The sequence below is a fragment of the Podarcis erhardii genome (assembly GCF_964252035.2).
Source record: "Podarcis erhardii genome assembly, chromosome: 13".
Lineage (NCBI taxonomy): Eukaryota > Metazoa > Chordata > Lepidosauria > Squamata > Lacertidae > Podarcis > Podarcis erhardii.
In genome coordinates, this window is record NC_138502.1 from 33,461,644 (window position 1) to 33,749,158 (window position 287,515).

General features: G+C 46.4%; 4 protein-coding genes and 3 long non-coding RNA genes across 15 annotated transcripts; 3 read left to right on the top strand and 4 right to left on the bottom strand.

The window, feature by feature from the left end:
- Positions 1-6,496: 6,496 nt before the first annotated feature.
- On the bottom strand, positions 6,497-59,172 carry SPOP (speckle type BTB/POZ protein). 4 transcript variants are annotated; one of them, XM_081838118.1, is made up of 10 exons: positions 59,042-59,171; positions 23,651-23,795; positions 21,114-21,235; positions 17,876-18,027; positions 17,608-17,735; positions 12,909-13,086; positions 11,361-11,416; positions 10,161-10,283; positions 7,902-8,044; positions 6,497-6,795 (listed from the first exon to the last, which is right to left on the bottom strand). In XM_081838118.1, the coding sequence occupies exons 2-10, from the start codon at positions 23,726-23,728 to the stop codon at positions 6,651-6,653; spliced, it is 1,125 nt and encodes a 374-aa protein (XP_081694244.1). In that variant the 5' UTR covers positions 23,729-23,795; positions 59,042-59,171; the 3' UTR covers positions 6,497-6,650. The 4 variants fall into 4 exon arrangements, with proteins under 4 accessions (XP_081694244.1, XP_081694246.1, XP_081694245.1 ...); XM_081838120.1 differs by lacking the exon at positions 59,042-59,171 and adding an exon at positions 58,279-58,660; XM_081838119.1 differs by lacking the exon at positions 59,042-59,171 and adding an exon at positions 31,427-31,560.
- Positions 59,173-80,623: 21,451 nt separating this feature from the next.
- Positions 80,624-100,372, bottom strand: SLC35B1 (solute carrier family 35 member B1). The gene is made up of 9 exons (XM_081838125.1): positions 100,119-100,372; positions 97,349-97,452; positions 95,936-96,066; positions 94,591-94,621; positions 92,554-92,714; positions 89,365-89,491; positions 85,245-85,351; positions 83,624-83,777; positions 80,624-81,033 (listed from the first exon to the last, which is right to left on the bottom strand). Exons 1-9 carry the CDS (start codon positions 100,355-100,357, stop codon positions 80,981-80,983), a joined length of 1,107 nt encoding a protein of 368 aa, XP_081694251.1. The 5' UTR covers positions 100,358-100,372; the 3' UTR covers positions 80,624-80,980.
- A 231-nt stretch (positions 100,373-100,603) lies between these two features.
- LOC309328361 lies at positions 100,604-102,880 on the top strand. The gene is made up of 2 exons (XR_014150816.1): positions 100,604-100,963; positions 101,784-102,880. It is a non-coding gene; the product is annotated as an uncharacterized lncRNA (long non-coding RNA).
- On the bottom strand, positions 101,858-142,217 carry FAM117A (family with sequence similarity 117 member A). Of its 2 annotated transcripts, none has more exons than XM_081838050.1 (8): positions 142,001-142,217; positions 121,715-121,887; positions 111,104-111,193; positions 109,326-109,439; positions 107,927-108,061; positions 106,669-106,897; positions 104,632-104,752; positions 101,858-103,567 (listed from the first exon to the last, which is right to left on the bottom strand). In XM_081838050.1, exons 1-8 carry the CDS (start codon positions 142,104-142,106, stop codon positions 103,225-103,227), a joined length of 1,311 nt encoding a protein of 436 aa, XP_081694176.1. In that variant the 5' UTR covers positions 142,107-142,217; the 3' UTR covers positions 101,858-103,224. The 2 variants fall into 2 exon arrangements, with proteins under 2 accessions (XP_081694176.1, XP_081694177.1); XM_081838051.1 differs by lacking the exon at positions 142,001-142,217 and adding an exon at positions 136,111-136,165.
- LOC309326862 lies at positions 116,824-117,091 on the top strand. Its single transcript, XR_014150397.1, has 2 exons — positions 116,824-116,924; positions 117,023-117,091. It is a non-coding gene; the product is annotated as an uncharacterized lncRNA (long non-coding RNA).
- A 6,756-nt stretch (positions 142,218-148,973) lies between the features above and the next one.
- On the top strand, positions 148,974-179,522 carry KAT7 (lysine acetyltransferase 7). Of its 3 annotated transcripts, none has more exons than XM_081837872.1 (15): positions 148,974-149,630; positions 153,098-153,245; positions 154,098-154,274; positions 155,093-155,332; positions 155,450-155,532; positions 156,731-156,820; positions 158,459-158,557; positions 160,371-160,499; positions 166,569-166,760; positions 166,953-167,042; positions 168,225-168,365; positions 171,109-171,202; positions 172,727-172,873; positions 174,003-174,109; positions 175,985-179,522. In XM_081837872.1, the coding sequence occupies exons 1-15, from the start codon at positions 149,616-149,618 to the stop codon at positions 176,084-176,086; spliced, it is 1,854 nt and encodes a 617-aa protein (XP_081693998.1). In that variant the 5' UTR covers positions 148,974-149,615; the 3' UTR covers positions 176,087-179,522. The 3 variants fall into 3 exon arrangements, with proteins under 3 accessions (XP_081693998.1, XP_081693999.1, XP_081694000.1); XM_081837873.1 differs by having other exon boundaries at positions 160,371-160,481; XM_081837874.1 differs by lacking the exons at positions 171,109-171,202; positions 172,727-172,873; positions 174,003-174,109; positions 175,985-179,522 and adding an exon at positions 171,002-171,102.
- A 1,025-nt stretch (positions 179,523-180,547) lies between these two features.
- LOC309328264 lies at positions 180,548-187,770 on the bottom strand. Of its 3 annotated transcripts, XR_014150714.1 has the most exons (4): positions 187,582-187,770; positions 184,801-184,900; positions 181,991-182,044; positions 180,548-180,777 (listed from the first exon to the last, which is right to left on the bottom strand). It is a non-coding gene; the product is annotated as an uncharacterized lncRNA (long non-coding RNA). The 3 variants fall into 3 exon arrangements; XR_014150713.1 differs by lacking the exon at positions 181,991-182,044; XR_014150715.1 differs by lacking the exons at positions 180,548-180,777; positions 181,991-182,044 and adding an exon at positions 184,185-184,521.
- Between the last annotated feature and the right edge of the window lie 99,745 nt (positions 187,771-287,515).

Here is a 287,515-nt window from a genome sequence, read left to right on the forward strand (position 1 = left end):
TCCTAGTCCAACCCCGTGCAACGCAGGCATCTATTGTCCAACGTGGGGCTCGAAGCCACGATCCTGAGATTAAGAGTCTCATGCTCTACCGACTGAGCCCTCTTTCCCACAAAAGAAAGAAACAGCTGCTTAAGTAACGCTCAAATGGTGCTGCAGTGAACTGGATGTGTGCAAAGCCAGAAACCTGCTTACTGACCAGAAATAACTGGTCTGAGGTAGGTGTGTGTGTGAGAGAGTGTGAAAGAGAGAGAAAAGGCCGTACCATTGGTGCCCATCTCCCTTGATCCTTTGCCTGTGTGATAGGAATTTTATGGTCTTAGATATATGGTAATGTTCATAAGTGTACCAACCAAGCACATACATAGATCAGCACAGGAAGGCCAACCTGGAACCATTTTGATTCCTAAACTGACCAAATGTTTTCTCTGCAAGGTCAAAGTGGAAAACCTCCCCATTGTCTCTTTCCTCACAAATCCTGTCTTAAGGGCACATTTAAGATATGAATAGGGTGTGAGCCTGTGACCTGGCCCAGGAACTAAGTATTTATCATTACAAAAGACTGGCCAGGCTCCCCAGGCAATCCAATCAAGTAACCTGCCAGACAGGAGATAAACAACGACAGGAGAAAAACAAGATTCAAATTTCTGTTTTAGACCGCCTTTTCTGTGATGTAGGTGTGATGTATCTGAGGGGTGGTCTTAGGTTACACCCCTTCTGTGATGTATGTATGATGTTTCTGGGGGTGGTCTTGATCTACAGGATGGGAATTTCAGAAGTCTTTATAAGGCCTTGCACGCCATTTTTTCTGGGTCCTCCTCCTCTCCTGCGGGTGAGGGGAGCACCCTGTTGCAACAGATCAAAAAAGATCAAGCTTACTAGCTGCTTTTGCTTCTCAATATTCTCTGGTTGGCCTCTGTTATTCTCTCCTACCAATAGGGAACCTATGTAAGGAGTCCATATGGGCTCTTGGATACCCCATAAGGGAAAAGGGCAATTTTTGTTTACAACACCTGTCAACTAGGAGGTGGTGCTTCCCAGAGGTGCATTATCCAGAACCCATTCTCGACCTCATGTAGATGCTAGATCACTTCCTGCCACTGAAGGGGAAAGCTCCTGCATGAATGGTTTTCCCGTGTGTGCATCTGCACACTGGGTGTGCAGCTTTAAAACTGTGCCCCCATTCCCATTCGTAAGCTCCCCATCTGCGCCGCTGGTTTTTGTTCTCGCTTTCCTGACTATTTAAAGAAACAAAGCAGGCTATAAATCTAAATGCAATCAATCCACTTGCTTGGGGGAAATCTCCCAAAGGTGCAGAGGACATCCATTCTGGGTCTCTTCTTCCCTCGGAGGGGGGGAAAAAAGGCCACACAGGTCCCTGAACAGATTACCTTTTCTGCCTGTGTGTCTCTGGCTCCCCGGGGAAGTCGATTGCCAAAACCAGCCTCGCTTTCCAGTCAAGCACCTCCCTGAAGAAAAGGCAAGGCTGGTGATGTCAAGGCCCGTTTAACTTGTTGCAAGTGTGTCTTGCATCCTGCAGCTGGAAGCCGAGGCGAGAGACTCCCCGAGCAGTTATAGCTGCTCCTGCAAACCCAATGGGGATGAAGTCTTTGTCATGTAGCAGCAAACCTTTCAGTAAACAACACGGCTCTTTCCCTTGGAAAAAATCAGCCAGCTTTCTTGCTCATACCTAGAGACAGAGATGCTACGCGATCCGACACGAGAAAACCTTCCTGCTATCAGAAAACACTTGAAATGCTGTTTCAGACTGTATCTAGGTGTCTCGCACTTACACCAGAGATGCATTAAGAAGAGGTGTGGGGGGGTGAAGCGGGAAAAGAGAACCAGTTTTCAAAAATACACACCGCCATGTTTTTTTGCCTGACTTACAAACCACTGCTAAGAAATGACTGTGGTGGGTCAAAGTGAAGTTTCACTTTGCCTCTGGAACTGGTGTGGGAAACTTGTGGCCTTCCAGGTGCTGCTGAACTACAACTCCCATCATTCCTCAACACTGGCCTTGCTCGCTGGGGTTGATGGGAGTTGTAGTTCAGTAACACGTGGAGCACCAATGGTTCCCCCATATGTCTTAGAAGACGTGGAGCAATGGTTATTCCAGAATCTGGTGAGCGGAGGCCATGAGGTTTCCATTTTTTAGTGTTCCGACACCTAAAAGCTATTCATAGACCTACCTGCCATGTATCTGCCTAATAACTCTTTTTCCAAGCAGGGGAACAGGCTGCTGGAGTCAGCATAGGGTATGGGTTCGAGTGCCAAGACTAGGACTGGCAAGACCCAGGTTCAAAGTCCTGAACATCACCTTGACATCCCTGGAGGAAAGTCCGGCTACAATTCTAATAACAACGTGTGCTTGGAGAGAAGCTAGAGTGTGCTGTATTTCCAATGGCAAATGCAGCCTGGATTAAAAAGCTACCCTGGATTAAAAAGCTACCCTGGCTGTAGATTGTGAACTGTAAGAGCTGCTTCAGGGCTATCATCATTGCCTCATCTTAAAAGTCCTTGCATGCAACTCTCTTTTAACTTCTCTCCAAGGCAGCATAGCACAACATCATGTTGCTAGCATTTTTTTTACTGTGCTTTTCAACTGTGCAAAATGTTCCACGTACAAAAAGGCATCAGCAAAGCTCAAGGATGCAGGCCAGCCAGGGGAAAACATTCAAGGAGAGGCAAAGCAGGACTAGTGAGGGGTGTGGCTCAGGAGGCAGTATGGCCTGGCAAGAGTCCTCTAGGGCCGCATTTGGCCCTTTATGCTGTGAACTGCCCCGAGATCTACAGGTGAAGTGTGGTATACAAACTAATAATACAGTGGTACCTCGGGTTACGTATGCTTCAGGTTACAGACTCCGCTAACCCAGAAATAATACCTCGGGTTAAGAACTTTGCTTCAGGATGAGAACAGAAATCGTGCTCCTGCGGCACGGCAGCAGCAGGAGGTCCCATTAGCTAAAGTGGTGCTTCAGGTTAAGAACAGTTTCAGGTTAAGAACAGACCTCTGGAACGAATTACCGTATTTTTTGCACCATAACACTCACTCCCCCCCCCCCTAGAAAGTAAGGGGAAATGTCTGTGCGTGTTATGGAGGGAATGCCTATGGGTGGCATGCCTACGGATTTTCCTCCTCTAAAAACTATGTGCGTGTTATGGTCGGGTGCGTGTTATAGAGCGAAAAATACGGTAAGTACTTAATCCGAGGTACCACTGTATTATATTATTAGCTCGGTAACCCTTACCACCAACCCTGCAGGGTGAGTCAGTATTATCTGTGTACTGGAGATGGTGAAGGGAAGAGGCTGAGAGAGAGAGAACAGAGGCAGCAGCCCAAATCATTCCCAATTATACTGTCCCACTCAGTTATGATAACCTTACTCCCAATTTACAGTTCTTTGCATCGGCTGCCAGCTGTTCCGCCCACACCCAAAACAAGTTGCGGCTTCTTACATCTAATTACCTATTCCTTCTTCTCTCCTTTTCTCCTCTAATGTTTTTTAAAATTCTCCAGCTTGATCTCTCTGTTCTTCTGATATTGTTTTACTTGTTAATTTCTACTTCTCTTGCTCATTTGCCTCCCTTTTCCATCTTGCTTCTTTTTGTCGTTTGAGATTTCCCTCTCTCCTCATCTTGTGTCCTGTTGGCATACTCTCCTTTCCCCAAGAACTTTCTCAAAACCTACCTTTTCCCCTCCTAGAAGCAATCAGTATGTCTGGAAATCAGCAAGAAATCTCGTTTATGTTCATGACACTTTTGAATTTCCTGTTTCAACTTATTCCTTTCCCCCTCTCTCCACTGTGCCTTGTTTTGTTAAGACTGTAAAAGCTGTTGCCGTGGACTTGCCTTGAATTTGTACCAAACCTGGCACAATATTATATGTATAATATTACTGACCGCCGTCTGACAGCAAAATTCCTCGGGGATACAGCAAGACACCAAATATACATTTCAAAAAGCAAGCCCCTGGCCTCTGCTCCCCATCTATAGAAAGTGAGTAGCAGAAAACTTATTCACAAGGGGCCCGAATACAGAAACTAGGGTGTGAAACACTGCATGTGACCCTGATATTCAGCTCTAGTCACAGTGGAGGCCCCTAAAATAGTATAACCCCAGGAAGAGCTTATTGGATTTGACAGCAGGCACGCTGTACAGCCTGAACACTAAGAGAACAGCTTCAGAACTTGCATAACTCTTACTTTCTCCTCTCAACTCACCTCAATTAAGAACGTGGGCACCTATTTACAGGGGAATCTTCCATAGAGAGCGATCTCCACCACAAGCGATTGCTACTAAAATCAGAGCCAAAACGTATCCAAACTCCAAGGTTCAGGAAAGCACAAGCCATCTTCAAAACATGAAACAGCCCTATGGGGAACAAACACTTGTGGTAGCTGTCGAACGCTGACTATCAGCGAGAGAAGAAAAACTAAAAATTGCCGCTGGTGGTGAAAGAATGGAGAAGAGGAGAATGCTCTGCAGGTATCAGGGATTCCCTGCGACATAAAACTTTGGGGTGGGGGTGACCCACCCACCAAGTTCATTCATCATCATCTTTTCCAACCTGCCCAAACTTATCTTCTTCTACTTATTCAAATGGCAAACTGAGACGGATGCGGCTGTTATCCAATTAATTCATATTGAGATATTGGTCATACTGTGCCACTGTTTCCAGGAACTTCTCCTCAAGTTCGGAGCTGAAGATGGTTGTGAGCACATCTACCACCCTGAAGCTTTCTGCTTTAGGCAAAGTGAGGGGACTGGAAGAGGCTGGACCCCTGACTCTTAGTCCCAGGGGGTGTACAGAAGGGTTGGCCGGGTTGGCCCCTGCCAATGGTGCAGGCCCAGGGAGGGGGATACAAAAATCTCTTGTCTCCACTCTGCCCATCCATGTGCTCCCCAGGTTGCTTTTCTGAGGAAAAAGGAAGGAAAGCAGGAAGGAAGGAGACAGACGGAGGAGAGGAGGTGGAACAGAGCAGACCCAACCCCAGTGGCCAGGAAGTCATTAGCACAGCGCAAAAGGCAACTAAAAGTAAACTTTTGAGATTCTTGCCCATGGCTTCAGAGGCACCAAGACATCTCCTTGCCAAGGATGCAAGGGAGCCAAGATACACCTCTGCTTGGTCCAATCACGTTATGCAAAACCGAAGAGGGACAAGCCAATCAGGAGCATTGACCTCCTCTGCTAAGTCCAGGAGCGTTGGTGGGAAAGGTCGGCTCCCAGATCTAGCTCTTACTGAAATAGGAAACCAAAGATCTTGGTGGCAGCTGCTCCAGTTCCTGGACTGCAAATAACGTCAGCGTAAATAAAGCAGAGACATAAACCAAATATGAACTTGAGGGGAAAGGTCTTTCTCTTTTTTTTATATAAAAAAAAAAGTGAAAGAAAGCCATAAAGACAAGTTAGAACAACACACAGTACAAAAGAGTAATTATATTTTCAAAAAGAAAAGGAAAGGAGGTGAAAAAAAGAAAAGCTTTACCAGTTATTTTGGAACTTCTTGCCTGTAAAAGGAAACTGGCTTAGAACGGAGAAGGACCAGAATCTTCTACAAACCAGCGGATTGGGTACAAACACTCGATAAGAATCATTTTTTCAACGCAGGACAAGAAACCTTTGACACAGTGTTCATGAACGATAAAATTTCTTTAAAAAACAAAACGAAAACAGAAAAGGATGTGAAGAAATCACAGGAGTTCAGAGAAAGTAAACTAAAACAGGGAGAGATACCAAAAGAACAAAAATTCCCACAATATCTAAACAGGTAACCATTGTTCTTGGACAGCCAATTCCAAGTCCAGAGCATCACCAACAGTTCCTGAAAGCCGGTCATGGCTGTCTCCATCCTATCCAAGTCGTCCAGGGAGCGTATCCTCACACCAGCCCCCTCGTCACTTTTTTAAAGTTGCCAGTTTGTGAGAGGGGCTCGCTTTTGCCGTCCATGTACACAAGTGCTACCGAGAGAGACTGTTGTTGCCTCATGGCTGGAAGGCGGATGGAGGGATTTCACGGCGGCCGGGAATCTCTTCCTCTCCCAAAAGTCCCGATACAAATCCCATGGATGCTCCCGTGAGTGGGCTTCATCTCATCAAGGCAGAATCATTCCCCACCCCACTCCTGCATTCCCCATTGTCATTTTCGGAACGTAAGAGAGCGTCCTCCTTGCTCTGATCATGCCCGACTTCTTGTTCTGTGCAGTCAGATGCGGAGGCCATAACGTCGTCCCTTTTCCTCTCGCCTTAAATTCCATTTAGCACTGTTGGGATCTGTTGTCTCAGGCCGGCACCCGGCCAACTCCTTAAGTTCTTGACTTGGCCAAGTCAAAAGGGAAACACACAGACATTGCAGCAACAGGGATATATTAGGTTGAACAGTCCCCTTTAACCCAAAGTCCACCCCTCCCCATTCGCCCCAAAGTTTATTTGCTGCTGATTTTTTTGTTTCATTTTAAAAGTCTGCACGTCTCAAAGCAGTCTCTTCCCCCACCCACCCACCCCCACAACAGAGTTAAAAGCTCCACAGGTTGCATCGTCTACCTGGTGGTCAAGGTTTGGAAAAGCAACTTGCTTCTGTTGCTACTTCCATGTTTTTTCTTTGTTTAAAAAGCCACACATACACACACGGGGTTGTGCGATGGGGTCCGGCCTTAGGATTGCTTCAGCCGCTTGCGTGGGGGTCCCAGAAAAGGGCACTGCGCAGAGGCCAATGAGCGATACGCCTCGGCCACCAAATGGGGGTGAGACACAACCATCGACTTCCATCCTGAAGTCTCCATGACGTCGGAAGCATGGCTGGAAACAAACAACAAAGGAGCCAAGGTTACCAGTTGACAATGAAAGGCAAAACACACAGAAGGGAAGGGGAAGTTCTCAAGCTATCAATACTTCCATTTTAGGGTTTCAGCAGCTGCTTTTATGTCTTGTATAAATGCCTTATCATCTGCTGTAGATACTCTGCGGTGCAATTTAAGCAAGATGACACTACCTTGGTCTGAAACATGGGTGGGCAAACTAAGGCCTGGGGCCCGGATCTGGCCCAATCGCCTTCTAAATCTGGCCCATGAACGGTCCGGGATTCATGTGTTTTTACATGAGTAGAATGTGTCCTTTTATTTAAAATGCATCTCTGGGTTATTTGTGGGGCATAGGAATGCGTTCATTTCCCCCCAAAAAATATAGTCTGGCCTCCCACAAGGTCTGAGGGACAATGGACTGGCCCCCTGCCAAAAAAGTTTGCTGACCCCTAGCCTGAAAGAATCGAGGCTGCTTCAGGGGCTATTCCCCCCCCCACTTGCACCCCAAGTCAGAGGTGCTGGTTTTGCATTTAGCAACTCACCGTTCAGACGCAATGGGTGTGACATCTTTAAGAACTGAAGCAGTTCTAAAAGAAACATCCAATTCATCCAAGAAAGAGAAAGAGAAAGAGAGAGGGTATTTTGCACTGGTTGTCCATTGCAGAACACACCTGTCTTCTCTTCTCTTACAGGATTTGCTTTCCAGGCTCCTTGTTTGTTTCTCTTGGGATGCTTAAGAGAGAAAGAATATGAATGGAGCTACCACTGTCCCCCTTGGCAGAAAACAGTGGGGCAGAGTGCCCTTTCGGAAAAGTGCCTTCCACATTCCTCGCAGAAGGAGTATGCAACAGCCACTACTTGATTCTCCAGCACAAGGGCAAAAAGAGAAGAAATTATGTTTGATAAAAAAGAACCTGCAGGTGCGCCAGCAAGAGAAACCAGAAGAGAGGAAGTGGAATATTATTTTTTTGGGTGCACCAATTTTAGCTGGTTATGAGTGCTTGAACACGAAGAGGTGCTATGGGGGCTTTGTTCTCTAGGGTTCTTACTTGTCAATTTCCCCACATTCTGAGGGGAGGGGGAGAAAGGATAAAACCTGCTTACTAGTTGATGAAGTCAACCGCCTGAGTTTTTAACTGGTCAGCGCTGTGTAGATCAGCCAAGATGAGGATCTCCGCTGCATTTTCTACGGACAGGTTGCTGCACAGAGCATCCTCGCACATCACCTTCAAGCGTTCCAAAGCATACTTAAGAGAAAAAAGAGTACAGAGAGGTACTGAAATGAGGTTGCCCTGAAAGAGGAAGACCCAAAAGAGGCTGCGCTGTGGTGGCAAAACTCCCTACAGGTGGGTTTTAGCACTGCTATTTTGAATGGCTTTTGTAGGTGTGGTGCCCCACTTCCCTTAATCCTATAAAGTTCTGTGCTAGCAGTCTTCTCCTTGTTGAAGCAAATGTTCCAAGTCTTGCACAGTGCTTCTGTAACTATAGCATAGCACTGATACATGCAAAGTGTATAGTACTGTATTCCCCCCCCCCAATTATTCAGTAGTAATGTTTGGAAGCACAATATTCAAGAGGAAGAGAGATGCATATTCTGGGCAATTGTCAGCATATCTCACCAAAGTCTGAAGCCTTCTGGCTGGGGAGGAAAAAAATGAAGAGATATCTTAAGTTCTTTTGCCAAAAACACACATAATGAGTGCCAAACCTAACTGGAGAAGCAGAATTATACAAAATTGTAGTAGGTAATCTGCATAACTTAATTCTGCTTGCAGAGCTTGGGAGGGCTGGCCAAAGAGAACATATAAGCCCAAGCAGCTGGACGAAAGGTCAATGGAGTCTGGATCTTTAGGTACGACAACATCCTTTCCCATCCTCCTCAATAAACACTTCTGAAAGACAAAGCCTAACTCTCTAATCGCATCTTCACCCAAGAGCCCAATGGCAGGTCTCCAGGGTTTAGGATATGCACTGTGTTTTGTTTATAGTATAATTACGTATTTCCCCCAAGAGACTGGAGGAAGACAGAACAAGCTGTTCCCAAGCCTCTCGGGCAAATATTAAGAGGCTTCATGTGCTGCCATAAAAGGTTTTGCTTTCTGTTCTTACACAGACACCCTGGAAGGATTAGGGGGTGGGGAAGAGCTATATAAAAAGTCAAAATTAAAGACCCCTAAACCTTACTGTCTGATCAATGGGCTGGACAACTGCTGTTGCTAGGAAGGGCTGAAAATTAACTTGCCACTAAACCATCCCCAGAGGCCAATATGGGCTTCTGCTGGGCAAGTGTGCAAGACTCACTTGGCATCTGCTGCATGGTAGTATATTTTGATTTTGTGAAGGAGGGACAAATTTCTATACCCCCCCCAATTAAAACTGTGATATTCCATCCTAAATTCCCCATGCTGCTTTTCTTCCCTGCATACATACGGCAGGCGCTTTTCACTGCTATTCTATTAACGACTTGAACCAATCATTGGAAATTCCAATTCGGAGAAGCCCAGATTCTTCACCTCTGCCCTTTTGCCCCAACCTGCCACACACAGGTAAGGAACAGCACAAAACCTCACAATTCAGTGGCGTAAGATGTGACCTCGAAGCATCAGCATAGTGTCCTTAACTTGCAGGTACCCCCATATTCCTGGAGTTGTGAGAGGCTGGCTCTGAGGCTTTTTCACTGAGGCAGTGAAGTCACATTTCACAGACAGACATCACATCCCTTTTAATCTGGTCCAGGGGGGGTGATAGTGATTTACCTAAATGGCAGTGTACAAGAGGGGCACACACTGCTCTCAACAGAGCAGGGCACCCCTCTCTCTGCGCAATGAGGGGTGTACCTAAAGATTGCTGTCTCATCCTGGAAGCTTCTACAGCAGACTGTTCATCTTTCAGTGCATTCCTGCAAAGATCAGGAAGCAAGAGTTCGTCTCTATTGGCCCAGCTTCTCCTCTCGCAGGTCAACACCTTAAGGATGGGACAGACTACTAGGAGGAGAGGGGTTAGCAATGCCTCATGGCTGATCAGGCCCTGGGCCTCTTGACAGCAGTGGGATGTGGCCTGCCTCAAGTATACAGCCACCCACAGCTTACAAAATAGGCTGGGCAGGCCAAGGAAATCTCTTTGAACTGCACCCAAAGACCCAGGAGTGAATCTGGTAAGACACCAATAGAATGTTCATACCAGCAAGTCCCCCACAATTTCGTCTCCAGGAGACAAGAACCCACAAAACCAAAGGCCTAGGTATCAAGTATAAACACAATGATGTTGAAGCCATGGTTTCTGTGCTGGTCCCCCTCTCCCTTTTCGCAAGAGGAAAAAAAAAGTCAACGGCCGGCCAGCCAGCCACCCAAGCACCCTGTGTACCTTATCAGCAGCTGCAAGCAAATCATCGGCCATTTTGTCGAGGTTAGGTGCCTTCCCCGTGTAAATGAAGCACATCATTTCTTTAAAAACTTCAGGTTCCACATCATTGATTTCAACTCGATTCTGCACCGGAGGGGGGGGGGGAATTAGGGTTACTCTTCTGACACTCAGGCAACAGACCCAACTGTTGGTCTCCTCCCCCAGATCTCTCTTTTTCCAGGGGTGGGGGTGGAACTATTTGGAGAGAACACGTAAATATTTGGGGAAGAAGATGCAGGAGAAACAGAAACGTTCCAGTCTCCTTTGCCTCTTCCAACTACAGAAGAGAACGTGGTGAGACTTTTCCTTAAAGCTTCGCTTTTCCACTGTCTCAGGCAGCAGCAAGAAGCCAGCATTTACTGTTACATAAATGCCATCACAACTTGTAATGGCAGCACAGGAGTATTAACTCCTCCTACGGTGCTTTCCAAATTTCTTTTCTGGCCTGTCTTGAAGGTTCCTGGTGGCTTACAATATGCCCATCTCTCAAAGCTTAATTTCACAACAAGGCTGCAAGGGAGGAATGGTAGGGACAGTGTATCTTGGAATGAAAGGCATCAGCTAGTAAGCTTCTCAACTGAACAAGCCTCGGACTCTAGCTCTGGCTCCCTGAAATATAAAAAACTGGAAGGCAAATGTCCACCCACAGTGAATTTTTTTCATGCAGAAACTGGAAAGGGTGAATGCCAAAATACATATTAGGGCAATGCCTTTATTAGGTCCAGCAACATGCCGCAAGATTGATGAAGGTTTCTGGAGAACTCGCAAGCTTGCACATTATATTGTGTGATATTTTGGTTGGCCTAATAAAGGTATTCCCCCGACCTGGTTTTGGTTTCCATTGGCAGCGCTTGTTCCCCAGCCATTCCTCCGGTCAAGACCTATCTATCTAAAATACAGTTCACAATGTCAGCTCTCTAGCATTCCTTCCCATAGCAAGAGGCCTTGCCAACCTGGACACATGACAGCAATATATTTTATTTCTGCTTTGAGCCTCTGTGCTGAGCAAGACCTTTGCAAGTGGAGGTCAAAAGTCTGCAGTATTTTAAAGCTACTTGCTGGGGGAACCAAGAGTTGTTCCAGCTCCTGAATTATCTCTCCCAGTCTGCAGATCAGCAAATGGCCCTTCCTCACGACCAGAAAGCTGCTCTGCCAACTTACCTTTTTACTCTCTTCCATCTCGTGTTCAAACATAGCGCTGAAAACCGGAGAACGTGCTGCGGCCAGAGGGGTGGGGTGGGGAACACAAGAGAGAAGAGAGAGAGATTGGGGAGGAGGGAAAAGAACACCACAAAATGCAATTAAAACTATGTGAAGAGATAACCTTCCTCTCCAGAGAGGAACTGACACATGCAATCAGTACCTGCAAATAAAGGTACCAATATAACAGGGCGTAAAAAATAAATAAAACGATCATGAGAGAAATGTTATCAAATGTCTTCCTAAGGGCATATGCACACTAGAGAAAGGAGACCAGCTTAAAACTAGCTTTTCCATCAGCCCAGCCCACCCCCCACCCAAGAGCAGCTCTGAAAATTGCAGTTTTGTGAAGGTGCAGACCACTCACAGACATTCTCGGCTCCATTCCCTCCCAGTACAGTTCAGAGGGTTTTCCCCTCTGTGGTGGTTAAACTGGCTTGGAGCAGAATATATACAGGGCCGTGTGCACCCTCTGCTTAATAAGAGAGACAAAAAACGTTCTGCTCCCAGGCAGACATCTTTCTGCTCCGAGAAAAGCTAGGTTCTGCAACACGCATGAATTATGCAAGTTGAACAAATTTTACAAGCTTGTCACAATTCATTCCAGTTTTGCTAGCCGCACGAAAGTGAAAAATCTCCGCAGTGGTCTAGCTGAGGGGGGAACACAGGAGAGCATACTCCTAAACTACTCGGAAATCGCATTGAGCAATCTGTCTGGGATTCCAGCAGGAATTGCCACACACTTTCAAGTACAGTCATACCTTAGTTGTCGAACACCTTGGAACTTGTATGTTTTGGCTCCCGAACAATCGAAAACCAGAAGTGAGCGTTTCGGTTTTCAAACAATTTTTGGAAGCCGAACATCCGGCGTGGCTTCAACGGCTTCTGATTGGCAGCAGGATGCCGCGCTTTGGTCTTCGAACAGTTCTGGGAGCCAAACGGACTCCCAGAATGCATTCTGTTTGAGAACCAAGGTAAGACTATATCTCTGCAGTCGTTAGACACAGAAACTTGCCTTTCTAAAGGGAAAAAAGAAAGCTGAATGGTGTTTCCTGGACTCCCACGGAACTGCATTATATACAGCAGGCATGTCCAACAACTTTGGCTTCCCCCAAAAAAGTTCAACAACTTTGGTCAATCTAATCTAATGCGTAGATCACTGCCAGTTTTTTTTATAGTGGGAGTAGATCACAGTCCTCTTGAGAGTTGGACATGCCTGATATAAGTCCTAGAAGACCTCTGGCAAAGCAGTTTTTACAATTTGCACCTTCCCCACCCTCCCAATAGCATTAAATGGGTTTTTTAAGCTGAGGTTTCGATATGATACATTCCCATTGCCCCTCATTCCCCGGTCAAATCTATTGTTCCCATCTTATAGGACCCGCTATTTGGAGCCCCTTTCTGGAAAAGAAGGGAAGCAACCTCCAAAACACTCATCAAGGCAGTCGGCTTGTCCCTGATCAGTCCATCCGCCATCCAGCTAAGCCTCGCGCCCATGTCGATACCGACCTGCTAATATGGCTTTGTGAGCCTGGAACTCCTGGCCTGCCACACACAGGCAGCAGTCTGTGAAGCGAGAGTTTTCCCAGAGGCCTCCCAACTCATCAGCCAAGCGGCATTCAGGTACCTTCACCATGTTCATGGAGTTCTGGCCGGAGATATTGACAGAGTCCTGTACTACACTCACCTGCAAGGAAGTACAGGGGGTTAACAAAAGAAGAAGCAGCAGCAGCACAGTGAACTTTTTTAAAAAGGGGGGAGGAGCACAGAGGGTCAGTGGGGTAGGGTGGAGGGAAACAAAACCCCAAAACCCCACAGATGATCTTGGGTAGGGATGTTTAAGACGGAAACAGCAATGCACTGAAAATAAACTCTGCTCCCACCCACATCCTGGCACAGCTGCCTAAGGATTCCCACAGATTTTGATAGAATCAGAAGTTCATCTAAGTTCTCTCCTTTGGGATAAAAGGCAGGGCCATCCATTTCTACAGATTGGTCCAAGGCACTACGTGCCTCAAGCAAGGAGCAGAGATGTCAAAGAAAACAAATCTGCCAAGCTCCACATGGCTCCAGAAGACAAAGCTATCAGGCCACAAGCGACAAAAACCTCTTTACAGATGAATACCAATGAACACTTACTATATGGCAACTTACAATGGGGTACAGACAAACGCCAGGGAGCCCAGACTTCTGTACGCTCTTCCTGAACCTCCTTGTTCCTCCTGATTTCATGCCAGGTATATGGAGGTGTAGTAAAATAAACGTCACCGCTTGGCAGAGTGTCACAGGCCAGCTTCCCAAGCAATTACAGACATACTGCAGCAGATTACCACTGTATGAAGTCATTTCGATTCAGCCAGAGTCACTAGCCAGATTCCTTCCTGACCGCACCTACATCTGTTTTATCAGTCCCTAACCTTGAGCACAACCCAGGCTGCAGGTCTTTCAAAAATGAAGGCTCAAGTTAACTAGTTCAGAGGTTTACAAACTTCCTCACCTGGAGTTATAAGCTATTTCGGAGGTGATTTAAAAAATTAAAATTAAGAGATATAAGAATATCCCTGGAGCACGGAGGTACCATATAACCATCGTGACTGGTTGCCTCTAGAATCATAGAATCATAGAGTTGGAAGAGACCACAAGGGCCATCGAGTCCAACCCCCTGCCAAGCAGGAAACACCATCAGGGTACTCCTGACATATGGTCGTCAAGCCTCTGCTTAAAGACCTCCAAAGAAGGAGACTCCACCACACTCCTTGGCAGCAAATTCCACTGTCGAACAGCTCTCACTGTCAGGAAGTTCCTCCTAATGTTTAGGTGGAATCTTTTTTCTTGTAGTTTGGAACCATTGCTCCGTGTCCACTTCTCTGGAGCAGCAGAAAACAACCTTTCTCCCTCCTCTATGTGACATCCTTTTATATATTTGAACATGGCTATCATATCACCCCTTAACCTCCTCTTCTCCAGGCTAAACATGCCCAGCTCCCTTAGCCGTTCCTCATAAGGCATCGTTTCCAGGCCTTTGACCATTTTGGTTGCCCTCCTCTGGACACGTTCCAGTTTGTCAGTGTCCTTCTTGAACTGTGGTGCCCAGAACTGGACACAGTACTCCAGGTGAGGTCTGACCAGAGCAGAATACAGTGGCACTATTACTTCCCTTGATCTAGATGCTATACTCCTATTGATGCAGCCCAGAATTGCATTGGCTTTTTTAGCTGCCGCATCACACTGTTGGCTCATGTCAAGTTTGTGGTCAACCAAGACTCCTAGATCCTTTTCACATGTACTGCTCACCCATCTTGTATTTGTGCCTCTCATTTTTTTTGCCCAAGTGCAATACTTTACATTTCTCCATGTTAAAATTCATTTTGTTTGTTTTGGCCCAGTTCTCTAATCTGTCAAGGTCGTTTTGAAGTGTGATCCTGTCCTCTGGGGTATTAGCCACCCCTCCCAGTTTGGTGTCATCTGCAAATTTGATCAGGATGCCCTTGAGTCCATCATCCAAGTCGTTGATAAAGATGTTGAATAAGACCGGGCCCAAGACAGAACCCTGTGGCACCCCACTAGTCACTCTTATCCAGGATGAAGAGGAACCATTGATGAGCACCCTTTGGGTTCGGTCAGTCAGCCAGTTACAAATCCACTGAGTCACTCTGATGTGACTTATCCTCCATGAATGAGCCTATTGCCCATTTTTAAGACACATGGCCATTACGGGAAAGATGGGGAAGCTGATGCTGTTGACGGGCTCCCAACTCTCATCAGTTGCAGTTGGCGTGGCCAACAGCCAGAAATAGTAGTAGGTTCCCCATCCCTGCCTTACAGGGCCTTGAGGGCATGCTGAAAATTTTTACAGCCCAAAACTCCAGCACCAATTGGAGGTTTGTTATCATCTGTGTTGGATGACAATACGCACATTTAAAATGTCTGCCCCACTCCGACACTGCTTTCCAATGGGAGACAGGCAGCAAAATTTCAAATAAAATCAAAAATACAATTTGCAGGTCTGCTCTGAACCCCCACCTCTGAAACTACTGCTTTTGAAATGTTACTTGCCCTTATAAACAATGCCAAAGTGAATTGTTCAAGAATCAGTGATTTCAATGAAAGTTCCACGTGTGCTTTAAAATCTTGCCCATCACAATTAGCAGGACTTAAATGTTGTGAGATGTTGGGTGGATTGTGTCTGGTACCTCTGAAGTCATTAAAATTAAAACAAACCCTGGTTGTTTTTTTACTGCACAAAAACCGAGATCCTGAGAATGCTGCGAGTTGCTCTGAATCCTGCAGTGCAAACATGGAAAACAAAGAATCGGGTGCCTGCCTTTTTGAGACAGCAGCCACTTCAAACTGGAAACGGATGCTGCAAGGATCTCAATGTAAGCTAACTGGCAGCTCCACAGGTACTAGCCAGCAAAACAGGGGCTGTGCAAGAGCAGGTGTACCAGTATCGCATGTGATCAGGCCAAACTTGCAGCCTATGTTGCTGCAGGTTGACAGAAGGAAGATCCAGCAGAACTAAAGCAAATTCTTTTTTTTAAGACAGACAAACCCTCTTTCTCAGCAGTATTCCAAGTTTTAAATAAAAACCCTGGTAACAGTCTCCTAGCTCACCAAATGTTATCAAATCCTTAGAGAGCCTCAGCAGAGGGGAAAAAACACACATACACAGACACACACCCTCAAATGCCATTCCTGCCAAATAAAAACACAGCTGTAAGCACCTGTGGCAAGGAAAGGGGGGGGGGATTTGCTGAGCATATGGCACTAAATGGCAGGAAAACCTCCTGGCATCAGCAAAAACTAGCACAAGTTTTCATTTCTATGCATAACTTCTGGCTTGCCAGATCCAAAAGCGTTTTTCTCTGACAAAAGCCTGATACTTTCCAAGAATGAATCCCATGCTGTGCGGGGACAGACGGGCCGCCTTGTCTATTGACGAAGAAGCCCCACACAGAGCGATGCAAAGGCCTGGAAGAAACACGATTTTCTCTATTGTGCTGTACCAGGAACCTTCCCCACTCCCTACCCCCAATTTATCCTACAGAAAAACTGAAAACGTTGGAGATCACTGAAACTACTCCATCAAAAGTTGCTTTCTCTTTTGACACGAGTCAAATGCTTTTTAAGGCAAGGTTTTTTACTCACTCAAAACGTGAAACATGAAGTTTTTGATGTTAAGGCTACCTGAAGAACATTAAATAATGGCAAAAGTGTACGTATGTGACACTCAAATCGAAGATGCATTTCGACTCCTAGAGGTGCTGCCCTCTTCATCAGAGGACCATTTGGGGCCTTTGTTTTTTTGTACAGTGGTACCTTGGTTGTCAAACTTAATCTGTTCCGGGAGTCCGTTCGAAAACCAAGGCGTGGCTTCTGATTGGCTGCAGGAGCTTCCTGCACTCAATCGGAAGCCGCGTCAGACGTTCGGCTTCCAAAAAACGTTCGCAAACTGGAACACTTACTTTTGTGGCATCCGGGAGTCGATTTGTTCAGGAGCCAAGCCATTCAACAACTAAGGTATCATTGTAAATTGCTACTTCCTTTCTTCTGGGAAATTTTCATCTAGTGTGAAGATACTAGAAGCTAATACCCTGGCATCTACTGCCCTTTGGACACGTCCAAACCAACACTGCAATCCAGGAGCCAAGGTTCACTTATGAGAACACATGTTTTAGATTTCACTTTAACGCACTGATATTTTTTGAGGCTGCAATCCTATGCATGCTTACCGGGGAGTAAGCTCCACTAAACAAGAGTGGGTCTTCCGAATAAAGATGTACAAAATCATTTTATAAATTTCATAAAGGTTAAAAAAAAAAAGGTAGTATATCCCCCCCCCCCCCCGGATTTATGGAACTATACATTTCTAGTCACACATCTGTTTCCTCATCCTCCCCTCCACAGGTTAATCCACGTAATTCACATGACAGCATGCCACAAGCGAGAAAATGTGCTTGCAGAGAAATAGCTCCAGACGACTCAAGCAAGCGAGCCAAGCCACACCTTACGGAGGGAGTTACAAAAGGCCCCTCTCCCAAACAAAACACTCAGGGTCACCATTCAACTCCAACTACTGTGCTCAGTTCAGAAGGAATGGTGGACAAAGGGACTGGACATGCGATGGGAGCTGAGCAGCGTCTCTGCAGCCCTTCTGCGGTTTTCTTCCAAATGAAACAAAAGGTTTCGCGTCGTTTCCCCTCCTTACCTCACAGAAGAGAGTGAGCTTGTCATCTGGGAGGAGTCCGTTGGCCTCATCCAAGAGAAAATCTCTTCTAATAAACTTCTTGAATCCCCAGTCTTTGCCTTGCACAAACCGGTAGGCTCTCTGACTCTCTGGAAATATATAAACAAGCGGGGGCTCTTTTTTGAAAAAGGAAAGCCAAAAGACACACAAGCAGGGCTCTACTTTGCTCTCGCTGCCTGTGTTTAAACGGCAGCTGAAGCGCAAGGAACCGGCCACCAACTCTGCGTACCCATTGCTTTCGTTTCTTCTCCTTTTGCGTTCAGGATGGAGAACTTGAATTTGGCTCGGACTTCGCTCTTTGGACAGCTGACCAGTAGCAGGTAGAGCGAAAGGTAATCTTTACTCTCTTCGTCCAAGCCCTTTGGATTCACGCGCAAACACCTGCAGAAGCAGAAAGATAATCTTCATCTTCTCGATATGGTCTTAAACCTGCTGGCAGAAACAAGTTTCCACACACAGATCTGTTTGCACTGGGCGCACAAAAGAAAATGCAATGTAGGGGACAAGGGAGGAACAACCTCTGATATGGTGATGCTTGCGGTTACTCCACAGAGATCCCAAAAGAGGGAAAGGGTTGTTTGGACATTTTTCTCTCCCTTGGGTGGGATTTGTGCTCCCACATACTTAGCTTTCTTCTGGAGGAGCAAGGACAACCAGAACTAGATGTTAAATGGGATGGAGATGCACCCAAGTGCTCTTCCTTTGGATTCCTCACTAGGTTGGATTTATCTTGTAAGGGTCCCAGTTTAAACTGGCCAGTGCCCATGGATTGCAAGTATGGCTTGGCTCACTTGCTTGAGCCATCTGGAGATATTGATCTTGTGGTGTGCCCGTGGCTTAGATGGCATGGTCATGCCTTGCTGCAATCTGTTAGACAACACATTTTGGCCCTTTGCAGATGATTCTATAAAATTTCTTAGCTGCATTTTCATATTTTTTTAAAAAAAATAAATTTTAAAAATATTTTTCACTATTACAGTTTCCAGAACCACATTTACATTGAAATCAACATTTCCCTCATTCATATCTTACTTTATAATAAGACAATCATTTATGACTTCCCTTCTTGCCCTTTCCTGGTTCCTTTGATTTCCCCATCATTTCTGCATATTCTTATATATCAATTTCATTCTCTTTTCCTTTTATTATGCCTCTATTTTATGTTATACTGTTGAATTTACCTTAATCCTGCTATTTTTTTTACATATTTAGTTATTTTCCAAATACTCCACAATTCACAATTTTTCCCATTTCTCTTTACATACTTGGTCCTATTGTTCTTTTATTCTACTAGTTAAACCTGCTAGGCTCTGCATATTCAATCATTCTTAGTTGTCAGTCCTCCTTGTTAGGGACCTCGCTCACCCTCCATTTCTGCGGCAACAAAATCCGAGCTGCAGTATTGGCATACATAAATAAGTTTTCCTGACATCTGGGTATTTCTGCCTGTACCATTCCCAAAAGGAATGCCTCTGTTTTTTTTGGGGGGGGGGAGTTTTTTTAAACATTTTTCTCATCTCACTGTATATCATTTCCCAATACTCTTTAACTATTTTGCTTATCCACCACACATGGAAGAATGTTCCTTCTACTTCTTTACATCTCCAACATACATTGATTCTGATTTGTACATCTTAGCTAGTCTACTGGGGGTTAAATACCATGTGTGAACCATTTTCAAACAGTTCTGTTTCAACGCATAACATGCAGTAAATTTTAAACCTTTCTTCCATAATTTCCCACTGTGGTCAAATTCTATACTATGCCCTATGTCTGTTGCCCAATGAATCATTGATGATTTTACCAGCTCAATTTCTGTTTCTTATTCCAATATTATCTTATACATTCTAGATAATAACTTTTGATTATTTTCTAATAAATCTCTTTTAAATTGCGAGCTTTGGTCTGAAAATCTGTTTTTCTTATCCATTTTGAATCGCTCATTTAATTGATAATATTGTAACCAGTCTGTTACCTGGCTACTTATTTCCTCCACACAGTATTGAGTCTAGGTTCCCTCTCTGAAAAATCCAATAAGTCTCTTTATGTCATCTTGTCTATCCATATTAATTCTCTTCAAAACAATTGCTTCTATTGGCGACAACCACAATGGTGTTTTCCTTTCCAGCAAGTTCTCATACTTCTCCCAAATTCTATATACCTTCTTTCTAACCACATGGTTTGAAAAACATTTATGTATTTTAGCTTCCCCATACCATAGACATGCATGCCAGCCGAATTTAAGATCGTAACCTTCCAAATGCAATAGGTGGGTGTTTTTCAATACAACCCATTCCTTTAGCCAACAAAGACACACTGCCTCATAATATAATTGTAAATCTGGCAGAGTGAAGCCTCCTCTTTCTTTACAATCTATCAAAATTTTATGCTTAATTCTTGGTTTCTTCCCCTACCAGAAAAATCTAGTGATATCTTTTTGTTGTTCTTTGAAGAAGAGTAAATTGCTGAACACTGGGATGGACTGAAATAAAAATGTTTTAGGTAATATATGCATTCATTTTAATGGCTGATATCCTACCCACTAGGGAAAGTTTCATTCTTCCCTATATTTCCAACTCTTTTTTAATCTCCTTCTACAGCTTTACGTAACTATATTAAATTAAGTTGAGATTCCTCACAGTCAGCCATATACCTAAGTGCTTCACCTTTTTACATATTCTTAATCCACTCACCATTTCCAGTTCTTTTTTTGAATGGTCATCCATGTTTTTACCAATATCTTAGTTTTTTCTGCATTTATTTTAAGGCCCGCCAACTTCCCAAACTTTTTTATATCCTCGAATACCTTAGGAACCCTTTCAAGTGGCTGTTAATACCACATCATCAGCAAAATACCACATCATCAGCAAAAGTCTTTAGTTTATAAGATTGTTGTCCCACCGAAATTCCTTTAACTTCCCCGTTCTTTCTTATACTCTGTAACATTACTTCCAGCATCAATATAAACAACAGCGGGGACAATGGGCAGCCTTATCTAGCCCCTTTCATTATTTTACAGTTATCTGAGAGATTATTATTTACAATTATTTTCGCGGATTGCTCCATATAGTTTGCTAATTCCTGTTAAGAAGGTATTACCCACTTCCATCTTTTCTAACACCTTGGTCTTAGCTGCATTTTCAATATGGATGGATGGTATTGAGAGTCACAAGTAAACCACAGGGATATTGATGTGAAGCATGTTTGTATATTGTTTCTCCTTTCCCCTGAAGGTCAGGGCAGTCCATTGCCTCAGTCATTCTGAAGACAACTCCATGAGTCAAGTCATTTTTGTGCCATTTTACAGAAGGCAGGATTGAGGCTAAGCATTAGCAACCCCCCCGCCCAAAGGCCTCCCTGTGAGTGTGCAGCTAAGCAGGGGTTTTGAACCCAATTCTAAGCACCACAAGCTACCAAATGTCGTGTTCCTTGCTGGTCCCCACTGTGCACTGTGTAATGATCCTTACCACTTCAATTTATCATTAGCTCCTGATGAAAATGTTGAACTTTTGATGACCTCTCCCATTTCCTCCCGGCAAAAGCTGAAGTTGTTGATGGTCCACATGTAGGAAAATTTGACCACTTTGATCTTAAGGGGGGGGGGGGGGAGAAGAACAGCAGAAACACAGTTACAAATAGTAAGATGATGGAAAGACAATATACCTTATTTCCAATGATGATACGTTAGACCAGCCTTTCTCTTTTTTTTTTTTTTAAATAATTTTTATTGGGTTTTTACATTTTATAACAACAGACACACACACAAAGACAAAGACAAACAAACACACAAATACAATTACATACCCTAAGTTTCTTTACCCACTTTCATTGACTTCCCCCCACCCCCTCCTCTTACATCCCAATTCCAAAATTAATTCAGCAAGTTCTTACCTAACCTCTTAAAGATATTCACATTGCTTTTAAAAATTAAAATCTTTTGTTTATCTATATTCAACTATCTCTTATAATCATTAATTTCTTTTTTTTTTAAGGTCGATCTAACTTCCCCTTCACAAATTTTCCCTTTATTATATTAATTATAGGTCACATTGACCAAGTAAAACAAAACATAACATTTTATAATTCTATTCTCTCCCCCCCCTGCCCCGGTTTCTGTCCCTTCCTAGACCAATGTCCAGAAAACAAACAAAAAATATTTCTAGCCCGGATTCCTCACGTCCGAGGCGTCTGATTCTCTGTCAGTCCCTCTCTGCCAGCTATATTGGTAGTCCTCTTTGATGGTCCTAAGACCCCGAAGGAGTTCAGTCAGAGTCAGATCATATTTTCTTTCATTCAGAATGTTGAAGAGTGTTTGCTGCGAAAGACCATCTAGTTTTCCATACTCAAGAGAAAAGTCCCAATCATATTGCTTTGTTCTTTCTAGTTTTAATATTCCAAGTACTCCAGGGGCTTCTCTCTTCTTCTTTCTCATCTTTCGCAGGTCTGTAATCCAGAGGTCTTCTTGCTCATACTCTAACGCTGCAGATTTCTGGTTGATATTTTCCACTTGTAGTGTCTGAACTCCTTCTTTTTTCTCTGTCAATTCCAAAGGCATCTCTTCCTGCTCAGCTGCAGAATTTTTATCGTACATCTCCTTTGTGCATTCAGCAGAGTTGTTTGTTTCAGGATTCAAGGTCATAAAAACTTTACTCAGAGCCATACTCTGCTCCTGCAGGATTCCCACGAGAAAAAACATTTTTTCTATCTCCGCCAGTAATTTTCCCTCTGCAGCCATTGTAATGTCACTAATTCCCCCTAGGGGGCTTTCAGTTATTTAGTAGTCCTTTTCCAATAATCTGTTACTTTGTTATTATCAATACTTTGTTTCCAATCGCCTCAGTCCAAATGTATCAGCTTTAATTCCAAGAGTCATTAAATAGCAAAATTCTTTACTTTGTCCGCCCGTTTGACAGCTTCTTTGACAGCTGTCAAACTCCTTTCACTTCTTCCTCCGGGACCCAAATAGGACACTCCCGGGTTTTTTGGGGGGGGATACACACAAAGTTCCAAATTCCCTTTCTCTCCAGCACAAAAATCTTGTTCTATCAAATTTGTGAGAAACTTTTAAATCATCAAAACAGTATTCATTCCGCCTTAATTCTCCGTTCCTTGCTTTGAAACGTCTATAAGTAGAGGGGGTGCGGACTTCCCTTTAACACATCCCCCGATCGTGCCGAATTCACAGGATAAAATTTTTAAAGTCCAAATTCCACTACTCACGGGTCCTTTGTTATCCAGTCCAAATTTTGGGAAGAAAGTCAGCGCTCTCCGGCCATGGCTTGCGGCTTCGCTCTACTGAGGTAGCGGTCTACTCTCAGCACCACGCCACTCTCCGTACCCTCTCCGCAGCCTTTAAAAAGGCTCTTCGTGGGTCGGGGAGGGCGCTTAAGGTGCCCACCGAGTCACCAAGTCCGCAGGCTTCCGCGCCTGCGGTTTCTGAGGGTCCCCGTGTCGCCGGCACGGCAAGACCCGTCCTCAGCAGAGCCGATTCCCTCCGGAGCTCGGAGGGAATCCGCCATTAGCCGTTCGCGCTAACCCGGAAGCCCCTAGACCAGCCTTTCTCAACCAGTAGGTGCCCAGATGTTGTTGAGCTACAACTCCCATCAGCACTAGCTAGCAAGGCCAGAGCTCAGGGATGATGGGAGTTGTAGTCCAACATCTGGGGACACACAGGTTGAGAACCGCTGCAGTAGACCATTAGATGGCTTAGACCTTAGCAGGGTATCCAGAACATGGAAAGCAGGGCAGCCATTCCTGGGAAACGTGACACTAACATCGCACGGGTTACGGGATTCCCTGCTTTTACACATCAGATTCATCACTGTTAAAAGTGGGCATAACTCAAGCTTCAAGTTTTAGAAAGCATCACACGCTGCCCAAAACACTGGCTAGGGAACGTGACAATTTGAAGAAGGCACCAAAGATGCCAGCCAGTATTGCTTTTCACTAAGATATTCTTTGCCCTCTGTGGGGCAAATGAAAGGATTCCAAAATGCGGACTTACTTGAGTGTAACACCAGCTCTCAGCAACAGGCCCACTTGACATCTCTGCCGGAGGAGGAGGACTCGGTACCCTTGACATCGCCAGTTTGGAGGTCAGACAGGATTCCACAGGTTAGTTAAAGAAATCTGTGTGTACAAACTTCACCCTGATGAAAGAGGAAGAGGGATATAAAGGTTAGTTAAAACTTCCCAGCAATTGTTAGGTAACCTCAGAATAGCATGGGTTCTGGCTAGTTTTCCAGTGCTTTGTTTTTAAAAATTTGTCTTATTACTGGAAAAGGTTAGACACTGGTGTCTAACCTTTTCCAGTAATAAGACAAATTTTCCCCCACCTCTGTTACCTTACTATAGTGTCTCTACACCAAGTTTAATTTGTGGAAGGAAGATAATGCTTCGCAATATTTACTACTTACCTTAATGCCCCACTGTGGGTCACTAGGGACTCAGCTGCACTAGTCAAATAAGGGTGTTTTAAATGCATTATAAACATGCAACACCAGATTGTGCAACAGAGCACAAAACATTTCTATGTGATTTTACATTGGGTTTCCCCACCCTCCCTTTTGCTATAACAATTTATTTTATGACTTATTTATAGTGGGGGTTTTCCTGCGCGTAGATCAGGACTCCTCTTTTACGTATGAAAAACTGAGAAATAGGGAATTACAAAAGCAGAGATGGGATCTGAATCAAAGCAAACCTTTTAACTAGTTGAACAAAGTGGCTGTCAAATCATGCACCACGGATAGGTTTGCAACTTCCAGAGAACAACCGAGCCAAACAAGAATCATGGGCCTAGTGAAAAATAAGGACCTCGTTTTCGATCCACAGGAATAAAAGGGGACGAGCAAGAAGCAAGGTAAGAGTCATGGGACAGGTACAAGGTCTTGCACCACTGTATGTACAGAGACAACTATAATTGTTTTATCCCATGCTCTACCTGAGCTTTTTCAATCACAAGCTGACATTTAGCAGTGTTTGAACAAAAGGAACCTGGAGCCAAACCACCATCACAATTAATTCAAAGGTTTTCAGTAGCAGCCCTGTGAAGTGTTGGCTTGCATCCAAACAATACAGCCCTGGAGACATGAGATGCATTCTTATTCTTGCACACAAGTTACCCCTAAACCTAAAAGTAAGGTATATCACAAGGCTCCCCTCCAAAGTCAACTACTGCACCTTTCGTAGCACTTATACACTGAAACAATATAAACCCACTTCAGACTCACTCTAGCTAGCTAACTCAGGTGGTTCGCTAGCTCCAAACTTTGCACCATTAACATTCAAAATAAGGAGCACTGTTAAGGTACACTGTACATTACTTTAGAGAGATGGCAGTCCTTGCCCCAAGGAGCTTACAATTGGAATTTTACCAGTATGTGAGGCACTAGATTATGGGGACTGAAGAGACTGGCAAGAACAACAAAAGCTGCTGCGTGCTATACAATTATATGAGTCTAGGAACCAAGTTGAGAGCTATGTTCAATTAAAAATAAAGTAAAATTAGCGAACTCTTGCAAATGAGAGGCTGGCTGCTCACTATTCACTTTGGGTCTTTCGGAAACCATTATTCACACAGGCCTTTCTTTGCCAGTTGGCTTTTACTGATGTTTTTGACCTCTAGGTTAGATTAGTGAAATGCGTTATATGTGGGGCTGCCTCTGAAGACACAGAAACTTCAGCTAGTGCAGAATCCAGCAGCCAGGTGGCCCACTGGGGCAAGATGGTTTGAGCATATTACATCAATCCTGGTTTGACTGCACTGGCTGCCAATTAGTTTTGTGCCCAATTTAAAGCGCTGGTCACAGCCTTTAAGCCTTAAATGGCTCAGGACTGCAATACTTCGAGGACTGCCTCTTTCCATATTAACTGACCTGGGCCCTGCAATCATAATATGAAGCCCTTCTATGTGTGCCTCCTCCATGAGAGATCCGGAGGGTGACAACATGAGGCTGGTCCTTTTCTGCAGTGGCTCCCTGTTTGTGGAATGCTCTCCCTGGAGAGGTTTGGCTGGCGCCTTCATTATACTCCTTCAGGCATCAGGCAAAATCGTTCCTCTTCAACCAGGCCTTTGGCTGATTGACATCTGATGCCCTTTTAAATGTGTCGTGGGAAGGGGAGGGATTATTGGCTTGGTTTTGTTCTTATTTTTATTATGTATTTTGTGTTTGTTTGCATTGTAATTTTATGTTGTGAACTTGCCTCAGATCTACAGATGAAGGATGGTACGTATGTGTGTATAAATGTTGTAGGTTATGTTTTTAGGCTGTGCACCACCTTGAGATACTGTATATGAAAGTGCCTGAGCATAAAAACTGTCTAAAAAAATAAAATATGTGGCTCACTTATGTTGGGAAGATTATACAGTGGTACCTCGGTTTTCGAACATCTCGGAAGTCAAACGTTTCGATCATCAAACGCCAAAAACCCAGAAGTAACTGCTTCGGTTTTCAAACGCTTTTTGGAAGTCAAATGTGCCACACAGCTTCCGTATTGAGTTTTCCAGAAGTATATGCTTCATTTTTCGAATGTTTCGGAAGTCTTCCGGAATGGATTACGTTTGAAAACCGAGGTACCACTGTACCTTAGATTTGCTCCTCAAAGCCTTGCTCACGTGCTTTGGTGGAGTAGCCTCACATAAAGAAGAATTGCCGGTCCTTTTCTTTGTGCACTCTGGCTTGTGGTTCCCGCAACAACCAGCACCATCCTTTTCTCATACTTGCAGAACTATGAGCTACCTGCCCATCCAAAGCAATCTGGCTCCTCTGGGAGCAGCACAAGGCTCTCTCTTCCCATCCCTCGTGGCTCCCTAACACACTTGACTGCTAACAGCTGGCAAAATGTGTGTATCCACCAGCCCGACAAAATCTAAAATTAAAAAAAGAAAAAACACACCAAAACAATCAAAACTGCCACAAACAGCAGAGGTGCGAGAGATAAGCTAAAGAAAAAAACAGATGTTCTCATAGAATTTGCAATGGGGGGAAAGGGGAGAAATGAACAGAACTGCTGTTTTTTGTTCACGTTCCAAAAACAACAAACCTCTCTCATATATATATATTTTAAAATTGGCACATTAGTTCCAAGCTCTGATACAATTTTCAGGTGCTTTCTACCTTCCAGGGTGCCCAAGATATAAACACATTCTTTATCTATTCTAAGTAGAAAAACTGACACAAACTCCTTAAATAACAGATGTACAACCATCAGCGATCCAAGACGATTGCCTTCCTGTACACTTTGCACTCTCCAGAAGGCTGGTAATGAGATGAATGCTACCGCTACAAAAATCTTCATGCTAAGTAAGGAATAAGCCTGTTTTCCTACTGCAACAACAGTGTTTTGATATAGCACCCTAGTTGGGGTGTATCAGGCCTCATGTACACAACACCTAGACAAATCTGTTCACACCATCCCGCAAAGGGTCAAACCTGCACATCAATGTCATTTTCCCTTTTGCTGGGAGCTACCACTGGCAGGTCTTTAATCCAAGCACTTTCCCCACCGCCATGTACTTCTCAATAGCCATGCCAACAAGCCAAAGCACTACTGAAGCCCAGCTTTTATTCACTTATGTCAGCAGCAGTTGCTTTAGCTGCCGTCACATATGCTGCAGTGTTTAGGCAGTGCTGCACAGTGGTCGGAGTGCTGAACAAGGTTTCGGGTGAGCCGAGTTCAAATCCACTCTCAAGTATAATTCATGAGGCTCACTGGGTGCCCTCAAACCTCCGCCACTTCCCCTTCCATCTCAAAACATTGATGTGAGATTAAAATGGGGGAGGGATAGAGAAGTACCGTATTTTTTGCCCCATAGGGCGCACCGGCCCATAGGGCGCACCTAGTTTTTTGGGGGGGAAATAAAGAAAAAAAATATATTTCCACACACCCCCAGGTGCGGGGCTGGGGGAAGCCCGAGCTTCCCCCGACCCCAGCTCCCAGAACAGGCTGCTATCCGCAAGCTGTGGGAGAGCTGCGCGCCTTCTCCCACAGCTTGCAGAGAGCCGCGCGAAGCCCAAAGCCTGGGGGGCGCTGAGCTCAGCGCGCCCCAGGCTTCTGGGTGCAGGCAGCTCTCCACAAGCCGTGGGAGAGCTGCGCGAAGTTGCGCAGCTCTCCCATGGCTTGCGGTTAGCTTCCTGAAGCCTGGAGAGCGAGAGGGGTCGGTGTGCACCGACCCCTCTTGCTCTCCAGGCTTCAGCGAAAGCCTGCATTCGCCCCATAGGACGCACACACATTTCCCCTTCATTTTTGGAGGGGGAAAAGTGTGTTCTATGGGGCAAAAAATATGGTACAACTCCGAGCAACCTGATGAAAGAATCACAGAATCATAGAGCATTGGAAGGGGCGATGAGGGTCATCTAGTCCAACCCCCTGCAATGCAGGAAACTTTCACCCATCATGGGGCTCAAACCCACAATCCTAAGATTAAGAGCAGGTATAGGCATAGGAAAATTCGGCCAGCCAGATGTTTTGGGACTACAACTCCCATCATCCCTGACCACTGGTCCTGTTAGCTAGGGATGATGAGAGTTGTAGTCCCAAAACATCTGGAGGGCCAAGCTTGCCTATGCCTGCCTAGGAATCTCATGCTCTACCAACTGAGCTATCCTGGCTGACAGGGTGGGACAAAAATGCAATAATGCCACAGCTCGGCACTCTCTACACACAGAAATCGGGCAACTTGAACTAGGGGTGGAAGATTAAAAATTCAGGTAGGTAGCCGTGTTGGTCTGATGCAGTCGAAATAAATAAATAAAAATTTGTGTGCATGGTATCTGAAGAAGTGTGCATGCACACAAAAGCTTATACCCAGAACAAACTTAGCTGGTCTCTAAGGTGCTACTGGACAATTTTAAAAAATATATATTTATTAAAAACCACTGCTAAGAAATGACTGTGGTGGGTCAAAGGGAAGTTTCACTTTGCCTCTGGAACTGGTGTGGGAAACTTGTGGCCTTCCAGATGCTGCTGAACTACAACTCCCATCATCCCTCAACACTGCCCATGCTCGCTGGGGTTGATGGGAGTTGTAGTTCAGTAACACGTGGAGTACCAACGGTTCCCCCATATGTCTTAAAAGACGTGGAGCAATGGTTACTCCAGAATCTGGTGAGCAGAGGCCACGAGGTTTCCATTTTTTAGTGATCAACACCTAAAAGCTATTCATAGACCTACCTGCCATGTATCTGCCTAATAGCAGGGGAACAGGCTGCTGGTCTCAGCATAGGGTGGATCCCTTCATTTTTTAAAAGTAAAGCTGCATGTTTTGAAATCCACAAAATAATACATTTAAACTAGACATTTCTAAATATTCTCTCAAATAAACACTTTAAACTTTTTTTAAATACTTAAAAAGAAGAAGTCAAAAACTGTTTCTGAACACATGAGAATTGCAAACGCCAGTAGGTAACTATGTTCCAATCAACACATTGGTCCAAGAGATGCAGGTCAGGTCATACTGGAAGAGGCAAATTTCTAATTTCTCAAGCATCCCTAGTTGGAACATAATGCCTGGGGCTTGCGCGACAGGCAACCTATGACCTGATTCTCAGGTGAAATGAAACCATGGTTTAAATAAACATTAACCAAAGCTTATGTCTAAACCCAGCACAGTACCTTAACTATGGTTTGTTCAGGAAAAGAAACCATTATTTGTTGCTGGCTAACTGAACATAGCTACGGCTTAGCACATGATAACCCAAGCTCCTCCTTAACCCATAGCATGTGGTCTCTTTTATCACCCTGCCCAAACAACACACCAAGTGACAGAGGCATCAGGCAAGAGTGGCTGGAAAATAAAGCCTCTCTCCGTGCTCAGATCCTCTTCATTGGCACTTTCCCTGAAGCCAACATTGCTGCTGCAACACACACACCATTGACAACCACACCTGCAGTCCCCCCACAACACCTGCTGCTAAAGTTTTTCAAGCCGCACGTGTCTCATCCGATTTCCAAGTAATGTTCTTGCACAAAGACCTTTGGAGCGTCGCGTTTGTGCTGCTAGGGTGGGCGCTTCAAACAGGCCGATGTTCACACCTCTGCAGAGTTGGGCAGCTTAGCAGGGTTGGGATTTTACCAGACTTTTTAGCAGATGGGAAAAGTGTGCGTTTTAACAGGCACAAACAGAAATTGTACGGGTCATAGGGTTAAGATACAGAGGGGCGGCGAATTTCTGTTTCCAAACAAATGCACTTTCCCCACATAGATAAGGGTTCCCAGCAACTTTACGCTTTGATAGCAAAGTACAGAAGAGTGTCTGTTGAGTGGGGGGGGGGGGAGAGTAGGGTTCAAAACCTCAGGTTTGGATACTGAAATTCAAGCCAGCTAACAGGTGAAACGACTTAAAGTTTGCATTAGTAAAAGCAGTCTTTCAGCAGCAGAGTGCTTACTGAGTGCAAAGCATAAATTCATTATGACGATTGTTGGTTGGGGAAAAGAAAACAAAAAAGCATGGTTGTACAGGGGAAGAAAGGGGTTTGAAAAACTAAAAGCTGCAAAGGAGCAGGGGCATTTGTTTATTGGGAGAATGGAAGGGGAGAGCAGCTGCTTAATGGCAGCTGCACTGAAGATCGCAGAGATTTCCACACCCTCGCTCTCACAGCCAACTAATAGGAAGGGAAATGGTGACACTGTGAGGCGATGCCAGTCTATGAGAAACAACAGACTTAAGGGATGTAAAGCAGAGAGGCAGCTGAGGGTGTACAGAGTATGACAAAACAAGCCGTAGTTACTTTTGCATTTCACATCACATTATGTTCATTTATATAATCCAGAGTACAGTGGTACCTTGGGTTACATACGCTTCAGGTTACATATGCTTCAGGTTACACACTCCGCTAATCCAGAAATAGTACCTTGGGTTAAGAATTTTGCTTTAGGATGTGAAAAGAAATCGTGCAGCGGCGGCGGGAGGCCCCATTAGCTAAAGTGGTGCTTCAGGTTAAGAACAGTTTCAGGTTAAGAATGGACCTCCCGAACCAATTAAGTATGTAACCTGAGGTACCACTGTAATATGTTTTGTTTATATGATAAGTTGGTTTATAGAACCATATATTTTGATATGATATGTTGAATTGCATTTAAAAAGAATTTATATAGTTACATACAGCCTGTTATGTATGTGTTGTTATCAGTACAGTGGTACCTCGGGTTAAGAACTTAATTCGTTTCTGTTCTCATCCTGAAGCAAAGTTCTTAACCCAAGGTACTATTTCAGGGTTAGCGGAGTCTGTAACCTGAAGCATATGTAACCCGAGGTACCACTGTAGTTACTTTTGCCTGCAGAGAATGACATATGGTTGGTGCAATAAACAACTGTTAAATAAGTCGTGGTTTAAGAATGGCCTAGCCAGACTTGCACACTGCACCTATGGCTTATGAAAGGGGCAAGTGGTGCCAGTGCACACTGCTCAGATTGTGCACACCCATTCTTTCCTGTGTCACATTGGAAAGAAGGAAACCAGAGGGCTGGCTTAGCATTATGTGCAAACCACAACCTGTGGATTGTGTCTGTCAAAACAAACCCCCTTTTGCTTGCTTACTTGTGGTAATCCACAGTTTGGCTTCCCATGGCATTATTATTAAACTGAATTTACATACCGCCCTATACCCCAAGGTCTCAGGGTGGTTCACAGAATAAAATCAAAATATAAAACCACAAAATACGTAATCAAAATAAAAACAACAACACAATAATGCTTCCCCCCTCCAAAAAAACCCTTCACATTTTAAAAGGGCATAGAAACCAGGCCACTGTAGTTTCCTAAAAATACCAGCTTACATGTAATGTTGAATCCCAGCTCAGAGAACCGCAGAGACAAAGCTGAAAGAGAAAGAATGCCAAAGGCTCAGATTTCAAATGTGCGGCTTTCTGAAGCCTCTCCCACATTTCCATAAAACTATCTGCCTGCATGTTCAATGGTGAGGGCTACTAAATTTGCCATGTGGTATATGCCTAGTGTTGCTATGAAGGTAACATCACTAGCCTATAAATCTGACTGGAGTAGTGTGAACTGTTCCGAGAATTGCTAAGGTTGAAAAATGGTATATATTTTATACAAATATCCCCTAGAGTGGCTGGGGAAACCCTGCCAGATGGACGGGAAAATAATAATAATAATAATAATAATAATAATAATAATAATAATAATAATACTATAGGTAAATACTTACAGAAGACACACAGGAAATAATCCCTCTTGTGGTCTTTATTTTTTGTTACTGCTAGTAGTTTTTACATCCCACTTCTGAAGCAGAAAAGCATTCATAAAGCAACTCACAATACAGCTAAGATTATAGATGCATATTTATAACATAAAGCGTAATAAGAACTAAACAATACAGTTGGTAGTGTTAAACTAAGTTTTACTCAAAGCAGACCCACTGAAATTAATAATTGCAACTTAGCCATGATTATACGTGATTTGGGCTTTAGAGGCAATCCCCAGAATGTAATGCCCATGCAAATTGCAGGCTTACTGCATTTTCGCAAATAATGGGAAAGTCTAAGAGCAGGGAATTCAGATGCTCCAGTCAGGAAGTCTGAAGTGGCAATGTCTTTTGTTTGATTCTGCACATAGTTTAACCAACAATTTGCACAGTCATTTGTGTTTGTGTGAGGGAGGGAGGGACGACAAGATCCACCTTTGGATATGGAATGGAACAGATTTTTGTGTATATAAAGGTCTAGGGGCATATTTGGGGCATGGTTTTTTAGTCAGAAGTTGGCCACAGGAAGGGAGGGAAGCAAAGTCCTTCATGCCACCAGACCGAAGCTGGGAAAAGGAACTCCTGGCCACACAAGCCACCAGGGTACCCCAAACTATGCATCCAACTCTTCCAAAAACAACGCAATGCAACCCCATCCAAAACAGCTTGCCTCCCTCTAGATTGGCCAAGTCTAAAACTGTACAGTGGTGCCTCGCAAGACGAAATTAATCCGTTCCGCGAGTCTCTTCGTCTTGCGGTTTTTTCGTCTTGCGAAGCACGGCTATTAGCGGCTTAGCGGATTAGCGCTATTAGCGGTTTAGCAGCTTAGAAAAAGGGGGGGAAGGGAAAAAACTTGCAAGAACTCGCAAGACGTTTTCGTCTTGCAAAGCAAGCCCATAGGGAAATTCGTCTTGCGAAGCACCTCAAAAGACGGAAAACTCTTTCGTCTAGCGAGCTTTTCGTCTTGCGGGGCACCACTGTATAGCTGAATACGAAGTGATGGCAAATGCCCCAGATTCCATTTATATAGCATTTTTCATTCACCAAGTGTTTCGAAACATTTGCTATGCTCACGTTCATAACTACCTTGTGAAGCAGGTCACTATTATTTCCATTTTACCGATTAAAAACTGAGGCTGAGAGGAAGTGCTTTACCCAAGGCCACATCTGGGATCCCATGGAGAAATGGGGTATGAGGCCAGGTTTCCAGATCAGAATCCGACTCTCCTGTCTGTGGCTCTCAAGTCTTGTACAGTCGTACCTTGGATCCCGGACGCCTTGGTACTCAGACGTTTTGGCTCCCGAGTGCCGCAAACCCGCAAGTGGGTGTTCCAGTTTGCAAACGTTCTTTGGAACCCGATCGTCCATCGGGGCTTCCGATTGGCTGCAGGAGTTTCCTGCAGCCAATCAGAAGCAGCCCTTTGATTGCCAAACATTTTGGACCCGATCGGACTTCCAGAATGGATTCTGTTCGACTTCCAAGGTACAACTGTATTCCATATAGCCACCCTGAACTAACCAACTCTCATCTTCTTTCCTAGGTTGCTGCTCCATCTACCAATCCAGCTTCTTGCCCCAAATTACACCCTACACTAAGGACACTTGTCCCAAAGAGGAAGGTGGGTTAGTCTGAGTGTCTGGGGAAGGAAAACTAAGGAGGAGACTCAGGACGGGTTTCCATTATATCGTAGAAAAGGAAGATTTGCTAAAAACCGAGAACTGTCAACTGCGTACCCCCACTGCAAACCACACACACACACACACACACACACACACACAAACACACACAATGTTAAAACAGAAAAGGGGGGGTAGTGAATTCCAGCAATGTGAAAAGAAAAGTAAGAAGTAACCAACAGAAGGTGTTAAAAAAAATCCATCACAAAACAGACAAATCTGCACATACCATACACATCTGGCTTAAAGCAAGCTGATAAGAGTATTATCAACACAGTTCTGAATCACCAAGAGAAAATTAAATAGATTTTTCAAAAGGCAACAAAGCTTTCAGAAACACAGCAGATATCAAGATTAGCCTGGCACAGAGAGATTACCCGCCACGCTGCTTCACTCTCTGAAAAGAAGATTTCACACACTGCCATGCCAGGGCATCAAATTACTACTTGGAATGAGCCATTAATTTGAATCCTGCTGTGCAGGACTCTCCATAAGCAGAAGCTTCCTAGGTTTTTACACACCCTTAGGACACCACAAGATCCATGAAAGCTTGCTGTGAGATGAGGGAAGGGAAGGGAAACCTGTGCAGGCTCAGGCATTCCTCCCACTCCCACTAAGTGCCTGGCGGGGGGTGGGGAGGGCGGCAAGAGCAGCAAGAACCCAACAGGGGTTGGAAATGGGCAGCTGAAATCAAGCTTACAAGACAAACCTGTAAGGACAAACCAAGAACTAATGTGTGTACTTATTGTAGACACACAAAGCAAATTTGAGATGCTGACATTTGCCTGAGTGAGGCCAAAATGCAAAGCAGGTGGATTCTTCCAGAATTTGATTATATCGAGAAGCGGTGTTGGGGAGCGGGTGGAATGCCAGACTAGGCTCTGGGAGAGAAGGGTTCAAATTCCCACATGGCTAAGAAGCCCACTTGCTGGCCTTGGGCCAGACACACACTGTCTCTCAGCCTAACAGGAGAAAACTGGAGTAGGGAGAACGAATCATGCCAACTGGAGCTCCTTGCTAGAGACACAAATGTAATACATAAAGGAGTTGGGACTGCTCACAGGGTCCTTGCTACACCCTATACTTGCATAAGATAACAATTGCAGACACAAAGCTACAAAGCAAAGCCTGACGTTGAAACTAGTAATGGGACTCAAATTAAGACCTGCTGCCAGCAGGATAATAAAAAATCTCATGCAAACGTCCAGAATTCCTCTGGATTATAGAGGGGGCTATGGCGTGGTTTGCTTTGCATGATCTCAGGAATAGCACTGATTATGTCAGTAGAGAACAACCCCCACTCCCATGCCAGTATGAATCCCATGGCTCTAGAGGACTGTACAGTAGAGACAACCCTGGAAGGAATAAGCCCCCCCTCCCCATCTGTTCCATTAGCACTTTTGGCAAATTTGGGTGGGTGAGATGCACTAGGAAGCTGGAAGGGAGATGTGGTTTTAGGGACTAGCAACGGGTTGTATGAGAAGGAGAACAATCTAAACAGAGAAGGGAGCAGTGGAAGATGGCCCATTAGGACAAATGGAAGGCTGCTCTCAGCCAGTCTGCTTACTTACCATCAGTCTAAGCTTCTTCCACTTTGGTTTCAATTCTGGCCTTGTAGAACTTGGCAAGGAAGAGGATGGCAAGAAAACGAATTAGTTGGATCTGCTGCCATCCGTTCTGGCTCCACTTACTCTTGTCTTCTACCCTACCAGCCCCAACTGGAACCAACAACCACTTAGAGAGAGTTACATCTAAAAGACTGTAAGATTTTTGCATTTGATCACAATGTTATTAAAGACTTGCCTGGCTTTGGGAGTTTCTTCTTTAATTGAGAAAGAGAGAAAGAAATTCTCAAGGTGTCTTAAGTCGGGCTTCCATTAAGACGTGCAAGCATTTGTTAGGAGGACACTGTGCCTCTCTCATAGGCAGAAGGAAGCATTAGACTGACTCCACTATCCAAGAAAGCAGAACTGGGGGGAAATATGTCCAAGGCCTTGGCACCAACCAGCATCTAGTAGCCAGGGGGAATTTCCCCATCCTGACCAAACTGCTGTTGCACTATGTGGGTGGACACTTCTGGCAGACGTTTGCTTTGCTTCCTTTGCAAATTGAAAGCTGGCCTCCTGCTAATATTTCTGACATGGCCCTCAGTGCTGCACACAGATCACAGCCATGACTTATATCCTAAGCATTTCACAGAAGCTCTCCAATGAATTTCCCCCTGATGGTTCATTTCCCTTCTTCAATTACATGGTCACCTGTTTCAGGCTGAAGATCGCTGAAAACAAGAACAGATATGTTTGATAGCTAGGTTCCTAAGAATGTTTTGCTGACATCCAGGAATTTGGATTACTGCTTCAGGTTTTTTTTATTATTGCTTAAAAGAATTTTATTTATTAAAAGTGATTCCTAAATTCCCAAACGCAGAGGGAAAGAAAAGTCCTTGCTCACTAGAATGCCTAGAAATTTGAACAAAGAAAAATCCAAAAGTAAAGCTGAATTTCTCCACCCACACCCCAAATAATGCTTATACATTTTTAAGTTTCTAATCAGGGGTCCACAAATGCACTTGTCAGCAGAAAGCATCTCTTTTACTTGGAGAGAAAGTCTGTGATGAGAGCAAACTGAGCAATGAGCAGCAGAAGCTCATCTGGGACCTCACAGTGGTCTTCAAAGACAACTGGAAGTAGCCAAACTTCTAGCTGGTCCAAATGCTTTCAAAGGCCAGCAGAACTGCAGGGAGCAACCTCCATGCCTCCCCTGAGCTAGGAGGGCAGACGGAATTGACAGCAACCACAAATTTTGGCTGGCTAACCAAGAAAGTGTGCAGATTTCCTGTTTTGCTGCAATTTATAAACTACCTTCAATGCAAATCTTATACAGAGCAAAAAAGAGAACCTATAATACTTAAGGTACAGTAAAAGATGAAAAAGGTAAGGGTACAGTATTGCCCTACTGACAAACTCTGATTGTGATAAAACACAGATGCAGCTAATGACTATTAATAATACTGGAGGACTTCAACAACGCTCAAATTAGTTGGGTAAATGCAATTTTGGATCATGAAAGGAGACACAAAACTGTCCAGGCAAAACAAACAACCGTGCCTTGGAACAAAGTCAAGAAACCGACAAGGAGAAGGCGTGTTAAGGTAAAAGGAAGCTGAAAGGTATAATTAAGAGGATCGAATCTCTGCAGAAAGCTTAGAGGTTATTTACAAACAACCTAATCGAGACTTAAACGACATAGAAAAGAAAAGACACAAACAAGGCCAAAAGTTTGCCCGTTAAGTAGATGAATGGATAGAAGGTTGCTTTATTGTATACATGAAGAATCTTTTTTTTTAACCACAAATTCTGGCAAACCAGATAAGAAATGACAATAAGGAAGTTATTTAAGCTGTAAATGTCCAAAGCTATAAAACACTAAAAAAACAAAAACCCCTTTAAATTATTGAAAAGCAGGAAACCAGTCAGAGGCAGCAAAAGTGTTAAATGAGAAAAAGAGAGAAAGGGAGAAATGAAGGAAGATGAGGATATTTAGGCTGTGTACATACTGCTGTTTGCATATATTATGCTCCCACTGTTGGTTTGGAAGCGGTGTCCGCACGATGTTAACAACAATCCATCCTATATCTATTCCATTGTTTCCCCACAAATCACCTTGGTTCCGAATTGAAAAAAAGAATCACCTACCTGCCTTTTAAACCAGTGATAGGTACACACTCCCCTCTTCTCAACTCAGACTGAAACTGGGTTGGGGGGTGAATGCATCACAATGCATTATTTTGTAAGAAACTGCAGGTATGAATTGCAAATGATGTTGTGCGCACACCAATTCCCAAATCAGCAGCAGAAGCGTACTGCATGCAGAGTAAACAAGTGTTTACTCTGCATGCTAGCCTATAAAAATAGGCTATCTTTATTTGACTCATAAAGGTGAGATATGAATGAGCTTTTTGGCTATGCCATTGGCCCCTTTGCTTTATGTAAGGAAACCAGAAAGTCTTCCATTATCTATAGTTTCGCAGTTCATCCAAACTGGGAAAAGATGGTTAATGGCCAGAATATGAAGCCAACTTAAAACTGTGCCTTCATAGCCTGGCTTGTTCTAAAACAGCTAACAACTGTTTCCCAGATTCAGGTAGGTAGCCCTGTTGGTCTGACGTAGTCGAAATAAAAAAAAAATTGTCCAGTAGCACCTTAGAGACCAACTAAGTTTGTTCTGGGTAAAAGCTTTCGTGTGCATGCACATACCCAGAACAAACTTAGTTGTTTCTAAGGTCCTACTGGACAGTATTTTTATTTATTTCAACTGTTTCCCAGTTTAGATGAAACGGGGAACTACAGATCACAGAAGGTTTCCTGGTTTGCTTGCTTCACCGCAATGAAAGGAAGACCAGAAAGGCAGCATGCATCCCATAATGCTTGTTCAAATCTTGGCTCATTAAGATATTATTGTCCAAATTAGTCCATTATGTGCACTACGCTGACAGCTGAATCATAAAAATAGTATCATGAAACTAGAAAATTTACAAAAGAGGCTTTTTAAATCCAGAAAATGTGACCCTGGGAGTGCATGAAAGAAGTATATAAAACCATGAACAGGAGAAATTCCTCTCTTCCAAAAGACCCGAACTCTGGATCCTTACAATGAAGGTTCACAATAAATGGAAGTCCTACTTCATCCCAAATTAACTTGTGGAATTGAGTGTCACAAAAGCCAGTGATGACCACGAGAGAAGGTGGCTTTAAAACAGATTAATGGACAACAGGTGTCTCGACAGCTAAATAGAACTGTGATGTTCAAAGGCGTTATGCAGAGGCTAAAGATGGGGGTAAGTATAATAATGTCCACCATTCCCTGCTTGTTAACTTCTTAAGGGCACCTAGCTGCCGCACGTAGAAACAGGGATCCTTAGGTCGGATCCAGCAGCGTAATATTTTATATCCTTACAATTACAAAATTTGGTGCTTCATTTTGCACTGAATGTTCTGAAAACAGAGATGTCTTCAGCAGAGTTGTATCACTGGTCTGCTGCTGTGAGCTGTTCCTCAAAAGCTCAGTCAAACTCTCCTCTTCCACTTCCTACCCATGATCCTTTAATTGTTGGTGTCAGTGATTTTATCTAGAGCACATATGGGCAGTTTTGTATGCTGGAAGCATGCTTCTCTCTGAATAGTTTCCATTGTCATATTTCTTTCAGATCCTAGTATTCTGAAGTCTATCTACATATCAGAGCAATCCGTGAAGTACTGTATTTCCACGAGCAATTTGGGGGGGGGAGGGGAAGGGGGTTAAAAACATAAGCATGTGATCCTTCGCTTTCATTCTCAAGCACAGACTGGTCACATTCTGAATGATCAGTCTGATCACAGACAGATATGTTTGCTAGGATTTTTCTTTCCTTTGCAACACAGGATTGATGAAAAGGAGCATTTGTACAAATATGTGCTGAGTACCTTTTCTTTGGTACTGAGTAGCCACAGAAGATTGGTGGAGTGGACGGAATTCTGGATTACGGAACATTTTTATTCTATTCATTTCTAAACGGAAAACTAAAACAGTAAGTGTATCTATGCGGTAAACAAAATTTCAGTTAAAACCAAAATGTAATGAATGAAATCAAAGAGCATGGCTACAATGTTGAGGTCGTGTACATAAAGAAAATCAGAGAGTTAAATTCTAGATGGGTCTCAGAATACAGTGGTACCTTGGTTTTTGAACGTAATTCATTCTGGAAGACCGTTCCCCTTCCAAAACGTTCGAAAACCGAAACCCCAATAGCCAACAGCTAGGATCTTGCACTCAGCGGAAGCCGCATAGCATGTTCGACTTCCGAGTTTGAAAACCGAAGCATTTACTTTTGGGTTTTCGGCATTCAAAAACCGAAACGTTTGACTTCTGAGACGTTCAAAAACTGAGGTACCACTGTATCTGTCTTATTTTCCCGCTCCCTAGTAGTCATGGTGCAGTTCTTATTCTGGGCTTCTCATGGCTAGACAGACACCCATAATCACAGGTTTCAGGAAGATACAATCAGCAGGGCAACCGGATCCACCAAGTTCTCTCTCCAGGTTTTTACTGAGCACTTTATTTTATTTGGTGGGGAAACAAGTTTGACAGTTGTGCACAAAGTGCTGGTGACTCTGCTTTAACTGTGAGCCAACTCTGGATTTCTCCAGAGGCGAGGGCTGTTGTTTTGCATCTCGGAGTCCGGAATACTGACAGAACGTGGGACAAGGCAGCTTACACAAGGGGGTGGTGAGGCAGCTTGACTTTCTACTCTTAACTTCTGTGGCTTGGCATGCAACCACATACCTTCCGGGCCTGTCCCCGTGGCTGCTGCTTCTTTTTTAACAAACACCTGGTGTCCAAATTGTTTATCAAATGCCCGCCTTGAAGCCTCTGGGCATTCCAGGCCCTGTCCAAAATTTGCAGCCTGTTCCCAGAGAGTAGATAGATGTCAGCATAGCTAAGGAGAAGGGGGAATAAAACACCTCAACAGATGAATCCTAACCAGAGGTCAAAGTTTCTCTGGCCAACTTCTAGCAGGGAGAGAAGACAGGGACAGAGGTAAGTTTTCCCTCTCCCTGCGGTTGTTTATTATTTCAATTTAGATCCTGCCTTTCTGCACATAGCACTCAAGGCAGCTCGCAGTAATAAAAATATAAAAACAATTTTTAAAGTCAATAACAATCTCTGTAAAAGTGAATCACCAATAAAACGAAGAAGAGCAGATAAAACCAATTCTCTCTACTCCTGCATGCCTCAGATTCCTTTTTTTCTTCTCAAGAACTTGCGGCAACGCAACATTTGAATCGCCAAGAGCACTGTTCGCCACACTGCCGAGGCATATCTGAGATGGGGTGAAGCAATTTCAGCAGCACAGCCCCTTCTCCCCTAAAGTAAAACAGTTTATGCAAGAAGGAGGACGAACGACTATTAGCACAATCCTAAGCACATCTATTCAGAAATAAATCCTAATGAATTCAATGGGGCTTAACCTCAGCTAAGTGGGGTTGGAACTGCGGCAAAATCAGTAGTTTGTGGCTAACAACAGTACTTTGTCACCAATGTTATAAACTCAAATCTATAATCTAATTACCAAATGGCACCTTAAACCTAGGCTGGGGTCGCCACAATGGAATGAAAGTCTAGGCACTGTTTTCTCTGAGTTGTTGTTGTTTCCATTTCTATACTGCTTTATATTTTAAAGAACAAAATGACAAAGAGATGTACCACATGTTAAAACATGAAATAAAGCAATCCAGAATAAAACAAATTCAAGCTTCAAGCAAACTATTTCAGATCCTTCTCTAAGTTTTTGCTTTCCCCAGTTGCCAGCCTGGCATCCAGAGATCTCCACATGGTCGCAACTGGACTGCGCCAGTTCCAAAACGCACCTGGCGCCTGGCTAATTTCGAACACTGTCTGTCATCCTTCAACACGGGGGTGCTCAGAAGCAATGGCATACCTTTCCAAGTCCTGGTTTTAATTCCTCCGACACATTTAGCTCCCACACCTCTTCAAAGCTATTTACAAACTTAAATAAAGCACCAGCAGTGTAATCCATGATCCCAAAACTAGCAGAACCAGCAGCCCTATTTAGTCATTACTCACAGAAACAGGCAAGACAAGCGGGGCTACACTTTTAGCCCCACATCTGCTGTCATGTGGTGCCTTCCAACTTCCAACAAGTTCAGAGCAAACCTTTAAGAAATCCTTCCAAAAGTTCAGGGTAAATGTCTGCAGCAGGGCAAGTTACAGTGGACTTACAAAAGCTGGAAGAAGCTGCTGGCGGGTGGGTGGGCGGGTGGGCGGGCGGGAGGCTAAATAAAGGCAAATCCCTGCAGCCCCTTTGTGCCCTTGTTGTCCCATCATGTGAGTACCAACTGAACGGGGCTGCTTAAAACAAACTCTGTACAATTACAACTCAGACTTTAAAAGCCTGAATCTTCAGAATGAATTTTCTGGGTGCACATTCCACAGCACTGGGACTACAGCAGAGCAGACTCTGCCCACAATGGCTGCTGCCCAATAAGGACAGGATCCTTTGCATCACCTTGTGGGCCAAGCTACTGAAATCTATATCCAGGTGAGAAGCCTGTTCTACCTTTACCTGGCGTTAGATGCACATTTTGGATTTTTAGCAGACGGCCAATGTGAACTCCAAAGTTATGTGTGTCATCTTTTCTTCTAAGCTTGCTTCCATAGATTTATTATGTATTGACGGCAGTAATATTTCAGTTCTCCTAATCTTATCGCAAATCAGGTTCTCCAAGAGATCCTGAAAACCAGTCTTTGAAGAGATTATCATTTCTCCCGCTCTATACTATTTGCCATCTTTTCTACAAATGAATATGGGAAACCGCCTTAAACGAAGTTGGTCCATGTAGCTCAGTACTGTCTACACTTACTGGCAAAGGGATGTGGGTGGCGCTGTGGTCTAAACCACTGAGCCTCTTGGGCTTGCTGATCAGAAGGTCAGAGGTTTGAATCCCCTTGCCAGGGTGAGCTCCCACTGCTCTGTCTCAGCTGCTGCTAATCTAGCAGTTTGAAAGCACGTCAGTGCAAGTAGATAAATAGGTACTGCTGCGGCAGGAAGGTAAGCGGTGTTTCCATGCGCTCTGGTTTCTGTCACGGTGTCCCGTGCACCAGAAGCGGTTTAGCCATGCTGGCCACATGACCCGGAAAGCTGTCTGTGGACAAAGGCCAGCTCTCTTGGCCTGAAAGCGAGATGAGCGCTGCTACCCCATAGTCACCTTTGACTGTACTGTACTGTCCAGGGGTCCTTTACCTGGCAGATGTTCTTCAGCATTTCACGCAGAACACACTCCCAGCGCCTTACCTTGAGATTGAACCTAGGACCATCTACATGCAAAGCAGATGCACTACCACTGAGCTGTGGCCCTTCCTCAAACTATTAAGTCTAAACTAGAGTTGGCAATGCCATTTCCACCAATGTAGAGGCTTGCCAGAGTTCAAAACAGACTTATTTCAGCAAGAGCAGGAATGGGAAAACTGTGGCTCTCCAGATAGTGGTGGGAGACTCCAATTCCCACCAGTATGGTCAGTGGTCAGTTCTGATTAGAATTAAAATCCAGCAATATCGGGAAGGCCACAGCTTCCCCACCCCTGGATTAGAGTCTCATTTTCATTTCTGATGTGGGAAAGTCACCATTTTTAATACAGAGGACATTTCTCCTCCTCAATGTGCACCCATGTAAAATGACTACAGGTATGACATGTTCTGAACAAGTTTAAGAAACCCACATTTTCTAAGGTATGATAAATCTCCTAACTTAAGTGTCATAAGTTTACCATGGTGGGGGTGCAGGAGAGGCAATTACTGCCTAAACATTAGAGCATGATTTTAATTGGCTACCGTTTCCATTTCAGAGCTGGCTTTTCAGACAAAGCTTTTGAAATGGAGCAGAAACAAATAAACAAGCACTGATATCTAGAGAACACGGTTGGCTGGACCCAAACAACATTAGCAGAGACAAATGGATCTGGGGACCGCCCACACCAAAGACAGTGAAATCACTCCTAATGTGAAACCTTTAATAAAAGAGATAGGTGTTAGGGACTCAGGAAGGAAGAAAAAAAAATCACACAAAAATGAGAAGTAGCATATTCCATAGATAATGGGAAGGTGCAAAGGCACTAATGTGAAAGACACAATAGAACCAGTATGGCAAAAGCAAGAGATCTGATTTATAATTAGGAGAAGGATGCACACTGATGAAATAGGAAAAGGAGTTTGAACGTCAAGCTGTAAAAGAAGCCAAAGAAAAAACACTGCTCCATTTATAAGGAGGATTACTTAGCAGGCCGGAAAGGAAAATTGCTGTTAATGCTGTTCTTCAGCGTTGCCAGAGCTCTATAATTTGGTATAAAGCTGTTGCTAAAAGAGAATGAGAGACAAACGTACCAAAAAGAGAGGGATGGGGAGAAGAGGTAAAGGTGAAATGGCACCTAGCTGTATCCCTATGGAAGCAGCAACCTATGATGTTCGGCGGCGGCAATGCTTTTGGCTGATCTTGGTGGCTAAAAAATGCCCACATGTTTCACCCTTCTTGGAGCAGCAGGGAATACAGCTCAACCAAATGTAGTTGCAAAGGGGAAATAACCAAACCAAAAGGACAGATGGAGGGTAACAGCATGGAGCACATTTCACTCTAAACATGCATGCCTTGCCAACATATTTTCAGACTTCATGGAAAGTACTTGGTGCATCTTTCAAAAGCAAAGTTTCCAGTGTGATCTCCCCAAAGTGGATTGGGAATTTGGTGTGTGTGCACATTTGAACTTTCAACACTTTGACTTCACTACAGCTCTGAAATGGATCAGGACCCACACACCTACTATTTACATGGAGAGAAATCTCCTGCAGAAACAGCTGGGGGTATTTCTATTAGATCAGGGTCCTCCTGTATGATAGATGTGTATATTTAGTTGAATTAACCGAATAGAGTAAAATATTATGAGTCATTGGGGGGAGTGTGCATGTATGAACTTATTTCTAGTTGCTATTTTCTTAATATTGTTTTATTAGATTTGTAAATGCCTTTTTTATCTGTTAATCATGTAATATGACTTAGGCTGTAATTGTGATGTTTAGTTTATTTTTTAATTGCTGGTTTGTTAATAGTGTTTCATAGATTGCAATTGTTTTGATGATTTGTTAATTATATGATTTATGCTGTATTTGTAATGTTCCAGTATACTGTTGTTATTTATGGTTTGTAAGCCAAGTCATTTGAATGGGAAGAAGTACAATCAATTGACTTCTGGAATGATAGTCATGTTCATTGTTAGAAACTCAGATATATAATCTAATTGCCAAATGACACCTTAAACCTAGGTTGTGATTGCCACAATGGAATGTCTTGGTGCCATTTTTTGTTTGCAGTGGAATTATTTATCATTTCTATACTGCTTTATATTTTATAGAACAAATCTCAAAGCAGTTCACAACACATTGAAACATCAAATAAAACAATAATTCAAACTTCAAGAAAAATATTTCAGATCCTTCTCTACGTGACATTTTGCTTTCCCCAGTTGCCAGCCTGGCATCCAGAGATCTCCACATGGTCCCAACTGGACCTGCGCCAGTCACAAAACGCACTTGGCTAATTTCTAACACTGGTCCTGTTTGTTGTGTTATCTGCAACAGACGAAGTCAGTGGTTCTCAACCTGTGGGTCCCCAGATGTTGTTGGACTACAACTCCCATCATCCCTGAGCTCTGGCCTTGCTAGCTAGGGGTGACGGGAGTTGTAGTTCAACAACATCTGGGGACCTACAGGTTGAGAAAGGCTGGACTAAGTCTTAGAGCCCCTTAAAGATCAGCTTCATCTTTAAGGTGCCCCAACACTGTATTTTTGTTTTCAGAATTCATGACCTGGTAACACTGTGATCACTGGGTAGAGAAGCAGATGCCTTGAATCAAAGAAGGAGAAAGGCATTCCTCTCTTTAATGCATCAGCAAATAAGTTATTCTTTCTACCACCTCCTACCAGAAGTGTACCCTTTGGCAAAGTGAAGTTACACAAAAACCTCCAGTAGGACAAGTGCATCCTTTTAACATTCCACACCCAATAAGGATCTTTACAGATGCAGAGAAAAACTACTTGCAGTGTGCATCTTATTTCTTATTACGAAATAAAAATCTGAAGGCTCTATCAGGGCAAGCTGCAGTTCAAGAGAAAAGACAGTAAAACATAAGCAGCAAGTGCTCAAATGCCCTAAGGAACACGCCTATCTGGCAAGAAAGAGATTGTGGGGTCCAAAATTAAACACACAAGACTCAGAGCGAGAAGTTGGCCTGGCTCCAGCAAACGTTAAGAAAAGCTCTTATGTGGGGATTGCCACATTAACTTCAGCGTCACAGAGCTGTCTTGGAAGGTAATAAAGTGATCCACATATGTGAAGCTGTGTGTGCACACACGTTCCTCAGGACCTGGCCAACAAAAAGGGTGTTAATTAGCTCCTCAGTTGCAATATATCAAGTATCTGTAGTTAAAGTTGCTGAGGTTGCAGGCTACAGTTGGGGAATCACGTGGGATTATGATCTATATAACAGCTGCATGTGCACCATTTAAGTCAGTGGTTCCCAAACCTTCTTCCCATAAACCGCTTGAAAATTGCTGAGGGTCTGGGTGGACCACTTAATAATTTTTCAGCCTTTTGTAGCAATTGTGGTGCACTTGCCAGATGCTTTATGATCTTCAATTGTATTTTTACAAGGCACAGACCACCTGAATGAAACTTGTGGACCAGTATGGGAAACCCTGATTTAAGTAATCTGTGAGTTCAGTGATAATCAGTTCCAAAGTTAACAATTTCTTAGGAAACACTCATTTTTGACAGTGTGCCTTTAATTACTGGCCTTCACCAGGTTCTCCAAGTACTTACTGGGAAAACTGGGTAGGGTGAGGAGGCAACTATATTAATCTTTCAGTGATACAGAAATTCAACTAAACCTTTATGATTTCTTGACAGCTAACACACAGCCCTCTCAGTTGCCAATATCAGGCAGGTGAATGATCAAAATTTGTGATACTGAAATCTTGTAGGAGGCCTGTTGGTTGGTTGGTTGGTTGGTTGGTTGATTGATTGATTGTTAAAATGGCTTCTAAGCATTTAAATGGGGGGGGAGTAGTGGGACTTGGACCCTCCCCTCCCCTCATTCACTTGCCAAAGTGGGTTTCTAGTAGTTTAAATCAGCTAGAAAAGGAGAGCTTCCAGATTAAATCTAAACTAAATGAGCCACATATTCCAGAAAGTTCCCTGTATTTTGGGCTAGCTGGCCACTCAACTTAGCAACCAGTGTTAGAAACTCAGATATATAAGCTAGGCGCCAAATGGCTCCTTAAACCAGGGTTGCAGTCACCAAAACAGAATGCCTAGTTGCCATTTTGGGGTCAGACAGCTTGAAAGTCATATTTTCCAATACAATTTTTTGGTTTCTGAAATTCGTTCTGATTGTGCAGATAAAATATAACGGACAGAGTTCTACAGGATGTGTTGCTAGTGTGTGAAAACAGTCAAGATCCAAGGATCCCCAGGCATGCACTTCCAAATGGTGGTGACGTCAGGCACCATTCTGGAGCCCAGGCATCTTCACTTGGTTGCAAGTGGCCAATAGTCAGGTGCAAAATGTGCCTGGCAAATTTCAAACACTGTTAGCAAGTATAAAGAATCATGTCAAAGACTGTAATACTAATCATATGTAAAGATAGAAGACAATGAACCAAATGCAGGAACATTTTGAGAGAATTCACGAAGATGAAAATCTGAGGCATTCCTCTTATGCAACTGGTTTTGGTACTTGTTTAATGATGCTCAAGTACAATTCAGATGTGCAGGTGATACCATGTGCCAGATACAGGTACATGCATATATAAATCACAGCTTTCCCCTTTAAAACGTGTGAGCATGGAGAAATTGGGTACCTGCCTCCAATACCTAGATGCAAATATGGCATCTTCCCAAACTGTCAGCGCCACTTCTCCACTGAAAAATGCTGGCAGGTCGTGATCAGGTTGCAGGGAATAAAAGGGGAAAGATGGGCTCAATCAAGCCTTCCCACACTCATCACTGAAGACAGGGAGACTGCAAAAGTGGTGGGCATGGGAAAGGGTTAAGCACTCCCACTCCTGTCTACAGCTACTGCTGTACAAATCACACACTCTCTCTCAATGCTACTCTGAAAAAGAGAAATAGAGGCAGCTGGGGCTTGGAAACACGACCTGGTGACAATGTGTAGTTCCCCCACCCCCATTCTTCTTCTTTTGTATATTTTTATAACTAATTAGCAAAATATTATAACAGCCACATGTTGCTCCAGCTTAAGAAAGCAAACATTCTTCGCAAGCCCTGCAGTTTTGCAGGGTTTTCATCAGCCATCATTAAACCAGGCTAAAAAAAAAAGAATGCAGTCTAATAGATATTTAATTTATACCCTCAGATGAGAACTCCTAGTGTTCTCCTGCAAGGCTCCAGTATTTCAGCTGTTTCCCAAAATTTCTCGATTCAGGACAACCTGCTGCTCTTCTTCTGAACTAAGCACAGCAACTCTCTAGTGCCTACTTGTGTTCAGACTTTGACACACGTTCTTTCCCTTAAGCCGTGCTAACTTATTTTGCAGCGTTTAGCCAACTCACTTTTTGCAAGCTACAAATGAGTATTTCTACTTATTTTCCATCTGCAGAAGAGCTATGACCTATTACTACCACTGCACATTGATTCAGAGTCGGTGCTTCTGTGGTTACCTTGACAAAAGACCTTACAATCTATTATGTGTTAGACAAGACAGAGGTGGAAGGGAGAGGTTACGGATGGAGAAACTGTGATGGAGGAAGAGGTTTGCGAGAGCAGTCAATGAAGGGAGATGAAGGAGTTGCTTGAAGGAGACGCAGGAGGCATAGGGAACAGAATGAAAGAAGGAACAGAGAGGAAAAAGCAAAGAGTAACTCAGGGGTCAACAACCTATGGATCATTGGCCACAAGTGGCCCACGCGGATTGTTTAAATGGCCCACGAGCTGCCCCTGAACCAAGCCACCCACCCGGTGAGTCCCCGCGTGCTGCGCTAAACCGGTGCAGCGCGGTGCAGGGACTCGCTTCCACGGTGCCAGAAATTGTGGGTGCATGCGCGATCCAGCCCACAGAGGGATCTCCCCTGGAGTGAAGCAGCCCAGGCGAGGTAAACATTGCTGACCGTAGAGTAGCCTTTCTCAACCTTTGGGTCCCCAGATGTTGTTGAACTACAACTCCCATCGCCTCTAGCTAGCAAAGCCAGAGCTCAGGGATGATGGGAGTTGTAGTCCAACATCTGGGGACCCACAGATTGAGAACCGCTGACATAGAGAAAGTGAAAGAGCTGGAGAAATTATACACACACACACCTATATGACACCCTATAACATAAAAAGTACTCTTTATTTATTTACAATAAATAAGTAAAAAATTAACTGGCATTCCAAGTAAATAAATATAAAGGAAAATAAAACAATTAAGTCGGAGGACCTACATAAATACCACACAGAAAGCACAGCAGACACATTCCAAATTAAAACAGTGTTTGAAAAAGAGCCTGAGGCTAAGGTATTTAAAGGACTGGATGAACAAAGAGGTCTTCACCTGGCCCAGGAAAGACCATGACACCAGGCAGGTCTCCCAGGCAAGGTTATTTCACAACCTCTCACTGGTGGTTACCCGCCACAATTCATTTGGCAACAAGAACTTCCAGGTTCAGGGAGATACGTGGAAGGATTGAAGCAGCAGATCTGTGAGGAGTAGCCAAAGTACAGAGAGCTGATGGAAAAGGATATTGTGATCACAGCAATTGGAGAAAAATGGATTTAGCAGAGGCATTTCAGACTGACTGGAGAAAAGGAGAGACAGCAGGAGGGGAGGCAAGCAAGGAGGCAATTTTATTTTATGTATTGGTTTTATTTCAAGCGCTGATACCTGTACAGAGCCCTCTTGACTGGGCAAGTTAATCTAAACTAAATAATGTTTGTTCTGGCTGGCTGAACTAACTGGTCCCAGTGGAGGGTCTATATCAACTTTGCCTTCCCAGTACAGAAGTATTTGAAGCGAGTGGGAGAAGAGTTATCACAATTAAGGGATAACTAAATGGGCATTTATCTCTTTCTATATTGTAGGAGGAGGAGGCTGGAACTGGGGCAAGCTGACAAGTTGTGAGTTATTTATAGTAGAGCCACAGCCAAGAAGTTGGACATCTTGGCTTTCACTCGTTTAGAATGTGGGCTCCCAGAACATGACTCTTGTTTAATAGTATGAAAAGGTGTCCCTTCCCAAACCCTTTTGATGGGCCAGGCTACAAATCTAAAACTCTTGCCCAGGCCAGAGTGGCTGAGGAAACCTAGCCAGATAGGCAGTGTATAAATAAAATAATAATAATAATAATAATAATAATAATAATAATAATAATAATAAATAAAAAAAAACAAAAAACAAGTTAGCTACCGCTAGATTTTCCCTACACTAGGGCTGGGTGATATCTGCTTTCCAACATCGTAATATATTGCTAGCTAAACTTCGCAGTATGGCGGTATATTAAGATGTCAGAAAGGAGGAGGGGAGGAAGAAGGCAGTTACCGGTCAGAGATGTTTGGCATCACCTTGCAACAGCTTCTGCCTCTTCCTGGCAAGGCCAGGTGGAGTGCTCACTCCTACGATAGGCTCGCTGTGGCAGGGTCCCGCGTGGCGCAAGGAGGAACAGAGGGAGGAGGCAGCCTGCCAGTGCCTGTGCAGCCAGGGAAAGAAATGAAAGCACTGGCTGGCTGGCAGGCAAGCCACACTTTTTAGGCTGGCGGCTGGGCTGCGGAGGGAGGGAGTGGGTTAGCAGCAGGCGACTATTGGGTGGCCTGATGTGGTGTGGGCTGTGAGCAGGGCTGGGGGGATTCACGATACACTGCCTGATCGGAAATTCCGAAATCGGTCTCACGGCTTTAACTTTAAATCGTGGTTTCAGGCAATGTATTGATACATTCCCCAGGCCTACCCTACACTAGCAAGAATACTTGCAACGCTCCTTGAGAATTCGCACATGTCCACTTCTCTAGGACTAGGAGCATTTCCAAATCTAAATGCAGTGCAGAAGGCAAGTAGAAACTCAGGAAGAATGCATCCTTGGAAAATAGCTTTCTAGCCTTTCTGAAATATGTATGAGTCACAACAGAAATCATTCCCAGTCAGGGTTGGTTTTATATTTTGGTGTTGTTGGGACCCCTGACCATTAGGTCCAGTCGTAGCCGACTCTGGAGTTGCGGCACTCATTTCACTTTACTGGCCGAGGGAGCCGGCGTACAGCTTCTGGGTCATGTGGCCAGCATGACTAAGCCGCTTCTGGCGAACCAGAGCAGCGCACGGAAACGCTGTTTACCTTCCCGCTGGAGTGGTACCTATTTATCTACTTGCACTTTGACGTGCTTTCAAACTGCTAGGTTGGCAAGAGCAGGGACCGAGCAATGGGAGCTCACCCGTCGTAGGGATTTGAACTGCCGACCTACTGATCAGCAAGTCCTAGGCTCTGTGGTTTAACCCACAGTGCCACCCACGTTATCCCTCAATCTCATCCCTCAACTGTTCCCAGGCAGTGGATGAGTAGCTATGGGTAAGAGAACGGTAGCCCCCAACAGCAGGCCAATATGTAGGGGTGGGATCACACCCTGTAGGCGGAGCTCACTGCAGGGACACTACAACAGGCCTTAGTAGCCACCATTATTTTTCCTCTGACCAACAATTCCTGCCCATGCATGTTTCATTTATCCTACTCTGTGTAAGCGCTATAATATCATGCAAATTAGTGGTGAGGGTTGCCATCATAACTCACAGTAGTCAGGGAGAGGGCAGCACTTAGAAGTTAGCATTATGTTAGGCCAGTAGTAATGAGCAGGAGAAAAGGAAGTTGAGCGTGTAAAGCTTTTTTTCCTTTTTTCTTTTTTTAAAAAAGTTAGCAAACGTTTAAGAGCCTCTGGTGTTGTCTCATTTGCAGGCCACAATGTATCTAGTGCTCTACTGCCTAAAGCAATTTAATTAGTCCTTGATCTCACAATAAGAGGCAAGCAACAAAACACTTGATTTTTCTGTAGCACAGACTCCTCAAGAACAGTGGCACAAAATGCAGAACTTTGGAAAGGGACGGCATGGGATATTACTACTCTATTAGATCCATCAGACAAGTCACACCACCAAAGCCATGCCCTAAAACGTGAATTGATGCTAGTTACTTGGCAAATCCAAAACAAGAACTGCTGCTGATTACTTAGCAAATCCATTTACTAAGCAAATACCCAGGGGCGGAGGACCTCTGGCCTGCAGGCTTCTCCACTGGGCCCACAAGAGGGCCAAACATATTTAACACCTGGCAGGTATGGGGCAGGTGTAGACACAGATGGGCCGAAAGGGGGTCTGCAACCACTGATCAGTAGTAGCACCACCACTATCAAAGTTTTGTGCAAAGCCCCATGCAAGACCTGATTTGCAAGACCTGAAAATCAGCTGTTCTTCAGTGTTTGCAAAATGCAGTGCCTTTGCCAACACGCGGTTTGACCTCTAACTGCTTTGGAAAAAAGTGGGTCATCTAATGCCATTGTGACATCAGTTGACTGGCATGTGGGCAGCCCTGCCCTCTTGTCAAACGGCCAGTAGAGAGTAGGGGTCATAAGGATCCAGCCCACCAACAGAATGCACTTCCCCATCTTTGATTTATGCCGTATCTACTTACTATGGTTTGCTGCTTGTATATCCAAGGGGAGCCCTAATTACACAGACACAGAAAGAACCAAACTATACACATCTGTTAAGTTAACCATAAGCAGAACTATAGGATTTGATCCAATCCATTTATTGTATTTAGGGGGGTGGGGGGATGTATAATCGAGTGAACAAAGCAGTCAGATATAGATTAAAGCTCACCTCAGCTACATTTGGGTGCAATACTAAGCCACAAAAGAGCATATGCTTAAGCACACCGGGCGGGACGCGGGTGGCGCTGTGGGTAAAACCTCAGCGCCTAGGACTTGCTGATCATAAGGTCGGCGGTTCGAATCCCCGCGGCGGGGTCAGCTCCCGTCACTCGGTCCCAGCTCCTGCCCACCTAGCAGTTCGAAAGCACCCCAAGTGCAAGTAGATAAATAGGTACCACTCCGGTGGGAAGGTAAACGGCGTTTCCGTGTGCGGCACTGGTGCTGGCTCACCAGTTGCAGCTTCGTCACGCTGGCCACATGACCCGGAAGTGTCTTTGGACGGTGCCGGCTCCCGGCCTCTTGAGCGAGATGAGCGCGCAACCCTAGAGTCGGTCACGACTGGCCCGTACGGGCAGGGGTACCTTTACCTTTACCTTTTTAAGCACACCGGGCGCAAACTGTGTGGTGAGGCAAGCAGGTCGGAGTGCTCCAGTTTCACACCTCCTTCAGTCAAGCAAACCACAGAACAGATAGTTCAGCATTGCACCTGAACCAGCAGGTGTTTCTCCCAAACAAACGACAACTGGGAAGCCAAGGGAAAAACTATAGCTTCCCAATCGTAGCTGATCTGGAGAGAAACTTCCAAGTGCTGGTTTGGATGCAATGCTATAAACCAGCTGCTCTGTGGTAAGAGAGGAGCAAAGTGGGGGAGCTCAAGCTGCAGGCACCAGCACACAGCTTGTGCATAGTATTTTAAACAGACCATCCTATGCGGCTTAGCACTGTGTCTGAACACAGCAGCTTTGTGGTCTTGAGTAAAGTCACTTATCTCTCAACCTCCATTTCCTATCTAGAAAAGGCAAGCAGCAACAACCTCCCCTCCCAGGTCTCTTGGAAGTGCAAAGGCTATGGAGCAGTTTGAATTATTAGAAGCATTCTCAGATTGATAAATAGCAGGAAGCACTAGCAGCAGGGCAGGCCTTATTTTTCACCGCAAATTTGCTTGAATTTCAGTTACAAGAACCATCTTAGCAAAACTGTATTCACATGGCTTAGCATAAGTTCTTGCAAATTAGATAGCAGCTCCTAAAAAAAAATAGTAGTCTGCTTTCCATATACAGTGGTACCTCGGGTTACATACGTTTCAGGTTACAGACTCCGCTAACCCAGAAATAGTAAGAACTTTGCTTAAGGGTTAAGAAATTTGCTTCAGGATGAGAACAGAAATCGTGCTCCAGCGGCATGGCAGCAGCTGGAGGCCCCATTAGCTAAAGTAGTGCTTCAGGTTAAGAACAGTTTCAGGTTAAGAATGGACCTCCGGAACGAATTAAGTACTTAACCCGAGGTGCCACTGTATATAGGTTAGTTATATCTATCACATCAATGGCTTAGATTAACTACTGTTTTAGATTTCACAAACGCTTCCTTGCCCAATCACCTGCCTTTAGCCGCTGGCTGAGTTACTATGGTACATAAAACATTCAAAAATATTTTGTTCTGAAGTTCGAGATGGGCGGGCAAGGATCATCTCGTCAATTTTGGCATGCTAGGGTCTAATAGATCAGTGGAAGGGACAATCTGGATTATACTGTCCCTCAATCTGGACTCAACAACCACCTAAAATGGTGGTGGTTCTCAAAGTATAAGGCAAACCTTCCAGAGGAGGTCACGTTCTTCCCCAACGCTTCCTGACTTACATCACTGGCATTCACTGACCAATTCTCCATTAAAGCAGCTTGTTCAACTGCCCAGGGCAATTGTTAGAGATTACACATGTGGACAGGTGTCTAACCTGTCTATGTTGCTGGGCTGTATCATTTCAGACTGCAGATGAGGATTAAATGCCTGAATGCTTCCCCACAGAAAATACTCTACAACACATTCAGAACTATTATATCAGGGAAGAGGTTATAAGCTAGTCTTCTCCCTGACACGCTTGCATTGAATGTGAAGGGCCTATTCTTTTAAGCGGGAGAGTATTCAAACATTTGATTCCACATACAGTCTCAAATGGTACAGCACAGAAGCAGATAAAGCACGTGAAACTTCTACAATAGCTCTCTGCATCAGGCGTTAAAAGGAAAGCATTTCAGGCGAGTTTCTGTTCCAAGCAGTGTTAGAAACTCAGATAAATAAGCTAATCGCCAAATGGCACCTTAAACCTAAGTTACAGTTGCCACAACAGAATGTCTAAGCCCCATTGCCCCCCCCCATGAAATTTATTCTTCTTTTCATTTCTATACCATTTGATATTTTAAAGAAAAAAATCTCAAAGCAGTTTACACACAGCACATTAATACATCAAATAAAACAATCCAGAAAAAAAACAAATTCAAGATTCAAGGTAAAATATTTCAGATCCTTCTCTAAGGGGCATTTTGCTTTCCATATATATATATATATATATATATACAGTGGTGCCCCGCAAGATGAACGCCTCGCAAGACGGAAAACCCGCTAGACGAAAGGGTTTTCCGTTTTGGAGGCGCTTCGCTAAACGAATTTCTCTATGGGGTTGCTTCGCAAGACGAAAAAATCTTGCGAGTTCCCGCGGGGTTTTTTCCGCTTTTTTCGCCCTGTTCCTAAGCTGCTAAGCCGCTTAACAGCTGATCCGCTGATAAGCCGCTTCTCAGCTGATCGCTAAAAGCCGCTAGACCGCTAATAGCGCTAATCCGCTAAGCTGTCAATGGGCTTGCTTCGCAAGACGAAAAAACCGCTAGACGAAGAGAATCGCGGAACGGATTAATTTCGTCTTGCGAGGCACCACTGTATATCTCCAGCTGCCCCATAGCAGAAGCACCCTAGGAAGCCAGTGTGATGTAGTGGCTGGACTAGGACCTGAGTTAATCCCTACTCAGTCATGAAAATCACTGGGTGACCTTGGGCCAGTCATAACCTCCTAACCTACCTCACAGGGTCATTGTAGGGATTGACTGAGGAGAGGAGTGAACCATGTACCCCCTGGAGAAAAAGGTAGGATATTAACACAATAAATAAGGTCTTCTGCTTAAGAAAGCTGGAGATGTCAGTCGCCAACCTGGCAACCAGAGATCTCCATGTGGTCACAACTGGAGCAGCTCCAGTCAGAAAACGTGCCTGGGGAGTTTCTAACACAAATTCCAACATCCTCTTAACCCCCTGCCCCATCCTTTTCTTACAGTATGTTTGGAGAAGGGTGAGAGTTGCCACCCAGCAAGTCAGACACCTTCAGTTTGGTCTGTTATGTACCTTGGAATGTTCAGGCAACCGAAACTGATCTGTTTCCTAATATGCCAAAGGGAATTCTACATTCTCTAGGCCAACTGCCTTCCCACTTTGAATACATTTTTGAATTATGCTTTGGTAGTTGTAAGCCCACCATTTTACAACACAGCTTTTAGCTTGGAACATCCCTGACTCATTAGCGGTCCACAGAACAGGCAACCTACTCCTGTACAGCAGCCATTATTCCAGACCTTTTAAGACAGTCCTCCAAATAACTTTACCGAATTACTAGTTCACACTATTTTTTCCCCACTAGCTTTGCTGCCCACACATGTCAATGTTAATGATGTTTGGCTGAAAAGAAAATAAGAACCACTTTACAAAACTTCCCTGCCTGATCACTTGGAAGCAATTCATACCCATCATGGGTGCCTAGCTGAGTGGCTATTTTTAAAAAACCCTGCTTTTAACTTATCACTCCCACCCTCTCTGCATGCCATGCAGTTGGTAACTTACCCATAAATCCCCTCACAGCTTGGTGAGAAATGCTGACAAGAGTGATTTGGCATGATCCTAGCACATCATCATCTCTTCCATCAACTCCTTGTTCCAGTAACACTTTACTCTTAGGTTTCTCTCTACTCTCACCCACTTCCAAACATAACTGACTGAGCTAAGCTTTCTCCAAAGAAGTATGCCAAAATACCATGGTAAGGCACACTGAGAGATTTCACACTCACATCTTAGTTAAGGTCCTCTTCCCAGAAGTACCATCAGAGCCTAAGTCTCAAAATATTTAGCAAGTGATGGACGATCTTCGTTTAGCCAAGTGGTCATATGAATGAGTAACGAATGTGCTTTTAACAGGTGTGGGTTGGGGGGTTTTTCGTGGAGGGTATGTCCAAATGGAGCCTTTTTAATATTAAATGCTGTTATACATTCAGAACCTTTGGGGACTGGGTGGCTTAAAAGTCTAAAATCTCCTGATTATCAGTTTGCTTTGCACACAACCTTTTATTAAGTACACTCGGTTGCTTATTTTGGCTGTGCCGCCAGATGGTTTGAAAACAGTGTGGATGAGTTACATAGGTGCTACAACAACATAAGCAAGGCAGCACTTTTGTAAGTCTAAAAAAGGCACAGCAACAACAAAGACTGGAGGTGCTGACAACTTCTGCATGTGATGGTTTGTCCAGACGTTACGATGGCCAGTTTCAATACAGGAGAAGAGATTCCTATGCCTTCAGTAGCTGCAGAGCAGAAAAACTTTCAGCAGCTGCAGCTTTACCCATTACTACAATACTGTGACAGCTGAAGCTGCAAAAAATTCTCCCTCATATGCAACTACCACACAACACAGGAGCCACTTTTGATTCTTAATCTAGTTAGTCCATTTATCTGCTCTCTCAGCAGTGGCGTAGCGTGGGGGGTGCAAGGGGTGCCAGCCGCACCGGGCGCAACATTTTTGGGGGCGCACTCGGAGCTCTCTGCCCCTACCTGGTCCTGGCTCACTCTCTCTCTCACAGTGCTGGCTGTGCGAATCTGATCCGAGCTGCTGGGTCGCCGCCCACTGTGGAGGGGGAGGGTGCCAGGCGTGCATTGCGGAGCAGAGAGAGAGCGAGGGAGGGACTATCTGGGGGAGGGAAAATGCAGCGGCCGCCCAGCGCAGCGCTGAGCGCGGGAGAGAACTACATCCGACCAGCCCAGTTTTGGAGGGAAGGTGTTAGTTGCGGCGGAGCCCTGGCGCCCCGGGAGGCTGGCCGGGCCGGTAATGGGGCTGGCCGGTGGCGCCGCTGCCATCCTGCGGACAAAAGGGCTGCCGCCCCCGGCCGAGCCCCCCCCCCCCCCGCGAAACCAGGAGCAGCTCTCTGGTGCTCGAGGGCTTCGCAGGCCCTTCATCTCCCCTCCATTGGCGCCTCAGCCCCCAGCCCTGCCTGCGCGGCTCCTGCGTCTGGGGGCGCGCTCGCGCGGATGGGGTGCCGCTCCCCGCTTGCAAATGGTGCCCGTAAAGTCACATCAGAGACGCCCCCGGGACCCAGTTGCTGCCTTCTTCCCCACCATGTGATTAAGCCTCGCACTACTTTGTGGCAGTGGCGTAGCGTGGGGGGTGCAGGGGGGGGCGGCCGCACCGGGCGCAACATCTGGGGGTTAGGGTTAGGGGGCGCAAATCCACGGGTTAGGGGGCGCAAATTACTTGCCTTGCCCCGGGTGCTGACAACCCACGCTACGCCACTGGATTAAGCCTCGCACTACTTTGTGGCAGTGGCGTAGCGTGGGGGGTGCAGGGGGGGCCGGCCGCACCGGCCGCAACATCTGGGGGTTAGGGTTAGGGGGCGCAAATCCACGGGTTAGGGGGCGCAAATTACTTGCCTTGCCCCGGGTGCTGACAACCCACGCTACGCCACTGTCTCTCAGACCTCTGGGAGTAATGGTAAGTTAAACTGTGAAATAACTATTATGCCTCTCTTCTTTTTCTTCCTTTCAGAATCGAACTAACTGCACCCGCATTCATCATGAAAATTATCACTCTTTACTGGATCAATGAATGGGGCGGCAAAGTATACAAAAAAGGCCTCTATTTTGTTTTCTACCTCTTTCCACCTCAAAGGCTCTAAGTTTTCAAAAGTAAACTTACACATTCCACAACTCCAACTGACTTGTGTAGTGGTGGAGATTTCAGAACAAGAGAGGGAACTCAAGAGCCAACTCATGTAAACCTGTCACAGGGCACACCCACCCATTCATTGGCATGATCTCTGATCCTAAAGTTTCCGATCCCTACAAACAAAAAACAAAACAAAAACTTGATGCTATCATTACCATTTTAAGAGGTGTGCGAAGTAGAAGTCCTTAGCCACAGACTACCTGGCTTTTTTCTCCCCCACCCTCCAGGCTTTTACCAGTGATTTCACACCATGTCTCCCAAATCCAAAACCAAAACTCATTGGACCATACAAGATCCCAGTCAAGGTTTCAAGGATCAAACGCCACCACTCCAGACAATTCCTTTATTAACAGATCTATCTCTCCCAACCACTTGTTCCATCATTCAGTTAGAGGGGTTGGGGGTGTATCAGAAGGATGGAGCTCTTACCTGTTGGCCTCAGTAAGTAACTTCTGCCACTTTGTTCGCTATCAGAATAATCAGGGGTGGTAGGCCAGTGACCCAGGCAGGTGAGGTGAGTGGGGTATTAACGTAGGCAAAAAAAGACAACCCCCTCCCTCTCTACTCCACCATCATTCCTGGCCCCCTTCTTCCTTTCCCCTTGTGAAAGCTTAGCAACAGCACTCGCGGCTCACTATTTGGCAGCATGTCTCCTCTTGCAATTCTTTCCCCCTTGCGCAGCTGCGGAGGATCATTATTCCGCAAGGCCCCTGCAGCAACATTATGCGCAAGCGCAACAGGAAAGGGATAGGAGGTGCGGGAGGGGGGAGAGGAGATGGGAGAAGGGAAGCCAGGAAGCTGCAGGATGTGGCTGTTGCCCTTCCACTCCCCTTTGCGCAGGCGCAGTGGGGCGGCGTGCTACAAAACTTTTCGCGCCGCATGCGTGCCCTGGACCTCACCTGCGCCTCCTCCTCTCGCACGACGCGGAGTGTACAGTAAGGCGCCTGCGCAGCTCCCCGGCAACCGTTTGAACCTAAGGCGCATGCGCCTGCGGTTCCAGCGGCACAGAAACCACACGGCGCGCGCATGCGCACCTCTCGCCCGAGGCTTCTTTCTCTCTGCCCCGCCCCTTCTCCCTGCGTCAGGCCTTTCCAGCTCATTATCTTGCGGCCGGTCGCCCGCGGCCGTTAATATACGTCTCCCTTTGTCCCTACGGCACGGCGAGCCACATCCGCCGCCCTTTCCACCTCACCTGACAGCGATATGCGGTAGCTGCGACCGTCCCCTTGTGGTCTCCTCATAGCGCCCTGACCTGACACATCCGGGACTCTCCCGTGACGTCGCCACGACGCTTCATTCACTCAACAGGAGGAGGGGAGGTATTGCGCATGCGCCGCAAGGGACCTTCCCTGGAAAGAAAAATTGGCGGCAAAACAGCAATTCGTCGAAGTGCTGGTTTTAGATTAACGGAGTGGGGAAACATAAAGGACATATGTCAAAAGCACAACTCTTTAAGTGCAGACCCTCCAACGTTTCTCTGATAAAAATAGGGTCGTCCTAGTCTGTTTCTTCTATTAAAATTATTAAAATTTATTTATTTGGTTTTTCAAATTAAAATTTTACAGTCACATATCCAACATACAACATAAAAATAAGATGCCAAAGAATCTCCTGGACTTCCTTCCTACCCTTTGGGGGTCCTGTTGTTAGTCATTTCCTCCTGCATCATTTATAATAATCCAGATCTTTTACATCTCCAATATATCCAAAATTCACCATTAAACTAAAAGTGTTATTCCAATCCTGCTATCGATTTAAACTGTTTACAATGCTTTTAAAGATAAATTATAAATTTTCCCCATTCCTTGTTAAAATTTTGGTTTTCTTGATTTCTGATTCTTCCGGTCATTTTTGCCATTTCAGCATAATCTATTAACTTAAGTTGCCATTCTTCTCTGGTAGGGACTTTATCTTATTATTATTATTATTACACCCTGCCCATCTGACTGGGTTGCCCCAGCCACTCCAGGCAGCTTCCAACGTATATAAAAACATAATAAAACATTAAGCATTAAAAAAAATCCCTATACAGAGCTGCCCTCAGATGTCTTCTAAAGGTTGTATAGTTACTTACCTTTCCTAAAGAAAAGTGGGACGTTGCGGTATCAAATCAGAAACCGGGATGGCTTCTGTAAATCCGGGACTGTCCCTAGAAAATAGGGACACTTGGAGGGTCTGGTCACATACTTTGTGGATAGCCTCAGTCAGTGCATCACATTCCCAAAATTGGAGCAGACGAGCCAATGGTAACTGAAGAAACGGAAAACAGCAGAAGCGCCCCCCCCCCTTTCTGACTTCTTTAACGCTTCCACAAATGACAATATTTTGGAGGTCCCAAGTCACAAGGTGGTTAGATTGGTCTCAACTAGGGCCAGGGCCTTTTCAGTACTGGCCCCGACTTGGTGGAACACTCTGTCACAAGCAACTAGGGCCCTGCGGGACTTGACATCTTTCCGCAGGGCCAGCAAGACAGAGCTGTTCCGCCTGGCCTTTGGTTTGGACTCGGTCTGACCCTTATGTTTCCCTCCCCTTGTGGTTTAGATCTATGGGCTACTTTTAAAATGAGGCTGCATTTTAAATAGAATTTTAATCTGTATTTTAAATTGGTCGTCCCCCCCCCCTTATGCTTTTACTGTAATTTTTACTGGTGTTAGCCACCCTGAGCCCGGCTCTGGCTGGGGAGAGCAGGGTATAAATTTTAAAAAAATATTATTATTATTAATGCAAAAGGAGAGACCAGAATTCCAATCCTCCTTGTTAAGTTGTGGGTGAACATATCAGACGACACAGCGATTATTCAAACAGCTCTTGTTTATTCACAGGCCAGAACAGAACTGAACTGAAGGGTTCAGCCAGCCTGCTTATATAGAGCTCCACTAGAACGCAACAGTAACCATTTTCTGTAACTATCCAATCACTGAACGTCACTTTCATTCCCTTATTTGCATATGTGGACCTGAGTGAAAACTATCTACAGTATCCCCCTGCTGGCCCAGGGTGAGAACTTCAGTACATAACACTCCTCTAAATCGTAGAATTGTGGAGTTGGAAGGGACCCTGCGAGTCATCGAATCCAGCCCCCTGCCCTGCAATGCAGGAATCTCGACTAAAGCATCCATGACAGATGGCCAGGCCATCCAATCTCTGCTTAAAAACCTCCAGTGAAGGAGAGTCCTCTTTGTGTGTGCAGAAGAGCCCCCGTACCGAAGTGTGGAACAGTGAGTGGCCTTTTCATACTGTGATTGCAGGGAAAGAAGCTGTGCTCTTTCAATGGGCACGCAACTCTTGTCAGAAATAAATGTATGGTTGCTGCTGGCAACATGGTGTGTTTATGAATTCCTGCTTTTAATCCCTGAAGCAGATGGTTTAAGAGCAAAAGGAGTCCTTTGATTCTGAATTCTGAGACTCATGAGCAACCTGTATCAAATTAAACCACAAAGGTACTGCCTACGCAGCATGGGCTTTTGAATGAAACTTTGACGGGGTTAATGATGCAGACTTTCAAGGTGACCACAGGCAATATTTAATTCTTCTAAGGTAGGATACTGCAGGTTGTTGGTTTTCTTTTTAACAGCAGGCTTCTTAACTCCACCTTGCTCTTACTTTTACAATTGCTTTTCTTCCTAAACTGAAATAGGTGAATCAATCTTATTATTGTTCTCATATTACAGATCGGGAAACTGAGGTTGAGAGACTGGCTAAATCTACCCTGCCTTGTTCTTGAGCCTGTAGTGGAAAACCCACCAATCTTTCTCCAGTTCTCATATGTGGGAGAATATCTACTGAGGAAGGGCAGAGAGCATAAAATGCTTAAGAGAGTTGTGGGTGCAAGTGCGAAGATTACAAATCCTTTTAGAAAAAACGTGAGGGTCTTTACTTGTATCATGTATACTCTACTTTCTCTCTTCTTTGGCGATCACTCATAGCCGATTAAGATTGTCCTCCATGAACACAATCTTAACAGTAAGTCTGTAAGTGACTGTGGGGGTCAATTCTGGATCCACACATCTTTTCACAGTGGGGACATAGGTTTCCAGGCGGGAGTTGAGGGTTTGCCAAGCGTGCCTTCCTCTTAGCATGTTTCTCCCTTTCGTTCTGAGTTTGAGCATCTTCAAAGTCCATGACACCTTTGATAAAGGCTGTTATCCAACTAGAGCACTCACAGGCCAGTGTTTCCCAGTTGTTGGTGTTTATACTACATTTTTTTAGATTTGCCTTGAGAGAGTCTTTAAACCTCTTTTGTTGACCACCAGCATTACGCTTTCCATATTATTATTATTTTTCAGTTCATCTTTATTGGTTTCTTTTAACAAACATTCATAAAATCACATTATAACGTTTCAAATTTTCCTGTCATTAAACATGTGATCCTAAAACATAATGAAGAAAACAAAGGTATATTCTTAATTATTTGATTCATTTGTATTCCATTTACATCTGACTTCCCTCCCCTTCTTACTTGGTTCCTCTATTTTGCTTAATTGAGTGCCTGTCATAACATATCTGTATACTTAGTAACCTACTTTTCTACTATGCAGTGTTTTAATATTTCTCCTTACAAGAGTTATTCTAAACCAACCAAAATTTATACTTCTCCATAATATCTTTTCAAATACTGTTTAAATATATTCCAATCATTTTTAAATTTTTGTTTCATTTGATCTCTTATCTGCCCTGTCAGCTTATTCACCTCAGCATACTCAACATATGCTTTCCATTTTTAAGTTCAAAATGAAGTACCGTATTTTTCGCACCATAGGGCGCACCGGACCATAGGGCGCACCCAGTTTTTAGGGGGGGAAATCAAGAGAAAAAATCTAGATCCCGCTCGCTGTTTTGGCTTCCCCTTTAGCCCCGTGCAGCCTCTCCTTGCCGGGAGACGCTGCACATGGCTTTCCTGGCTTTACTGGGAGGTGGGGGGATTCCCTCCCCTCTCCCAAAAAGCCCGCAGAAGCCGCACAACTCCTTTAAAGAGATCGCGGCTTCTCCTGGCTTTTCTGGGAGGTGGGAGAAGGGACTGATGCGGCCAGTCAGTCCCTTCTCCCTCCTGTGGAAAAGCCCGCAAGAGCGCACGGAGCTCTTGGGGGCTTTTCCCGCCTGCCTCCCCCCTGCATTCGCTCCATAGGACGCACACACATTTTCCCTTGCTTTTTAGGAGGGAAAAAGTGCATCCTATGGTGCGAAAAATACGGTAGTTCCTTTGAAAGAAGATACTCAGGCATCCAAACAACATGACCAGTCCAACGAAGTTGATGTTGAAGAATCATCGCTTCGACACTGGTGATCTTTGCTTCCAGAACACTGGCATTAGTTCGCCTGTCTTCCCAAGTGATGTGTAAAATTTTTCGGAGACACCATTGATGGAATCTTTTGAGGAGTTGGAGATGGCGTTTATAAGTGGTTCACGTTTCACAAGCATACAGTAAGGTTGGCGAGTACAATAGCTTTGTAAACAAGCATTTTGGTTTCACTGCGAATGTCCCGGTCCTCAAACACTCTGCACTTTAATCAGGAGAAAAGCTGCACTTGTAGAGATCAGGCGATGCTGGATTTCAGCATCAGTGTCAGCCCTTGTGGAAGGATAACTGCTTAGGTAAGAGAAGTGATCGACACTTTCCAACGTTACACCATTGGGTTGGATTTGTGGCGCTGCAGAGGGGTATACTACACATGTCAGCAATATAGACATTTTCAGTCACCCTGATCAAGTGAATATAATCCGTGTGCAGAATCAGAATTCTTCATGCAGATCTGCTATACAAGATGCTCCAGTGTTGCAGCTGGAGAGGCAGGGAGTTCATCTAGCAGCTTTGGAATATACATGGGACCCTTTCTGTCTTCCCCATTCATATCCCTCAGGAGTTTGTCCTGTATTGTGCTAGACACTGTTGATCCATGAATACAGCCAGTTTTCTACTGTTCCTTTGAATCTCTGGAGCAGGAATCCTTCTTCCTGGACAGTTGTCAGTCTGTCTTCACAAACAGAAGCCATAGAAACTTTATGCATGCTGACTTCATCACCTGTTTTGGTGCAAATCTGCAAAAGCCAAAACCCCAGAAGGTGATAGGTTTAAATAACAGGAAGAGGAAGATTTAAATGACAACAACATTTTTCTTCTGCTCCACCCATCTGACTGGGTTGCCCCAGCCACTCTGGATGGCTTCCAACAAAAATACAGGAAAAACAACAACAGTAGCAGCAGCAACATCAACATTAAAAAGCTTCCCAAAGCTTTGGAGGTCTACAAAAGACTCTTTAACATCTGGCAGGGCTGGAGGGCATTCCACAGGGTGGGACTACCGAAAGGGCCTTCTGCTGGTTCCCTGTAGTTTCGGAGCTGTACCTCAGTTTCCAGGCTGAACGATGGATGGAGATACTGGGCATGGGAGTTCAAATTCCAGTTAAGCCACTCTTTCTCAGCCTTGGTCTCCTTCAGTGGTTTTCTCAACCTGTCGATCCCCAGGTGTTGTTGGACTACACCTCCCATCATCCCTGAGCTCTGGCCTTGCTAGCTAGGGGTAATGGGAGTTGTAGTTCAACAACATCTGGGGACCCCACAGGTTGAGAAAGGCTGCCTCAGATGATGGTTGAGTATGATAAAGTTCAAGTGTCACCCTAGCACAGGAAAAGCAATCTGTATGGAAAACAAAATGCCCACAAGTGAGTCTGAGGCACCTTCTACACAGAAGACAGCCAGATGGCATTTTGCAGTGAATTGGTTCACATTCTTACCGCAGAGATCTTCATATGGATATCATGGTGTAGATGAAAGTCAACAGAGATAAAAGTCCCAAAACCAGTGAATGAACAAAACTGGGCAAAGGTGCTGTGTTAAACTGCATTATCTGAGAGTACTAATAGCCCTCAGAGGCTGAAAGGATAGAAGTGAACCATAACATGTTTTCAAAAAATATTAAGAGGTATTCTGGGTCATAAGACAATTGTGGAGGTCAGTCCCACATGCAGACAACTGTACAGTGGTACCTTGGTTCTCAAACGCCTTGGTACTCAAACAACTTGGAACCCAAACACTGCAAACCAGGAAGTAAGTGTTCCGGTTTGCGAACTTTTTTCAGAAGCCGAATGTGTTCCGTTTTGAGTGTTACGCTTCCAATTTGAGGGCCACACTTCCGTTTTGAGTGTTACGCTGAGGTCTGTCTGTTTTGGCTATTTATTTTGCGTTTTTGCAGCTCTTTTTCCTTTTGTTTTTGTGACTGTGTGAAACCCAGTTCAGCTACGGATTGATTGATTGTATGACTGCAGTACATTGTTTACTGCTTTCATTTTATGGATCAATGGTCTCGTTAGACAGTAAAATTCATGTTCAACTGCTGTTTTAGGGGTTGTTTTCAAAAGTCTGGAACGGATTAATCCATTTTGCATTACTTTCTATGGGAAAGCGCACCTTGGTTTTGGAACGCTTTGGTTTTGGAACAGACTTCCGGAACGGATTAAGTTTGAGAACCAAGGTACCACTGTATTTGGAGCTTAACCTCACGACCCATCACTGCCATATGAGTTTTGACACCGGGGTCCATGGGGGAGCCACAGAAATCCTCCACTGCACTACCATGACATTCTTAATGATCATCTGAACACTTTGAGACAGGCTAGGGATATTTCGCCCACTCTTTGAGAAGCCGCAGCAGACCTTATGAGCGTTGACATGGCTTTGGTGGTGGCATTTCGACAGCCTTTTGTATCCCCAAGTTTCTAAACCGATGTCCTTGAAAGCAGTTGCGTGCGCGGATTTTTTAACAGCATCTGATTTTTTTAAAAAAAATAAAATTCACTTCCTCTTCGGTTTTTAATTATTTTGTTCCTCCGTTTTTGCCTTTCAATTTACTAAAAACCTAGAAATGTAATTAGAGGGAGGTTGGGCTGCAAGAAAGCTGCCAGCATTTCTACATCATGATTAAATATATCAGCCGTTCCTTTAGTGAGAGAAGAAGAAAAAACATATAAAAAGAAAACCCAAACAGGATTCGCGTAATTATCTCCCCGTTATCCAGGAAAGAATCGGTAACACGTACAGATAGACTTATTGAAAATGCAGCACTAATTAAAAACTCATATAAGCTCCTGACGATCGAGACAGTACAAAAACCGGTTATTTAATTATTTCTTCTTATTTGCTAATCTTTGTCTTAGCAAAACAAACAAAAAACTATTCCAAACAAAACCCTGCCACTGTTCACTGGAGGGACTTAATAGGACTTTTATCTATGCAACAGTCAAAGCAGACAATGGGAGCTCAATTTGATTCACCTCTCCTTATGCCACTGGGAAATCTTTGCAACTGATTTTTTCTGAAGGTAATCTAAAAAGGAATGTTTTTATGTGTGTTCAAAGGAAGTGCTGAGCTACATTCAGAGGACTTTCATTTTAAAAAATGTATTACTTTCCCCCACCTTTTCCCACCCCTAAGTGCTTAATTTCTAAAAAGAGAGTTGCATTGTAAGCCACTCTGGATGCGCCCAGAGGCTCTCAACACGCTTATTGCTTCCCATGCTGCGCAGCTGATCATCTGGTGAACCCCATCAATGATTAGCTCTTGCTTTTTCCTGTTTCCATATGTACCTAGTTATGTCGGAGCCAAACATTATGTTACATGGGAGGTGCATATAATTTTATTTTATTTTAATAAAAAACAGCTGCAGGAAGTTGGAATCACAAGCAGAAGAACAGATGAGGGAACCTCTCTGGCTGATTTCAGATCATAATTTGTCAACCTGCTGTTGCTTCGACCCTGATCCTACTCTCCCTCATCTGCTTTTCAGTTAAAACAATAGTCTTCTGAGACACTGGCTGCAATCCCAGACCCTCCAAGTGTCCCTATATTCCAGGGACAGTCCCGGATTTACAGAAGCCATCCCATTTTCTGATTTGATCCTGGAATGTCCCGCTTTCCCTTAGGATGTCCCAATTTTACTTGGAGAAAAGTTGGTGGGTATGGAGTTATGCAACCCCCAAGTCAAGGAGATAAGTAACTATAAAACCTTTAGAAGACATCTGAAGGCAGCCCTTTACACAGGAGTTTTTTTAATGCTTTATGTTTTTATATATGTTGGAAGCCACCCGGAGTGACTGGGGCACCATTATTATTATTATTATTATTATTATTATGGATGTCCCTATTTTCATCAGAGAAATGTTGGAGCATATGCAATCTTATACTCATTTACATTGGGTATGAGTTCCAGTGAATTACTTCTGAGTAGACATGTGTAGGTTTCCATTGTATTACGCACATTCATCATGCAACTTCTAGTTAGGAGCTTGATGTCAGGAAAAACGTGAATAGATTGCCTGGATTATTATTATTTTTTTAGTAAAAGCTGCCATGGGAAGCTTTCATCCATGTGGAAAATGTCAGCACCAAGCGATGGTTGACAATAGGTACATGTCATACATGCAGCAGGGAGGTTAACCAATGTTGCAGCCCTGATCCTTCCCCTCACACATTTTTTAAACTATCGCTGGGAATCATGTGGCCTTCCAGATTTTGCTGGATTACACCTCCCATCACCCCTGACCATTGGCTCGGCTGGCTGGGGCTGATGGGAGTTGGAGTTCACCAAGCATCTGAGAGGCAACAAGTCCCTCGTCCCTGTTTCAAACAGACTGTGGGAGATCCAATACGAGATTTCCCAATATCATGTCTAATTTGGCCCCCACTCCAGCAGTAAGCCTATATCTGGATTGTACCACTTAAGGTTTACAACACCAGTGACAATTAAGCCCGGATAGCTCAGTTGGAAAGCTGGACCATAAAGAAGGCTGATCGCCGAAGAATTGATGCTTTTGAATTATGGTGCTGGAGGAGACTCTTGAGAGTCCCATGGACTGCAAGAAGATCAAACCTATCCATTCTTAAGGAAATCAGCCCTGAGGGCTCACTGGAAGGACAGATCCTGAAGCTGAGGCTCCAATACCTCATGAGAAGAGAAGAAGAGAAGACTTCCTGGAAAAGACCCTGATGTTGGGAAAGATGGAGGACACAAGGAGAAGGGGACGACAGAGGACGAGATGGTTGGATAGTGTTCTCGAAGCTACAAGCTTCGACCAAACTGCGGGAGGCAGTGGAAGACAGGAGTGCCTGGCGTGCTCTGGTCCATGGGGTCACGAAGAGTCGGACACGACTAAACAACAACAACAACAGCTCAGTTGGTTAGAGCATGGTGCTAGTAACACCAAGGTTGCGGGTTGGAAGATCCCCATATGGAACAGTTGCTTATTGGTTGGACTAGAATACTAGATGTTCCTTGGGGTCTCTTCCAACTCTGTAATTCTATGATCTAAGCCAGCTCCAGGTCGTTGTCTCCTTTCCCCCTAATCCTCCTTCCTACGCTGATCTTTTAAACAGCAACTAGCTAGACAATTTGCCTTTTGAAATTCCAAGATTTGCTATGCTGCTCTTATCACTGCTGAGATAGAACCAATTATTATTATTCGTTACATTTATTATTATTTTGTTTTTATAAAAGTCTCAGAGCTGCTTATAGGGATCTAAAATATAGCAATGCCATAGAAGTAGACAGGAAACAATTAAAATGGACACTGGGTTCTGCTTATCCACGTTTGTACCATCAGTTTTTGTTTGTAGGGCTTGAATAACTGGGTGAAATCCTTGAGGAACCGATACCTAACAATCTGTGTTTTCTGTTGCCTGGGTCCTTTTGGCTAGTGAATGCTAGCTGGGAGTGGCACAGGGCATTTAAAAACACACATAAAATACGTTAAATGCAGTGAACTCAACATGACTCTCTAGTTGTGCCCTTTTTTCCTTTTCCTTCTGCTTGGTCCTGAGCCACATCTGGGTCTCAGGTGCTATTCTGAGCCTACCAGAGAAAGGCCAAGAATTGGATTGCAGCAAATCGGTGGCTTAATGTTGCCAAGGCATGGATGTTTCACACACACACTGACGGGAAAGGGCAGTGAGATTGCTAAGCAAGTGTGTTGTGCGTTTCCATCTGCGGCTAGAATGGTAGGCAACATCTTCACCATCCCCAGCGCCGCAGATGCAGAGATTCAAAAGTTTCAAGCTTTCACATCGCTTGCGAGGAGGGGAACTTGGTCTTGTTAAGTCAACCGCCGAGCTCTTTGGTTTGTTGGTTTCTTATCACCTTTAAATACGATCTGGGGATTTTAATTGCATGCCGTCTGTGTGATGCTCTTATATATACACCTGTTTGGGGGGAGGGAGGGGGGAGGAATATCAAAGTTAATTTCTTAGAGAGGAGGTAATTATACTTTAAAATGCTCAGTTGTGAGGCACCGGCTCCCTAGTGCCTTTGAGTCCGTTCTTTGTTTCTTATTAGGAGCATCTCCGTCCTCTCCTCCTCCTCCCCGGCGAGGCCTGTCTCTTGTTTTCAGCGGCTGCCTGCCTTGAAGATGCTTTTGATCCTGTATTCATTAAAAACTGATCCTGCTGCTTCCCAACAGCCCTAATGGTGTGTGAAATTATTTCCCCCTTTCTCAAAGACGCCACTAATTCAGCTAGCATCCACCTAGCTGGCGAGCACTGGAGGGGGGGAGAAGGCTGGGGGTGGGAATTGTCGAAAGCTTCTCTGGGTTATTTAGATCTGCTTCTACCCCCCCCCATGCCACCCACCCACCCACCCCCGACCCCCCCAGCCCCCAGCAGAAGAGAAATTAATCTTCGGCTTTATCTCCGCAATCTGCTTTTGCAAAAGGAGAAGTGAGAACTGTCTTGATGAAGGGAAGCGAAGGGCTTTTTATTGCTGCCTTTTCTCCAAGCCCCCTCCCTGCCCCCGCCCCCGCCACCAATCTGCAGGTAGGCAGAGAAGGATAATTGGCCAAAGGGCATGGCAGAAGAAGAGGGTGATCTATCTAGTATGACAAGTGGCAAGAAGCGATGGCAAACAAACAACGGTAGCAAAGGAAAGGCGAAGCAAAAAGTAGGCCTTAATGGGAGGACAGAGGAAGGAAGCAAAGTGGGCATCGTGCTCGCGGAGACAGCTGTTGGTTTTCTGGCGCCAGGAAGGGAGGAAAATACAAGCAGTGTTGTGGGACCAGCATGTTTATGAAAAGGCCTCGTGCGCAGAAGATGCCCAGGAAGGACCACACAGCAGTTGGCAGGGCAGAACTTCACCCGCATTAGTGGCGAGGGATGCAGTCTAAGCTGGTCCTGCATCCCGGATGGCTCAATGGTACTTTCTCTCTTGTGCATGCAATTATAAAAGGATGCCCCTGCAAGAGAGTCTCGTGTCTCCAGAAAGGCTGGCTTATTGAATTGCTGCTTGAGCTGCCATGGGCAAGACGAAAAGAACAAACAAACGAAGTAAGCCCTAAAAGCTATGGCAATGCAGGGAGAGTACGGCATGAATCTACAGTGACACGGTAAAGAAGATTAAAAAATAAATAAATCTAAATATGACTTACAAGTGCACTCTGTTCATTTCCCCCAGTACTTCGGATAGAGGAGGACTGTGGCGATGAAGGCTGCAATGTGCTGTGTATGTCACCTTAAGCCGCTTGGAGGAAAAGTGAGATAAATGTGTAGTAATATAGTAATGATAAAAAAAAGGGCCGTATCCAGTGCTGGCCATACTTCGCACAAAACTCTAGTCACTTTTGTCAATGGTTCCCCCCCAAAACTGGCATGCATTTGGGCCATCTAGCACAGTACAGTATAGTCTACATTAGCCAATATTATGGACATCCTCCTCCACCATTGCTCTCTGCTGACTGGGGCTCATGGGAGTTGTGGTCCAAAACATCTGGAAGGCACCATGTGGGAAGCCTCTGGTCTGCAGTGATGAACAGCAGCTCTCCAGGACTTCAGATGATGAACATTCCCAACCATACCTGGAGATGCTGGGGTGGGTGGGTTTGAACCTGTGACCTCCTGCCTGTGAAGCTGATATTCTACCACCAAGCTACAGCTCTCCCCCCCTCAAGAAGATGGAAAACTCATCACATGGACACCACCTCTGTGACAGAAGTAAGAGTTAGACCACAGTTTTGGTGGGAGGGATTGACTTGTTTCCCAAGCAGTTTTAGTTTCGTGTTGTTGTTTTTTCTGGCAAGGGTGATGGAATTTCTTCTGCCAGCAAATGAAACAAAGATTTTTCTTTTCACATTCCCAATCTACTGTGCTGTATGTTCTGTCAGGCACTTTACTCTCAAATTGTAACTACCAAATTCAGGCTGCATACAGATTGGTAATGCATCAGGTTTATGTGACAGGGATCTCTCCAGCTCCTTGCGGGGGGTTCCAGAAAAACACACCAGCTGCCTGAAGCTCGATTTTTGGCCCTGAGCTCTCATGGGAGCCATCTGACTCGTGCAAGATCAGGAGACCCCCAATAATGAGTGTTTGTTGGTCCGGTGCTCTGGCATGAGACAGCTGATTTGTGCAAGACCCCCCAAAATGAGCTTATTTGGTTCAGGTCTCTGGTGTGTGCCAGCTGATTTGTGCAAGAGCGCAAGACAAAAGAAATGAGTGTCTTTTGGTCTGGAGGTATGACACAAGTCAACTGACTAGCACCAGAGCACCGGACCCAAAAACGGGACATTCCGGGGTCCAATCAGAAGCCGGGATGACTTCTGTAATTCTGGGATGTCCCGCTCAGAATAGGGACAGTTGATAGCTATGCTTTTGTCCTGCACTGGCTAGGAAAGTAGATTCCCTCCCACTCAAGCTTTTAATATTTACATGTGAGGTCATGCCAGCCCCCTCTGGTTTAGTGCTCATTCTTCCTCAGTCCAATTTTATTTATTAAGAAAATGCTGGAAATGGAGTTGCATTGGGGACCAGCCGAGACAGGAAGAGATGAAAGAGAGAAGAGATGGTCTGCCAAGTTCTTCCCCCCACGGATGCCACATCTTGGCTGGCTAAGAGATAAAGCTTCACCTTTCCTAGCTGATCTATCAAGCAACTCCTTCCTAGAGGACCCGCGGAGGCAGAAGCATCATAATCTGCTGTTTGGTTCGGTATCCGTGTGAATAGCCCACTCATATCTCTGCAACGGCCGAGAACTGACAAGGCTCCTCAGAGGGTTTCCTGCTAGAAGTACATTTTTAGAAACAAAATAAAATAAAAAAGCAAACACACACACACAGCAGGCAAGGGCAGCTTCTGAGCAAAAGCAACTGTTTCAGTTAAGACCAAGGCTAAACTGGCAGGGAATGAGGGCGTAAATACAGAAAAGGGGCGATATTCTGTCTGAGCGGCAACCCAGCCATTGAGAAATGGTCTCAGGTCACTGGGCAATGGGCTTTACTGGAGCCAGAACTCAAAACTGGGGAACGGACTTAGCTCAGTGGGGGAGCATCTACTTTCCGTGAAGAAGGTCCCACATTTGATCCCTGTCACCTCCAGGTACGCCTCTGCCTGAAACCCAGGAGCTGCTGCCAGTGCTTTCTGCAAGGATCGGCTGCATGAGTCACATGTTGGATAGCTCAGTTGGTTAGAGCGTGGTGCTGACAATGCCAAGGTTGCAGGTTCGATCCCCATAAGGGACAGCTGCGTATTCCTGCATTGCAGGGGGTTGGACAAGATGATCCTCAGAGCCCCTCTATGATTCTATGTCTAGGCAGCTGGGCGTAGTTTGGGGAAAAGAGCCTCGCAGGCCAAGTGGGGAGGCCTGATGGGCAAAATCTGGCCTGCGGAGTGGAGGATCCCCCCAACCCTGGGGTATACAGTACTGAGGTAGATGGACCAATGGCTTGATTCTGTATAAAGCACCTTCCTGTGTTCCTAACCAACAACACAGGCAGAGCAAGGCTGGATCAGACCAAAGGCCTGTCTCTGCCAGGATCCTGTTATCACAGTGGCCAGTCAGATGTCTCTGGGAAGCCCCAAAGCAACACAGGGCAATAGCCCCCTCCTCACTTGTGTCACCCATTACCCTTGGTCCTAGAGCTATCATGAGCTAGTACCCATCCGAAGATTTATCCAGCACGAACCCCTTTCGAAAGAGGCCCAACCACAACAATGTGGCAGTTAATCCCGTAGTTTTAACTATTTGCAGTTCAAAATAATGAAGAATTGCAAGGGGGGGTTGGGCTAGATGATCCATTGGGTCCCTTCCATTGCTATGATTCTGTGTACTTCCTTGAGCTGGGTTTCCACTATGATGAGAGGAAGAGGGGGGACACAACCCCCCCATCCACTTTCTTTATTCTGCACAAAAAAAGACTCAACAGGGACGTTCTTTCAGCCTCGTGATCATTTTGGCTGCCCTTTGCTGCACCTTTCCCTGACGATACGATATGATATCTTTATTGTCATTGTCCCATACAGAACAATGAAATTGAAAAATCTACATAAGACATTCAAAAACTCCTAAAAACTCTGAAACCCCATTTTAAAATACAATATACTCCTATAGAGACTCCTTATACTGCATTTAAAACCAGAATTGCATTTGGGTAGAAACTGTTTCTCAGGCAGCTAGTCCTAGTCTTTATAACCCTGTACCTTCTTCCAGAAGGCAGAAGCTGAAAGAGATCATTTCCGGGGTGTGCACTATCCTGCGTTATCTCTGCAACTTTCTTATGGCACCTGGAAACATAGATTTGATCCAAGGTGGGAAGAGTGCACCCAATTATTCTCTCTGCAGTCTTTACAACCCTGGACAGCATTTTCTCCCTGGCCGTGCAGCTCCCAAGCCACACACACAGACCATAAGTTAATACACTCAACAGTACAATGATAAAATGCCATCAACAGGTCCTTTGAGAGATTGTTTTTCCGGAGTACAGAGTACAGAGTTCAGTGCTATTTTTCAAGAGAAAGAGGTGCCGGCACTCACCCTGAACCTTGTTCCCTTAGAATGGCAATGGCGCCCACCTGAGAGGTGCCGGAACTGAGTTCTGGCTGAAAAAAAGTCCTATGGACACATTCCTTTCTGAGGTGCAGAAACCAGAGCTAAGCACAGTATTCCAGGAACAGTTGCTCCCATCAGTTGGTATCAAGGCATTAAGAGAGTGACCATTCCCACCTGTTTCAGAGCAACAGCAAGCTTCCTTGCTGCAATGACCAAGAACAGGTTGTTCCGGATACCATTTACCTTGGAAGCATGTCAAGTTTGTGGCACCCATTTCCTGGCCGGGAGCTGTTACAATCGCTCTAACTATTTGCAGCAGTCGCATGAGTGTAGCGATGAAAATTTTGTGGGTCACAGCTCAAGGCTATTTTGACATCAGCTTGGTTGTAATGATGCCTTCATTCCATAAGTGGCAGTTGATGTTTTTACCGGTTTGTTGGTTCCTCTGTTGTTAGAGAACAAGCAATCTGCTGCAGTGTTGCGACTGAATTAAATGTAAGGAAATTGCTGCTGGTGGTGGGGAAGATCAATGAAACTAAGGCTCCATCTGTACTACAATGGTACCTTGGTTCTCAAACGCTTTGGTTCTCAAACTCCAAAAACCCGGAAGTAAGCGTTCCGGTTTTCAAATTTTTTTGGAAGCCGAACATCCGATGCAGCTGTCGGCGATTGTTTCCAGGGCACCTGAACCAATCAGAGGCTGTGCCTTGGCTTTTGAACATTTTGGAAGTCAAATGGACTTCTGGAACGGATTAAATTTGGCGCTTTTGTTTTTGCTATTTATTTTGTGTTTTTGTTTTTAATCCTTTTTTGATTATTATTATTATTATTATTTTGGGTGACTGTGTGGAACCCAGTTCAGCTAATGATTGATTGATTGATTGATTGATTGATTGTGTGGCTGTGGAAATGGATAAAAGCCCCCCATCCAAACAATGACTATCATCTGTGCAGGTAAGAAAAATAATTAATTTTAATTTCTATCATCTACAATGCTGTCTTATTTATTTTATAGTACAGTACATTGATTATTGCTTTCATTTTATAGATCAACAGTCTCGTTAGATAGTAAAATTCATGTGAAATTGCTGTTTTAGGGGTTTTCAAAAGTCTGGAATGGATTAATTCGTTTTGCATTACTTTCTATGGGAAAGCGCACGTTGGTTTTGGAACGCTTTGGTTTTGGAACAGACTTCCGGAACAGATTATGTTTGAGAACCAAGGTACCACTGTATATGTTCAAAGCAGCATTATACCACTTTAAAGAGTCATGGCTTTCCCCCTAAAAATCCTGGGAGCTGTAGTTTGTTAACTGTGCTGAGAGTTGTTAGGAAATCCCTATATCAGTTTTTATTGGTGGGCTGTTGGGCTGCTGAATGGAAAAAAATAGTGGTGTAACTGATTTCTGACAAGCACATAGAGCGCCAACAAGACTGAGTGTATGTGTGTGGGGGAGGGGGGCTCATTTAATTTCACTGCACACAGGTGGTGTAGTGACAATAAAATTTACATCATCATCATCATCATTGTTGTTGTTGTTGTTGTTGTTGTTGTTGTTGTTATTATTATTATTATTATTATTATTATTATTATTATTATTATTATTATTATTTCCCCTCAAAGAGCCACGATTTCCAGCATGGTTTAACAATCAATTGCTGTTCTTTCCAGGGAACTCTGGTATTTGCAGCTCTGTGTGTGGAATAAAGGTAAAGGTAAAGGGACCCCTGACCATTAGGTCCAGTCGTGGCCGACTCTGGGGTTGCGGCGCTCATCTTGCTTTACTGGCTGAGGGAGCCAGCGTACAGCTTCCGGGTCATGTGGCCAGCATGACTAAGCCGCTTCCGGCGAACCAGAGCAGCGCATGGAAACGCCGTTTACCTTCCCGCCGGAGTGGTACCTATTTATCTACTTGCACTTTGATGTGCTTTCGAACTGCTAGGTTGGCAGGATCAGGGACCGAGCAACGGGAGCTCACCCCGTGGTGGGGATTCGAACCGCTGACCTTCTGATTGGCAAGTCCTAGGTTCTGTGGTTTAACCCACAGTGCCACCCGCGTCCCAGGTGTGTGGAATAGAAATCCCCTAGAAATGCTCAGTACCCTTAATCAACTACATTTCCCGGGATTATTGCGGGGGGGGGGGGAGCCATGACTCTTTAAAATGGTGTGATACTGCTTTAATTTTATAGTACATACAGGGGCCAAATTTAAGTCTGCCTGTCACAATAACATTTAAAACAATTGTCATCAAAGTACATATAATTACTCCGAAAAGAGTATTTTAGAAGTTCTCTTTCAGAACAGCAGTTTGCACTTTTCAGAATTTCAATTCCAGATTGATTAATTTGTTCAGGCAAATTTCTGCAGTGTTTCATTTCAGTTTAGTTGTGCAGGAAACTTAGCAGTTTGAATGAGCTTGAGGTCAGTGCTAATAGAAAATTCCTAAACTTTGAGAGCTGTGGATCTTCACTTTGAGGAAGGGAGAGCCTGGAAATTCTAATAAGAGGTCTTTTGGGAGATGTGACAAGTGGTCCCGCAAGATGTGTGTGGGAGTGTGTGTGTGTGTGTGTGTGTGTGTGTAATTTTTGCCTTTGATTTGCTGAGAGCAAGGGTCTGTTTAATCCCAAAGGTAATGGATTTGATGTACTGTTTCATCTTCCAATAAGAAAATGTGTATATTGTTATAGATTTGGGAGGGGGACCCCGCCTAAACCCTAGAAATTAATAAATGGTAGGATTTTGATTATGTGGGATATGAAGGGAGAAATACCAGCTGCAGAGGAATTCCTGGGCTAGCCTATGCAAAAAAAACGACCTGGCCAAACTAGAGCCATTAAGAAACAATAAACAGGCATTGGCAATGCAAGAGAACTGTACTTCCTCCTTGTGTGAACAGAGACTGGAGGTTTGGAAGGTTGCCAGAGAAACTGGATGTGAGGTGACAGGAAAAGAGAGGTTTTAAGCAAGGTGTTCTGGGAGGAAGAAGGAAGAAGAAATACTGGAATCCATCTTGGGCAGGCTGGCTGAAGGCTGGCTGGAAGAGATGCTTTGGATTTCAGGGCTGCACTGCTGCTCCTCTTGAAATGATCCTGCTGCAAGATCTGAACATGTAAGACCATGCAGACTGAACATGTAAAAAGGTGAATAAACTATATTTCTTAAAGCTACAACAGTCTCCACTGTGTCTCAGTTCTCCAAAGAACCACAGACCCTAGGGTGAGTGCCTGGACCCCCCTGGGATCTTGCTATTGCTTGGCAGAGAGATGGGGAGGCACCCAACTTTTGTTAACAATATTTTTAAAAGCTACTGAGCCAAGACTCAACCCCGGCCCCTGTTCTGAATGCAACGGCTAAGCCCTGGATTAACAACAAGGAGTCAGCACGGACAAAGGGCTCGTTTCTCACCAGGGATAAGAACAGCCAGACTCCACGCCCATCTCTCTGACTTAGCCATCAAGACAACTCCAAAGCTGCTCTCTGATCAGCTGGGATCTGGCCTTCTCCGCTGAATCTATTTCACAGGGTTGTTCTTAGGCTGGAACAGACTTTCAGAAAGGCTGAGCAGGCGGTCCCATTTAACAAATCAATGTCTCTCGGGGGCTGCGGACTAAAAGGCTCTCGAGCTGAAAGCAAGCACCTTCCAAACAAGCCTCTCACTCTTAATTAAGGAGTAGGACGACTGGAATTGCCCAGTGGGAACAGGGCACCGGTTGAAACAGCCTGCGTCAATAGCCTCTCTTCCATGCCTGGCTTGCTGAAAGCAGACATCTACAGATTGGGTCCTTCGCTTCAATGCCTGCTCTAACAGGAAACCATTCCAAATTTTTGCAGAGCTCATTAAAGGAAGGAAGATGAAGACACCATCTTTCCTTGACTGTGAAAAAGATCTTCCCTTTGCCCCAAGCTGGCTGACCTTTAGGAAAACAGGAACAGGTTGACTACAGCAACTCCTTAACTTTTCCTTTTCCTTGTCCTTAAAAATACAACAACAACAACAACAACAACAACAACAACAACAACAACAACAACCACCCCACCCTTTGGAGCAAGGGGAGCAAAAAGTGTTCCTGGAGCTGCGACTGAGGACATCAGAAGAGATTAACATAGAAGTCAGCCGAAGACTGGCGCGAAATCAGAAAAGACGAGCGGAGGGGGAAGAGCAAGTTTGCAGCAGCCACTGAGGATGGGAGATCAAGGTCCCATCTGGAAGGGCGAGAGGCCAAAGGCACAGAGCAGATGGAAGCTGGTGGCGACAGCTGGTGGAGACACGCTTTCATGTGTAAAGTTTGCTCCACAGAGACTCTGGCACTCTGGTTTTGAAGGCATCCTTCTGCTAACAGTCCCTCCCTGTTACTGTGCGCTCAGGAAACGGCCTGGCTTGGTGCAGCTCTCAGGGCTGGTGCTTAATGACAACAGGGGGCCCTTTTAAAAACATTGCAATGCACGTCTCCATTGGCCAGGGTTCAGTGGCGTTTGGGAGAAGAGATCTTCAGCAGCAGAGATCAACCTTCTGGGAGTTGTGACGCTGTGTGCAGAAACAGTCGATCCTAAGTCACCTTCCTTTCTCTTACGAACGCAGTTATTGTATTATTTTTATGCAGAACAGGCTCAAGCACTGGATGAGCATTGCGCGAGGCAGAAATGGCTGCCAGCCCTGGCAGGCTGTAGCTGTGTGCAGCCAAGTCCCTGTATGATCTTGCAGCCAGGGAGAGATACACAAAGAAAATGAAGATGCAGCTTCGAAAAGGTCCAAACTGGCGCGAGTTAAGCGCTCATAATCACGAAGGATCAAAGTGAAAGGCCTTCTTTCGACTTACTTCATTATTTGAGAGTCTATGACTCATCTTGGTGCTGTTCTCTCCAGTTTCCCCTCTGTACTTATGAGGCCTGGAAATATGACCATTCTGCGATTAGACTGCAAAAAATCACAACCCCATACAACTTCAAGTTCCCCCAAAGCAGCTGCTGTGTGTGTGTGTGTGTGTGTGTGTGTGTGTGTGTGTGATGACAGACCAGAACCAGAATTCAGTAAATGGTGCAGAGTTTTGGTGGTCTCACCTTTCATTCAGAAAACCCATCACATATTTTGCTGGAAAGCAGTTATGAATGAAAAAACATACAAGTGCAGAATGAAACATCTCTTTGGCTCCTGTTCTCTATAAAGTCCTCCTCTGCTGGCAATCCAGCCTTCTCTGTCTACTTCCCTTTCTCCAGCCTTCTTCTGCTAAGCAACAAGATCCCAGCTTCTATAAAACACAAATATGACCGTTTCTTGCAGAGGTGAAAGACTTTGGGCCTTACAGCTTCTGAGTGTAGACACATTTAACCAGTTTCTCTCCACACAGAAATCTACATAGATGGGAGTGAGAAGGGTTCGTGTTAATCTTGTCCCCTATGTGGATTTATTTTATAATTTTGCACAGAAGGAAAATTCAGGTCATATATACCTGCATTCTGAAGTAGTACCTCCAGAACACAGGTTTACAATGTTAGCAACCAGCTTGAGAAAACAGATTAAATTCAGCCTATCTACAAAAATTGGGAAGGGGAAGAGACAGGATGACAAATGATGCTTTATTTGCATACCTTAATACCTAGTTAGGATTTCTTGATCAGAGACTGCTAACTCCCATTTTTAGAGATTAGGAAGGCAGCAGCTTGCTCAGAGTTTAGTGAGCGCATAGCAAAGGTTGGCTTGCAGCCTCAGCCCCAGCATTCAAATCCAAGTCTTCAAGCTATGGTTGCAGCCCCATGCATGCTTAGCTAGGGAGTAAACACCAGTAAACACACTGGGACTTATTTCTGAGTCAACATATCTAGGACGGCTCTGTCAATTGGCTCCCTGAAGAAAAGGGCTTTTCAGTGAAGTACAGTGGTAACTCGGGTTACAGATGCTTCAGATTACAGACTCCGCTAACCCAGAAATAGTACCTCGGGTTAAGAACTTTGCTTCAGGATGAGAACAGAAATTGTGCTCCGGTGGCATGGCAGCAGCAGGAGGCCCCATTAGCTAAAGTGGTGCTTCAGGTTAAGAACAGTTTCAGGTTAATGAATTAAGTACTTAACCCGAGATACCACTGTAATGTTAACCCACAAACACCTACGCTACAATGTGAACACAGTGTGTTTTCAGTTAGCTGCTACAGAACCTGTAAGGAACCTTTGGCCCTCCGGCTGCTGCTAGACTAGACTACAACTCCCAACATCCCTGGCTACTGGCCATGTTTTCTAGGGCTGATGGGAGTTGTAGTTCAGTGTCACAGAGCGTGCCAGTCAGTAATCACACAGTTCAAAATTGGAGTTAATGCTTTATTAGAAAAAAACAAACCACGATCGCTACAGACCCAGCTGTGTGTGAATGAACAGAGCAATTCATTCCTGTTGCTCTTTCTCCATGGAAATCAGTTGCTGAAACAGAAAGTCCCCACCTGCCCACAGTCCCCTCTTCTCCAGGGCTTTGTCCAAGCAACTGGAGACTGCACCTGCATGAAGCCAACCTCTTCTCTGCCCTTTTCATGCCTCTTCTGGTTCTGGGAAACCATGGGGGAAGGGGAGATTGTTGCAGCAGGAGAGAGAGACACCAGTGACTCTTCACCGGCCTGATTCATCTCTCCCTCTTGGCCTCCCTCCTCGGCTGCTTCAGCTCCGATTCCTGACTTCGCTCCATCACAGATGCTCCCTGCTCACAAAACCCTGTTACCTCTTCAAGCTTCCGACAGCTCCTCTCCCCTGTCTTCTCCCTCATGGTCATCTTACCACCGCTCCCCAGGCTATGAGCCTTCTTCCCTTGGAGGTTTCCCAAGCTAGTTCCTCCCACCATTCCTCTGTATCCAACCAGCCCCATAACAATCAGCAACATCTAGAGGGCCAAAGGTTCCCCACATATGAACTGGAGGACGTCCGTGTGACTCCCGCCCAAAGCCTCCAAGAGTGAAGGACCACAAGGTGACAAAAAAAAGCGAGAACACAAATCTCTCTCAATCTCTCCTCCTTTTATTTATTATGAAGGGCTCCTCTCCTTTCGTCAACTGCTTCTCTTTTTTGCCACCTGCCAACCCCAGCTTCGATTCCCAGCGCAGAGGGGAGGAGGCAGTACACGTGGAAACCTTCACGTTGTTGATTTCAATTAAAACAAAACCTTTGATTTCTCTTTTTAAAAAATATTCCAAGTTTCTTGGAGCCGCACCAAACTAATGCCCTGCCCACACTCCCAATAAAACCCCCTCTCCCCCAAAGCACAAGTCCATATCCGATAATAGGTGCCGGGGAGTAAGACAATAAGTTAACAGTTTGTTCAGGTTGAGGTTTCCAAGAGAAGGACCCACTGCTGTCTTAATGTGAGGTTTTCTTGGACGCTTTCCCGTACCTGGCATCCAGTCCAAGTCCTGCAGAGAAACAAGAGGGGAAGGCGGCTTTAAGAGGCCATCCTCACAGCTATAGGTCGTTCCTGTAGGTGGGTGTGATTTTATTTACAATGAATGGGAGAGAGAAGTGCTTCTGCCTTCGCCCTCACCGGCCAATTACTCCCCAAGAGCCATGCTGGCTTTCAGAAGGCAAAACTGGCACCTTTGACGCTTTCCCTTCTCAGGCTAGGAGGCTGCCTCAAACAGGAAAGCTCCCTGCTTTTGTAGGGATGGTGAAAATGTGACTCGTGTTCTGTGCAGGCTGCTTGAGCTGACCGACCCCGTAACCGATAAGCTCCTTCCTCCTCTCATTTTCCCCTGCACATGTTCACACATGCAGTCATTTCATTTCCATTTGGTCCCCCCCCCCTGCAGTTTTTAAGGAATTGAATGCAAGTCCGTATATCTCTGGGTCCCCACCCGTCCAAGCATGCATACACCTTCCCCTTCTTTGTGGGTGGGGCCATTTGCAATCCGTAATATAAATTTAAATATTGTATATGTATGTGTGTGTGTGTGATATATATATATATATATCTCAAGCACCAGGAGAAAATGCTCCTCTTCAACCAGGCCTTTGGTTGATTAGTATTCTACAGTCTTTTGAATGTGTCTGTGCAAAGGGGTGGGTGGGGGGAACGTTTTGCTGTTTTGTTTTATATATTTTCGTGCTTTTATCCTGTATTTTATTCTGTGAACTGCCCTGAGATCTTATGATGAAGGTCGGTATATCAATCAATTAATCAAATAAATAAATAAATAAATAAATAGCATGCAGCCTCCAACTATTTTATGGAATGACACACTCTCTTTCTTTCTCCACGCACAAAAATGCACATTTATGCTTATACATTATGAATATATACACACGTGGTTCACACGACTAGCACAACCAGGAGCTGAGACCTTCTCTCTGACCACAGTAGTCTATAGGACAGAAGGTCCTACAGTGGTACCTCGGGTTACACACGCTTCAGGTTACAGACTCCGCTAACCCAGAAATAGTACCTCGGGTTAAGAACTTAGCTTCAAGATGAGAATAGAAATCGTGCTCCGGCGGCGCAGCAGCAGCAGCAGCAGGAGGCCCCATTAGCTAAAGTGGTGCCTCAGGTTAAGAACAGTTTCAGGTTAAGAATGGACCTCTGGAACGAATTAAGTACTTAACCGGAGGTACCACTGTATTTTCATTATTTATTCTATGATAGCCTCCTTTTCTATACCAATATGTATTCACGTGGCTTGTTATTAGGAACCAAAATCTCGGGAAAGGGAACAATCTAGTGCTCCCTTGGGGAGCGGCCGAGGGCCTGTAGGATGCTGTGAACCTCATTCCCTGTGGTTGGCGGGTGACATGCGTGAAAAGCAGCCTCTGCAGAGGGGCTATGAAGCATCTCTGTTGCTGTTGCAGACCTGTCCTCTATGTAGAAAGGGTAACAGAGTGCTCTGGGGGCATCATGGTTGCGTTTGGATCCAACGCCCTCTGGCCACGTCCCCTGGATCTGGGCTTATGTTCCCTCCCATTGCTGGTAAGCGAGGGGAGGTGGGGAACGCACAAACCTGCTCCCTCCTGACTTTTTGCCCTGGCTGGTGAGAGCGCAGCAGGGTTTACAAAGTGGCGGTTCCTCCGCCCGGCGGCAGACTCTCCCCAGCAATCCTTGATTTTACAGAGCATCGTGGCAGTTAAATAAAACAGCTGTGGGACAAGACCCTGTTAGATGGTCCTGTCTTAAAAATGCTTTCTGAACGAAGTAAATAAGTAAATAAATAATCCCCTCTCCCCCCTGAAAAACTCACCTAAAAGCTTTTCTGCTTTCCGGGCGACATAACCAAAAACTAAAACCCGAAAACCTTTTCCCCTGGGGAATCGGCCCAGATCATTTGCTCATCAGACGACCTCCCCTACCTCTGGTGCCCACAGAAGGTGCAGGTTGGGTGCTGGTTGTGGCGCTTTGTACTTAGAAGAATGCAGTTCCTGGAGAAGCTTGACATTACACACAGCGCCAGGCAAATATTCCCATCCGCCTCTTAATTTGCCCAGGCCTTCCAGCATCTTTTATAATGGGTTTTACTATTGTCTTTACAGCTCTGCATGGATTTTATTGATTTTATGGCTACTGCTCCCGTGTATTTAATGCTTTATATGGAAATTTTTTATTGCCTTTTGTTTTTCTAAATTGGATGCCACCCTGGGAATCTGTAAATAGATTTTTTAAAATTAATAATAAAACCATTCCCCGCCCCCTAACTCCCCAATGAATGGGGAGGAGAAAAGGATAGCACCGTCCTGCCTACAGACCCTCACAGGGAGGGACTAGCCAGGCTGCCCCTCCCAACAGGAAAGGCTACTTAAAGCACCAGACTTTGCAGGACTGCTTTGGCAGTTTTGCTAGGAATTGCAGAGTTGGAAAGGACCGCAAGGGTCATCTGTTCCAACCCCCTGCAATACAGGAATCGCTTCTCCAAGGTGGGTCTCGAACCCATGACCTTGAGATTAAGAGTCCCATGCTCTACCGACTGAGCTGCTGGAAACTGAGTCAAAACTCCCCCAGAGACAAATGGAGCTGAAACTTACCAAGGAATACTAGGATGGTGCCCACCCACTGCAGGCCGGTGATCGGATTGGCAAACAGGATGACCGATGCCAAGATGGTGAAGAATTTGCGGGTGGTGGTGACGATGGAGCAGGTCAGGGGCCCAAAGTATACCACAGTCATGAAGATGAAACTCTGCAATGAGACAGGGGCAGATGCGCAGTCAGGCTGGATACGATACAATACGATACGGTATCTTTATTGTCACTGTCCCATACAGAACAATGAAATTGAAAAATCTACATAAGACATTCAAAAAAACCCTAAAACCTCTAAAACCCCATTTTAAAATACAATATACTATAGAAACTCCTTATGCTGTGTTTAGAACCAGAATTGCATTTGGGTAGAAACTGTTTCTCAGGCGGCTAGTCCTGGTCTTTATAACCCTATACCTTCTTCCAGAAGGCAGAAGCTGAAAGAGATAATTTCCAGGGTGTGTACTATCCTGCACTATCTCTGCAGCTTTCTTATGGCACCTGGCAGCATAGATTTGATCTAAGGTGGGAAGAGTGCACCCAATTATTCTCTCTGCAGTCTTTACAACCCTGGACAGTATTGTTTTTTCCCTGGCGGTGCAGCTCCCAAACCATACACACAGACCATAAGTTAATACACTCTCCACAGTACAATGGTAAAATGCCATCAACAGCAACACAGATTTTGCATCCTCCCAGGTGGTTTTGCTGCGGGACGTACCCCTGCGCTGTCGAGATTGCACGTGACCGGACGCAACAGTGGGTTACATGGCCCTTTCCCCTTGGAGTACTGGGAAGAGGTAGTGCTGCTTTTCACCCACCTAGGCCAAAAAAGATTTGGGCAGAGTTTCTTTTTTCAGAGGCTGTGTCTTCCGCTCCCTCTTAGGGAACGTGGCAGCAGCCTTGCTGCTGAAGCAGAGAGGTCCAAGCAAAGAGGAAAAGCAGGGACGCGATTCCCACACGTTGCAAGGAGCCAAACGGGTGGCTTCTGAACCCAGCATGGGAGCAGAAAGGCAAAAGGCACTCTCTTGTTGATTTGTACGTCAGAGCAAAAGGGATCTAGGTGAAAGGGGCGAAGATGACAGAAAGCCCAGCTGCAGAACATGCAAGAGAATGGCCCCTCCGAGCACACGCAGAACGTCTTTTCCTTGCCAGCAAAGCGTCAAAGTCAGACTGCAGGGACAGGATGAAGAGGCAGAGCCTTAAGAACACCCCACAAAATGGCCTGAGCTGCAGTCTCTGGGAATCATCTGCAGGAGTTAAAAAGTATCTGTAGTGCACCGGACTATTGGGAGAAGATACACAGATTGTCCCCTCCTGATTCACATGATGAAGGCAAAGACCCTTGCCTACCCATGTACAGGAAGATCTTTTTCATGAGCAGTGGGAAATCATATCAGGATAACCTAGAGTTCGCTCTATGGTGGTGAAGCGCATCCTGGGAAGGGCTTCTCACTCTGGAAATAGTCCCATGAACAACCTACCCGGAAATCCATGTACTTCAAGCAGCAGACTTTATCCTACCTTTCGCCAAACGCCTTGAGAACAGAGCAAGAGTTAACACACACATCCTGGGCTGGTTAAAATGAAGAAATGCACAGAATAGCAAACGCACGCCACTCACCTGGCCCAGGGCGCTTGTCAGGCCAAAGAGGAGGATGTTGTAGATGATGCTGGGGTAACGCTCGGTGAAACTCAAGAATTCCCAAAGCTCTCCTGTAAACAAGATACCTGCAAAGGGAGGGGGGGTGTTTAGAAAAATAGAATGTGCTCTCCTGTGTCTGCTTTAATCAGCAGATGTTCAAAGTTATCTGGCTCCAACTGCTGTGATGGATCAGGCCAGCAATCTACAGGGCTCAACGGTCTCACTTGACTGGGACTGGCCAGTTGACAATATTCAACCACCGAATTTTGGTGGTTCAAAACCATAAAATACTGGCTGGGGAGAAATCTGGACCTGGAAGAAACTGCTGTCTTTGTGTGTTTTAGGTGTGCATTAGGAATACGCCAGAAAGGTAACTGCAGCTGTGTTCACACGCATCTGTGCATATTGTTTTTCTAAATATTTCTTCCCATCTTTCTTCCGTAATTAAACTTGAGGCAGTGTATGCAGGGTTCGCAGATAAGTCTTCCATCCTGGCACAGACCAGAAACAGACAAGTGATATAGAGAAAAATCTAAGTCGCCAATAGCAGCAGTTTATCAGAATGAATCTAAATAATTTGTGTGTGTGGTTGTGTGATCATAAAAGATGAAATAGAAACCATATAAAAGCAATCTGATTCTATTGGTGGTTTGGGTGTTCTCTCACATATTTATTTAGAATTCAGCTCTCTCTCCCCCCCCCCCTTTAAGTGCCTTTAAACTTTCCTAGGCAAAACATTTATTTATGCTTACAGCCCAATCTTCCCTTCACTCAGGCACGGGGTAAAAACAGGCAGGTGGATCCTGAAAGAGCTTGCAGGATAAGGCTACGTCTAACCAGAACAGCTACTTACACTTCATAAAGCCTAACACCCTACAGCTCCTCAATGAAAATGAGAGAAGTGTGCTGTGGAAGAACAGGGGAGCAGGCTCTTATTGAACAAACATATCCCGTTGTTCCCAAGCTTTTTGGTGATATGGACAAGATGACTCAGTATCACCAGTTACCTAACAATGATCCTGTGTGCAGCAGAGGTGCTGCTCCTGTTCATAACACCTGGAAGCACATTATGGTGGAATCTCCTCCTAACTTGCCCTGAGAAAAATGCCCTCCTCTTTTCTATTTGGTATGGTGACCAGACTACAAAATAAAGGAGCTTTTTGTCATTTAGGAGGGGAGCATGCCGGCTTCCTTGAATACACAGAAACTGGAGCCCTGATTTCCCCCCCAGTGGCTGCTGTCATGTATTCCAAAAGGAACACCCTCCAAAATACACAGGGTTTGTGTGTGTGTGTGCGCGCGCACTGCTTAAGAGGTTACGCATACAGATAAACAGCATGTAAATTATGTAAAATATATAAATAAGCTGCAAGGATTGGGATGAAATCAAAGCACTGAATCCTCTCCCTCCCCCTGAAAGACACACTGCAAAGTGATTCCTTTCCACTTCAGCCCCACCCGGTCCTTCTTCCTGTGCCAAAATGGCTGGAGACTCCCTCACAACCACTTTAAACTATGGCAGCCTTGTCTGCAGGCAATTCAGGCTCCAAGTATTTCCATCCACTTTCGACCAGCATTCTGCATCCTTGACCATCTCCTGTTCCACAAGAAAACAGGTCCTGTCTAGCTCACAGGTAAGTCTGCAACGCTGCAAGCAGCGTCTGGAAGAGGAAAAAGCCAGTCCCTCCTGCTCCTTGCTCAATGAGCTATTTTTGAATTCGTCGTGCCTGCCTAGCTGCTCCATGTTTTCTCATCTGCCATCACATGCAAAAGCCTCCAGCCACCTTCAGGAGAGAGAAAATGAATGGAGCAGAAACCTCCATTTTTCAGTACCAGGGAGGCCAAAGGCAGCATGTAAAGCATTCAAATTGGGCCCGCCGGGCCTCTCCACTTGGTTCGCAAGGCCATCTTGGCCAATGTCACAGGCACTTCCCAGCCAAAGGAAAGCTGGACAGCACAGTTGGTTACTGCCTCCTCTCCCAAGTCAGACTCCAGCCCCGCTTCCCCCATGGCACATTCACCAGCATCCTGCCAGTCCCTGACAGCCAAGCACACATACACTGGTAGTCATATGCGTGACATCAAGCGTGGGACAGGTTAAGGTGTAACAGAGTCAAAAGGCAGTTTTTGCAAACAGTGCCCATCAGCTGGAGACTCCACCTCCTAAAATCACAGGGTAGCGTCACCATCCTCCCGGGACCAGCTTCTAGGCCACGAGTGGGAAACTTTGTGGCCCTCCCTATTATTTTGGAAAGAAGTGAAAGCTGGACCATATTATATTGAAAGAAGTGAAAGCTGGACCATAAAGAAGGCTGATTGCTGAAGAATTGATGCTTTTGAATTATGGTGCTGGAGGAGACTCTTGAGAGTCCATGGACTGCAAGAAGATCAAACCTATCCATTCTGAAGGAAATCAGCCCTGAGTGCTCACTGGAAGGACAGATCCTGAAGCTGAGGCCCCAATACTTTGGCCACCTCATGAGAAGAGAAGACTCCCTGGAAAAGACCCTGATGTTGGGAAAGATGGAGGGCACAAGGAGAAGGGGACGACAGAGGACAAGATGGTTGGAATAGTGTTTGCGAAGCTACCAGCATGAGTTTGGCCAAACTGCAGGAGGCAGTGGAAGACAGAAGTGCCTGGCGTGCTCTGGTCCATGGGATCACAAAGAGTCGGACACAACTAAATGACTAAACAACAACAACAACTATTATATTGAACTACAACTCCCATCAGCCTTAGCCAGCATGGCCAATGGTCAGGGATGATGGGGGCTGTAGTCCAGGAGCACCAGGAGGGTGACAGCTCCCCCAAGGCCACCAAGAGATGACACAGTTAAGGATGTGCTGCCAGGAGGAATGGTCTGGTGTGCTGTCAAAGATTGGCATTTGAGAAAAAAGAAATAAAGCAAAAATAAATTGCTGGCTGAACCTCACATTCGGGCTGATCACCCTTCCTCTTCCAGTCAGGAAGACCCTTCCTCACAGGTTAGACTGGCTAACAAACCCTGCAAGGCTGGTGTTTTCTGTATTTTGGGTTTTTTTGCCTGTCACTGTGGACCACGGCTTGACTCACCTGGAGAAGGAAACTGCACAGTTTAATACTTAATAATTCATTTGAAGATGACAGGCCAACCGGCTTCCTTTGCAGCTTCTACAGAATTCATTTTAACACACTGCCTTGTTTTAAAATAATATACAGGGGAACAATCATTCTCCAAATTACTTTGGCTGCAAGGGACTGTTCCTTTTCATTAATTATCAGCTGTTTCTCCTAAGGCAGCCTCAGTGGAGAGGTCTAACAATTGCATGGGGGGGGGGAGCCAAACTGCAAAGGTTTAACTCTTGGAAGCCTAGCAGAATGTGGAAACCACCCAGGTTGCTGGAACGAGGGAGACGCCAAACGGCGGAAACAGGCTGTTGCTGCCAAGCTGCAGTGGGACCCCAGGCAAAAGTGAGTTGCGCACAGGAATGGTTTTTTGGGAAGGGGAGTCCTACAGGTGACATTAGCACCACTCCATGGCCATGTGGAGAAATGCACAGCACTCGCAACCCAAGGGAGGCAGCCGTCAACATATTCAGAATTGGAAGGGACCATGATGGTCATCTCGTCCAACCCCCTGCAATGCAGGAATATTTCACTCAACGCAGGGCTCGAACCCACAACCCTGAGATGAACAGCCTCATGCTCTACCGACTGAGCTATCCAATTTATTTAAACTGGCTTGCTGGGCAGTCTAGCTGCCAACCAAGGAAAGGTTCGCCCTAAATCAGCAAACAGCAATTTAGGCGTGGAAACAGGTTCCTGCAGGTGAATTTACTGGACCCAGGCATATTGTGTATGAGCAGGAAGCGGGACAGACTATATCCATCAATGGGATAAGAAAATGCACCCCCCCCCCATGCCTTACATGCCACAAGGATTCTGGTGTATCCAAGGCTCGTGTACTAACCAGGCTTAGACCTTCACCCCCTTTTGCAGGTACAGCCACATGCACTTAGCCTTCGGCTGCTTCCATGACGGTGCAGATCAGGGCTACCGAGGTCAAACCAGGCCGTCCTGCTTCTCCCCCCGCTCCCTGTGCCAAAAGAAAGTGCTTACCGGCTCCGAGGAACAAAGTTGACCACAGATTGACATTCAGCATCATGTGATTGGAACCAGTCTGGTAATGAGCTCTCATGTGGTCCTGAGACACTCCGGTCAGTCCATCCAAGGTCAAGGATAGCAACTAGGGTGGGTGAGAGAAGGAGAAATCACACACACACATGTACGCCTGCTGATTTCGGCACGCTGGGCTGAACAAAACCTGCTTAGCAAGGGGATTAGCAACACACGCATTCCCCCACAAACTCAACACTCAAACAAGGATATGCCAAATCTGGTTCTGCAGCGCAGAAATGGGTGGTGTTTTCCAAGAACAGTGAACTGCAGCTTTAAGGAGAGGCCGATATCCAGCCTTTAGAGTGGGAAAGCTAACACATCTAGGCAGTTACTAATGAAGATTTAAGAATCCCCAAGTCACACGCACAGCTGCCCAGACACTTATTCCTGCTTCCCTGTTTTCCATACCTGCCTTATCTGCATCTCCCTCTGACCTCCCTAAAAGCCTCAAACAAAAAGTACGCTTGTGTTCAATGATAACAGCTACTCTACAAAGTGGTAAGGTGGTCTCCATTTCCACATACAGTGGTACCTCTGGTTACATACTTAATTTGTTCCAGAGGTCAGTTCTTAACCTGAAGCACCACTTTAGCTAATGGGGCCTCCCACTGCTGCCGCGTGATTTTTGTTTTCATCCTGAAGCAAAGTTCTTAACCCGAGGTATTATTTCTGGGTTAGCAGAGTCTGTAACCTGAAGCATATGTACCCTGAAGCGTATATAACCCGAGGTACCACTGTAAGTGTATGGATTAATTTAAGGCACAAGTACGGAAGCCCACCACCAAGTCAGGTTATTAACTTAAATCTCCCCCCCCCCATCCCAATTTTCACACTATGGAGCTACCAGCTGCCAAACAAAGTCAGTGAACAAAAGATGGAGGAGTCATCTTTTTGCACCCATGATTTATTGAGTATACACATGTGCGCATGAGTGTGGCCTATATGGTTGGCCACACCCGCCCTGTGCCATGCAGCTCCTGGAGGGGTGGCAAAGAGCAGCCTGGTCCTCCAGCTGAGAAAGGTGAGCCACCCTGCTTTAAAATCTGAACGCACTTTAGGAATGCGCCCCTTCTCCAAGGCAAACCCCTTGCACCACAGCAGCTTCCTTCGGTTGTTGCAGCTTCATCACGATGCGATGCACCGGGATAGTGGGAATGTGCCTTGTTTGCCTTGCCCCCTGCCAACCCCAGCCCCTGCCACCACCCACGTTGCTGTAGGCCCAAAGGGGGGGGGGCTCTTCTGCACCGCCCAGGCATGCTCCCCATGCAATTTCCCAATGATTGTAGATGGTGACAGGCGCAGACTGGAAAGGCTGTGACAGAAGAGGAGGCCCCAAAGAGCACTGGCCACTCCATCCAGGAGTAGCAGCAGAAGGGAGCAGAAAAAGGAACCAAGAACAGACAAAGGAAGAACAAAGGGAAAATCCCTTCCAAGATGGTGTTCCCACCTTTTCTATTTTGCCGAGCCTAGAGCAGCTGGCTAGAACAACCTGCAGAGGAGCTGGCAGGAAGCTGAACCGGAGAGAGGGGTTGTCCCAGCCCCAGTTGAAGGCTCTCAAAGTTTTATACTTCCTGCCAGTGGAGAGGTAGGTGAAGCCAATCCAAACAGGATTTCCCCCTTCCTCCAATAGAGGAGAAAGGGCTGTTTTATAGGTGAAATGTGAGCACAATCAGAACCCACAGAAAATGACTCACACAAGAAGTGATCGACTAGAGCGTCCCATTCAGCGTTGAGGTATCAAAGGCCTTAACACGAAGAAGCCTCTCAAGAGTCATAGAATGATAGAATTGTCTAGTTGGAAGGATCATCTAGTCCAACCCCCTGCAATGCAGGATATGCAGCTGTCTAATGCAGGGATCGAACCTGCAACCTTGGCATTATCAGCACCACGCTCTAACCAATGAAGCTATCCAGGCTCCTGGACAGCGATATGGAGCTGAAACAAAAGCTTCAGTCCAACATCTGGAGAGCCACAGGTTCCCTGCCCTGTGACAGAGAAAACTCCCTGTTGCTATTATTAGCACACTCCCGAAGTGTGCTAATAAATTAACCAACACCCAGTTCAGCATGACTGACTATGCCAGCCTTGTATTTAAGCACGTGCCTGGGAGCTCCAGGGCTGAAGAAATGAACCTATGTTGCCAATTCTCGTAGAAGACCAGCTCCTGTAGATATCAACAAAGGTAACTTGGATCAAACAGAGTGTCGGTGGTGTTACGCTCAAGGGTTAGATATCAGCGAGGATACGTTTGATCAAACGAAGTGTCGGTGATGTTACGCACAAGAGTTAGACAGGGTGCCGGCATTTGTCACCTGTTTTGCCCATGAAGTCTCGGGCTTCTTCAGTAAATTCTCTCTCACGGTTTTGAAATATTTATAAACATTCGAGTCCATAAGTTACATTTCTTCTTAGATTAAACTATAATATTTAATTTCTTTCTTCAGGAAATTCTCTCTCAAGATTTTGGTGTATTTACATTCATTCAACTTCATATGCTAAGTTCTCTCTTGACTTAAGCATTTATTCATTTACTAAGCCGACACTCCGTTTGATCCAACTTGCCTTTGTTGATATCTACAAGAGCCTGGCTAAAGGAACCTTTAAAGACTGAATCTTCCTTTTGGACACAATCTGAATGAGTTTTCTGTTTGTGGCTTCTGTAGTAGATATTGTACATAGCTCTCTCAATTTTTGGATTATTAATATAAGATTTAGAACGTAGAATGGTTTGTTGTTTTGTGTGCCGCTTATGTGCTGGGAGCTCCAGGGAGCAAGGCACTGCATGCAAGTGAGTGAGTGGACTGGCCACAGAGAGACTGAGAACTCCTTACCTCCTCTGTGCCCAGCAGAGAAACTGAATGGGTCGCCAGAGGAAAGAAGCACCCCTTCTTGAGCATCCAGCACAGAAACACAGCAGGCTGCTGCAAAATGGATGGAGTTCTCCATCTCTCCTTTGCCAGCACCCAGTAGGCTAATAAAGGAAGGAAGTGGCAGGCTGGTAACTTGTGTGGACTTATTCTACAAGGGTGGCTTAATGCTCCAGGCGTGGGTGCCCCTCCTGCTGCGTCCAGCACCAATTGAGCACCCTGCCACTGCTGCCACAGACTTATGAATGCTCAGGGGCTTACCAGCAGGAGTTCTCCATACCCAAAGAGATGGTCGTCCCCGATGTCTCCTCCCTTTTTTGGTTTGTACATGAACAGGGCCACGCCTGTGACGATCAGCAAGACACACAGGTATTTGGACAAGGGGTACTTCTTCCTTAGCACCGTCACCCCCAGGAGCATGACTAGAAAGAAAGGAACCATGGGCAAGGTGAATCCCTGGGTGGCTCTGTTAGGAAATATAACCAACTGTTGACCTTTGCAGACTCTGCGACGTCAGCTTCCGTGCTGCGGCAATCTTGCTTCCCAAAGAGCAGGAGACACAGGCCTGTCTCAAGAACAGGAACTGTCACACTGAGTCCAAGTGACGCTCTAAACCTGCTGAGTCTCTGCCTGGTCCTGTGAGAATATGGCCTTAGAAACAGCCCCGGCCAAATGAACAAAAGATGCTTGCAGATCTGCATCTGGAGGGATCCCACGGGGCTACAAAATGTGGGTTGGCATTGCCCAGCTTGGCTTTTACAGGCTCCCTTCCCTCCCAGGAATCAATCTGTGGGGAGGACCCAAAATGAATTCTCCAACCCTGTTAGCACAATGGTTCTCAAACTTTTCCCCCTGGGCCACACTTCCAGAAAAATTTTTGCTCGTGCCACACCAAGCTATTTTCGGTAAGATATACATTGGAAAACAAAAAGGAACTCTTAGCGGTGCCTGATTTATAACATAGAACACAACTAGTTTATAATATGATCCTGGGGCATCCAGAAAGTATAAAACAATGCAGCTGCATAAGAACACGAATCACCCCCAAAATATAATTATAAATGACCCTCTGGCGTGAGTCAGCCTATGCCTGGTAATCTCATTTATATTCGGTCTAATTAAATGTTTATTTGATTGTCCTGGAATTTTCCCACCATACTTGCCATCCTCTCCTGCTGCACCATTGCGGTGCACCACTCCATGTGAGAATCACAGCATTTCTAAAAGATATGCAGATTGCCAGTTCCTACTTAAGGGCTCCCTGGGTGTCTGTAGTAGCAGAACCTCTACTAGTACAGTCAAACCTCGACTCCCGAAAACCCGGAAGTAATGCTCCAGTTTTCAAACGTTTTTCAGAAGCCAAATGTCCGACGCGGCTTCCGCTTGAGTGCAGGAAGCTCCTGCAACCAGTCAGAAGCTGTGATTCATTTGTCGAACGTTTCAGAAGCCGAACGGGCTTCTGGAACGGATTACGTTCGACAACCGAGGTTTGACTGTATGCAATGTTTTTGTAAAGAAAAAAAGGTGAGAGACGTTGCATGTTCTTTGTAGTTCATGAAAATCTTTAATAAAAATTATTTTATAAAAAACCAAAAGAACCTGCATTGTATTAGGTGCTGCGTTTCATTAGTTATCATCTTGAGCCACCTTTCCCTCCAAGCAGCTTAGAACAGCCTGTATTATATGAGGCTTCCAGCCCACCCTTTATTTTTAGAGGTGTATCTGGAGCCCTTAAACCACACTCTAACCCCCTTTGCTGCTCAGGTTTGGCTTTTGGTGAGTGGCATTAAGGGTCACTTTTAATTTGACTTGTGGTTATTTAACATTTAGCACCCTTTCCGTTTTCATTCAGCTGCATCGTTTGAAAAGTGTTGCTACCTACCCAATCCTTCTGATGGATGGGACAGAATGCATCAATACCTGAAAGTGAAGCACTGGAGGGATTGCTTTTGACACGGGAGAAATCTAGGTTCAGATTTCCACTCAGGTCGGATAGTCACTGGCTGGGCTTAGGCAAGCCATTACCTCTCTGCCCACCTCAGGACTGTCTGAGGACAAACATGCCATTCTAGGCTCATTAAAGAGACGGCAGGCAGCAAACTCTCAAGAGCCTCCCCTCCCCTCCTTGCCATTCCAGTCCTTAACTCTGACTTCTGGGGTGAAGTCTGAATCTGGGAAGCAAACGTAGCAAAACCAAGCAGCAGGCATGCAGATTTTGTCGATATGCTCAACTCAACCACATAGTTGCTCTGCAAAGAACAAAACATGGTTCTGGTTACCAGCACAGGGGCTACGTACCTGGAATAGGTTTACAGGACTTCCCCAGCACCTACATGGGAGAAAAGGGAGAGATTTATTTAGACCTAACTTTCCATAGCCTCACCCTTAGCAGCATCAGTCAGTGCCTGAGTCAACTCTCCCCCGGAGAAAAACTGATGCTTGAGGTGCAGAAGATACTCATTGAACAGACACGAAGAATCTCTGTTCTTTCCTTTTGCAAACTCATCACATCCGGCACCCTCTTTAAGCTTCTATTCCTTAATTTTAAAAGCTCTCACATTCTGTGCTCTATCTCTACTCTATACTCTCTCCCTCCTTTCCTTCTTTGCTAACTCATTCTTCCCTCTCCACTATTACAAAATCACACCCCTCCCTTTTTTACATTGCCTGCGAAATCTTCCTGGTGGTGTTACTGGCCATTCCTGCTTGGCTTCTACATTCCTGAAGCCACGGCTTTCTCGGAATCCCAGCTCCTCCCCCACCTGCAGTGTTTAGTCTCCTGCACACATCTCCAATCTTGCTCATCCCTTTCAGCAATCCCAGAAAGGCCATGACCCCTGCTTTGGAACCATGGCCGGTGCAAAAGGCTGTCTGGGTTAAGCAAAATGCCTAGATTTGCAAGCCCAGGGAGGGCTTGCTGAAACAACTGGGCCATCACTCTCGCCTTTGTGCCATGTGTCCAGGCACCTCTCTCACAGTTTTCTGTCTCTGTCAGCACATTGCAGGAGACTCAGGGAACAGACGATACTGTCACTTTGCTCTGGGTTGCAGAAAAGCTTTAAGCAGCATAAGCAGCTTATGCTACTTCCAACTTTACTGGAAGAGGAGCAGACAATGAAAGACCCCAGAAACCTTTGCAAGAAAAAGTGCGCAGGGGCCTGTGTATGTAGCAGAGAGACGAGGGGAATCTGGGTGAATGTTGAAGTGGGGTGTATGCTGGTCTGGCTGCTTTCTTTTTAATACGGGTGTCCCCAAATCCTGGAGCAAGCCTTGTTTGGCAGATTCTAAGCACCAAACTCTTCTAAGGTAGTTACCAAAAAGGCAGGCAAAACGGTTTGTTCTACTGTTGATATCCCCCCTTGGAGGGTCACACACTGTTGAGAGCCTCTTATTACTCCTGTCTCATTTAAGGACCATTATTTCAGAACCATCATGGAAGAACATCACGTCTGCCACATTTATGCAGCTAGTATCCTGCTTTCAATATATTCTCTTTGCTATTCCCTGGGCTTAAGGTATCATGCATGCAGCAGTGAAAAGGTTGCCAAGCTGTGCACCAGAAAGCAGAAGACATCCCATTTCCCAGACCCTCTTCATCTCCTGCTAACCCCCTTGCTCCCACTAGCAACCTCCCCTTCTTCACCTGAGTTGGGTAGTTGACAAATTGCAGGGCAGAGTTGCTGGAGACCATGGCACCCAGGTAGGAGAGAGAGCAAGCTGCATATAGCCAGTTCTGTGTCCGATCCACCTTGACGCTGTCAAAAAACTGGATCACTGATTGGGGGAGAAAAAGGTGAAAGAAACAGGCATGTTGGCAACAAAGCAAGAGCAGACCAACCAACGGCAGAGCTGCATGGCCCTGGCTTTCATATGCAGAAGGTGAAATGGTTAAGGTGCTCAGGCCTCTTAACTCTAAAACCTGAACATGGAATAGAGGCAAAGCCATGTCTAGGAGGACCACACAGGTATACATTGGTGCAAATCAGCAGCATTCTAACACTTGTTGCAAGGGGGGAGGGAACCAGAACCCTAAAAGTCTTTCGTATTGTTTCTTACAGCCAAACAAGACATTACACATGCAGTTTTCTCACAATACTCTTAAAAAAGAGACAGCAGCATCAGAACCCTGTATAACTGATTACACCAGCAGCTGGGATGGTAGGCAATAGAGGGCACATAATCCTTTCCCCCTCAGCCATTTTCCCCCTGACCAAATCACCCTCCCCTAAGCTGCCCCCCCCCCCATCCAGGAAATCTCTGTGAAGTATCCAGCAGGCCAATATTTTTAAAGGAGGGGAGGGAGGAAGATAAAGGGGGCTAAGTTAAGTTGCTTGATGGTAAGACTAACTCTCCCTTCCACCTGCAATGGTAGTTGTGCTGAGGAAATGGATGCACTTGAAAGAGTGTACAACCTTCTGCTACCTTTCTGAAGCCATTTTTGAATGGGGGAAAAAGGGGGAAAAGGAACAGAGATGTCTTCTGCATGACTTTTTGCCCCTACCCTATTTTGAGTTTTCAAAACCAAAAGGCATGTGGCGGGAGAGAAAGGAAAGCACACAAGCAACAGGAATTCTCATTCACCCGCTCCTCCCTTCCTCAGAGAAAGCTGATGAGGGTGATGCAGAGGTATCAAAAGGGAACTGAATTTCCTATCTGGATTGAAAACAGCCAGCCAAATCTCTGGCTGCAGGTGTTAATCAGATCAGGCCAAAGCAACTCCTTCCTGCAAAGGGTGTGCTTCAAACCTGGTGGGTTTTACAAAAAATTTTCACAAGTAAGGGATAGGCAAAGGGCTCAGAGCAGCCACATCACTAATTTCTTTGGAAATACAGTGGTGGTTAGCATACTGGGTTAGGACCCAAGAAGCTGGGTTCAAATCCCCACTCAGTCATAGAACCACAATGGGAGAAATCAAGCCAGTCACAGTCTTTGAACCTAGCATACCTCAGAGTTCTTGTGAAGATAAAATGGATAGGGGGAGAACCACACATACAATCTTGAGCTCCTTGGAGGAAAGGTGGAATAAAAAGGTTGTAATAAATAAAAAAGTACTTACACAGTTTGGCGAAAATAGCATTGATCACACATTGGATGAAGACCAAAGACAGAGCATATCTGAACTTTTCCTGCTTTGCTCCTTCCCCATATTTGCCTCTTGTACTGCAGGAAAACCAAATTGAGAGGGTAGAGTCAGTTGCAAAGGAAAAGACATCAAATGACTCAACTTATTTGCACGTGTCAGTAGCAAAGGGTAGGCATGCGCTAGTTTTACGGTGGATTGAACATCTGAGATAGGCCAAGGTACATTTACTTCTTTTCAGTGAGACAAACGGCATCAGGATCTCTCCCCCTGTGCAGTCATGGGTAACTGAGGGGAACAAAGCACAGGAATGCAATTGCAGGATTGCACTTGTGTCCCCGTCAGGAGAACACACAAACTGTAGGTCTTTTCAGATTTGTGTGGTTTCTTGCAGGGCCATGAGACAACAGCTGCTTTGGAAACAGACTACAAGGAATAGGGAGGGCAGCCCAACTCTTGAAAGCGCTTAACTGTGTAGGAGGTAGGGGAGAAACAAGATCAAAGCCAGATAATGAGGCAGGGAGGCATAGAAGGAGAGGAAACACATACAGTGGTGCCTCGCAAGACGAAATTAATCTGTTCCGTGAGGCTCTTTGTATAGCGGTTTTTTCATCTTGCGAAGCAAGCCCATTGACAGCTTAGCGGATTAGCGCTATTAGCGGTTTAGCGGCTTTTAGCGGATCGGCTGATAAGCGGCTTATCAGCGGATCAGCTGATAAGCGGCTTAGGGCTTAGGAAAAGGGGGAAAAAAGGGAAAAAACCCCGCAGGAACTCGCAAGACATTTTCGTCTTGTGAAGCAAGCCCATAGTGAAATTCGTTTTGCGAAGCGCCTCCAAAACGGAAAACCCTTTCGTCTAGTGGGTTTTCCGTCTTGCGAGGCGTTCGTCTTGCGGGGCACCACTGTACTCTTAAACAGCTCATAACAAGTAAAATTCAGTGGTACCTCGGGTTAAAAACTTAATTCGTTCTGGAGGTCCATTCTTAACCTGAAACTGTTCTTAACCTGAGGTACCACTTTACCTAATGGGGCCTCCCACTACCGCCGTCCCGTGATTTCTGTTCTCATCCTGAAGCAAAGTTCTTAACCCGAGGTACTATTTCTGGGTTAGCAGAGTCTGTAACCTGAAGCGCCTGTAACTGAGGTACCACTGTACAGGGGAATCCCTGCTTACGCAGAGGGGTTCTGTTCTAAGTGGGGATTCCCCCATTCTACCCCCTTGCAGCGCTGAAAATGACACGTGTGTCTGCAGGAACTCTTGTGCTGATTGTGCACATGTGGGGAGGCGCTTGTATAAAAGTCCAACTCATGCAAAACCTCCTCCTCAAACAGCGAGTGTAAGAAATGCAAGAGACGTAAGAAGTAAATCCACCAAACAGAAGGAAAATGCAGAGTCAGACCACTGGCTTAATCTTGCTCAGTACTATCTATACTGAGTGGCAGTGGCTCTCCAGGGTTTCAGACAGGGAATGTTCCCAGCCCTACCTGAAGATGCCAGGGATTAAATCTGGGGCCTTCTGTGGGAAAAGCAGATGCTCTGCTATTGAACTATAGAGAACACCTTAAACTCGCGTGCTTTATTATAACATACAAGTGCAGCTCGCTCGTGTTCCTACAATGGAGCAAATACAGTGGTACCTCGTGTTAAGTACTTAATTCGTTCCGGAGGTCTGTTCTTAACCTGAAACTGTTCTTAACCTGAAGCACCACTTTAGCTAATGGGGCCTCCCGCTGCCGCCGCACTGTGGGAGCACAATTTCTGTTCTCATCCTGAAGCAAAGTTCTTAATCCAAGGTACTATTTCTGGGTTAGCGGAGTCTGTAACCTGAAACGTATGTAACTCAAGGTACCACTGTAGTATGATTTTTTGGTAAGGTCTATATGTCAAATGTCAGAGTTAAGTTTATGTTCTTGCTCACCGCCTTTCCCGCCCACTAGCAACTCCCCCACCTCACCCCCTTGCAGGAAGCTAGAGCTGGCCTGGAACTTATTTAGTCATCTCAACTTCGAATTTTCAGCTGCAAAATTCGAATTTCATTTCTTATAGAGATGGTGGTATAAAACAGGGAGAACTTAAAGAGGTTGCCCTCAATTTCAGAGGGCCCCTTTGCCCCCACAAGTGAAGCCTCAGGAAATTGCTCCATCAGATGCTTTCCCTTAGCTTTTCACTTAGTCTAAAAAGACCTCACCACGCGAACACCACATGATCTTTGTCAACAACAAATTGCCACTGTTTTTTATGAATATATTCTATATGGTGATTTATGGACCTAATAGGTACCTAAAGCCATTTGCACATGTTGCCATGCAACCAGTCCATGCAGAATGTAGGCACCCTATATATAGAAATGGGCAAACCAGTGATATTTTAGGGAGCAGGCTAGCAGGCGGAGCCCATGACTTACATCATAGGAGCCTACACAACACAAAACACTGTTGCTGTATGTAGGATTTGATTTGTTTTTTTATGTTATATTTTGGAAATGTACACCCAGAGGTTTTTTTTCCCCTTTATTTTTTTGGGGGGCCCCCAAGAGTGGGGCCCTAAGCTATAGCCTGTTTAGCTTATACGTAAATCCGGCACTGCTCCCCGCCCCCCAAGTCAGTGGAGAGAGTCTGGGGACTACGTTGCGAAGGTAGGAAGAAGACGTGTGTGCATATGGCAGGCGGAGGCGGCTTTGAGGTCGCCACCAAGCAACCCCTCAAAGCCAGAGGCGCGTGTCGTGCGCGGCTTCGGGGCAACTTACATTGTCTCCTGCAGGACGCCGTACCAGAAGTAGCAGACGAAGACGCCCAGGCAGCAGAGCGGCAGGCGAAACCGCTCAGGGAACAGGGCGCCGCCGCCGCCGCCGCCGCCGCCTCCCGGCCCGCCGCTCACCCCCATGACAGGCCCTGGAACCGTTCCCGGCGCCGGCAGCCTCAGCGCCGGCAGCTCCACGCAAACATCCCTCAGCGGTGCCGCCGGCGGGGGGAAAGAGGGCCTCATAGAGGCGGCTGCGACGGCGGCCCGGAAGGACCCCCTCCGACTCCCGGCCGGGGGCTGCCCGCCGCGGCGCCTGACGAGGAGGACGACGACGCCGTTTGAACGGGGGTCGGCCGAGCCGCGCGGGGGGTCGCTTGGGGGGGGGGTCTTCTCTCCCGCTGCTCCGGAGCGCCCGCGTTGTTTCGTTCGCGCTTGTTACGCGCCTCTTCAGGCGCCGCGGATGGCAGCACCTCGGCGGGGCCTAGAAGGAAGCGGGCGAAAGGTTTAGACGTCGGCAAATGTGGCTCGTCGCGATGGTTCCGGAGGCGGGACCCGCGAGGAAGGGCTTTTGCCTCGTGTCGGAGCCTTATTGCTGGTTCCGGGGGAGGCGGAGCCGCGGGGGGCAGCGGCTAGGCGGCACAGTAACGTGAGGATTTGGGATACACGTGTCAGGGCGTCCTAAAGGACACGCGTTTGCTGCTGCAGTAAATTACTTACTGCGCTTATTTACCGCCTTCCTTCTCAATCCCCTCCCCAAAGTAATTATAATTAAGGAGGAATAAACGAAGCAGCGCCTGCACAGGTACCAAGTGCAGAGTCCTGGCGGGATGCCACTTCCAGTCCCCTCTGGTATGAACGTGCCTTCAATTTAATGCACAAAAGACACACAAGCTGCTTTTTCTTACTTGCTAGCCTTCATCTTTACCTAAAATTACCCCCGTCCTCGTGGCCTTTTGGTTGAGCTGGGAGCTGACATGCGCCTTCCTAACCTCTGCGTCTGATTTTAATGGCTCAAGAAACCTAGCAAATTAAATCCCATTTAGGGAAGGTTGCCCTAATTAAATCCTGCCTTTTACAACCCAGAGTGGCCTGTTTTGCTTAATTAAGAAAACTGATATGTCCCTTGATCATTAAAAAAGCCAAACAAAAACTTCAGTAGTCATGGTGACTCCCTTTGAAGCTTATATGCTGTCTCAGTTGAACACCTGGTCTTTATAGATGTTACCTGGCTCCCAAATGTCTCTCCTTCTCTGCTTCTCCAAGTCCAGCATGCTATGCAGCCATTGTTGCCATCTACTACTGTTACTCGTCTCTGAACTCATTAGGATGGCCTTGACGTGACATGGGAATAATGATGTGGCAGTCACAAACCTCCCATCAGCCAAAGTCCACAGCCTCCTGAAAAAATGTTTTGGCTCTTCTGCTCCTCTAAGTTTTAACATGGCATTGCTACCAGTCTCTGAGCTCATTAGGATGGTCTTGACATCATCAGGAAAGGAGATGTATACTTAAAGCCTGTATTAACTGAAATCCACAGCCTCCTAAAGTATATTATTCCCAGTTTAAGCCAAACACTTTCACTAGAGATTAGATTCAACTGATGGGTTAACAAGCAAATACCAACCCAAGAATATGCCACCCATATGTAGATTTCTTATTCTTTTTACAGAGCTGCAAGTGCGTCCAACACTTCATCCAATCCCACTGACCAATCTCTACTCAGACAAGGCACAGTACAGATACTTCAGATACCGAACAATTTTATTTTTTTAATTGGTTTAAACACCAAAATCTGCAAAAGCCTCTCCAAGACAAGGCAGTGATCCTCCAAGGCTAACATTCTTCCTTAAGCTTTTGTGATACATACATTAAAATTTACAAAACTTCAAAAGTAGCTGCAAAAATACTGTTTTCAAATAGAAAATATAGTTTCCATCTCAGGTTCAAGAAAACCTTTTCAATGCAATCCAGAGGCTTAGCAAAAAGAAGAGTTGCTTTCATTTATAATACTTTGCAATCAAGGCATCACCAGGTTTAAGGCCTTTCACAGTTGTGCTGTGGGGGGTGGGGATGCGGGTGGCCTAAAATGTAAGTTTAAGTGAACCATGGGATCTTTGGAGTGTTCTGTGCATTAAAAAGTAGGGTTAAAGCTGAGCAGATCCCCCTGACTCATCAGCCAGAATTGTAGTAGTGTCAGACCTAACTGGACTGGCCAAATCATTACAATTAAAAAAAAGGAAGGAAGTGGATTTGATATGCTAAGAGCTACATTCCACCAGGGAACTTTAGACATTGTTCTGGCTTCAGCATCAGTTTCCTTTGCCAGAACTGTTGCAAGAAATGAACTCAAGAGGTCCACTGCAAAAGATGTCTGGGGAGTGTATGAAGGGGGAGGGGGGAGAGAGAACATTCCCTTATTCTTACTCCATAAGGGAAGGGAGTAAGACCTCAAAAAAGGCACACAAGTTGAATTTCTGTCAATTCAACTTTTAACTGTTACAGCATGATTGGAAGAGAAAATGCTTCTTTCAAGCATTTAGCTGTGTTCCAGTAATGCTAGTCTCATAGAGTGCAGGGCAGGATGCAAAATAATCTCTAGATGTCTCATTCCCTGGAAACAGATTGCCCAGCACAACTCTTGCCCAGCAGCCATCTGCTAGAGCAGCGTACACCAGTTCCTCTGGATACATGTAAACCCTTTCATCCTCCCTAGTCTGTAGAAAGCCTGAGACACATCCTTAGGATAATTCAAAACAAAACAAAACATACATGAGCTCTTGCCTCACCCAGCAAGCAAACAAGAGGAGGAAAAACCCGGTAGCTTATAGTGTGTATATTCCATCAGAGAGGATGAGGGGCTCTTTGGACATTGCAATAGCAGGACAGTGACATGAACTTGTAGGGAAATGAAGTGCTTTTAAGTACCAGGAGTCAAAAGGGGGAAAAACACTACTGCGTCTGCAGCAAAGTCCAGTGGCAGTCTGCATTTTTTAAGGCAGTTGCTGGAGGACTTGTGTCCTAGAAGTGCTCTGTTCTCTCCATTCCAAGGCACTCTTCTCCACAGGCCATGGAGGGACCACAGATTCATTTGGGGTCTGCCCCTCTGAGCTTCAGACAACCAGGGAGCTGTGGAAGAGGACGGTGTCTTCAGCCTGGTGCCGCTTCCAAGTCTCCAAGCTCAGCGGAGGAGATTTTGGGTTCTCGCCGAAGTCGTCTCCCCTCGAGTCTTTCCGCAAACTGAGGATTGGGACCGTATGAGTGGGCTGGCAGGAGGAGAATGTGCCCGGTGGCATGGGGCTGGGAGAGGAAGAGAAGTCTCTGAACAGGAAGTCCACACTGGGAATAAAAGGCTTCACCAGGCTGAAGCGGCAAAAGGCAGAGCCAGTTGGGTTGAAGTGAACTTTGTTCTTATCGGGACAGGAGGGCAGGAAAGTCTGATCGGGGCTTGGAGGCCTGGAGAGGGAGAAACCACAAGGAGAAAGAGATGAGGAATGCAAGGATTGATGCCATCAACTGGCTGAGAGTTTCGACTGGTGGTTGTAAAGATCCTTTGCAGTGGGAACAGCAAGGAGGAGTGTGTGAAGGAAGAGAATCTTTGACGTTCCTCGGTTTTTCACTTTGGGACATGGGCGGGGAATCTGTGGTCCAACAAGACCTGCAGGGTCCAACTCCTATCAGCCCCAGCCATCGTGACTGATGGTTAGGAATGCTGAGGGCTGGTTGGTAGGTTGGATCGTGATGTTTCCCCAACCCCTGTGGGCCACTCACATGTCAATCACTTGACATCACCATGACATTAGGAAAAGCATTCCTCCCTGCACCATTTGCTGTTTAACCTTTCAGCCAAAAGGCTCTTATAGAAAGCCCAACTTTGAGCAGGGTTTGCTGTCACGGCCAGTCAGCTGATTGTTCTTGGCAAGTAGGGCTTGCTGTCAGTGCCAATCAGGGGTACACTTTAAGGCTCCCAGTTTGTCATTTGTCCCACACATATGACATCAGGCGCATAGGTGTGTATTTTGGGAGAAGCAGCCTCAGGGGCTAAATTAGGACCACGGGACACAGGTGGTGCTGTGGGTTAAACCACAGAGCCTAGGACTTGCCAATCAGAAGGCAGTTCGAATCCCCGCGACGGGGTGAGTTCCCTCCTGCCAACCTAGCAGTTCGAAATCACGTCAAAGTGCAAGTAGATAAATAGGTACCGCTCCATCAGGAAGGTAAATGGAGTTTCCGTGCGCTGCTCTGGTTCCCCAGAAGCGGCTATGTCATGCTGGCCACATGACCCAGAAGCTGTACACCGGCTCCCTCAGCCAATAATGCGAGATGAGTGCCACAACCCCAGAGTCGGCCACGACTGGACCTAACGGTCAGGGGTCCCTTTACTTTACCTAGGGATCTAGTATTTGGACCACAGACCAGAGGTTTCCCAGGGCTGATCCTGTAGGAAGTGGACTGCATTGTATAAGACTGCAGTATCTCGGTCTGCTGTGTCCCTAGAGGCAAGTACCCTTCTCACTTACGCAGCTTCCTCAAAAGCCCGGATTTTCTCACAACCCTCCGGAGGTTCCCGCTTGAACACATAGGTGTGGTTGGGACGAGGAGACAGGGCAAAGGCAAGGACTGGAGAAGTGCTGCCGTTTTCTGGCGGAAGCGGGGGAGAAAAAGAGAAAGGCTTAAATGTGACACAGAAAAATGCAGAACCAGTAATGCTGTAATGCATCTATATCTGGAAGAATCGTTTGCATAATTTCCCATCCAGGTCATTGATTCTAAAGCTATTCTTGTTGTGTCTTCTGTACACTCAGCCTTATTAAAAATCCAGGGTTTTTTTATCTGTATAGGCAAAATCCCTATGGAGTCACTGATTAGATGGCAACGCTTTTATACTTTTGTTGCAAACTGCAGTGACACAGTTTTAAACAAATTGGTGGTTGGTAAAGGTGCTTATCAATAAAGGTTCACCTGCAGATTCGGGGCTGTCTGTGTATCCTGTAAACAGAAGGAAAGTTTTGGGTTTGGTCAGTTTTGGAAGTCTGGCCTGCTACCTCCCTTGCTCTAGGTCTCTGCTTCCCATTTCCAACTTCACCCTTCGCCACACATTCCCAGTCTTTCTCCCTTCTCCCTCCATTCAGGGGGCACTCCCAGAAACGCCTCCAATATTTACAAGTCCTCCCCCTCCATCCTTTTCCCCTTCACTGGGGTATCACAGAATACAGTGGGCTTTTCCCTGCCCTTGCTGCCATAAAAGAAAGAAAAGGTTACAAAACTAGCAGCCAGGTCCATATGTAAAGGAGAGATCTTATGGCGGATGTAGGGTGGGATTTTCACCATTTATCTTCAAATAAGACTTGAGAAATTTGGTTTGATACACGTTACAGTCAGAACGGCAATTATTTAGGGATAAAAGATGTGATCTCCTGAATGAGCAGGGTCAGATTTGGAATGAAGTTCAAGCCAATTAGATTGCAACCTTGTATAGGCACATCACACTGTCTGCGATCCCTAATATCCGTACTCTTCCCTTCAACTGGTTTGTGGACACTGATGATCCATGGAAAGGGAAGAGCAGGCTGGATCTCTATTTTAGGGTTTAGTTGCTTTGAGTTAGCAATGCAGCGCAAAACAGTAAAATGAGGTTCATGCTCCATTGCTTGCCTTTGGTTACCCTCCCTGACAATTCCAAGGCGAGTCTATGGGCATCGATGTGCTGTCGCTGTTTATTTCCTTGACATCTGACGGTAGGGTGTTCCACAGGGCGGGTGCCACCACCAAGAAGGCCCTCTGTTTGGTTCCCTGTAACCTCACTTCTTGCAGTGTGGGAACTGCCAGTAGGCCCTCGGAGCTGGACCTCAGTGTCTGGGCTGAACAATGGGTACCGAGGCCTTTTAGGGCTTTAAAGGTCAGCACCAACACTTCCAGACTGTCTTCCAGTCCCATGCCATCAAACTCACTTCGTGCATATATATATACACACATCTGAATGGCTGCGTTCAGATGTCTTCTATAAATTGTGTAGTTCTTTATCTCCCTTGACATCTGATGGGAGGGTGTTCCACAGGGCGGGTGCCACTACCTCTGCCTGGTTCCCTGTAACCTCACTTCTCGCAGTGAGGGAACTGCCAGAAGGCCCTCGGACCTGGACCTCAGTGTCTGGGCTGAACGATGGGGGTGGAGATGCTCCTTCAGGATTGGGAGGGTCTTGCGCCAAAAACAGCAACAACAAAAACCCACTTCCCCGAGAGATCGGACTTTTTGCAGTAAGAGTCTGGAAAACTGTGGGGAGACTTGCTTTGATGCAATGTCATCTACACAAACCAATCAGAGCGAAGGCTCAATTCCATAACCAACACCGTCTGACCTCCCTGCAAACAAATCAGGATGACTGTTCGATAAATAGGGATGCCTGGGGAGCACCCTATGCTGTCCTCCAGCTTCCAGGCTGTGTTCTCGTACTGTGGACGGGTGGGGGGCAAACAAGGCCTGGAAAAACCTCTTTAAAAAATGTGCAACTTTCTAAGGCTCCCATCATGCCTCTTAGTAGCCCCCTTGTGGCTTACCTTTTCCCTTAGCTTCCACTGGCGGCTTATCCAGCACACTGGGGGAAAGTTCCTCTGTTGCTGCTTGGGCAGGCATGTGTGGGGACCGCCCAAAGGCAGCTGAAGGGGACGGAGAGAGAGAGAGGCTGCTGCAGCTGCTACTGCTGTGTTCCACCCGCAGCAGTAAAGCTTCTCTGGTGCTTCTCGGCAGAGGGGCTGGGGCTCTGTGGCCATCGGGGACATCCAGGATCTAGAAGGAAGACACTTCTTAAATTAATACTGGTTCACTTAGGGCCTTTTTACCCCAGCTCTTATTTCAGGGCAGCTACTGCAAGAGGGACACGGGTGGTGCTGTGGGTTAAACCACAGAGACTTGGGCTGGCTGATCAGAAGGTCGGTGGTTCGAATCCCCGCGAGGGGTGAGCTCCCGTTGTTCGGTCTCTGCTCCTGCCAACCTAGCAGTTCAAAAGCACCTCAAAGTGCAAGTAGATAAATAGGTACCGCTCCGGCAGGAAGGTAAACGGTGTTTCCGTGCGCTGCTCTGGTTCGTCAGAACCGGCTTAGTCCTGCTGGCCACATGACCTGGAAGCTGTACGCCGGCTCCCTTGGCCAGTAAAGCGAGATGAGCGCCGCAACCCCAGAGTCGGCCACAACTGGACCTAATGGTCAGGGGTCCCTTTACTTTACCTTTACTGCAAGATCAACACATTTATTAGGAGGGGGGGAAAAACCCCAAGACCCTCTCCTGTAGCAGTGCAGGCATTTCACTATAAACAGCTGTCGTTTGCCCTCCAGAGCTGACGTTGCACATCTGCTGTGACTCAAAGGCCAGCTATGAAGCGAGGGAAGGATGCAATGCAGCCCCAGAGTTCAAGGCAACCAAATCAAACATGTGCTCAAAGTGTGTTATGAACCTTTAGGTGTGGTCTGTTTCTAAGTCACGTGAGACGAGGTTAGTACCGTAGGATTCCTCAAGCATTTGGATATTTCTTTTAAAAATAAAAATAAAATCACCATAGAGAGTCAGCGGCCCTCATTGAGAAGAAGGGGCTGGCTGTGGCTAGCTGCTGATGCTGTAGGTTCGCCCTATCTGTACTTTAAAACAGCCATAACTGTTTCTAGATGAGTGTTTGGAAATTTCATTGCAGAGAATTTCAGTGTACAGCTCAGCGTATTTCAGGAGTGGGGGCTTTGTATTCAGCTAGTGGTGCAAAAGATGGCAAAAGGGCCCACAAAGATGTGCTCTGCCCAGCAGTTTTGGGAACCAGCCGTAACTCACCCTGAGGAGCTCCTCATCTCCTTGCTCTTTTACAAACACTTCTTCCAGTTCTTGATTGAGACCGTCGAGGCTGTTGTGCAAACAAGGGCTGATCGGTGCAACAGTCAGGGCTGGAAAAGGTGCAGGTGGGGAAACCTGCAATAAGGACATCCAGCAATGTGGTAAAACAAGCCACTGACACCTTTTTGCAAGGAAAGTATTCTCTACAGCAGTGGCTCTTTAAGGGTGTGGCTAGCATGATGGGAAGATTCCAGGAAAATCAAATATCTAAACATTTCAGTATAGTACAGCATTAAAAAAAAATTAATTTGCAGAATGTGGACAGGTTTCTTTCCAAAATCAAGCACAGCTAGCTGTTTCTTTTAATTTTCCAATGTATTTCTTATCACTAAAGAAATTGGTTGTGGCATGAGCACATTTTTATTCTGAAAGTTTGAGACCCACTGCTCTACAGCCAATCATGTCCTTCCCTAATACTGAGCTTCGAATGCTCTCCTCTTTGTTTGCCCAAGGGATATTGAGAGGTCAGGGGTTGGGGACCCCGCTGACGAATTCTACGAAACATTAGTCAATATCCGGAATGACTGTTCAGTGCTGGACATCATATTTGCTGAATACAGAAAGCTTCACAGCTTGTCTTTCATCATACAAAGTCTGGTACCTCGCTTCAGTTAAAGATTTTCAGAGACTTTGAGACTAAAGATTTCATTTTGTACTTGTTATGGTTTGAAGGAATTCTATAAAGATTATCTATTGCGTACGTACATGATCATCGTGTTGCCTAGGCATTGCTGACACTGGGCCATGTGGGCAGGGGCTACAACATCTGGAAGGGAACCAGTCAAGTAGGTGCATACTTAATAGGCCAGTTCCACCACTCTGGTCTAGTATGATGAAGACTCGGAGCACTGGTCCATGCAACCCGTCCCTGACCCATCTGGCAATGCGCTCTCAAAGGTCTCTCCTAAGTCCTGCTTCCTAATACCCTTCTAATCACATGCCTCTCAAACACTGCACCCTCTCCTTTTTTTGGTCCAAGGGATGCCGAGAGACCTGGATCCTGAGAAATGAACCTTGAATGCCTAGTTCAAAGGGCAACTCAAGAACAATCACTTGAGCTTGGAGCAAGGCTCTTGACCTCCACATACACAGCAGCCAGCACAGGCCAGTAGGAAGTGTGTGTGCGCCCCCCCCCAATTCCTCGCATTGTTTTGAGTGGGGCTGAAGAGAACGGTTTTGCCCTCCCCCACCCTGCAAATGCAGCAGCAGAATTGAATACTTCAAACTCTTTCCCAAAAATAGCCTCGAGCTCGTCTCTTGCCAACAGTCCATCGACAGCTGGACCCTGTTTTCCTCTGGCCGGATGGGGGCAAACAAAGGAGAGGGATGCGGTGCATACCTTGGCGGGAGAGAGGACACTATGTTCCCCCTGGACGGGGGAGATCTGGTCTTTCTCTTTGCTATTCCGGGCACCGAGTTTCGTTCTCTGGAGCTGCTGCTTCAGTTTGGCAATCTGGGGAATGAGAAGGCAACCTGCATTTAGAAGAGGCAAAGGACCTCACCATTTCTTCTGCCCATGCGCAATGCATGACAAGCACAGGGGGCAACTTCTGCAAGGTGCCCTTCCAGTGCCGGCTTACAGCCATGGATTCGTAGACTTGGAAGGGACCCTGAGGATCCTTTTGTCCAAATCCCTACAATGTAGGAAAATAAGCCGTTGTCCCATCATGCATGCAGGGATCGAACCTGTGACCTTGGCATTCTCAGCACCATGCTCTAAGGAACTCAGCCATCTGGGATAACTTGCTGCCCAATTATCAGATCGTTCTGATAGGACCAGTCTTTCCTCTAAGGAGGTGTCACCTTTTTGAGGTGTTGTCTTTTAAGCAACTGGAAGTCACACAGCTAGGCCTGGTTTTTTGCAAACACAAGCCAGGGAAGCAGCACCAGCAACAGCTGCTCTGCTTCCTGTGGGCAATGGAGGCCTCTTGTTCGCTCTGCAGGGGGCTCCCTCTGAAATCTGTGGGGCCATTTCTGCTGTGAGTTTTTTTAAAACACCCACACAAACACAAAGAGCATCCTTTCGAAAGGAAGAGGCAACACCTAATAACCACTATTCATGGAAAAAAACCACATATATATGTATGTATATGTATATATGTGTGTGTATGTACGTATGTATATATGAGAAACTCAATGCATCCAATGTGTTTTACCATATAGCTTTTGCACGGGAAGAAACAAGCACTTTGAACTATTTGAGAGAACCTACAGAAGGAGTTGGGAACATAGCTTATTTTCTAGGTGGCCTCTAATTTCCCTCACTGGAGAAGAGACACTGCCAGGTTTATTATATTTTGCCCTCAAAGATACTTATGTGAAATCCATTGGGTGCATGAAACCTTGTTTAAAAAATAAATAATAATCTCCTTTTTTTATTTTGAGCTAGTTCCATGGCTTCTGCTAGGCACTGTAAGCAATGCTGAGTTAATGGACCACTAGCCTGACGTTGTCTGCAGAGTCTTGCCTCTTAGGGCAAATGGGGCGCTGCCCCACCCATCTCAGCCTGTCCTCAGCCAGCCCCTACTCCCTGCCTTCTTACTTACAATCATTACAGAGGGTGTCAGCTTACACCTCCGTATAGAACTCAACAAGGAGGATGGTAATAAAGGCAGAATCAGCTGGCTCTGGCTCCCCCTGCTGTTGGGTCCCTTGCCTTCACGCCCTACCAATGCGCACCAGCCACTACTGCTTTTGGTGAGCATGGTGCCTCCTCCCTGCCACTGCTTGTGAGGATCGCAAGCAGCATTCAGCAACAGCAGCAACAACAACAACAACAACTGGTTTATTACTATAAACCATGGTTTCCCAAACTTGGGCCTCCAGCTGCTTTTGGACTACAATTCCTATCATTCCTGTTTGCTGGTCCTGCTAGCTAGGAATGATGGGAGTTGTAGTCCAACAGCTGTTAGAGACCTAAGCTTGGGAAAGCCTGCACAGGGCCTAGTGGGAAGGTTCCTTATTTGACGGAACTACCTGCCGATTTGTATTATCTGTGAAGGACGCTAATTCTGGGTTTCTGGGATGCTCAGTGCAGGCCAGTGGCTGAGTTTCCTTTGTGCACTGTGCTGTGCGGGAAGCATCTTTTTTGTTTGGCTTGCTAAGCAGCTCTCTCACCTCTCTGCGGTGATCCACGCTACTCCACGAGGCCGAGCGCTTATGGGCAGCGGCTTTCCCCACCTCTGCTTCGTGCCAGGACACAGGAGTCTGCAAAGAAGGGAGCAAAGCGTTCAGCAGAGCACGGCCAGTCCAAGCGAGTTCCAACACGGCAGTCTACTTTGCAAGAGTCATTCTGAAAACACGCCATTGGAGGGAGGAAGCGTCATGCCAAAGGGCTAATTTGTGGGACTTTGGAAAATGGGAAAAAAAATCACTTTCCTACAAGAACTAAGAGTACAGCCACATTGCCATGCTACCTAGGAAACTTTGGCTGCTGCTCTCAGTGCATTTGGAATCCAGGGCAGAATGGTTGGCCGGTGTTTTCCTACACAACGACGTTGGTATAAAATGTCATGGATTACACAGGCCTGGATGGAAAAAGCCCAACTAAAACTTTCAAGAAAGATTTGCGAACGACTTTCTATGCCTTCACGTCTTCCTTGCAGAGTACGATAGCCAAAATTCACAAAGAGCTTGTGTTCCACAGAAGTTGCTTTCAGGAAAATTATCCCAGAAGTGTTCCCAGAGGAGGAAAACCTTAACTCAAGAAGAGTGTTCATCCACATTTCAGCCAGTGAAGTCCAAGTGGAGCTCCGTACCACTTCTTTTTGAGGGAGAATATAAACCACAGAGCCTAGGACTTTCCGATCAGAAGGTCGGCGGTTCGAATCCCCGCGACGGGGTGAGCTCCCGTTGCTCAGTCCCTGCTCCTGCCAACCTAGCAGTTCAAAAGCACGTCAAAGTGCAAGTAGATAAATAGGTACCGCTCCGGCGGGAAGGTAACGGCGTTTCCGTGCGCTGCTCTGGTTCGCCAGAAGCGGCTTAGTCATGCTGGCCACATGACCCGGAAGCTGTATGCCGGCTCCCTCGGCCAATAAAGCGAGATGAGTGCCACAACCTCAGAGTCGGCCACGACTGGACCTAATGGTCAGGGGTCCCTTTACCTTTAGGGCTGGGTGATATATAATCAAAAACCGGTTTGGAGTCCATATCGTGATTGTCAGTTTCATAATTTTCAACCTGGCAATGTATTGCAAATCTTGATGGGTGTGTGCTATGCAAAAATCACCAAGTGTGAAAAACTGAAGCCCGCCAAGGCATCTCTCGATTCCTGCAACCTCTGTTAACTCTGGTGGCTCAGCTCTCCCCTGCCTCATACAGGGGGGCAGCGAATCACAAGAGCAGGTGCCGGCAAAAATCACAACGTGAGAAAAACTGCAAAGGCAACCAACACTTCTACATGGCACCATCCTTATTTCAGACATCATGATATATCCTTGAGACCTCCGGGTATAAGACAGTATATGAATTCAATAAATAATAATACCTGTATTTTGTGATGTTTAGCTGGTGATATATCACAGTGTTGAAAGCCAGATATCGCCCAGCCCTACTTCCCACATAGCCCTGCAATAACATTTCCAGCAAACCTATAGGCTTCCATGCTTGGGTCTTTATTTAGGAACCGTAGCCCATCACGTCACAAAGTCTCAGGGCAATTTAACACTGCATGTACACAAAACAAACTCTTAAGAAAAATAAGCCAAATGCTACAAGCAAAATCCTAATAGATTCCAAGTAAAGGTGACAATGAAATTAAGTTACTATAGGCAGAACATTATTCAAAGACTAAGGAAAAGCCTTATATTCATTTTATGACACCCAGCAGCTCTCATTCAATCTCCGTGACCTGCTTGGAAATTTATTATTATTTATTAAATTTATATAAATTTATCAAAAGATCCCAGGGCAGTGGTACAACATTAAAACCACATCACAGAACATCGGTAATGAAAACATAATAAAAAGCATACTGATATAAAGCCTAATAATAAAATAGTCATCATCATAAGTCCCACACTTTCACAGGCCATACATAGACTACCGTATTTTTCGCTCCCGACCATAACACGCACATAGTTTTTAGAGGAGGAAAACAAGAAAAAAAATATTCTAAATGAAACAGTGGATGTATGATTTTTGTGGTTCATGCTGTGGCCACAGACATGTGATCTGACGGTGAGTTTGGGGTAGCCCAATGCAAAAATCCTGAGGATCCATGTGGATCCAGGCTTTGTAACCACGTTTTTGCACCACTGCAGCCCCAGGCAACAGTGGGTACGTGATTTTTTTGGTGCAAGCTGTAGCCATGGACATGCTATGTGATCTGATGGTGAGTTTGGGGTGACCCAGTGCAAAAATCCTGAGGATCCATGTGGATCCGTGCTTTGTAACCACGTTTTAAGTGGGGAGGGAAGGAAAAGCACTCAAGGGACAAGGAGCACGCGTGGGGTGTGTGGAGAAGGATGCTGCTAATAATGCAGAAGAGGGATATAAGAGGAGAAGGCTCCTCTCCTCTCCCGCTTTGCTCCTTTAAAGAAAGCAGGCTCTGCTTCTCTCCCTCCTCCCCAGCTCGCTGAAAAACTTTGCTGCTATTTAGCCAGCTGAGTGGGGAGGAGAGAGGGACAGAGAGTCTGCTTGCTTTAAAGGAGCCAACCGGACAGGAGCCGCTTACACTCGTGATTTGCTCCTTTAAAGCAAGCAGGTTTTCTGTCCCTCTCTCCTCCCCACCCAGCGGCTCTTCTCCCGCTTTGCTGTTTCAAAGCAAGCCACGGAGGAGGGAAGGAAGGGGAACCATGGATCCTCTGCTCATGACTGCAGCAGATCCCCCCGCCATCCGTAGGCATTCACTCCATAACACGCACAGACATTTCCCCTTACTTTCTAGGAGGAAAAAAGTGAGTGTTGTGGAGCAAAAAATACGGTATTTAATAGCCATAGGCCTGGGTAAAGAGGAATGTTTTTGCCTGGCTCCTAAAGACATGTAATGATGGTGCCAGGTGAGCCTCTCTGGGGAGAGCACCCCATAGATGGGGAGCCACCACAGAAAAGGCCCGTTCTCTTGTTGCCATCCTCCGAACCTCTCTCGGATGAGGGAGGGCATAGAAAAGGGCCTCAGGTGACAAGCGAAGAGTCCGGGTTGGTTTGCATGGTGAGAGGCGATCCTTAAGGCTGAGCATTGCACTTGTCTGTTTCCTGCTATTCAAGGGGTTTGCCATGCAAGCACTGCTGGCCTGTGATATCAACGGCCCTCAAGGTGGGGCTGCACAGAAGCAAAGGAAGTGGTGGTGGCAGAATTGCCTACGTTAGGGCAACTGCTTGCAGACAAGTGGCTTGCCAGACCCCCAGCATTCAAGCCCCCCCCCCCCCCCCCGATTTACAGGACAAGCCACCCTGTCCTACAACCCAGGTGGCTGGGCTGCTGGGACACGTTACGCTTCCATCTTGTGGGGCATACTCCAAGACCAGCAGCAACTGAGCAATACCAGTGCAGAGAAGCATTACAGTGGTGCCTCGCAAGACGAAATTAATTCGTTCCGCAAGTTTTTTCTTCTTGCGAGTTTTTCGTCTTGTGAAGCACGGTTTCCCATAGGAATGCATTGAAAATCAATCAATGCATTCCTATGGAGACCGTCCGGGGACAGAGGGGAAGCGCCGCGCGCCTTCCCCTCTGTCCCCGGACCTGTTTAAAGCAAGGGGCGGTGGGGAGAAGATTGCTTCTCCCCGTTGCCTGCCCCGCAATCTCCGGGGACAGAGGGGAAGCGCCGCGCGCCTTCCCCTCTGTCCCCGGATCTGTTTAAAGCAAGGGAAGGGGCAGCGGGGAGAATCGCTTCTCCCCGTTGCCGCCCCTTGGTTCAAAAGGGGTCCGGGGACAGAGGGGAAGGCGCGCTGCGCTTCCCCGCTATCCCCGGAGCTTGCGGGGCAAGCTTCGTTTTGCGAAGCAAGCCCATAGGAAGATGCGTCTTGCGAAGCGGCTAAGAAAACGAAAAACTCCTTTGTCTAGCGAGTTTTTCGTCTTCCGAGGCGTTCGTCTTGCGGGGCACCACTGTATTAAGGACCAATCACCCTAGAGCACTGCACTCAAGACCATGGTCTGGGGACAGCTCTGTTTCTCCGGTTGGTCCAGCTGCCAAGGCAGCAGAAGGGGCTTTTTTATCAGCAAGACCGGCCTCCCTAGAAAGGCTGTTGTAAAACAGGAAATCTGGCAGCCATTTCTTATGTTTTTTTGTTTAAACAGCCCTGTTGAACAACCCTGCAGCAGCAAAGGATGCCATAGGCTGGAAAGTTAGTTCGAACCTCTGCAAATCCTGACTGGTACAGGCCTTGCAAGTGGCGGGAGAGGAGTTGCAAGGGGCAGGACCCAGACATTTTGTGGAAGTGTAGAATGACAATGACTCCCCCCTTGCCCCCACTTCATGCCAGGAAAAAATGTGCCCACAAGTGTTGATGCGGAGCCAAGAGTTGCCGCCCAACCCTTCAGCAAAGCTTTTCGGGAGCAGGAGCAAAAAGCAACTGCCACTCGAGGTATTTTTAAAACCTCGAGATAAACCCTTATCTTTCAAGTTATGGAGCGCCGGTCACGAGGGGGAAATTCCACCCATGCAACCGGTGTGGGGGAGGCTAACCCCCCCCCCACGTGCGGCAGCGATGTCTCAAAAAACTATTTGCAGGTGAAACTGCTGCAGCCCGGTGCAAGCCTCCTGCCCCGGCTGCAAGAACGGCTGAGCTGCCCTGCCTGGAAATCCCACATGTTGCAGCGGAGAGCCCAGAAAGCTTTGTTTTATTTTGCTTTGTTGCTGAAATGCACATCAGCTGGCAGATTTCATGCTCATTTGCGCTCAAGGAAAGCTGTAGGCTGCCTCCATTCCTAAAGTATACACAAGAGCTTGGAGGAGTATATGGAACAAAACATTGCTCTAAAAAGAATATGTTGATATGCATGGATTAAGTATGTCAAGTATCAGTGAGAACAATAATTAGAAGTGGCCATAAGAGATGTATTGTCCAAAGAATGCAATGACAGTATTTAAATTTGAGCTAAAGGAAGTCGAGTTGTGGTGGAGGGAAGTCATGGGGGTATGTAGCGTTTATGTTACAGAGAACCAGGCAGAGGGCCTTCTCCGTAGTGGCACCCGCCCTGTGGAACGCCCTCCCACCACATGTCAAAGAGAACAACAACTAGCAGACTTTTAGAAGACATCTGAAGGCAGCCCTGTTTAGGGAAGCTTTTAATGTTTAATAGATTATTGTATTTTAATATTTTGTTGGAAGCCGCCCAGTGGGGTATAAATAATAAAATATTATTATTGTATTATTATTATTATTTGCAGGGTAGGGGGGTACATGTATTTTCTTTAGTTTAATTTTGTATTAGTACAGTGGTACCTTGGGTTAAGTACTTAATTTGTTCCGGAGGTCCGTTCTTAACCTGAAACTGTTCTTAAACTGACGCTCCACTTTAGCTAATGGGGCCTCCTGCTGCTGCTGTGCCACCAGAGCACAATTTCTGGTCTCATCCTGAAGCAAAGTTCTTAACCCGAGGTACTATTTCTGGGTTAGCGGAGTTTGTAACCTGAAGCGTATGTAATCTGAAACATATGTAACCCGAGGTGCCACTGTATTAGTTTACTTGATTTTAATTTTCTGTAACATTTATTAAGAAATAAATAAAAATCAAATAAAAATAATAAAGTGTGCACTGGCTAGGGGGTGGAGAGGGAATGTGGGGCAGGAGAGAAACACCCCCCCCACACCCAGAAGCTGCAAGCTCTTGGTGCTGCTGCCATGGGGGAGGCCTGGCTTTGAGCACCCTGCCCCTGAGGAAACTTTCAGCCATGAGGCAGGAAGTTTCCAAACACGTTATTCTAAGTGGTGGTCAAACAGCTTCCGCCGAGCAGGAGAGAAGGGGAGGAAAGTGCTTTGAGAAGACAACCACAAGGTCTGAAACCACAAGGTCAGATAATCTGCAGGGAAGGGTGTGCCTCTCGAGTCTCATCCCCAAGGCTATAAATATAAGTAAATCCTTTGTCTTCACAGCAGAAAGCCAGCCACAGCACCCACAGAAAGGCAGGAGGTTTGGGAGGCTCTGTTGAAACGTTAAACCAGCTCTTGCACACGAGAGAAAAAAAGGATTTCAGGCACTCGCTTCACCTGCGACCTGAGCTTGCGCAGTCTGCCCCAAGATCCCCACACTCCCCCTATGGCAGAGAGGCGGCGAAGTGGGCGCAGCACCAGAACGGCAGGCTGCACGAAGAACGTGCCAGCCTTGGGCTAGGGAGACTCGGGTTCAAGTCCTTGGCTGGCCCAGGCTCTCAACCGAGCTTATCTAAAAGGGCTGTTGCAAGGAAGAAAATGGGGCAACCCCCAAGTTCCTTGGTCTGGGGCAGGTTCAGTAAGGAAGCCTTTGTGGTTGTACAGACTGGCTGCGCGTCTTGGCTAAACCAACATTACAGTCACTGTGCAAGGGCTACCCTAGACCTGCCTTGCACAGGTGGACTTGCATAGCTCTGATCCAACCTCTTCTGTAAGGGTCATAGGTCAGGACTAGAGCAGCTACTTTTCATGCAGAAGGTCCCAGGTTCCATCCTCGTCTTCTCTACCTAAGCTTGGGAAGACCCACATCAGAAAAGCTTTGCAGGATGCTGCCAATCAGTGTTGGCAATACTAGATGGACTACAGGTCCGACTCAATCTAAGGAAGCTTCCCATGTAGAGTGTTACCTCGGTTTAAGTACTTAATTCATTCCGGAGGTCCGTTCTTAACCTGAAACTGTTCTTAACCTGAAGCACCACTTTAGCTAATGGGGCCTCCCACTGCCACCACGCCACCAGAGCATGATTTCTGTTATCATCGTGAAGCAAAGCTCTAACCCAAGGTACTATTTCTGGGTTAGCGGAGTCTGTAACCTGAAGCTTATGTAACCTGAGGTACCACTGTACTTCTTTGGTCACCCAGATCAGCAGATGCCATAGGGCTGTAGGTTCCAACATTGCAGGAGACCCAAGGCCTGGTTCTTGCAGAAGCGATTACATTGCGGGAAGACTCCACCGCTTCACATACACATCAGTACTCCTGCAGGCACTCCCAACTCCCTGCACTTGGAAGTCTAGCACGTCAGGAAGAAAGGGTTTTCAAGTTCTCCATGCGAAGGAGTTTCATTTTTATAAAAGCCTATTCAGCAACGTGAGACTCCACGCATGGTTTGAAGAGGTATGGCGCAGGCACACATTTACCGCTGCGCCGAAAACCAGCCCTAAGTCTGGCCAGGAGGGATAGCACGCTTGGTGATGGTACCGCCATTTTGGAATTCTATCCCCAGGGAAACCTTCCTGGCCACTGCTTTGCAGCTTAAGGCTCCCAATTAACAGGTTTGTTTTTCTAGGATTTAATACCTCGGGGCCCAGTTATGTTGTATTTTTATAGCTTCGCTGGGCGGCTTTTCCAGCTCCCGCCATGCTGTTAACTTTGCCTAATGGTGGGTTGTTGTTTTTTGTTATGGATCTGCCTCCTTTCCAAGCTGTTGCTACTCCGAGTACCTCTCTTAATGGATGAAACGCTGAACCCTGCAGGGAGCCACTCAAGCTAATGTACCTATTTGGTCACTGCTTGCGAGGCTGGTTTTGTAACACGCTCTCTATCTAGGCACTCCAATTAAAAAGGCTAGTTTCATCTCCAGCTGAAAGGGGCCGAGGCTGTCCTTTTGTCTCAGAAGGACCATTTGTTGCTCTGCAGAAATATTTATGGGTTGCCAAGGCTTCCTCGATGGCTGGAGGCTCCCTGCTCCATCCGGGAGCACACACGCCTCGCACTGAGCAAGCCTCTCTTCCATCGCAAGAGCCCTCGATCTCAAAATCAGCGCATGGCACACAGCCCTGAGAAATGTTATATAAGGGTTTTGGCCCAGGGCGGCGAGCCGAGCTGAAAGAGCCTTGGAGCACTGAGCCCCTTTCCAGGAGGACAGCTGCCTCTGCAACAAAAGCCAAGGAAAAGTCAAGCTTTGCCTCTAACCAGCAGAAGCACAACAGGGAAGGCCTTCCCTAGAAAGCTAGACACAAAGAGCAGGGCTTGAGACTTAGGAGAGCACTCTCACCCAGCCTGGGCATGCATGCATTTTGCAGAGAAAGGCATTTAGACTTTTAGTTTACCCGGCTCAATGTTTTCCAGCAGAATTTTTTTTTGCACAATCTAAGTTAAATTTTAAAAGTCCAGCTTAAACCCTTGCACATCTGGTTTTACAAGAGGGTTGCAAAACAGTGACCGGGATATTCCCCTCCCCAGGTGCATAGCCTTGCTTTAGCTTCAGCCAAAGGGAAAGGCGGCTGGGCAATGCTGTTGCTGAACAAAAGACGGTCCCCTGTGGGGCAGCACTAAGGGTTCTCAGTACAGTGGTACCTCGGGTTACATACGCTTCAGGTCACAGACTCCACTAACCCAGAAATAGTACCTCGGGTTAAGAACTTTGCTTCAGGATGAGAACAGAAATCGTACTCTGGCGGTGTGGTGGCAGCACAAGGCCCCATTAGCTAAAGTGGTGCTTCAGGTTAAGAACAGCTTCAGGTTAAGAACGGACTTCCAGAATGGAATAAGTTCTTAACCAGAGGTACCACTATACAGTTGCAGGCTGTTGGAGGCAGCCCTCACTCCAAGCCCAGCAAATCCATTTCTGTTGCTCATGGGTTGCTTTCTCCAGGCTGGGGGTATTGATGTTTGGTGCAAAAGACACAAACAAGCACACAGAGTTTTATTTTTAAGTACGTCCATTTCTGACTTCAGGCCCCACTCTAAAGTTCCTTAATGCTTACTACTCTTCCTTACAATGTACAGCCACCACCATATTCTGGAGACAGAATATGGGTTGTAGCATTGGAAGGGGCCCTGAGGATCTAGTCCAGGCTTCCTCAATCTCAGCCCTCCATGTGTTTTTGGCCTACAACTCCCATGATCCCTAGCTAGCAGGACCAGTGGTCAGGGATGATGGGAATTGTAGTCTCAAAACATCTAGAGGGCCGAGGTTGAGGAAGCCTGATCTAGACCAACCCCCTGCCAATAAAGGAATAGTCAGCTGTCCCATATGGGGATTGAACCCATAACCTGATAATTAGCACAAAGAGGTTACGTTCAGCTACTGGGTTGAATGCCTGGGAAGGGCACACCTGTCTTTTGCCTGCTTCTCCAACCAAACAGTCCAGTAGCACCCTTTAAGGACTAACAGACATATTAAATGCTTTTGTGGAGTGCAGCAAGGATGGGGAACCTGCGGCACTCCAGATGCAGCTGGACTGCAACGCTCGTTGCCCGTCATCCAGCAACTGATGCCTCCTTAGCAACCGCCTCTCGCTTCCCATCAAGCACTGTCTGCTTGACAACCGTGTGGGCTGCAAGTAAGATGAAAGCAGAGGTTCTTCAGAGCACCTGCCTTGCCACAGAAGCCAAATCCCGTGGTTGTGCAACACAACTGCAAAACAGCCCCTCCAGGCTAGGCCTGGGCAATATATCAATATATGGCCCAGGACCGGGATGAGGAGCAGACCGCGATGTCGACTTCACTCAGCGGTATATTGCTGGTGAAACTGCCACCGCTCCAGAGTCCCTCTACTAGCAACTTCCTCTAGCGAGCGCTGCTAACAGAGGGACTTGGTGGCAGTTTCACCAGCGATATATCATACTGTGCAGAGGGAGGGAAAAAATCTGCATTGGTGAGGCACCGACACGGCTTGTTCCTCCCTCTGCATCTTTTAACGGCTCAGCTGAAGAGTGAGCTAACCTCAGCCGAGTGGTTAAAGGATCTGCCAGCCCAGTGCTGGCTCTCACACAAACGGGGAGAGCACCAGGGATGGCTCAGGAGCCCTCCTACACCCCAGCTGAGCCGTACAAACAAGCTGCCTTGTCCCAGTCCTCTAGGCAAGGGGCGAAGCTGCCTCAGTTCCCACGGTGAGAGCTGTGGCAATTTCAACCAGTGCCTCACAGGCACAGGCCAATGCAGCTTGTTTTTCAACATCACGGTATATCGCCTGACTGCAATGTTGGGCTGGTGATATACCGCGATGCTGAAAAACTGATATTGCCCAGCCCTGCTCCAGGCACCTCTTGCCTGTAGTCAAGGGCCACTCCTGGGAGATGGAGGGGGAAAGTTCCCCCAAGACTTTGCATGGTGTTTACTGGGGCTGGGCACCAAGATTGCTATACTGGAGACAGAACCGTACAGGACTTGGCAACAAATTGGAAGTTTGCAATAAGGCACAGGACAGCGGTGGGGTGAGTAGGACTGAGAGATATCCGATTTTCAATGTTGTGATACACCAGCAGCTGAATATCACGATGTCCGACTCTGGAATGTATCTCGGCTGCTTCCTCCTTCCCACCTTAGGCTCCTTTTGCCTGCTTGCCTGCGCCTTTGCTGTCTGCAGGCCATTTGAACTGGCATGGTTTATCGCCAGCTCAATTTGTCTGAAACCAGTATCATGATCTGAACGCTATAATCGTTTCAGACGATTTCTCAATGCATCACTCAGCTCTACTCAGGACAAGGTGAACCTCTGGCCTGATCTGGCAAAGCTTTTCTTACGAAGCATTTAAGTTGAGAGCGCTCATGTAAACACATCACTGCTGATCCCAGCCTGACCTCTGGAACACAAGCCCAATCAGGTAACATCTCCTGCCACCTTCATGATCTGTCCCATCATCCCTCCATGATCCCCCACTGTCCCTGCAAAAAGGTAGCTCCAGTACCTGGGTGGATTTGTCACTCATATGCGCTACGGAAGCTCCTTCCGCATCCCGAGGCCACTGGCCCAAGAGGTACGATCCAAGGACGGTGTCTAGGGAGGAAGTGCGCCTCACCCGGGGGGGCCTGTTCCGGCAGGCCTTCTCAACCGGACCGGCCACAGCACATGGGACACTGGCTGGAGAGAAAGGAAGAGAAACAAGTTAAGAATTCGAAGCATCACTCCTAAATCTCTTCTACCTGTAGCAGGTGCTTATCTGTAGTGAAGGGAAGTGTAGCTCTGTGAGGGGGCAAACTACAATTCCCAGGCAGCCAAATACTTTAAATGTATGGTGTGTGGGCTGGCCATATGATTTTCCTAACCTTTCTCATGCGTGTGCTTCTGAATAAGCAACAAGAACTAAATCAAAAACCCCCAAAGGGAAGGAAGAATTATTAGCAGATTCCCTCCGCACCCTGCCAAATCTCCCGAAAATTTTGCAAATGGACGGGGCTGCGTCTTGTTTTGGCATTTGCCATTCATAGAATTTTGATACTTTATCTGTTCATTGCCAGAGGTGCCTTAGGTTCCCCATTTGGAGGGAACTCCGGACGTAAATTCCATACAGAATATATTGTTTTGTTTGATCTCGCTTGTTTGATAAACTCAGAGGCTGTGAAAAGTAAGGAGGATTAACATCGGAATGATTTATGGGAACTATCGTGGAAATTATGAAAGCAGTAGAGGTATGAGATGATCAGAGCCCCACTGACCTCAGAACATGGAAAGATACCTCCATTATTTTTTTTTAATTTGGCATAATATTTAGACTGCTTGATTATTGAATAATATGTATAATTTGGAATATTTAATAAGGTTTGATTGGATTGTTAAAGTGGAAAATGTAATAAATAGTATTTTTTAAAAAAATAGATTCCCCATTTGGATACTCCAGCTTGTTCAAAATTCAGCACCTAGAGTAGTAGTTTAATTAATTAATATTATTAGAATTTATATACGGCCCTATACCTGGGGGTCTCAGGGCGGTCCACATAATAAAATCAAGATATAAAAACGCAAAAATCCTAATAAAAATAAAAACAATAGCCCAATTACCACCCCCACCCCCCAATTTTTAAAAGAGCATAGGATGTAAATCGGATCAACCAAGTGCCTGGTTAAAGAGGAACGTTTTTGCCTGGCACGTAAAGGTGTATAATGAAGGCTCCAGGCAAACTTCCCTGGGGAGAGCATTCCACCGACGGGGAATATTTACCAAAGCTTGGATTTTTGTTTTTTGGACTACGGAGCTCTCTGGTGTTGTGCCGTCTCCGTTGGCTCCCGGTTCCCAAGCACAATCCAAAGTGCTAATTTTGACCTTTAAAGCCCACACTATCCTTAAGGTTGCCTCCTCCCACTTGGATGGCATTTGACGCCCTCCTCTGTGAACCCTCACCATCCAAAATGTGGCGGGTGGGCACATGGGATTAAGGACTTCTCTGCAGCGGTCCCCAGGTTTGGGAACTCTTCCCCAAGGAAAGCTCATTTGGAAGATGGTCAATGCGCCCTACTTTTTATGGAGGGCAGGTTTACAGACTCAAAAGGCTATCTGGTCCAAGCCCAGTTTCAAGACCCCCAAGAAGGGAGAGCAGGAGGGGTCCTGATGTTGCCAAACAACCGTCAGCACCTTGACAGCAGACCGGATAGGCACCCTGGTCAGCTGGCCAAGCTTCCCCACTATAGTGAGTTGTATTAGAGTGAAATGTACTGTATTTCTATACACAGCGTGCACACACCAGCATGCACAAATTTCATGCAAATCTGAGTCGCTCTTTTTACTCCTCTGATCCTCTCTTGATTTGCTTATAAGATGCTCAGTCAAAACTCTGCTTTTGCTCATCAGCAACTCAATTCTTTTTCCTTTTATTGCTACCGACCTCCTGTTACTTGTTGCACCGCTTTATTGCTTTCATTGCTTATTTACTGTAACCAATTTAAAATTTGTTCGACTGTATTTCATTATTGCTGGCCTTGGGAATTGCAGGACGCAAAGGCTGCCACGCATGGTTAATGGTTTACTGTGAACGCAACTCTCCTTACCATGTACAGCAGCGACAAGCCGGGATATCTGGCTTTAGCTTTACGATGGACCATTTGTTTAGCTCAAACAAGCCATGAGAATAAACCTTGGCTCTGTGCTGTGGTTTGTTTGGAGCAAAACACCACGATCAGACATAAAGCTAAGCCTAGAAGTGCGGCTTGCAACTCCTGTGCCCATGTTAGGGGAGAAACAAAACAGGACCCCTCTCTGTGTTCACAGCATATTCCTAGCTACGGTTTACTGTGACAGGCAAACCGGGACAAAGCCAGGAAGAGCTCACTGGTCTACCTTGAAGGGCCCATGCAGCAGGTCAGCTTTCTAGATTGCAGGAGCTAGCAACAAGTTTCCAAGCGTTTGTTAAGTCCTGCTAAACCCTCTTCCTGTATAAGTCAGTTGGGAAGGGTGCACCTGTAAACAAAGCACTACTACTGCCCTTCCCCTTTAAGACAGACAGGCAGCATTGACTGTTTCCGAGCACAATTCAAAGTGTTGGTGCTGACCTTTAAAGCCCTAAACAGCCTTGGCCCAGTATACCTGAAGAAGCGTCTCCACCCCCATCATTCAGCCCGGACACTGAGATCCAGCTTCGAGGGCCTTCTGGCAGTTCCCTTGCTGCGAGAAGTGAGGTTACAGGGAACCAGGCAGAGGGCCTTCTCAGTAGTGGCACCTGCCCTGTGGAATGCCCTCCCACCAGATGTCAAAGAGAACAACAACTACCAGACTTTTAGAAGACAGCAGCCCTGTTTAGGGAAGCTTTTAATGTTTAATAGACTATTGTATTTTAATATTCTGTTGGAAGCCGCCCAGAGTGGCTGGGGAAACCCAGCCAGATGGGCGGGGTATAATTATTAATTATTATTATTATTATTATTATTATTAAGCTCAGTCGGTAGAATGTGAAACTCTTAGTCTTAGGGTTATGGGTTCGAGTCGCACGTTGGGCAAAAAGATTGGACTAGATGACCCTCGTGGGTCCCTTCCAACTCTGATTCTATGTGTGAAAAGGACTGGCTGCACCTTCCCCGGGTTTTTCCAAAGGGAAAGGGGGACTCACACCTCCTTTGCAACAGAGGCAATCTAAGTGCCTTCTGAACAAACTGCACCTGTATCCAATTTAGCGTGAGAAACACGCCCCCCCCCCAATCCACTGGCTTGCTCAGTGGCCTTGGGCAATTCTCTCAGCTGAACCTTCCTCACAGGCTTAGAGATGAAATACGAGATGAGATGGTGTAACACCTAGCCCTTGGGACAGACATCTAATTGCATCTTAATACATTCGCTTCCCAATTGCTTCTGTACAGGAATGCATCCTCTCCTCTTATTTTTAGACTGTACGCATGTAGGCTGGGCCTGGTGTAGGCCTCCCCAAATTATTACAAGGATCTGCAACTATTTTCTTAGTAAAATGATGATTACTATTTCCTTGACTGTGCCGGGGCAAGTCTATTTTATGCACTTATTTCTGATGCCAACGGCTGCAGCCATATTTAGGAACAGCTGTGCTCTGTGAACATTCCTGCTTCCCAGCATGCCCAGTCCCTGGTCCCCAGCATTTCTGGAAGTTGATAGGCTAAAGCCTCAGTTCGGGGACCCAATATCTCAGCTTTGCCAAGCCATAGCTTGTTGGCAGGGGAGGAACGAGACCACAGCTCAGTTGTAAAACCACAAACTTTGAAGGCAAAAGGTCTTACTCCCTGGCATCTCCTGGTAGGAACAGGAGAGATACCCTTCTTGGAAACAAAATAAAAAAATTCCTTCCAGTAGCACCTTAAAGACCAACTAAGTTAGTTCTTGGTATAAGTTGGTCTTTAAGGTGCTACTGGAAGGAATTTTTTTATTTTGTTTTGACTATGGCAGACCAACACGGCTACCCTTCTTGGAAACAACCCTGAGCAATGATCTAACTTTATCTAAAGCCACTAGGTAGGCTTAGGCAGGCCACGGTGCCTGATCTTAAGTGTTAATCATAGCAGGTTTTATTACTGAAACCCCAAGAGCCTCTGCACTTTGGATTTCAGATGCCCGAGAGCCAGCTCATTCATTGGCGAAGGAAGCACACTGTACAGCACTCACAAGCGCTGTTAACCACATGGGTCCTATGTGACATTTGCCACCTCAAGAACCTTGACGGATGGATATAAAGCAAGCTGGGCCCTGAACAGTGTCGCATGCAGTTTAATCATAATGGAGACTCAAGACCCGTAGGAAGCTTTGCCTTGTGCAGAGTCAGGCCCCTTAAAAACAGAAGAGATCAGGCCATAGGCCAATCTAGTCCGGCATCACAGGGGCCAAGTAGATGCCTATGGAAAACCTGCAAGGAGGACCTGAGTGCCACTGCCCTCTCTCCACCAGTGTTAGAAACTCAGATATATAAGCTAGGGGCCAAATGGCTCCTTAAACCAAGGTTGCAGTTGCCAAAATGGAATGTCTAGTTGCCATTTGGGGGCAAGATGGCTCTAAAGTCTTTATTTTTCAAATGACTGATTGACCCGCAGTTAAACATCTGGATAGTTCAGTTGACAACTTGAGCTAGATTAAGAGCTTTGATAATTCAAAAAAAAGTCACTTGATCCAGAAACAGTCCACACATGTATTGGCCTATTCCGACTTCTTTTCGTTAATGGCAACTGCTCCTGCTCAGGCTGCACAGAAAAAGCATTTTGGTTCCAGACGTTCATTCCGATTGTGTAGATAAATGTAACTGATAGAATCCTACAGGATGGGGTATTAGTGAGTCACAACAGTCCAGGCAGAAGACAGGTTATTTCCACACACGGAAACCTGCCTCTGCATCCTATTCCTAGGCAAGCAAGATTCATGGTCGCAGTTAAAGGACACATTCCAGCCATGCAAAACAAACACACTTAAGGAAAATGTGGCCTGTGGGAGCGGTGTGTGGCCTGGGGAAGAGCCCTGGGGGCCACACAGAGAGGCATGGAGGGCCGCATTTAGACCCCAGAAGTTGCCCATTATCCAGGCAGTGTTAGAAACTGAGATATGAATGCTAGGAGCTAAATGGCACTTTAAACCTAGGTTATGGGTGCAGGAATGGAATGTGTAGGCACACTTTCTTTTATAACAAGAATAGAAAGCTGAAAATGAATGAACTGCAGCTAAAATATTATGCTCATTTTTCACATGGCCTAGTGCTTCCCCTGCACACACCCGTAATATTCTTAAGAGGGTCTCTTCTCCAGTCTTAAGAGTAGCTGGAAGTGGAGAGGCAGAAAAGGGCCCTCCTTTCCTTCCATACTCTGCAGTTTTAATCTGAATTCGTAGGCACAGTACTGCGCTCAGAGCTCAGAAACCAAATGCTAACCAAATTCCCTGTCGCAAAATGTGCCTAAACAAGGCATAGGCAAACTCTGGCCCTCCAGATGTTTGGAATTACAATTCCCATCATCTCTTACCACTGGTCCTGTTAGCTAGGGATGATGGGAACTGTAGTCCCAAACATCTGGAGGGTCGGAGTTTGCCTATGCCTGGCCTGAACCATGGGTAGGCAAACTAAGGCCCGGGGGCTGAATTCGGCTCAATCGCCTACTAAATCCAGTCCGCGGATGGTCCGGGAATCAGCGTGTTTTTACATGAGTAGAATGTGTTCTTTTATTTAAAATGCATCTCTGGGTTATTTGTGGGGCATAGGAATTCATTCTTTTTTTCAAAATATAGTCCTGCGCCCAACAAGGTCTGAGGGACAGTGGACCTGCTGAAAAAGTTTGCTGACCCCTGGCTTGGAACAATGGGAGTTTCGAACACTGCATCCAGGGTATGTTATTGCCCTGCTCTGTCCAGCTTCCCCACTTCTTGGGGGTTGCTTTTTCATATTTAGCTTTTTAAAGTCTAGACACCCCCGGCTTGCCGGCACAGAGTGCATGCTTCCTTCTCTCACCCAACCAGTTTCTTTCGTAAAGCAAAAACGGGGGCAGCAGCCCCCACCCTTGCATCAAAGTTTTCACCCTCCCCACTTTAGTAGTAGTAGCAGCAGCAGCAGAATACTGGGCTATTGGCAAGTAACTGGTACTAGCCTGATTAGGGAGAAGAAATGAAAACGCTGTTATCATGAGCTGCAAAGGCCCCAAGAACCGCATTGTAATACTTCAGATTTATGGAATATCTAACCACTTCACAACACATTATCGTAGCAAACTCTACAGCCCCTCCCACAGCACATGCCTGTGTTATCGATGTACTTTGGGGGTGTGTGGAAGCGCTGACACAGACCAAGTGGCACAGAGCCACCCACAAATTTGTGGTTTGAGCCGGAGAGCTCTGAAGTGACAATTTCCTGGCTCCCAACTCACTCTCAGCTATCACGCTCCCAGCTACTGTGTTTAAAGCAAAAGAGAAATGCCAACCCAAGCCCCAAGGCTGGAGATTGTTTGCTTTTTCATTTACACGTAAATTAATATGCACTCGTAATAACCAAAGCCGGGACCTCCTGGTACGCTGCCAAGGAGAGATCTCTGGTAGCTCAGATTCAGAGCTCCTGACTCACAGCAGTTTAGCAGCTATTTAAGGCACCCCCTCCACCGGTTGTTGACTGAGCATCAGGCAGGCTCTATTTGAGGCGCATGCAATGCGCACTCCGTTTCAGAGCAGTCGCAAGCCAGCTCGGAAGGCTGGTTCAGCAGCCCGAAAGCTCTGCCCTTTAACCCTAGAGATGTGGCCGCTCAGTGGTGAAAAGGCAGTCTGCACAAACTCACGATCCCAGGGTTGGGGTGGTCAGCTGGTAAACGCCCCCCCCCATATAACTCGCACCTGATAGGCCCTGCCATGCTGAAGCCACCTGTGAAATCAGTGGCTGCATAGACAGACAGAGAGCAGAGCCAAGAAAGATTGCAGTCCCAACAGCTGGCCTGGGAGCACTTCTCAGCTCCCGTCAAAGCAGCACGGCCTAAAAATACACCAGAGGCAGCAACACAATGCTCGCTGCAAGACAAAGATGTCATGCGAGAGAAGCAGAGGCAGGGTGGGGTGTCCTGTTTACAGCACAGCTCTATTATCAGCCTAGTCCATTAGGCTGGGTTCAGCCCAGCCACACCTGGCTGCATATTCTAGACTCCCATCGCTAGCTGAGCATCTCTGATCTGGGGAGTGGGGGAGAAGTCCAGAACAGAACAGCTCGGAGATAAATGGAACCGGCACTATCTTGGACCACCAGTCTGGCCGCTGCCTCACATCTTTGGCTCCTCCGTCTGGGACAGCTCCTTTTTAATTCCCTAGTCTTGTTTTACACACTGAACGAAGTTGGGGGCAGGGAATCAGCATTTTGGAGAGGAGGCAAAAAGGGGGGGGGTTCTGCTCCTTCCTTGTGCTCCCCCCAATACTCAGCTGCATTGGCTCTCAGGAAGGCATGCAACTGTCCCTTCCTAGTTCATACGACTGCAAGATGCAGAGCGTCAGAAAGAAAACATCTGGATAGAATTCAGCGGGCTGAATACATACGATCAATGCACACAATGGAATATAATACTGTTGCGTACAATACAACCAGAGCTACAGGAGCTAATGGGAGTCCCACATTCCCTTCTCCACTCGACTTCTGCACTGTTTTTCACTAACAGTACAGCAGGTATCTGAACTGCTGCTGCTACTCATCTCAGCTTGACCCCAATGCTGGAAAGAACTCCCCATTTTTCCTGGAAGGGCGAAGTAGAAATTTAATAATAAAACTGTGTTTCTCAAACTTGGGTCTCCAGCTGCTGTTGGACTACAACTCCAATCATCCCTGACCGCTGGGGTCCTGCTAGCTAGGGATGATGGGAGTTGTAGTCCAACCAACAACACTGCAATAAAATATTCTCTTTGAATTAATGCATGGGTAGCCGAGTTCTCTGAGTGTGGGTGTGCATGCACCACTCTTCTCCAGACAGTGGTCTGAGTGCTGGAAGTGTTTCATGCTGCTGCAAAAACCAAATGTCTCATGTGCGGTCTGGTTCCATAAGTTTACCATGTGCTCAGGCATTCTTACATCATACTTATACGTGCAGCTAAGCATATGCACATTGCATATGAAAAGAAACCTTAAACAGAAGCAACATTTTTGTAGCCTGGAAGACCTTTCTCCTTGCAAGACCCATCAGCCTAAAGCAGTTGGAATGGCTGAGAAACTGCTCAACGCTTCTGCCTAGGCAGGCCTTACAACCTTTGGATGATCTGACAAGCGCTGCCACTGTGGTTTCCATTTACAGTATTGCAATACGCAACTGTGGGTTGCCCTTTTCTCATAGCGCAATTGTTTAAACCAAAACCATGAGTGCAAAATAAAATAGGTTGTGAACACTAGCTACACTAAGACAAGAGTACACATACAAGGTACAACCACAATTATTAGTAGCCTTAGGGGAGCTGCCAAATATAGCACAAGTTGCCAAGTATGACCAGGTCATCTTTCTACAGTAGTTCGAAAGCATTGTATGTTTTAACTGTTAGCCACTTTTGAGTTTCTTCTGGCCGAGAGTTATTAGGATAAAAACAACAGAAGAATTATGCAGCTTTTGTTGATAGCACCCAAGAACTTTGCTATTATTATTATTATTATTATTATTATTATTATTATTATTATTATTTTGCACTGCATTCTGCAGGGAGGCACAGGCAGCAATAGCCCCAAGTCGCAGTGCAAAACCTTCTGACAAGCAAAACCTTCTGACAAGAGTAGCACAAGGAAAAACAGCAACCTAGCAATGACCCAAAGAAAGTATTAACATTCCACGGAAACTTCCCGTGTAGAGAAGTTCTTTCAGAACCACCACAAAACGAGCACCACAAATCTTTAACACCCGCAGCAAAGGAAACATTTAGATCCCCATCTGCACTACACATTTATATAAGCACCACCACACCCCTTTAAAAGACATGGACTTCCCCAAAAGAGTCATGGGAGCCATAGCCTTCTAAGGATGTTTTTGGGAGTTGTTAGGCGACCCCTGTTCCCCCTCGCAGAACCACAATTCCCAGAGTTCCCTAGGAAGAGGGATTGATTGTTAACTACCGCTCTTGAGAATTGTAGCTCAGAGAGGAAAGGGGGGGGGATCCTAACAACAGTCAGCAGCCTTAACAAACTACCATTCCCAGGATTCTTTGGGGCAAACCATGGCTGTTAAAAGCGGCATGCTACTGCTTTCAATGTATATAGCACAGATGGAGCCTATTATTATTGTGAGCAGCCTGGCTGCAACGAGGAAGCAGTAGTAAACAGCCCCAGACTCTGGACACTGTTGAAAGTCAGGAAAATTGATACTGCCAATTCTATGCCAGCCTTGGTGCCCTCCAGGCATTTTGGGCTCCCAACAGTGTGGGCAATAGTCAAGGCTAATAGGAGAGCACCAGTTTTTTGGGGGGATGGGGGGAGGAAGATACTCTAGACCAGTGTTTCCCAAACTTGTCTCTCCAGCTGTTTTTGGACTACAACTCCCCTACCTGGCGAGACCAGTGGGTCAAGGATGATTGTAGTTGGAAAACAGCTGGAGACCCAAGTTTGGGTAAGCCTGCTCTGGGTTCTCCCCTCCACCCAGGCACGTATCCTACTGCTTACAATTCCACTAGGCCCAGTAGCTAAAACATCCAGCTCATAGTAGAGACACTCTTATTTTCCATTCTTTGCTAGGCAGGAGAAGAGCCAGCAGTTGTTCGCAATATAAAAGCTCTCTTCCATCAGCTCCATCCACCCACACCAAGGACGCAAAGTGGAATTTTTGTCCTTCGGCATCCAAACATTTCCACCCGGCCAAGAATACGCCCAGTTTGCTCTATTTGGCAAGCAGCATCCCGACTGACCAACCAACTAACCAGCAACCCCCAGCCCTACACCCACACCCACACCCACCCACCCACCCTAACTAGCCAACATGCCTGGTGCTCCCCCCCCCAAAAAAGGCAAAAGTTTCACAGTGGTTTCCCTCTCTGCTCTTGGACTGGTGCACAGCACCTAGGCTGCAAGCAAACTATTTGGCGGAGAGGTTCCAATGAAAACCCCCAGCGTCAGATGGATGAGTCACCTCGGTTTTTTGTAACAGCAAGTTCCTGAAAAGTGAAATATCACCACAATGTGCTGCAAGCCAAAGAGAAATGCTCCCTTTGCCCTGGTTGAGAAGGGGATGACTGCCAACTGCCGCTCATGTCTGTTCCGAAGCCTCTGCTTTGCTAGTTTCCATAACCTACTTTCTTATCAGCCGATTAGCAAGCAGGGACCGGTAGATTCTGCTGCTGCATTTTCACTGCCTAGACAATATCTGGGCAGAAGCCTCAAATCTTCTGGCCCAAACTACTCCTACCAATTCCATTTTGCTCCCAGAAATCCAGAGTTCTGGCACTGGGTGGGTGGGGAGAAAGCCTTCTCTCCTCCAGATAGTGGCACTGAGTGGCCCAAACTGCGGCAAGCAAGAATGACCACTGGGCACATGGGGGAAACCCTAAGTGACCACACTGCTCTCCTGGAGCCAAAAGCAGCATGGAGAAAACAGTGGTGCTTCTTCCACCACCCTCCATTGGTTTGCCTGGGTCCAACAGTCCTTTGGATTCTCCCCCTCTTAGAACTGACTCCATCTAATAGCACTTGCACCCGGCTAAATCAGCAAAAGGGATGAGATAGCCAGGATCAATGCAGAGACCAGCTGCCATTCACTCTGGGCTGTTAGGAACACAGGAAGAGCCTGCTGCATCTGGCGAATGAGTCATAGTGGACAACCAGCAAGCAGGATTCTAGCAAAAGAGCACTCTCCCTTCCTGAGGTTTCCAGCAACAGGTATTCAGAAGCACAGCTGCCTCCAACTGAAGGCACAGGGGGGAAAATACCCATACCCATCACAGCTAACAGGCATGAGTTTGGAAGCCAGTCTCCAGCAAGAACCATGGTAATGTTATGGAAAAGCTGGTGCCTGGATTTCCTTATGCCCCTCTTGTGACATGCCTCTGAGCTTGCAGTCCATTATTTCAAAGCCTTGAGTGCTTCAGCAGAGAAAGAGAGAACAGTACATTAAAGGAAGCAATTGGTAAAATTCACCAGCCAGGGCTTACACTTAAGAGTGGAGGTCAAGAGGACTAAGGTTGGCAATGTACTTTGGAATGCCTACTTTCTGGACATGTGCAGAGGTCTTCTTGAGGAGCCACAGCCCACCCACACCCCATATATCCAGGCAGCAGGGGGAAGTTACTACTGGATGGAGAAGCTCGAGACATAAGCACCTTTAATGGGGAGAATAAACTATGCCTACAGCATCCCCCTGGGGTGAGGTTCTTGGGGTGGGGCAGAGAAGGATAACTCTCAAGCACACTACCTGCAGGGTGCATCCTCCTCTACCAAGACTGTCTGCTCAGAAGCACAACCTATGTTAGCAGTTTGTATGTCAGCTTCCACAGAACTGTTTCCATTAAGCGGTGACTAATCTCTACTGTTCCGGCACAAATGCCCCATCAGGATCTCAGCTCTGCATTTAAAGGCTGTCAGAATGCCAGATTTAAGCCATCTGTGCAGCGATGATGCCAGGCAAGACTGCTTGGCTCCCCCCACCCCACCACGATACACGAGAGGGTACTAAAGGCATAGAAACGAGCAACTTGGACCTCAAACGCAGGAAAAGTTGACAGATTTTTTTTTCCAGTTTACAGAACAGAGGAATTAGCTGGTGGCTCACACGGCAGTTTTACTCAACTTAGACCGAAGCAAGCATCACATTTTCCAGCTTGGTAAGAGAACGAGACCAGGACTGAAATCATGGCTTTCGTTAGCATCCACTCCACAATTAAGTGCCTTCTCGGAATCAAATGCACCAGCAACAGGCAGCTGCCATTGCCACACCCTGCCCGTCTGTTTCATGTTTAGATATCTAATGGGTAAAGAAAGAGAGTAACTTTGCTCTTGAAGAAGAGGCCAGGAGCAGAACGACATGCTACACCAGGAGTGGGGAGTCCTTCGTCCTCCAGATGCTCCTGAACTCCAACTCCCATCAGCCCCCACCAGCAAGGCCTGGGGTGCTGAGAGATGCAGTTCAGCAACATCTGGATTCCCCCCCCCCACTGATGCTAGACACATGTGCATTTTATGAGAGCATGCCAATGGAGATCCCTAGGGGGAAATAACCACCCACTACTACTTCAATTTAAATTACCCTGCCCTGAAACGTAGTTTTTCTTCCATAGTATTAAAAACTCAGATACAATATAAAAGCTAGGGGCCAAATCGCTCCTTAAACAGAGCTTGCAGTTGCCAAAACAGAATGTCTAGTTGCCATTTTGGGGACACAACAACTCAAGTCTTATTTTTCAAATGACGGACTGGCTGTGATTGATTCTCAGTTAAACATCTTGCTAGTTCAGATGACAACCTTGAGCTGGGTTAAGAACCTTGAGAACTTTATCTGGGGACAGTCCAAATATATATATCATCCTATTTCTTCTGGGTCCGCCCCCCTTAATGGTGACACAGACCATTCATAATGTAAGAATATTCTTCACAACTGAGCAGGGCAGTAGGGTGGGGTAAGGGAAGACAAGCTGCAACCATGAACTGTAAGGTTGTGCACTGCTACCGCTCAGGCTGCACAGAAAAAGCATTCTGGTTCCTGAAATTCATTCCGATTGTGCAAATAAAATATAACTGAAAGAATTCTACAGGACGGGCTATTAGTGTGTGAAAACAGTCCAGATCCAGTTATCTCCAGACATGCACCTCCAGATGGTAGAGATGTCAGGCGTCATCCTGGTGCCCAGAGATCTTCACAACTGGCAGTCAGGTGCAAAATGCCCCTGGCTCCTGGCTAATTTCAAACACAGACACCCAAAGGAGCCGAGGGGGACTTAGCAGTAAAGTGGTGTATGCACAGAAAGGTTAAGGGCATCTGTCCTCCAATACATCATTCCAACTCTTCCTGCTCCTCATGCTTCTGTGAGATGGAGGGAGAACCTCCGCCTGCCTTTTGTTGTGTTTGCAAGAAACATGCAGTTGGGCCCCACAATCCCAGTACCATAGTGTGTTAAGGCTGCTTATGGAGACAATGAAACCTTCCCACTCGGGAGCGCAGACACTGCATGCAGGGCAGCACTGTGGGCGCAGCTCTGTTGCATGAGTGCTAGCATTCTTGGCCTGCTCACCTACAGCACTTTGTACCACTGCTGCCTACTTTGCACCCAAGGAGACCCTAGGCAAGCAGCAGTAGGGGATTCTTCTGCCCCTTCCACCCCAACCCCAAATGCATTTTATAATCAGCCAAAGAAGGCTACACCCTACGACTGGCCCGTATCCTGCAGCCGCGATGCCAGATGCACGGTGGAGGTGCCAATGGGTCACACTCTGGACCTATGCTTCTTCTCTTGAAGGGACAAGTCCCAGCAACTGTATGGATCGAGAGACTGCAATGGCAGCCACCAGACCTCATATATAACCATCAGAAACTTGTTGCCTGGCCCTCAGCCACGACTGAGCTTGCTGCAATGCTAAAAAACCATTCATAAACATCCTAATTGTGGAGTAAGAGAGAAAGAGACCACCATGCAATGCTGAAATCAACACTCCTGCTGAAAGTGAATTGGAAGATCAACTGAAGGGGTTTGGGGGGGGGAGAAAGTGTCTCTGCATATTAGGGAAGATGGGCATAGTAACCATTTGATGCTGCAGCCAGGCCATAATTGTGCCAAACCCCGGAGTTGCTCCTCTATAATCTGGCCCTAATGTAGCACTCCACTGATTTTATTATGGTTCAGGGCTTTTGGCAGCTGAAGAGATGCGTTTGTCATCTGGCGATGGGCATCTGGTAACTGCAGAGCATTCTGCTCTCAAGTTCTCTGGAGCAACCTCCCTCAAAGCACAGGGACGGGGGAACCGCCTGGCCCAGAGAGGCTGAAGAGAAGGTAACAAGGAGGGAATCTTTCACATAGGCATCAGGCACCATTTTTATCCTTGGTATTTGCAAGCAGCCTTTTGTACTATTTATAGCAGAAAGCGGTGCATATGTCTTAAATAAAACGAGGTGGCATGAGCTGTTGGTGGAAAGAGGCGCGAACAGCTGAATTTCCTAGGTGGTAAAACACACACACACACAATATGAAAACTTTGGCTGAAAGCCTTTTCCTTTTTTAAAGGAGAGAATAACTTGCCTCCTACTTTTGCTCCAATATATTCCAGCCAGTGTCTTGATGGGTTAGAAGATGGTAAAAACCCTCTGTTGCAGTTGTGTTTGCAGGATACTGTATTAATGAAGATGGGGTGATCGTTTTAAGAAGAGGTAAATAAGAAAACGAAACGGAAAGGTGACTCAACAGGGCTTACATAACGTTGAGTTGTTTGCCCTGCGATAATAGACATAACTGACAATACTTACCTATTGTGCATGGATTTGATTGCCAGATACAAATGTACATTTGTAATTTCCTTACTTCGCTCTTGCCCCCGTGATAAACCTTTTAGCACCTGTTGAAACATGTGGTATGAAAAAAACTCGAGCCGGGTGATGCAGTTCTATAGCAAGAACTGTTATCAAACCATAGTGGATCTTGTCTTCCTTGGGGCCAGCTTGTTATTCTACGGTTTATTTACCTGCTGCTTTTTTGGTTCAAGGGTTCAACCTATGAATACAGGTTAATCGCAACAATATTAAACAACAAAACCACAAAGCACCTACTAGGCCACACAGACAGAGCTACAGAGCATTCCACCTCTCACTTAGCAGCCAAGTTAACTCATATCCCCATCCCAGCTGGTCCAATGTCTCAGTAAGTCCATCTAAAACAAATCACATCACAAAGGAGCAACCCAAAGGGACAGTCTCTTACCCTTTGGGGTTGGCCCACTGACAGCAGCCTACTGTGCTTCCAAATGAGTAGGCTCAAGCTGTGGGAGTGGCCGGGATCTTGCTCTTGATGGGCAGGGCTGGCTGGCATCTCCCAAGTGGTGTTGCTTTCCAGGTGCAGCAGAGCAAGGCTGGGGAATCTAAGGTTGCTATCCATCTCCAGCCACCAACAGTCCTCCCACTGCTACCTGCCTTCTTGGTAGCCGCTTTTCTGTTCATGTGCATCCAGCGTTTGAAATTTACCAGGTGCATTTTGCACCTGCCGATCAGCCACTTGAGGCCAAGTGAAGATGCCCGGGTGCCAGGATGGTGCCCGACGTCTCCACCATATGGAGGCGCATGCCAAAGGATCCTTGGATCGTGACTGTTTTCACACACTAGCAGCACACCCTGTAGAAGAATTCTGCTATATTTTGTCTGCACAATCAGAATTCCAGGCGCCAAAGAGCCATATTGAAAAATATGATTTTCGAGCCGCCTGACCCCCAAAATTGCAACTAGACATTCCATTCTGGCGACTGTAACCCTGGTTTAAGGAGCCATTTGGCACCTTAAGCAAACACTGGTTGCAACACTGGTGATAATCCTCCCACGATTCCACTGCCAACCATCTCCAAGGGGAAATAACCACTACCACCACAACCTTACAAGATTTTAGTGCTTCTGGGCCTGTTGCCAGGGTTGTGCGAGCACCAGGATTGGGGGCTAGCTGCCAGTTTGAACAGAAGCCGGAAGCATCGTTTTCACATAGTGTGCAAGGCTGAACTGTGTCACCCAACACGTGTGTAACCAAGGAGGCAAAATGCTGAGCTCAGAGCTAGCTCATCATTTCCGCAGGAGCTGTGGCACAAGGGGCTGCAGGGTGAATGTGCTTTCTCTGTAACCACCCACCGCAGGCTCCCTAAAGCTGAGGAAGGCAGGGTGGTGGCAAAGCAGCTTGGTGGCGGATGTCAAGGGGATTTTTCTCATGCCCACTTCCTTTTGCCCCAAAGAGAAAGAAAAAGCACAGGCTGTGCCCACTGTATTCACCACCACAGGGAAGATTTTTGATATTAATTCTGCTCCATCCACCACCTCTGCCCAGGTGCCATGAGAGCACACATCCTATGCAAAGCAGGCTGAGAACTCCTTTTTTTGGGGGGGGAACCCAACCACCTCTGCATGTGAGCCTATTACCTGCCTTGCCATCTTGTATTCCTTTCATTCTACCCACTCAGCCTGAAATATAAATTCGCATGCCTCTAAGGCACTGCGTGTACTTTCCCTGGCACGGCAATAACTACTTTCTGCAAATGGGAGTCATTTGTCAAGGCCCTCTGTTACCAGGTAGTATTTTTTTAAAAAAACGGAACACAAAAAACACACCTCGGTCCTAACTAGTACCAGAGTCGGAACTGGATAATGAAAGAGAAAATGGGATCTAAGGGATCAGGTCTCACTGAAAATAGATGGCATTTCCCAGCCTCCTAATTTTGATAAGCAGCCTTGAGGGGATCTAAATCTTACAACGCTGCTAATGCCTTGTGGGATCTCTGGAGCAATTCTCCGTTTTCCATTTGTTGCGCTGGTAATAGAAAACAGAAGCAGGCGTGTGTTTAAACTTGGATCTGCCACGATCTTGCAGAAACGTGCATGTGCGTGGGAGGGGGGCAATTTAAAGAGCAAAGCAGGAATGCAATATCTCCACTGCATATCCTTTTTGCTTCTCAAGTAGTAACCTCTCTCCCCCCCCCCCCGCCCCGCTTTTGTGGGTTTCTGCAGATCTGGGTGCAAACACTCAAATCTCCTGGCATCAAGCATCATCTGACCCTGAGCTCTCGGTTCCTTATTTGAACACACTCAGCTTGTATTATGTACACAAAACACAAGTGAAATCTACACTTCTGTATTCCCCTTTGAGCTGGCAAACACATGCCCTGAACTCCAGCCATTTTGCTGATAGGAATGTTGTTACATGAGGGTCCCCAGGATGCCTTTGTCCACCAGAGGGGAAAATACTTTCTCTCTAGGAAGAGTTTCTCTATGTGTGTAGTGCAGGGTCTGAAAGGAATTACTAGGGAACAGAGGGTGTTTTTACAGAACACCCCCTTGCTAGGACAGAGAGAACATGGCTGTGATGTGTGTCAGCTGCTCAAAATAAGGCACTAAGGAGTTATTCAGTCTTGTCCCACAGCACACACAGCCTTACTTTTTAACACTGGGATTGAATTCCTTCAGTTCAGATCTCACCATTAGCTCCTTTAGGTGATTCACAAAGTAAAAAAGATATGCTCCTTTCAAAAGGGGAAATGGAAGAATGCAATCCTTTTTTTATTAATCAAACATCTTATTAGGATGGGTTTCAATATTTTCAAAGGAAAACATTGGCATCAATACACTAATAAAATAGATATAAAGGTACACCTTTAATGAAGAGCAGCTAGGCCAAAAATTGGGGCAATTTCTTATGGAGTCTGGCCATAACATTGCACTCTACTGATTTCATTATGGTTCTGTCTTTGGCAACTGAAAATAATGCATTTGTCAACTAATGATGGGACAGCTGCCAACCTCAGAGCATCCTGACTTGCTGTGTGCTGCCTGGGAGTGTTTAGTAAGTTGTCATAAGCTGCACATGGAGCAAGAATAGACAGGCTTCTATAAGCTAGCAGCCCAGTGTTAATTCCCCCCAACATCATAAAACAAAACCCCACCAATTAAGTGGTAAATAAAGAGTTTAGCAGTTTCTCCAATAAGATGCACATCCACCAAACTGGTCAAAAGGCGGCTCTGTTGTGATCAGATCCACCTTCACTGACATGTCTTACTGCTAGAGATAACTGCAAAGTTTTAAAAAAAAGCATCCAAAAGCTGGATCAATGGTTTGATGTGACAGCTAATACAGCCTTGCAGAGCCTCAGCTACTAGATCAAACCAGAGCTCCCTGAAAGAACTTCACTCCTTTGCCAGCAAGCTGAGCAACAGATTCTAAGACTAAAATGTGCAGAGGTGAAAAGACTTCACTCAAAATGCACTGTTTCCTCAACTTATAAAAAACAACACTATGAAGTGTTCTGGCGTACTCTTTGGGATAGGCCTGGAAAAACACATATATTCCTACAAGAATACAATCTGAACGAACAACTGTTAATGCTTTATTTTCACAGTTCAGTCTCCTCCTTTATGGGAGCTTGCATAAGGTGCTAGGTACATATGAACTGCAACAGGTACATATGATCTGGCACTAGGTACTCACCCTAAGATTAAACAGGCATGGCTTTCTATTCTTTAAAACAGTAAGTCAAGCAAACCACAAGAGAAGTAAAGGAACATCAGTAAGCCAAGCCAACCTCCCCACAGAATAAGAGAAGCCCAGCTTCCCAAAGCACAAATACACAGCGTCTATACGCCCTAGAGAAGAATTTAGAGGAGGGGAACAGCAAGAGACTGAGGTTGCCACAGGCACATCCTTATCTCTGTTTCCAACTTCTGATCAATCCATCATACAAATGCGCCGACAGCTTTAGCTCCTGCTTTTTGCTGTTATGTACAGAATCACCTGAATAGGCTAACCATTTTGTCTGCAAAGGAAGATTGGCCACGAACTGGCTGGTGCTAAATCAAGATGACCCAGATACAGTTGCCTCCCCCGCCCCCCCCAAAGAAAAAACCTTGGAGAAAGGAGGTGGTAGCATATCATAGAAATGAAATCAAAGTGCAGCAGAGAGGGGAAAGAGTGTTATAATGGGGCACCACTACTCCCCATCTCTGTCAATGTTCTGTCCTGCCCCCCCCCCATTTCCCCAGAATAAATCCTTCTCCTGTCCTACCTACATTAAGCTCCTACCATGTTCCTTAGCCATTTATCATAGCCAAGTACACCGAATATGTAGCAGAACACGCTGCTACTGCTACCCCCATTACTTCCACATCCCTCCCCAGGTGCTTGCTGCTCCCACCATTTCACAACACAGAAGCCCTCAGCTGCCACTGCTCTTCACTGATCTCGGCCTAACTTTTCCACACCCACTGTTTGACCTGCCCTATAGCTTCCTCTGTTCCAAGACCATTTGCAAATGTTTTTACAAATCCCCACCTGTTCAAGCAGCCTCCATTTTCACAGCCCAGGAAAGCCACTAAATATTCCCTCCGAGACCTGAACTTGCTTGGTTCCACCTGCAGCACCTCCATCAATTATTAGTCCTCTAAAAAAAAGATGCCAGAACTCTTGTTTTTGTTGCAGCAGGCTGTTATGGCTCCCCCTCTAGAAGCCGACCCTTTTTTTTCTTCTACGCTCCCATCCAAAATTTGACCCATCCCATTTCTTCACTGTATATACATATTTTCATACCTTCTCCCATATAGGTATCCTAACGGGCCACAAACGGAGCTCCAGCCTGCAATGCAAGCAGCTCCAGGGAACCCCCCACCCCCCAAAACAGCACCGCCCACCTTCTTCCTCCACATCCACTTCGTTTTAAGCTGCTCTTTTCTGAGCCTTCTTTCAGCTGTGCAACGTCTCTTTTTTCCCTTCAAAATAATACAACTCTGGCTGCATTCCAAAGTGTGGCCACATCATATGGCAACAATGATACTTGCAGCCTATTAATCTCCAACGTTGTGTTGTTTTAGCCTTCTCCAACACTCGAAGCGTAGGCCTTTTTCAAGGGAGCTTTTTGGTGTGGACACAGCCAAGCCACGCACCAACAGTATAATATGTAGGCAGGATTTTATGAGGGGTGTATGTGTTGTTTTCATCCCCATATGCATTACTTTACATTTTCTTGATGGAAGAATCTCTCCTGGAGTTTTTGCTGCCTGTTCCAACCCAGCAACTTGGGTCCCTGCAGATTGCCTGAACTCAATCGTGCTTAATAAGCTTATTGTCAGCTGTAAACTGGGGGGAGGGGGGTCCCCTCATTGTTCATACCCTGCGCTCCCTCGACTTAACCTTCGCCCCTTCAACTCCACAGACCAATCGCCCTCAGATGAAGGGCCGAATACAAATTTAATAATTGCTCGACTACCTCAGAAAGTACCTCAAACCCCCCCCCCTCGCCTTCTTTGCACATTATTTTAATAGCAATTTGCATCCATTGCTTTCTCAGCCCCCCCAATCCCCGAACCCATCACTTGCCCTCATGCACCCCTTTCTCCAACATGGCTCCCCCACCTTACCTACTCCTCTCTACTGCACCCCACCCAGCTGCTCAGCCCCCCAACAGCCCTCAGAAACACTTTCTACCCTCTTTCTACCCCCCCCCCACCTCGAACTTACCGGTTTTATTTCCCTTCCTCACTGTTTGTTTGTTTGCTTGCTTGCTTGCCCACCTACGGCCCCCAACCTGTTGCCCCCTGAAGCGGCTACCTACCCTGTCCCCCCCCCCCACGTAGTTAGGCCTAGCCAGGTCTCGTTTAACGGACGCCCCCGCCCCCCAGTTACCTGCCCGGCCCCCATCTCCGCCTCGACGGTGCTGCAGCTGGAAGGGGACGGTGGCCCTGAGCGGCTGCAGCCCGCCCCGGCAACACGAGGAGGTGCCTGCCGCCATGGACCAACCCCGCCACCTTCCAAGCTCCGCGGGCGAGGTGGCCGAGCCAGCAGCTTCCCGAGCGCCCGGCCGCAACCCCTCTCTCGCCGCCTCCGCCGCCGCGACTGAGCCGCCCGCGGGACGCCCCTGGCACGGGGTCCCCTTTTCAACGCGCTAGGGGCGGGACCCCGCACGGAGGATGCCGGCCATTGGCCAGGGGAGTTGGGTTGGGCGGGGTCCCCGGTAAAAGACCACGCCCACGGAACCGCCCCCTCTGCCCGCTCGCCGTGCACAGGACGGAGGGCCAATGGGGAGGCTTCGGGCTTCTTGCACGCAGCGCGCGACCTCTTCCTCCTCTTCCTGCAGGTTTGCTTAAGACGGTCCTCATAGACTTGTGCTGGTAAGGCTCCTATGCAAGGCTGCTCGGCTTGGGGGTTTCTAGAGTTGTGGTGGGGTTTTGTGTGTGTGCGCGCGCGCGCCCCAAAAGTAGAGGCGGGAGCGAGGGAAATGCAGGGTTGGTTTTTTGTTGGTTTTTTTAATGCAAGCTGCGATTCGACCGAGCAAAGCAGCACTTTATCTCTCCCCCCCCCCCAAAAAAAAACCAACCCCCGAAAGGAAACAGCTGGCGTTCCTTCTAAATTCACCTTTTATATCCTGTGGGAAATGGGCGTAGCCGGGGGAGGAACTGCCCCCCTATATCAAGAAAGTAAATCAAAACACTTAACTAAAAGTACACATTGTAGAAGGACGTTGACAGATTTTTCAGTGCACAAGGGGTCAAAAGAAAGACATTTAAAACAACCGTTGTTGAGACATTTCATTCCAGATCTGCACAGAGCCAGGCAGAGGATGGTGACAGGTGGGCGTCCTGCTCCCCCCCCCCCCCCATGCATAAATCCTGGGTACAGCCGTGGTTTGGTGGTTATTAGCACTGGGGGCATGTCTTAATCAGCAGAAATGTTTCGTGCTCAGAGTGCCGCACCCCCTCTAGGATTGCTCCAGGATTTGGGGAGGAGAGAGCTCTCAAGGAATAAAACTCCATTCAATAGCCAGGGCACCCAAGCAACAGTTGGAATCCATCTGAATTTGGGAGTAGTAAAGTTATTTGGTTTTCCATCCCCACTCTCAGGTCTTGAACTCGTAAGCGTTGACTTGTAACACAGAATTAGCAGCCCCATGAGAAGCAGCCATAACATTCATTTCCGTGTACAAAGAAGGAACGTGGATATTTGTCACACGTCACTAACCCATATGCTATCACTGGCATGCTCTGTCCCCACCAACAGCCTCTAAATGCAGAGGCCCTGACAACACAGCCCTACCTGTAACCAATGATCTCTCTCTCTCTCTGGGCCTACGAGGCATGTGACAAGATGGCAAACACAGCTTGCAAGGAAGCACAGATGTTGCAGGAACACTGATAGAAACTAGGCCAAAAATTAGTGCCAGGTATACGAAGTGAGGTGGGACGCAGGTGGCGCTGTGGGTTAAACCACAGAGCCTAGGACTTGCCGATCAGAAGGTCGGTGGTTTGAATCCCTGCGACGGGGTGAGCTCCCGTTGCTCGGTCCCTGCTCCTGGCAACCTAGCAGTTTGAAAGCACGTCAAAGTGCAAGTAGATAAATAGGTACCACTCCAGCGGGAAGGTAAATGGTGTTTCCGTGGGCTGCTCTGGTTCGCCAGAAGCGGCTTGGTCATGCTGGCCACATGACCCGGAAGCTGTACACTGGCTCCCTCGGCCAGTAAAGCGAGATGAGCGCCGCAACCCCAGAGTCGGCCACGCCTGGACCTAATGGTCACCGGTCCCTTTACCTTTACCTATACGAAGTGAACGGTGGAATAGCAAATAGATGGGAGACTAGGAGAAGAACTGGCTTGCACTGGTGCAAGAGATAGTGCACTTGGCAGTCAACTTAGATGAGATGGAGTGCAATATTGGACTGTTAAGGAGCAGAGGTTCAGCGCTTCTGAAGTTTAGCAATTAAATGTCAAGGTGGGGAACGTTTTTTTCCTCCTCAGTTTACTTGGAAGTCTGAACGCTCCCTGCATTCTTAAGCATAATGAGGCAAAGCCTCCTTTCTGACTATTTTGCTGTTATAGGTAAACTAGGAGGAGGAAGTCAAAATTCCTAAACAAGGGGAGGTTTTCCAACTGCATCCCCAAGCAAACAAAGGAACAAATTAAAGGAGCTGTGCTAAAATCTGGGAGTGCAATAAGTCATGTAAATAACCTGCCTTCCTTCCATATTTATTTATGCTTTATTATTTTGAAAGGCATTTTTACCTTTACTAGTCTTCTCTGGAGTGTCTGCAAAGTAGCTGGTGTGGTGTGCCTATCTCTTAAAGAAGCTAGAGCAGACTCCCTGAAGCCTGAAGGAGATAAGAGGCAGGGATAAAGTAGCAGCAGGTGCTCCTGTTTCTGCAAGACAACGACCTTGCACAGAACCTCAGGATAGATCTCCACAGCCTAGGCCCCCCCCCCCCCAGTTTATAAAGAGCTAGACGGTATACAAGAAAGACTTGCCAAGTGATTCACAGGTCAGCACTAGATTTAAACCATTTTTACAGGGCCAGAGGAGTCAACACCTAGCATATTTACTTGCACATAAATTCCTTTGAAATGGATGGGCCTTGTTTCCATACAAGTGTGATGAACACTAAAGCCTTGAGACTGCTATGCACATGTACTTAGATGTGACTAACCAGCCGGTTTTAAATTGTTTCAATGTCTTACAGGACTTACATTTATTTTATTTTTATAGTTTTATTCTGTTACAAGCCGCCACCCTGGACTCTATTAATGCTTGTCAGTAAACAAAATAAAAACCTACTTCAGTCTCTGGTCCTGACCAAATAAAGACAGAGGGGCAGCCATAATAGATCTGTTGCAAGACTAACTTTCATTTTGTAGCACTTTAAAAAAACTAACAAATGTCTTAACATTGAAGGAACCCAAAGTCTCTGTTTTTATGTGGAAGTAAGTCCCACTTAACATAGTGCAATTTATTTCCAAGTAAATATTCAAAAGACCAGTGTGCACAATTTATTAAAGCCCCAGAAATGCCTTCACCTAAAGTGGGTCCTGCAACAATTGTTTAAAAAAGAAAGAAAAATGGGATAGAGAAGGGACAGCGTATGCCTGTACTACAAGTTTGAATTACTATGGAGTAAACCACTCCACCCTCAAATCCTGGGAATTGTACTTTCGTGTAGAGGCAAAAATTAAGTGCTACAGACCTCTTCATCTTACAGCTCAATTCAAGGTTCTAATACTGGAATATGGAACCTTTGACCTTCCAGGTGTTGTTGGACTCCAACTCCCAGGAGACCCAGCAAAGATGGCCAATATCAGGGATGACTGGAGTTGTAGTCCAGCAACATATGGTGGGCACCAGGCTCCCAAGTCCTTGTTCTAGTATGTCTGTAGTGTGCATGTGTGTGAGAGGAGCTACACATCTTAAAATGTAGGTCCTAGATCTGGACATCGGAGCTACCCACTTGCAAATTGTTCTTATGTTAGGTTCTTATGCCTTTGGAACAACCTCCATTGTAATTCAAATAAAAGGAAGATTGATAGCTTCTGCCTATCAGAACACAGTTGTAGGTAAGGAGATAGACTAGGGCAGCACTTGGCTTTTGTATTTTCAGAAATGAGAAATTAGCCATTTTATTTTTCTCTCTCCTAGTAGGCCTTGGTACAACCTGAAGCCTCCACATCATAGCCTCAATTGAAAGTCCAGTTGCAACCTTTATCACTAGCTTCCTCCATTTTTGTCGCCCTGATGAAGGGTTCTGGAGAACTCGAAAGCTTACCACACTATCTTGTGACATTTTGGTTGGCTTAAGAAAGGTATTACCCCAGCAGTGTTTTGGATTACGTCTTAAGGACCAAAACCGCTGCTTTGCTTTTTGTAGCGCCCCGGAGTATATTATAATGATGAAGATGCATTCCTTATCCTGGTTTTATGGTTAGACTGCTGACCTACTCCCTCCCACGTCCTTTCTGCACCATATCCTGTCTCCACCCACTCGCACAGTTCAGGTTTATAGTGCAGCTGAGCCATTTAACCTCATTGCATCCATGATGGTCCAAGTGCAAGAACACTGACGTTCGCATCCCACCCCCCAGCTGGGCGACACTTTCATACCAAACAGGCTCGGAGCATTTAGATCCCTTTGGGAGTTGAACCACCATAAATTTAGCATTTGCATTTTTTAACTGCTTATGTCTGCATCTAGCTTTAACAAGTTTCCATGTTTTAAGAGGCATAAATTCAACTTGCTGATAAGTTGCATGCCTAATTAAGACAGTGGGGAGCTCACCCGTGGGTATGAGTAAGCTATTTATCAGTAGCACTAAGACAAGATAGGCTACTGATAGCTTGGATTACTTGTTACTGTAATCTAGCTGCATTCAGAAACCTGGATATGGGATACATGGACTACACCCACACAGCATCTCAAACAGACTTACTATGCCACTGTCTGAGGAGTGCCACATAGACTTTTTTTATTCTTTGATTTTAATCTGTAAACCTCCTGCTGTGGCAATTCTTTTTAAACTGACCCAGTTGTTTATGCACTGTTTTTACTGTTTATGTATCGTGTTTTTTAAACTGCAATAAAAATGAGATTTTAAAATCTGGACATCACCTCAGGGACCCATTTGGGGCTAAAAAGATGAGGGTAGAAATGTTGTGTGTTTGGTTGGTTCCCCCCCCCATTTGAAGTTTTGAGCCAAATGCACCAACAGGGTATCTCATAGGGTATCTGAGTGACATGAATGGTGATGACTGGTGTGGCCCCAAGCTTGTTTTAAACACACAGTTCTTTAACTCCTTCTTTACTGAGAAATTGCAAGAGAAATTCCCAGGGAGTCTCTGCTTGAGCTGAAACAAAGCTGTGGGGGCATACATTCTGTTGGCAAATAAAGGCACAATATTTCAGGGAACAGTAGGGATGGCTCAAGAGCATATGTTCTGTGGGCATAAAGGGTTCTGTGAACTTCATCTGAACCTCTGAAATGAATAAGGCACTAGGAACTGAAAGTAAAGAACCTGGAACAAGCCTCAACTGCAGGGTAGCTGTGAGGACAAAGAACAGAAAGATTATAAAGCCGTACAGTATATACACTATATTTGAAGCATCTCCTGACCCCCAGCACAAGGAATTCTGGGCACTGTAGTTTGTTAAGATTTGCTGAGAATTCTGACTACTGTGCCTAGAATTCTCTGAAAGAATGTGCTTAAAGATAACTAGCTGTTTAGGATCAGACTACAGTTGCAAGCACACTTAAGAGTGTGGTGCTGATAATATTGAGGTTGCAGGTTCGATCCCTGTATGGGACAGCTTTTTATTCCTGCGTCGCAGGGGGTTGGATTAGAACTAGATTATCCCCAGGGTTCCTTCTAACCCTACAATTTTATGAGGACTCAGAATTAAGCACTGACCTACGCATAGCTACCTGGTGGTTGGAGAACCCACTTTAATGGGGCTACTTCCAACCAAACATGCTTAGGCTACAAATCTCAAGTAAGGCTTACAGCTCATATTACAGTAAAAGATTTGCATTCAGGCTTCTTAGATGTAAGCCCCACAGAACACAACTGGTACTTCCTTCTGCGTAAGCATGCATACAGGTAGGGGCCTGCCAAACCTGTTCTTTATAAATGATACAAGGCACCATATTTAACAATGATTTGTGTATTAGTTGATTAATTGACATATGAATAAAGCAGTATCGTTTAGTTTAGATTATGCATGCTGCTATACTTCTCTCTTACTGTAAGGTAAAAAGCAAGGTTTTTCAGAAAACTGCACGACCCGACACCCCCACCCCCCAATGTTCTGTATTAACTTCTTTTTTAAAAAAAAATGCATTGCCCAATTAGTCAGAAGTTTTTTAGAAGTTTTAAACGGACTAATCGACCTAATTAATGGTCAGATCACTTCCTGGTGCAACTGGACTTCTCTGCGACCCTTCCCCTCTGCAGGGAGGTGGGACCGATTCAGATGGTCCGCCCCCGCCACTTAATGGATCCAAATGGTTTCCAGAGAATGGTAGGGGATGTTTTATCCCATGTTGATGGCCTTTCAGCTGATTCTCTGGTGGCCCGCTGGAATGTGGAGTTAACCAGGGCTATTGACTGTTTGGCTCCAAAGCACCCTCTCCGATTGCATGGAGCCCGGAGAGCCCCGTGGTTTTCCATGGATCTGAGGGCAATGTAACAATGGTTGAGACGGCTAGACCGGTGGCGGATAACCCATTCTGAATCTGACCGGACACGGGTTAGAGCTCAGTGTCGAGCCTACCAAGTGGCGATAGCGACAGCGAAGAAGACTTTCTTCACCACCTCTATTGCATCTGCGGAAAACAGCAGCAGGAGACTCTTTCAGGTGGTTTGCAATTTAGCGGAACCACCTGCTCCATCAGGGCCCAGTACGGGCCGCATGATCTCCTGCAATGACTTTGCAAAGTTTAAAGTCGCTCAGATTCGAGAAGAGGTAGACTCCACCATTTGGATCCCTTCCAGTCGGGATTCAGGCCACATCATGGGACTGAAACTGCCTTGGTCGCACTGGTTGATGCTCTCTGGCGGGCTAGGGACAAAGGTGAGAGCTGTTTCCTAGTTCTGCTGGATCTCTCAGCGGCATTTGATACCATCGACCATAACATCCTTCTGGACCGTCTTGAGGGGCTGGGAGCTAGGGGCACTGTCATACAGTGGTTCCGCTCCTTCCTCCTGGGCCGTGTTCAGAAAGTGGTGGTGGGGGAAGCTTTTAATGTTTGATGTATTTTAATATTCTTTTGGAAGCCGCCCAGAGTGGCTGGGTAAGCCCAGCCAGATGGGCGGGGTATAAATAATAAATTATTATTATTAATTAATCAACCAACGAGATGGAGCCTTAGATTCAGTAATTCAGCGCCTTGTAACTTCTCCAACATCCCAAGGGTTACTGAAAGAGATAATCGTGCACCCTTTCCTTACACATAGGGGAAGCACCGCCTCCGTTGCCCAAATTAAAGATGGGTTTTCCACCACGAAAACGCAGGCTGGGCCCCTAACTAAAGATGGCGGATCCAGCATTGGGGCGAGTGCGAACCGCACTGCAGTCGCTCGACCTCGAGCGCAGGAAACCACCAACGGTGCCCACCTCAAAAATGGCCGCCCCCGCTATAGCGAGTGGAGGAGCTGCCCACAACCAAGATGGCCGCGGCACTTCACCGGCGACTGGTTCTCAGAGGCGCCAATCCCGACTCCAAGATGGCGGAGCGCCGTCGGCGTGAGGTGAGGTTTGTCTGCGTCACGTGACAGGCAGGACGGGGGTGTGTGTATCCCCGTCGTGTGTCCCGGCGGAAGAGTGAAGGGAGTCGGCTGAAAGGTCGCAGCTGGAGGGAAAGGGAAAACAAAGCGGCGCGGCCTAGCGCTGGAGAACCGGAGACACGCCAGTCACCACGGATACAGCCGGAGCCAACGCGGCGGCCGGGGCGCAGCCACCCTCGCTGCCTCCGCCGCCTCCTCCGCCGAGGATGTCGCGTAGGAAGGTGAGAGCGCGCAAACCGAGCCAAACCCCTTTCCCGTCTCCTCTCCTTTAGCTGCAGAGACCGTCAGGCTCGAAAACCAGTTAAAAACGTAGGCCTTCAAGCCCCTGCTTCATCTCGCGTCTTGATTGGTCGCCGCTGCCTCCCGCCGCAACTTCTATGGCCATCTTCGCCATCAGTCAAGCGCAGCCCCCACCCTCAACGGTTATTTGTTTCCCTCCACCCTTTCGGTGATTGTTGTGTCCCGCCTCCTTTCGCTGCTCATTGGCTCCGGCGCTGAAATGCCATTGGCTGCTTTCCCTATCACTTCCTACTGGCGCGGTTTTCTTTTCCCCTCCTCCCCCGTTGCTCCTGTTCCCAACGACTTCATACTTGGCTAGGTGCCTTGGGAGCGGGTGTTGAAGTAGCTGCTGATTGGCCGGGCATTCTGGCCTGAATTGGCGTCCACGGGGTCCCGCCCCTCTCTTCTTTCTCCGTTTCCCATTGGGGGACAGGTTCGCGTAAAGGTCCTCCTCCTCGCTGTTATGATTGGAGGAGAGGGAAAATGGCACAGAGGGTTCAAAACACAGCAAGCAAGATGGACTGGGCCATGGGGATGGGTAGCAGCCATGGCTATAGTTTTGTGCCTACTCGGGTGTAAGGCCCATGGAATTCAGTAGGGGTTCCTTTATAAGTAAATCTTCTTACAATCGGGCTGCATGTATAAAAGGATTGATCATTCTGGCTGCAAATCTAAGGCTTTTTTTTGCAACTATCTAGTTTTAAGTACAGATAGAAATAGTTTTACTTCAGGAGAGTAGGAATTTTACATATTTTTAGAGGACTTTCCATAGTCTCTTGCAACAAAGGAAGGGAGGCTGCAGTGTGAATGACAATTCACCAAGAGGTTTAATAATAGGACATGTTTCGTAGTAGCTGTATCTTGAATTGGGCTGCAGTCTTTGAACCATCGAGTCTTTTAACTTGGACAAGAACCAAGTTTTGCTACCCCGTACAGATCTAGCTTAAAAGAGCAGATTTCTAGCCCACAACATGTTAAACATGCAGTTGTTGCTCACAAGGAGTTTGGAAGGCTCAAAGTTCCAATCTTCGTATTGCTTTTTAAAATGTATTTCTTTTATGAGACACACATATGCATATACACCATGGGGGTTGACCCAATTCCTACCTGCTTAGAATCAGCATTCCAGGTTGTTCAGTGATTTCATTAGTCTGTATATTAAAAAGTGCCTGTTTTGCTAAAGGTTCACAGCAACAAAATATAACATTTAGCAGACCAGTTTTGTTACTTGTGCAGATTGTCTTAAAGCAACGAGTAATAGTCTCATTTCATGCAAGTGGAAAGGAGGAACAAATATTGGGGGAAAGAAAGTCATGGGGAGAGGGAGAGAGAGAGAGAGAGAGAGAGAAGGGGTAGGATAACCTACTTTAGGCTCTGGTCCTGACCACATTTGTCTCCAGCTGCACCCACCATACAGCTCCACAATATTTTACCCCCAGGTAAATGTGGCTCTCAACAGAAAAAAGGTTGACTGCCCCAGTCATAATCAGAAATGAATTGGGATGGCACCTGCAGCATTCGAAGACCCAGCTTCATATCTGTTTGGAGTGCTATATAAATGAAATCCTCATTCCTTGCAACTCTAGATTATTTTCTCCCCCTTCCCTGGTATCCCTCTTGTGTCACACACATCACTACAAGTGGGGAAATAGAGTCAGAGGAAGAAAAAAAGAAAGTGGGAGGAATTACAATAGAAATTGGAAAGCATGATGGGGGAATTTGCTCTCATGGTCAAACTTAAGGTCCTGAAAGAATCGTGAGTCAGAGGAGGGCTATTCTTTATGCTTGTTCAGTCCTGCAGTGGAAGCCAAATTGAGATGTTTGCCTTTCCCTGCAGTGTGCTGGCTTGTCTCACATGCTTGAGTCTCTTGTAGAGCCATCTGGTCTGCAGCCCCCCCTCTATGCAACACACCTGGTGTCTGCTCCTGCTCTGACTACTGAATACATTGCACCAACTGTGTGTGAGGTGGGGGTGCTTTCTGCTTGTGTACCTGGATTGTGTACAAGCTTCCTTCCTTTCCCACCTACCCCCTACAAGTAGCAACAGAACAGATTTCCCTATCACTGCATTTCTGTCACCTGTTATATTTCTGCCTGCCCTACCCGAACCAGGCAGCAACTCTTGAATGTGTGGGAAGTGGCTGATGGGTGAACGGCCTTTCATCTGTTGCAATGTCGTGATCCTACAAAAAGAGAATTGTTTTGTGACAGGTCCAAAATTGATGCCAATAGTAGCAGACTGTGAGTTCAAGAGCCAAACTCAGCTACTCTTTCCTGCAGAGTAGAGAATAGGCTGCCATGCGTGTAGTAAAGGATGCATTGTGCTGGCAAAAAAGGAAAAAAGTTATTGGCTTTAGGCGGGCTATTTAAAAGGAGCAGCAGCTGCTTCTACAAATACAATGTTTGTTTCAGACTTGAGGAAAGCTAGTCTGTGTAGTAGGTTTGGGAACTTGTGGCCCTCCAGATGTTGTTGGAGTATAAATTCCATCCTGCCTAACTGTTGGCTGTGTTGGCCAGGGCTGATGGGCACTGAAGTCCATCTGAAGAGAAACAGGTTTCCCATCCTTGCTGCATAACTTTCAGTCTTAAGTGGATTGCTGTGTGCCCCTGGATGAATTGTTCAGCTATAGCTTTTGTTCCCTGGGTTCTGAGATCTCATCTCTGTTTGGTGGCAGTTGCAAAAACAGACTTTTGCTCAGAGTGTGTTGATTCCTGTGATGTGAAAATTGTGGTAAACACAGACTGGGTGGAGTTGCCACTTTTTGTCCAGTCCTGTGTCTTTTTAACACCAGAAATCAAGGAGGTGAACCTTTACCGCCACTTGTCTTTATGCTAGGAAGAAGAATTGCCTGCACACTTGAGGCTTGCTAATGCACTGTACCATATCCTCCCCTATTGTGTTGACTGAGTAAGCATGAGACTTGGGCTACAGGCACAATATGCTGAAGACTGTTTTGAAGTTGTGGCCAGCATACAACCGAGCTCATTTCTTCTGATGGGATTGTTCCTGTTGCCTTCTAGACAAAGTTCTGGAGAGTTTGGTTTGACCTATGCAATCCCTCTTGACTGAAATCAGAGATCAGTACCGTCACCGTGTCCCATTGCAATCCCATATACTAAATGAGCACTCACATATAGCTGTATGCACGGTCTGGACAGCAAGAGCGCAGAGAGAAATATTCTTGTGGATGTGTGGAGATTCATCAGTGCTTTAGCCTAAGCGTTTTGTTCCAATCCGTTGTAAGAGGTTTCTATTTTGGCTTGGTATTTCTGCAAGCACAGTGCGCAATGCTTTCTAGTTTACGATATCCATTTTTCTGAAACGTTTTAGTTAGTGCTGCTCCTCAAGGAGTAGACCCCAGATAAAATGATGCGTGTTGCTTATGTGGCTGAGTCTTTGGCCTTTCAGAGGAACGCTGGCAGCAGTTCTGACGGAACCGAAGACTCCGATTTCTCCACGGACCCAGAGCATACAGACAGTTCAGAAAGTGACGGGACGCCACGCCAGTCTGCGCGTGTGACTCGCTCTTCTGCCAGGCTCAGCCAGAGCTCCCAAGGTAGAGCGTTTGAATGTTTGGTCTTAAGCCTTATTCTAAATGGCATGAGCTGTATAATAAGCTGGTGTCTGTCCTCCCCACCCCACTCCATATGCAGGCACAGCCAAAATCTTAATTGGAGACATGCTAGCTTTAGTCCCACCCACCTCTGAAGCCCTGTAAGTCACTGCATGTTCTGCATTAACCACCTTGTGGACCTGCAACAGGTCAGTCTGTAAGAGAATGATCTCTAAATAATAACACCTTTAAAACGAGTTTGAGCCTCAAGTTGAGGATATTGATGGGTCAATAATTAGGATTCTGTCTCCCTGGAGGATTTTCAGACTTCTGTTTGGTGCATGCAAAGAAGCAGCAAGGAGAGGCATTGCAAATGTTGAGTATTCCAGTATTATTCCTATATTCCAGAGAGAGGCTGAGAGAGTGGCTCTGAGACCAGAGCTGAGTTGGGATTTGAACCCAGGATCTGCTCGCTCACATCCGTAACTTACACTGGCTCTCATAAACTCAAAATCTGAACTTGGACGTGGAGTAGTATCAGAAAGAAGCTCATTTATTACCTTGCTGTTCTTTGCTCCTTAACTTGTGCTTTTGAAAATCCTGGCTATATTAAAATTCTTAAATCCTCAGAACGTATGTTGATGATGTTGGGAAAGCAGGCTGCACTGTGTCCTTCCATGCAAGGGACAGATGTTTTTGCAGTGTGAGTGTTGCAGGTGGTCTATCCCAATGAACAAGTTTCCTGCTTGGCAGGGGGTTGGACTCGATGGCCCTTGTGGTCTCTTCCAACTCTATGATTCTAACTGTGTGTGTGTGTTTCCCCACTTCCTTACCTCCCCATCCTCTTAAAACTAGATTCCAGCCCAGTTCGCAACCCACCATCGTTTGGAGCAGAGGAGCCTGTTTATTCCACCCGGAGGGTAACCCGTAGCCAGCAACAGCCCACACCCGTGACTCCCAAGAAATATCCCCTTCGACAGACCCGCTCGTCAGGATCTGAAACGGAGCAAGTGGTTGACTTTTCAGATAGAGGTTTGTAATTGGCTGGGCAGGATGTAGAGTGGCTAAAACTGGCACAGATCATGCTGAATTTCTTTTACCATGTTCTTCATTGGATTTCTTTAGAACTTTGATGACTTCTAGGTTAGGTTGAGGGGCACTAGCTTAGCCAAGGCTGCTTTTGAAATACTAGTTGCTGTGTTGATCCCAAAGAGAGGGAAAGCACAGTTGAGATGATGCCCAGTTAAAATCGCCTTTTATCTGCCCCTCTGATTTCTTTCTCCAGCTCAAGATCACCCTGGCAGTTTTGGTCAGGAGAGCAACAAAACATTTCCTAGTACAGTACAGTCATACCTCAGGCTACAGCCACTTCAGGTTGCATTTTTTCAGGTTACGCACCCGCCGAAACCTGGAAGTACCGGAACGGGTTACATCCGGGGTTTTGGCAGTCGCGCATGCGCAGAAGCGCCGCTACGGGTTGCGAACGTGCATCCTGCACGGACCACATCCGCAACCCAAGCGTCCACTGTACAGTGGTACCTCAGGTTAAGTACTTAATTCGTTCCGGAGGTCTGTTCTTAACCTGAAACTGTTCTTAACCTGAAGCACCACTTTAGCTAATGGGGCCTCCTGCTGCCACCGCACCGCCAGAGCACGATTTCTGTTCTCATCCTGAAGCAAAGTTCTTAACCCGAGGTAATATTTCTGGGTTAGCGGAGTCTGTAACCTGAAGCGTATGTGACCCAAGGTACCACTGTATTGCTTTTTTAGGCCTGGCTGTTTTAGGACTCCCCCCCCCACCCCCGTTTATTGGGCTCTGCTCATGTTTGTAACATTGTGACTCTACACAGACACTAAAAACGCCGCTGACCACGATGAGTCGCCACCCCGCACACCGACTGGGAACGCCCCGTCTTCCGAGTCCGACATCGACATCTCCAGCCCCAACATGTCTCACGATGAGAGTATCGCCAAGGATATGTCCATGAAGGATTCGGGGAGTGACCTGTCCCATCGTCCCAAACGCCGCCGATTCCACGAGAGCTACAACTTCAACATGAAATGCCCGACGCCTGGCTGCAATTCATTAGGTACGGTGGAACCTTCCATGATCTGAGATTTCAATAGCGGACTCTCCTCTTGCCCAAATCCCCCACGTGCCCTTTCTTGTTACCAGCCCTAAGGCGTGTTCCTTTGGCTCTCCACAGGACACCTGACGGGAAAACACGAGCGGCATTTCTCCATATCTGGATGCCCACTGTATCATAACCTTTCAGCGGACGAATGCAAGGTAATTTATTCTCTTGGAAAACGAGCTTGTGGCAGTGGAAAGAGATCAGTCAGGAGGAATGGCATGGGGAGCGGAGAGAATTACAGCACAGTTCATCCCACCCACCGTCTCTCCTCTTTTCAGTGCTGCTTTGCAGGAGAGAAGCGGTGCTCAGTGTTTGGACACACAGCATGGCCATGTAATGTGCAGCACAGCCTTTGCCAACTTGCTGACCTTCAGATGTTTTGGATTACCATTTCTATCAGCGGTGCTGGCTGGATCTGATGAGAGCTGTAGTCAAAACCATCTGGAGAGCACCAGGTTGTCAAAGACTGGTGCAGTTCCTCTCCTCTGAGCGTTGTGATTTGTGGCACAGAAACAAACACGGGGACAAAATTCTCACGGGAAGCACACTATTTGAAGCATACGTAGGAATTTCTTGTGCATGGCTGTCCAAAAATCCAGCAAGCCTATGGTTTGAGTTTTAAAATGGTTATTTGAAACTTGAATCGAACCCTTCGTTTGTAGGCTTTGGGTGAGTCTGTATGTTGATGTTCAAAATTTCAATTTACAAATTTCCTTTTTGTTTTGTTTTTCCAAGAAAGTTAACATTTTAAAAAAATTAATATGCTGTTGAACAACAGCTGTTTGCAGCAAATGTCTCTCTGTGCATGATATTCAGAGCCTTTTTTGCATGTGACTAAGAAATTATTTACTAGGGACTCTGGTGGTAACTGCTGAAAGGAACTTGAGGTGGTAAAATGGGGCAGGGAGAGGTGATCAGATTTTCTCATATTGAATGCGTGTGTAGGAATTAGTTAAATTATTCTTTATTTTGTAAAATTATATCCTACATCTTCAGCCACCATGGTTTCCGGGGCAGAAGACAATGCAAAAATACAACAATGAAATCTAAAAATCCACCTGTAATTTGGGGCAGAAATTCCTGATGGAGCTGCGTAGCTTGAAGTTGGGCTTGAGCCCTGCCACTTCTCTTTTGAAACATCAAGCCTTGTTTGGTCAATTGTGAATTGAGGGCTTATGGCTCCTTGGATGTTCCTTTCCTTCCTGCAAACCTCAGAGATGCCTGGCTCAGGGCCAACAGTACCTTAACTCCCTCATATTGTGGTTTTGGTTGGACTGTTCTTACATTATCTGAGCAAGAATTTGCGTGGCGTGAGAAGGGAAGGATTGATACGATCTCTCTCTGGATTTCAAGGTGAGAGCGCAGAGCCGCGATAAACAAGTTGAGGACAGAATGCTGTCTCACCGACAAGATGATAACAACAGGCATGCTACCAGACATCAGGTACTTCCATCTTACATTTTTACTTTTGCACCTTTATCAAGTATGCACTGGCTTTGACACCTCAACAGGACTGTCTTTTTTCTAGTGATCATTGACATCTCAGTTTCAGAGGGCAGTTAAAAAATAAAAAACCCAGAATCAAATCAATTTTGTGTGGAAATTCTGTCTGAACCTGTGTCTACTTATCTTGCTGACCACATTTTCTGAGTAATCTAAAACTTGTGTGGAGGAACGTTCCATGCTTTAGTTTTACCAAGAAAAGAATAAACATGTTAGTTTCTAAAACAATTAAATATAACTTGCCCTGTGATAACTTGAGAAGAATTCATGATTTGTGCCTTGTTCGCGGGGTGTGGTTCTTTAGATTGAGATTACTCTGTGCATGTTCTTCAGCTGTAGCGATATGTATGTGTGAAACCTCACCAAGATCTACAGGTATAGGGCAGTATACAAATTTAATAGATCATAATAATATGTTTTGTATCCTTTCAAATGCCATACACTTCACTGAAGGCAGTTCTCACAGTCATCTCTCTGTTGCCAAGTAAGGGACATGTAAATAATCCCTGATATTTTTCAAGCACGGTCCCAAGTATACCATCTTGCTATACCGAGATAAAACACACATAATACAATGCAGTGTGGCAAGAGTCCTGTTCTGCCATCCAGTAATAGTTCCCAGTGATCAGGCTCATGTTGGTTTGCAAGGGATGGTCTGGACCAGGGGTCAGCAAACTTTCAGCAGGCGGCTGGTCCACTGTCCCTCAGACCTTGTGGGGGGCTGGACTATATTTTGAAGGGAAAAAATGAACAAATTCCTATGCCCCACAAATAACCCAGAGATGCATTTTAAATAAAAGGACACATTCTACTCATGTAAAAACACACTGATTCCCAAACCGTCTGCCGGCCAGATTTAGAAGGTGATTGGGCCGGATCCGGCCCCCGGGCCTTATTTTGCCTACCCATGGTCTGAACCGTTTGACATGGAAGTGCAATAGACGAGCATCTAACTCCGGCAAAAGCATACTCAAAATAATAGCAGGTTAGAAACCTGACAGTGCCATGGTCCTCTGCACCTGCCAGATTGCTGGCAATGCGAATGTTTCTGGGCATGCTCAGCAGACTTCACAACACCACAGCCAACACCCCTCCTCCATAGAATTTGGTATCTGGCTTAGTGCAGTTTGATTCAGAGTATTTTTTGCTACATGAGCTGGTGTTGTGTACCAAAGAAACATATATCCCATTATGTATGGAGTGGAGTACAAGAATCCATTTCAGCGCAGACACATTTTAGCTGCCAGACCCATGCAATGGGAGTAAAGTATACACTTGTGCCATATTGCATATGCGACATTTCGTGTCAGAAAGGTGTGGGCTATAGCACAGAGTTGGAGAAACTGTGGCCCTCCAGGTTGTTGCTGGACTCCAGCTCCCGTCAGCCCAGCACAGGTCAGGAATGGTCAGGAATGATGGGAGTTGTAGTCCAGCAACACCTGGAGGGGCCACCCAGGCTTTCCACCTCTGTTACAGCATATGAAGCAATAGTTGGCCTGCTTTGGGGTCAGAGGGCTCAGGATCCTGGGCAGGTTGCCGCCTCCTATGCATGTCCTGTGTTTGTCATCCCCTGTGTAGGCACCAACTGAAAGACAGCTAAGGTACAAAGAGAAAGTAGCGGAGATGAGGAAGAAGAGGAATGCTGGGCTGACTAAGGAGCAGAAGGAAAAGTACATGGTACAGAAGCGCGCGCGCGCTCTCTCTCTCTCTCTCTCAGGAGTGTGTGTTTGGCAGAATCAGGCCACCCTTAATGTCATGGTGTATTTCACACCCTGCATAGAGGGAATAGTTAATTTCTAACTGCATCTGATCCCAAGATTCTAGGTCATAGTGCTATACAGTAGAACCAAAACAAGAATAGGCAGCCATGAGCTAAACCCTCCTCCCGTTATTTCTGCTTCCCATCTCTTCTTGCATGCAGACCTTTGTGTCCTTTGGCCCTGCGCGAGGCCGTAGTTGGAGGGGGGTGGCTTATAGGCCACCCAGCCCAGCCTTCTGTGCGATGTAGGAAATTAAGTGCTGGAGCAACCCCATCCAATTTCTGCACAGCTTCTGCACTGACAGCCTCCAACAAGGGAGAGCCCACTGCCTCTTTAGGTAATTGGTTCCCTTCCTAAACTTCTCTTACCATTAGGATATTTCTCTTAATGTTCAATCAAAATCTATTCTCTAAATCCACTGGACTTAGTCCTGCCCTTTTGGACAGCAGAGAACAAGCCTCCGCCCTCTTCTGTCGGACAGCCTTTCAAGCAGTTGAAGAATGCTTCCGTAGATTTCCCCTCTATTCTCCCCCGTCCCCCAGGTTAAACATAGTTCCTTCAACCTCCCCTCATAGGAGTTGTGTTTTGTGCTATATCTGTTGCCTCCCAGTCCAGGCGGTCTCCACTGAGTGGGGAACCTGTAGCCCTCCAGACGTTGCGGAACTACAACTCCCATCAGCCTCTGCCAGCAGAGCCAGTGGTCAGGAATGATGGAAGCTGTAGCCTCAACAACACAGAGGAGGGGCTCTGTCCGACTCTTCGTGACCCCATGGACCAGAGCACGCCAGGCACTCCTGTCTTCCACTGCCTCCCGCAGTTTGGTCAGGCTCATGTTTGTAGCTTCGAGAACACTGTCCAACCATCTCGTCCTCTGTCGTCCCCTTCTCCTTGTGCCCTCCATCTTTCCCAACATCAGGGTCTTTTCCAGTTAGTCTTCTCTTCTCATGATGTGGTCAAAGTATTGGAGCCTCAGCTTCAGGATCTGTCCTTCCAGTGAGCACTCCGGGCTAATTTCCTTAAGAATGGATGTGTTTGATCTTCTTGCAGTCCATGGGATGCTCAAGAGTCTCCTCCAGCACCATAATTCAAAAGCATCAATTCTTCGGCGATTAGCCTTCTCTATGGTCCAGCTCTCATTTCCATACATCACTACTGGGAAAACCATGGCTTTAACTATACGGACCTTTGTAGGCAAGGTGATGTCTCTGCTTTTTAAGATGCTGTCTAGGTTTGCCATCGCCTTTCTCCCAAGGAGCAGGCGTCTTTTAATTTCGTGGCTGCTGTCACCTTCTGCAGTGATCATGGAGCCCAAGAAAGTAAAATCTCTCTCTGCCTCCATTTCTTCTCCTTCTGTTTGCCAGGAGGTGATGGGACCAGTGGCCATGATCTTTGTTTTTTTGATGTTGAGCTTCAGACCATATTTTGCGCTCTCCTCTTTCACCCTCATTAAAAGGTTCTTTAATTCCTCCTCACTTTCTGCCATCAAGTTTGTGTCATCTGCATATCTAAGGTTGTTGATATTTCTCCCGGCGATCTTAATTCTGGCTTGGGATTCATCCAGCCCAGCCTTTCGCATGATGAATTCCCTCGGCCTTCTACTTCCCTCAAAGCAGGAGCCAGTATAATTTCGCTGTCCAGCAAGAAAGGGCAGAGAGTGGAGGCTGAGGGGATCCACTTTCCCCAGGACAGGCAAACTATTTCTAAGAGATTATTTCTGCTGTTTGGTGTAGGAGCACCGGCAAACCTATGGCAACACCAGAGAGCCCCTTCTAGAGAATCTGACCAGTGAGTACGACCTCGAGTTATTCCGACGAGCGCAAGCAAGAGCCTCTGAGGATCTGGTAAGAGGACTGGGCTGGGTAAGATACACATCCTTCCACCTTCTAGGCTTGAAGTAAAACCATTTGTACTCTTTTTTGTGCTTAGCTGAGTGTGAATCGCTTGTGACTCCGTTTGGACAGAATCAAACTTCTGAGCAAGGGGTGGGGAGAAATGAGCAAAAAGAAGGAAAAGTATCTTGGCGTATCCTCAGAGTCTAGAGATAGGCGACAGCAGTTGTGTATAAATAAATGGTCTCCTTCCTCAAAAGGGCTCAGAAATTCAACAATATGCATTGCATGGAGGGAGGGAGAAAACAGGGTAACAGAGAATCTGAGGCAACTGTTGCTGGAGGCCTTTGGCAGTAGGCCCTCACTAATCACGGCAGCTGCGAGGGGAGGACAGTTGGGCAGGGGGCAGAAGCTTGAATCAGCAGAATGGACAGAGAGAGCTGTGTGGTGTAGAGAATCTTGGTGGTTTCTCTTGGTTCCTGAGCCTGCGGAGGATTGGAGAAGCAATGATGGATCTTTAACTGGGTCCAGGTTGTGGGTTTCTGACTCCTCAGTTCTGAGAACAAGGCATTTGAGGAGCTGTATGTGGATTTTTTGTCTTCCGAGTTACTGTTACTATACATGTGCTCAGTATTCCGAGCTTGGCTCAGCCCACTGGTCCCAATCTTTCCCTAGTCCATTTCAGTTGCTGTTTTTCCTGGGAGTCAGAGCTCTTGACCCCACTTTTGTTTGTGGGGATGGGAACTGCAAGCAAGTGCCACTCCCACTGTTACCAGACTTAATCGTGAAGAAATGAGGAGAGGGGCTCGGTTTCCAATTGTGGTACACGCCCCATCTCTCCGTTCATTGATGCTTTTAGATTAATGTGAACTGAAGGCTAAGTGTATTTATGGCAGAACAGCAGAAGGAGATAAAGGAGCACCATGGAACCATTCACATAGCAGAATGAAAGAGGATTGCCAGCTTCTCAACGGCTGTGCATCTGCTTATATTTTTAGAGTGTATCTATTGCCCTTCAGGAAACACTTCAAGACAACTTACAAATAAAACCGTTTTTTAAAGTATAGAGGTACAGCAAGCCATTTCTTGGAAGCTGGACCGCTTCTGTCAGCTGTGGCCTTGATCAAGGTAAACTATGGTCACTCCCCTATTCTTATCTTCTCAGTGTCCTCTCTCCACCCCAAAATGTGGCCCTTTCTTGGATGTTTCCACTACAAACCATTTACTAGATCAGTTAAGGTTTGCTTTTCTTTTTTATCGTATCTTTCTTTACAGTGGTACCTTGGTTTAAGAACAGCTTAGTTTATGAACAACTTGGATTAAGAACACTGCAAACCCGGAAGGAGGTGTTTTGGTTTGTGAACTTTGCCTTGGAAGCAGAACATGTTCCGCTTCCTGTTGAGTGTGTTCCATTTGTAAATTGAGTCACCTGCTGCTATGGGAAAGTACGCCTTGGTTTAAGAACGATTTGGTTTAAGAACGGACTTCTGGAATGGATTAAGTTCGTAAACCAAGGTACCACTGTATTTGCAATTTAGATCACTCATAAACAGTGATTTGTACACAGCTGATTTTGTTTTTTTGTTTTTACAATCTCCCCACCAGCATCAAATATCCCCTTGTTGGGGGTGGGCAGGTGAATTCTATGTCTTTGACCAGAGTTTTGAGCTTTTGGGGGGCTATGACTCCCATCATCCCTGACCACTGGCCTGTTGGCTAAGGATGATGGGAGTTGTAGTCTCAAAGCAGCTGGTCACCCAAGTTTGGGAAACCCTGTCTTGGATGAAGGGCAGGTATTAAAGACACTGCAGTTGCAGTCCTGATGCACCATAAGAGCTGCGACAAATGCCACATAATGGTTTTGCATTGGCCTCTTTTTAGATTTGTGATGAAATAATCAAAGCACATTTCCCAATGAGACCAGCCTCTCACACCGTTTTCTTTTTTTAAAATAATAATAATAATAATAATAATAATAATAATAATAATAATAATGAAAACACTAACAAAGGGCACATTTTAAAAAATGACAACGAAGAGGCGTGTGGAAAGTGGACCGATCAATTGTGTGGGAAAGCTCTGGCAGCAGAACAAGGTTTTTTTAACCTGCCGATGGCAGCAGAATGTGGATTCAGTCGGACTGGGGCTATGTCAGCTGAATGGCAGTTTCGCTGTAGATGCACTGGTCCTGCCAAAGGACCTCCAGAGAGAAAATGCCTAGAGAGAAAAGACGATGCTTTTGAAACCTCACTGCCTATCTGGAGATGCAGGTTTTAGGTTGCTTGAGGCTTAAGCTACGTCTTAAGCGGAGTTGCATCATTCCGCTTCTTTCTCAAACTCAAAGCAGGCTGGGGTGGGAGACTGTGCCTGAGAAGACATTCAGGTGGGAATATGCACCCTTTCCCTCCTGGTCCTTTCCCAGCTCAAAACCTCCCTCCCCAAGCTTCTTTTCCATTTGAAGAGGATGGGGTGGCTCCTTCCCACCTCCCCAGAGTGAAAAAGCAGCTTGAGTACAGCAATTTTGAGCTGCAAGACGACGAGAGCGCCATGGGTTAAGCAGGCTCTCTTGGCCTGCCCGTTTTCTGCTCAAAGCAGACCGAGCTGCTTAAGGTTTAAATAGAAAAGAAAAAAAGCCTGGAGGAAAGAATTGCAGAACTACATGTGCCATAATCTTTGGAAGCCAAGATATGCAGACGTATATGCCCAGCCTCACTGTTTCTTAGCCAGCATTTCTTGGCCCTGCTGTTGGGGTGTGGATGGCTGTGTTGATGTGCCCCCGAGGACCGGCGCTGAAAAGTGTGAGAAGATGAAACAGCTTCGTAAGTGTTCTTGTTTGGAAGAAGTGCCACTTTCTTTCCGCGGTGACAGTTACACTGAGCGCGGGCCTCCACCTCGCTGTCTTTTGCTGCGTAAGGAGGTGCCAGACTTCCGAAAGCAGTTGCCTGAGGTACAGTCTGCATCTCTTTGGTTTCCCAGCTTGGAGAGTGCCAGAAGCCCTGGGGCAAGAGAATGGATCCTTTTTCATGTTTGATTGAAGCTCATTTGATGCTTTCCTTGTGATACGACCCCTCAGGCCCATGCTTCTCCCCCAAAAGATTAGGGAGAGACTTCTGGCGAACATAGATCAAAGCATACAGAGCAAACCAAAAGGGCAAGTACACCGTGGTTGGCTTATCTTGGGGTTCTGCTGAGAGTGGACCACCACTTCCAGAATAATGCTTTGGTACATCTGTTAAGTCACGTAGAAGTGCTGAGCCCCCTATTCCACGTGGCCACGGCGGCTTTGAGAACAGCACTTTCTTCAGATTTGTGTTTGGAGTTACAGTGGTACCTTGGGTTACATACGCTTCAGGTTACATACGCTTCAGGTTACACACTCCGCTAACCCAGAAAAAGTGCTTCAGGTTAAGAACTTTTCTTCAGGTGGAGAACAGAAATCCTGCTCCGGCAGCAGCAGGAGGCCCCATTAGCTAAAGTGGTGCTTCAGGTTAAGAACAGTTTCAGGTTAAGTACAGACCTCCAGAATGAATTAAGTACTTAACCTGAGGTACCACTGTAATCTGAAAAAGACTGCAAGCTGCAGGGACCTCCAAGCTTTCTGCATTATTCAGGTCTTGGGGAGGGGAGCTTATTAACTGGCCTTCCAGATTTCCCGTCTCCAACGGCTGATCAGAGCTGCACAGCGGATTAGGTTAACCACCGTGATGCCAGGGAGCCATGATTTACCACCAACTTCCTCCCCACAACCCCAGTCCTCAAGCTTCAGCATTAAAAGCTACACATATACCAGCTCACCTCCGCTGCTGTGCTTCCATCTTGTTCACAACGAGAGAGGAAGAAAATACGCACAGGCTTCGAAAATGAAAGGCAAGCGGGCAGTGTCTCCGGATTTTTCTCAGGACTTCTGAAAACCAGGCCCAGGATGTAAAGCACCAAGTCAATGTGGTCCAGGGCAGAGGGAAATCACAGAGCCCCAATAGCTGCTTGTTAACCACGCCTTCACCCACTTGTGCCCTCCTGCATCCAATGAATGCCATTCAGGGGAATGTTGGCGTGCCCTTTGAAAGCATGTACAGTGGTACCTGGGTTTACGAACTTAATCCATTCCAGAAGTCCGTTCTTAAACCAAGGTGTGCTTTCCCATAGAAAGTAATGGAAAATGGATTAATCTGTTCCAGACGATGAAAAACAACCCCTAAAACAGCAGTTTCACATGAATTTTACTATCTAACGAGACCATTGATCCATAAAATGAAAGCAATAATCAATGTACTGTACTATAAAATAAATAAGACAGTATTGTAGATGATAAAAATTAAAATTAATTTTTTCTCTTACGTGCACTGATGATAGTCATTGTTTGGATGGGGGGCTTTTATCCATTTCTGCAGTCACACAATCAACCAGTAGCTGAACTGGGTTCCACACAGTCACAAAAACAAGTCACAAAAGTGAAGTCACAAGCCACAGTCACAAGTCAGTTCCATAAAACAAAGAACAAGCCACAGTCACAAAAATGAAAAAGCCACACAAACAAAAATGCAAAAAAATAGCAAAAACAAAAGCTCCAAATATCACCTCTGTGTTGCGTGGGTACTCGAGACTCAACAGGAAGCCTCTGATGAGCAGCGGGGGACTCAATTCACAAACAGAAGACACTCAACAGGAAGCGGAACATGTTCCGCTTCCAAGGCAAAGTTCACAAACCAAAACATCTACTTCCGGTTTGCAGCGCTCTTATTCCAAGTTGTTCATAAACTAAGCTGTTCTAAAACCAAGGTACCTCTGTACCTGGGACACAGAACCTGCAAATACAGAGAAGCGTGAAGACATTGAGTGAACACTGAATAGAGATCTTTGAACTGTTATTTTTTTAACTTGCCAAAAGACTCCTATAAGACCCCCAAACACACTGGGAAATTTTATACCATGAGAACATTTTAAATCCTTACCACAGGGATGGGCTGGAGTGTGTCCTGGGACTCTGATGATACTGGCTGTAGGATGATGATGATAATGATGATGATTATTTGGTATATAAGCCGCCCACCAGACTGGGTTACCCTGCCACTCTGAGGGGCTTCCAACAAACTAAAACACAACAAATCAAACATTAAAAAGTCTGTATAGAGGGACGGGTGAATGTGAAAAAACCTTCACTACTGCACAAAGGTGAAAATGACATGTTTTGCTCTGCCTGCATTTGCCTCTGATCTCATCCCCCACGACCATGTGATCCCAGAAGGTTGTTCAGAAGGGAATGACCATCTGCCATGGATGCTTTAGCTGAGATTAACAGGGGGTTGGACTAGATGACCCTTGGGTCCCTTCCAGCATCCTATGAATGTTGCCCTCAGGCTGAAGACAATTCCCTCCACAGCTGTTCTCAAGGCACCATGGTGAGGAAGAGGAGACAGAGGCTGCGGCTGCTGTCCTCTACTAGACACCTACACATTGAATTTACACACATGGGCTTGATCCAGCCTAAATTAGCTTGCCGTCCTATGTGCACTAAACTGGGGTTAATTCCCATTCAGTCCCATTGGGACTGAATACACATGGCCAGGGTGTGAACTTGAATGCCTTTGAAATCATTGGATCCAGCTAGTCTTGACTTTTAAGTTCCATGGATTTGAAAGTGCAGTTAACTTGGGAAGGATTCAGACCGTAGTTGGCCAATTCCGTACAGTATTTCACAAGCTGCAGAGTTCAGTTTCCTAACAGTTTCAGTTTTCTGTTTGCAGCAAGTTTGTAGACCTTAAGGCTAAATAAAGAGAGACTTGAATGTGGGTGGGGCAATTTGCATTTCCAAAGATCGGAGTGGGGCTTTGATGCTTTTTATAGCTCTGCCACTCCCTGCGATTAGTGAAACAAACTGCAAAATAAGCAACTCCGCATAAATTTCCTTAATCTGTGCTATCACTTATACAAAACTCAGTTCTTCCCGATACTGGAGTTTGTTTTGATTGCAGAGGAGTTTTGGGGGTGGGTGGGAATGTTTTCTCTTCTCACATGGGTCTAGCATAGATCGTACGAATAAATAGCATGGTGAGCTGTTTCTTTTTTAAAATAATTTTGATTCCCCTTCTCTCTCAATAGGAAAAGCTGCGACTTCAGGGCCAGATCACAGAAGGGAGCAACATGATCAAGACGATTGCTTTTGGCCGCTATGAGCTGGACACATGGTACCATTCTCCCTACCCAGAGGAGTATGCGCGACTGGGGCGCCTCTACATGTGCGAGTTCTGCCTCAAATACATGAAGAGCCAGACGATACTACGCAGGCACATGGTAAGCGTTGGGCACACCGCCTTTTGATTGGCTGAGCAGAAAATGTGTAGCTGCTTCTGCTGCTATGTTATTGTGCCCCCTAGTAAGTATCTTGTTCTTCCCCTCGCGATTCTCTCTTCTGTCTCTTTGTGCTTCTGATGCCGTTGGCCACACTAGGCGACCGTGCTAATGCTTGTGCAATGCTCTCCGTAGGCGAAATGTGTCTGGAAGCATCCTCCGGGTGACGAAATTTACCGTAAAGGCTCCATTTCGGTGTTTGAAGTCGATGGGAAAAAGAACAAGGTAACATACTTAACTGGAATTGGTTTCGGAGGAGGAGGAGAGAATTTGTGCAACACGTTGTCTTTTCTGAGGCCAAAGGCAGGCTGCCCGGCTGGCTCTCCTTGAAGTCTGTCGCCCCAACCTGTCCCAGCTCTCTTTGAAAAATACTAAGCCTCTCATTAGGACCAGTGCCAACGGTTGGCATTATTGGGCATCTGGCGAGAGGTCACACCCAAGCAGGGGCCCATTGACAAGAGCCCTGGGACCTGCTGCAGGAGAGTGTCCTATAGAGCAAACTTCCTCAACCTCATCCCTCCAGATGTTTCGAGACTACAATTCCCACCATCCCTGACCACTGGTCCTGCTAGCTAGGGATCATGGGAGTTGTAGGCCAAAAACATCTGGAGGGCCGAGGTTGAGGAAGCCTGCTATAGAGGATGTCTTGCCCTAAGACCTTTCAAAACCTGGATATGGTACCGGTCATTATATTGGTCTAATTCCATTGCCTTTGAGGGTATTAGACAGGTAGTCTTGCCTGGCTTACTAGTGTCTGCAGAACACCAGCATTATTATTATTATTATTATTTACTAAATGTATATGCTTGTACATGCTTGAAGCAGACTTTCTCTCAGACCGCTACCACAGTTTTTTAAAATAATTATATGCCACCCATTGGCTAGGTTGCCCCAGGCACTCTGGGCGACTCCCAACAGAATATTTAAAAACACGGTCAAACATCAAACATTACAAACATCCCTTTACAGGGCAGCCTTCAGATATCTTCTAAAGGTTATATAGTTACTCCTTGACATCTGATGGGAGGGCATTCCACAGGGCAGGCACCACCACCGAGAAGCCCCTCTGCCTGGTTCCTTGTAACTTCACTTCTCACAGTGAGGGAACCGCCAGAAGGCCCTCAGAGCTGGACCTCAGTGTCTGGGCTGAACGATGGGGGTGGAGATGCTTTTTCAGGTCTGCAGGTCAGAGGCTGCTTAGGGCTTCAAAGATCAGCACCAACACTTTGAATTGTGCTTGGAAGCATACTGGGACCAGTGCCAGAAAACCAGAGATGGGCCAGTCACAGCTTCAAAGAAGCAGATTTGGCCAAAGAGATTTTTCAGCATTTGGGGGCAGTGAGAGTGGTGCCTAGAATTGGCCACCTCTTCCCAACGCATCCTTGACATGCCTTCTGATTCTTCCAGATCTATTGTCAGAACCTCTGCCTTCTGGCAAAGCTCTTTTTGGACCACAAGACCCTGTATTACGATGTGGAGCCCTTCCTCTTCTACGTCATGACGGAAGCCGACAATACCGGCTGTCACCTGATAGGCTATTTCTCCAAGGTTGGTAACAGCCTCTCGAGCTCTGCTCCACAACCAGGGCACTTGCCACGACTTAGGCATTAAATCAGAATGATGGGCCTGCTTTGGAGAGCGGGTTCAAAGGCTGGGCACTGAATCTGTAAGAGTTGGTTCGTGAAATATAGTTAACAGCGGAAAGCAAGCTTATAGTCCAAAGACAAATGAAAGCCAGGCTGCTTACTGGAATCTTATTCAGGCTTTGATACAAGTGCAAACTTCTGGTGCCAAACAGAGCTAGTTATTCTTGGTATTCACGAGGCTCCTCCACCCCACTTATAGTTGCATGTGCAAACACCTGCTTCCAGTAACATTCATAAGAGCTGGGTTTCGGAGGTATATTAATCAGAAATCACACATACCCCATCTCAGATCCACAGTGGGATCAGTTCTGACTGTAATTCTGCTGAGTTTTCTTGAAAAGACTGTTGGGTGGGTGGTGGTTCTGTTCATTGGTTTGCTGGCTTAGAATTGGTTCAACATCAGGTTTGTGGACTGAATCCTCATCTTTTAAACCAGTGATGGCCAAACTTGGGCCTCCAGCTGTTTTGGGACTACAGTTCCCATCATCCCTGACCACTGGTCCTGTTAGCTAGGGATGATGGGAGTTGTAGTCCAAAAACAGCTGGAGGGCCAAGTTTGGCCACCACTGTTTTAAACAGAGAGGGTGGCTTCTAGCCTGCTCCTCAGTAAGGGCTTGTTAGCCCAGGCAGCCAAACTCTCCCATCTCAATCTTAGTCTCTGTTTTGTTGACAGAGGAATATTGCAAGCCCAGGTGTGATGTGAGGTTAAATGAAGGCCTGGTGTGAGTTCTCTTTGTTCCTTTACATTTGACCTGAATTCCCAGATACAGTGCTTTGTCATGCTGATCAAAATAGAGCACAGGAACAATTTGAATTACACTTTCTCTGGCAGCGTGAGAGGCCATTTTCGAAAACAGCCATTAGAACTATTGATTCTGTTTAACTTTGGTCTCTGACATGCGCAGCAAGGCCACTAGGAGTGCTGCATCAAAAAACTTTAATAGTTTGCCCTTGGACGTGCAGCACTTTCAAGTTTTTGCCTCATGCATTTTTACATGATAGGTTGACAAAATCACCGTTTTGGTACAGATTCAGTGAAAGGATTAAACAAACAAATTCTGTAAGAGAAATGGACTGTTTTGCCCAACTCTCAATTTGTGCGGGTTTTGAACACAGCACCCTGAGCAATAGAGATGATGCTTGTCTAAAATTCAAGGGGAGGGAGTTTGAAAGAGTAGAGGCCACCACACTAAAGTCCCAATTTGTATATCCTATGGAACAGACCTCCTAATAAGATGGTATCTGCAGGATGCCTTCTCATAAAGTGTGCAGTGATAGATTGGGCATAAGAAGGGGTAAGACAGTCTTTTAGGTATCCTGGTCCCAAGCTGTACAGGGCTTTGTAGAAGCACCTCGAACCTAGCTCAGTAGTCTTGTGTGCATCCTGTTACAGGTATTAAGGATGAAGTTGAAGGTTACGATCACTCACTTCCTTTTCCAGTTTGGCATTTCCCCTCACAAATAGTTTGGAATCTACTCATCGCCCAGGCAGACATTTGGGGAAATGGCCACCACAGCCAAACAAGGCCAATTCAAGTTGTCTCTGTATGAGCTAATATCAAAAGAGCTTTTACTGGCATTCCCAAACCCTAAGGGGAGCTGATGTTTGAGAAATGCAGGCCCAAAGCCGGAGTAGGGAATCTGTTTCAGCCCAAGGGCCACATTGCCTAGCAGGTGGGACAAGAGGGTGGAGCCAAAGATGTTGCTTTTGTATAGTAGACTGCATCCAGACCATGCAGAAGAAGGCTTTCGTCACCCACACCTGTCCATCTAAGCCGGGCATCCCCAAACTCTGCGCTCCACCTGTTTGGGGACTACAATTCCCATCATCCCTAGCTAACAGGACCAGTGGTCAAGGATGATGGGAATTGTAGTCCCCAAACAGGTGGAGGGCCGAGTTTGGGAGGATGGCTCAGTTGGTTAGAGTGTGGTGCTGATAATGCCAAGGTTGCAGGTTTGATCCCTGTATGGGACATCTGCGTATTCCTGCATTGCAGGGGGTTGGACTAGATGATCCTCAGGGTCCCTTCCAATTCTATGATTCTAAGAAGAGTTTGGATTTGATATCCCGCCTTTCACTCCCTTTAAGGAGTCTCAAAGCGGCTAACATTCTCCTTTCCCTTCCTCCCCCACAACAAACACTCTGTGAGGTGAGTGGGGCTGAGAGACTTCAAAGAAGTGTGACTGGCCCAAGGTCACCCAGCAGCTGCATGTGGAGGAGCGGAGACGCGAACCCGGTTCCCCAGATTACGTGACCACCGCTCTTAACCACTACACCACACTGGCTCTCCAATGTGGATGCCTGATCTAGGCAAGCAAGAGACATTGTCACTATTCAAGGATGCATTCCAGCCAAACAAAACCGTTCAGAGAGGGTGCAGAGCAGGACCAGTGAGGAGTGTGGCCTGGGACGAGTCTTGAAGACCCCATAGAATGGCCTTGAAGGTCACATTTAACTCCTGGGCCCGAGGTTCCCCACCCCTGGTCTCAAGGCTCCTTGGGTGTCCAGGACTAGCTTTGTGATTCTTTGCATTGCAGCCATTCTGTTTTGATCAGCTTGCAAAAGCCATGCATTTGAACTTTTGCCACGATGTGATCAGTTCTTGTCAAACATGACCCTTCGCGGCTATACTGTTTACTTCCAGGAGAAGAACTCATTCCTCAACTACAACGTTTCCTGTATCCTGACGATGCCTCAGTACATGAGGCAGGGTTACGGCAAAATGCTCATCGACTTCAGTAAGTGTGGACGGACACGCGCTTTTGTTCTTAATCCAATGCTTACATACTGCCACAAATCAGACGGTTTCATAGCCTCAGATGTGACACAGAGCAGTTGAGGGGGTTTTTAACGCAGCATGGTTGTTAGGGTTATAACTTTTTGACTTTTTTTCTTCAAAACAATGATTTCCTTTATCATATAGGGATGAACTTTTGCTTAGAAACAGTAAGCCATTATGGACTATTTTTTCTCAGTTGTGAATAAAAGGTCACCCCGAAATGAAAGTTGGAATCACTGTACAGTGGTGCCTCGCAAGACGAAATTAATCCGTTCCGTGAGTCTCTTCGTATAGCGGTTTTTCCGTCTTGCGAAGCAAGCCCATTGACAGCTTAGCGGATTAGCGCTATTAGCGGTTTAGTGGCTTTTAGCGGCTTATCAGCTTAGCAGATCAGCTGATAAGCGGCTTAGCTGCTTAGAAAAAGGGGGGAAAGGGGGGAAAACCCGCAGGAACTCGCAAGACATTTTCGTCTTGCGAAGCAAGTGCATAGGGAAATTCGTTTTGCGAAGCACCTCCAAAACGGAAAACCCTTTCGTCTAGCGAGGCGTTCATCTTGCGGGGCACCACTGTATATGCAGTGTTACTACTCAGAAGTATTAGCACTTTTAAAAACTTTATGGAACTGTTTAGGACTTTTACAGCTGTCTGGAACTTCCTGAAACTATTGGAGAATCACGAAGCAGGAGCCATCCATACTCCAGATACCAAGAAGTAATCAATGCTCAATCAAAGCGATGCGGGAACTTTATGGTGCTTGAGGCAGAAACAAAACAAACTGCAACCTTGGTTTATTCTAAGCAGTAAGAAGTAATGCCTAATGTACAGTATGTGGCGCAGCAGCAGCAGGAGGCCCCATTAGCTAAAGTGGTGCTTCAGGTTAAGAACAGTTTCAGGTTAAGAACAGACCTCCAGAACGAATTAAGTTCTTAACCTGAGGTACCACTGTATTATAATATACCGTATGCTATGCATATTACATAATGCATTATAAAGTTGCATATACAAAAATCAATTTTTTGATTTCGGGGGACCTTTTTTCAAGAGTTTTGGAAATGAAAGTTCATTCCTTTGTTTTTAGGTAAAAGTTCATCTAACTAATCTTAATGGAGCATGAGGTTGTAAAAAAGTTATAACCCTAGTGGCCGTATGACCAGGGTCTCAGGGCTGTTAAGAGGTAAATAAACGTGGTAGCTGCTTTCTTAGTGATCACCATCTTTCCATAACAAACCCTTTTTGGTCGAGGGCCAGTTAGCTTGGAAGCAAAATTTGTCCACCTCCAAAATAAGGTATTTTCTACATATTTTCAAGGTGCTTTAGCTTTGCAGTAGCACAAGCTTTTGTGATGTTAAAAAAAAATGACTTTTTAAAAAAGACTTTAAAATGAAACTGCCTGACAGGGAGCTACGAGCTTTTGACAGCAGCTGGGGGATGGCTGACCACTTGATTCAGGTTCCAGACAGTCTGCTTTGTTCTCTTTCAACAGGCTATTTACTCTCCAAAGTGGAAGAAAAGGTTGGCTCCCCAGAAAGGCCCCTCTCAGACCTGGGCCTTATTAGCTACCGTAGTTACTGGAAGGAAGTTCTTCTCCGCTATCTGCATAACTTTCAAGGCAAAGAGATCTCCATTAAAGGTGGGTTCTAGATGTTCCTCCCCAGTGCATCAGTAGCAAACAGCACCTTCTTAAAACAACAACAACAACAACCCTTCTAGTCCAGGGGTCGGCAGTGTGCGGCCCACGAAGACCGTTTTACTGGCCCACGCGCCACTCCTGAACCAAGCCGCCTGCTCAGCAAGTTCCCCACGCGCAGTGTGGTGCAGGGACTTGCTGAGCGGCGCAGGAAATTGTGTCTGCGCACACACACACTAATAATAATAATAATAATAATAATAATAATAATAATAATAATAATTTATTTGTACCCCGTCCATCTGGCTGGGTTTCCCCAGCCACTCTGGGCGTCTTCCACAGAGACCAAAAATACACTAAAATGTCACACATTAAAAACTTCCCTGAACAGGGCTGCCTTAAGATGTCTTCTGAATGTCAGGTAGTTGTTTATCGCTTTGACATCTGATGGGAGGGCGTTCCACAGGGAGGGCGCCACTACCGAGAAGGCCCTCTGCCTGGTTCCCTGTAGCTTTGCTTCTCGCAATGAGGGAACTGCCAGAAGGACCTCAGCGTCTGGGCAGAACAATGGGGGTGGAGACGCTCCTTCATACCGGAAGTTGCTTCTGTGCATGCCCAGACGCCGAAAATCGCTTCTGCGCAGAAGCGATTTTCGGTGTCTGGGCATGTGCAGAAAAGATTTCTGGCACCACGGACATGTGCAGGTGCAATTTCCAGCACCGCATTGTGCCGGTCCAGCCCACAGGCGATCTCTGCGGAAGTGATCTGGCCCATGGCCGGTAAGCCTTGCCAACCCCTGTTCTAGTCTTTCTTCCCCCAAACTGAAATGTAATTTCTCCCACCTTTGCTCCTCGAATGCCAAAGGAGCAATGTGGGGTGCTGAACCCCTGTTTACATTCCCCTGTATACTGAGATTCTGCTAGCCTTGCTCATCTGCTTCCTACCTACCTTTCTCAGCCATCATTCTCGGGGATCTTGTCTGGAGTCTTGGAAGACGTTCGGTCCTGATGCTTCCGTGCATTTAAAGCTGGAGTTGGCAGGAGACAGCGAGAGCTCTCTTGGTGGTTTGTCCCATATATCCCCCTCGCCCCCAAGCCCTTCAGTAAAACACACTCTTTCTTCTCTGTTTCAGAAATCAGCCAGGAGACAGCCGTCAACCCTGTTGACATTGTTAGCACTCTGCAAGCGCTTCAGATGCTCAAGTATTGGAAGGGCAAACACCTAGTCTTAAAGAGGCAGGTAAGTTGTGGGGCTAATACCTGCAAGAGAGGTATCTACCTCTCTTGGGTCGCTGTGTTTCTCTCAAGAGATTTCTAAGAAAAGCATCACTCTTCCGCCCGAGATTTGCTGTGAACGAAAAGCTTAGCGCAGGATTGTTTTGTGCATGTAACCAGTCAGTGGTGAGAAATTGCTATGTTTACCGTGGTGTCCAAACTTTTTTCCAAGAGGGCCAGATTTGATGAAGTGAAGGGCTGTGAGGGCCGACCAAAGGGCCAACTAAAGTTGTTGACTTTTTTTAGGGTTTAAGTTGTTGAGGTTTTTGTAGGATTTTACCCCAGGAAATAAACTGCCACAGGGGCCGGATTAAACCAACCAGCGGGCCGGATTAGGCCCCTGAAACAGACTTTGCACATGCCTGGTTTAGGACTAGGGATGGCTACCAGGAAAAGTGGATGTGTGTAGCTTCCCTGTTCCTTGACTCCCCACCCACAGAGTCTCTCTTTTCTTTCCTTTCCTGCCTCTGTATTTCTCCTCATGATGGTTGCTACTGCTCCAGTTCCAGCTGCTGAGGTTCTTGACAACGTCAGACATGCGCCCAGTTGGTCACAACAAAGCTGCTTTTATGGAGTAGAAAAGCCACGGCAGTTTAAAAGAACAAAGTACAGACAAACCGCAGGAATGAGGTTCCAGTGAGCCAGTGTTTCTCCAGCTTGGGTCCCCAGCTGTTGCTGGACTACAACTCCCATCATCCCCCAGCTAGCAGGACAAGCGGTCAGGGATGGTGGGAGTTGTAGTCCAACAACAGATGGGGACCCAAATTTGAGAAACACTGCATTAAGTGAACCCTCTTGTGGCTCCAGTTGCATGCTCCCTCTGCACTGCATATCTCATTTACCTTTCAGGAGACATTCGGGTTGTTTCACCCATCAGTCTCTTGTCTACAGTGTCGTTTGAAGTGCCTTAGACTAGAGTCAACTCACCTGGTAGCCACAGGTGATAAGGAATTGCATGCCAATGAGTGATGAACCTGCAGAATGGGAGGTGCAACACCACATCCTTTTTCTGCACCAAGCAGGATACACGGGGGCTTTTCACTCCTTTGTCACCCCCCAGGAGGCTACTAATATTTTGGGGGGCAAGCTGGTGAGTTTTGTGGGCTTAGGCTGCAAACCTAATCCTTTCCACTTAGGAGTAAGGCTCACTGAATTCCAGTGGGACCTACTCCTGAGTAGACATAGTTAGGATTGTGCTCACAAGTAAGTCTCACTTGTTCAGTGCAAGGCTTACTCCCCAGTAACTGTGGTTAGGGTTGCAGCCTCAAATGCTTAATTGCTACTTAGCTAGCACACAGAAAACCCTGCCTGCTAAGCAAAATCGCCTCCTTGCTACATTCGTGATGGGGCTCGGCAAACATCGGGTTAAGACGATAACCAGAATGTGGAGAGATCAACAAAATCAGCCTTCTTCCTTCGTTAAGTCTTCTCTGTCCTCTCCTTCCATCTCTAGTCTCTCTAGCATAGCATTAAAACACCCAGATATTTCAGGGTCCTGCAGCCCCCCTCTAAAACATCAAGCGTGAAACCCCCCCGTGACAAAATTTGACCTGCAGAAAACACAACACACAAGCAGGAAAGGTCCAGCAGATTCTCAAAAATGGAGTTCCACGTTTGCACGATGGAAACTGAAGTTACTACTCGGCAGTTACACAGAAAGAGAGTTCTCCTAGTATGGAAGCCCCAGCTGATTAAGCTGGGTCATTTTGCAGCACAAAACTACTACGGTGCTTGTTTCTTTGAATTTAGGGGCATTCTTATCCATGCTAGACGCAGCTCTATCATCTTGTTAGCAGCTTCCCCCAGACTTTTAACCCTTTCTCTCTCCCTCTCCCTTCAGGATCTTATCGACGAATGGATAGCCAAAGAGGCCAAGCGGTCTAACAGCAATAAAAGCATGGATCCCAGTTGTTTGAAATGGACCCCTCCGAAGGGCACTTAATTTGACCAACCTCTCTGAGAAGTTTGGACACCTCCTTGCCGCTGACCACCACCACCACCATAACCCCCTTTCCTTTTCCAGCATTAGGAACTTCCTTTGGGATCGCAGAGTTGTGACTTGCTGTTGGTACCAGCCGTCCCCGCCCCTCTTTCACATGCCTTCAGGATGTTTCTCTTCTCCCCGGGACCGTTTTGACCCAGGTCCTTCCTCCGCAAGGCAAGGTCAGGAAGATCAGAACGGATACAGTGTTAGTGTGGCCCCGGGAAGGGGCAGTAAGATCTTCCAGCGCACCGTTGCAACTTTCCGCTCCGTGAACCACAAGGCCCTAGTCCATAAGATGGTGTCGTAACTCGTAATTTCTTAGTTGTTTCCGCCTCCTGCTTCCACGCAGCCTTGAAGGGCCTGGTCAGCACCTGCTGTGAGGTGGTAAAGGTCCTGCATGATACAGAGTGTGGGGCACCCGCGATTCCCCATGTAAAGAATTCCCTTTCAGTAGAAAACCAGCAGTGACAGGGATAAAGAATCTAGCAGGCTCTCTATCTCCTGTCCTAGTTTTCTAACCACAGGGGGGTTTTTTATACAAAGTAGAGCATTCGAAATCAATTATCTCCCATCAGTCATATTAAATTTTGGTCCAGTCCATTCTACCCCACATTCCCACCCCCCTCTTATTCTGCTGCACTTTTGAATCCAGCCTAAAGGTGGGTTTGTGGGACCATCCCCCTCCCCATCACGCGGCAGGTAGAAATGATCAGACACCCCCTTGGGCTCCTTCAAGACCATCAATTTCTCATACCCGTTTGCGGGTCTGAGCGCTAACTGGATATTGCACACCAAGCATGTGCAAACAGCAGTTGTTTCTTCCTTCCCAGCAGGCCAGGAAATCTCCAGGATGCTCTTACTGAATGCGGGGACGCCCTTTGGCTGCTTCCCCTTCCCTTCCCTCGAAAAGTTTGATCGTTAAGGCCGTGCTGCTATCTCTGTGGGCCACACAGCTGAGTCCCCGGTGGGGGAAAGCGGCCTAACGGAAAAAAAGCACCACTTCCCTCACTCCTGCAGTAGTTGTGCCCTTGCCCAGTGTCACCTAACATGGAGCTCCTTGCTCTTCCTCGCAGCTGCTTTTGAGTGCTCTGACCACAAACCCTTCTGAAGAGCCAGCTATAACTGTTCCTTTGCAGGAGGAGAAATGGCAGGACTAGCAGCCCTTACCATCCCCCTTGTCCTGGTGCCTCCTCACCGCTTCCGGCCTTTTTTGTCCTTTGAGCTTCCGCCCGCTCCGAAAGAAACCCGCACCTAAGAGGCCAAGGAGCGTGCATTCAGCCACACCGCTGCGGCTGCTCAGAGAGCACTGCCAGCTGGACACCGCTCCTTTTGCCAGCCTGTTCCTGCACAGTAGCTTTTGCCACCCAGCTTTGGCACTACTTTGAATTGCGGCGGTGGTCTGATAGTGCCAGATCTAGGCAGGAGTTAGCTGCAGTCGCCTGGCATGCCTTCATGCGGTAGTAGTTTAGTTCCCCCCGATACGTTTTGGCTCCTTTTGGCAGTCCACACTCCTGCATCTCTTGAACCCTCTGTGCTCATCCGGGGACCACCCTGGACCTTTTCCCACCTCCATTCTGTCCGAGGCAAACAGCCATTGTTTTTAAAGGATTGCCAGGGGGGAAATCAGCTTCCATTTTCCAGAACGTGTGCTTATTTCACCCATAGATTACGAGAGCCCCTAAGGGCCACCATGGCCAGGCAGCCTACCCCCGTCATTTCTGACCTTCTCTATTGATTTCGCTTGATGGTCTCGCAGAAGCATGAGGTCCCCCAGAAAGGCTGGTTTTCTCCCACACTTCTGGGATGCCGTACCTGGCTGCATGTGGGTCCTCGTCCCAAGACAAATTCGCCCTTATAAAATTGGTGAAAATAGTTCCAAGAGCCTGGGAAGTGTGTGTACAAGTACACACAGCATCAGTTTGACAAAAATAATGGGTGTGCCCCTTTTCAAGGGGAGCCCTCCCATCTTTTAAGTGATCGTCACTCCCCGGCTTGGGACGGAAACCCTTGCCTGAGCTGTGTGGCACTTGTTCCCAAGGACTGGGAGGGGAAAGGCAGGAAGCTTGTGCGGTAGGAGGACCTGATGAGCTGTCTGTTAAGGGGGAGAGTGCTTGGCCGTTTAAAAATGTCTTGTCAGAGATGGGGACTGCAGCTCCCATCAACCCCTGCTTAGGGGATGATGGGATGAGCCACAGCTTCCCCATCCCTGCTCTAGGTATTAAGCTCACAAATTCGCCTTAAGTGTTCAGAGACCAAAGGGAAGCCTCCACCGAGCACACTTTGCCTAACCTTGCTATTCACAGAGAGGGCAACCCATTGAAAAGCTGCAGCCAGAGAGGTCCCTTTCCTTACAGAGTCAGAAACCTCTTGACAGGTTCGCTCTTTGAAGGTCTGTGCCCCTCGCACGCCATTGGCGTGCTTTCAGAATTGCGAATCGTCGGGTGGCATTTGCCCTGCACTGCAGAGTCGCCTGGTGACACCCCACCATTTGGGGGGCCAAAAGCCCACCCCCTTGAACGCTGAGGTGCTTTTGCACAATGCCCAGGGTCTGAGGGCACATGTCACGAGCCACAGACCAAGCTGGGCTGTGTGTGTCACATGCAGCGCAACCAAAGAGGCCACAAAGGAGACGGGTGTGTGTGTGTGTGTGTGAGTCACATATTTGCCCCCCTGCACCACCTCCCTCCAGGCTGCATCTTAGTACTGTTTGTCATCCCTAGAACATAATTTTCTTTCCTTCCTAGAAATTACCTTGGCACAAGCCTTGGGACCTTGGGGATGCCTGGGCAGAGAGCGCAGTGTGTTTTCACTTGTCTTTCAGACTGCCGTCAGTCGGATGGATGTGTTACGATCCATTTCCAGAAAGTCTGGTTTTCAATTGTAAGGTTTGGCAAACAAAACAAAACCCTTCCAACTTGAAGCAAAACACCCTGAGGGCATAAATAGCCATCCTTTCGCCATGTCTTTGGCCTCTAGTCTGCTGCGTGTGTAGAACACCACCTCTTTGTTTCTAGCCGAACTTCTCCCCCCCCCCCCAAAAAAAGAAACGCCTCTCCTTGTCTCCCATCTTGGGACAAAATGGATTCCAGTTGAAAGCCGATCCCTCTAGCACAGATCTTTCCGCAAGCACTCCTGTGGTTGGCTCTCGTGTTTGGTTTTGTCTTTTCATTGCCATCCTAAATCTGCCAAAGTTTAGATTTCTGTGCACATTACTGGCAAGTGTCATCCAGCACCCTCAGCTTCTAGTTTTTAGCAAATGGTGAGGTGGCGCCCTCTCAGGTGGGGAGGGGAGGTTGGCCATTCTTGTACAGAAGTGAATCTCTGTTTCCTGGATATGTTAGAATATGCTACCAGTGTATCTACTTCTCAATAAAGCATGTTCTCTGCTCTAGTATTCCAAGCACGATCATTCCTGGGGGGAAATGTCTGTGCAATGTGTCGATCTGAGCTTTGGACTTTTGGAGACTTCCCTGCCATCGCCCGTTTTGCAACAAACAAAACTGATCCCCTATAAACTATGCAGGTGAAGCCATTTGCTTGTATTGGTTTCTGGCATGTGTTTCCTGTTTTCGCTCACATTCTTCCAAGTTCCGGGAATACAGTGGTACCTCAGGTTAAGTACTTAATTCATTCTGGAGGTCCATTCTTAACCTGAAACTGTTCTTAACCTGAAGCACCATTTTAGCTAATGGGGCCTCCTGCTGCTGCTGCGCAGCCGGAGCACAATTTCTGTTCTCAACCTGAAGCAAAGTTCTTAACCCGAGGTACTATTTCTGGGTTAGCGGAGTGTGTAACCTGAAGCGTATGTAACCTGAAGCATATGTAACCTGAGGTACCATTGTATCTGACTTTTAGAAGACATCTGAAGGCAGCCCTGTTTAAGGAAGTTTTTAATGTTTGATGTTTTATTGTGTTTTTAATATCCTGTTGGAAGCCGCCAAGAGTGGTGGGGGAAGCCTGGCCAGATGGGCAGGGTAATAGTAATTATTATTATTATTATTATTATTATTATTATTATTATTACTGCTCTCAACCCCAGTGGTGGCTGGTCTAATGGAAACAATGGAGCACCTACCAGTACCTCAATCTGTCCCCACCTATCTGCCACCTGACAACTAGTTCTGCGGGACAAAGGCTATTATCTGCCAACTTCTTAATTTTGAGTCAAGTCCTTGCAAAACTCAGCAAGGAACAGGCGGCAGACAAGACTTGGAATTAGTTGACTCTACCTGTCATGGCTCTGGCTTGACCCGCTCGTCACCTGACCAGTCCCAATGAACGCCAGTCGCCACTGCCAACCCCATTTAAAGCCACAAACTCTACGATGGACTTTTTCTAAAAAACAAAACAAAACCTGCCACCTCTCCATCTTGGCTTTATTTCACAAGAACGTGGTGCAGAGAAAGCGAAGACAGGCCACAGATTCGCAAACACATTTATGCTACCAGGCTGGTGCTTAACAATGGAAGGAGATATAATGGGAACTGTAAAACACGCAAAATGTTTGCCATTCTTGGCTACTCAAGAAACAGGCGACGTAATATCCACAGCGGCTGTAGAGCAGCGGAGGAAATGGTACCAAGTAGTAGATCTCGCTTAAGATGCCCAAGGTGGAAGTAGCTCTCTGCTTGCCTGTTCCTGTGTTGGCTCTGGGAGAAGAGAAGAAATTGGGGAGCAGCAAAAAAATAAAAACACAAAATACATAATTTTTTGTCTTGCCTGAGGCAAAGATGTTGCTCTCAATAAAATTCCATAACAACAACAATGCTTGACCTATTTAGACAAATTCAATCTAATCACTAGGAGCATAATAACCAGTGGCAGACTTTGTGCTTTCGAATTTTAGCAGGGTCCTGTGCAACACCAAATTTTGGCACCTCCCGTCCCCTGCCTCTCTCCTTACGTTGTAAGTCATTGTTACGGTGCCCAGTGCAGGAGAATCAGTCACGCTCCCCTAAATCAGCCTCTGATAATAACACCACTAAAGGTAAAGGTAAAGGGACCCCTGACCATTAGGTCCAGTCGTGGACGACTCTGGGCTTGCGGTGCTCATCTTGCTTTACTGGCCGACGGAGCCAGCGTACAGCTTCCGGGTCATGTGGCCAGCATGACTAAGCTACTTCTGGCGAACCGTAGCAGTGCACGGAAACGCCGTTCTACCTTCCCGCCGGAGTGGTACCTATTTATCTACTTGCACTTTGATGTGCTTTCAAACTGCTAGGTGGGCAGTAGCAGGGACCGAGCAACGGGAGCTCATCCCGTCGCGGGGATTTGAACTGCCGGCCTTCTGATCAGCAAGCCCTAGGCTCTGTGGTTTAACCTACAGTGCAACCCACATCCCAATAACATCACTACTAACCCAAATACAAGCAAACAAATTAAGTTATTTGTTTGAGCAGATCAACACTTGTGATTATTGAATTTCTTTGTCACATAGCAGAAATTTCTGTTACTATTGTCTTTTTATTGCTTATTGCAAACTCCCTGGAAATTATCAATGGAAAGGGCAGAATATATATATATATATATATATATATATATATATATATATATATGCAGGTTTTGGTGTCCTCGGGTGTCTTCCCGTGTAAAAGTTGGGGTGTCTAGGCGACGTTTCGACGAGGTCTCACTCGTCATCTTCAGGCTGGTGCTAAGTGAGACCTCGTCGAAACGTCGCCTAGACACCCCAACTTTTACACGGGAAGACACCCGAGGACACCAAAACCTGCATTCCTGTACCCGTGAAAATCTACGAAAGCAAATATATATATATAAAAATATTATATGCATGCGCATTAAGGGGTTGGGTGGGGTGGAAACGATAGGAAATGTAGGGAAATGAGACCCTCAGTCTCAACCCACCTCAAGAGGAGCATCATCATCCCATCAGCCCTCTAAACATCTCTCCTTGTTGCCCTAGGGTGGCAAAGAGAGGGGCACAGGTTGGCAAAGAGATTAGGCACTTTCTGAGGGCTCTCAGATGCATTTGAGGAGGAAGACGGTTAGCAATGTATTTGGGACACCCCCTTGGGTGTGCTTCTGCTGGATATACTATACCTTGACTTCCCTGTGAAAGCTGGACATCTCTCCTCAAAATTATGGATATCAGAAAAAGTGGAGAGGGCCACTTTACATGTCACAAACCTAAAATACATATAAAGAAGAGTGGAAGAGCGCCTTGGCATGCAGAATGGGTCCTAGACAAGTGGCTGAGCATGCAGAAGTTCTCAGATTTGATCATCTCCCGTTAGGGCTGCATGTCATGGACTGGTTGGCTGCAGAGGAGTGGCTGGAGGAAACATCTAGGGAACCCCCAAGAGAAGAAGGCTTAGAGGCTGGGGAGTGGTGGTGGGATGATGGTGAGTGGTGGGAGGCAGCTGCAGAGGAAGCCTCTCAGGCACCTGGTGTGGCGCACCCAGGGGCGACGTGGCACCCATAGGGAGGGGCGCACGGTGCCCATAGGGACGGAGTGCGCCGAAGGGCCTCAGCTGCCCTACAGCTGGGGGGAGGCAGTGGGCGGACTGCATGGAGCCTGCGGGTGCCGCAGATGCGTGGCTCAGCCACGCTGCAGGCCCTGCAGTGAGTGCCACCTGCCATCTTGTCACACTCCCCCTCAGGGTGACACCTGGGGCAGACCTCCCCACACCCACCCTTCCTACACCCCTGGTGTAGAAGACTGGGAAGAGGAGGTGTCAGAAGCAGGAGAGGTGACAGGGCTTAGTGAATTGAGAAGAAGAGTTTGGATTTGATATCCTGCTTTATCACTACCCGAAGGAGTCTCAAAGCGGCTAACATTCTCCTTTCCATTCCTCCCCCACAACAAACACCCTGTGAGGTGAGTGGGGCTGAGAGACTTCAGAGAAGTGTGACTAGCCCAAGGTCACCCAGCAGCTGCATGTGGAAGAGCGGAGACGCAAACCTGGTTCACCAGATTACAAGTCTACCGCTCTTAACCACTACACCACACTGAGTCTGAGGCAGGACTTTCCAGGATCCAATCAGAAACTGGGACGGCTTCTGTAAATGTGGGACTGTCCCTGGAAAATAGGGACCTATGTTCCTTCCTACCTCTCTGCAACACTTTTCCAGAGAGGGGAAAATGCATTCTGCCTCTAGCGAGATCATGGAGCTCATCTTAGATGAAGAATCCCCTGGGCAAAGGTTGCCTTGCCACCTTCCCACCCCTCTCTGAAGGAAAAGACAGGGATTCATTTGGCACAGCTGTTCCCAGCATGGAGATGCCGAGAAAAGAAAGGTTTGGTTCATTTATAACGGCTGGCTGTTAAAGGTACCAGTGTAGGCATGAAACCGGTGTGTGTGTGTGTCTTTTGCAACCCAAGGGCCGCATCGCCTTCCGAGGGCCACAGGCCAGCAGTGGTTAGAGCCCAGAGGAAAAAGTGTGCAGGGCAATGAATGGAAATAATATATTTTTAGGCTAGTTTACACACACGAACAAACCCCTCCATCTTGGCAAGCTTGAGGTATTGGGTTGTTGTTTTTTCAAATATTGTATTTTTCTGTTGCGAACCACCCTCAGATCTATGGATAAAGGGTGGTATACAAATTAATAAATAAATAATAGAAACACTCAATACGGATTATATGGGAAAATATTATAGCAAGAAAATAATAATAACAGGTTAAAAAAATACTCGGCAGTGGATGTTACAACGTGAGATTATGCAAGGTAATGAAAATAATTTGGCAGAGTAAAAAACAACAGTTAAGAGGATAGCAGATAGGAAACCATGGAAAGAGTGAAAGGGAAGTTTAACTCAAGATACAGAGGATTTAAATAATCTTGGAAGAATGTAAATATGTTATTATTACTATCATATGTTAATGTTTTATATCCACACTATCTTTTTCTTATTATTTTAAGTATTACTGTAAAGTAGTATGTGTCGACGGCGAGCTATAACAGAAAAGCAAGCAAGTAAAGAAACAAACAAGCAAACAGCAAACAAATAATAATAATAATAATAATAACAACAATAACAACAACAACAACAACAATAATAATAATAATAATAATACAGTCGTACCTTGGATCCAGAACACCTTGTGAGACTAACATTTTGGCTCCCGAACGCTGCAAACCCAGAAGTGAGTGTTCCGGTTTGTGAACATTCTTTGGAACCTGAACGTCCAACATGGCTTCTGCCGCTTCCGATTGGCTGCAGGAGCTTCCTGCAGCCAATCGGAAGCCACACCTTGATTTCTGAACGTTTTGGAAGTCGGACGCACTTCTGGAACGGATTCCGTTCAACTTCTGAAGTACCACCGTAAACAACGCTCCATACCCTCCAACATTTCTCTGATGAAAACAGGGACTTCCACCTTCCGGGATCAAATCAGAAACCGCGACGGCTTCTGCAAATCTGGGACTGTCCCTGAAAAACAGGGACACTTGAAGAGTCTTCGCTCAAGGAGGGTGCAGGGCACGTCTCGTGAGGGGTATGGCCTGTGTAGAAGGGGTGGGGTGGAAGAGAATCCAGAGGGACACATAGCAAGACCTGGAGGGTCAAGGTTGCCCTCTGGGCATGAGGCATCCCCACCCATTGTTTAAAATGAAAAAGTAGACACTCTAACAGAGCACTCCCTGCCACAGACAATGCCCAAATGCAAGGGACTTCTGCTATAAGGCCGACTTGCAAGGACTCCTTACTCACCTCTGGCCCGTTTCCCCATCAAGCCGTAGAACTGCTGGAGTTTTCCCCTCTTCACCAAGTCAGCAAAGTCCTGGAAGGCTCTCCTCTGCAGACGGTCATCCTGGAAAAGGCCAGAGGGTTTTTTGACTGAGGAGTGGCTTGAAAGGCAAGCAAGAACTCATTCTCGAGAAGCACCCCAAGGAATGAGGCCAGGATGACACCTCCTGATTATTTCTTGGAATCCGCACAGCAGACGCAGGTTCTCCATGTTTTCAAGAAGCAAGTTGCTAGACCTCATGGCACGAACATGCCATCATACCTGATCCAGGGAAGCTGATCTCTGTAGGTGGAGCTGCTGCTCAAGGCACAGCAAAGCTGGAAGCACAGGCACCAAGCCATTCTGGTAACACAGACAAGATATCCAGGGTTGCCACTGCCAAGTGGAAGCCAGAACAATTGTGTGCTCACAGCCTCTTCTAGCTCTCTAAGCTAGGGCAAGTACATATCTGAGAAACAGGACCCCGTGGGACATGGATGCTAAATTTGTGCCTCCCGTGAGAGATATAATAGATATATAGATAGGACGTCAGCTCCTATTATATCTGACCATTGGCTGTGCTGGCTGGAGCTGGTAAGAGCTGGGAGTCCAGCTGCATTTGGACGCGCACACACACTGCACTCTTGGACCACTTTAGAAGCATAGGTGTTAAGCATCCCTTATTTGGCGGGACAGTCCCTTATTCCAGCGCCATGTCCTACTGCTGTCCCTTATTGATGATGTCCCTTAAATAAGCTACTGAAGGTAATGGGGCCCTTTCTATGTCCAGCTGTCCTTTGTCAACAACAAATTGTTGCTTTTTGTGTTGAATATATGCTATATGGTAATTTATGGACCTAATAGGTATCTAAAGCCATCTGCACGCAACGAAATATGTATTTTATCAAAGTACCGTATTTTTCGCTCCATAAGACGCACCAGACCACAAGACGCACCTAGCTTTTGCAGGAGGAAAACAAGAAAAAAATATTCTGAATCTCAGAAGCCAGAACAGCAAGAGGGATTGCTGCGCAGTGAAAGCAGCAATCCCTCTTGCTGTTCTGGCTTCTAGGATAGCTGCGCAGCCTGCATTCGCTCCATAAGACGCACACACATTTCCCCTTACTTTTTAGGAGGGAAAAAGTGAGCAAAAAATACGGTAATTGTTGATCCCTTATTTTGGCTGCTGATCCCTTATTTTCAAGGCTGCTGGTCCCTTATTTTCAAATCTGTAAGTTGACAGCTATGTTTAGAAGGCAAGGCAAATCCTGGGAACTCTTGAGGGGTGCTGGGAGTTGTAGCTCTGTGAGGCCTGTACCCTGAACAAACTGCAGTTCCCAGGATGCTGATCCATGGCTGTTAAAGTGGTGCAGGAGTGTTTCTAATGGGTAGTGCAAATGGCACACAACAGGTTCTCCAGCCCTGAGGCAGGAGGATTTTGTACAAAAGAGCCTGGGGCATGAAAATGCAATGTTTATCAATGTGGGAATGTACACAGTACCTCTGTGCCTTGTGTTTTGTGCCAGGCATGGTTAGGTACTGGTTCCGGGTTCAAAGTATGTAACCTTCCGAACAGCACAGCACACCTGATCCACCTGATCAGGTGTTCTTTGTAACTCAAAAGTGTCCCACCTTCTGTATTGATGACAACGGTTTAAGGCAACCTCTTGGTTGACCTCTTTTGTGTTTCACAGCTGCCTAGCATGTAAGATTATTTCCTACACGACTGTCAACAGGAGATTGTCAACATGACTGCCACAGCCAAAGTGAAACACAGCGACCGATTTCTTTCAAACAGTCATACAGTGGTACCTCGGGTTAAGAACTTAATTCGTTCTGGAGGTCTGTTCTTAACCTGAAACTGTTCTTAACCTGAGGCACCACTTTAGCTAATGGGGCCTCCCACTGCTGCCGTGCTGCCGGAGCACAATTACTGTTCTCATCCCGAAGCAAAGTTCTTAACCCAAGGTACTATTTCTGGGTTAGCAGAGTCTGTAACCTGAAGCGTCTGTAACCTGAGGTACCACTGTATATCCCAAGTTTCACTCAGAGGACTTTCACTGCAGCTTACAATTAAACAACAACAACATGAAACATCACCAGTGGTTTAAAGCACATGCACAAAGGTCTATCTTGTCATAATTGACTGTGCAAAGCATCCTATTTATAATTTACACATTCCCGGCTGCCCGAAAATAATACCGGTAATTTGAAATTTTGGTAAGCCACCTTGCCAGCTATTATGCTAGACAGTGGAGCATAAATATATCATTATTTGACCTTGTATCTCATTTTTTTTTTGCATATTAACAGGTGTAGAACTTATTGCACAGAGTGTTGATTTGTCCAGTAAATCGATTAATATATTAATCGATTTAAATACTTAAAAATCATCCTGGAGGGTTGGGGGGAGGGGAGAATGTTATCAGTCCTGATGTTCTGTTTCCCCACATTTGCAGTAAAATACACCCATCAAAAAATTCACCACTACTTCCATTCCTCCAGTCTCTCAGTCTTTAATACCACGAACCCTGAGGCTGCAATCCAAACCCCACTCACTTGAGAAAGGGAGCCCCACTGATTTCAATAGGACTTGACCCTGAGCTGGCATTAATGTGTTATCAAAAGAATTTCCGATCGTAGCGGAACAAAGCGATACAAGGCAAAAAAGAAAAGAGAAAAAAAGAGAGAAAAGTTGACACGGTTACGCCCGTGCTCTCACGAAATACCTCCCGTGCCCAAATCCAGGAGTAACCCAAAGTTACCTTGGGGGCTAGGTCTCTCAAAGAGGCCTCCTCTTCTTGCGATGCTGGCACAACCACTGCTTCCCCTTCGAAACGAAACATCTGCAAAGATAGGAAGATCAGAGCCAAGAGTAGTTTGAGAGTGCCCATCTTGCCTGGCTGATGATCCCTCCTTCGACACTGTCTTTTGCCAGTAATCAGAAAAGCAAGGGAGTTGTCTCTCCTCTCTCTCTCTCTCTCTCTCTCTCTCTCTCTCTCTCTCTCTCTCCTTGCAGAGCTCAAAAGCTACAAGTGCATCAATTTATGTCTCCTGCTCTCTTCTTTGCTCCTCCCAGTCTTGTCAGTGTCCCCTGCTCTCAGCCCACCCCCTTTCCCCATCTTCTGGTTAGTTATTTAACCCTGTCCAGAAGACTTCCCCCTTCCCAGACCTCTGAGACCTCTATTCCCCCCCCCACTGAACTCAAGCTCTGGTGTGGATTCCCCAAGCCCTAACCCCTAAAACAAGAGCAAGGCAGAGCCCCGTTGGATCCAGGGGTAGGTTTGCCATATTTCAAGAAGTGAAAATCCAGTCACAAAAGTTCTTGAACCTTTGAAGCTTGTGAGCTGTTTTTAAAGAAATTCACCAAAATCTACACTTCTGACATGGGTTGCCATACATCAGGACTTTCCAGGACACTTCAGCAATTTCTCCCTGGACACTGATTGCAACTGCTGTGGTCTAAACCACTGAGCCTCTTGCGCTTGCCGATTGGAAGGTTGGCGGTTTGAATCCCCATAACAGGGTGAGCTCCTGTTGCTCTGTCCCAGCTTCTGCCAACCTAGCAGTTCGAAAGCATGCCAGTGCAAGTAGATAAATAGGTACCGCTGCAGTGGGAAGGTAAACGGCATTTCCGTGCACTCTGGCTTTCGTCACGGTGTTCCATTACGCCAGAAGCGGTTTAGTCATGCTGGCCACACGACCTGGAAAGCTGTCTGTGGACAAACACCAGCTCCCTCGGCCTGAAAGTGAGACGAGCGCCACATCCCCATAGTCGCCTTTGACTGGACTTAACTGTCCGGGGGTCCTTTGCCTTTACCTTTTACTCCAACTATGTCCGTGAAATTCCGGGTGTATGGCAACCCTAATTAGCTCCAGAACCTCCATGGAAATTCACTTCCACAGGGCTGGTTTCCTATCATCCTCAGGCCAAGGCAGGGTTCTGTGTAACTGAGGATTGGGATTCAAGATGACCATGACAGACTGGAGAACTGGGCCCAAACTAACAAAATTAATTTCATGAGAGACACATGTAAGCGGGGGAGGGGGAATGGTCTACCCCGGGTGTCACCCTGACACGGGTGACAAAATGGACAGTGGCATTCACCTCAGGGCCTGCAGCGTGCCCGAGCCACATGTCTTGGGTCCCCGCAGGTTCTGCGCTGTCCACCCGCTGCCTCCTCCCCAGCCGTAGGGCTGCTCAGGTCCTGCGGCGCACCCCACCCCGTCCCTCTCAAGGGCGTTGTCCCTATCAGGGCCATGTGCCCCATCCCGACCCTATGGGAGCAGCGCACCCCATCCCTATGGGTGCTGTGCACCCTGTGCTGTCCGGTCCCTATGGGTGCACCCCCTGCCCCAGGGGTGGTTTGCCCCTCCCCTATGGCCGTGCCACCCCAGGTGCCCAAGAAGCTTCCTTCGCTGCTGCATGTAAGGTCGTTGTGCTGGTTCCGTGGGTTAACCGAGAGGCGAGGTCCAAGTCCAGTCCGTGGTCGAAGGAGCAATATGGAGGCAGTCCATAAAAGCTGAAGCTGGGTGCAGGGCAGGGTTCAGGCAGGAGCTGGTGACCAACAATGTTGCTCCCGCAACCTGGGACTGGGGCTGGCTGGCTTTTATCTGCCCCGAGGCATAGGGCAGCCCCGGTCCACAGGTGACTCGCCTCTCCTGGCCTGGAGGCGAGCACTCCTCCTGCGGGAACTTAATTCTCTCCGCCTCTCTGCCCTCTGCAGCTCAGGAGAGGCTGGAGGGTTACTGGACCCAGAGGCAACCTCTTCTTCCCCTGATGGGGCTGAGAGTGGAGCACCTGCAGGCAATGGGTCCTCCATCACCTCAGGAGCCAGAGCAGACTCAGCTGGTGCCTGCATCTGAGGATCCAGCACAGGTGAGGACCCTTCAGGCTCAAGCCCCAGCCCCGGCTCAGCTGGTTCTGGAGGCAGGGACTCCTGTGCAGGCTGGGATCCCCCAGGTTCAGCATCCGAATCCGAATCCCAGGCCATCACAGTTGTATACCTAGGTAGGAATTGCCAGATGCACAAATATAAGATGGGGGACACCTGGCTTGCTTGTTGTGCAAAGGATCTAGGGTAAGTAGAGCACAAGCTTAACATGAGTCAACAGTGTGATGCAACAGCAAAGAAGCTAATTTAAATCCAGGCTGCATCAAGTGAAGTAGAATGTCCAGATCAAGGGAAGTAATAGCACTGTTCTCTTCTGCCCTGGTCAGACCACACTTGGAATACGGTGTCCAAAAGAATGTTGGAAGTGTAAGGAGAAGGAAGGGAATTTCCTTCATATGTGATGGATGTGTACTAAGGTGAAAGCCTACTAGGACATAATATATAACGAATTAAAAAAGGTTTTTAAATGCAATTTCAATAAAAAATCCGGAGGCGTTTTTGCTAGGTATAATTGGAGATGAAATTCAAAAAAAGGATGTGAATTTGTTTATGTACGCCATAACGGCTGCAATGATACTTTTGGCTCAGAAATGGAAACCGCAGGAGCCTGCAACACTAGAAGATTGGAGGAGCAAGATGGTGGAATACGTAGAGTTAGCAAAGCTGATGGGGAAGATCCGGAATCAGTGCGACAAACTGTTTCAGAAGGACTGGAGTAAATTTATATTATATATGAAAGAACGTTGTAAACATCTGAAAACGTTTGTAGGAATGAGTTGAAATGTTTTGTAATGAGAATTTATGGAACTGATTTACATTTAATAAGGGGAAATACAAAAATAAGAGAGAAGGTAAAAAAAAGTGGTTATAGAAATGCTAAGAAATAAGTTATTATGTATGGAAGTCAGAAAGAGGGGCGGGGGGAGGTCGATGCTCTGCTAGAGCAATGTTTGAATTTATTGTATTGTGTATTGAAACTGTGATTATGATAAAAATGAAAAAGGAATAAAATTAGTATATATAAAAAAGGAATACAGTGTCCAATTCTGGGCAGCACAATTTAAGGAGGTTGACACGTAAGAGCTCTTCGAAGCCCTTGTAAGGTGATGGACTCTCCTTCACTGGAGATTTTTAAGCAATGGTTGGATCACCGTTTGTCAGGGATTCTTTAGCTGAGATTCCAGCTTGGACTAGATGAGCCTTCCAACTCTACAGTTCTGTGATTCTAGGATCCTGATCCAAGCCGAGCATATGAAGTTGCCTGATAACCGGATCTGAAGTGGTGGCAGGTGGCAGGACTCAGGAAACGGCCAAGTGATTAGCTGCAATTCCTGCATTGCAGGGGGTTGGTCTGGATGACCCTTGAGACCCATCGCTGCACTTCTAGGATTCTACAGCAGCTGCCTGCCATTAGACCAGGAGGTGGGCGGCCTGTGGCTCTTGGACTAGTTTCGAGTGGCTGGTGGACTAATTTCTAAAGCACTCTTCATGTTCTCAGTCAGACCTCTGGCAAGTGTGTTCTGTTCCTCTCCCCACACTTTGCTTGGCACCAAGAAAAGGGAACCCAATCCCATCTACCACCAGCAGATACCTCTAAGAGATTAACAAAAGTTTGCCCACCCCTGCGTTAGACAGATGGTCTCCATCAATGACTGCAATGTGACCAGGTTACACAGATCTTGGCCGGAAAGAAGAGTTCTGTGTAACGCCAAAGCCTGCATACTGCATTGCAAACATCCATAGACTGGTCGATAATTTAACTTGCAGTTGTTGGCACCCATCTGTCTTGAGCATGGGTAGGCAAACTAAGGCCCAGGGGCCGGATCTGGCCCAATCGCCTTCTAAATCCGGCCCACGGACGGTCCGGGAATCAGCGTGTTTTTACATGAGTAGAATGTGTGCTTTTATTTAAAATGCATCTCTGGGTTTTTTGTGGGGCATAGGAATTCGTTCATCCCCCCCCCCAAAATATAGTCTGGCCCCCCACAAGGTCTGATGGACAGTGGACCGGCCCCCTGCTGAAAAAGTTTGCTGACCCCTGGTCTCGAGAGACAATGAGCGGTAAAGTCAAACCACCGTGTTGGCAGCATCCCTAGTGCACAAACCTGGGCAAGTGTGTATGGCAGCCCTGGGCTGCTCAAATGACAAGACCTCCCTCTCTGCCTCGCTGATGTGTCCAAAGGAAAGCAGAGCAAGACGTCTGGGACCAGTTGGGCTGCAGGAGTTGCCAGAAGGAAGCGTACAAGGCACCATCCAACTGTCTTAGGGACTCTACTCTGGATTTGTGTACAGTGGTGCCTCGCAAGACGAAATTAATTGGTTCCGCAAGTTTTTTCGTCTTGCGAGTTTTTCGTCTTGCGAAGCACAGTTTCCCATAGGAATGCATTGAAAATCAATTAATGCGTTCCTAGGGAGACCGCCTTCAGACCAGGTCCGGGGACAGTCTGTCCCCGGACCTCTTCTGAAGGCTGGGGGGGGGGAGGAGGACTTTTCTCCCCACTGCCAGGCTTCAGAACAGCCTTCTGAAGGCTGGCGGTGGGAAGAAAAGCCCTTCTCCCGCTGCCAGCCTTCAGAAGAGTTCCTGCAGGGCTGCCTAGGCTGCGAATAGCAGCCTGCTGCCCGGTGCGAGGGACGCTCTGAAGCAGAGCACCCCTCGCGCGGGGCAGACATTCACCGCTTGGGGAGCCCTGCGGGGAACTCTTCTGAAGGCTGGAGGCGGGAGAAGGGCTTTTCTTCCCACCGCCAGCCTTCAGAACAGCCTTCTGAATGTTGGCGGTGGGGAGGAAAAACCCTCCTCCCACCGCAAGCCCCGGGAAGAGAGGAGAAGCTGCGCGCCTTCTCCTCTGTTCCCGGACCTCCCACCGCAAGCCTTCAGGACAGGTCCGGAAACAGAGGGGAAGGCGCGCAGCTTCTCCTCTCTTCCCGGGGCTTGCGGTGGGAAGAGGGTTCCCCGCTGTCCCGGAGATTTCCCTATGGGCTTTCGTCTTGCGAAGCAAGCCCATAGGGAAATTCGTCTTGCGAAGCCGCTAAAAAATCGGAAAACCCTTTCGTCTTGCGGGTTTTTCGTTTAGCGAGGCATTCGTCTTGCGGGGCACCACTGTAGTGTTTACTCCTGAGCCGTTTCTCCTCCCGAAGATATCCCACAAGGTTGAGGATCAGAGCTTTTCCTTTCCTAGATGGGCTCCCTTCCCAGGAGGAGCCCCACTTGCTCCTCACCTCCTTCTGCAGAAACTGCCTTCTTGGCCATTGGACCCACTATTGAAGAAGAAGAAGAAGAAGAAGAAGAAGAAGAAGAAGAAGAGGAGTTTGGATTTGATATCCCGCTTTATCACTACCGTAAGGAGTCTCAAAGCGGCTCACAATCTCCTTTTCCCTTCCTCCCCCACAACAAACACTCTGTGAGGTGAGTGGGGCTGAGAGACTTCAGAGAAGTGTGACTAGCCCAAGGTCACCCAGCAGCTGCATGTGGAGGAGCGGAGACGCGAACCCGGTTCCCCAGATTACGAGTCTACTGCTCTTAACCACTACACCACACTGGCTCTATTGCTCTTGTCTGCTCATTCTGCTGGAGCCTGTCTTTGCATGTGGGTGAACATACCAGATTGTGGGTGAACATACCAGATGACACAGCAATTCTTCAAACAGCTCTTGTTTATTCACAGGCCAGAACAGAACTGAACTGAAGGGTTCAGTCAGCCTGCTTATATAGAGCTCCAGTACAACATAACTGTAACAACTTTCTGTAACTATCCAATCACTGAACGTCACTTTCGATCCCTTATTTGCATATGTGGATCTGAACTATCTGCAGTATCCCCCTGCTGGCCTAGGGTGAGAACCTCAGTACATAACACCTCTCACTGAGGGTTGGAGACTCATTGGCTACTCTCTCCTGGTTTAGCCGGCCAGCCAAAGCCGTTTCCCATGGTGTGGCTGCTGTCGCATGCTGGCAGCTTCTAGGAGCCACAGGTGAGAGCTGAGTCTGGGACGGGGAGCCAAAGGTGGACAAGCTACTCCAGGAGGAGCACAATATTGTTCTTTCTAGCTGAGTAGGGCAGGTGGCATCTCTCGAGGAAGAAGGCAGGCAGGTAAGGCAAGAATGAGGACCAACGGACGTTTGTAGGGCAGAGTCCTGTTTGCCCTAATAAACCTGCCTCTGTGGTCCACACGCTGCCGAAAGAGATCTTGTTTTTACTAAGAACCGCATTGTATTTATGCAGAGCTTTCAGGGTTTAATGGAGCCGGTGGGTTTCAGCATCTCTTTTTAGAAATGAAATCACAGCTTCTGGGTGCATCACTCCTTTGGAATGTGTCTGCTTGGGATGCTGCTATGGAGAGATCCTTGTATGGTGTGGTTTCAGCCCAGAACAGACTGGTTCTCTGCTTCAGAGGACAGGAAGGAAGCCAGGAAGCGGCTCAAATGTGCAGGTAGCGTGAATGTGAGACAGCCCAGTTCCAGAATGCAAGAAGAGCCAGTTGGATCAAGCCAATGGGCTGCCAAGTCATAGAATCATAGAGTTGGAAGGGACCCTGAGCACCATATGGTCCAACCCTCTGCAATGCAGGAAATCTTAGCACATGGTCCCCATCCAATTTGAAACCATATTGGACCCTGCTTAGCTTTGCAAATGTGCCAGCAACTTTATTGCTGAACCACTAGGAGGTACATTGATTCTGATGGGTCGACTCGGAGTAAAACTTAACCTGTTCTGTTCTGTTCTGTTTTTTTCTAGTGAGAAAAGAGAAGGGAGGAAATGAAGACCTGGTATATAAAACATTAATACCCTTTTTTGTTATTAGCAGCATGCCTGGAAATTGCAAAACGTTGGAAACCAGTAGACAAATGGACTTTTGAGTTATGGCTCCACAGACTATTAAATCATTTTGCTCTGGGAGGAAAAACTGACGTTCAGTATAAAAATTGGCCAAAGGCAAAGCAAAATCAATGGACTTTTTTTTTTGCCACCTGGAAGCCGTTCATGGACTACAATTGAGATGCAGAAATGGAAGCTGCACGTCTCAGCTGCCTTTTTGAGACTGGTTAAAGCGATGATCATCTGGCTGACTTGTCACTTACCTCCTTGATTTTTTTTCACTTAGATATGTCCTCGAGTGCACTGTGGATGCTCGTTTTCCTGGGGGAAGGCATTTACCCCGTTTAACACTGTTGCTGTTTTGGTCTTCTGAAACTCAGGCTGAATTCTGTTTTGAGGCCAGTCAGGTATCTGAAACACACAGTCCCTTCTTGTGTGGGGCACAGAATAGAGTCATAGGGTACAGAGATGAACGAGTAAGTACCAAGGAAAGAACTCGGAATAATCTGCGACAGCAAAAGCAACAACTGAGGTTTGTTTGTACGTAGTCTAACAACAACAACAACAACAACAACAATTTATTATTTATATGCCGCCCATCTGGCTGGATTTCCCCAGCCAATCTGGGCAGCTCCCAACAGAATATTAAAAACATCACACTTTAAAAACTTCCCTAATCAGGGCTGCCTTCAGATGTCTTCTAAAAGTCAGATAGTTGTTTATTTCCTTGACATCTGATGAGAGGGCATTCCACAGGGCGAGCGCCACTACCGAGAAGGCCCTCTGCCTGTTTCCCTGTAACCTCACTTCTCGCAGGGAGGGAACCGCCAGAAGGCCCTCGGAGCTGGACTTCAGTGTCTGGGCTGAACGATGGGGGTGGAGACACTCCTTCAGCCCTTGGTTTGAGGGTTATGTTTACTGAAGGTTATGTTTACTGGGGGGGGGGTTGTCTTTGGGGAAATAGAAACAGCTGACCCAAGGGATCATCATGTTTCTTTTGCTACCTTTCGTACATCAGTGCATTTCCAAAAGGCATCGCTTGCTCACAGCCCCAGACATGGCATTGCTCAAACTCAGCAGAGCATCGATCTGTTTGCACTGCAGCAGCTAAATTAGGCACATTCAAAGCAGTTGTTAGGATGCATCTGGTTTTTTTTGTTTGTTAAAAAAACATTCTGTCTCAAATAGGAAGCGGACGGTTCAACGAAAGCATTTGCCAATGGCGCCATCTAGTGCTTTTCGGTTGTATTGCCTCAAAAACTTTGTTTTGCAGGAGGGGTTCCAATCGCATACCAGATATTTAGGTCTGTGCGATTTCTTTTATTTATTTAGTGAAATGCATATACCGCTTGATTGTAAGAAAAACCTCGAAAGGCTTTAGAAAATATATATAAAATGTATAAAATAAAACTGTAAGGTAAGAACAGTTAAATAGGAACATCCTAAGGAAAAGCAGGGATGCGGGTCGCACTGTGGTCTAAACCACTGAACCTCTTGGGTTGCCGATCAGAAGGTCGGCGGTTCGATTCCCCGGGGTGAGCTCCCGTTGCTCGGTCCCTGCTCCTGCCAACCTAGCAGTTCAAAAGCAGTCGAAGTGCAAGTAGATAAATAGGTACCGCTCCGGCGGGAAAGTAAATGGCATTTCCATGCGCTGCTCTGGCTCGCCAGAAGCGGCTTAGTCATGCTGGCCACATGACCCGGAAGCTGTACGCCGGCTCCCTTGGCCGGTTAAGCCAGATGAGCGCTGCAACCCCAGAGTCAGCCACAACTGGACCTAATGGTCAGGGGTCCCTTTACCTTTACCTTTAAGGAAAAGCAGGGTGTTCCAGGCTCAAATCAGAAACCAGGATGGCTTTTGTATATCCAGGACTGTCCCTGGAACAAAGAGGGCACCTGGAGGGTCTGTTCTTTTCTTTGCAGTGACTGTATTGTAAGATAAAAAATACTTTTTTAAAAGGAACAGTTAAAAACAAGTATTTGAAAATATTCAGAAGGTGATTAAAACCAACAGTGGCTAAAAAAGAAAGATAGTACATGTAACTTCTGCATATCTGCATAGGCTTGTCTAAGGAAAAATGTTTTAAGCAGGAGCTGAAAAGGTTACGGTGAAGGCGGCTGCCTGGTGTCAAGTGGCAGGGAGTTCCAAAGTCTAGCTGCTGCCACACTAAAAGATGGATTGCTTACAAGTGTGGAATAAGCATTTTGTGGCACCTGAATCAGTGCCCGTTCCGCTGATTGAAGTGGTTGAGTGGGCATATATGGGGGTAAGTGTTTGTTGCTCTGGCACATCAAATCCAGTTACACCCCCCCCCACCAGCCTATTTGTGATTAGGAAAGTGGGGAAATACACTGAAAAGTGTGGGGTAATGACAGGGGGATACTGTAGATAGTTATGCAAATAAGGGATCGAAAGTGACGTTCAGTGATTGGATAGTTTTAGAAAGTTGTTACAGTAACGTTGTACTGGAGCTCTATATAAGCAGGCTGGCTGAACCCTTCCGTTCAGTTCTGTCCTGGTCTGTGAATAAACAAGAGCTGTTTGAAGAATCGCTGTGTCGTCTGATATGTTCACCCATAACTTAACAGCTTCTGTGCAAACAAATCAGGATGAATGCTCAGTATCCTATAGCCTCCCTGCAAACATGTTTTCTCAATAAAGAACAGGCATGATGCAATTTATTTGAGAACTGTGTGCAAGCAAATCAGGATGAACGCTCATAAACTGGTAATTTGGAGACACCCTTAATCTCCGCAAAATGGTTTCTGCACAGGCACTAATCCCTAAAATCTGAACTGTCAATTCTGCTTCTGATCTTGTCCGGGAATTTAGAAGGCTCTGGAAGACGGGCTACAGTGCCCTGCTTGCTCCTGGAGTGAGGATCTTCTGCCTGTGTTGTACAAATGCCTCCACTTCTCCCTCTGCGGTAAATAAAGCAAATATTTCAAAGGCACCCGCCGTCTCCAGTGCTCTCCCATCCGAAAGGAACTCAGATCAGCAGCCTTTGAGCTTCTCACTGCTTGGCAAAGTGTGTGCTTTTGCGCAACGTATTGATTGCTACTTCGTTATAAATGGCCCACTTTGCTATTTTAGGGAATTTTAAATGGCCTTGAATTCTCGTCTAAGAAATGCAAGTGTGTGTGTGTGTGTGTGTGTGTGTGTGTGTGTGTGTGTGTGTGGAAGAGACAGGTGGGCAGCTAGGAAGAGGCAGAACTCATTTTCTCACACACAGCAGGGCTTGGGGCAACTGCGAGGTTTACAGAAGTACAAAATATACCGTATTTATTGCTCTAGAAGACTCACTTTTCCCCTCCTAAAAAGTAAGGGGAAATGTGTGTACGTCTTATGGAGCGAATGTAGGCTGCGCAGCTATCCCAGAAGCCAGAATTGGCTTGCTGCTTTCACTGCGCAGCGATCCCTCTTGCTGTTCTGGCTTCTGAGATTCAGAATATTATTTTTTTCTTGTTTTCCTCCTCCAAAAACTAGGTGCGTCTTGTGGTCAGGTGCGTCTTATAGAGCAAAAAATACGGTATTTTATAAAAAAACAATCCTAACTCTATGAGGACAGAGTATGCTCCGCAGGCATGACTGAGGCCCCATCTGCACTATACATTTAGAGCAGAATCATACCACTTTAAACAGCCAGAGCTTCCTCCCAAAGAATCCCATAGTTTGCTAAGGGGGCTGAGAGTTGCAAGGAGGCCCTCACAGAGCTACAATTCCCAGAGTCCACAGGGAAGCATAGCTCTGCAAATGATATAGGGGTCTCTTCTTAACTCTCAGCACCACCACAACCACCAGCAGCAACAACAAAATTAATTTTATTATTTGTACCCTCCCCATCTGATTGGGTTGCCCTAGATTTTTTGGGGAAGCCACAACTGTTTACAGTGGTATGGTATTATTGCTTTAAATGCAGAGTGCAGATGAAGCCTGACTGTTGTGGTGCTGGAGGAACAGAGGAGTGCCGGTGATGGGAATGAACAGTCTGGAAACCTGAACAGGAGCATTCCTCCTCGCAACAATTTTGTTGCAAGCCCCACTTGCATGTTTCTGTTTGCAGATAGGAGGACACAGCACCTCTGGAGAGCCAGTGTGGTGTAGTGGTTAAGAGCGGTAGTCTCGTAATCTGGGGAACTGGGTTCGCGTCTCCGCTCCTCCACATGCAGCTGCTGGGTGACCTTGGGCCAGTCACACTTCTTTGAAGTCTCTCAGCCTCACTCACCTCACAGAGTGTTTGTTGTGGGGGAGGAAGAAAAAGGAGAATGTTAGCCGCTTTGAGACTCCTTCAGGTAGTGATAAAGTGGGATATCAAATCCAAACTCTTCTTCTTCTTCTTCTCTGTCCCCTTTGTGCTCTGCCCCCTAGTGGCACCGGCATGTCAATACCCACCTGTCAGAAACGCTTTATGGTTTTCTTTCATTTCTCCTGAACATCAAAGATCCTTTTTTTAATGTGTGTATTGTTGTGATGGATGAAGTGAAATAGCTTTGGACAGCGCAAGCTAGGGACTCCTGAATCCCAGTTCCACTCCTGTCAAGTACAGTACTATGAATCTGTCTGTTTGGCATCTATCTATCATCTATCCATCTATCCATCTATCTATCTATCTATCTATCTATCTATCTATCTATCTGGATTCAAGTGTGTTCTGCACATTTTGGAAATACTTGCCATTCTTTGTTCCTGGACTAACTCCCCCACCCCCGGAAGGGAACCCAAGGGAAGGGAACATAAAAACAAGGACAAATTACCAGGTCTGGATAGCACCCACCTGAAAGTTCTTAAAGAACTCAAATGTGAAATTGCTGGTCTTCTTGGAAAAAAGATGTAACTTGTCCCACAGAATCAGCCTTCAGACTTGAAGCCTGGAAAGTGGACCAGGTAACACCAGTTCCTAAATAAGGGGTCCAGAAGGGAAACTACAGTTACATTAGCTTAACACCTGTTCTGTGAACACTGCTGGAAAGCAGTATTAAAGATCATAGAATTGGAAGGAACCCTGAGGGCATCTAGGCCAACTCCTTGCAACGCAGGAATCCTGCCTTAGGCTGTCCCTGGTTAGGTTCAAACCATCAATTCGATAAAGTATGAGACTCTTTGTTGGGCAAAAGATTCCTGCGTTGCTGGGGGTTGGGCTAGATGACCCTCAAGGTCCCTTCCAGCTGTACAATTCTATAGATAGATCTGGGGAGTTTGCACAATTGCCCAACTTTTTCTCTCTCCCCCCCACCCCGCCACATCCTGTTATTGTCCAATGGGGATTTCTGGAGAACTTGGAAAGCTCACTCACTTATTTGGCGAAGCTGTTGAGCTGATCTTAACAGAGGTTTTTGTTTTACTGTGGATTTGGCAGGCAATGAACCAATATGACCACTTTTTGTATGTAAAGATGTAAAGGAAGAAGATAACGAAGAAGATTGGCAAAATAAATTCTTGAATTATGCAGGACAAATTATTACAAAAAAGGGAAAATGTTTAATGCATATTTTTTTAAAGCTTTGGGTATAGATTTTTTTTACATTAGTAAGCTCAACATCAAAAAAACCAAAGATCATGGGCACTGGTCCCATCACCTCCTGGCAAATAGAAGGGGAAGAAATGGAGACAGTGAGAGATTTTACTTTCTTGGGCTCCATGATCACTGCAGATGGTGACAGCAGTCACGAAATTAAAAGACCCCTGCTTCTTGGCAGAAAAGCAATGGCAAACCTAGACAGCATCTTAGAAAGCAGAGACATCACCTTGCCAACAAAGGTCCGTATAGTTAAAGCTATGGTTTTCCCAGTAGTGATGTATAGAAGTGAGAGCTGGACCATAAAGAAGGCTGATTGCCGAAGAATTGATGCTTTCAAATTATGGTGCTGGAGGAGACTCTTGAGAGTCCCATGGACTGCAAGAAGATAAAACTACCCATTCTGGGGGAAATCAGCCCAGAGTGCTCACTGGAAGTACAGATCCTGAAGCTGAGGCTCCAATACTTTGGCCACCTCATGAGAAGAGAAGACTAACTGGAAAAGACCCTGATGTTGGGAAAGATGGAGGGCACAAGGAGAAGGGGACGACAGAGGATGAGAGGGTTGGACAGTGTTCTCGAAGCTACCAGCATGAGTTTGACCAAACTGTGGGAGGCAGTGGAAGACAGGAGTGCCTGGCGTGCTCTGGTCCATGGGGTCACAAAGAGTTGAACACGACTAAATGACTAAACAACAACAACAACTTTTAAAAGTCACTTGTAATAAGATGAAGGTTTTAAAATTGGATTGTTAAGTATAAAAGGTTTTATGGACGTGCGTAAACAAGCATATTGCAATGGAACCAAGAGAGGGGAGTGGCAAATCGACCAAAAAAACTGTGGTTTAAAAATTTGGTTATGATTTATTTATTTTTTTGTTATTTTTGGAATGTCAATAAAATGCTATGTAAAAAAAAGTATGTAAAGACCCTCCCTGCAAAAGCTGTGAACTAGCTGTGGCTCTCTCTCTCCAGTGTGGTGTAGAGCCAGTGTGGTGTAGTGGTTAAGAGCGGTAGTCTCGTAATCTGGGGAACCGGGTTCGAGTCTCTGCTCCTCCACATGCAGCTGCTGGGTGACTTTGGGCCAGTCACACTTCTCTGAAGTCTCTCAGCCCCACTCACCTCGCAGAGTGTTTGTTGTGGGGGATGAAGGGAAAGGAGAATGTTAGCCGCTTTGAGACTCCTTCAGGTAGTGATAAAGTGGAATATCAAATCCAAACTCCTCCTCCTCCTCCTCCTCCTCCTCCTCTTCCTCCTCCTCCTCTTCTTCTTCTTCTTCTTCTTCTCTCTCTCTCTCTCTCTCTCTCTCTCTCTCTCTGTGTGTGTGTGTGTGTGTGGAATAGAAAACAACAGGGAAACAGTGTTTTCCCTCCTTCCAAATGTAAGGGGCTACTTTGGGCCACAGCTGTACAAAATCTGGGGTGGCGACAGGGTGCATGGAAGAAATTGCACCACCCCAAACTGTCGGTTCTTCTGAACTTCTGATACAATCCTGATACAATCGTGCTGATTTCCTTTCTCTGCTTTCCCAAACAATCAGACCGACAAAGGTCGATCTCTCTCTTGCTCATCGAGTGAGCATTTCCCCCTGGACTCTGCCTCTGCCCAGGGGACATGACTTCATGCCTCTGGGCTGCCAGAAATAGAGATTGCTAATGGATGGAAGGATAGGAAGCCAAACTCTCCCCTTGCCTGAAGAACAGCTCTGTGTGTAATTACCTCGATCTCCTAATGATCTGTGTGGCCGGAGCCTGGTTTTGTCCATGTCGGGTCTGATCACTTTTCAGGCTTTGCAGCCAAGCAGAAAAGCCTGCATTTGATCTCCTTTGATTGCTTGCGTGGCCCTGGTGCTTTTCCATTCTGACTCCGAACCTCTCTGTCTGAGGTTTAACATGTCAGAAAGGACGGCACATCTCATAATTCGAGGTCTTCTTTAGGGTGACCTGGGTCCTACTTTCCAGAAGACAGTCCTCTTATCTGAAAGGCGGATGCAGAAAGCCATCTAATTAGATTTTCATTTGATTTGACCTGTTTTTAGGAGGTAATTTGATTGTTGTTTGATTTTATAAGGTAAAGGTAAAGGGACCCCTGACCATTAGGTCCAGCCGTGACCGACTCTGGGGTTGCAGCGCTCATCTCGCTATAATGGCCGAGGGAGCCGGTGTACAGCTTCTGGGTCATGTGGCCAGCATGACCAAGCCACTTCTGGCGAACCAGAGCAGCGCACGGAAATGCCGTTTACCTTCCTGCCGGAGCGGTACCTATTTATCTACTTGCACTTTGATGTGCTTTCGAACTGCTAGGTTGGCAGGAGCAGGGACCGAGCAACGGGAGCTCACCCCGTCGCGGGGATTCGAACTGCCAACCTTCTGATCAGCAAGCCCTAGGCTCTGTGGTTTACCCCACAGCACCACCCACGTCCCGTTTGATTTTATACTAATGTTATATATCTGGTGTTAGCCGCCCTGAGCCCGATTTCGGCCAGGGAGGGCAGGATATAAATAAAAGTTGTTGTTGTTGTTGTTGTTGTTGTTGTTGTTGTTGTTGTTGTTGTTGTTGTTGTTGTTGTATTTAGGAGCACAATCCTCTATTCTCATAGAATTGGAAGGGACCCCAGGGGTCATCTAGTCGAACCCCCTGCAGTGCAGGAACCTCAACACACAGTCCCCCATCCTAGTTGTTCTGGTCTAGGAAGGGAATTCTTACTGAAGCTGAAGTGTGGGTGGGTTCCCACAAGGCAAGACACAGTGATAACAGCAAGAACCTTTATTGAACTACATAACTGGGGAACAGGGGCAAAACAACTGCTTATATACATTTCTGAAAAGCCTGGGCTGCTCCCACTCCCAGCATGATTGGCTGTCTAAACTTCCAAGCTGCGAATCATGACTCAGAGTTCAAAGGCCAATGGCAGAGGTCCAAGTCCTGAAATGTTCTGTGATTGGCCATCATGTATCGAATCAGAACACAGGAGCTCAGAATCCTTAGTCCAGACTGAAGCTCAGGCAAACACAGGCCACTGAATACATAACAGCAGCCAATTCAGGATTCTGGGATTCTGATGGGACGCTTGGCCCATCTAGCTCAGTGTGGTCCACTCCAATTGGCAGCAGCTCTCCAGGGTTTCCAGCAATGAAACGTTCTTGTCCCTATCTGGAGACACCAGGAATCAAACCTGTAACCTTCTGCATGCAGCGCAGATGTCCTGCCACTGTCATGGACAGTGGTTGGATGCAGAGGAACAGTGTGAGGAACCAGCTGGGGAACCCCCAAGGGAAGGAGGTTCAGAACTTGGGGAATGCTGGTGGGATGACGATGAGTGGTCAGAGGGAGAAGACTGGGCAGAGGAGGTGTTGGAAGACGAAGAGGTGACCGGGCTTAGTGAGCTGGGAGAGTCTGGGGCAGAGAGAAGTCTAGAATCAGAGGCAGAAGCTGAAGCCAGCGAGTGGAAAAGGGAGGCCAAGAGGCAGAGGTGAGTCAGGCTGGTGAAGAGTCACAGCTGTCTCCCCCTCCTGCTGCGACAAGCTCCCTTCTTCCTCATCCCCCCTGCCTTCCAGAACCAGAAGAGGGCTGAAATGGGCAGATCAGTCTTGGCAACCGATTTTTATGGGATAAGACCTACTGGGCATGAGCTGTTGCGCTCATTAGGCCTGAAACTCAGCCAAGTCTGTGGAGATCCTGTTTCTGCTCATAAAGAGTTAAGTCCGAATTTGACAGTGTGATTTACTGCCGCCTCGCTCTCTGACAGCTACTGAGCTATGACCCTTCACTTAATGGAAAGGGAATTCTTAATACTGGCCCTTCAGGCTGCTGAGATAGACTTTTGCTCTGATCTATGAAGGGGATTATTCTGGGAAAAGGGAAGGGTGGGATCGCCAAGGCACCACTGCTGCTGAGAGATCTGTTGTGATCTCTCTTGAACACAAGGGAAGTGGTTTGTGTGACTTTCTCCCTCCCCTTTGCTATTTTCCAACAACATGGAACACGAGGAACGGCAAAGTGCTTTGTACCTGAGGAGGGTGAAGCATCCGATACAGCCACCATCACCACTTTGTTTTTGGAAAACACCCCCTATATATAATTAAATCCGCTTTTAGCCTGCTTCCCTATCGACGTGTCACAGGGAGTGGGGAAAACAACAGCAATGCCTTATCAGAGTCGGAGATGACAGCATCTTCCCAGGGGAAAAGGAAGAGGTGGGAGTGGAGAAGAACGAGAGGACAAAAATAGAGGCAAGAAGCAATTAGTCGCAAATAATTCACAGCAAGTCTCCCCCACCCACCCACCCACTGCCACCAGTCTTCCAAGTCACTGAATATATTCTGAAGGGGGGGGGCAGGATCGAAGACAGGGCTGGCCCTACCACTAGGCAGAGTAATGCAGCTGCTTCGGGTGGCAATTGTGGCGGGGTGAGCACATAGTTTGCAATCTGCCCTAAACTAGAGAGAGCCCTCTGGTGCCGTGCGGGATGCTGCCACAACTCCAGGGCTGAAGTAAGAGCCAACTGGCAGGCTTATTGGGAATGGACACAGGCAGGTGACATCTTGTCCTCTGCCTCAGGCAGCAAAATGTATTGGGCTCCAGGATGGGAACAGCCTAAACAAAGGACACACAATGGCCATTGAAATGCATTGGTTTCCAGACTAAGAAATAAACAGTGGTACCTCGGGTCACAAACACCTCAGATTACAAACACTTCAGGTTACAGACTTCGCTAACCTGGAAGTAGTACCTTGGGTTAAGAGGTTTACCTCAGGATGAGAATAGAAATTGCACGGTGGTGGCGCGGCGGCAGGCCCCATTAGCTAAAGTGTTACCTCAGGTTAAGAACAGTTTCAGGTTAAGAACGGACCTCCGGAACGAATTAAGTTCGTAACCAGAGGTACCACTGTATTGGATTTCTAAAGGATCGTTGGGTTGTATGATTGAAGTCAGGCTGATCGGTTGCTTACCTCAGTGATTTTCAACCAGTGTGTCAGGGCACCCTGAGGTGCCTTGAATGATAGTCAGGGGTGCCGTGGGCAACACTGACCTCTGCCTCTTTCCTTCCCTCCCTCCTCTGATGCCCTCTCGTGCCCCTGCCTCCCAAAGGCTTGTGTGACTGTTTGTTGCAGAAGCCCTGGTTACAAGCTCTGCAGGCGAATGGTGCCTCTGGGGCTGGCCAGGGGGTGCTGGTTTGCCAGTAAGCAAGCAAGCAGGTGAGGGAGCCCAGCCAGGCTGTCCACCAGCCCTTGCTGTTGGGAATGGAGAGACAAGTCCCAGGCCCCTGTGGGGCAGTCTGAGGAGACACCTCTCTTTGGAGCAGTGGGGGGCATCTCAGAGACAAGGGGTGGCAGCAGCAGCTGCCCAGAGGACTCCCAAGGAGAGGGGAGAAGGAGAGGAGGCTGAGGGAACCCTCCACTAGGGAAAGTGTTCAAAAAAGGGTGGGAGGCTGCCAGTTTTGCAGGCAAGGGGTGACATAACTGGGCTCCTGAGCCCCGCCGGAGTGCCACAGAAAGAATGTAGTTGATCAAGGGAGCCGTGGACTCAAAAAGGTTGATAACCTCTGGCTTAAAGGTAAAGGTACCCCTGACTGTTAGGTCCAGTCACGGACAACTCTGGGGTTCCGGAGCTCATCTCACTTTACTGGCCGAGGGAGCCGGCGTACAGCTTCCGGGTCATGTGGCCAGCATGACTAAGCCACTTCTGGCGAACCAGGCCTGTTGGCAGACCAACTCTACTCTTCAAAGATGTCTACAAATGTGACAAGAAGGCTGGCAACATCGACCCTGCCCCGTGGGAATCTCTTGTGGACAACCACAATGCCTGGAGAGAGGCAGTCAAGTCATTCGCTCATAGCAGTGACCAGAGGAGGGATGGCCGCTGGGAGGAGCGCAGAGAGAAGGAATGCCACTTTGCATCTGCAGAAGCACAACCATACGCCTTCACCTACCCCAGCTGCAACAAAACATGTCTCTCCCGTATTGGTCTCTGCAGCCACAGCAGGCGCTGCAACCTTCCAACAGCTTGGCACACTCCTCCATTGCTTCCTGAGACGGACGGATGCCAACAGACCTCTCCCTCCACCAGCACCCCAACTGAGTCCACTTGGTTTGGAAACAACACACACAGGCCACACCCCCAGCAAGAGTGTCGACAGAGTACATGGTTCCAATTCATTCATGGTTCCTTTAATACTTTTTCTTAGCAAGGGAGCAGATCTCGGAAAAGGGAAAAGCTCAGTTGGGCTGCATAACTTCAATGGCTAGTATGGATCTGTCCAAGGTCCTGCTAATTTTTGAGTGACCCAGCCTACCAGATTGACAGTGATCAATCAATAAAAGCCTTTAAAGCACTCTGATACCACTGATAACAGTCAGGGCTCACCCAAAAGAATCCTGGGAACTGTAGTTTGCTAAGGGTGCTGACCTCACCTACAGCTTCCTGCACCCTTAGCAAACTACAGTTCCCAGCATGCTTCATGACTGTTAAAGTGGTATATAAGTGTATTTGGTGGATGTGACCTGAGAATTAGCCTAACTACCTTGGACTGAGTCAGTCCATCGCCACACCACCTCACAGCACCCCTGTCGGCTTCTGCTAGCAGTCAGGACAAATTAGCACCCATGCTCTCTCGCCATTCCTTCTAGACTACTGTATCGTGCTGCATGCGGGGCTACCCTTGAAGACAACTTGGAAATTATAGAATTGTAGCTTTGGAAGGGACCACGAGGGTCGTCTAGGCCAATCCCCTGCAATGTAGGAATCTTTTTTGCCCAGTGTGGGGCTCGAACCCTCGACTCTGAGATTAAGAGACTCATGTTCTACCAACGGAGCTATCTAGTAAAAAACAAACCCACCCCACAGCAGCTGGATTACTAACTAGGACTATTAGCATCTAATGCTGGTCACACTGTTTGGGCACCTGAAGCAGGAAATCCCACAAGGGCCTCCTCAGCTTCCTGGTGGCACAAATAATAAAACATGAAATGACATAACAACACAACACCCCAAACCAGCTGCCTGAGGTAGCCACTTCCCTCTGCCCAATGGTAGGGCCGGTTTGTAGGCCAGAATGATGTGAGATGTGATCCATGAGAGGCAGTCAAGTACAACATTCCTTGTAATGCTAGAGAAGACATGAGAGGGAATGTTTGGTCCAGCCAGTCAAAACTTCCTGTTCCTCCTGGCAGGAGCATCCTTCCTTTTGCATGTGGTAGAAGGTGGGCATGGCCTTACCTGTCCAGGTAACAAAAGGATGAGTCACGCAGCACCCTTCCCTCTTTTTCGCTTCCTTTTTCGTTGGACCAGCTTTTAGCTAGGACTCCTCTACTAGCTCTCAGCTAGCAGAAACACTGGGATTATTCCCCCATATGGGGTAGATCCACATGTACATATTTGTAACTAAGTCTGCCTCTTCAGGAATCCAACTGTGAACTGATGTGAGTAAACTTCTTTTATTGACTTTGAATAAGATTGTGGTGTCTTTATTCTTTTAAGAGGCATTCAAGGGAATTTACCAGGAACATACAATTCAGAGACAGATTGAATTGTATAACAGTGAAAGGCTCACACGAGCCTGCAACCAGCTATCTGCTGTGCATTAAAAGGGGAATGTAACTCTGCTACATAAAGGAACTTGCTAGCTCAAGTTAGGAAGAATATTAATAAGCAGTATATCCTCTCCCGCCACCCTGAACATTCCCACAAATGCTTCAGGCCAACACTCAAGAGCACGTAGTTTGGGGAAGGGCCACAGCTGAGTGGAAGGGCACCTCCTTTGCATGCAGAAGGTTGCAGGTTTAATCCCCAGTATCTCCAGGCAGGGCTCTGTCTGGAGAGCTGCTGCCAGTCAGTGTAGACAGTACTGATCTATATGGACTGTGGATCTGACACAGGATAAGGCAGCTTCCTCTGTATCAGCCTTGCTTTCCGACAGCAGTTTGACTGCTCCATCTTCCTTTCACAGACCTCGGAGTGAGCAGGCCCAGGAGACCAACGTTTTCTTGTTTGCGCTGTGCCAGCCTTGTGTTTTCTGACCCTGGATTTCCAGACAGCTGGGAACAAATAGCTCCTAGTTACGCGCTGGAGCATCTCAGATTGTTTCGGCTGTTCCCATTACACAGAAGGCTGCACACACATTGCGGCAGTCACGGTAGGCAGCGCCTAATGCACAAACTTCGGAGAGCCCAGGGTCCCCGGGGAGAGTGCTGTGTGTGCTCCAAGGTTGCTAGTTGTGATTTAGTCTGCTTCCATTCCTCCTTCAGGCAACCCACGCGTAAGAAGGGAACTGGCTGGTGCACATATAGCATTCTTCGGGGTCTGTCCATCTCCAGCACTCTCGGCTCCAAAGCAATCTGTCCCTGTTAAATGCAGGGATGGAGGGCTGTTTCGTTCTTGGACTCTGGACGCCCACCAGCCCCGGCAAGGATGGCCCATGGTCAGGAATGATGGGAGTTGTAGTCCAACCACATCTGGAGAGTCGCAGGTTCCTCGCCCCTTCTGTCAAGGCTGCAAAGTGAAGCGGAATGAGAAATACAGGGCAGCTCGGATAGCTCAGTCAGTAGAGCCTTAGCTTCTCAATCTCAGGGTTGTGGGTTCAAACCCTACATTGGGGCAAAAGATTCCTGCATTGCAAGGGGGGTTGGACTAGATGACCCCTGGAGATCCCATATATATATATATATATATATATATATATATATATATATATATTCTAATTTACATTTTAAATATTCCTTTAAACAACCTTAAATCCATGACTTTCCTTCTTCTCTTTCCGTGGTTCATTTTGCATACCACACATCCCTGCACATTTGAAGTGAACTAAACCATTCAGTAATCCATGGTTACATCCATCAAAATTTATTTACACTGTTGAATTTATCTTAATGCTACCAGCGTTTTTAAATAAACACAATTTTCACCCATATATTCAAGTAAACATTTTCCAGTCTTCTTTAAACATGCATTCTTCTTGTTCTCTTATTCTAGATGTTAAATCTGCAACCTGCGCGTATTCCATCAGTTTAAGTTGCCACTCTTCTTTGGTTGGGATCTTGCTCGTTTTCCATGGGGTCCATCTCGACAATTCTGTGATTCTATGATCTTAATGTTTATTACATCTTCACTTGCAAGGCAGTGTGGCCTGAGTTTGCTGGGTGAGTCCAAGCCCTGTGCTGATTCTGCCCTGGGATGAGAGCCAGCTTCCTTTCTCATCCGTAAGCGAAAGAGATTATTTTTTATGAGATTTGTGTTTGGACTAAATTGGGGTTAGCCAAGTTGAATTTCATAGCCTGACCTTTGATATTGTTTCTTAGAGGTTTTGCCCAGCAGGTGGCAATAGACTTCCATCACTGAATCCCCATTTGTTGAAGCGAAGCCCCACCACCTTTAACCATTTACTGTCAAAAAAACCAAAGAACCTGCCACTCTGGCAACTGAATCGCCAACCATTTGTATAGATTCACTCTGCGACATTGCTCTTCTTCCCTAAAATAAATGCTTGTATTGAAGAACAGTGATGTTATTTTCAAAAGAGAGACCGGATTCTTGTATTAAGGCAGCGACTTTGAAGGCTACAGCGAGAAAGAATAAGAAATAAAACAACCTTAGTCATGCCTGGAACTGCCACCCCCCATTTTTTATTTTATTTTATTTCTTTCATGCCTAGCATTCCAAGCAGCACCACAAAACTGCGCCTGGCAGCCATTTTAATTTCCCACAATGCCCCAGAAGTATTTCTGCTTTGTGGGGCATCGTGGGAACTTTAAATGGCAGCAATATGGGTCCTGCCCTCTGTTAATTGTTGGAACGTTTAGGGGATTATGTACGCTATTGCAAATGTAGCAGGGAAAAAGAAACCCGGCACCAGCTCACATTAACAATCAGAATAATCCATCAACAATCCTAAATTAAGCATATATATTAATATGAGCAGTCCACATATCCAAACAAATATCCAAATGAAGCTGACAATTATATGATCGGTTCAAATAGAGGCACCTCCACCAAAATCAGTGGGGTCTTGGGAGGAGGGCAAAATTTGGGGGGGAGAGAGATCAGGTCCCCAGAATGTGATTTACACATAAAGTGACTGAAAGAACCCAGAATGAAGTGGAGAATAAATGTGATCAGGAAGGAGAGATGAATTAGTTCAGACTTACTTAATTCACACTTCCTGAACCACAACAGGTCCTGAACCACATTGATTTTTCAAAACTGACACACCTCTGAATGTTACAATTCAGTCCTGCACCCCAAACTGCAGATATTTGTAAAAATAAAATATAAAAGCATACAAAAGCTTATATTAGGAAGAATCATTTCCCAAACTGTGTATGTTAGGCAAAGATGCACATACAAAACGTGCATATTAGAGCTGCACATGAACACGTGTACAGATTTCCTAAACAAACCATGCAAGTTGGTGCTAAAGCAGGACAAACTGAATTTTACGGTTTGAAAAATGAAAAAGTGACCGAAGCCAAAGGGAATGGATTTTAAGCAGGATTTTATTTTGCAAATTATCTCTAAGAAGGATTTTATTTTGCAAATTAAAAAGCGCTGGGGCTCTAGGTTGACTTAGAGACAACTATCCTAAAACCCAAGTGTGTATGTTGCGTTTGTGTGTTGGGAGGGGAGACCTGGCTTTTCCAATGGCAAGGGCACACCAACTCTGTGCGCAGCCAAAGGCTTGTGTGTTCCTTATCATTTCCCAAATCTCAGGGCTGTCCGTCCAAAATGGGTGCTGGGGGCCGAGCTTCGGTAAGCCCAGGCTCGATTTGAAACCCTGCTGTTGGAGGGTCTCACCGCAACAGGCGCCCGTCTTGCAGGAACCGTCCCGGGAGGAAGTGTGGTTTTTGCCACTGCCGTGTGTGTCCGTGGGAGCTATTTGGAGATGCGGCCCCACCCTCAAAGGCCATGATGGATGACCAGGCTGGAGGATAAAAGGCTTTCCTCCAAAATCGGCTCTGCTAAAAATAAACCACGGCTGGCTTTCATGTGTCTCGAGACCTAACTGAAACCAGCTGCCAGGGGGCAAATGCGGCCTTTTCTGCTGCTGCTGCTGCAAATCCAAAAACGCTGCAAACGTCGCGTAGGGACATGGAAGTTGCAGAAATCGGATGGGTGAATGTCAGATGAGTCTAAGGCTGGCTTCGAACACTTGGCAGAAGACTTGTGAGTGAGTCAGGCCCCCTCTCTCAGGCAAGGAAGCCATGACCCAAGAATGGTGAAGCTGTGGCTCTATGGATCAGGGGCTGGCAAAGTTTACCATATTTTTCGCTCTATAAGATGCACCAGACCATAAGATGCACCTAGTTTTTGGAGGAGGAAAACAAGAAAAAATAAATATTCTGAATCCCAGAAGCCAGAAAAGCGAGAAGGATCACTGTTCTGGCTTCTGGGATAGCTGCACAGCCTGCATTCACTCCATAAGACGCACAAACATTTCCCCTTACTTTTTAAGAGGGAAAAAGTGCGTCCTATAGAGCGAAAAATACAGTACTTAGGCTGGTTCACTACAGCGGAGATCCTTCCGTGGCCTGGATCGCATGCGTGTGTGAGCGTGCGCGCCCACGATTTCCGGCGTCTGCGCAGATGCGATTTCCTGTGTCTGTGCAGATGTGATTTTTGGCGTCTGCACAGACGCGAGTCCCTACACTGCGCTGCACTGGTTTAGCGCAGTGCGCGGGGGCTTGCCGCTGAGCGGGTGGCTCAGTTCAGGGGTGGCTCGTGGGCCGGTTAAACAACCCCCATGGGCTGCTTGTGGCCCATGGGCCTTAGGTTGCTGACCCCTGCTATAGATGTTGCTGGACCCCCCCCCCATCATACCCTTGTTTGTCAGCTGTGCTGGCTGAGGTTGGAATCCAACAGTTCTTAATCTCAAGGTTGTGGGTTTGAGTCCCATGTTGGGCAAAAGAATCTTGCATTACAAGGGTTGAACTAGATGGGCCTGAGGGTCCCTTCCAGCTGATTCTATGAGTGAACCCCCCCCCACCTTATATACACACATATCTTATATATACATATGAACACAAACTACTGAACAATAAAAAAGTACAAAATTACAAGTGTGCAGAGTAAGTTAAGATACAAAGAAGAAGAAATAGTACCAATGCAGAAAACAAAACAGTACAATAACAACAAAAAAGATATTGTGTACATTACAAAAAGAGAGACTAGGAAGTTATTATTGTAGATAACCAGACCTTAATCTAATATGGTATTTATAAAAATCAATTCCAAATACAGTCCTACCTCGGAAGTCAAACGCCTTGTGACTCAAACGTTTTGGTTCCCAAATGCCGCGAACCCGGACGTGACTGTTCCGGATTGTGAATGTTCTTTGGAACCTGAACATCCGATGCGTCTTCTGCGGGTTCCGATTGGCTGCAGGAGCTGCTTGCAGCCAATCGCAAGCCATGCCTTGGTTCCCGTCCTGAACATTTTGGAAGCCGAATGGACTTCCGGAACGGAATCCGTTCAACTTCCGAGGTATGACTGTATTGCTTAAAATTGTCTATGGCAAGTCTGCATTTGTACACAACTTGTCCGTGTGTAGTGAAACATGTGGGAAGATGCAGGTTTCTCCAGCTGTGCTATAACCACTGAATCTTCTCCCCTGCCCACCAGTGGAGAGAAAAGTTAATAGGAACATAGGGAGTTGTCCCATACAGAGTCAAACCATTGCTCCATGTAGCTCAGTGTTATCTACACTGTGGGTGGGAAAACCTCGAGTTTGCAGGCCTAGTTTTGGCTACCAAGCCACCCCTATTTGGCCTGCGAGGCTGTTTCCCCCAGGTCAAGTCAACTCTCATCAGCCCCAGTAAGTGCAGCCGATAGCCAGGCATGATGGGAGTTGTAGTTCACAGGTTCCCTGCGCCTGTTTTTAAAATATGTACACCCCACCTTTTCTTGCATAGTTCAAGGCGGGTTCCCAAAAGAGGAAAACACAACAAGCAGCAGTAAAAGCCAGCAGTAAAACGGCTTAGAAGACACTGGGCTAAGGAGCATAATAAAACAGAACACAATGCCAGAGCCAAAACCCAGAAGGATTGTGTATAATTATGGGTAGGCAAGCAATAAAAAACCCAGCAGCCAATGGCCTTTCTAAATAGGGAGGCCTTAATACTGTGGGGTAAAGTGAGCAGGCAACTTTCCCTAGGAACTGAGATTGAAAGAGTGGCTGCCGGAACAGCAGAGGCCCTCCTCTCATTTGAGGCACCTTGTTTGTTAATTTCTGTGGAAATTTATTCACGGCTGCATAATAAATGTACAGAAACAAGGGGAAACTACAGTGGTACCTCGGGTTAAGTACTTAATTCGTTCCAGACGTCTGTTCTTAACCTGAAACTGTTCTTAACCTGAAGCACCACTTTAGCTAATGGGGCCTCCTGCTGCTGCCGCGCCGCCGGAGCACGATTTCTGTTCTCATCCTGAAGCAAAGTTCTTAACCCGAGGTAATATTTCTGGGTTAGGGGAGTCCGTAACCTGAAGCGTATGTAACCTGAGGTACCACTGTACATTTAAAACGGTTTCAGGATTCTGCATTTATAGACAGCGAAAGGGAAGCAGAGCAATGAATGTGCATGTTATCCTTGGACAGTAGGCTGGTTTTTCTGCAAAACCCCCACTCTGTCCTGCATCCAGGCTAGCATAATCGGAATTCAAGGACTATTAGAAGTCGTAAACATCTTCCAAGGCAATAATGCCCACTCACATCACAAAGAACCCATAACCCATCTACTCTCAGCAGCCAGAAACATCATAATCACACAATGGAGAGACCTGTCAGGAGTAAGCATAGACCATTGGTACCCAATAGTATGGGAAACAGCCTTACTAGAAAAACTAACCAATAAACTGAAACTGACACCGGGACAAATTGAAGAAGACGCCTGGTATGGCTCCCCTTTATCACATACACAGCCCAACAAGAATCCGCCAGCAGCATACAAATCAGTATGGCTAACCTGATTCGAAAACACCACCCACCCCACTCACACATGAAAACAAAGTTCACCACAGCCAACCACAACCAACCAACCCCACCCTTGGCCAACCCCAACCTCTCTCACCACCAAAGGAGCACAAGCGATTAGCATAGCTGTCAACGCTTCCCCTTTTTAAAGGGAAATTCCCTTATTCCGAATAGGGGTCCTCGCAAGTAAAGGGAAAGGTTGACAGCTATGGAACCCACGCAAGCGACGCTGACATAAAACTCCACACATACATTAAGTAAAATAGAAACATCGCCAACCAACCCCACCCCCCATCTTACCCATAGGCGCTAGGGGTGCGGGGCACCCGGGTGCCTTGCTCTCAGGGGTGCCAGGCCGAGAGTCTGGGGCTGAGATTCGGAGTCTGGGGGTTGGGAAGAGCCAACGGCCGCTGCCAAGTGGAGCAGAGCCTGTCGGAGCGCCGCAGCTCTTCTGCTGTGGGCCAGCGAGGCACTGAGGCAGCCAGCCGCCTCCACCCTCCTGCGTGCCTGAGATTGGCGGGCGATCGAGATGCATGCCCAACGCACAATGCTCACACAAGGCACCTGGCTTCGCTCAGTCGCCCCCACCTCCACCTTGGGCTCGACTGTTGTTGCACTGGGCTCTGCTTGCCCACTCGCCCCCAGGCACCCGGCTCTGGCCTTGCTCTGCTGTCGCCGCCACCTCGGGCTCCTCTTTTGCTGCTGAGGCGACAAGCCAGGCCAGCTCTGCTGTGCGCGCCTCGCCAGCCCATAGCTGTCAACGTTTCCCTTTTCTTGCGAGGAATCCTATTCTGAATAAGGGAATTTCCCTTAAAAAAAGGGAAACGCTGACAGCTATGCGCCGGCCCAGCTCACCATGGCCCCCTCCACCTCTTCCCCCCTTTTCTTTCTAATGTAACACTAATGTCTCAGCAAATCAAACTGACCTGTATAAAATCTAACTTGAAAAAAAGAAGCATTGCACATACTTTTGTAAACCAATAAATCTTTAATAAAAAATATATTTTAAAAAATAAGAATTCAAGAACACATTCCAGCAGGGCAAAAAGACTCAGGGGTGGGGTACTGGAAGCAAGGGCAGTGATGGGCATGGCCTGCTTAGAGGTGGTGTGGCCTGGGAAGAGGGCCAGGGGCCAGAGAGAAGTATCTGAAGGGCCACATTCGGCTCCCAGGCCAGAGGTTACCCACCATTGTGGGTTTCCCATAGGCAACTGGTTGGCCACTGTAAGAACAGGCTGCTGGAGTTGGGAAACAATTTATAATGAATTGAAAAAAATGTTTAAAATTACTTTTGCAAAAAAAACCAAACCCAGAGTCCTTTCTGTTGGTGATAATCTAGACTGAAATTCCCAGGTGTCAGAAAAGGTTATTTATGTATGCAACAACTGCAGCCCGTGTTCTGTTAGGCCCAAACTGGAAAACGAGTGAGGTCCCAATCAAAGAAAATTGGTAACTTAAGTTGACAGAATATGCACAACTTGCAGATTTAACATATGGAATAAGAGAACAAGAAGAGGATACATTTAAAGAGGATTGGAAAATGTTTATTTAATATATGGGAAATAATTGTGTTCAGCTGAAAACGCCGGCAGCATGAAGATAAATTCAACAGTGTAAATAAGTTTTGATGGATGTAATAATGGAAAAGCGATTGGTATAGTTTTTGTAAAATATGAAGGGATGTAAGATATGTAAAATGAACCATGGAAAGAGAAGAAGGGAAGTCATTGATATCTTATGTATCTAAAATATTTATCGGAAATTGTAAAACAGAAATTTAAATAAAAATCATATTTTTTAAACAAAGAGAACAGGTTGCTGGAATGGATGGTCCTTTGCATACCACATTGTGTATAATAGGAGAAATTCACATTATTACTATTTTTATTCATACCCCACCTTTTTCTGTGACAGAGACTCAAGGTGGTTTACAGATAATGCTGATTAATTTTCATGAGGGCTAAAATAAATGAATGGATGGATGAATTACATATGGATATGGAAATATGAGAATCAACTTAAGACTGGAAGAAGGAGAAACAGAGCTTTCTCACATCCCCGGTGACCTGGCCACAGCCTTTCCCCACCAAGAGACAAGATGTACTTCTGTTTAAATTGCAGTAAAGGTAAAGGTAAAGGTAAAGGGACCCCTGACCATTAGGTTCAATCGTGGCCGACTCTGGGGCTGCGCCGCTTATCTCGCTTTATTGGCTGAAGGAGCCGGCATACAGCTTCTGGGTCATGTGGCCAGCATGACTAAGCCGCTTCTGTAAACCAGAGCAGCGCACGAAAACGCCATTTACCTTCCCGCCGGAGCGGTACCTATTTATCTACTTGCACTTTGAGGTGCTTTCGAACTGCTAGGTTGGCAGGAGCAGGGACCAAGCAACGGGAGCTCGCCCCGTCACAGGGATTCGAACCGCCAACCTTCTGATTGGCAAGCCCTAGGCTCTGTGGTTTAACCCACAGCGCCACCCGCATCCCTTAAATTGCAGTAGCCCTCTCTAAATTTGCATCACCATCCATGAATGAGCACCTGCGCACTAGACGCAACGAGGAAATGGGATAACAGCTCTGTCAGTAGAGCACGAGACTCTTTATCCCTGGACTGTGAATTTGAGCCCCATGCTGGGTGAAAGATTCCTGCTTTGCAGGGGGCTGGATCCTTGCGGCCAGTTCCATCTCTACAATTCTATGATTCTATGGAATCTGTGTCCCCCACGACATTCACTTCAGCTCAGCCTATGAGCAGCTGGACCAGGAAGAGGGCAGGCATATTGGTCGGTCCTTGCTTGTGTAGGCCGTTCGCATCTGGCTCCGACAGTCGGATCCACAACAGGGGAAGGGGAGGAGGAGGAGGACCTGCTTGGAGCCTCCGTCCCCGCATCTCTGCACGCTTTGAACTCCAGTCACCCTCTTCCTCTGTAATTAAAGCTTTATTTTTAGGCACCCCTTCCTTATTCTATTTTAAGCCCAGCAGCCTCCTCGGCACAAGGCAGGGAAGGGAGCAGCGCTGAGCTGAGCCCGCGGTGGGCAGGGAAGGCAGAGCAAATGAATCTCCGAAACGGGGAGTGGGCGGCACCAGCAACCGCTGGCAGGGAGCCCCAGGCCACAGTTCGGCCGACAGGACTTTGCTGGGGAGCCACTGCCAACATGGAGGGGGTGGGAGGAAGTTGCCTGGGGCTCTTTTCATCCAGAGAGTGGGCACTGATGGAGACATATCTTCTGTTATCTTACAACACGGCGGAGAGAGAATTATAGGGTTGCCACCTTCTTCCGGGTTTCTTTTCTGCTTACTTGGGCCTAGCTTATTGGCTTTGAAAGAGCAGCCTGACCAATACCAGGCTGGCAGGGACGCTTTTCCCTGGCAGGGCGATAAGCCACGGTCGAAGTTTCACTTGCAATTTTCTGGGTGCTGGGTTGCTGCTGAAAGCACAGCAGGAAGGCCGGTTAAAAGAAATTAATAGGTGGCAACCCTAGGAAATTGACTGGCACTAAGGGATGCTGTGCTGGCAGGGGGCCTAAGGCCTATTGTTGTACAGTGGTACCTCGGGTTAAGTACTTAATTTGTTCCGGAGGTCTGTTCTTAACCTGAAAGTGTTCTTAATCTGAAGTACCACTTTAGCTAATAGGGCCTCCCGCTGCCGCCGCGCTGCCGCCATGCAATTTCTGTTCTCATTCTGAAGCAAAGTTCTTAACCCGAGGTATTATTTCTGGGTTAGCGGAGTCTGTAATCTGAAGCGTATGTAACCTGAAGTGTATGTAACCCGAGGTACCACTGTACCTTGTCTACCTGAGATGCTCAACGTGTGAAGAGGTTTGAGCTGGTTGCTCCTGCTCAGCTGCATGACTCTCACTAACCCCTCTTGAGTTCCTATACCAATAAGCTCAGAAAGTTCACCTCTAAGCTAAGTTCTACAGCCTGTGCAACTTTTCTGGTTGATCTATGGAAAAGCACATGAATCTGACCTTTGGAGAGTTTGTAAGTAAACCACAATTTTAACTGACCAAATGTGCGGTCTTTCTCTACGCAAGGGGAAGAGGGGAACCTTGGAAGGGACTTGGACATATTTTAAAGCTTTAATGGCCTATATTTGCATGTTTTACTTTGCTGCATGTTTTTTTGACTTTAAACCTCTGCTGAGGTTCTCTCACTCACTTGCCCCAAATTTGGATCTTGGCATCCAGGAATTCTCCTATCTAGACATTATTATTCTGCACCAACATTCTCAACCTCGGGGTGGCTGGACTGGGGAGGGGGATACAACAAGCCTAACGATCCAAAGATGGTAGAGGACACAGTGAGATATTACGACTGGTGACCTGCTGGCTAGGTACCTTGCTGTGCTGGGCCCGGGGTAACCCAGGAGCCACAGTCCAGGTCTGGTCCAGAATCCATAGGTTCCTCTGGGAGTCAGTTCAACAGGGTCAAGGCAGGACACCAGGCAAGGACAGGTACAGGATCTCAGGCAGGGTCTGGCATACAGCAATGTTGCTCCTGCAACCTGGGGCGGGTTCTGACAGTCTTTTATCCTTGTCGGGGTAGCGGCCAGTCCTGATCCCCTGGTGACTCACCTCCCTGTTTCACCCGAAGGCGAGCACTCCTCCTGCGAATACTCAGGTCTCTCCTTCTCTCAGACCTTAGTCTCTGCAGCTCGGGAGACGTCGGTGGGTTACTAGACCCAGGGGCCACCTCAGCCTCCCCTGACCCAACCGGTAGTGGAGCAGCTGTATGTGATGGCCCAGCTGAAGGCAACGAGGTAATCCCTGCATCTGGAGCCAGGGCAGGCTCAGGCCCCTGACTCAGCCCAGCTGGTGTTTGTTGCAGGGGAACCTGTGCAGACTGGGATTCTTCAGGATCAGGCCCCAGACTTGGTTCAGATGATGCCTGAGGCAAAGGATCCAGTGTAGACTGAGACTCCTCTGGTTCCGAGTCTGAGCCCGAGTCCCAGGCCATCATACTTGCTCAGACCTGCACCACCACTCTCTTGGTAAGGTAATGGCCAACCATAGCAGACCAGGCCAAGCCTAGAATGCTGAACGTGATTTGAGGCCCATGTTGACTTCCATGATGTGCAAGGAAGACCATGACGTATGTTGAAGAAGGCAAAGGAAACATTGCTCAGGTAGCTTCACAGCCACATTTCCTCAGACGCCTCGCCTCACACTTTCCTGTTGCCAGGTGCTGAAGACGCCACAACATGTCTGGGCCTGAGAACCCTGGAAGGAGGCGAAGGGGAGACTGCGGTGAGCCGGCTGTGTTGCGTTCTGCCCACCCGCTGGCTCCACACAGACACCACTTGGGCCTTTTCTTTGGGGTTTGCTAAATCCCCCTCTCCTCCAAATCACCTTGCAGTGGGAGATAACAGAGGGTTATGTGCTTAGAAGAGGCTGAGGTGGACATTTGAGGATACATGTGTGTGTGTGTGTGTCTCGCAGGGGAAATGTTCTCTAGTAATGCACCCTACATCATTTCTTACCTCAACAAAAGACAGGCTCGAACCTGCAATTTGTGGGGACGCAGACTCAGAGACTGAGGGTTGAGGGAAGGGGGAAGAGATACTTCCACCCCCTTCCTCCAGTGTCTGTCGCCAGAGCCTCAGGGCTACTTCCCTGGGAGGTCTTCAGATGCGGATGATGTCGGAAGATGAATGCTTATGGAGGAAAGGGAGTCGAAGAACAAACACATTTTCTCCAGGCCAGCTTCACACACTCCCATGGACAGATTTTTAGACGTAGACGATGGCCACCCATCCGCACCACACATTTAAAGCACCCTTATACCACTTCAGCAGTCATGGAGAATCTTGGGAATTGTAGTTTGTTAAGGGTGCTGGGAACTGTAGCTCTGTGAGGGACAAGTTGCCAGGATTCTTTGGGGGGTAGGGTATGTCATGTGTTTTAAAGTGCTTTAAATATATGGTGCGGGTGTGAACTTTTTCCTCTGACTCTAACTACCATGTTTCCTTCACAGACGCCACTCTTGCCTTTAGGGAGAGGGTGGGAAAACAAACCTTCTACCAAAGTGGGGTCTCCCTTCCAAAGTTGACCCCCCAGCTGTTTCCTCAGTAACTGTGGGACATTTACCTGTCATTTCCCCAAGAAAGAGGGACATGTCAACTCTGCTGGGGTCATGAGGCAGCCTTCCATAGAATTGTAGAGTCAGAAGGGACCCTCGAGGGTCATCTAGTCCAACCCCCTGCAATGCAGGAATCTCAACTAAAGCATCCATGACACATGGCCACCCAACCTCTGCTTAAAAACCTCCACTGAAAGAGAACCCACCACCTCCTGAGGGAGACCGTTACACTGCCAGACAGCTTTTACCAGGGGTCAGCAAACTTTTTCAGCAGGGGGCCGGTCCACTGTCCCTCAGACCTTGTGGGGGGCTGGACTATATTTTGAAAATAATAATAATAATGAACGAATTCCTGTACCCCAGAGATGCATTTTAAATAAAAGCACACATTCTACTCATGTAAAAACACGCTGATTCACGGACCATTTAGAAGGCGATTGGGCCGGATCTGGCCCCTGGGCCTTAGGTTGCCTACCCATGACGTCTACTGTCAGAAAGCTCTTCCTGATGGTAATACTGGCCACTTAACCCTCTCCTACCCAATGTCCAAACTTACAACAGTCTAATATAGGGTCAAGTTATAAGCCAGTTAGCTCTTAGTATTGTTACTAGAGCAAGCATATGCATGCCTGTTTATAAGGTACACTGTCCTGCCCTGTTTGTAAATGGGAATCTGCTTTTGCCGCAACTTCTGAAGACGGCTGGCAGCAGGCTAGGTATTTGGCTCTGGTAAGCTGAGGCTGTGCACAACACAGGATATGCTGGCCAGCAGGCGGAGAACTTGTGGATAGCATATGTGTGCACACTGAGATCCCATTCCCTCACAACTCCCCAATGTTCTGCAACCTTGCCTTGAGCTGTCCTTAACAAGAGGTTCTTCTGACAGTCTCTCCACCTAAGGATCCATTGTGTACCATCCATTCATTCTATTTTTCACTTGTTCATTGCAAGAATGGGGAGCCTGGACTACAATTCCCATCGTCCCTGACCTTTGGCCATGGTGGCAGGAAGTGATGGGAGTTGGAGTCCTCTAACCCCCTGCAAGGGCAACAGGTCTCCCATCCCTGTCCCCCATCTATTCGTGCTTTTAAACCTCTCTGTCTTTCTGCATATCTGTTTCTTCTTTCTCCCTTTATGCCTATTTATTCACTTTCTTTTCCTGTCTATCAACTCATTATTCCTCTTTCGCTTGCGTTCCGCCTTGGGATGCCATCAAACCCGAACGCACTACTGAGCAAAGTGACTTGAAAGGCAGCTGTTCCTCGCACTGGGTTCTTCCCATTGGTGATACCTTTGGGTTTCGCTGAGTCATGTTTGTGGTTGAAATTTGCACCCCCCTACTTTAGCAACCGGCCTGACTCACCCGTTCGGAAGGCAGCCACGAAGCAAGGCGAGAGGGATATGTATCTCTGGGAGATGACTGATATGCGTCACTCAAAGCAATCCGAGCTGGCTTGGTTTGTCAGCCCGAAACACAATATCTAGATGTGACTTAGGGTGAGTATATCTCCCGCTTTGCGTGGGACACACCTCTGTTTAAAGGCCTCCCCAATCAAAGCCTGGTTTGAAGATCAAGAACCCCCCAGCTTTCCCCATGACCATGAAATGGATTGCATTGCCATTTAAACTCTAGGAATTCTTTCAAGATTCGCACCTGTGCACATGCAATGTTAGTTTTGTGCAAAGTGGCGTCCTCATTCCACACACACACATTTTCTGGCAACGTAAAAGTGGCCATCTTAATGTGACTCCTGCCCTTTGGCCTGGTGTCAGCAGCGAGCCAGCAGTAAATCACACTGTGCAAGTTGGGAGTTAACTCTTTATTAGCAAAAACACAATCTGCACAGGCGCGCCGGGCCTAATGAAAACAGCAACTCATCTCCAGCAGGTCTTGTCCTCATGAAGCAGTTGCTGAGATGGAAAGTCCCTGTCTCCCCAGAGCTGCCAAAGTCTCCTCCTCACCAAGGTTTTTCTCAAGCAATCTGAGACTGCGCCTGCATGAAGCTACATAAGTTACCCTCCGCCTTTTTCATGCCTCTTCTGGTTCTAGGAGACAAGGGTGGGGGGGACAGAGCTTGTTGTAGCAGCAGGAGGAGACACATTTGCCTCTTCAACAGCCTGGCTCATCTCTGCCTCTTGGCCTCTCTCACCCCACTCTCCTTCTGATTCTGGACTTCTCTCTATCACAAACTCTCCCTGCTCACTAAGCCCTGTTACCTCCTCAGCTTCTGACACCTCCTGCTCCCAGTTTGACTGCTCATCATTGTCTCACCACCGCTCCCTGGACCCTGAGCCTTCTTTCCTTGGTGGTTCTCCAGCTGGTTCCTACCGCCATTTCTCTGCACCCAACCAGTCCATGACACCATAGCTGATGCCAGGACCTTACTGTATTTGGGTGGCTGTGGGCGGGGTAGAGAATGGAAGCAGGGCACAGTTGTTGAAGAGCATCAGTACAGACCAAGGGAGGGGAACCTGCGGCTTCTCTCAGATGTTGTTGGGCTCCAACTCCCATCAGCCCCATCCAGCACGGCCAATGGCTGGGGATGACAGATGTTGTCGTCCAATGGAGAGCCGCAGGATAATGCCTGACACAATGCAGATGATGGGTGTTGATGCCAGTATTGCAAGAGGCCTGTTGTTTGGCCTTTCAGCTTGGCACTTCCTCAGTTCCTGAGATGGAAATCAGGAGAGTTTGCAACCTTGGAAATCCCCCGCCCTTCTGAGTTTTCCAACAGGACCAGATGAGGTGGCTTTCCAGAGGAGGAGGTGAGGCATCAGTGTGCCCAGAGCCAAGCTTGGAAAGACCTAGATGGAAAGGGATGGAGCTCTTCCCGAGACTCCGATTCCAGGAGGAGCTGTGGCTGGAAGTGGATGCCAGACGCCTCCTTGTGGGCAGCTTGCTGGGATGGCTGCCATATTTCTTGATCCAGCACGCCTGCGGTTTCAAGTTGTTTAGACTCTGCTGGGAACACTAAGAGGAAGTAGCAGGATTAAAGTTGCAGGACACCCCAGAAGGTTTCTATCTTTTCCTTGTGAGGAAGGAGCCCAACCCTCTTCCATACAGCGGGGCTGAGGATCTGGTGGCCCTCCAGAAGTTGTTGGACTACAACTCCCATCACCCGTGACCATGACTTCCCATACTCTACTAGGTGGCCAATGTGATGCTCTCCAGCTGCCGCTGGGCTCCAGCTCCCATCAGCTCCTGACATCAGGGCTGCTGGTCAGGGTTGTTGGAAACTGTAGTCTAAAATAAAGCCCATCCGTAGTGAGATTCTTAGTGGGGAGGAAAATGGATAGCTCATATGGTTAGATAATGCAAAGGTTGCAGGTTCAATCCCCACATGGGGCTGCTGCATATTCCTGCATTTATCCCCATTCCTCTTTTTAATATTTAATGCTGTATTGTTTTTGACACATGATTGGAAGCCGCCCAGAGTGGCTGGGGAAACTCAGCCAAATGGGCGGGGTATAAATAATAAATTATTATTATTATTATTATTATTATTATTATTATTGCATGGGGTTTGAACTAGAGCAATCCCAACTCTACAATTCTATGAGTCACCCTTGTATGATACCATACAAAAATACACGAAAGGCCCTCCCTCTCTCACATGCACAGTGTCAGACTATGTCCTGGGTTCGAATCCCCACTCGGCCACAAAGCTCACTGGGTGACCTTGGGGGCCATTCACAGCCTCTCTTACCTCACAGGGTTGTTGTGAGGATTAAATTGGGGAGGAGGAAGATGATGCATGCCACCACGAGCTCTTAGGAGAAAAGGCAGAGGTAGAAATGTAATAATAAATAAATTGTACACATGCGGTGCTTTTTTTCTGGGTGTACTCAGGTGTATGCAGTACCGGCATCCCCCCCCCCAAGTTAAAAGTGTGGCATTCACTGTAACAACTTTATGGTTAATACAGGAACCTGTTTTCCTAAAGAAAAAGAGATTTCTGAACACATTCTGCAGGGGAATAGTTACCAGCGACAGGTGCAGTGATGGCTAGCTGGCCAGTCTAGGAGTTCAAAGTGAGGAGGAGGAGGAAAGAGGAAGGAGGAGTGTGGCTGTAGAATCAGACACACCTTGCTCCAGGTGGATGCAGAGTTCTTGCCCGCTCCCATCTGACTCCTAAGAAGCTCTCTCTTACCCTTTCACCATCTATTGGGGGAACCAGTTGCTCAAGTCTCTGTTGTCTTGACCAAAGCCTGCCAACACAAGGCCAGAGCAATGCTAATTTTATAACACCCTTGTTCAGGGGTGGTATTCAACACACTTATACTGTCTGTGGATGCAGGTGGCACTGTGGTCTAAACCACTGAGCCTCTTGGGTTGCCGATCAGAAGGTCGGTGGTTCGAATCCCCGCGATGGGGTGAGTTCCCGTTGCTCTGTCCCAGCTCCTGCCAACCTAGCATTTCGAAAGCATGCCAGTGCAAGTAGATAAACAGGTACTGCTGCGGCTGGAAGGTAAATGGTGTTTCCGTGCGCTCTGGCTTTGGTCACAGTGTTCCTTTGCACCAGAAGCGGTTTAGTCATGCTGGCCACATGACCCAGAAAGCTGTCTGTGGACAAACGCCGGCTCCCTCGGCCTGAAAGTGAGATGAGTGCTGCAACACCGTAATCACCTTTGACTGGACTTAATTGTCCAGGGGTCCTTTAACTTTTAACTTTATATTTCTGTCTGCACAAGGACTGTTAATCGCACAATGGAACTTCCCCTCCGTCTCCTTTCCCCCACACTCTCTCTGAACCCGTTTTAGGTCCCCACCCCCCATGCTTTGCAGCAAATTTGGGAAGGGTGTGGGATGTGTCTGTCTAGTTCAGTGGCACAGTTTAGCATATATATATATATATATATATATATATATATATATATGCAAAAAGGTTTGCTCTGCAGCACAGAAGCAAAGGTGAGGGCCTTTCCCTCCCAGGAGAACAATAGCAGAGTTGTTTATGCATGTGACTTGGAAGCTGGGGGCAAGGACAGATCCTGCTCTGTGCTGGATCCAAAGCTGTGACCAGCTGAGAGGGAGGGGAAGTTTCATTGCACAAATGGAAAGTGCATTGGATTTCCCCTCCCCCTAAATACATGGTGATATTGGTTGGGACATAGCCAGCATTTGGCCCATGCGAACAGTGTCCTGAAGGACCGCCTCTTTCCATATAAACCTACCCGGACCCTGAGATCATCTTCTGAGGCCCTCCTTCGTGTGCCTCCTCCTCGAGAGATCCAGAGGGTGGCAACAAAAGAACAGGGCCTTCTCTGCAGTGGCTCCCCATCTGTGGAATGCTCTCCCCAGGGAAGTTCGCCTGGCACCTTCATTACATACCTATAGGTGCCAGGCAAAAACATTCCTTTTTAACCAGGCTTTTGGTTGATCTGATTGACATCCAACATCCTTTTAAAATGCAGCTTTTTTGGGGGGGAAGTTACTGAGTTATTGCTTTTGGTTTCATTTTATATACTGTATTGTGGTCTTGTTGTGAACCACCCTGAGACCGCTGGGTATAGAGAGGTGTATAAGTTGAATAAATAATAACAACAACAGCAGCAGCAACAACAACAATCGCTGAAACGTCTGGGAAAATCTGGACGTATGGCAGCCCTTGTTGGAAGCATCAATTTTGGCAAATTTAATTAAAAACAGCTCCAAAACGCAAAACTTAAAAAAAAAGCTCTATAACCTTGCCACTTCCAAAACCTGTGATTCTGTATCTGTGAGAGTAGAATATAGAAGAGGAAGCTTGCCAAACCTGTTCCTTTGTCAAGGTAATTCCTTTGTCTGCCTAGTTAAGTGGCACAGTTTAGCATATGTAGGCAAAAAGGTTGCTCAGTGGCATTAGAAGCAAAGGTGCATGGGTAGGCAAACTAAGGCCTGGGGGGCCAGATCCGGCCCAATCGCCTTCTAAATCTGGCCCACGGACGGTCCAGGAATCAGCCTGTTTTTATATGAGTAGAATGTTTGCTTTTATTTAAAATGCATCTCTGGGTTATTTGTGGGGCCTGCCTGGTGTTTTTACATGAGTAGAATGTGTGCTTTTATTTAAAATGCATCTCTGGGTTATTTGTGGGGCATAGGGGTTTTTTTTGGGGGGGGGGATATCTCCTGCAGCACGCGACTTGAAGTTGTTTGGTTATTGTTCAGCATATTTGGCATGAAACATCTCAAGTTTGTTTGTTCCTTCATTTCATTCATGGTGGTTTTCAAACACACAGGGTGCCATTCTGGCCCAGATAGGCTCTCATGAAAGCTAAAAGCAGCAGCAGCAGCACCAGCAGCAGCAGCAGCAACAACAAACATATAACAACAACAACAACAACAACAGCCACCATATCAAAATACCAACATCCAAAAACTACCAAACACCAACATATAAAAAAGAGAGAGGAATCAGAATTAAAAACAGGCACAGCCACTACAGTTTGGGTTGCGAAAAACACATCTGAAACAAAATAATCTTTCAAGGCAGTAGAGACGTAAGATGATCAGAGCCCTGCCGAACTTGAAGCATGGGAAGTCCTAATAAAAATTTATAATTTGGCAGAATATTTGTATAATTTGGAATATTTAATGTGATTTGATTGTATTGTTAAAATGGAAAATTTAATAAACATTATTTTTTTAAAAAAGAAACAAAATAATCTTTGCCATATTCTAAAAAAAAAAAAAAAAAAGGCTGCTAGTAAATTGCCTGGCAAAGTGTCCTAGGTAAGCAATTCCAGAGAGAGGGTGCCACAACCAAAAAGGCCCCGTTCCGTTTACTCAGTCACCAGCCTTTCTTTCAAAGTCTGGGACACCTGGAGTGAAACAATTTCAGTCTATGAGTCGGTTTTGGTTTCTCCTGGTTCGTCATTTTCCCATTCTTCAGTTAGCCGCATTTCTGCATCAGTTGGTTTTTAAAACCCATCAGTTCCCACCTCCCAAGTATATACATTCTTTGTAAGGTATTTCCCCTAATGAAACACATTTTTGTAAGTCGCTAATATATGTGCTTTTATGTACACTTTCCTCTAATGCATCCATCTTTTCTTGGCTGGAGCGTTGCATCCAAGGTAATTTGGAGAAGCGCAAGTTTTAAAGGATAGCTCCGTTTTGGCTTGCGAATTCCTGGGAGTGCGAACGAAGGTAGGCTGGCATGAAAATGTGAACAGACTTGGGGAGGGGCATTTTGCTTCCATCTCTAACTATCAAATACCTCTCTTTCTCTGGCGCCCATAGACCTGCACCCCGTTGCTGTGGGAGGAGGCGTAGCTGGTGGCTGGCCGAGCTGTGCTTTTAGCCCCCGCACCTGTGGTCCCCTGTGGAATGTTTTCCCCGGCAGGTGTAACTCCTGAGTCGATTTGTTCCACCAGGATGCTCCTGAATTTCTGTCTCCAGCCTCCCCCCTCCCCAGCTCTTTGATGCCTCTGTGCTCCGAGATAACTTCAAACATCTGCACGAACCAGCACAGCCCAGGCTTTTTAATTACACCCTTCCCAGCTCCCTGGTACTCTCCAGCCCCTTTGATGTTCTCTTACCACCCAGCGCTGTCGCCAGCAGCCACACACATACCATAGAGTTCAGTCTGCCCCGAGGGGCGGATGGTGGGAAGGTGGGAGTGGAGAAAGGAGGCAGAGAAGCAGGATGAACCAAGCTGGTCCTTTAAACATCCTCCGCACAGCCCATAGACCATCTGGAGAATATTCCAGGTACCTATATGTGGCTTAGGCCCCATGGACATCAAAGCCGATCAGCCACGAGTCCCTGAAGCAGGGGTGTTTATTTTTAAAATATGTGCATATTTGGGTCCAAAGAGTCTTCATTGAGAGCAAGCATCCTAGCTGGTTCATCCTTTCCCTGCAGATGGACCGGAAAATCACTGCATTTCCCCAGGAATCCTGTTCATCTTTCTTGTTTAAATGATGGCATGAATGCGACCTGAAACAAGTACAGTCATACCTCGGGTTACAGAAACTTCAGGTTGTGTTTTTTCAGTTGTAGATTGCCGAAACCCGGAAGTACCGGAACGGGTTACTTCCGGGTTTCGGCGGTCACGCATGCGCAGAAGCGCTGAATTGCAACCCGTGCATGTGCAGATGTGGGTTGCGAACACTGCGGGTTCCGAACGTGCATTCTGCATGGATCACGTTCGCAACCGGAGCGTCCACTGTACGTTTAAAGCCCACACCACAGCCTGAAGGTATTCCTGTCCTTCACAGGGGTACACATTACTTATGTATGTCCCATTTTGTTCAACACAGAAAATAATCTTCATTCAAAAATAATTAACCCACCCAAAAAGTCTTACTCCTGTTTACATGCGCAGCTTTACAGTCCAGTTTTGTGCATGTGTATCAATCGGGAGCAACACCTACATAAAATCATAGAATTGGAAGGGGACGCAAGGGTCATCTAGTCCAGCCCCCTGCAATGCAGGAATCTTTTGCCCAACATGAGACTAGAACCCACGACCCTGAGATTAAGAGTCTCACCCTCTACCAACTCAGCTAGGACTCTGCTACATTAGCAAAGCAAAACAAACAGTTTTTAATGCGTTATAACACTGTGACACCAGATGGTGCTGCAGAGTTCCGTCTTTTGGCAACGCAATTTCCCATTGTGAGGTTTCAACACATTTTCCTGAAACGTTTTTTTCTGGATGCCTCTAGATCCAGCCCTAGTCATTGCAAAGTCCACCAGTAAGACTTGAGCTAAGAGGGCACAGAGTGCACGCCCCTCCCCCCGCACCATGGAACCAGCTGTATGTATAATGTATTGCTCTTACAAGCCCTGGGCTGGATCTAGAAACATTTTTTAAACCGTAGGTTGTAAACCTCATACAGTGGTACTTCTAGATACGAACAGGATCCGTTCCGGAGCCCCGTTCGCATCTAGAAGCAAACATAACTAGTGATGGTACGTCTGCACACGTGCGCGTCGCTTTTCACAGCTTCTGCGCATGTGCGTGACATCATTTTAAGTGCCTGTGCATGCACAAGCGGCGAAACCCGGAAGTAACGCGCTCCGTTACTTCTGGGTTGCCGCGGAGCGCAAGTCGAACGCGCTCAACCCGAAGCGCTTTCAACCCAAGGTATTACTGTAGTGGGAAATCACGTTGCCGAAAGATGAAATTCTACAGCGTCATCTGGTGTCACAGTGTTATGACGTATATAAAACACTTTCCCTTTACAGTGTACCTCGGGTTAAGAACTTAATTCATTCTGGAGGTCCGTTCTTAACCTGAAACTGTTCCTAACCTGAGGTACCACTTTAGCTAATGGGGCCTCCCGCTGCTGCCGTGCCGCCAGAGCACGATTTCTGTTCTCATCCTGAAGCAAAGTTCTTAACCTGAGGTATTATTTCTGGCTTAGTGGAGTCTGTAACCTGAAGCGTCTGTAACCTGAGGTACCACTGTACCAATGTAGCCCATAATCCCTGGCAGGAATGTGTCACAGAACTGCAATGGTGCCTCTTTTTTTCCTGGAGCAAGGCGTTGTATTTTAGCCCCTCAGAGCTCTGTCCAAACAAAGGTTCAGCCCATAAAGTAGTGACATATGAGAAAGCGGCCTTGAGCATGTGCAGAGTGCCTTTCCTCACTACAACTAGCCAGAACACTTCTGCAGCTAAGGCACCTTCCAAAGAGGAGGGCAAATTTGAGCCCTGGCGCTTCTCCTTTTAGAAACAGAATTAATGGTCTGAGACCCCAAGGGCATTGTTCTCTATTAATTGTTCCGCTCGATGCTTTGTCAGGGATTGCCAAATGTGGTGTGCGCATGAGAGAAAGGGGCTTCCCCTTTCTGCCCCGCAGCATCCTGGGTAATGGCACAGAAAGCAATGTGGTCCGCCAGGTGCGAGGAGCTTTGGGGAGGTGAAACAGGGCCGCCTTCTTTTCCTCTGACCTGGGCTGCAAACACACCAAACGTCGAAAGCACACCTAAACATGTAAATAACATTTAAACAGGAACACTCCCTGCCAACAAACAAACAAACACCAGAAATGTAATTTACCTCTCACAGTACTACAGTTCCCAGCACCACACACTACAGTTCCCAAGTTTCTTTTGGTGTTTGACTGTGTGTGCTTTAAAGATATATACGTATGCAGCCTTAGAAGCTTATTTCTAGCCTTATTTATTCTCGTTGCTGTCTGTTTTTAGGCTGCTCAATGCCGTAACTGACCCCACAGCAGTTCAACTACCATCCGGGCCTGGCAGAAACCCCCCAGGCCGGGCGCTTTCCATGGCACAGGGAGGCAGAGCGGGGAAGCAGCACCACCTAGATTCCTGCCTGTCCTCACGTAGGTGCTACAAGCCGCGGGTGCCCTGGCGGTTACCTCGCGGAGGAGCTTTGGGGCGCAAGATGGGGAGCCCTGTCTCGTCTGATCTTTCCAGCTTTGAAGCACATGGCCCCGGGGCCAAACATCGCGGCTCCGAGGAGGGCAGGACCAAACAGCCCTCCTGCCTCTTCCCTTCCTCGCAGGCCTCCTGGGACTCAGATATCCCACATCCTGGCACCGATGCGCTCTCTCAGCGGCGGGTTGCCAAGGGCCTGGCAAAGGCGAGGGGGGCGGGCGGGTGTTACGTGTGTCGGGCAAGGGTGAGCCGGAGGCACCCTGGATGGCTGCTTGTTTATTTGGTTACTGCTTTGTGGTTTCCACAAGGTGCCTGCAGGTCTGTGAAGAGAAGCGGCTTCAAGATGCGTCTCGCCCTGTTCTCGTCTCCTGCTAGGCCTCAGACGGGCCCGGATGGCAGCCGTCCAACTCTGTGTGTGTGTGTGTGTGTGTGTGTGTGTGTGTGAGAGAGAGAGAGAGAGAGAGAGAGAGAGAGAGAGAGAGAGAGAGAGGAGGGAGGAATGGAAGGAAGAAATGAAGAGAACTAAGGAGAAGGAGAGGGAGGGGAAGGGAAACAAAGCTTGTGAGTCACTTCGGAATGTCAGAAGCTGCTGCTGGGTCTGTCTCCGGCTCAGTGTTCCCACTCTGGCTGGCAGCAGCCCTTCAGGGTTTCAGGCGAGGGACGTTCCCAGCCCCACCTGGGTATTCCAGGATTTGAACTTGGGACCTTCTGCATGTATGTGGGAGGGTGTATAAATCCACTAAGAAGTGAGCCTCATCATCCCTGACCACTGGTCCTGCTAGTGAAAGCAATACTAAGGTGAAAGCAGTATTGTGTGTTGCCTCATCAGGTGCATGACAAATATGCACGGGCCACCACGATATATTAGGGTTGCCATACGTCAGTAATTTCCCGGACATACTGAGAATACTGCATTTGGAAGCAGTGTCCGGGCGGAAATAGCAGCAAATAAAATCCGCTCATACGTCAGCGACTGATAAGACTTGTCAACCAGTTCTTCCAAAGTCTTCCTAAATTATAAAGCTCCAAAATACAGGCTGAAAGAGAGCAGGTCTGGGAAAAGTGAGCCATACAATGGGCACCACCAGTGAAAAGGCCCTCCTCCATCTAGCTCCTGCCCTGTCATTTGATAGGGTGCTCACTTGCCCTCCTTGTTGACATGGAATTCTCTCTATTGGAGTCTCCAGGTCTAGTATACAGGCCATCAGAAGGGAGAGCAGGGACCTTGAAGTTCCCAACAGCTCTTAATCAAGCAAGCAAGCACACAGGTCACCTTTGTCACAGTCAGGATGCCTATGTCCTGGCCAGGCCTGCACCCAATCTTGTTTCTGTACAATCTCTGTTCTCAGTAACCAAAATTATATTATCAACATATACAAGTAGAAAAGTTGTTTTCCTTCATTTGCAAGGAATCATACAAAACAAAGTGGCACTAATAAAGAAAAGTTCCAGGGTGGCAACAGAAAGCAAACTACAAATGCTTTTGCAGTTCATCAGAAATATCCAGCAATATCAAGTTACAGTATAGGAAAACTGGTGCTATTAACAGTAATCCTTCTAGTTGGTTATTTGATTCTGCAACTTCCATGTACATGACATGCCTTGCTAATTATTTCGCCAAAGAGTTAAATGATAGCTCATCAGAGGCAGCTACAGTTGCAAATGGCAACAAAATATCTGTGAAAGGAAGAGGAGCAGGTTTGCTCAAGTGTGTTACAGGTAGAAATACTGTTTGCAATGAAGTGAGAGCAGGAGTTTACTTGCTCGAATTAACCAATCAGAAAGTTTTGAGAATTTACATGCTATATTAAAATAGATCAATTCATTGAGCAGGGGATTGTAAGAAAAACACTGGGGCCTAATTTGAATAGTAGAGTGCCTGGTATCTGGTGGGCAACCTCATTCTTTATTTCCACTCTGCGGCTGCAAAGTAAATTGCCCGTCAGGAGAGCAATGAGATTCAGGTGAGGGTCAGATGCCTTGCCAATTCCAGCAGGTATATAACAGGCCTTCGCCCTGGCCAAGACGAAGAATTTACTCCTGCAATGAGCCAATCAATTGGAAAACGAGAAGTTTGTTTGGAACCCATACTTTTCAGAATTTCACAATTTAAAAGCAGCACTCAGAGAAATCTTATGCAGTGGTTAGGAACCTCTACCCTCCTCTATGGATTCTTCCAGCTTCTTGCAACTACTGCCCCCTTTCTTTGTCAGTGTTCCCAATGCAGTGACTCGAAGCCTTGGCATCATGCAGGGGACCTGCAACGAAACCAGCTCAACAGGCTTGGGCTGGCCTGTACTTGAGCAGGGAGGGGAGGGGGAGGAGTGCTAAGGAACACCCAAGCACTCCAGGAAGTGGAACAAGATGACTCAGAAGCTTTGCCTTGGCCTCTGGCTTTGCTGAAATGAGGCCAGCACCATGGTTAGTCTTTAGAGGGCGCTGTCCCCAGCAAAGGGAATGTTGCAAATTGCTCACGTGGTCAGCCGTCGGGACCAGATCTGGGAAGGGTCGTAGGTCAGTGCTGGGGCATCTGCCTTGCACACAGGTTCAATCCCCAGGTTGTCTTGTTGGTGGCACTTTTTACGAGATAGCATTGTTGCTGAACGCCATTTCAGCTTTTAAAGCTTTCGTCAGCTTACTTGAAAATCAAGGTGGGATTGTGCTTGTTTTCCTTATTTTACCATTTGCAGGGCGGACAACACAACAGAATAGAGAGTCTTAATAAGGAACAATCACAATAAACTGATCTGCTCGATGGGCCATAGATATGTCAAACTCTACAGCAACAAAATGATCAATAAAACCCACACAGAGCGAAATATTCAAATATACAGCTGTAAGCCAGTTGTAGGATCATCACACCACAGGGTTCCTGAAGAATGTGGGTGATATTTCTGCAAAATTCCACATTCTTATTTCAATGTATAGGAAAATATACATTCCACCAAGTCAGACCAATGGGGCATCAATGACTTACAGTAGCTTGACAGAGTTTCAGACATATATCTTTTCCCAATCCTACTTAGGAGATGCCATATTGACTTGGCAAACAGAGTGCGGATTTTGAAAGATAATCATTGTTGTGTTGTTGATACAGTGTTATTAGGGATTTGATGTATTGACTCAGAAGTATATGATGTCACTCTTTGTGGCATTTTCTTGGCTGATTCTTCATTTAATAGCATTTTGCTCTCGAACGTGAGGCTTCACAACATCAAAACACCAGATGCACGGTTCAGATGCAGGCTCGTAACTACTGGAAGCTGTGGTAGTGGGCCGAAGCCTGTGGAACTCTCTCCCGACTAATATTGGATAGGCACTCTCCTCGATCAACTTGAGATGTGTGGCTTTCTTGTTCCAGCAGACATTTTAATGTAGTGTTTGATTTTATGGCAAACTTTTATTGCTGCCTTGTCCCACTTTCTACAAATTGTTTTTATTTACACAGCTTAGAACATGTCAGGGACCGGGCTGAGGAAGGCTGCACTGAGGAAGAATGGTGGGAGCCTCCCCCCCCCCTGCTCCAGATCCTGAAACTTCCCAGGAGCAGGAGGTCAGTATAGATTTGGAACAGTGGTTTGCAGAGGGGCATAGTTTAGAAGGCAGAAGCTGGGAAATACTGAATGGGGAACAGCTAGGAGAGGGAACACTGGGAGAGATGGGGTTAACAGATTCACTGTCTCTGGAAAGCATTCCTCCGCTCTTCCCAAGGAACTGAAAGTACACAAAGCACAGAAGGGACAAGCTCAGATTACAAAACATAGAAGTGACATGGATTAATAGAGACGGAAGAGGGTGGGATTCTTAACTGGGAGCACCACCATTTCTAGGAGATGAGTTCTTTGTTCTCTCGCTGTGATTATTAAAAGTTTCTAACTGGTAAGAAGACTCCTTTTCCTTTGTTCTGCTGATCTACTGCCACAGGAGGAGGAAGGCGATTCCCTGAAGCCTGACAGAACGTGAAACAATTAAGCGGTATATTTGTATGGGTGACATTTAGTTATATCTGAGGTCCAGGACTAGCCTAGAACATCTCATTGTGCCTGAAGTGGAAAACCCAACAATGTCCCAACATTAAGTGGTATGTAAATAAATGTCTTAAAGAGCTGGGGCATCCTCAACAGATGCCCATCCAGCCTTTGCCGGATGATCTCTAGCAAAGATGACTCCACTGCTCTTCTTAGTAACAGGTTCCATTGCTGAACTGCTCTTACCACGCTTCAACCAAATCTACCCTCCCATGACTTAATTCCATTAGATCTAGTCTGGCCCCCAGGGGCACTTGAGAACAAAGCGTTGCTCATTTCTACGTGACAGCCCTTCAGGGATTTGAAGGGCTTGCCCAAAACAGGGAAGGCAGAACTCCTGATGGCGACTACACAACTCCATATTCCACCATTAGATGAGATTCAAGGTCCCTCCAAATGTCCTTTTTTATTGTGAATTCATGCTCCTGATGGTACTGGGGCGGTTGTACACAATCTGGATTTCAGTTCTGTTTGTACCTCCAAAAGTTTCAAGGGTAGACATCCCGCTTCGTTTTCTCAATCAATGCATGTCTCGCAACGTCCAGCTGAAATTTTGTAACTTTTCACACCAGGAATGACCTGGGGCTCAGCTACTTTAGTGAAGAAACACGTGTTTTGGATGTGTTATAAACATCCAACACCAGATGGCTCCAGAGAGCAAAAAAACTTTCAAAGCGATTTTCCATAACGTTTTCTCTCTCGTTTTGTTATAATTATTTGATTTCTGACTTATTTATAGCATTTCCTCTGTATGTGTAGACCCAACTCTGGTTTATATCCCCCCTCTTCTGTCGTTGTGCTATAGTGCAAGGCTGTCCTTCCAGAAGGCAACAATGCAATAACATTGGGGAAGCATTACAGAATGACATATAAAACAGAACTATGTGTAGATGCTTCACCATGAATGCGCTATTGTTGGATCAGTGACATGTTTCAAAATGTTGTTGTTGTTTAGTCATTGAGACGTGTCTGATTCTTTGTGACCCCATGGACCAGAGCACGCCAGGCACTCCTGTCTTCCACTGCCTCCCGCAGTTTGGTCAAACTCATGCTGGTAGCTTCGAGAACGCTGTCCATCCACCTCGTCCTCTGTCGTCCCCTTCTCCTTGTGCCCTCCATCTTTCCCAACATCAGGGTCTTTTCCAGGGAGTCTTCTCTTCTCATGAGGTGGCCAAAGTATTGGAGCCTCAACTTCATGATCTGTCCTTCCCGTGAGCACTCAGGGCTGATTTCCTTAAGAATGGATCGGTTTGATCTTCTTGCAGTCCATGGGACTCTCAAGAGTCTCCTCCAACACCATAATTCCAAAGCATCAATTCTTCGGAGATCAGCCTTCTTTATGGTCCAGCTCTCACTTCCATACATCACTACTGGGAAAACCATAGCTTTTACTATACAGACCTTTGTTGGCAAGGTGATGTACCGCAAGCAAACAAACAAACAAACAACAACAACAACAACTAGTCTGGAGTAGCCCCATGAAACATGAGGAACTGATGTTCTAGTTGCCTCTATTTCTTCGAAACAGGTTTATGCAGTTCCTAACATCACAGGTCACCTTTGAATGAACAGCGCACGATACTTTACTCCAGTTTCTTCATGAAAATCAAGGTGGTTTTTCTGTCCATGTTTTGGCCTTTTAATCCCCATTCTTGATCGCAAGCATTCCCAGCTCATTCTCTTCATTGACCTTTTAAGGTCTTAAGTGCAGAGGGTGCCTGGCATTTTAGGGTCAATCTAAAACTCTGCTTGGTCAGATATTCTTAGGAGGAGCTGTCGGACTGGGGGAAGGTTCATGAAGTCATGTCTGACCCTGGCTCTGCTCTACCCGAGGAAAGCAAATGACAGGCTGCCATCACCTTGAAAGCTGCAATTTAGTGCTGCCGCTGTGATATCCTCCAGAAGTTAATAAGCACCCTGCTTGCATGCGAGGAGGCCATGGTGGTTTGGGAATATGTAAACCTGGGGAGACTTGGGCTTTTGAGTTAAAGAGGCGGTGGGGCTGAGCCATTGGTCAGGAAATGCTCCAGCTGTGGGATCCTAGATTACCTTTTGTAAAAAGCCCACCCCCCACCCCAATTCAGTGGATTCATGTAGCTGACATGAATCTGGAATGACCCAAGAGTCCTCCGATCTGCATCAGAGTCAAGCATATTTTTGAAATTGTGAAGCTTTTTTTACTAGGAATTTTAGGTGCAGAAATACCAAAGGAACAGAAAAGACTATTTATGTATGCAACGACAGCTGCCCAGATCCTTCTAGCCCAGAGATGGAAGGAAGACAAAGTCCCAACCGGAGAAGATTGGCTGATAAAGATGATGGACTATGCCAAAATGGTGAAAATGACCGGGAGAATTAGAAACCAAGAAGACAAAAGCTTTTAATATAGAGTGGGGGAAATTTATAAGTCACTTAGGAGAACACTGCAAACAATTAAAAACATTGGCAGGATTGGAATAACACTTGTAATGTAGTAAGAACTAGGGTCTAATGAGGATTGAGGATAATATGGGACATGGGTGGCGCTGTGGTCTAACCCACTGAGCCTAGGACTTGCTGATCAGAAGAAGGTCGGCAGTTCGAATCCCTGCCACGGGGTGAGCTCCCGTTGCTCTGTCCCTGCTCCTGCTAACCTAGCAGTTCAAAAGCACCTCAAAGTGCAAGTAGATAAATAGGTACCGCTCCAGCGGGAAGGTAAACAGCGTTTTCGTGTGCTGCTCTGGTTCACCAGAAGTGGCTGTCATGCTGGCCATATGACCCAGAAGCTGTCTGTGGACAAATGCCGGCTCCCTCGGTCTATAGCGTGAGATGAGCGCCGCAACCCCAGAGTCATCCATGAAGTCAGGGGTACCTTTCCCTTTCCCTTTAATATGAGATGCAGTGCAAAACAGATTAATAATGGAACCAATGGAGGGGTGGAGGGCAGTACAAGGATTCAGGGAAATCCGATATACTTAAGATTACGACTTGTATTTGAATGTAAATGATAATAGCGAAACTGGAATATTTTTTTTTTAAAGGCATATTTTTGAAATTGCAAGTCCACATTCACAAGACGATGTGTGCATTCCTATACATGTCTACTCAGACGTAAACTCCGCTGGGTTAATGAGATGTGCACCCTAGTAAGTGATTCTAGGACTGCAGGCCATCTCCCTGTTTTGGGGTGATGCTGCCCCATGACCTGTTAACCACCTGACAGGTGTTCAAAATCAATAGGTTTGCGCTTTAATTCTACCCCACACCTCAGTGCAGGTCGAGTAACTTTTAAAGGTGGTGTACAACCCATGATGCAACAGCTTTTAATTCAAGCAATGGCCTTTTGACATTGATCATGTGGGAGGAAGCTCTTTTTTAATTTTTTTTGCCCATGTGAACAGATTTGTTTGTTTATGAAATTTGTTAGTTGCTATATCTTGCCCAAGGCAACCAAAAGTGACTTAAAGCATATTGAACGTACCCCCCCAGCAAAGAACCCTAGCAATTGTTGTTGCTGTTGCTGTGTTTTAATAATATTTTTATTGAGTTTCCATTTTATAATATGTAAATACATCCTTATTTTGCACATTCGTTTTTGCCCATGCCATGTGAGCTGGTTGACTCCCCACCCCCCGCCCACCTCATGGTTACCTTAATTCTTTACTATATCATTGCATTTGTACCTCTTCCTGTTTACATTACATCCATTTCAATTATTACATTTTTTTAAAAAAATATATAAAAGGTAGAATCATCAACATTACAAGTCTTCTTAAGTCAATCCTGCTATTGTTGTTAATTGTTTGCAATTGTCCTTCAAACATTGTATAAATTTACCCCAGTCTTTTTGGTAAGCTTGTTCACGCTCGTTTCGGATTTTCCCAGTCAGCTTCGCCCGTTCTGCATATTCCACCATCTTCATTGGCCACTCTTCAATTGGAAGCAACAGGAATTACCAACCTAGCAATTGTTGTTTACCCTGCACAGAGCTACAGTTCTCAGCACCCTTAACAAACCCCAGTTCCCAGGATTCTTTGGGGGGGGGGTGGACTGGCTTTAAATACCCGAAGGAGCATCTCCACCCCATCGTTCTGCCCGGACACTGAGGTCCAGTGCCAAGGGCCCTCTGACGGTTCCCTCGCTACGAGAAGCCAAGTTACAGGGAACCAGGCAGAGGGCCTTCTTGGCAGTGGCACCCGCTCTGTGGAATGCCTTCCCACCAGATGTCAAAGAGAACAACAACTACCAAACTTTTAGAAGACATCTGAAGGCAGCCCTATTTAGGGAAGCTTTTAATGTTTAATAGGTTATTGTATTTTAATATTCTGTTGGAAGCCGCCCAGAGTGGCTGGGGGAACCCAGCCAGATGGTTGGGGTATAAATAATAAATTATTATTATTATTATTATTATTAAATGCAAGGCATGTAGGCAGCCTGGGCAATTGCAATCTAAGGATCAAGTTGGGTTGTACTGCAGAGTTGCTGTACAGATTAGTGGAGTGATGCATGTGGAGCTCTTGAGACACCCAAAAGGCCCCGTATAAACACTAGACTGCTGAACGATTGCCAGACAAACAAATACAGGGCCTCAAGAACCAATGCAATGAGGAACGTTGAACTGCGAAACCTGATTGAGGCAGGATGTGGAACGATCTGTGAACCGTACAAGTGGCGAGATCCAATCCTCTGCCCCACCCGCCGCGAGAAGACCGAGACAATGCTAACATTGGGATAAGACAGATTGACGTGATGTCATTGCAGGGAGGCAGACAGTTCAAAAGCTATTGAAGCCTTTCTCCTGAAAGCTCCTCGAGAGGCGTTGCAGACCGATTTGGCTTTAGATCCAAGGCTTCGTCAAGAGTCCATAATCCCCTCGCTTTGCATGACCGACCGTCTATGCGGTTGGCACTTCAACACGACGCTGAGCTGGGCAGACGCTTGCCGGGGAAGATGAAGACACTGCCTTGTGTCAGCTAAGTGGCGTCTCAGAGGGCTCTGGGCACCTCCGGGGTGGATTCCTCTCTGATGCACAGGAAAGTTTTACCTTAGACTCCCTAGACTGCTGACCAGCTGTTTCTGGGGCAACCATAAGCCGAGCATAATGAATATCTTTTGGCTGAGACAGAAAACCTCAAACCAGGTTCACTTTGTGGACATTCAATATTTCGTGGGTAATGCTTGCCTAAGCCCCATCCCTGGTCACAGCCTCTGTCTATGTGCGCAAATTTGCTGTTTGCAGATGATTTCGCTCCCGGCTCTGTGGGTACGACAAGATCTCTCTCCAACCCATTCCACATAACAAAGCTGACCAGACGGGCTACAGCTGCATCTCAGCTAAAGTATCCACAACAGGTGGCCACCCAACCTCTGCTTCAAAATCTCCAAGGAAAGAGAGTCCACAACCTCCCGAGGGAGACTGTTCCACTGTCTAAGAGCTCTTACTGTCTAACAGTCTTTCCTGATGTTTAGTTCTCCTTTCTTGTTTAGAATCTCCTTTCTTGTAACTTGAAGCCACTGGTTCAAGTCCTGTCCTCCAGAGCAGGAGAAATCAAGCTTGTTCCCTCTTCCACGTGACAGCCCTTGAGATATTTGAAGATGGCTATCAGATAGATAGATAATTTATTACGGTTGTAGACCAGCTTATAAGACACACTTGGGGGTACAATCCCAGAAGGAAAACAAACATTTAAAACAATGTACAACAATAAAATTTATAAATGCGATAAGCGTATAGACACTTAAAACTTTAAGATAAGCTACCGCAGAGAGATAACCCAGAGTCACCCATGGAACTGAGTTTGGGGATTTTCTTGACGAACTAGTTTGTGTTGGGGGATGGTCTGCGTCTACAGATCTGTACAGTGGTACCTTGGGTTACAGACGCTTCAGGTTACAGACTCCTCTAACCCAGAAATAGTACCTCAGGTTAAGAAGTTTGCTTCAGGATGAGAACAAAAATCGCGCGGTGGCAGCGTGGTGGCTGCAGGAGGCCCCATTATCTAAAGTGGTACCTCAGGTTAAAAACAGTTTCCGGTTAAGAACGGACCTCCAGAATGAATTAAGTTCTTAACCTGAGGTACCACTGTACACAGAATCTGGGAATCATCCTTTGCCTAACAGGAAAAGGTCAATTTTTTGCTTTTCTGGGAGGTCAGCAGGGGATCAATGGTCTCACTACATGCCTCTTCATAAAAGGGACATCTAAAGAACAAGTGCTCTGGGCTTCCTATATCCCCCAATGAACAGTCGCAAAATCTCTGAGCATATGGGACTTTTTTAAAGGATCCTTCCAGGACCAGCGAGGGCAGAGCCGAGCTTCTGGCGAGCGTAAAAGCCCCTGCATTTTTGATACGAGAAAGAAGAGATATGCTGCTGGTGCGGCTATATCTCTCTCGATTTCTCCAATTTTATAGTCGGGGCACCTTGGGCAGTCCTGTTGTCTCTCGGTGTCTGTGATTCTTTGCCTGACCGTAGCTTCTGCCTGGCCCAATCCCAGGCTTAGAAGGGGTTGAGGGGCAAAGATGGCTATCATATCTCCTCTCAGTCCCCTCTTTTCCAGGCTAAACATACCCAGCTCCTTCAACTGCTCCTCATAAGGCTCTGTTTCCAGACCCTTGATCATCTTGGTTGCCCTCCTCTGCACACATTCCAGCTTGACAACATCCTTCTTAAATTGTGGAGCCCAGAATTGGACACAGTATTCCAGGTGTGGTCTCACCAAGGCAGAAGAGAGTGAGAATTTCTTTAGGATTGCAGTGGGGATGGTTTGGGTGGGTGGGTGCTGCGAGATGCCCCAGGGTGGTATGTGTGTTTTTCTTGTCTGGTAAACATCTCCCATCACTCTGAAGCTTCCCTGGATGTCTGTGGGTGCTTCTTGGTGGTCACTTTTTTGAGTGGGGTTCAATCACACATTAGCAAATTCAGACGGCACAATTAAAGTTGATTTTGCACTCTCATGCAGCAACTCCCTTCCCCATCCCAAAAAAAACCTGGACTTTTTGTGATAAGGAAAGTGTTGGGGCATATATGCTGAAATTGAAGATAATGATGGCTTTATGTCCTGTAAGATCACCAGAAACAAAATCAAAATGAAATGTTCAGTAGATAACTGGTGATGTCTAACCTCCCCACAAACTTCGTGTGAACAAATTAGGATAAATGCTCAGTAAACTGCTCAGCAAACTATACTTTCTGATCTGAAAAAATATCAGTTTTACTCCATGCTGTCTCCCCTGAGCTTCCGTGGGGCCTTTTCTGTTGGGATGGGGGTTTGGTTTCTTGCATTTGTCACTCACATAACCTCTCCCAGCTCCCCCTTCACAAGGAAGTTAAGCGCATCAAACACCCTGAAGTCTACCCATGAGAATTTCATCAACATTTTCTCTCCCTTTTGACAGTGTTCCTCACTAATCAATGGAGAATATTTTGAAAACAGAGAATTTTTCAGCAGCGCATTTGTGATAAGCCCTGGTTTCCTGGTGACATTTAATAATGTATGAGGTCCAGGACCAGCCTAGAACATCTGAAGAGGAAAACTCAACAATGCCCCCTGATTCCACCCACTCCTTGCTGCGGTGTCAAGCCAAAGGGCATAGTATCAACTTATTTTGGCACCTGAGCCAGAAAATACCACAAGTGCTCACCCTGGCAGTAAAATCACAATAATAATACATTAAAGCAACTAACAATTTACAGTCCTTTCATGACACCCAGAACCAGCTGCCTGAGGCGGCTGCCTCACTCTGCCTAATATTAGGGCAGGATGAGGGGCCTCTGTTGGAGCCTGGTGGCCTCATTTCTGCAGCACACACTGGTGGGTCAGTGGCCTGGGGGGTATGTGTGTACACCAAACATTTAGATCACATGACTTCTCCCAAAGAATCCTGGGAACTGTAGTGATGTTGTGTGTGTTTGCCTATCAGCATTGGATTTCAAATTGTTCTTAAGTAGGTAAAGATAAAAGGTAAAGGACCCCTGGACAGTTAAGTCCAGTCAAAGGCGACTATGGGGTTGTGGCGCTCATCTCGCTTTCAGGCTGAGGGAGCCGGCGTTTGTCTGCAGTCAGCTTTTCAGGTCGTGTGGCTAGCATGACTAAACCACTTCTGGTGCAACAGGACACCATGACAGAAGACAGAGCGCACAGAAACGGCATTTACCTTCCCGTCGCAGTGATACCTATTTATCTACTTGCACTGGCATGCTTTCGAACTGCTAGGTTGGCAGGAGCTGGGACAGAGCGACGGGAGCTCACCCCATCGTGGGGATTCAAACCGGTGACCTTCTAATCAGCAAGCCCAAGAGGCTCAGTGGTTTAGACCACAGCGCCACCCACGTCACTACCAAGTATGAAACAGTTCCAACTCTTTTTACACGATACAGTTTTATTTGCTTTCACACATGCCATTGTTTTCGGTATGAAATTCCTTCAATTTATTTTTCATTTGTTTCTGTTTCTGTTGCTATATTGCTTTGGTATACAGTAGTACCTCAGGTTACATATGCTTCAGGTTACATACGCTTCAGGTTACACACTCCTCTAACCCAGAAATAGTGTTTCAGGTTAAGAACTTTGCTTCAGGATGAGAACAGAAATCGTACTCTGGTGGCGGCGGCAGCGGGAGGCCCCATTAGCTAAAGTGGTGCTTCAGGTTAAGAACAGTTTCAGGTTAAGAAAGGACCTCCAGAACGAATTAAGTACTTAACCCGAGGTACCACTGTATTTTATAAGAAGTGAACCGTATGCAAAAATAGCAAAGTTTTGAAAATAATATCCTCAATGCCTGAGCCCAACAGGTCCTGTTGCATTCTATGCATGCTTACTTGGAATAAATCCTCTTGAGTTCCTTTCAAAGTAAACGGGGTTTCTTTCCTAGTAAATGACAGGCACAAAATGACAAGCCTGGAAACTAGATGCTTACAAAGGCCAGGCCACACCTCTCACATCCTGCCAGCCGTTTTCCCAGTTCTCCTCCCCCCTCTCCCAGTGTTTTTTCTAATTCCTTGCAATATCTGGGATGAACAAGCCAGCAGTCATCGTTCAGATCACTCTTGGGATACTGGTTTCATTCAGGAAATTGATTCAACTTAAACACCACAGGAGGCATCATTGACAATTATTTGGTCTTTCTTTTGGTTTGCTTTTAATTGTGTCTTGCTCTGAATTTCCTCATCCACTAGAGGCCACTTCTGCCTCACTAATAAGGCAGCTCACAAACCCTCCACATTGGTCTCATAGGCAGTGACTGCTTTCAGTAAATTGCATACAGAGAAATGGCATTTCTCTGATGAAAATAGGGATAATAATAATAATAATAATAATAATAATAATAATAATAATATCCTACCCACCTGACTGGGTTGCCTCAGCCACTCTGGGCAGCTTCCAACACTTATAAAAACATAACAAAGCATTAAACAACTTCCCTATTCAGGGCTGCCTCCAGATATCTTCTAAAGGTTGTGTAGTTACTTATCTCCTTGGCACATGACTCCAGACCCTCTGATGAAAATAGGGACGTCCTAAGGAAAAGCGGGAGATTCTGGAATCAAACTGGAAACCGGGACAGCTTCTGTAAATCCAGGACTGTCCCTGGAAAATAGGGACACTTGGAGGATCTGTGCCTATCAACCCCACTCTTCTATCCTGCCATATCCAGGATGACACATTTGACGCCATGCGCAATTTGATGCTCAGAAGCAATTTACTTCCAGTTTCTGGCTGTTAAAAGTTTGGATTTGATATCCTGCTTTATCACTACCCAAAGGAGTCTCAAAGCGGCTAACAATCTCCTTTTCCCTTCCTCCCCCACAACAAACACTCTGTGAGCTGAGTGAGGCTGAGAGACTTCAGAGACGTGTGACTGGCCCACGGTCACCCAGCAGCTGCATGTGGAGGAGCAGGGACACGAACCCAGTTCACCAAATTACGAGTCTACCGCACTTAACCACTACACCACACTGGCTCTCTATGAGGTGTATAGGAACTTTGTCCTGCAAATGCCCACCTTTCACATCCATCACAGCAATGCAGAATGGAAGCGCACATGTTTTCATGGGCCAGTGCAATGGGGCTGCCCCATTTTGTGGGGTGGTGGAGTGAAAAAGCAGGAGGTTTAATCTGGAAACACCCTTGGGCTGAGATGCTGGTCAATTGGCTGGTCAGATATCGCTGACTGGTCTGTCTATGATTTCACAAGGTTTGACTGTGGTCAAATATTCCAGGAAGCCAAGGCAGGCCTTGTGTAGGTGTCAGACTCTATCCTTAATTGCATCACCAGATCACCTGACTGTGATGTCAGGAATGTGGTCTCCTTGCTCTTGCAAGATTCAGGCTCGATTCACCACACACATACTCACCTTTCCTTTTTGAGGAGTAGAAGCTTCTTGGCACTTTATGCTACAATAAAGACATTAATCATTGATCTTCTTTGTATTTTATACTTGTCGCATGTTTCTTGTTTCATTGAATTTTTTAAAAATGTTGCTAATTGTTTGTGGCTTTCCCTGGGATCCCGTGATAAAGATCAGCAGCTGTTCAATCTCTGGAACTCAGTTAAATATTGCAGATGGTGACTAATGAGAAAAGAAACCCTCACAACAGTCTACTAAGAAAATTGAACAAAACCCATAGGTTTTGTCTTGCTTACTTCAGGTCTTGGACATAGCAGGAAGAATCCCAACAAAACATATGGAGAAGAACTCCTTCAGAACTACACAGCCAATCAGAGGACATGCTACCTCGGTAGAGATCATGTGATTCTGCCTGGTTGCTAGGCAATACTGCACCCCGTTAGCCAACTTGCTGATAACAGAATTAACCCTTACGTTACAAACTGAATGATTGCTGCTGTCACACTTCTAACAGTTCCCAGGGATTTATAATCGCGAAACATTGTTATAAATACTAATGGATTACGCCTGTTTAGAATGTAACCTCATTGGTTTATAACACCTAGTTTTTTTCATTTTTTTCATTTGCATAATCTTTTCATGGGGATCATTCTAATAAATGAATTCCTTTAAGCCTAAGCCAGAACAACTTGAGAAGACATTGCAGGGCAAATCCCATCTTCCATTAGATGATGTGATGTCATTGGGATGCCTATGTGATTCCCTGACTGGCTAGAAGTCAACATCATCTCAGTTAGAAGCCAGTGATGTTGTTAAAAAAAACAAAACACCACAGATGCAGCTCAGAGAAAGAAGCAGCTGGGAACAGCATGCAAAGAATGAAATTTTTGGTTCTTGAATACCTAGGCAAAGGTAAAGGGACCCCTGACCATTAGGTCCAGTCGTGGCCGACTCTGGGGTTGCATCGCTCATCTTGCTTTATTGGCCGAGGGAAGTGGAATACAGCCTCCGGGTCATGTGGCCAGCATGACTAAGCCGCTTCTGGCGAACCAGAGCAGCGCACGGAAATGCCGTTTACCTTCCCACCAGAGCGGTACCTATTTATCTACTTGCACTTTGACGTACTTTCGAACTGCTAGGTTGGCAGGAGCTGGGACCAAGCAACGGGAGCTCCCCCCATCGCAGGGATTCGAACTGCCAACCTTCTGATCGGCAAGTCCTAGGCTCTGTGGTTTAACCCACAGTGCCACCCACATCACAATTCTTGAATACCTACCCCCCCCCAAAAGAGAGATCCAGTGTGTTGTAGTGAACAGAGTTTTGGACTAGGATCTGGGAGACCAGGCTTCAAATCTCCACTCCACCATGAGGCTCATGAAATGGCCTTAGGCCCGTCACTGTCTCTCAGCCACTCCTACCTCACAGGGTTGCTGTGGGGCATAAACAAGGAGGGGAGGAGAACTACCAGCTCCTTGGAGGGAAAAAAAGTGGGATATACGAGTAAATAAATAATAATAAAGTATTTGGTGTGAGAGCCAGTGTGGTGTAGTGGTTAAGAGTGGTAGATTTGTAATCTGGTGAACCGGGTTCGATTCCCCACTCCTCCACATGCAGCTGCTGGGTGACCTTGGGCTAGTCTGACTTCTATGATGTCTCTCAGCCCCACTCACCTCACAGAGTGCTTGTTGTGGGGGATGAAGGGAAAGGAGAATGTTAGCTGCTTTGAGACTCCTTCGGGTAGTGATAAAGTGGGATATCAAATCCAAACTCCTCCTCTTCTTCTTTAACCATGTGGCCCCTGTTTGGCAATGTTAGATTGGTCCATTGACCTAGTTAATTTTCAAAGGTCAAATGATCAGCTCTGATACATCCTGGGGACAAGGCAGTTCCTTCCAGGACACAGAAACATTACTAAAACGGGCAACCACGAGATGCTTCCTTTTTGCCTTGTTGGGTCACGTTCACACCATACATGTAAAATGCATGGTTCCCGCAAAGAATTCTAGGAACAAATTTACAGACTGTTCCCTGTTGAAGGAGAATTTTATGAAGATGAATTCTAGATGGTATATTACACCAGTGCAGTCAGGGAAAATGTACAAAACAAGTTCAAATATATGTTGAAAGTGTAAGGAAAAGGAGGGGACATTTTATCATATGTGGTAGGATTGTTATGTAATTAAAAAAAAAAAAAAGGGAAATGTTATACAATGAATTGAAGAAAATGTTCCACTTGACATTTGTTTAAAAACCCGAAGCATTTTTGTTAGGGATCGTAGGGAAAGACCTGCCAATAAAGTTGAAAAACATCTTCATGTATGCGACAACGGCCGCAAAGAGAGTCCTAATAGCACAAGGATGGAAGACTGAAGAAATTCCAACTAAAGAATCATGGCAAGAGAAACTGATGGACTACGCAGAACTGGCAAAATTGACACCTAAGCTACGGGACAAGGATAACTGTGACTTCAAAGATGAATGTGAACCCTTTACAAAGTATCTGAAGTCGCAACAAAGTGAATTGGACTCTTTGGCAGGTTTTGAATAAACACTCACAAACTCTTTATTGACAATAATTAGTTAGATAATTTAAGGATTTCTACAACTTTGTAACATGCAGAGAGTAGCATTTACAGAGAAACCAAAGATTGGAACTGAGGGAAGTCGCGGTGGGGGTGGGTTTTGTATGGGGGGCGGGAGGGAGGAAAATGGGGGGGGGACTAAGGATGATGTATTTTTGGATAATATGTTTTGTTTAAATTTCTAATAAAACATTATTTAAAAAAAAGAATTCTAGGAACTGTAGTTTGTTAAAAGTGCTGGGGAGCTGTAGCTCGCGAAGGGGGTAAACTACAGTTCCCAAGATTCATTAGGGGGAGCCATGTGCTTTAAGCGTAAGATATGGACGTGGACCGCCCCCCCCCCAATGCGCTGTCCCCAGCTTGCAAAATGACCAACCGCTTCCTTTGCAATGTACCGGCCTTCCAACAAGCAGGAAATAACCTGAGACCTTTTGCAGGCAAACCTGATGCTCTGTCATGGCGCTACCGCCCATCCCGTGCTCCCTGCACCTCCCCTTATTTCCCTCTCTTCAAAACCCAGAGTTTCCGTGAAGCCTTGGGCTCCTTAATCCCCGTCCGCAGCTGGAATGAAGTACGTGCAACTGACAAACCCGTGCTTTCCCCCGCTCCGTCACGTTCTGATCTATACTGTAAGATTATCTGAGCAGGGACCTGCCGTCCTCTTGCCTGTTTGCAAAGCGTCGGTCACATGAATGGCACTGTGCTGTGGGGAGGATCAAGGCTGGAACGCAACCCCACCAACCCACTGGAAAAGTCACGATCTGCACCCTTCCCCAACCCCAGTTTTTCTAACTTCACTGGGTTCTGCTCCTGCATTTCCAAGCATATTTCTGCAACCCTGCGGGCTCAAAGGTTTGGCAAAGGCTCGGATTACGCCTGGCATTGAGCCCACAATTGGCCCTTAGTTTTTTTTGGTTCTTAAATACCAGACCCTCCAAGTGTCCCTATTTTCCATTTAGACAAAGCCGTCCCGGTTTCGGATTTGATCCTGGTATGTCCCGCTTTTCCTTAGGATCTCCCTATTTTCATTGGAGAAATGTTGGAGGGTATGGAGTTATCCAAACCCCAAGCTGTCTAATCCTGGCAATCCTGTCTAGGGAAGGTTTTTTTTTTTTAAAAAAAAATTTTTTAATGCTTTATTGTGTTTTTACATACAGTGGTACCTCAGGTTACATATGCTTCAGGTTATAGACTCCGCTAACCCAGAAATAGTGCTTCAGGTTAAGAACTTTGCTTCAGGATGAGAACACAAATCGTGCTCTGGTGGTGCGGCGGCAGCAGCAGGAGGCCCCATTAGCTAAAGTAGTGCTTCAGGTTAAGAACAGTTTCAGGTTAAGTACGGACCTCCGGAACGAATTAAATACTTAACCCGAGGTACCACTGTATGTTGGAAGCCGCCCAGAGTAGCTGGGGTGACCCAGTAAGATGTGTGGAGTATAAATAGTAAAATTATCATTATGGAATGGGATGTCCCTATTTTCATTGGAGAAATATTGGAGGGTGTGAAATAGCAACCTAGAGGGAAGATCTAGATCAGGTCCACTGCATGGGGGATGAGAGGGATTTAATCCTTGCCCCTATTGCTGACCTGATCTGCATTCCCTGAGCCCTATAGCTGGCATTTGCTCCCAGGAGAAACTGGTGTGACTGATCTGAGCAGGTTCTGATGCTTGGATTTACAGCAACTACTGCGTTTACATAACTCAGGCTTCATGCTCCCTTTCCCACCGTAGCGTTGAGCCTCTGCTGATCAACAGCTCCCAGCTCCACCATGCATAACCCTCCTTCGGTCTGCTCCAGATTCTTCCCCTGTGTAATTTTCCCTGCGTCACTCACCAAAGCTATGATTTGCCAGGGAGTACTGAGTGTGGCGCAGCAAACAGGGTGATTATGTGGCCTACTTTACAAAGGGCAAGCTCTCTGTTGGAAGGGTTCTGTAATAAAGATAGACGTTCAGAAGTGAACAAGGACCTTAAAAGTTGGCAGTCAATGATGCCTGCGATAAGCATGTGCTCACAGGTGCCCTGGCCCTTAATCAGTATGGGTACCAGTCCCAATTGATAAGAGTCTTGAATTTGAATGATTGTTTGATCCATGTCCAAATTAAAGACAATGGATCCCAAACCCTCTAACATCTCTCTGATGAAAATAGGGACATCCTAGGGGACGCGGGTGGCACTGTGGGTTAAACCAGTGTTTCCCAACCTTGGGTCTCCAGCTGCTTTTGGACTACAACTCCCATCATCCCTAGCTAGCAGTACCAGTGGTCAGGGATGGTGGGAAATGTAGTCCGAAAACAGCTAGAGACCAAAGGTTGGGAAACACTGGGTTAAACCAGAGTCTAGGACTTGCTGATCGAAAGGTCGGCGGTTCGAATCCCCGCGACGGGGTGAGCTCCCGTTGCTCAGTCCCAGCTCCTGCCAACCTAGCAGTTCGAAAGCACGTCAAAGTGCAAGTAGAGTAGATAAATAGGTACCACTTCGGCAGGAAGGTAAACGGTGTTTCCGTGTGCTGCTCTGGTTCGCCAGAAGCTGCTTAGTCATGCTGGCCACATGACCCGGAAGCTGTATGCTGGCTCCCTCAGCCAATAAAGCGAGATGAGCGCTGCAACCCCAGAGTTGGTCACGACTGGACCTAATGGTCAGGGGTCCCTTTACCTTTTATTTCATCATCACTTGGAGCGTCTGGCATAAGGACCAGCAGGTATTATGTGATATGATATGAGCCTGGAGAGCTGGGGTTTGCTGGGAGGGTGGGAGAGAAGGCCATGGAAGCTTTGAAGGTAGTCAGTGCCAAGATTTAAGGAGAAGCAGGAGAAATTAGGAGGAAGGGAGAAAACCGGGGTATCGATTTTATTCGCTCTGCACAATTCTGCCTCCCTTGGCACAGAATGTGGATTGACCAATGGATCTTGTAGCGCAGGGAATAATCACCCCTGCCTATGGCACACCTTTGGGATGCGGCTGGATACCCTGGCATCCACTGCGTGTCGCTACGGGGAACAGTCTCGCCATCTCTTTCCGAGGCTTGGCCTTTGGGGATTTGTTGCCGCTGCTGTTCTTGCTGCTCTCTTGCCCGTTTTGTTGTTTGCCGTGTCCGAGCTGATATATGCAGCAGAAGGGCTTGGATTGTGCGTGCGTGCATGAGTGTGCGTGTGTGTGTTTTGGTGTGTGCTCATGCATCTGTGAGCTGCTGGAACATCTCGCAAGCACATTTCTCCCGCAGAAAGGGGTTATTTTAGTTCCTCGCCACCCACGGCGGATGATGTCAAGCGCATCAGCCAGGATGCCGGACAAACTTCTTTTTAAAGATAGATTGGGGATGGGTTGTGTAAGCTGTTGCCAAGTGCATTTTAGAGCTGGATTGTTACCACAGGTAGCAGCAAGTCCTGAAGGGAAAGAGAACGGCAAAGATTTATGGGGCTCCAGAATATTTTTTCCAAAGCAGCAGCAGAGGCAGTGTCTCCCTCCCTCCCTCCCTCCTTCCCTCTCTCTCTGTGTATTCATTCATTCAGATTTCCTCACTTATAAAATGAAACCAAAATTGGCATTTAATACAATCTCTGGCAACAATATCTCCCCACTCTGCTAACTACCTGAGATTCCCTTTTTTAAGGAGTTGCTTAAACTTGGGAGCAGTGTTTTTTTTCTTGGGGGGGGTATGCAGGGGTACGCATACTCCTAAACATTTTGTGAATCTTTGTACAGTGGTACCTCGGGTTACATATGCTTCAGGTTACATACGCTTCAGGTTACAGACTCCGCTAACCCAGAAATAGTACCTCGGGTTAAGAACTTTGCTTCAGAATAAGAACAGAAATCGTGCTCTGGCGGTGCGGCAGCAGCAGGAGGCCCCATTAGCTAAAGTGATGCTTCAGGTTAAGAACAGTTTCAAGTTAAGAACGGACCTCCGGGACGAATTCAGTACTTAACCCAAGGTACCACTGTATTTGGGTTAGTAGTGGTGTTATTATCAGAGGCCGATTTAGGGGAGCGTGACCGATTCTCCAGCACTGGGCGCCGTAACCATGACTTACAATGGAAGGAGAGGCAGGGGACGGGAGGTGCCAAAATTTGGTGTTGCACAGGACCCTGCTAAAATTTGAAAGCACGAAGTCTGCCAGTGGTTATTATGCTCCTATTGATTAGACTGAATTTGTCTAAATAGGTCAAGCATTGTTGTTATTATGGAGTTGGAAGGGTTCTGCAATATAGACATTCAGAAGAGAACAAAGAACTTAAAAGTTAAGGTTTAGCCCCATTAGCTAAAGTGATGCTTCAGATTAAGAACAGTTTCAGGTTAAGAACGGACCTCTGGAACTAATTAAGTACTTAACCCGAGGTACCACTGTACTTTTGTCCATTTACTGTATTTGTTTTTCCTGATTTGCACTATAAAATGGTGATTTTCTGGAGTCAAAATGAGAGCACCCCTAAACATTTTTTTAAAGAAAAAAAAAAGCACTGCTTGCAGTGTTTGCAACAGGGCACATGATCTACCAAAGTAGGTTAAGCTCTGCTCCCTCTTGTCCTTTGTGATCCACCCCAGCTCTGTCTTCTTCTCCTTCGCTTCCCATTCTTCTCCTGTCTACGTGGGGGAGAGAGAGAGAGACAGGCCTCTGGGATCAGTTCACCTCTTTAGGGCAAGGAGACATGCAGGCTCCCTCCTGCAGCAATCTGAGCCTCTGCCTTGATCTCGGCAGATCAAGGGGCGGGGGCAGACAAGGGTGCTGATGGGGTAGGAGTGGCTTCCCTTTGTTCTCTTGCAACCTCCCCCACCTTGGGCGGAAAACGAAAACCTGCACGGAGGGGAGAGTCGAGTGAAGATTCTTCCCTCTCTGCCGGAGGGGATCCTTTCTAAACTTTGCAAGGGAAGAAAGAATACAAACTGGCGCATAATACACGCCTGCGTTTTCTTTTGATCGGGAGCGGTTCTAACTGGAAGTAGGCGCTAATGGGCTGAAAATACTGGACTTGGGAAAAGAGACACCCCACACGGTGTCACAGGTCCTCATTCGGCCTTTGTTTTTTTTTAAAAAATGATATTTATTAAAGTTTTGAATAAACACATATAAACACAAAAGACAATAAAAACATAAACCAACAAACAAACAAATCAAAAACAAGTATAAATTCAAACCATATTTTCTAAACCTAATTTCACCGACCTCCTCACACCTCCCCCTTCTGTATTCTAATCTCATTTATCTTATCAGCAAATCCATTCCCATATTTCCCATAGTTTTTGTTAATTCTATTCTTTTTCCTTAATCAACACCCCTGCAAACCACTAATTTTTAAACCCATATCTTTTTAGCCTTCATTGATTTTGTAATATTTATTAAGATAGTCTTTAAACTTCTTCCAATCTTCTTCCACTGTCTCTTTGTCCTGGTCTCGGATTCTGCCAGTCATCTCTGCCAGTCCCATGTATTCTGTCATCTTCATCTGCCATTCTTCCAGAGTGGGTAGATCTGGTGTCTTCCAATACTTTGAGATAAGAATCCTTGCTGCTGTAGTAGCATACTTAAAGAAAGTTCTGTCCTTCTTTAACACCACATGGCTTACCATACCCAGGAGAAAGGCCTCTGGTTTCTTCAGGAAGGTATATTTAAATACCTTTTTCATTTCATTATATATCATTTCCCAGAAAGCCTTAATCCTTGGGCATGTCCACCAGAGGTGAAAGAATGTACCTTCATTTTCTTTACATTTCCAACATTTGTTATCTGGTAAGTGGTAAATTTTTGCAAGCTTGACTGGGGTCATGTACCACCTATAAATCATTTTCATAATATTCTCTCTCAAGGCATTACATGCCGTGAATTTCATACCGGTGGTCCACAACCTTTCCCAGTCAGCAAACATAATATTATGACCAATATCTTGTGCCCACTTAATCATAGCTGATTTAACTGTTATACATTTTTGACAAATTCTTAGTTTTGGATTCTAGCAACTCTGTTTCCAGTTTTGATTTTTCCACCTGAAAGCCAATTTTCCTATCCAACTTATAGACCTCCATTATTTGATAGTAATGAAGCCAGTCTCGCACTTTATCTTTTAGATTCTCAAAACTCTGCAATTTCCACTTATCGCCCTCCTGTTCTAAAATTTCACAATATTTTGGCCATTTAGCCTCCATATTAAGTTTTTTCAAGGCTTTTGCCTCCATTGGTGACAGCCACCTTGGAGTTTTGTTCTCCAGCAAGTCTTTATATTTAATCCAGACATTGTATAATGCTTTCCTGACAATATGGTTTTTAAAGCCTTTATGAACCTTAACCTTGTCATACCACAAATATGCATGCCACCCCAAAAAATTGTTAAATCCTTCCCAGTCCAAAATGTCTGTGTTCTCGAGAAGCAGCCAGTCCTTTAACCAGCAGAAAGCTGCTGATTCATAATAAAGTTTCAAGTCCGGCAGGGCAAATCCCCCTCTTTCCTTTGCATCAGTTAAAATCTTAAATTTTATCCTGGGTTTTTTGCCCTGCCAGATAAATTTAGAGATATCTTGCTGCCAACCCTTGAAACAGTCCATCTTGTCCACAATTTGCAAAGTTTGAAACAAAAACAACATTCTAGGCAATACATTCATCTTTATAACTGCTATTCGACCAGACAAGGAAAGTTTCAAATTTGACCAGATTTCTAAGTCTTTTTTCACTTGTTTCCAACATTTCTCATAGTTATCTTTAAATAAATTCATATTTTTTGCTGTCATATTGATCCCCAAATATTTTACACTCTTAACCACAGTTAGACCTGTCTCATTCTGAAACTTCTCTTTCTCAGTAACTGTTAAGTTTTTCTCTAATACCTTAGTTTTTAACTTATTCAATTTAAATCCTGCCATTTGACCAAATTCTTGCATCAGTTCCAAAACTGATGCAGGTCCAGGTCCTCATTCGGCCTTTGACTCAGTTCTTCATCTGTAAAATGGGCATCTTACGATATGAGCACAGGTGCACCGGAATGTTGCTGAGTGGAGTGTTCTTCCTGTTCTAGCCAACCATACACTCTCTCAGGATATTTTAATCCATTTTTTCTCTGCTGTGGTGTCCCATCATCCCTGCACCCCAAAAGCCACTTAGCATCTTGTGGCTACTAAACCTGCACAGTCCTCACTTAAAAGGTAAAGGTAAAGGGACCCCTGACCATTAGGTCCAGTCGTGACTGACTCTGGGGTTGTGGCGCTCATCTTGCTTTATTGGCCAAGGGAGCCGGCGTACAGCTTCTGGGTCATGTGGCCAGCATGACTAAGCCACTTCTGGCGAACCAGAGCAGTGCACAGAAACGCCCTTTACCTTCCCGCCAGATCGGTACCTATTTATCTACTTGCACTTTGACGTGCTTTCAAACTGCTAGGTTGGCAGGAGCAGGGACCGAGCAACGGGAGCTCACCCGGTTGCGGGGATTCGAACCACCGACCTTCCGATAGGCAAGCCCTAGGCTCTGTGGTTTAACCCACAGCGCAACCCGCGTCCCTCACGTAGTCCTCACTTAGACCTCAGCAAATTAGTGCCCATGGATGCAGCCACCTATAGGTGACCAGGAAGGTTCTTCATGTTTGCCAGCTTCTTTCCAGGCTGTACTGGTGGGATTCCTGGGTTGTTGTTGTTGTTGTCGGTGCAGCAGGGCTGACATTTGGGTTGGGCATTGCCTGGCACCTTCCAAGGCCCATTCTCCTCCTGTTCCAGGTTGGGACTCATTCAGGGATAGAGTACATGAGTGGTGCAGGTCAGGCAGCTGAGGATCAGGACCATGGAGAGCGACAAAGAGCCCTAGGCCATGGCAACACAATTGTTGACCCTTCTGGTCTGCCTGCTCCTTGCTGTCATAACCTGCCCACCTGCCTTCATTGGGCATGCATGCAGAGATGGGCATGGGGAGATGGCGCCATCTCTTCCATCTGCTTTGCACCCTGGGCTTGGGCACAGAAGAAGAGGGGGCATGAAAGGGCAACAGTAGCCTACGTTAGGGTCCACTTAGGGAGGGTCCACCTTGCCCATGCATTGCTAACACCACAGCTGGACTACTGTAAGGTGCAATATGTGGGGCTTCCCTTGAGACTGTTCCAGAAGCTACAGTCGATGCAGGACGCTGTGGCCGGGCTGTTGAGTGGAATACCCGAATGCATACACATTGCGGGTGGCGCTGTGGTCTAAACCACTGAGCCTCTTGGGCTTGCTGATTGGAAGGTTGGCAGTTCGAATCCCCGTGACAGGGTGAGCTCCCATTGCTCTGTCCCAGCTCCTGCCAACCTAGCAGTTCGAAAGCACACCAGCGCAAGCAGATAAACAGGTACCACTGTGGCGAGAAGGTAATCAGCATTTCCATGCGCTCTGGTTTCCGTCACGGTGTCCCATTGCGCCAGAAGTAGTTTAGTCATGCTGGCCACATGACCCGGAAAACTGTCTGTGGACAAATGCCAGCTCCCTCGGCCTGAAAGTAGATGAGTGCCGCAACCCCATAGTTGCCTTTGACTGGACATAACCGTCCAGGGATCCTTGACCTTTACCTTTTTACACCTGCGTTGAGGGAACTGCACTGGCTGCTGATTAGCAACCAGGTCATGCTGGTATCAGCTAAAACCCTGAACAATTCAGCAGGTTATCTGAATTGAATATAACCTCTGTATAGGATCACTTAGCTCATGTGGTAAAATGGGGCTCAGAGCACTGTGCCTGATAAGAGTATCACAGAGCAGTCACCCCCCCCTCAAATGGCCATTTTCTGCCACTGCACGGTGGAATGCCTTTCCATCTACCGCATGGGAAGCATCATCTGTCAGGTGCTTCAGATGTTTTTGCCCAGGTTTTCCTTGACCCAAAGCATTGGACCCTGTCATTACTGAATTCCCAGTTTTATTTGAATTTCTTAAAAAATCACACACACATGCATGGGTGCACACACACACACACACACACACACACACACACACACACTTTGCTGGCTTATACATTTTACTAATTTTACAACCATTTTGACATTTCAAAACTTGCCTTCCTTCCTCCCCCCCCCTTCTACAGTCCCTTAAGTTTATTTTTAATATCTTCTGCATATCCAAATTAATTTGCTCATTTATTCATCTTCTTTAAATATATACTGCAGGTTATTACAGTGGTACCTCGGGTTAAGTACTTAATTCGTTCCGGAGGTCCATTCTTAACCTGAAACTGTTCTTAACCTGAAGCACCACTTTAGCTAATGGGGCCTCCTGCTGCTGCCGCGCCACCAGAGCACGATTTCTGTTCTCATCCCGAAGCAAAGTTCTTAACCTGAAGCACTATTTTTGGGTTAGCGGAGTCTGTAACCTGAAGCGTCTGTAACCTGAGGTACCACTGTACAACAATCCTGCCAATGTTCTTATCTGCTTACAATTTACCTGCAAATATTCCATAAACCATTTCCATTATTTTATTTAAAAAGTTTGTTATCTTGATTTCTTATTCTTCCAGTAAGTTTCACCATTTCTGCATATTCCAGGTTTTATCTGATTTTTCTAATACTGTTTTATTTTAGTGGTTTCCGTGTTGTATCCCTGTTTCTATGTATCTCTTTGTTTTTATATTGTCTTTTTCTCTACTGCTTAGAGATTTCAAGATATTAATAAGCAAGGTCACCCCCACCCCCCACCCTGCTGAAAGATCGTGAATAAACTTGTCTCACCCTTTTTTGCCCATATCTCCTATTTAATTTTTCTACCACCGAGACTCCTGTGGCACCAATGATTCTGAATTATAATATATTTTGTGTGCCTGCATCCTGGCTTAGCTGAAGTTTTGGGTGGGGTCCCTTCTAGCATGGAGGTGCGCGCATATATATATATATATATATATATATATATGATGAACTGTCAGACTGAGACAGACAGATCAAGGAGACAGGTAGAGTCAGGCCTCTGACAGGTGAATGGATGAAAGAGCAGCTTCTGCCAGTAGAGCAAATCCATTGAAGTTTTTATAATCTTCCCCAAGTTCTCATCTCTTTCACACATCGTCAGATGCCAGGAGGTTTCAGCTTGAATTAGTTGAGGGATGCATGTGTACCTTGCAGGAGAATCGGATTGTGGAAAAGTTTGTTCTCATCTCTGCCGAGCACAGTTATATGTGCAACTCTGAGTCAGAACTTTGCCCCATCTCGTGCAAAGCTGACAGCGAAATTAAGAGATCAAAAATGATGAACTTTTTTTTTAAAAAAATAGAAGAATAGTATTTTTTTTAAAAAAATATTAGAGCCAAATGAAATTGTGAGATAAAAGCAAGAGGAGAAAAACGATAAGATAATTGAAATAGTAGAGAAACTTTTTGTAATGAAGATATAATGCAGTAGAAAAGGTTTGAAGGAAAAAACACTGTGGAAGTGAGCGTGGGAAGCCAACTTACAAAATAATGCAATTATTGGATGGTTAAGTCCAGTCAAAGGTGACTATGGGGTTGCGGCACTCATCTTGCTTTCAGGCTGAGGGAGCTGGCCTTTGTCCACAGACAGTTTTCCAGGTCATGTGGCCAGCATGAATAAACCGCTTCTGGTGCAATGAAACACCATGATGAAAACCAGAGCACATGGAAATGCCGTTTACCTTCCTGCCATAGCAGTACCTATTTATCTACTTGCACTGGTGTGCTTTCAAACTGCTAGGTTGGCAGGAGCTGGGACAGAGCAACGAGAGCTTACTCTGTCGCGGAGATTCAAACTGCTAACCTTCTGATCGGCAAGCCCAAGAGGCTCAGTGGCTTAGACCACAGCACCACCCATGTCCCACATTTTGTACACACACACACACGAGAAGAACTTTTCTTCATCTCCACCTCTGCTTCTGTCTCCAGCTTGAGGCGGACCTAGTTGAGCTGTTGCTGCTGAGAAAACATCACCTTATGGACCAGCTTGCATAGGAGCTGAGCTGTTGCACAACCACTTGGGATGGATCATGCAGCTTAACTCTCATCAAGTGTCGTTGGCTCATTATACCTGCCAACGGTATAGGTGGAGAACTGCATGTTTGCAGCCCGCTAAGGCAAGGTTTGGCTTTGCAAGGGTCAAGTTGCGCGATCCAACCAGGAAGCATTGCAAGAGTTTGGCCTCTCCGTGAGAAGTGGCATACACATGCTAGAAGATTTCGGCTGCAATTCAGTTAAGAACAGAGCATATAGGCAGAGACTTCCAAGTCAAGGCCCCAATCCAGAGACCTACAAGTGCATCAACTTGCACACTTATCAGATGGCCGGTATGCCCTGTTTGGATGGGGCCAGTTGGCTATTCAGCAAGGAAGAGTCCTGATCGGAACTGCATGTTTAGCATTAGGTCTCTGTATCCAAGAATTTATCCTTGAGTCTGCATGTTCAGGTTCCGTTTACGTATGCTGTCTCTGGGGCTAATGCGCCTCACCCTTATGAGACGGGAGTGCAAGTCTCCTTCTGGGCTTTCAGCGACAACACCAGGAACCTAAATATTTCGAGATTTGCCTCTGTATAGGATAATTCGTCTAGTTTGTGTCAAGATGATCAGTTCCTGGGATCCTCTCTGATCGTTTCCTTCTCTTTGCTGGCTGCTGCCTGAAAAAGAAAGGCACCCTAGCTCTAAATTGTCCACGTTTGGTAGAGATTGGGCACTTGTTAGTTGGAGGGAAAGAACTCTGCACGTGGCTAGAGGCATTCCTTTTATTGCAGCAGCACAGGTTACCCCCAATTACACCAGCAATTTTATGTTGTGAATTGCCCTGAGATCCATAGGTATAGGGCTATATACAGATTATTATTATTATTATTATTATTATTATTATTATTGCCTTAGTCACCTTGTCCTCCTGTTTTGTGAGTCCCTAGGGACTCCTCATTCTCCCTTGCCTTCATTTCACACCTATAAATCATCAACCCATGCTGGCATCAGATATGAGGGCATCCTGGGCATCCTGGTAAAAGGTAAAGGTAAAGGGACCCCTGACCGTTAGGTCCAGTTATGTCCGACTCTGGGGTTGCAGCGCTCATCTCGCTTTATTGGCCGCGGGAGTTGGCGTGCAGGTTCTGGGTCATGTGGCCAGCATGACTAAGCCGCTTCTGGTGAACCAGAGCAACACACGGAAACGCCGCTTACCTTCCCGCCGGAGCGGTACCTGTTTATCTACTTGCACTTTGACGTGCTTTCAAACTGCTAGGTTGGCAGGAGCAGGGACCGAGCAACAGGAGCTCACCCTGTCGCGGGGATTCGAACCGCCGACCTTCTGATCGGCAAGTCCTAGGCTCTGTGGTTTAACCCACAGTGCCACCCACATCCCAGGCATCCTGGTAACCCCCCATTAATTATGGTGTGGCAGAAGGTGGCAGCTCTGCAATGAGCAGCAGCAGCAAGGACAGGTGGCAGGACATTTCTCAAGGCTTCAAAGAGAAATACCAAGCCATTTTTTTAAAAAATGGGGCAGGCCTCATCATGTGTAGCTCCTCTGGCATCTGCGCCATCGTGCTGACGCTGGGCCTCTTCTCAGCTCATCAGCCCGCCCTATTGCCCCAGCACTGTTCATAAGGTCTCCAGCAGAGAGAAACCATATCTTCTGCATTTGTACAGCGCCTAGCACCCGGGCAGCGCTATGTAAAACAATTGCGCGCTGCGTCCGGCGGCCGAGGCGACTGGCAAAAGGCATCGTGCCTGCACTCTCCGCAACCTCTGGTCGTCGCTCGGAGTTTGAGGGCGACGGGACGCTCTTGATGTTGCCTTTTTTTATTTTTTGGCTCGTCGGAGATGTTGAGAGCCGCGGTAATAAACGTAGGTGAAAGAAAGGGTGTTGCTGTTGAAAAGCTGGCTCCTCCCAGGGTTTTCTCCTGCTGCTGCTGCTGCCTTTCTTCCCCGTCCAAAATCTCGCTGGGCACATCCCATGCCTAACCGCAGACAGATTGAAAATCCTTGACGGGAAGTTCTCTCGGCATCGCCGGGCTTGTCAGGACGGGGCCGGCCCCATCTGAGTGTCTCCGTGTCACCTATCAATCCCGGAGCCGCCTGCAGCAGTGGGGGGAATCTCGGGTTACTCGAGAGGAGCCGCTTGCAGGCTCAGCGTGGTGGCGACGGCGGCTCCAGCCGCGCAGGAGGCAATCTACCTTGAGCTTCAATAAAAAGAGAGAGAGGCTGGGAGGCCTTTGATCTCGCCGCCCAGTCTGTGGCACTGGGAGACAAGGGGTGGAGGAGGAAGAGGAGGGAGAAGGGGGGTGGTTGGACATCATAAGCTGCCCCTTAAGCCAGCCTCTCCCCCTGTCCTCGCCCCCCACCAAAAATATATATATAATAATAATCAAAGGGGGTGGGTCTGGCACCTGCGATGAAAGAAGGAGGCATGAATACCTGCCAGCAGCCTCCTCCTCCTCCTCCTCCCAAAGGCAGGGATGGCTCCAGGAAAGGTGGGACCGGATGGCTGGGAATGCCAAGAGCTTTAGGTCACCTGGTAAGCATCCAGGCTGGGAGGATTTGGGGGCAAAGGGTGGGAGAAGAAGGATGACGAGCTTCCCACATTGCAAGGTGGCCTGCAAGAACCTGGAATCACTGAATGGTAGCGTTCATACGATACGATAATCTTTATTGTCATTGTCCCATACAGAACAACGAAATTGAAAAAAATCTACATTCAAAAACCAACAAGGCTACTATCCCAGGTATCCCAACCTGGTGAACCCCCTAAAAACTCTGATACCCCATCATTAAATACAATATGCTCCCATAGAGACTACCTTAGGTCCACTCGTGCCTGACTCTGGGGTTGCGGTGCTCATCTCGCTTTATTGGCTGAGGGAGCCGGCATACAGCTTCCGTCCGGGTCATGTGGCCAGCATGACCAAGCCGCTTCTGGAGAACCAGAGCAGCGCACGGAAACGCCGTTTACCTTCCCGCCAGAGCGGTACCTATTTATCTACTTGCATTTTGACATGCTTTCGAACTGCTAGGTTGGCAGGAAGAGACTACTTTACGCTGAGTTTAAAACCAAAATTGCATTTGCTCTTGGCACATGACCTGATGGTCACAACCCCAGGCCCCCATAAACACAGCAACCACTTTATCCAAAGAACTTAACACCTTCACAACGGTTTCGAGTCTACAGGTGAACTCTGCGAAATCTGGAGGGGAAAGTGGGGAGGTCTGCTTTGAACAGACGGCGTTAGGAATGTGGACGATTCAAAGAATTTCAAGCTAAGAACAGTATTCTCCCAATTGGTTCTCCAAAATGCTTCTTCTAGATCTGCATCATAAAAGGGCAGGTCATTTATTTTGTGTATTACACTGGGTCAAGTTCAAGGTGTTACTGCTAGTAAAAGGTAAAGGGACCCCTGACCATTAGATCCAGTCATGGCTGACTCTGGGGTTGTGGTGCTCATCTCATTTTAATGGCCGAGGGAGCCGGCGTACAGCTTCCGGGTCATGTGGCCAGCATGACTAAGCCGCTTCTGGCAAACCAGAGCAGCGCACAGAAACCACCAGAGTGGTACCTATTTATCTACTTGCACTTTGACGTGCTTTCGAACTGCTAGGTTGGCAGGAGCTGGGACCAAATAACGGGAGCTCACCCCATCGCAGGGATTCGAACCACTGACCTTCTGATCGGCAAGTCCTAGGCTCTGTGGTTTAACACACAGCGCCACCCGTGTCCCGTTACTGCTAGTATATACTGTTTAATACCTCAGGAACAGCTGACTTGCTGGACTGCCTTACCCCTTCCATGCCCACTTGACAGGGGCGTGCGGTCACTGGACTTGGGGGACTAAACTAGTCCCCTAAATGTTCCCAGTAACATTAAAATATCAATGCCAGGCATCTTCTTCCCAAAGCCCAGGAAGCTTCTGCCCAGCTTAGAAAGGCGTGATGCTCACATATGCAACTTCACCTCCCCAAATCATTCTTCATTCTAGCACTGTGACAGGTTCCATACTTGTAAGAAATCAAACTCTTAGCCAAACTTTGAAACTCCCTAGTCATTGCCATGAGGCAGACACCTTCTCTCTATTCCTTTTGGTGCCTCCTTAAAACCGTTTTGTTCAGGCAAGTCTACCCAGACAGGTAGAATGCTGACATGTGTTTTTAATCTTCTTGTTTGTTTACTGTTGATTTTAATTATCCCAATGCTTTGAAAGACCTGCTTCTAACTGCATTTGGAAAAACCGCTTACGGGTTTCATCGCAATCCGTATACAAACAGAATGCACATTTCAGGGGGAAATGTGTGCAGAAATGACAATGGGAATATAACAAATAAAAAAATCCGTTATATTAGGAGAAATCGCTTGCAACAATGTGTTTGCTGGGAGAAATTCGCCCCAAAATGGTGAGGAATTTTCATGGGGATTTATTTTTTTACAAAAAGAATTCGCAAATTGCTGCAGAAATGTGGAAAGCTGGATTTTAAAATGAGAACCAGAGAGAACCAGAGCTGACAGGTCCCTATTGTCCCTACCAGTGACATGCTTGGGTTCAAGGGAAGCAAAAACCATCAGCTGGGAAGTTGGAAGGAAGAACCAACGACAAGGAAAGGATGGAGTGACAAGTTCCCAAGTCCAAAATTCTACCGCACTCCAAATGCCCCCTTCCGAACCCTTCTTTTATGTCCACACAAAATACATCAAGATTCCCTTCCGCAAACTGGCAGGTAACATCTAGATAGTCCCATCACAGTTAATTAAGCAGGGGCTCAGTCGGTTAGAGCATGAGACAGAAGATTCCTGCATTGTGGGGGGTTGGACTAGATTAAGCTTACCAGATTTTTTTCAATGAATCCGGGGACACTTTTCAACTACAGTAGGAATGATAGGATTTTGTCAGGGGACTGATTTGTAAATCCGGGGACTGTCCCCAGCAAATGGGGACATCTGGTAACCTTAGACTAGATGACTCTTATGGTCCATTCCAACTCTACAATTCTAAGATTCTAGGAGGGGACATTTTGTCATGCTTGGTGAACGTTTAAAAGAGCCAGAAAATATTGGATACAAATATATTCATTGATACAGAGAATTTTGAAGATTAACTAAGCCAGAATTCTTCCTGCTGGGACTTACACAAATATACCATTGGAAAAGGACTATGGACGTTTGCTTCAGTATATCATTATCCATACTCAACGTGTCCCACAGTTCAGTACCGGATCAAATTATGCCTTGCTTCTGCTTGCTTTCCTGTATATATAATTTTTATTAACTTTTCTGTTTTACAATTTAGAATACGCATTTAAGCAACCTTAAAATGTCAGTAACTTCCCTTCTTCTAGTTCCATGGTTCTTTTTGCATACCATAAATCCCTGCATATTTTACATAAACGAAACCATTCAGCATTCCATTATTTACATCCTTCAAAACATATTGAATTTATCTTAATGCTGCCAACTTTTCAAGTGTACACAATTTCCCCCCATATATTCAACAAACATTTTCCAATCTTCTCTAAACATATGTTCTTCTTTTTCTCTTATTCTATATGTTAGGTCCGCAAGCTGTGCATATTCCATCAGTTTAAGTTGCCATTCTTCTTTAGCTGGGACCTCGCTCATTTTCCAACTTCTGCTTGCTTTCCTGAAGCACCGTGCTCTCCCTTGTGGCCCGTAACAGTTTCTACAGAGTAGATTTCCACAGGCCAATGGGAAAGTGCAGACAAAAACCTGCTCCCAGGTCTCTTTCAAAATGCTCCTTTAGAAATACTTCCCTTGGATCTGTGGAAGCTGTCCAATCAAAGTTCTTAAGGCAAATTTTCTCTGTACCACCCTGTGTCCCAAACGCATCATTGCGCCTAGAGGCTAATCTTCCCTTGGTAGAATCTGGCGTAGGACACTTAGCTATTGGCTTCACCTAAACTCAAATCCCCCCGGTCTAATATCCTCAGTGCTGCAGGATTTTCACAAGAGTGCCTGGACTAAAATTGTCTATCAAAAACTTCACTCTGGTGGTTTATCACCACAACAGCTACTCACTTTGGGTTTTAATAAAGCAAACAGCCTAATTTGTCAGCGCCTAAATGATATCGAGCGTCAGAACAACCTCACCACAATAAGGAAATTTTGCCCATGGGATGACTATTTTTCACCTTCCCATTTTGACTCTCTGCCACCCTATCTGCATAACCTAGCAATGCTTTTACTCTCACAAGATTGGATGCATTGCCCTCGGCTGTACTTGAGGGACGATTCCAACAGATTCCACACAAAAAATGCTTACGTCCCTGTGGAGATGGCAGTACTGAGTCAGTAGCGCATGCCCTTCTGGCTTGCACTCTTTATAAATCCTTGAGGAATGAGATTATCACCCTTCTTTTATTCTCCATTCTGGGTTGCCCAACCACTGCCACAGTGTCCTTTCTCTTGGCAGATCAAGATGAGCAGGTGACAGCAAAGGTTGCAAGGTTTTTAGCCGGGGGAATCAGAATAAGATCCACTATTTGACCACTGAGTCAAAACCCTAAAATGTATTTTATAGAATTGACTTTTTATTTCTATCCTTTGTATATCGTATTGTTGTTTTATTGCTCTGGCTAATGGCTGACACAAATAAAGATTCATTCATTCATTCATTCATTCCTGGTGTTGCATTAATGGTGAAGCATTATTTGGTCAGCAGGGGGAGGATGTTCATATTAGTTAGATTGTCAGGCAACAACTGAAGACACTCGATCCCTGCTTGAAATGAAATGTTCAGTGGGTGGCCTGGCCCCAGTCAGCTTCCCTCAGCCCCGGCCTACCTGGCAGGGTTGTTAAGAAGATAAAAGGGGTATGTACCCTGCCTTGAGCATCCTGGAAGAAAGAAACACAGAATCCTAGAATGTAAGAGTTGGGAGGGACTCTGAGGGTCATCCAGTCCAACCCCCTGCAATGCAAGAATCTTTTGCCCCCACGACCCTGAGATCAAGAGCCTCACAATCTATGGACTGAGCTGTCCCCGCTGTAGGCTGGGATATAAAAGAATAGTGATAAAAGAATAAAAGAACTTTAACCATTAAGAAAGGTCCTGAATGGGGCCAAAGTAGGATGCATAAACATCGAACATTTAAATCACCCCCTCGGAGCGGTAGTTCACCCTAACAGAGCTACAATTCCCAGCACCCTGAAAAAACTACAGTTACCAGGATTTGGGTTACAGATAGGTAGCCGTGTTGGTCTGCCATAGTCAAAACAAAACAAATTCCTTCCAGTAGCACCTTAAAGACCAACTAAGTCAGTTCTTGGTATGAGCTTTCGTGTGCATGCACACTTCTTCAGGATTTGGGTGCGGGAGCTTTAAATGTATGCATGTGTACACAGCCTGAGTGATATGGGTTTTCTTGTCCAAATCCGAGGCGGAGCTGAAATTTCCGCCTCCCTTTGTAGGCTTCTCACATAGTCCAGTTGCTTTTAAATAAGCCGCAAGAAGTCATTGGTTGTGCCAGTCAATAGATGATGATGAAGAGACAATGCTCTTCTCCCTCCCACGCCTGCCCTCGACTTCCTTTCCAGTTTTCCCCTCCAGCAATTTCTTCATCAGCTTTCCCTCACTTATGCACCCGTAATTCTCTCTGACAGGTCTTGGAAAGGAGGCCTGGAAAGGTTCCTTTTCTCCACAGGGCCTTTAGAAATCCCACATCGCCATGCCAACGCCCATCCCCTTTCCCCAGAATGGGCACTGGGCCTACAAGGTGTGTGTGTGTGTGTGTGTGTGTGTGTGTGTGTGTGTGTGTGTGTATTAAATACAATGGGGTTGTTTGCTACCAAAGTGTGTCTCAAAAGCAGAAACCGCCAGGAACATTTATTTACAGCCATGTCTCCCTGCTTATTTAACTTATATGCAGAATTCATCATGTGAAAGGCTGGGCTGGATGAATCCCAAGCTGGAATTAAGATTGCCGGAAGAAATATCAACAGCCTCAGATATGCAGATGACACAACCTTGATGGTAGAAAGTGAGGAGGAATTAAAGAACCTCTTAATGAGGGTGAAAGGGGAGAGCCAAAATACGGTCTGAAGCTTAACATAAAAAAACTAAGATCATGGTCACTGGTCCCATCACCTCCTGGCAAATAGAAGGGGAAGAAATGGAAGCAGTGAGAGATTTTACTTTCTTGGGTTCCATGATCACTGCAGATGGTGACAGCAGTCATGAAATTAAAAGACACCTGCTTCTTGGGAGAAAAGCAATGACAAACCTAGACAGCATCTTAAAAAGCAGAGACATCACCTTGCCAACAAAGGTCCGTATAGTCAAAGCTATGGTTTTCCCAGTAGTGATGTATGGAAGTGAGAGCTGGACCATCAAGAAGGCTGATCACCGAAGAATGGATGCTTTTGAATTATGGTGCTGGAGGAGACTGTTGAGAGTCCCATGGATTGCAAGAAGATCAGACTTATCCATTCTGAAGGAAATCAGCCCTGAGTGCTCACTGGAAGGACAGATCCTGAAGCTGAGGCTCCAATACTTTGGCCACTTCATGCTAAAATTGGGGAAAGTCAGGGAGGGCACGTCCGAATTTTATGAAGGACCCCCTCCCTTTCCACCTTTTAATCTGACCAGTGCCATAGAGTCCCATGATGTAGCAAAGCAGGAGCATTGTGATCAGAAGAGCTCCAGCATTCAGTGCAGAGAAGGGTCAATAATTGGGTATTTGCATGTATGTCGAATTTTACTCTTCTGCGTTTTTGGTTAAAAACAAAATCCCAACTCTGCTGGGAAGCAGCTCAGTAGATTCTGGTGGACCAGCCCAAGCTCTGGAAATAGGTGTGTTGCTTTTTGTTCTGGAGAGAAGCTCACTTTCCTTTCACAGCTGAGCCTTAGAAGTGCAGCAAGCCCAGTTTGCCTGAACTTGACCACTAAGCAAGCAGAAAGGAGAACTTAGATGGCAGAACCTGCAAGCTCCATTAGGTGGCGCTGTTCCTTTGCATTGTTTACAGCCCTGCAGATTTTGGATGCCATTGAGTACATCCATTGAAATCAGTTGCTGAATTTCATGGTTCTCAGTGGCTCGACTCTAACTAAAATTGGATCTCATTCATTGACTTAAGTAGACTCAAACTAAAACGACGGGTCAACGCTAATATAATTCTCCAAATGTTTTTCCTCCTGGACTCATAAGAATGGCAGGCTGGGATTATTTTGTTCATCTCCTGTTGCCAGTCAGGGGAGATGTGCTTTTAGCAGAAGGCCGGGAGGCAATGAAAACTGAGAAGCCAAGAGCTTTATTATGCAGTTATCACTTGTATATCCCGAAAAGTGCTTTCCCCCCTTCGCTGCATGTGAGTCAGGAGTTTGTCTGATTTCTGCAGAGTCCTTCTTTCCAAAAGGGTCACAGAAATCTGGAAGGTTGTACAAAGATACACACCCCTGTTCACAAGTGATGCTATTTGAAAATAGAATATTGGATCTGAATATAAGAACAGAGAAAACAGTCAAGTCAGGCGGTTAGGTCCATCAGCTCAGTATTGTCTATAGCAGTGGCTCTTCAAACTTTTTTCTCTGAGCCACACTTTCAGAATAAAAAACTGCTTGCTCCACGTGGTCAGAAATACATTGGAAAACGAAAAGAAACCATTCTTAGCAGTGCTTGATTTATAGGACAGAACACAAGTACTTTATAATATGATCATGTGGTATCCAGAATGCAATACAGCTACATAAGAACATGAATCATTCTCAAGATATAATTATAAACAAGACTCTTACATGTGTACTTTAAGTATGAGTACACACTCTGTGAGAGGGGTGAGCTTGCTTCTGCTGGGTAATCTCATTTATAACAGGTGTAATTTGAGACCGACAAACTCTCATCGACCCAAAGAAGCCTTTCTCTTTTCTGATCTTTCATATTTGTCAGAGTTGAAAATCCCTGTTCACATCATAGGAGTCAACCCTTAGAGGCCAAGGCTCTTTGGCCCCCCAATAAAATATTCGAGGGGCCAAGTCCCCCCAAAATTGATGGCCATTGTCATTCAAATGGTGTGTGTCTTGTGATAGATTTTGAGGGGCAGAGCTTACCTGTCCCCAAATATTTTATTCAGTCTGGCATCTCTACTTCCCACTATATTTTTTTCTGTACCCCATAAAAATGTTAGTGCAGCCCACTGAATCAGACCTATCATCATCATCATCAACCACAGGATAAAGGAAAACAGGATATTGTCAGATTAATAAACACCAAAGGAAAATAAATATCCAGACCTAAAAACAGACAAAAGAAATTTAACTGGTCAGATATGGCAGATCAAAACCATAGGTTTCTGAGTAATGCAAATGGGTTTACATTATCCTGAACCTTATTATTCCAGTAAATTATAAAAATACTTCAATTCCCCACAAATATATTATCTGCCTTCCTTCCCTGGTTCCCGCCACATTTGTAAGCTTAACCAAACATGCAATATCCTAAAGCTTGGTTATCTGTTGATTCCTGGAGCATGTGCTCATTTTCTTCCAATTTTGGCAAATGACCATTCAGGCAACCGTCAGCAAATGTTGCATTAATTCCCCATTAGTACACTATGCTTAACATAGCCAAATAACAAAATTAGAGGATCCATAGGTAAAACACAGCCTGTAATTACTTCTATTTCAGTTATTACAGCCTCCAATAATTTTCTAATTCTGGGACGCATCCAAAATATATGCCACATCCCAGCATTTACGCCTTTGCATGTCTGACAGGCATCACTTGCTGTACTGTATATTTGATTAAGATTTAACAGTGTTAGGTACTAGCGGAATAAGAACTTGTAAAAACCTTCTGTGTTTGCTGGAGAATGTCATGCCAGATACACTTCCATCGGTCTGAGAGAAGATCCAGCCCTAGCACTCTCTCTCTCTCTCTCTCTCCCCCAGCTATTTTCAATATGGATTTCTTGTTGGGCCTAAAACCAATATAATCGTGCATATTTTACTTGATACAGTGGTACCTCTGGTTAAGAACTTAATTCGTTCTGGAGGTCCATTCTTAACCTGGAACTGTCCTTAACCTGAGGTACCACTTTAGCCAATGGGGCTTCCCGCCGCTGCCGTGCAATTTCTGTTCTCATCCTGAAGCAAAGTTTTTAACCTGAGGTACTATTTCTGAGTTAGCAGAGTCTGTAACCTGAAGCATTTGTAACCTGAAGTGTCTGTAACCCGAGGTACCACTGTAGTTCTGTTGTGTTTCTCTTTGTTTTCTGAAGCAGTTAGAGAAGTCAGCAGGCCCGACCACCCCAGATCGTAAGGGATGAGGTTGATGCTTCGTGTTGCTACTGCCTGCGGTCGCTGGTGGCACAGAAGGGTGGACGTCCAACAGGGAGCAGAGCCAATAACAAGCAGAATCAGCTCAATCTAGTTTCGCACCTGCGTCCTCCTCCCTGACGAGTTTTTCAAGGGCAACACTGAGGCAAAGAAAGAAGAAATGGACAGTCAAGGCCACCCCCTGTCAGGCACTGGGCAGAGAAGGAATGGTGGAGACCACTTCCCCAGCCTGACCCTTCCAGAGAAGAAGAAAACAGTTCAGAATTACAACAGGGGTTTGCAAAAATGTATCAAACTGGGTCAAACATATGTTGGAAAGGTAAAGAAAAGGAAGGAACCTTTTACCATATGTGGTGGGAATGCAGAGAAATTTTAAAAAAATTGGGAAATGATATTGAAGAAAATGTTTAAAATGACATTTGTAGAAAAAACAAAACCCAGAAGCATTTTTGTTAGGGATTGTAGGACAAGACCTGCCAAGGAAAATAAAGAACTTATTTATGTATGCCACAGCAACGGCAAGAGTCTTGATAGCACAAGGATGGAAGAATGAGGAAACCCCGACAAAAGAACAGTGGCAAGAGAAATTGATGAACTGTGCAGAACTGGTGAAACTGACATGCAAATTGCGAGATAAGGACAACTGTGACTTTAAAGAAGAATGGGGACTTTTTACAAATTATTTAAAAAGACAACAAGATGAACTGGACTCCTTGGCAGGTTTTGAATAAACATACACAAATTTATTGAGGGTTAATATAGTAGACAGATAATATAAGGATGTATACAATTTTACAATATGCAGAGAACAACATGAGGTGAGAAATCAGAGAGAGGAGCTGAGGTAAGTCTTGGGTGGGGAGGGAGGGAGGGTTGGTTGGGGAGGTGGGAGGTGGGAGGTGGGAAAATAAGGAAGATGATTTGTTTTGATAATTTGTTATGTTGAAATTGTTATTAACATTTTATTTAAAAAAGAGAATTACAACAGGGGTTTGAGGGAGTTTGCAGTTCAGGGGCAGATGAGGGGAAAAGCTGGGAAATAATGGGAAAGGAGGAGGAGGAAGGAGGACCAGAGGGAGGACAGCTGATGGACACAGTGTCTTTAGAAAGCATTCCAGACTCCCGCTCTCTCCCAGAACCCGGCGAGCATTGAAAGTAGGAGAGTAGAGAGCTCAGAGGGCACATCTCAGCACGCATAGTGATTGTTGGTTTCTGCTTCCTTCACTGTGCAGCGAAGTGCTTGTCACGAGACAGGTGTTTACATTCCACAGTCAGCGTACTGTTGGGTTTCCCATGGGAAAGGGAGACTGGATGTGACGTACACTGGTTTCCTGTTTTTCTCAGTTCTCTCGGTGCTTCCGAAGAGTGAGGATGCTTCTCTGCTCTCGCAGAAGCAAGATGCATGTCTGTAATCTCTCAGCTTTCAAGTGTAAATAAAGTAATGTAAAGTATGTGGCACGTACTGCTCATCCTTCCGCTATGCACAGGAGACTGCAAATACAACAGTGATGACGCATTAGAGGATAGGGATGGAGACTCACTGCCATTATTCCGAGAGGCCACATTCCCAAGCCTCTCTCTGTGAATATTGAATAAAAACAGATGGTAAGGGTTCTCTCCAGTCCATTCTTGGCAATCTGCCGTGGGGGTTTGTTTCTCTGCTGCCTGACTCCCCCCTGGACTGGTTGTAAGTAAGAAAATAGGGCAGGTAGAGGGTGGCCAAGGACACACCAAGGTTTGTTGGGCAGGGCCCTGATTGCTCTCCACGGACTGTGGTCAACTTCTGTTTCAGCAGAGGCACCTAAGCCTCTTAATGACGGCAAGGTGGGAGCAAATGCAACAGGGCAGCGAGCTCAGTCCAGGGCTAGCTCAGTCGGTAGAGCACGAGACTCTTAATCTCAGGGTCACGGGTTCAAGCCCCACGTTGGGCAAAAGATTCCTCCCTTGCAGGGGGTTGGTCTAGATGACCCTCAGGGTCCCTTCCCTACAATTCTATGATGCCTATCAGCTTGTGATAGGAAAATCTGCGCCTGTCAAATTTCCCTTGTGACTGTGAGGCGATGGATGTCCATTTTGTCCACTCTCGGTTTCTCATTTTTCCATTCTTAATTTCTGTTTGCTACGTTTATTGCTACGTTTATGTATTCATTTGTGAATTTCTTTTTTTTTAAGTCATCATGATAATTCACCATTATTTCATAATATACACTTTTTTGTATGCCATCTTGCCTAAGAGATCAAGCAATTCTCTGTTTTAAATTGCATTTTTCATACGTTATCTTCACTTATGCCTTTTTATGCATCTTTCCCCTCAATATAAACACTTTGAATGCAGTTTTCAACTGGAAAACTTGACTCAGAGATTTTTTTGGGGGGGAAGGCAGGTTTCAATGGGTAGCTGAATTTTGCTTTCTGTATTTTTCTCAGAAAGTACAACTTAGGTAGATTTGCATTACAAATGTTTCTCCCCACCTATCTGTAACAGTGAGGTAGCTGGACAAAGGCTCAGGAACTTCAGGCAGGAAAGGAACTGTAACAAAATAAATAAATGAGTGAAACACTGAAATGCTCTCCAAAGACCAATAGGAGAAGCTGAGACAAATTAAACAAGAGAACGAGAACTGAAGGTTAGGAAAGGGCCAAGGGAGAAATCTCCCTTTGTGGCTTATTAAATCAGCATTGTGCCCAAACCCTTATTAATCCAATTAAACATAATTGTATTGTTTTCATTAAGCTTTACTGCTCCTGCACGTCGCTGATTCCCTTTCTGACACCGAAGGAAAGGGAAAACAAGGCCCAAGGCACTCTATGTTTGAAATCGGCCACTCCGTCGCAATCGGGGAAAGGTGCTCAGGCATGGCCAGATTTAAGTATAAACTAAACAAGCTATAGCTTAGGGCCCCACACTCTTGGGCCCCCCCAAAAATTAAAGGTTAAAAACCTGGATATACATTTCCAAAATATAAGATAAAAAACAAATAAAGCAAAACCTACATACAATACAACAGTGTTTTGTGTTGTGTAGGCTCCTCTGATGTAAGTTATGGGCCCCACCTGCTAGCCTGCTCCCTAAAATATCACTGCTTTGCTCATTTCTATATATAGGGTGCCTATATTCTGCATGGACTGGTTGCATGACAACATGTGCAAATGGCTTTAGGTACCTACGAGGTCCATAAATTACCATATAGCATATATTCAACACAAAAAACAGCGAAAATTTGTTGTTGACAAAAGACAGCTGGACATATAAAGGGCCCCATTACCTTCAGTATCTTAGGGCCTCATCAAACCTAATTCCGGCCCTGTGTTCAGGATATGGAGTTTGTTGAGGGATTGCTTGTTCATAGCAGATATCACAAAAGCGAACCTTTGGGTTGCTAAAAACAAGAGATGTGCTGCAGCAGACATTTTCTGCTTAGCGGATCCTCTGATTTCATGCCAGCTTGGGAATGGGGACTTAAGTTGTGGCACCAGAAAATCTTTGCAACAATGTACTTTGAGTGTTTTGGCCATTTCAGCTCTCACTGGCTGTTCTGCTGTATTGTGGGCAAAACAACAACATGCCCTCCAATAATCCTCCGATGAAAATAGGGGCATTTTATTCTATATCAGTATCACTGCATGAACACATACCCGCCAACATTTCTTTGATGAAAATAGGGGTGTCCTTTTCAACAACAACAACAACATTTATACCCCACCCATCTGACTAGGTTTCCCCACCCACTCTGGGCAGCTTCCAACAGAATATTAAAATACAATGATTCATCCGGTATTAAAAACTTCAGATGTCTTCTAAAAGTCCAATAGTTGTTTATTTCCTTGACATCTGATGGGAGGGTGTTCCACAGGGTGGACGCCACTACCGAGAAGGCCCTCTGCCTGGTTCCCTGTAACCTCACTTCCCACAGGGAGGGAACTGCCAGAAGACCCTCAGAGCCGGACCTCAGTGTCCGGGCAGAATGATGGGGGTGGAGACGCTCCTTCTGGAGTCCAGCAACATCTGGAGGTCCACAGGGTCCTCACTCCCCCACCCTGATTTATCTTCTTTATATCTCAGTTTTCTTCAGTAGAAATCAAGGTGGCATCTCTAAGGCTCCCAAGTCTCCCAGTCAGGCACTGACCAGACCGACTGGCGTCAAGCAGGCTGTGCCTTCAGACCATGTTGCAGTTCATACTTGCAGATTCTTCCCATGAAGTTGCCAGTAGACTTGAAACATGTTGGGATTTGTTCCGTGTTAATACGTTCCCTGCAGAGCTCGTGCAAGCTACTATTTCGTGCGCCGTGTGCTGATTTGGGGAATTTGCCTCTCCCCTTGCCATACCGTAGAGGAGTGTTGAATACAGTGGTACCTCAGGTTACAGACGCTTCAGGTTACAGATGCTTCAGGTTACAGACTCCGCTTACCCAGAAATAGTACCTCGGGTTAAGAACTTTGCTTCAGGATGAGAACAGCGGGAGGCTCCATTAGCTAAAGTGGTACCTCAGATTAAGAACAGTTTCAGGTTAAGAACGGACCTCTGGAACCAATTAAGGTAAGTTCTTAGCCTGAGGTACTTTATCACATAACTTTATCACATCGGGCATGAGAGGCAAGGGTCTGAAAGATGACAGTCTTTGGATAAGTCCTACAATTGGGCATCTAAAGGAGAAAACAAACATCTAGGGAATGGGCTTGTCAGAATGGTATAACCCACACAGGTCAGCCCTAGGTGTTTGTGTGTGGCCTGCCTAGAAACAGCCTTCTGGGCTCGGACAGAGGCAAGTTAGTTACACTTAGTTCCCACTGAAATCAATGGAGGCAAATCCATGACTGATTTCTCCCACTGGGTTTCAAGAAGCTTCAGCTAAGAATGTAAGCAGATCCTATTTACAGAAGGTAGTTAACATCGAGTAGGCTGGCTAAGGTTGAGGGAATGTTCTTTCGCATGCGGTGGACTTGTAAAAGGGTAAAAGAGTATTGGGAAATACAGTGGTACCTCGGGTTAAGTACTTAATTCGTTCTGGAGATCCGTTCTTAACCTGAAACTGTTCTTAACCTGAACTTTAACTAATGAGGCCTCCAGCTGCCGCCGCACCGCTGGAGCACGATTTCTGTTCTCATCCTGAAGCAAAGTTCTTAACCCGAGGTAACATTTCTGGGTTAGCGGAGTCTGTAACTTGAAGTGTATGTAACCTGAGGTACCACTGTAATCCATAATGAAGCGGGGAAAATGCTTAAAAGTACTTTTCAAAAACAAAACAAAAACAGAGTCCTTTTTGTTGGGGATAACTCAGATGGAAATTTCCAGGTGTCAAAAAAGGTTATTTATGTATGCCACTACTGCGGCCCATGTTTGTTAGCCCCCAAAATAGAAAATGAGCGAGGCCCCAGCTAAAGAACAATAGCAACTTAAGCTAATGGAATATGCGCAGCTCGCGGACTTAAGATATAGAATAAGAGAACAAGAAGAACATACGTTTAGAGAAGATTGGAAAATGTTTATTGAATATATGGGAACTGTACCTCTGGGAGGGGGAATAGACGTCTCCTAACTACCCTGAGTGCCCTTAACAAACTACAGTTCCCAGGATTTTTCGGGGTAAAGCCATGGCTCTTTAAAGTGCTATCTTACTGCTTTAAATACCGTATTTTTTGCTCTATAAGACTCACTTTTTCCCTCCTAAAAAGTAAGGGGAAATGTGTGTGCATCTTATGGAGCGAATGCAGGCTGCACAGCTATCCCAGAAGCCAGAACAGCAAGAGAGATAGCTGCTTTCACTGCGCAGTGATCCCTCTTGTTGTTCTGGCTTCTGAGATTCAGAATATTTTTCTTCTTGTTTTCCTCCTCCAAAAACTAGGTGCGTCTTATGTAGCGAAAAATACGGTGTATAGTGCAGATGAGGGCCTTTGCCTTTGATAAGAGGGGAGATTTGCAAGGTCCTCCAATATCTGATGAACTGGATCCGAAGACGGCCATTTGATTTAAGAGTCTTGAATTTCCAAAATCTCTGGTTTGCTTTAGAGGGGGATCAGATTGTACAGCATACAAGCTGCCCCCCTGATCTGCATCTCTGCCCTGTGCCTGCAACTTCCTCCAACATCTATAATCTTCCAAGCACACCTGGAGGAGCTGCCTCTTTCAGTTCAAAGGCTGGATAATCTGGCTTGGAAGAGGATAAGGCCCTGCCCTTGATGCAATAATCCAGTGGATTCCATGTGATGGTTGGCGCAAGCCTTGGTGGAGCAGCTTGCAACAGGGCCACGAAGAAGATGCCTGAAGAACGAGACATTGCGCTCTTCTCCAGGTGGAAAACAAATGACGGATGTTATGAGCATCTGAGGTCAAGGGTGACTCATGACTTATTGGCGAGGGAGGGAAAGGGCTGCCCTCTTTCTCCCCCTTCTAATGTGATTCATGGGAAAGCTGGACAAACCTCCACCAATTACTCTTCATCCTGTTGGGATGAAGGGAGGCAGATCAGATCCCCCGGGCTGGGGTGTAAATAGGAGGCATTGGGTAACAGCAAGCAGAGAGGTGTTCCTGTTGTGCCTCTCAGCCCAGGAACTCAAAGGGAATGTCTTCTCAGGCCATATTGCTGAACATGTAGTCCATATTCAGTTGTGGGTGATGGTCTGGATTAGGGCTCCACTTCTGGGTTTCATCCATATAACGTTTGGGAAAGTTATATGGATGAAACCCAGAAACGGAGCCCTAGTCCTTGCAAATATCTGTCCAGGTATTGCAAACAATACAGTTCCTATGAACCTTGCTAAGAAGCAGCAAGATGTTACCCCATTATTGCAAGTAGATCTACACTCCAAAGCAGGGCCGGATTTAGGTTGGATGAGGCCCTAAGCTACTGAAGGTAATGGGGCCCTTTATATGTCCAGCTGTCCTTTGTCAACAACCTCGTTGCTCTGTCCCAGCTCCTGCCAACCTAGCAGTTCGAAAGCATGCCAGTGCAAGTAGATAAACAGGTACCACTGCGGTGGGAAGGTAAATGGTGTTTCCGTGCACTCTGGTTTCTGTCACGGTGTCCTGTTGCGCCAGAAGAGGTTTAGTCATGCTGGCCACATGACCAGGAAAGCTGCCAGCCTGAAAGTGAGATGAGCGCCGCAACGCCATAGTCGCCATTGACTGGACTTAACTGTCCAGGGGTCCTTTACCTTTACCTTTTTACCTTATCTGTGGAGTGACCCCCAAATTATAATATGGAGTAACTCCCCAATACTTGCGATTAGCTCATCAAAAAGCTTTTGAAACCTATTTCCATGCTTTGATTCTGATATGATTTTAGGATGTATTTTAATTGATCACTTGATTTTATGGTAATATGTTTTATATTTGATGTTAGCCACTCTGAGCCCGGTTTTGGCCAGGGAGGGCGGGGTATAATTAAATTTGTTGTTGTTGTTGTTGAAGTAAAATTATTCAAATATTCTGGACCAGGGTCTTTGATATCATTTCTAAAACCGTTAAGCAACTTCCTTGCCAAATCTAGCTATAGCCCTGCTTTCATTAAACATAGGTTCTGACCTCACTATTTGACATACAACTTTAGGTTTTTTTTCTACTGACAGACACACGTTTGGTGATGCCACACTTTTGGAAATTTGAGGCTGAGCTACCCTTTCAAGGTATTGTTCAACAGCGTTTGGGATGTGGCTATCTCAGAGCAGCTAACTGGGCGTAGAAGCATAGCAAAAAGTATAACAAAGAGTGATACCTTTGTTGAAACCATGGACTCAGTTACACTCAGTCAGTTATATCGTTGTAACACCATTGTAAAGATGCGGCACCAGATGGCGCTGTAGAGCAAAAAACTTGTCTATGCGATTTTACATAGGGGTTCCCCCCTTTTTGTTATAACAATCTAATTTATTATAGCACCCCCCCCCACTGTGTCTAGATCCAGCCCTGGTGCCCTTTCTTTTCATATGTAAGGAAAGTAGATAACAATTCTCTCCCACCCACTACTCTAATTTGTCTGTGGAGAGGCTATATTAACCGTTGATGTCTTAAGAATCTGCTTGATGCTACAAATTCAATGTAAAATTTTTGGTGGTGATTGCATTATATAACTAGATTAGTACCCAGTTATTGTTGTTCAAAGTTTTATTATTTGGGAGGGGGGGTTGCAAAAAAAAAAAAAAAAAAAAAAGGATGCTGAAATTATGGCAACTGGAAAAACAAATGAACTTTGAGAGATTTAGGCTACTGATTCTCCCCCCATGCAGCATCCTCCTTCTTAATCCATGTCTCTCTCTGTGTGTGTTTAGCTCCCTATTTTCAAATGCATGACTTGGTGAAGGTTTCAGATCATTTAGGATTATTTTCAGCAGCCAAAATACAAAGGAGGAGGAGGAATCATAGAAGAGTTGGAAGGGATCGTGATCATGGACAATCTACTCCAACCCTTTGCAAAGCAGGAATCTTTCGCCCAATGTGGGGCTCGAACCCTCGGCCCTGGAATTAAGAATCTCATGCTCCTCCTGACAGGTCAGAGCATTTTACCTTTCTCTCACGGCTGCTGTTGGCAATGACAAAGAGGACAAGAAACACACTTTCTTTAAAAAAGGAAAGAAAAATAATAGAGCTTTGGATTTTCTTCATGAGGGGCTCCAGGCTGCAGTGGGCTGACACCTCTGTTTTAATGCTCCAAACCTGCCCCCTTGGTTGAGTTTGTACTCCTTTTATTGGGGGGGGGAGCTTGTCAGACTCTCCAACCTGTTATTCCGGCCCTCAGTGGGACACTCCAGTGCCTCCAGATTGTAGGAGAGGCTCCGCCTGGAGGCCTTCCTGCTTCGCAAGGTACCAAGTGGCTTGGAATGTAGTGGAGCCAGTTGCATCCTGCCAGCCTTCTCCCAAGAGGCAACAGGAGGCCTGGGGCTTTTGCCTTTCCTGGTCCTTCCTAACGCAGAAGGATGTTCAGGTGGAGGGGGGGGAGGGGAGTGTTGGAGGAAATGAAAAGGAGCGAGATAGGAAGAGCAGCTGAGTGATTGATGCTCCTGTTTTCAAATGAGCTTCAACGCCCTGATCCCAATCACGTTTTCTTAGAAGCAAGTCCAAATCGATTGGACCTCAGCCTTCAAAAACAAGGCGATTAGGGAAGAGTTCAGAAGGTGCACACTCCGGGAAGGATGAGAGATCGGAGTTCCTCCCATAGCTGTCAACTGTCCCTTATTTGGTGGGAAACTCCCTTATCCCAGCGCCGTGTCCCACTGCTGTCCCTTATTGATGATGTCCCTTAAATTTCCCAGGTTTCAAAGGAAGCAGCTCCTCTCCCTCCCTCCCTCCCTGCCGGCCAGGGAGGAGGGAAGCTCCAACTGTGTTGCTTGGCTGCCCGCCCCACCCCCCTCCGGCCTCCTCTCACCAGTCTTGGCCCCCGGGAGCCCCTCCCCGCGGGGACTGGTGGGAGCCTCAGGCTGTCTGTCGCCATCCTCCTTGTGGCCGCCGAACTGAGCGTCTCTGCCTGGGGCCTCCCCTCTGCCCGCCACCGCTCCTGCTAGGCCATACTGTGGCTACACCGCCGAAGGACCCGGATGAGATGGGAAGCCTGGCATGGCCTATGAATTGCTGAGGAACCTTGAGAGGAGAGCTAGGGCAACCATACAGAAAGCAGTTCAGAGAGAGGAGGCAGAGGCACAGGCAGGTGTTCAAGGGTTAACCATAGAGGGGGAAAGCGGAGGAAGGACCGCAAGCGCTTCTCCCATAGATTTGTAGTGGTAGACTAGCATAGATGGTCTGATCTGCGGGTTTACTTTGGGCACTATTTCTGCCCCTCTTCCTCCTGCCCCAGCTGATGGAACTGAAAGCTGCAGATGGAGCATGAGAGAAAAGATACAGAACTGCAACAGCATCTTTGTAGCTTGGACTTCGTTTTGTGCGAAAAGTGGTTGCTGCTTGTAGTTATTTAATTGCAGTGTTTCATCAGCTGGTGTCCTGAGCTGGCTAAAAACCAGCGCTGCTCTCCCAAATTATCTGGTCCCTTTTAACTTCGCATTTCAGCTGGTTGACTAAAATCCCTTATTTTGGCTGCTGATCCCTTATTTTCGAAGCTGCTGGCCCCTTATTTTCAAATCTGTAAGTTGACAGCTATGGTTCCTCCTTGGTGGGCAGTTGGCTGTTTTTCAGCTTCAAAGTCCACTACAGGAGGCTTGCAAATAGACACATACAAATTACTAGCCTGCCATTTATTTATTTTTTGGTAAGTTACCTTACTAGCCCGCTAGGGACTAGCACAGGAGCAGAGAGCTCTATCCTTTCTCTCGATCATTTCTATGCTAATGATCCATCGCACCTGTGCCAATCTTCTTGCCCGCCTGCAGACTGTTTATTTAGTTAAGTTAGAAAGCGCCGAATGCCAAAATAGGCTTGGAAGAGGATTACAGCTACAAAAGCCAATTGCGCCAAGTGTCTCAATGCCACGTACTTGCTGACGTGCAATTCCTTGTCATCCACGGCTGCCAGGCAAATGCTTAAATGCAAAGCTCCGTTGCAGTGTTGTACTGTGGGTGAGATGGATGCAGCCATATCAGGCAGCTGCTGTAATGGTTGGTGGAGATAGTGATGGCGATCATCCATGTTTTTCATTGGGTTTTTCTTTAAAGTCCATGCTCACAGATTATCTGTTAGTTTCAACAATATTCAAGGTGCTGGTTTTGACCTTTAAAGCCCTTTGTGGCTTAAGGCCCTTGTATATACGGGACCGCCTCTCCTGGTATGTCCCGCAGAGGACCTTAAGGTCCATGAATAATCATATTTTAAAGGTTCCGGGCCCTAAGGAAGTCAGATTATCCTCCACCAGGCCAGGGCCTTTTTGGTGATGGCTCCAACCTGGTGGAATGCTTTGTCCCATAAGACCAGGGCCCTGCAGGATTTAAGTTCCTTCTGCAGGGCCTGTAAGACAGAGCTATTCCACCTGGCTTTCAATTTGAACTTAGCCTGATCTTTTATTCCCCTTCCTTCCCTCCCCCTCCCCTTTTTATGAAGATTACCCGCTCTGGGATCTCACAGCTAATTCTCCCCTGCTCTCCTCGCTGGCCCAGATAGGACTAACTTAGCCAGCTAGAACTGGTGATCATCTAATGTTTATTGGATGGATTTCCCCCCTAAATTGATCTTTGCATTCTGAATTTATTGTTATTCACATTTTATACTGTATTTTATGCTGTTTTTTGTTGCATCCATTAAGTGTTTTAAATTTGCTGTTAGCCGCCCTGAGCCCGGTTTTCTGAACTGGGAAGGGCGGGGTATAAATAAAAAAAATATTATTATTATTACCTTTAATGTGTGTGGAGTCTTCTGTTTGAGGTGTGTGGGTCCCCCCCCCCCCCGGGTTTCAGTCATACAGATATGTAGCATCTTCAGAGGTGAGAGCATGGAGGCAGCACTACCAATATCTGGCCTAAATTTACCCTGCTGAAGAACAAATGACACAAGCTATAAAAATGCCTTTCCAGGCCAAAATGTCCCACACAAAGCACAGATGGGGCACTCTTTGCCCTCCAGGTGATTTGATGGACTACAACTCCCATCATCCCTGACTGTTGGCCATGCTGGTTGGGGCTGCTGGGAGTCAGAGTCTCAAAAAAATATGAAGGGCCACAGGTTCCTCACCACGGGTTTAGTCTGTCCATCTGACTTTCACCTCTTTGATCCCAGAGCATCACCTTTTCACATGTTTCAAAATGGCACCCAAGGTGAAGCTGGAGGCCTTGTTGTCCCAAGCTCTTCCATAATCTCCCTGTTTTTGTTTCATGTTGCCAGTTTTGCCTGAGGAGAAGGCCCAGAAGCATCTGAATAATTAGTACTGGGGTGTATAATGATGACACCTCTTAGTCAAGAAGATTCCTGAAGGGAGATGCAGTATCATCTATTCCAACCCAGCCCTTCAAAATGGCGGAGGCTGCTGGAGTCACATGACAGCCAAAAGACAGCTCCCCTGATGGAAGAGCTTCAGCAGCGCACACTTTGCTTATCTTGGTTTTTCACCAGGTCAAAAAGAAATTGAGGAACATAATCCCCCTACTTGATTTTGGACATAGTTGCTCCATAATTCCTTGAGCGATGAGAAGTATAGAGGATGCTGCAATGGACACAGACAGCTAGTATTCAGGGGCTCACTGCCTCTAATACTGGAGGTAATTTATAGTGATGGACCTAACATTTGGGGGCTCTGAAGCTTGAACTGTCACGGGGGGCCCTTCACAACCAGCAATGAGGTCTGGGTAACCACGGTTGTCTTCTTCAATGGGGTCGTTCCACCACACCTTTACAACATCTGTGCTACTGACTCTCAAGCTTTGGGATTATTGAAATATAGACAACAACAAAAATAATCAATGTGACTCAGTTCAATGTGGCTCAGATTGGTTCTACTAGACCCCAAAATTTTAAGCAATGTGGACTAAAGTCGCTTCTGGGGCTCCTCTGGGATCAGGGGAGATGATCCACTCCATAGTAGATGCATAGTAGATCCCTAGTAGATCATGTATAGCAGAGTTTCCCAAACTAGGGTCTCCAACTGTTGTTGGACTACAACTCCCATCATCCCTTGCTAGCAGGACTAGTGGTCAGCAATGATGGGAACTGTAGGCCGAAAACAGGTAAAGACCCAAGTTTGGGAAATCCTGAGTAAAGTAGGCTGAGCTCAATGGACTAATGGTCTGACTTGGTAGAAGGTATTTTCCTACGTTTGCTGTTTTTCCATTCTGGACTGACTGGTTTCATGGCCATCTATAACCCAAGTATCAATCGTTTGTTGATTTTCTTTGTTGTTGCTGCTGTTGGCCATGTAGTCCGGATTGTGATCAAATGGCTACCTACACACACACACACACACACACACACACACACACACACCTCTTTTGACATAGCCAGCACCTCCTCCTTCCCTGGTGGATGAGCTTCTTTGTGATAAAGTCGCTCTCCGGTCCTTCCTTTCTGCATTGCTTCAGTTGCCCCGACATCAAAAGCTATTTCCTCGACCGCCCACCGGCAGTGGGTGTTCTGAGCTTGCCTCACATGGTTGCGCCTTCACGTGCAGGGTGGGCGGGTGCTGCTGCTGAGCGTGCAACCTCTTTGTGGTGTCGAAACACGCCATTCCCTCCATCCCCAGATAGGAAGGCTCAGCCATCCAGGTTGTTGAGACATCTCAGTGATACCCAGGGGCCGAATTTGCAACAGGATGCTGAGCTGGCAAGTCACGCAGGGGACCATTTCCCAAATTCAATGGGGGAATGTCTGATGACGATCATCCAAACTTTAGGTTTGTGTTGGGAAAACGTACTCTTCAAGCCGCGAGCTTGGCTTTGAAAGAGGGTTAGACCAAGTCATGCCTATGTCCTGCCTCTGCTGTGGAAGGCAATATGGGCGCACTGGAGAAGAAGAAGAAGAAGAAGAAGAAGAAGAAGAAGAGGAGGAGGAGGAGGAGTAGTAGTTTGGATTTGATATCCCGCTTTATCACTACCCTGAAGAGTCTCACAGCGGCTAACATTCTCCTATCCCTTCCTCCCCCACAACAAACACTCTGTGAGGTGAGTGGGGCTGAGAGACTTCAGAGAAGTGTGACTAGCCCAAGGTCACCCAGCAGCTGCATGTGGAGGAGCGGGGAAGTGAACCCGGTTCACCAGATTACAAGTCCACCGCTCTTAACCACTACTCCACACTGGCTCTCTGAGCAGCTGAGATGGAGGCATCAACCAATAGGGAAGATCAAGATGCCAGGACTGAAGGACAACCAAAAGGCATACCCTCCAAATGTCCCAGTTTTCAAGGACAACCCCAGAATTACAAAAGCCAGTCCTGCTTCTGGTCTGATGTCCCTATTTCCCCGGCAAGTGTCACCGCTGCCGAGCTCAGGGAGGCAGATAAGCATCCAGAGCAGTGATGGCTGTGAGGGAGAATCCTGTTGCCTCTCGTGGCCTCTCCTATGCTTTAGTGACATTCAGCCAATCAGGGCTGTGCACAGCCGGGTTTTGCAGCAGCTCTGCAGAACCAGCTTCCCTTTGTTCTGTATCAGGTTTAAGGTGCTGGTTTTAACCTTTAAGGCCCTATACGGACTAGGGCCCTCATACCTACGGGGCCACCTCTCATGGTATGTCCCACGGAGGACCTTACAGTCTTCAAATAAAAACATATTGGAGATCCCAGGCCACAGGGAGGTTAGGCTGGCCTCAACCAGAGCCAGGGCTTTTTCGGCCGTGGCCCCGATCTGGTGGAACGCTCTGTCACAAGAGACTAGGGCCCCGAGGGACTTGACATCTTTCCGCAGGGCCTGCAAGACAGAGCTGTTCCACCAGGCCTTTGGCCAGGGCACAGTCTGACCCCCCTCCTTCTGTAATCCTCATAGAACTCTAGCCCTATGGTTGCCATTAATTTGACTCTGAATTGATTTTAGAATGAATTGATTTTAGAATGTATTTCAATTAATTGATTGTGATTTTATGTAAACGGTGTTATTTTTACTGTTATTAGCCGCTCTGAGCCTGGCTTCGGCTGGGGAGGGCGGGATATATATATATATATATATATAATTATTATTATTATTATTATTATTATTATTATTATTAGGGGTGGCTCTTTTCTGTGCACATGGGATCATCTGGGAAACTTGAAATCTGTTATAGTTATAAGAATCTGACAGTGTCCATTTAACAAAAAAAAACCCAACACAAAACCAACCACCACCTAGTTCTCATGGTTGTGAACATATGTGAAACTAGGCTGGCTGTTCCTGGAAGAGACTTCAGTGCCTGAGGGGCAGAGGTGCTGTGTCTAGCAGGGTTCTATGTTACTCCTTCATGACCATTGTAGATAGTACCTGTCCTATCATGCATAGAACGATACCTTATATTTTGTTATCAAGATGTTCCCTACTAAAAAAAAAACACCCCTGAAAAAGTCTGCAAAACCCGAAGTTTTGGTTTCCAAATTGAGCATGCAAGCGGCAAAACATTGTGCTAACTTCCGGGAACGTTATTTATTCTGCAATATATTTTGAGTGCAGAAATGGACTCCCCTTAGCCGAGAATTTTTGATTCTTTGGCTTAGAAGGCAAGAGGATTTTGCTTTCAAGAGCTTTGGCACAGAGTACTGGTTTAATGTGAAGTTTAATTACTCGGTTAATGTTCATGCAAGGTTTTGAAATTGCCAACACTCCATAATCGTTCAGTGTGATTATTATGGTGATTATAACACAATGAGCCTTGATGCACTCAATCTGCCCATCATCTTATCACCCTCCACAATTTTATGGAACCCTGAGGGATGGAATTTGAAACACGGCTCTAGAACAGAGATTGAGAAGGAAACCTAACGTTTCGTAGAAGGCAGCTGAAATATTTGTCTGCAATTACATGGATTCCAGATTGGAAGACTTGGAAGAGGACAGTTCAGCTCAGAAATTCTCTCTGCTTTTCCTTATCTTATACAGGTACCTTCCCCTTCCACCACCAATGGGCCAGACAGCATTTTTGAGTGGATGGGAGGGGGCAATGCAGACCCAAAAAACAATGAATGTGAAATCACATAAGAGTCTGTAGAACTTTCTCAGTGCTATAGACCAGGTCTGATTTCTCCTGGAGCTGCTTAAAAAAACAGCACCCATGCAAAGTCTTGCAAATATTGCAAAACTGTCTAACGACAATGGGGCAGGATATAGCAAAGTTCAAACCGCAATACCACAATTTTACATTCAGATGTGAAGGTGGAAATTGGCATCCTTTTTTGAACACACACACACAATCAAATTTGTTTTAGTTCTACACTTTGGGGAGCATTTCACAATCCTCAGCAGAAGTCCCATTTTAATTAATGTTGATTGCCCACCAAATGCTCATGGAGGCAGGAAGGAAATCCTATGTCATTTATGAGTTCATCCACTTCGTTGGGTCTGCGTTTTATTCTATTTGTCCCTTGCCTTCTAAGCAAGGGTCCAATATGGTTTTTGTTACCTCCATCTTTCCCGCATTCCCCTGGAAAACCCTCTGCTTACCATTGAATTGGAACAAACATCAGTCCATAGAAAACCTGACTGACGTTTGTTACAGTTCAGATGAAAAACCTCTTGGACTCATGCCTAAAAGTCACGGACCAAATGAAAGTGTTGACAAGCCCTTAGCTGAGTCTTTCATCGGATCTGTAAACAAGTGTTATCTCCAGGCTGATAAATGTCTACAAACAGAAAGTTCATTGCACTTACTCTTAAGAACTGCACCAGTTAATTTTCATCAGCATCCAAATTGCTTCATTGTCAAAGAAAGCGAATTTGTATGGGTCAGATGTGAACTGGCAATGCTACTACTGGCAGCTGGCAATTTGTTTGCACCTTGCTGAACGACTAGGAGAGATAGTACTTTGCTCGCACCCAGCATGGCTGAGAGAATGTTGTATCAGTTCACCCACGTTCCCAGCAGCCAAATTAACATGAAATATTCACATACTGTATTATGTTCCTTCTCTTTCAGTGGAGGGTAGGGATAGCTGTTTACCTTCCCGTCAGGGTGGTACCTATTTATCTACTTGCACTTTGACATTCTTTCGAACTGCTAGGTTGGCAGGAGCAGGGACCGAGCAACGGGAGCTCACCCCGTCGTGGGGATTCGAACCACCGACCTTCTGATCGGCAAGTCCTAGGCTCTGTGGTTTAACCCACAGCACCACCCGCGTCCCTTGCATTTGTAAGTGTGAACGCAGTGGTACTGTGGTCTAAACCACTGAGCCTCTTGGGCTTGCCGATCAGAAGGTCAGTGGTTTGAATCCCTGCGACGGGGTGAGCTCCCGTTGCTCTGTCCCAACTCCTGCCAACTGAGCAGTTGGAAAGCACGTCAAGGTGCAAGTAGATAAATAGGTACCGCTCCAGCAGGAAGGTAAATGGCATTTCCGTGCGCTGCTCTGGTTCGCCAGAAGCGGCTTAGTCATGCTGGCCACATGACCAGGAAGCTGTACGCCGGCTCCCTCGGCCAATAAAGTGAGATGAGCACTGCAACCCCAGAGTCGGCCACAACTGGACCCAATGGTCAGGGGTCCCTTTACCTTTAGGGATAGCTGAGCCCTGAATTAAAAAAAAGGTGGCCAGGCTCTATACGCTAGAAACTTCTCGGCAGGATTTCTACCCTCTATCAGAAAAAGCAGATGAAAACAGTTCTCCTGCTGCATTCTGCAGGAGAAAGCTATTGACTCTGGTGTTTTGAAAGAAGCTGGTTAGCAAACACTAGTTGGCAGTGGTCAGTGATGGGCACATTCTATAAACCTGGTTTTTCCAGTTATGAAAAGTGCCTCTGGAAATTGAGCTTTATCTGTCTTGGTACCTATAAGGGGTCTGAGTGCTGGACAAGCTGCTCTGGATAAAAATAGACAAAAGTACACTGCATTCTGTCCGAACTTTATCCTGGCTGGCATCTAAGGTAAGCACTTTTTCAGTAAGTCTCGCCAGATGGCACTGTTGCTCAGACCATCACCTCTCATCAGGGAAAACAAGTTTTGTGCTACTGCAAACACTGTGCAAAACTTAAGCTGCACTTCTACGCTCACTTACCCAGGAGCAAGCGTGGAATTTGGTTCTGAGCGGACGTGAAAATGATAACGCCATCATAAGCAGCTGGGGGGGATTTCTCTTTGCGATTTTCAGTGGGTTTCCCCTCCTCCCTTTGATTCATGACCTGCAAGCTGAACACTGGAACATCTTCATGAAGACCCAGGAAATGCAGAAAACTAAAACTGCCTTGTCTGAAACATCCTCAAGTTCAGCAGAAGCTATGCACACTGTCGCCCGCATTCACAATTCTTAACAGAACTGCCCCAGTGGTTCATTTGATTCCCCTTAAAGGATTAGTTAAAACAACAAAACAATCAATAAAGGCAGAGCACTTTCCCCCAGAGAGGGGGAAAACCAGGCATCTGTTCATCCCATGTGGAATAAAATACCGGAACTGGACAATAATATGCCAAATAGCCAATGGTCCCAAGCTGGTCATATGCTAGCAG

Excerpts from the sequence above, each read along its gene's own strand:
- SPOP (XM_081838118.1), bottom strand. The coding sequence starts at position 23,728 with ATGTCAAGGGTACCGAGTCCTCCTCCTCCGGCAGAGATGTCAAGTGGG. Across the intron at positions 21,236-23,650 it reads AGAGCTGGTGTTACACTCAA|ATCAAAGTGGTCAAATTTTC; the intron begins GTAAGTCCGCAT and ends CCCCCCCTTAAG. Across the intron at positions 13,087-17,607 it reads AGCTCACTCTCTTCTGTGAG|GTGAGTGTAGTACAGGACTC; the intron begins GTAAGGAGGGGA and ends ACTTCCTTGCAG.
- SLC35B1 (XM_081838125.1), bottom strand. The coding sequence starts at position 100,357 with ATGAGGCCCTCTTTCCCCCCGCCGGCGGCACCGCTGAGGGATGTTTGC. Across the intron at positions 89,492-92,553 it reads GGTATGGAGAACTCCTGCTG|TTGCTATCCTTGACCTTGGA; the intron begins GTAAGCCCCTGA and ends CACCCACCCTAG. Across the intron at positions 83,778-85,244 it reads TGACAAGCGCCCTGGGCCAG|AGTTTCATCTTCATGACTGT; the intron begins GTGAGTGGCGTG and ends GTCTCATTGCAG.
- KAT7 (XM_081837872.1), top strand. Across the intron at positions 155,533-156,730 it reads TTTCAGCGGACGAATGCAAG|GTGAGAGCGCAGAGCCGCGA; the intron begins GTAATTTATTCT and ends CTGGATTTCAAG. Across the intron at positions 167,043-168,224 it reads TCGATGGGAAAAAGAACAAG|ATCTATTGTCAGAACCTCTG; the intron begins GTAACATACTTA and ends TGATTCTTCCAG.
- FAM117A (XM_081838050.1), bottom strand. The coding sequence starts at position 142,106 with ATGGCGGCAGGCACCTCCTCGTGTTGCCGGGGCGGGCTGCAGCCGCTC. Across the intron at positions 109,440-111,103 it reads GCGTGGATCACCGCAGAGAG|ATTGCCAAACTGAAGCAGCA; the intron begins GTGAGAGAGCTG and ends CTCATTCCCCAG. Across the intron at positions 108,062-109,325 it reads GTGTCCTCTCTCCCGCCAAG|GTTTCCCCACCTGCACCTTT; the intron begins GTATGCACCGCA and ends TCCTTATTGCAG.